General features: G+C 46.4%; 1 protein-coding gene across 1 annotated transcript; it reads right to left on the reverse strand.

Moving 5' to 3' along the window:
* Positions 1-49,912: 49,912 nt before the first annotated feature.
* Positions 49,913-209,399, reverse strand: CCDC117 (coiled-coil domain containing 117). Its single transcript, XM_086943301.1, has 6 exons — positions 209,253-209,399; positions 171,015-171,349; positions 158,132-158,191; positions 122,618-122,851; positions 95,514-95,654; positions 49,913-50,973 (listed from the first exon to the last, which is right to left on the reverse strand). The coding sequence occupies exons 2-6, from the start codon at positions 171,230-171,232 to the stop codon at positions 50,718-50,720; spliced, it is 909 nt and encodes a 302-aa protein (XP_086799427.1). The 5' UTR covers positions 171,233-171,349; positions 209,253-209,399; the 3' UTR covers positions 49,913-50,717.
* Between the last annotated feature and the right edge of the window lie 78,959 nt (positions 209,400-288,358).

The raw sequence follows: 288,358 nt of genomic DNA on the forward strand, positions 1-288,358 counted from the left end.
ACACCACAAGTAGAGCCTTGTGGTGGGGATTATTGTTTGGAAGATTGTTTGCTAACTTGCTTCCTCCTAAAGAGTATTCTGAATTGTCCCCTTGTTCCACTGGGAGGGTGTGTCCCGGGTGTACCTCGCCACGATGGGGTTGATTTACCAGGAAGTGGAACTGATGGAGTACACCGAACAGGAGGTGATAGACTTCCTCCTGGAGAGAGGGATACCCCCAGTAGGGAACATTAGGAGGAATTTGTTTCTCTATGAGGCCCTCAAGAGGGGAGAGCCTTTGGAGATTGGTGGGGACTTATCTGACTACCCTCCCGAGGTTTTGAAGGGTCAGTGGGTTAGAGACCAGAGAGAGGGCTCCCCATCTAGAACCCTAGGAGGTAATTACTCCGATGAAGAGGAGGAAGAGTTTGACAGGGCAGAGACGCCAGAAGCTGATGAGGACCCCAGAGGTAGGGAGTCTCGCACTGGGTCCAGTCCCGGGGGCACTGCCCCATCCCTTTCCCTGTCCCCAGAAGAGTGGGTAGATAGGAGGGAAGAAAGGGAGTACCAGCTGGCGCTGGCAAAGCTCAGGCATGCCGAGGGCTTAGCGCAGCTGAGGGTAGAAGAGCAGCGACTAGAGACTGAAAAAGTCCTAGCGCTGGAGAGGATGGCGGAGGCGGAGAGGGCCTTCGCCAGAGAGAGATCAGCTCAGGTGGGTAGGTTGTCCCCTGAGAGTGGTTTTAGGAGTCTGGGTTCACCGAGGAGGGTGGGATCCAGTGGTGGCAGCGAGTGTAGGTCCAGTGCAAGGTGTCCCACTCCCGAAGCCCAGGAGACTGTGCCTGATTCCCCGGAGGAGGAGGACGGGTTAGTGTTGAGGGGCAGGGGAAAGCTGTCCCATCAGTCCTGGGGAGAGTTTGAGGAGGAGGTTGGACTGTACTGGAGGATTGGGTGGTGAGGAGAGCAGTGGAGGATTGGGAAGGGCTGTGCCATGCCGTTATCCGGGAGCACATGCTGAGGAGTTGTTTCCCAAGACTGCGTCACCATCTGTTGCAGTGCGGGTTCTCAGACCCCAGGGAACTTGCACGGGAGGCAGACCTCTGGGTAAGTGCCAGAGTGTCTGGGAAGGCTGAGGGGAATGATCCCGAAGGGAGTGAGACGGGGAGGTGTCCCAAGGTACCCCAGCTGCGGCCACCAGGCCTGGAGTGTTCTTTAAGAGAACCCCAGCTTGGGAGGCTAGGCTGCCCCGATGTGTCACCCAGAGGGAGGGATCCCCTTATGTCAGGAGAACCCGGAGCATCATTAATCAGAGCTCCGGTGGTTCGGGGGACGGACCAGTCACAGGGTCTAGATCCTGGACTGGGGTTCCGGGTTCAGGAATTGCCTGGCCTGGAGGGTGGGGTTCCTGTAAAGCAGGTCCCTACCAAGTTGACTCCCAGGGGTACCACTTCCAGTGGGAGGGTGCGGAACTCTGGGAGGGGGTGCAGAGGGAGGAAGGTCTCTGCTCTGTCACCAGCTCAGCCACAGGGCGCAGATCCCGGGTTGGGTGGCCAGGGACAGGAGTTGCCTGCCCTGGTGGGAGGGACATCTGTAATCAGAGTCCCCCCGGAAGTGACTCCCAGGGGTACTTCTCCGGGTAGGAGGGTGCAGAATTCTGGGAGGGGGTGCAGGGAGAGGGAGGACTCGCCCCTGTCACCGGTTCAGCCTGTGAGTTTCGACTCCAGGTTGGGGAGAGAGTTGTGTGAGGGTGTCCCCAGGCGTAGGAGATGGAGGAACCCAAGGAGGAGAAGTAGGGGGAGGGGAGCCTCGCCCCTAAGGGCTGGTCATTCCGAGGGTATAGACCCCAGGTGGGTGGACCAGTGGAAATTTGGAGAGAAGAGAGTGGTTCCAGAGTATCACAAGCCTGAGGCTAGTGCCTCCCACTCTAGGAAAGAGAGACATCCCACTAGGGAACACCAGTGGGGTGGTTCTGTTGGTGAAGGGAGGGTTGCGAAAGAGAACCATTGGGTTCCAGAGTGGAGGAGAGACTGCAGGTGCTCCTGTAGTTGCAGGCCTGCGTCCACCTTTTTCCGCCCCAAGCAGGGAAGCCCATCAAGGCATTGATCGGTCTACCCTGGCTTTTGGCTGGGGGGGAGTCGTGTTGGACTTGGCCTTTTTCCCCCAAAAATTTTCGCTTTTGACCCCCTTATCTGGATTGTCTCCCCCATGGGATTAAACCTGTATAGGCCATGAGTGGTGTGAGACCCCTTTTGAAAAATGTAAATTACCTGACATAATGTGAGACACTTTGTGAAGATGTAAAATTACATGTTGTAAATGGTGCACTTGTAAATATCCCCCATTTTGAAAACGCACCTGACTGAAATGTATTGTTTTTAAAATGGATGCCATGGCCATGGGTTTTGCCACCTGACTGACATAGGTCAGCTGTCTAGATAACATTACCCAGCTACCCCTAGTTTTGGAGGGAAAGCCTGGCACCCAGGGTGCTCACCCCCTCCCCTAGAACCAGTTTAGGCTAGATGTGCCAACATTCTAGAAGGTCCTGGCACTGCCTGGGAGGAGGGTATAAATAGGGGAAAGTGTCACCAGAGGTTTGGTCAGCGCTGGGACAAGGAAGGGAGGGGGACCTGCTGTGAGGTGCGACCGCCACATGGGCCTGTGAGCTGGGCCCTGCACCCCTATAAACCCCCCCGCTGCTGTCCCCATGGGCCCCTGACAAAGGAGGGCCCCTACCCAGGTCACTGACGCCGTTTTGGACCAGGTACCACGTCAGCGCTGCGTGAAGAAGCGCCCAGGAGGTGAGGAATGTGCCCCTGAGGAACTGCTGTGGGACTGTCTGCCCCTTTGAAGCACCATGGGGAAGATCGTGCCCCCAAAGGAAATGCTGCTGGCTGAGGTGCTGTGAGGCCCTGTGAAAGCGCTGGGCCCTGGGACTGTTGTGGCCCCCTAGAGCTGTGAAGCCTATCTGACAAGCGCTATAACTGCGAAGCGCTGAGGAAGTGCTAGATTCCTGCCCCCCTGCGTAGTCTGAGGAAGGAGCTGAGGTGGTGGGCAGAGGGAGGAGCAGTGCGCTGTGAATAGCGCCGTTTTCGCTATTTTCTGAGGAGACTGGCAGCCTGTGAATAGCGCTGTTGTGGAGGCGCGCTTTGGCCGATATAAATAATTAATTAAAAAGGGAGCCTACCCCTTGTCCTGTCCTCGCGCTGTGTGGCAGCGCCGAAAATCACCGCCGTGGCCCGGCGCCGCCTTGAGGAGACCCCCCCTGCTGGGGTGATCGTTGCGGCGGCCCCCGGTACCAGGAGAGGGCCGCCGAGGTGAAGAGAGGGCCGCGCTAGGCCCTGAGGCCGGCAGATCCCCCATCACGTGACGGGGGCCCGGCCGCGTCATCGGCCCGCCCCCGCCGCGCACTGATTGGCCTGCGCGGCCGTGACCTTTGAAGGCCGCGCAGGGATTGGTTATCGGCCGAGAAGGCCGGGAGAAGGGAAATCGAAGCCCCGGGTCCCCGTGAGGTAGGAGGGGGACCCGGGTGAAGCTCCGTTGCGGGGTCCCCATGACGAGGAGGGAACCCCGAGTGAAGCGACCGTCGCGGGAGGCTACCCCGCTGGTCTGTGCCCCCCGCGAGGGGCCGGTGGAGAAGGCGGGGCCGGGGCACGCTGTCGGTGCCGGCCCGCCAGATCGAGGAGAGCGTCGCCAAGCCCTAGGTCCCCGTGAGGCAAGGGGACCCAGGTGAAGTGTTGGTGTGGGGCCCCCGTGCCGAGGAGGGAGCCCCGGATTGGAGCGACCGGAGCGGGAGGCCACCCCGCCGGTCTGCGGCCCTGAGTGAGGGGCTGGTGAGAAAGGCGGGGCCGGGGTACATTGTCGGTGCCAGCCCCGCCCCCTCCAACGAAGCCGGCTGAAGGGGCAGACTGCCTGTGGGGCTCCCACGCAAACGAGGGAGCCCCGATTGCGCTGCAGGAGCCGTGTGACGTGGGAGGAAAGCCAGGCAGGCTTCCCCCCACGGGTGCCCAGACACCGTGTTGAAGCCCCAGGCCCCTGTGAGAGAAGGAGGCCCGGGTGAGGCGAGTGTGGCCGTCCAGAGGCCGTCTTGGAACCCCTGGGCCCCGGGTGACGCCGCGGAAAGGGGGGCCTCGAGGCACATTGTCGGTGCCTGGTCCCCCCCCTACAGAGGAGACCCCAAAGGACGCCCCGCAGGACCTACTGAGCCCGGTGAGTGGAGCCTACGCTTAACGGTGTGGGGGACAGAGAGGGCAGCGGGGTACATTGTCGGTGCCCGCCCCGGGGACTGAGTTGCTTTATCAGGTGCCCAAATGACAGGGGGCACCTGCGACTTGGGCTCCAGATTTGCTGAACTGCCCTGACGTTCCTGAAACTAACTGCCCTTCTAGACAACTCAGGAGCAAGCTGGTTGTCCTTATAGCATATTCTGGGGTAGAGAGTTTTATTCTCCCTTAGTGCAAGTATAGGTCCCTGCTGTACGGGTTGCCCTGAGGTCCCCAGTTATTAAGGAACCCTGGGGAAGGAAATGTCTAAGGGAGTCCAGAAGTAAGGAGGGTTGACTGCTGTGTACACCCTGATGTTGATACCCCTTAGTTGATGGTAAAGGGAGCCTAGTTGAGTCCTGACAGGTGTTCCTGATCTAGGAGGAGGGCCCCTACCTGATACCTATGCTGGGCGATGTATGTTCCGCCTAGGTTGGTCAATGGGTTGGCCTGATGTTATTCCAGGCCCTTGTTATGTACCAGATTGATGGGCCAGATAGGCTGATTTATTGCAGGTGTTCCTGCCCATGTTATGCCGTGATGCCCTAATGTTTTCTTTCCCTAACAGGGTTGGGTTGGTGTTAACGTGCATGAGGTATTTCTATGCTAATGTAGAATTTTGCAATTACAGCCTTCCCTGTAGGATGAGACCCTGAGTTGGCCCCGCCAGATTGGCCCCAGGTCTAATGTTCACTTAACCAACCATTTTTATTACAGCATGGACTTTGGACTCAACCCTTTTTGTCCCATGTAAATAATTCCCCAGGATGTACTTGGCTCTGGCGCCAGTTGGCGCCTTGTTGTGATTACCAGTGTATTTTTCCTTTTTGCCTTGCAGGTTGGAGATACTAAACTGCTTAATTTTCCAACTCAAATTGGTGTCCCGCCTCTTGTGTAGTGTGCCTGGTGCGTTGACTGAGGGTACTGCGTGAGTGCTTCACATGTCCTCCAAGTTTGGCCTACCCGCTTGATGCCATGCTACCCCCTTTGAGACTTGGACAACCCCCAATTCCAACACACTACATTACAAGACCTTTATTGGTGTACTAAAGGGCGATTTACTAGCAACAGTTAGAGAGGCTCAGAAAGGCGCTGACCCCAATTCTTGGGACAAAGCGTGTATTCTCGTGTTCCATAAGAAAGATAAGCCTGCAAATCTTCCGGCCTCATATCATTATTAAACATGGATGGGAAGATCTACTTAAAGGTATTGGCCACCAGGCTAGCATCCGTTATTACCCCACTAGTATCAATTACTCAGCATGGATTCATTCCAAATCGGGGTACGACAAATCATGTAAGTCGGGTAATAACACTCCTAGATTACGCCAATGCTACTGGGGAAGCGCTCTGTTTAATTTTATTAGATGCCGAGAAGGGTTTTGACAGAGTCTCATGGTGCTTTTTATGGGAAGTAATGAGGCAACACGGCTTTGGCTCGCAATACATCACAGCCGTTCAGACATTATATCGTCAACCAGTTGCCAGGATAAGTACCATGGGACTCGAGTCGGAGGCAGTTTCCATTCAGCGGTTTTTCTCACTCTATATTGACCCTTTGTTATGTTATGTTATGTTAAAAGAATTTGTTACCGCGCACGGACACCAATTGGTTTCATGGCGCTCAGAGACAAGTAAAAATAAAGAGCAGGTGTGAATGGGGAGATTAATCATAAGCTAGCTGGAAGAGATAGGTTTTAAGAGTTTTACGAAAAATGATGTAGTCAGAAGTAAGCCGGATTGAGAGAGGGAGAGAGTTCCAGGTAGAAGGAGCAAGAAAAGAGAAACAGGTGCCACCATGTTTCTTGCGTTTATACCTGGGGGTGATTAAGAGATTGTGAGCAGAGGACCTAAGATGCCTTGAGGGAATGTGGCGGTTGAGGCTAAGAGAGATAAAGGCAGGGGCAAGTGCAGAAAGAAATTTGAAGACAGTACAACCCATTTTAAAAATACAGCGGGATGCGACCGGGAGCCAATGCAATCTTTTCAACATGGGCATGACGTGTTGGTAAACCAGTCTGGCCGCCTGGTTTTGTACCAGCTGAAGCCGATGAATGTGGTACGCAGGGATCCCCACATACAAGCAGTTCGCATAGTCAATGCGTGAAGTGACAAGGGCCATAATAACAAGTATGAGAGCCTGTGAGGATAAGAACCTTCGGATTTTACCAATTCTGCGTAGATGATAAAAGCAGGCCGAGGTAACGGAGTTGATTTGAGGCCTCATCGACAAGTCGCTTGAGATGATGACATCAAGGCTCTTCACGGACTTGACTGGACAGGGAGGAGGGCCAAGAGCTTGGGGCCAGAAACTGGGACTCCAAGGATTTAAAGGCCCTCCTATCAAGACCAACTCAGTCTTGCTGGGGTTAAGCTTCAGCTGGCTGAAGTTCATCCAATCAGAGATGGTAAGCATGATCGATTGAAAAATAAAGCAAGAGAGAGAAGAGGAATCAATAGGAAAGATTAGCTGTAGGTCGTCCGCATAATTGAAGATGGTAACAGGAGTGTGGCGGAGAGAGGCTAGGAGGGGTTGCATGTAAAGATTAAATAGAAGGGGCGATAGAGCAGAACCCTGGGGGACACCACAGGAAAGTGAAGATTGGGGAGCAGAGAAGGTAGAAAGTTGAACCGATTGAGAGCGTTGTTGGAGGAAAGACCCAATCCAGGTTAAGGCCAGGCCCTGAATATCCGCATTTCTGACACGGTCTATCAAGATAGCATGATCGACCGTGTCAAAAGCGGCCGACAGGTCTAATAGCACCAAGGCCTGGGCCAGGTTCTTGTTAGCCCCCTGTCTCAGTGCATCCATCACGGCCACAACGACCGATTCCATAGAGTGGGCCGGTCTAAAACAGGCCTGCTGGTCATCTAGGAAGTGAGATTTTTCAATGAAGGCGCTCAGACAGCGGGTGACATGGGTCTCCAACACCTTCACCAAATAGGGGAGGAAGGAGATAGGTCGATAATTGCCTAAAACAGTTGGATCAGATCCAGGTTTTTTAAGAATGGGTACTACGATGGCTTTCTTGAAAGCATCGGGGACAGAGCCTGTAGCGAGAGAATAGTTGAGAAGGTCTAGTGGGGAACCTGGACAGGCCAGGAAAGCATCTTTTAAAATTGGGGGGGGGCAGCAATCATTGGGGGAGCCAGAACTGACTACATGTAGTAGAGAGATAAATTCAGACAAAGAGATAGGAGGAAATTCATGCAGACAACAAGGATTCAAAGGGGGGAGAACACAAACATTGAGCGAGGAAGGGGGGGAATGTTATTTTTAATAGTTGTGATTTTATCAATAAAAAATAAATTGAGGGAGTCACAAAGAGCCTGTGAGGGTTGGGGCTGGGCAGTAACGCGATCTGGAAGAGAAAGTTCAGCTACGATGGAAAAGATATCCTTGGTTTTTGAGGCTGAACTGATGATTTTCTGGGAGTAGTAAGAGGATTTAGCCAGTATAATGGATTGTTTGTACAATTTTATTAGATCGGTATACGTGGTCCTTAGTGAGGGGTTATAATTTCGCCTCCACCGACGCTCAGCTTGTCTAAGGACTAGTTTGTCCAATTTTAGTTGTTCGGTGAACCAGCGCTGCGCTTCATGTGGGCATTTGGTTCTGATAATTTTCATAGGAGCAACCACATCACTAGCTTGGGTCAGCCATTGATCCAAAGTAGCAGTGTGTGTGTTGATGTCAGTAGTGTCGCTGGGGAGTGTGGTTGACAAGATGTAATGAAAATGGGAGGTATCGGCCTGTTTCCAGTTACGTGCTGTGAAATTGGACACCGGTGGAGGGCGAATAGGCAGGGAAAGTTTTAGTAAAAAAGAAATAAAGAAATGGTCAGACCAGGTACAAGGATAAACTGAGGGAGGGGAAATATCCAGGTTTGCCGTCCATACCTGGTCGAGAGTGTGGCCTTTATTTTGGGTCGCTGCGGAGATGTGCTGTTGACAATTGAGGCCACATAATAAATCTGTGAATTCAACCGACAGGCCACTTTCCTGAGAGTCTGATGGCCAGTAGTTGAAGTCGCCTATAATCAAAATTCTAGCAGAATTATTAACTAACTGAGAGACAAGATCACCAAAATGGGAAGAAAAAAGGGGCATATTAACAGGGGGGCGATACACTAAAACACAAATGAAGGAATATTTAGGGGACATAAATTTCAAGGTGAGAATGTCGGACTTTAGGATAGGAGTAGTTATCAGAGTTGTGAATTGGAATTTGGAATGAATAATAGCAGCTACTCCACCACCCGATCTACCCGTTGACCTGTTGGACTGGAGGATATAAAATCCTGTGAGGATGGCAGCAAGGATGTCGGGGGAAGAGTCCTCATGTAGCCAGGTTTCAGAGAGGAGGAAAATATCGATGTTGCCATTATCCAACAACTGAAACACTTCCAGTTGGTGTTTGGGAAGCGAGCGAGTGTTGAGGTATACAATGGAGATAGAATGGGAATCATGAGGCCTAATCGTGGTGGGTGTAGGGACTGCGTTACTATGAGGAGTAAGAGTAGGAGTCCTAACCGAGTTGTCATGAGGACAATGAGAAGTCCAAATGCCGCGAAATCGGCGCTCCCGCTGCGCTCGTCCGCTGCGCTCGTCCGCTGCGCTTCCTCCAAGTCGCCATATATACTGGGTGACGTGAACCACTAGACCGCTGACCTGCACGGTGGAGAGGCAGGGCGGAAGTGGTGGAAAGCAGGAAGTGGCGCTCGTGTAGACGATCCTCCGCTCAAACGGCACATTGCCGGAGCGGACCGGGGTCAAGAGCGGTCAAGAGCAGAACAAACAGGTGAGCGAGTGCCCGATAAATCCTAAATACAAATACTATGGCATAATATCAGAATAGCAGTTTTTAAAAAGGCCAGCTAGTAGTCAACTGGAAAGGTAATTAAAATATCGCTAGCGCTGTCACGCGCCCGCAGCCTTACTCGCCACGTTGTCCTTAAAAATGATGGAGTTGAGCACTAAGATTCAACCAATAATCGTACAGGATCATCAATATAAGGTCCTCGCTTACGCCGATGATGTTGCCGTTGTCACGCCTAGATAAGCTCTGGCGATACAAAAGATCGAGTATTTGGCAACGGAATTTGGGGAAGTATCGGGCTACAAGCTAAATACAACTAAAACCTAGATGTTATGCGCAAATTTGACCACCTACTCGGATCCAACGGTCTTACAAGAGGTCACTTATTTGGGTGTTAAGATCCGGACCTTAGCAACTGCACTAGTCAAAACGAATTGGGAAACACTATTGAAGGGGGTTAAGCGTCAGTTAGACCGGTCTGAATGCCTACATCTCTCTCTAGTAGGGAGATATAATTTGTTAAAAATGATGATACTCCCAAAAATATAGTATTTTTTTAGATGTGTACCCTTAGAAATCCCAAAGACTAGTCTGGCACTATTACAATCTATTTGTATGCGTTTTTTGTGGTCTCGGGGGAATGCTAGTTGGGCAATGCGATATATGGTCCTACCCAGAAACTCAGGGGGTTGGTCTGTACCGGACTTCACCCTGTATTATTATGCATGTATGATCCAAAATATGAATATTTTACTTACAGGGGTAGGGCCTCTAGATATTGCGGAATGCCCCTCTATATATCAGATGTTACTGGGGTGAGAGTCAAAAATTGTCGATTTCTGAATCTAGACTGGAGCTATTATAAGCGCACTAGATTTAAGGGTTTGGGGCAGCGTACAAAGTATGGAAAGCAATTAAGAAAATGTATGAGTTTGAGAAAATATCCTGGTACACGCCATTGGCGGTTACAACTTTCTTCCCAACTGTACTCTGGGACCGTGTGGTCCATAATTGGAGAGCTAAAGGAATAAGACTTGTTGGAGATTTGTATGCAGAAGCTGGCCTCAAATCTTTTAACCAACTTAGGGAGCAATATCATTTACCTAGGGAGGATTTTTTTAAGTATTTACAAATTAGGCACTTTTTGTTGAATAAGTGTGTTAATATTCAAGCTAACCCTCTGTAATGGCTGCCCTTTTCTGGCTCCTTTAAGAGGGAGAATGATGGAGAGTGACTCCAGTCTATCACCCCCATAGCATAGGGATTAGAACTATAGACAGGATCCCTGCCTCTTATATAGTAGAGTATTTTCGTGTCCCTTTTCTTAGTGTAGGGCTTGTGAATTTAAGTTAGGGGATAGATACATAAGTATTAACCATGATTTGCCCATTTGCTAAAGTGTTAGGATATTTTCCATGGAGTTGCGCATATTGCGGGCCCTGTAGGTCTTAAACGAGACAGACTCCATCTTGCTCTCTGCCTGGTAGCTTTAGAGGCCTTCTAGGTCAAGTGTAGTGTTTTAGTTTCAAGCTGTTGTTCGCTTGGAGAGAACCGGCTCAGGCTGGCCCTTATCGAAGGAATGTATTTTTCTCCACTCCGAAGACACAACTTCAGGCCGGCCGGCTGGGAACGTGTCCTTGGTACGGGGCGGTACAAGAATTTGGTGGGCGGCAGGTGGCTGACCGTAACTTTCCATGAAGGAACGGGCTTTGATATTAGCGAAGGTGTTAGTCAATCGTTAGTCAGTCCGTAGGCGGCATCTAGCCATTAGCATCTCTGCCATTAATTATTCTATGGCGGACAGTCGCCATCTTTGAAGTCTGAGAAAGATTTAAGATCGAAACTCTCTGAGAAAGACTGAAGGAGAATTAGCGCGGAGCGCACTGAAACAGAGAGAGAGAGAGAGAGACGGTAGTTAATAACCAGCAAGGTTCCGGTGGCCTGGAGGGAAGCAGACGAGGTTGAGCCTAGCGGTGCAGACGTGTACTTGTGACGGCTGGGGTGTGACTGCGAGGCGAGCCAGGACACAGAGACGAGAAGGGAACCTAGATGACTGCTGAGTCCCGACTTCACGTTAACAAGGTGACCCCCGCCCTTTCTTTAATAGGCGCGCATTCTAACCTTTACCTTTTCTTTGCAGAAATTATGTTGCATAGTATTGTGATGTATGTTCCTTGTCAATAAATATCCTAGTTCTTAGTGAACTAATGCGTGCCTGGTATTCTTGTTCAATCCTGGTAAACTGTATTCCTAGGCGGTTTCCATTTATATGAATGGACGAGTAATCCCACTCAGGTAAGAGGTGATCACATAAATAGGGAATAACGTGGACCTTTGATGCCAAGGATAGTAGGCACCTTAAACTATTCGGAAACCATACCAAATCCTATTATTATAGTGCTATCCCAAGTAGACAAAGGAGAAATTGTCCCGATAAGTGCTCATAGGAATGTGGTCGTCGTTGATATGCGGCGTTAGTGAGAACGTTGGGTAGGATACCAGCGTGGATACCCACAGGATTGTGGCTTGCATAAGTGAGAGCGTCAGGGGGGATGACTGGCGTGTAGGTTTGCCGGATTGCGAACCGTTTGGAAAGGAGAGCATTGGGTTCTGCAGGCCCATGTGTAGACGCACCGGATTGTGTGTCATATCTGCCCTGGGGTAGATCAGTCTGGGTCGGGGTGGCCGCGAGACTAACTGATGTGAATAAGATATTGTAGAAAATCCATGCATGTGTATTGCTATTTCCCCATCCTTAGGTACGACCTATATATATATATATATATATATATATATATATATATATATATATCCATATCCATTGTGAATACGTTCTAAGGAGGGAGGTGAGTACGTTTTGGCTGGGTTATCGGGGCCCCTAGGGGCTGATCCAATCTAAGCGGAAAATCCGGCCATTACATCTGGCGTCACGAACTTTACGAAGCCTGTGTGCGCTGTATTGTTTTGATCTTGTTGGTTTGCGCTCGGCTCGTACGTATAATATTTTGTGTATAATTGTATATATAATTTTTGCATGCCAATATGTTTGCGAAAAAATCGCAGTCGGTTTTCAAGTTACCGATTCAGATTCCCGGTTGGGAGTGTACGCCCTACGAGGCTTTAGCCCGTGAATGGGCTGATTCTACTGGTTTGAGTGAAAATTGGTCTTCTTGTTTAGAGCAGGCGGAGCCTGCCGATGTGGTATCGTGCTTACAGAAAGCGCCAGTAGTGAAGGGTGATGAGCTTCCTATTTTAGGACGCAGAGGTTGGATTGTTCTTAATGCATACAGGATACTTCATGAGAGATTTGTTCTGCTACAAAGACAATTAAAGGACATGGAAGGACAGTGTGTTGAGTTGCAAAATGCGCATACTCTTTTGCGTTGTCAAAATAAATTGCTTGCCGACAAACTTGAAACATATCAGACCATAGCTGAAAGAGCTGCGGTCCGCATTGCACGATATAAGTACAAACATCGTCGTGGTCGTGTATCGTCACGGAAAGTGCGTCTGGTTGTAGCAAAAGCCGGAATGGATTGGAACCCTGATGAGTGGGATGGTAATATCTGGGATTCAAATGCTTCGGACTCCTCGGCTGAGGAGGGTGATAAGCGCGAATCTTCTCACTCCGGACGTGATTGTAAATCTGCTTCTTATACTGATACGGTTCCTCGCAGCGACCGTGCACGTTCTTCCCATTTGGATGACGTATCTTGCCCCGATTGTTCTGCTAAATCTAAGATGCGGGCTTCCTCGGAAGCTCTTCCTGAGGTTTCTGCTCACCCTGTATTTCGACGCAAATTACAACAAGCCCCTGGTAATCCAGCTGGTATTGCTTTGGATTGTATTGAGGATTTTACACAACAGGAGGTTAGTGACATTTTACAACGATTTCGACAACGGCCTGGTGAGGCCTTGCTTTCCTGGATGGTGCGCCTTTATGAACTCGGCGCTGCCGGTATTATGCTTGATGCTGTTGATTGCTTACGTTTTTGTTCTTTGAGTTCTGATTCCACTATTCAAGATCATTTTCGGAACTATAATGGTGCTGGTCAAATTACTTTGCTCCAGCTTGCGTCCGAAGGCTGTAACAACAAATATCCTACTGAATCTGACTGGCCGATTAATGATAAACCATGGTACACTTTGCGCGATGCGTCGCAACGTTTGAAGGAGGAGGTCATGAAAACGGCTATCTTTCTTAGCACCTCTGACAGATTGTTGGATGGTCTTTTAACATCTTCTGTGCGCAATCGAATTATCCGTTCTTCGCCTGTTGCTTATAAGCAGGTTATGATGACTTTGTTGATTAATCAAACTGGCAATCCTTTGTCTGCTGTGCTCGAGTCTGTTCGTCAGCTTGGTGAGCTGGGTGAGTGCTTTAAACCTGAAAGACAATCTCGACCTGAGGGTCGTACTGGTGGGGACTATAAGTTCTCTAGACGTGATATGTTTCTTGCTCTTATTGCTGATGGTGTCAAAAGGGAGGACATTGACGGTGAGCCTAATAATCGCTTATGGGACATGTTTTGTAGGCGTGGTTTGGATCGGAAGGAGGGTGCCCGTCGTGTGCGAAAGAATGAGTATGACCGTGGTTCGGATGACAGTAAACTCCTCTTAAAGCATTCTGCACTGTCCTACCTCGCGCCTCGCTCGCACAAGGACTCGCAGCTCCCACGGAGCCGAGTTGGGCATTCTGTCCACGATACCCACAGGGGCCGACTCAATTCAGCGGCCATCTTGAGCGAGGACGAGGTTGCCGCGCTAGTGTTCGCGAGGCAGAGCTGGTCACGCGGCGCGGAAGCGCATATATTGAGCTGAATAGCGCGCGCGGGTAAGACCTAGGGATTTTAGCGCTCCTGAGGCGGAAGCCGGGAGATAGTTTTATGAATTTGATGTATTAGAAATATTGTTGTTGTTTTAAAATTGCGCTGGTGTGTTTAAAACTTGCACATTGATTTTACCAACTTTAATTATTTTGCACCTCACACTAAACTCCTCTTAAAGCATTCTGCACTGTCCTACCTCGCGCCTCGCTCGCACAAGGACTCGCAGCTCCCACGGAGCCGAGTTGGGCATTCTGTCCACGATACCCACAGGGGTCGACTCAATTCAGCGGCCATCTTGAGCGAGGACGAGGTTGCCGCGCTAGTGTTCGCGAGGCAGAGCTGGTCACGCGGCGCGGAAGCGCATATATTGAAACGGTCACTCTACGCGCTAGCGTACGCGTTTGCGGACGCCGCGCCCTACCGCGCCAAAGGAGCGCCTAAGGAGAGCCCGTCTGTGCCCGTCCGTGCCAGGCCGGGCTAGGACGTGGCTAGTGGGTAAGACTCATGGATCCTTCCCCTCTCTCGGGCGTCAACTACAGTGGTGATCTGCTCAGAGCTTTGAGAGGTAGGGCTAAGGATATCTGCCCTGGGGAGACACTCTCAGAGGAGGTAGCAGTCCCATGTCCCTATTGTAAGCCCACAATCCCCGCGAGCAGCAACCGAGTTAGCTTTTCTCTTGCACTGATCAATTGTCGCTCCCTTCCGAGGCATACCACTGAAATCAACTTGCTTCTAGAGGAACGAGATTTTGACATTTTATTTTTAACTGAGACATGGCTGAATGATGACTCAGACCCTCATATAGTGCAAGCTCTCCCACCCAAGTATTCCATCGCCAGACAGGACCGCATGTCCGGTCGAGGAGGAGGTGTGGCGATTATCTATAAAAACAATCTCATATGTAGAACCTCGGATAGTCCACTCTTGGAATGTGAGAGTATTGGCTTCTCTATATCCTTTTCGCCTACCTGCACCTTCTCTGGGATCCTGGTTTATAGACCCCCAGGTGATTCTCATGACTTCTGCAATAATCTGTTAGATAAGATTTCCCTTTCCATCAGCAGTTCCCCCAATTTTACCATCTTGGGTGACCTTAACATTCACCTGGATGAAGTCAATGCCGTGTCATCGCAATGTCTACTGGATACCCTGAGAGTGGTACAACTGGAACAAATTGTGACTAGTCCCACGCATACTGGCGGCCATCTATTAGACCACTTTTTTACTAATCTTGAAAACATAGAGTGTGGTCAGCCCAGTTTTGTACCATGGTCAGACCATGCACTACTATCCTTTAGGTGGTCCCCAGTAACACAGATCCACAAGGCCGCCATTCTAAAGAAGGTCAGTCGAGTATGGTCTAGATTACCCGCTAAAAACTGGGAGGCAGCCCTGAAAAGCTGCCCGCCCGCCCCCCATGAGGATCCGGTTGTTGCCAATGAAGCCTTTGAGCATTGGATCAACTCCACACTAGACCCTATTCTGCCCAAAAAAGATCTATTGCACAGAGAGGGCCCCAACAAACAACCCTGGTACACCAAGGAACTTAAGGAACACAAACAACTGTGCAAACGTGCGGAAAGGAAGTGGAGAAAGAACTACGCAGTCGCCGCGAAAAACGAATACAAGTCATCCCTGAGATCATACAAAAACCTATTAAAAACAACACAGGCCGCCTACTACCAGAGCAAAATTGCAGAAGCAGCTAACGCCCCCAGGGAAATTTTTAAAATCTTTCAATCCCTAGCCAATACATCCAGGACTATTAGCCCTGTTTTGAACCCACAGAAACACTGTGAGGAGTTAGCTATCTTCTTCGCATCCAAGGTGTCGAATATCTACTCCGGCTTTGCACCAGTAATAGATTCCCCAGATAATTGGGAGAGCGGACAAAGGGGGGACCCGGAAGTAGACCCTAATCCAGTTGCAGATCTTAAAGTCCTCCCACCTCTGGATCTGGATGGAGTAGAAAGTCTCCTTGCCAATCTTAAATCAGGCTCCCCGGTAGATGCTGCACCTCCGGCAGTTCTGAAACAGGTAGCAGGGACAGTGTGCCCTGTGATAAGGCAGGTCATCAATGCATCTTTGGCCTCCGGTGTTGTGCCCCCCAATTGGAAGAAGGCTAAGGTCAGAGCCCTGCTAAAAAAACCTAGCTTGGATCCTGAAGACCTGGCCAATTACAGGCCCATTTCTCTTCTACCTACCATCAGTAAAATAGCTGAAAAACATGTCAACCAGGTTCTCTCGTCCTTTATTGAATCCACGGATGGATTACACTCCACCCAGACAGGGTTCAGAGCAAAACAAGGTACAGAGACAGCTCTGGTGGCGGTAGTGGAGGCAGTTAGGGGCATTGTTGATGCAGGAGGATGTGCTGCGGTGGTCCTGTTGGACCTCAGCGCAGCCTTCGATACTGTAAACCACTCTCTCTTGCTGCATCGGCTGCGTCTCACAGGGGTCTCCGGAGTGGCCATCAAATGGCTCCATTCTTTTCTATCAGAAAGAAGCTTTTCCGTCTTTGAGGGAGAGGTGTCATCCAGCCAGCTGCAACTGAATCATGGCGTTCCCCAGGGATCTTCCCTCAGCCCCACTCTATTTAATATCTATATGAGACCTTTGGCTGAGGTGGTTCTTCCCTGGGGAATCCAACTTGTTACCTACGCCGATGACACGCAGCTGGTTGTATCCTTGGTGAGGAACGATGCCCTAAATCAGGGGATCAATAATCTGACCCCGTGTCTCACCAAGGTTCTGGAATGGATGACCTCCTCCTGTTTGAAGCTAAATGGGACTAAAACTGACATTATGCTTCTGGGCTACAAAGCCCCAATTAATTTGGACCCTTGGTGGCCTCACTGCCTGGGACCCCCCCCAGCACCCAAGACTCACATAAAAAGCCTGGGGATCTGGCTAGATTCCTCCCTTGGTTTTCACTATCAGGCTAAAAAGGTAGCTGCAACCTGCTACGGGCTGTTGAGAGTCTTAAAAAAAGTCCTAGACCTCCTGCCATTCGAAGCCAGACGATTGCTGGTCCAGTCGCTGATCTTGTCGCGGCTGGATTATGCAAACGCCGTCTATATGGGAGCTCCAGTCGGCACCATAAAAGTTCTGCAATCTGTGCAGAACTGTGCCGCTCGGCTGCTCATGAAAGTCCCCAAAAGATGCTCAGCGAAAGCCGCACTTCAACATCTCCACTGGCTACCCATCAAGGGAAGGATTACTTTCAAAACATTGTGCTTGGCGCATAAGTCCATCTATGGCGCTGGACCGCCGATTCTGGATCCCCTCTTCTGTCGCCATCGATCAGTGAGATCTCTGAGATCCAACCAGCGGAACTTGTTGGTAGTTCCCAGGATAAAGCTGGCGCGGATGGGTGGCCGCCGGCTCTCTGTGCATGCAGCTAAAGAATGGAACGCACTCCCAGATAACATCAGGCATGAGTCTAATCATCTCGCGTTCAGGAAGCGTTTAAAGACACACCTGTTTCAATAGTGTCTTCCTGTTCCCTTGGTCTTACAGCGCTGGGATGCTCAAGAGTAGCCATGCGCTATAGAAGAAGGTATTCATTCATTCATTCATGAGAGACGACGTGTGAATTCTGATCGCCGTGACGGTCGGCGCTGTGAACGTGATGTATCCCCTCATCGTAATGGCGAGAGGGGGAGAGAGGATGAACGTGAAAGGGGGAGAGATGATCGTGTTTCCAACCGACATAGAGAGGAGAGGAGTTATTCCCCTGAAGTGAGAAGAAGGGAGGATCGTAACAGACTTTCTGACCGTAATTCACAATTTTTTGAACATGACAATAATCCGTTTCGTACTGGAGACGGATATGAACAAGACATTTTGATACCGAAGAAAACTGAGAGCATTTATCCTGATTTGTCTTGGTTATCAGAACGCAGAAACACTGACTAGGAAATAGGTCAAGCTCCAGTACACAAGTGGGATCACAGAGACAATAGACCCTATGTAGATATTGAGATTTTTTGGAAACATCGTAATATACAAAGGGCCCGAGCATTAGTCGATACTGGGGCGGAGGCCACTTTAATTCACGGTAAATCAAAGAGATTTAAAGGACAGTTTTTCACGATTACTGGTTTGGGTGGTAAAGAAACACCCGCAGTTCAAACTGCACTTGAAATTAAAATTGGTAGGATTCCTCGTAGAGAATACTCTGTGTTAGTTGTGCCACTTTTGGAATATATAATTGGAATTGACATTTTGAAAGGAATGACTTTGTATTTGGATGATGGTTGTTATCGATTTGGAACTAGACAGTACATTTCGACCAGGCCCGTACGGGTTGGCCGTTTGCGAATGCCACCTATTAAAATTCCTTTAGCCACGAAAGTGGTTTCTCAGAAGCAATATCGTATCCCAGGTGGTCATGAAGAAATTACTGCTACAATTCAGGATTTGGTTGACGCGGGAGTTATAACTCCAGTCACGTCTGCTTGGAATAACCCTGTCTGGCCCGTGCGCAAAAGTGATAATTCTTGGCGCATGACTGTTGATTATCGAGAATTGAATAAACATACACCTAAATTGACTGTTGCAGTACCAGACATTGTCACTTTGATTCAGAGAATTCAAAAGCATCCAGGTACATGGTATGCTTCTATTGATATTGCTAATGCTTTCTTTTCAATTCCGATTGCCCCCGAGTGTCAGGAACAATTCAGTTTTACGTGGAATGGACGTCAAATGACGTTCCGGAGTCTTCCTCAAGGCTATGTGCACAGTCCTACGATCTGTCACCGGCTGGTGGCGGAGCATTTGTCTGAAGTGCCTATGAATCCACAAGTTCAGGTGTGTCATTATATTGACGACATTTTGATTCAAGGTGAAACGCAAGACCAGGTACAGTCACATTTAGATCAAATCCTTGACTGTTTGCAAGCAAAAGGTTGGGAAATGAATCCTGATAAATTACAGGGTCCATCTCAAAATGTGAAATTTTTAGGAATTAATTGGCATGAAGGTCACAGAGAAGTGATCCCACAGGTGAAGCGAAAAATCCTTGATTTTGCAGTCCCAAGGAACAGGAAAGAGGCTCAATGTTTCATTGGTTTGTTTGGCTTTTGGCGTCAGCATATTCCCCATCTAAGTCAGATTTTGGCTCCATTATATCGAGTCGCTCGTAAGAAGAATGCGTTTGAATGGGGTGAGTCTCAACAGAATGCTTTTCATTTGGCAAAAGAAGCTATTCAATATGCTTTGGATTTGTGGCCGGTGGGTGAAGGTGATGTGGACTTGAATGTGTCCGTGGAAGGTCTGTATGCCAATTGGAGCCTGTGGCAAAAGCAGGGCAGACAAAAAGTGCCATTGGGTTTTTGGACTAAAAAGTTACCTGAGGCTGGTGAGCGTTACTCACCCTTTGAGAAACAATTACTTGCTTGTTATTGGGCTCTGGTGGATACCGAGCAACTGACCCTAGGCCATGCTGTGATTTTGAGGCCTGAAATTCCCATTATGCAGTGGGTTTTGAGTTCACCGAAATCCCATCGAATTGGACATGCTCAAGAGGCGAGTGTGATTAAATGGAAATGGTACATTCAGGACAGAGCACGTGTGGGTCCGAAAGGTGTGGCGGTTTTACATGAGCGAGTGGCGCAGGCGCCCTCCAGTGAGACTGGAAGCGATTGTTCCGTACCCGTAGTGCAGGAGTCTCCTGTTAAGTGGGGTAAATCATTTGATGATCTGTCCGTGGAGGATAGAAAACATGTGTGGTTTACGGATGGTTCAGCGAAGTTCATCGGTGAGAAAAAACATTGGAAGGCTGTTTCTTATAACCCAATCACGCAGAAATTATTGAGTACAACTGGGGATGGTAAGAGTAGTCAGTATGCTGAACTCTATGCAGTTTACCAGGTTTTGAAACAGGAATTGCCTGGCACGTGTCATATTTTCACTGATTCCTGGTCCACTGCGAATGGACTGGCGGTATGGTTACCAACATGGCATTCTCATAATTGGAAATTGCATTCAAAAGAATTGTGGGGAAAAGAATTATGGCAAGAAATTTGGGAGTTGCTCCCGCAGAGTACTGTAACAATCTTTCACGTGCATGCTCACACTCCAATTGATTTCCTTGATAAATTCTTTCATAACATTGCAGATGAGAAATCTAAAATTGCTGAGGCAGTGGTGGACATGCAAGATTCTGATTTGGCGGGATTGGCGAAGTAGGCCCACCAGAAAGCAGGACATTTTGGAGAAAAGGCCACTAGCAGGTGGGCTGCCGATAGGGGTATTCATATTCCTTTTTCTTTAATTAAAGATGTCATTCTACATTGTCCCATTTGTCAGCATTCTAGAAAAAAGGAGGTGCCTCAAATTGTTCGAGGCCACTTACATCGATGAAAATTACCCGCTCAAATTTGGCAGATTGACTACATTGGTCCGCTCCCTATGAGCAGGAATTGTCAGTATATTTGTACAGTTGTTGACACTTATAGTGGCCTTCTGGTCGCTTTCCCTTGCAAGAATGCTACCCAAGTGAATACCATTAAAACCCTGGAGCTGCTTATTTTGTACTATGGTGTCCCATTCCAAATTCAATCGGATAATGCATCACACTTTCGTGGAAGATTGGTACAGGAATTTTGTGTGAGTAATAACATTGATTGGGTGTTTCACATTCCATATTATCCACAAGCTTCGGGTTTGATTGAGAGAATGAATGGTTTGCTAAAAGAACAATTACGTAAATTGACTGATGACCGATACAAGAATTGGAAGGATGTTTTGTTTCAAGCTCTATTGATTTTAAATAATCGCCCTTTGTTACATGCTGAATCCCCGTTGATGCGTTTGTTTCCTCCAAATGTTGATGTAAAGCCTAATTCTCTATCCAAAACTGTCATGTATTGGGAAATTACCCCCGGAGCTTTGGCTCCATGTAGAGCGACCCCAGGTTCCGCAGGCCTAGACCTGCATGCTTTAAAGGATGCAAACTTACCAGGAAAAGACCGAATCATTGTTGAAACTGGCATTGGTGACTGTATACCTGCCGGTAGTTTTGGATTAATTGCCCCCAGATCAGGCTTTGCCCTGAAAGGTATCCAAGTGCTCGGAGGAGTAATTGACAGTGACTATCAGGGAGAGATCAAGGTTCTCCTGCTTAATAGCAGTGAGACTGAGTTATTGATTAAAAAGTCTGACCGTGTTGCTCAGTTATTGATTATGCCTATCTTCTGTGGTGAGATCAAGAAAGGCTCTGCCCCAACGTTGCTAACTGTGCGAGGACAAAAAGGCTTCGGATCATCTGATCTTCCTGGAGCTAAAATATGGGTGCAATCGCCTAAAAATCCCCCTGAACAGGCTGATATTATTGCGACCGGTCATGACAACACCGTTTTGGTGATGAAGCCAGGGAAAGATGGCTGGGAAGCTGTCCCAGCTGATAAATGTTACTTACGAGAATGATTAAGGCCTGTATTTGTATTTTTTCAGATCATTCTCTGGACTGCTGCTGCAGGATGTGTCGGCGTTGGACTCCTTTTGGCCTGCTACGCCGGGAGAAGAGAGGATCCACCGACGTCGGTTGATGGAAGAATCCGAGTTCCGCGCTCTGCGTGGACGACGTCCTCTAATTTTTGGATAACACTCGCAAAGAGAGCGACGAACTCTCCACATTTCTGTCTTACACCAATGAGGTCTGTGACTGACATTCTAGCGACATGTCTAGTCGCTGTCCCAGCATCTACCGAGACTTTGCGACATATTTTTAATATCTCGAATGCCCGACCAAATGTTATCCTGGGTGATTTTGCGGCTCACGAATTTTGTCCCTTATGTACTGCTCTTCCGGACCTCGATATCCCTATTCATTCCCGGATTACTACTTTTAACATTACCCCTAGAGACCTATGTTTTATAATGACATGTGATCCTAAAGCTATCACCGAATGTATTAGGTTAAAGATACAAGCTGCAACTTCTTTGTCAGCTCATCAACGATTGCTGTGTTTGAAGAGACTTCCGAATTATTGTCTCTCTGTTAAGAATAATATTACTTGTAAACGTTTATTAGTTGCCCCTAGTTATTATCGTTCCATGTTATTGCCATCTGGATGGCTCTTTTCCTGGCCCTATATTCCTGCAAATATTTCTAGTGGCCCATGTGCCATCACTAGATTGAGTTTATTAATGTTTTCCTCACATCCTAATTCACATTCCCGTATGATACGTGATTCAATGTCATTGCATGAGGACTGTGATTCCTCTGTCCATCTTTACTCTAAATCGGAATATCTTGGTTTAGCTTTTTCTATTATTGGAGTCCCTGCGTTGGCCGTTTACAATGCCAAAACAATCGGCAAGATGGCCTGCTGGATGGTTAAATCCATCAACCAAACCTCTACTGTTTTATCTGATCTGTTATTAGATGCCCAGGGCGAACGTAGAGCTATTTTACAGAATCGCGCTGCTATTGATTATCTTTTGCTAAAACATGGACATGAATGTTCTGATTTTGAAGGTTTATGCTGTTTTAATTTGTCTGACCATTCTAAATCAATCCAAGCCCATATTGACAAACTACACGACTTGACTGCAGAAATTAGACAACACATAGATCAGGGTTTCTTTGACTGGCTCTTTAATTGGTTACCTGACCTACATTCTTTACGACAGATTTTAGGGGGAGTTATCGTTGCCATTTGTGTTTTAATAGCTATTTGTTGCTTTATTCAGTGCATTCCTTCCCTGCTTCTAATTTGTAGACTTAGCAAGAGACATAGATCAGTTAATTTTGTTTCCTATTATTCTTCTACTGATGTGAGTTCTATTTAGTTTGTGGTTTATAGACTGGAGTCAAGGGGTGTAATGTAATGGCTGCCCTTTTCTGGCTCCTTTAAGAGGGAGAATGATGGAGAGTGACTCCAGTCTATCACCCCCATAGCATAGGGATTAGGACTATAGACAGGATCCCTGCCTCTTATATAGTAGAGTATTTTCGTGTCCCTTTTCTTAGTGTAGGGCTTGTGAATTTAAGTTAGGGGATAGATACATAAGTATTAACCATGATTTGCCCATTTGCTAAAGTGTTAGGATATTTTCCATGGAGTTGCGCATATTGCGGGCCCTGTAGGCCTTAAACGAGACAGACTCCATCTTGCTCTCTGCCTGGTAGCTTGAGAGGCCTTCTAGGTCAAGTGTAGTGTTTTAGTTTCAAGCTGTTGTTCGCTTGGAGAGAACCGGCTCAGGCTGGCCCTTATCGAAGGAATTTATTTTTCTCCACTCCGAAGACACAACTTCAGGCCGGCCGGCTGGGAACGTGTCCTTGGTACGGGGAGGTACAAGAATTTGGTGGGCGGCAGGTGGCTGACCGTAACTTTCCATGAAGGAACAGGCTTTGATATTAGCGACGGTGTTAGTCAATCGTTAGTCAGTCCGTAGGCGGCATCTAGCCGTTAGCATCTCTGCCATTAATTATTCTATGGCGGACAGTCGCCATCTTTGAAGTCCGAGAAAGATTTAAGATCGAAACTCTCTGAGAAAGACTGAAGGAGAATTAGCGCGGAGCGCACTGAAACAGAGAGAGAGAGAGAGAGACGGTAGTTAATAACCAGCAAGGTTCCGGTGGCCTGGAGGGAAGCAGACGAGGTTGAGCCTAGCGGTACAGACGTGTACTTGTGACGGCTGGGGTGTGACTGCGAGGCGAGCCAGGACACAGAGACGAGAAGGGAACATAGATGACTGCTGAGTCCCGACTTCACGTTAACAAGGTGACCCCCGCCCTTTCTTTAATAAGCGCGCATTCTAACCTTTACCTTTTCTTTGCAGAAATTATGTTGCATAGTATTGTGATGTATGTTCCTTGTCAATAAATATCCTAGTTCGTAGTGAACTAATGCGTGCCTGGTATTCTTGTTCAATCCTGGTAAACTGTATTCCTAGGCGGTTTCCATTTATATGAATGGACGAGTAATCCCACTCAGGTAAGAGGTGATCACATAAATAGGGAATAACGTGGACCTTTGATGCCAAGGATAGTAGGCACCTTAAACTATTCGGAAACCATACCAAATCCTATTATTATAGTTTTATCCCAAGTAGACAAAAGAGAAATTGTCCCGATAAGTGCTCATAGGAATGTGGTCGTCGTTGATATGCGGCGTTAGTGAGAACGTTGGGTAGGATACCAGCGTGGATACCCACAGGATTGTGGCTTGCATAAGTGAGAGCGTCAGGGGGGATGACTGGCGAGTAGGTTTGCCGGATTGCGAACCGTTTGGAAAGGAGAGCATTGGGTTCTGCAGGCCCATGTGTAGACGCACCGGATTGTGTGTCATATCTGCCCTGGGGTAGATCAGTCTGGGTCGGGGTGGCCGCGAGACTAACTGATGTGAATAAGATATTGTAGAAAATCCATCCATGTGTATTGCTATTTCCCCATCCTTAGGTACGACCTATATATATATATATATATATATATATATCTCCATATCCATTGTGAATACGTTCTAAGGAGGGAGGTGAGTACGTTTTGGCTGGGTTATCGGGGCCCCTAGGGGCTGATCCAATCTAAGCGGAAAATCCGGCCATTACACCCTCTAATAGAAGCAAATAGTAAATCGGAAAGAATTGGCACTTTATATGGGCTTATGCTTAGTACAAAGCCTAATGACTTGGAGGAGCAAAGCCGTAAATGGGGGATTAGACTGGGACGACAAGATATATGTCTAGAGACGTCCTTTGAATTGACTACCCAAGTATTTCTGTCTGCTAAACTATCCGCCCAACATTTCAAATCGGTCTTCAATCTATACTATACCCCAGATAAGATCTCGAAATGGAGCAGAGACCAAACAGGGCAATGTTTTCGCTGTGGGAATCCCGCCGCGGATGACGTGCATATTTTGTTTGCATGTCCATCATTAGCTGGATTGTTGGTGCAGTTGGAGAATTTCCTAACAGAAATTTCTGGTGTTCCTACGCAGTTATCAGCGGTTCAGATTTTGTTAAGAGTAGAGATGGGACCTGCGGCTGTTGTATTGACAAATCAGTATATATACCTAATTCTTTTAGCCACAGCGGTATTACGATTGTGTATAGCTTCCGACTGGCTCCAAAAAGAACCGCCTACATTTGAGGGTTGGAGGGCCAGGTTTTTTTTATATATTTAATATGAAGTATAGCTTGTATGCCCTTAAAGGACATCGCAAAAAGATAATGGGGAGACAAATTTGGGGCGCAGTTTTGCCTTATTTGGATTTAGAAATTTAAATTTTGGTTAATTGGTTCCCCAACTTCTGTTTATGTTTTAGTGTCATGTTACTTTTATTCTCTCTCCTTGACTAAATTTAAAATAATAGGTCAAGTGAATGAAGAAACACCTTAAGTATATGAATGAAAAAACAAATGGCATGTTTACCAAGAAACCACCTTCGCTGGGTGGCAGCCTCTCCGGCTAGTGGTTGGGCCAACAGGCTCCTGATATGTAGAGAGTGTCTTGAATCTAAGAAATAGGTCAATATAGAAGCAGGTGAATTATTGTAATGCCTACCAACAAAAGACTGCTCAATTATTACAAGCAAGTATGTTCACATAGTTATCAAAAACCCAGCCGGGTTAAAAACAAGATATGGAGGATTAAATAATTGTCCGAGAAGCTGTGTCTCCTTTCGTATTGTCAAGATTAGAGAGCACTAAGCAATTGCAGTAAATACAAAAACCGGCCCATCCGGGTTCCATAATCTAAACAGTGTTTATACAATTGAAGTTGAGCGCGAGTTCTTTTTCATGGCAATGGTCAAGAGTTCGATGATGAATTCTGTGGGTACATTCATAGGTGCAGGACGGTTGTCTAATACCTTGCGCATAACGTTTAGGGCCTCCGTTTGCGGGATGCTGGTGTACAGCGAGACTACGTTGCATGTAACTAGTAGCTGTTCTTCGGGGTCAAACTGCAAGCCATCCACCAGTGTAATTGTCTGAGTGGTGTCTCGTAAGTAAGTCTCTGTTCCTTCAGCGATTGGTTTAAGAAAAACGTCAATGTACCTGCAGAGTGGTTCCAAAATTGACCCACATCCTGGGGGTTCCTGAATACTCTTATGGATCTTAGGCAGCGTATATATTGTTAGCAAACAAGGATTCTTGTGGTTGAGGTATTTGAATTCATGTTCGCTGACATAGCCCTGGTCATGGCCTCTCTTGGTTAGGTTGTAGATCTCGACTGTCAAATCTTTTATGGGGTCACTGCGTAGTTTTCGATAGCTAACACCATCATTAAGTTGTTTCAAGATCTCATGTTTGGATTGGCCAATGTCCTGTATCCCTATCGCACCCCCCTTGTCGGCCGGTTTAATAACAATGTCTTTGTTACTTTTAAGGGTGGTCAGTGCCTTCCTCTCATCACTCGTCACATTAGTCCTTGTGTGTTTGTGTACTCCTAGAGTATCAACTACATTCTTGAGTACTGTGTGTTCGTAGGCCAAAATGTGATTGCTCATTGTATCAGCTGGTGGTACGAATATAGAGGGTATTCGAATTCCAGTATTGGATGTGTTGATGCTCGGTGGGCTATTCCTGAAGAAGTAGCGCGGTCTAATTTTGCGAAAGAACTTCATCAGGTCAGTTCTAATCATGAACTGATTGGGGTACGCAGTGGGGACAAACGATAATCCTTTATTCAGAATCTTCATCTCGTTGTCTTTCAGGGTATATGACGATATGCTGAACAGTGGGTTGTAAGGTCTCATCACCATCTGTAGACCTTCCTGCGCATCTCTCCATGGCTCTCCTGTGGGAAATGGACTTGTTTCTGGGTTTTCCCTCGTCCTCTCTCCCAATTGGGGTTGGGGGGTTGCTGTCCTCGCATTCCTCTTTTGCCCTTCCTCTGTCCCTCGGCGGGCGCCATTGGCCTTCCCCTAAAAAAGGGGGGAAAAGTCCTTGTGGTTGATTCCAGTCTCCTTGGTAGTGATAGCCTGTGCTATAGCCTTGTTCAGTGTCGCTATCTGTACTGTTAGACGAGTCTGAGAAAGTCGTATAGTTCCTACGACTGCGGTACCCTCCTCTTCCTATGAATCGTCCTTGGTTGTCCTGCTTATAATAATCCTCGTTGAGGTATGGATAGGTATTTTTCTTTTCATAATACCTTATATTTTTCGATAATTTTTCACGTTATTTCTGTTGAGTGTTCGTCTCGAAATCCTTCAGGGTTTTGGCAAGGTGGTCCAGAGCTTCCTTAGCATTGGTTAGAGCAGTATCCAGGGCAATCTCAGACCTTAAGGATGCAATCTCGAGTTGGAGTGTTTGGACTTGCTCAGCAGCTGTATCCACTCCCAGCACCATCCAGTACCGAGAGAAGTTATTGGCCACGAAGCTGAAGCTAAAGCCTTCCTTGAACTTGGGTACATCTATGAAGATGGCCGGCTGATGGACAGAATGCAGAACAATGTCATACATTCACTCTAGTACCGAGATCTGGGCCTAAATCCATCGTTTTTTTGCTCACCATGCCATTCCAGTTTGAACCCAGCCATATGCAAATCAGTCTTGACCCTGTGCCCCATGGGAACAGTCTAGCCCGAACTGCCAAGCCAGGTCCTCCCTGTACTGGAAACAAGCATCCAAGGACTGGTTTCGGGCTTTCAGCCCTCATCAGCCTGGATAGCTTGATTCCAGTGGCATGGAGGGCCCGGGACCCACGTCTGAGCATACCCGTCCCACTCGGGGTGACAAATGCAAAAACAACAGTTGATGGACCGAATGCAGAACAATGTCATACATTCACCCCAGTACAGAGATCTGGACCTAAATCCATTGTTTTTTTGCTCAGCATGCCATTCCAGTTTTAACCCAGCCATATGCAAATCAGTCTAGATATTGTTCCCCATGGGAACAGTCCAGCCCCAACTGCCAAGCCAGGTCCTCCCTGGACAGGAAACAAGCATCCAAGGACCGGTTTCGAGCTTTCAGCCGTCATCAGCTTGGATAGCTTGATTCCATTGGCATGGAGAGCCCGGGAATCACGTCTGAGCATTCCCATCCCACTCGGGGTGACAAATGCAAAAACAGTTGATGGACAGAATGCAGAACAATGTCATACATTCACCCCATTACACAGATCTGAGCCTAAATCCATAGTTTTTTTGCTCACCATGCCATTCCAGTTTGAACCCAGCCATATCCAAATCAGTCTTGACCCTGTGCCCCATGGGAACATCCAGCCCGAACTGCCAAGCCAGGTCCTTCCTGGACTGAAAACAAGCATCCAATGACCGGTTTCCGGCTTTCAGCCCTCATCAGCCTGGATAGCTTGATTCCAGTGGCATGGAGAGCACGGGACTCACGTCTCAGCATACCCGTCCCACTCGGGTGACAAATGCAAAAACAACAGTTGATGGACAGAATCCCAAACAATGTCATACATTCACCCCAGTACAGAGATCTGAGCCTAAATCCATCGTTTTTTTGCTCACCGTGCCATTTCAGTTTGAACCCAGCCATATGCAAATCAGTCTGGACCCTGTGCCCCATGGGAACACTCCAGCCCGAACTGCCAAGCCAGGTCCTCTATGGACTGGAAACAAGCATCCAAGAACCGGTTTCGGGCTTTCAGCCCTCATCAGCCTGGATAGCTTGATTCCAGTGTCATGGAGAGCCCAGGACTCGTGTCTGAGCATACCCGTCACAATCGGGATGACAAATGCAAAAACAGTTGATGGACAGAATCCCAAACGATGTCATACATTCACCCCAATACAGAGATCCGGGCCTAAATCCATCGTTTTTTGCTCACCGTGCCATTCCAGTTTTAACCCAGCCATATGCAAATCAGTCTTGACCCTGTGCCCCATGGGAACAGTCCAGCCCGAACTGCCAAGCCAGGTCCTCTATGGACTGGAAACAAGCATCCAAGAACCGGTTTCGGGCTTTCAGCTCTCATCGGCCTGGATAGCTTGATTCCAGTGGCATGGAGAGCCCGGGACTCACATCTGAGCATACCCGTCCCACTCGGGTGACAAATGCAAAAACAACAGTTGATGGACAGAATGCAGAACAATGTCATACATTCACCCCCAGTACATAGATCAGGGCCTAAATCCATCGTTTCTTTGCTTACCATGCCATTCCAGATTGAACCAAGCCATATGCAAATCAGTCTTGACCCTGTGCCCCATGAGAACAGTCCAGCCCGAACTGCCAATCCAGGTCTTAACCAGACTGGAAACAAGCATCTAAGGACCGGTTTCGGGCTTTCAGCCCTCATCAGTCTGGATAGCTTGATTCAAGTGGCATGGAGAGCCCGGGAATCACGTTATGAATTCGAAACCGGTCCCAGGATGCTTGTTTCCGGTCCAGGGAAGACATTGCTTGGCAGCTTGGGCTGGACTGTTTCCATGAGGCACAGGGTCAGACTGATTTGCATATGGCCATGTCTGAACTGGGTTGGCTGAGTGAGCTAAAGAATGGTGATGAATTAAACCCAGATTAGTTGACTGGGGTGAGTGTTTGATTTGCTCAAACGCTCCGTCCATCATCCCCTTTTGTATCGCTTTGTTCGCCCTAAGTTGGCAGGGTATGCTCAGATGTGAGTCCCTTGCTCATTTGGCCACTGGATTCAAGATAGCCTGGCTGATGAGGATTATGAATCCGAAACTGGTCCCAGGATGCTTGTTTCGAGTCCAGGGAAGACCTTGCTTGGCAGTTCGGGCAGGACTGTTCCCATGAGGCACAGGGTCAGACTGATTTGTATATGGCCATGTCTGAACTGGGTTGGCTGAGTGAGCTAAAGAATGGTGATGAATTAAACCCAGATCAGTTGACTGGGGCGAGTGTTTGATTTGCTCAAACGCTCAGTCCATCATCCCCTTTTGTATCGCTTTGTTCGCCCTAAGTTTGCAGGGTATGCTCAGATGTGAGTCCGTTGCTCACTTGGCAACTGGATTCAAGATAGCCTGGCTGATGAGGAGTATGAATCCGAAACCGGTCCCAGGATGCTTGTTTCTGGTGCAGGGAAGACCTGGTTTGGCAGTTCGGGCTGGACTGTTCCCATGAGGCACAGGGTCAGACTGATTTGCATATGGCCATGTCAGAGCTGAGGTGGCTGAGTGAGCTAAAGAATGGTGATGGATTAAACCCAGATCAGTTGACTGGGGGCGAGTGTTTGATCTGCTGAAACTCTCAGTCCATCATACCCTTTTGTATCGCTTTGTTCGCCCTAAGTTGCAGGGTATGCTCAGACGTGAGTCCCTTGCTCACTTGGCCACTGCATTCAAGATAGCCTGGCTGATGAGGATTATGAATCCGAAACCGGTCCCAGGATGCTTGTTTCCGGTCCAGGGAAGACCTGGCTTGGCAGTTCGGGCAGGATTGTTCCCATGAGGCACAGGGTCAGACTGATTTGCATATGGCCATGTCTGAACTGGGTTGGCTGAGTGAGCTAAAGAATGGTGATGAATTAAACCCAGATCAGTTGACTGGGGGTGAGTGTTTGATTTACTCAAACGCTCCGTCCATCATCCCCTTTTGTATCGCTTTGTTCGCCCTAAGTTTGCAGGGTATGCTCAGATGTGAGTCCCTTGCTTACTTTGCCACTGGATTGAAGATAGCCTGGCTGATGAGGATTATGAAACCAAAACCGGTCCCAGGATGCTTGTTTCCGGTGCAGGGAAGACCTGGTTTGGCAGTTCGGGCTGGACTGTTCCCATGAGGCACAGGGTCAGACTGATTTGCATATGGCCATGTCTGAACTGGGTTGGCTGAGTGAGCTAAAGAATGGTGATGAATTAAACCCAGATCAGTTGACTGGGTTGAGTGTTTGATTTGCTCAAACGCTCTGTCCATCATCCCGTTTTGTATCGCTTTTTTCGCCTTAAGTTGGCAGGGTATGCTCAGACGTGAGTCCCTTGCTCACTTGGCCACTGGATTCAAGATAGCCTGGCTGATGAGGATTATGAATCGTGTGGTCCATAATTGGAGAGCTAAAGGAATAAGACTTGTTGGAGATTTGTATGCAGAAGCTGGCCTCAAATCTTTTAACCAACTTAGGGAGCAATATCATTTACCTAGGGAGGATTTTTTTAAGTATTTACAAATTAGGCACTTTTTGTTGAATAAGTGTGTTAATATTCAAGCTAACCCTCTAATAGAAGCAAATAGTAAATCGGAAAGAATTGGCACTTTATATGGGCTTATGCTTAGTACAAAGCCTAATGACTTGGAGGAGCAAAGCCGTAAATGGGGGATTAGACTGGGACGACAAGATATATGTCTAGAGACGTCCTTTGAATTGACTACCCAAGTATTTCTCTCTGCTAAACTATCCGCCCAACATTTCAAATCGGTCTTCAATCTATACTATACCCCAGATAAGATCTCGAAATGGAGCAGAGACCAAACAGGGCAATGTTTTCGCTGTGGGAATCCCGCCGCGGATGACATGCATATTTTGTTTGCATGTCCATCTTTAGCTGTATTGTTGGTGCAGTTGGAGAATTTCCTAACAGAAATTTCTGGTGTTCCTACGCAGTTATCAGCGGTTCAGATTTTGTTAAGAGTAGAAATGGGACCTGCGGCTGTTGTATTGACAAATCAGTATATATACCTAATTCTTTTAGCCACAGCGGTATTACGATTGTGTATAGCTTCCGACTAGCTCCAAAAAGAACCGCCTACATTTGAGGGTTGGAGGGCCAGGTTTTTTTTATATATTTAATATGAAGTATAGCTTGTATGCCCTTAAAGGACATCGCAAAAAGATAATGGGGAGACAAATTTGGGGCGCAGTTTTGCCTTATTTGGATTTAGAAATTTAAATTTTGGTTAATTGGTTCCCCAACTTCTGTTTATGTTTTAGTGTCATGTTACTTTTATTCTCTCTCCTTGACTAAATTTAAAATAATAGGTCAAGTGAATGAAGAAACACCTTAAGTATATGAATGAAAAAACAAATGGCATGTTTACCAAGAAACCACCTTCGCTGGGTGGCAGCCTCTCCGGCTAGTGGTTGGGCCAACAGGCTCCTGATATGTAGAGAGTGTCTTGAATCTAAGAAATAGGTCAATATAGAAGCAGGTGAATTATTGTAATGCCTACCAACAAAAGACTGCTCAATTATTACAAGCAAGTATGTTCACATAGTTATCAAAAACCCAGCCGGGTTAAAAACAAGATATGGAGGATTAAATAATTGTCCTAGAAGCTGTGTCTCCTTTCGTATTGTCAAGATTAGAGAGCACTAAGCAATTGCAGTAAATACAAAAACCGGCCCATCCGGGTTCCATAATCTAAACAGTGTTTATACAATTGAAGTCGAGCGCGAGTTCTTTTTCATGGCAATGGTCAAGAGTTTGATGATGAATTCTGTGGGTACATTCATAGGTGCAGGACGGTTGTCTAATACCTTGCGCATAACGCTTAGGTCCTCCGTTTGCGGGATGCTGGTGTACAGCGAGACTACGTTGCATGTAACTAGTAGCTGTTCTTCGGGGTCAAACTGCAAGCCATCCACCAGTGTAATTGTCTGAGTGGTGTCTCGTAAGTAAGTCTCTGTTCCTTCAGTGATTGGTTTAAGAAAAACGTCAATGTACCTGCAGAGTGGTTCCAAAATTGACCCACATCCTGGGGGTTCCTGCATACTCTTATGGATCTTAGGCAGCGTATATATTGTTAGCAAACAAGGATTCTTGTGGTTGAGGTATTTGAATTCATGTTCGCTGACATAGCCCTGGTCATGGCCTCTCTTGGTTAGGTTGTAGATCTCGACTGTCAAATCTTTTATGGGGTCACTGCGTAGTTTTCGATAGCTAACACCATCATTAAGTTGTTTCAAGATCTCATGTTTGGATTGGCCAATGTCCTGTATCCCTATCGCACCCCCCTTGTCGGCCGGTTTAATAACAATGTCTTTGTTACTTTTAAGGGTGGTCAGTGCCTTCCTCTCATCACTCGTCACATTAGTCCTTGTGTGTTTGTGTACTCCTAGAGTATCAACTACATTCTTGAGTACTGTGTGTTCGTAGGCCAAAATGTGATTGTATCAGCTGGTGGTACGAATATAGAGGGTATTCGAATTCCAGTATTGGATGTGTTGATGCTCGGTGGGCTATTCCTGAAGAAGTAGCACGGTCTAATTTTGCGAAAGAACTTCATCAGCTCAGTTCTAATCATGAACTGATTGGGGTACCCAGTGGGGACAAACGATAATCCTTTATTCAGAATCTTCATCTCGTTGTCTTTCAGGGTATATGACGATATGCTGAACAGTGGGTTGTAAGGTCTCATCACCATCTGTAGACCTTCCTGCGCATCTCTCCATGGCTCTCCTGTGGGAAATGGACTTGTTTCTGGGTTTTCCCTCGTCCTCTCTCCCAATTGGGGTTGGGGGGTGGCTGTCCTCGCATTCCTCTTTCGCCCTTCCTATGTCCCTCGGCGGGCGCCATTGGCCTTCCCCTAAAAAAGGGGGGAAAAGTCCTTGTGGTTGATTCCAGTCTCCTTGGTAGTGATAGCCTGTGCTATAGCCTTGTTCAGTGTCGCTATCTGTACTGTTAGACGAGTCTGAGAAAGTCGTATAGTTCCTACGACTGCGGTACCCTCCTCTTCCTATGAATCGTCCTTGGTTGTCCTGCTTATAATAATCCTCGTTGAGGTATGGATAGGTATTTTTCTTTTCATAATACCTTATATCTTTCGATAATTTTTCACGTTTTTTCTGTTGAGTGTTCGTCTCGAAATCCTTCAGGGTTTTGGCAAGGTGGTCCAGAGCTTCCTTAGCATTGGTTAGAGCAGTATCCAGGGCAATCTCAGACCTTAAGGATGCAATCTCGAGTTGGAGTGTTTGGACTTGCTCAGCAGCTGTATCCACTCCCAGCACCATCCAGTACCGAGAGAAGTTATTGGCCACGAAGCTGAAGCTAAAGCCTTCCTTGAACTTGGGTACATCTATGAAGATGGCCGGCTGATGGACAGAATGCAGGACAATGTCATACATTCACTCTAGTACAGAGATCTGGGCCTAAATCCATCGTTTTTTTGCTCACCATGCCATTCCAGTTTGAACCCAGCCATATGCAAATCAGTCTTGACCCTGTGCCCCATGGGAACAGTCTAGCCCGAACTGCCAAGCCAGGTCCTCCCTGTACTGGAAGCAAGCATCCAAGGACTGGTTTCGGGCTTTCAGCCCTCATCAGCCTGGATAGCTTGATTCCAGTGGCATGGAGGGCCCGGGACCCACGTCTGAGCATACCCGTCCCACTCGGGGTGACAAATGCAAAAACAACAGTTGATGGACCGAATGCAGGACAATGTCATACATTCACCCCAGTACAGAGATCTGGGCCTAAATCCATCGTTTTTTTGCTCACCATGCCATTCCAGTTTGAACCCAGCCATATGCAAATCAGTCTTGACCCTGTGCCCCATGGGAACAGTCTAGCCCGAACTGCCAAGCCAGGTCCTCCCTGTACTGGAAACAAGCATCCAAGGACTGGTTTCGGGCTTTCAGCCCTCATCAGCCTGGATAGCTTGATTCCAGTGGCATGGAGGGCCCGGGACCCACGTCTGAGCATACCCGTCCCACTCGGGGTGACAAATGCAAAAACAACAGTTGATGGACCGAATGCAGGGCAATGTCATACATTCACCCCAGTACAGAGATCTGGACCTAAATCCATTGTTTTTTTGCTCACCATGCCATTCCAGTTTTAACCCAGCCATATGCAAATCAGTCTAGATATTGTTCCCCATGGGAACAGTCCAGCCCCAACTGCCAAGCCAGGTCCTCCCTGGACAGGAAACAAGCATCCAAGGACCGGTTTCGAGCTTTCAGCCGTCATCAGCCTGGATAGCTTGATTCCATTGGCATGGAGAGCCCGGGAATCACGTCTGAGCATTCCCATCCCACTCGGGGTGACAAATGCAAAAACAGTTGATGGACAGAATGCAGAACAATGTCATACATTCACCCCATTACACAGATATGAGCCTTAATCCATAGTTTTTTGCTCACCATGCCATTCCAGTTTGAACCCAGCCATATCCAAATCAGTCTTGACCCTGTGCCCCATGGGAACATCCAGCCCGAACTGCCAAGCCAGGTCCTTCCTGGACTGAAAACAAGCATCCAATGACCGGTTTCCGGCTTTCAGCCCTCATCAGCCTGGATAGCTTGATTCCAGTGGCATGGAGAGCACGGGACTCACGTCTGAGCATACCCGTCCCACTCGGGTGACAAATGCAAAAACAACAGTTGATGGACAGAATCCCAAACAATGTCATACATTCACCCCAGTACAGAGATCTGAGCCTAAATCCATCGTTTTTTTGCTCACCGTGCCATTCCAGTTTGAACCCAGCCATATGCAAATCAGTCTGGACCCTGTGCCCCATGGGAACAGTCCAGCCCGAACTGCCAAGCCAGGTCCTCTATGGACTGGAAACAAGCATCCAAGAACCGGTTTCGGGCTTTCAGCCCTCATCAGCCTGGATAGCTTGATTCCAGTGTCATGGAGAGCCCAGGACTCGTGTCTGAGCATACCCGTCACAATCGGGATGACAAATGCAAAAACAGTTGATGGACAGAATCCCGAACGATGTCATACATTCACCCCAATACAGAGATCCGGGCCTAATTCCATCGTTTTTTGCTCACCGTGCCATTCCAGTTTTAACCCAGCCATATGCAAATCAGTCTAAATATTGTGCCCCGTGGGAACAGTCCAGCCCCAACTGCCAAGCCAGGTCCTCCCTGGACAGGAAACAAGCATCCAAGGACCGGTTTCGAGCTAACAGCTGTCATCAGCCTGCATAGCTTGATTCCATTGGCATGGAGAGCCCGGGACTCACGTCTGAGCATACCGATTCCACTCGGGGTAGCAAATGCAAAAACAACAGTTGATGGACAGAATCCCAAACAATGTCATACATACACCCCAGTACAGAGATCTGGGCCTAAATCCATCGTTTTTTTGCTCACCGTGCCATTCCAGTTTGAACCCAGCCATATGCAAATCAGTCTTGACCCTGTGCCCCATGGGAACAGTCCAGCCCGAACTGCCAAGCCAGGTCCTCTATGGACTGGAAACAAGCATCCAAGAACCGGTTTCGGGCTTTCAGCCCTCATCGGCCTGGATAGCTTGATTCCAGTGGCATGGAGAGCCCGGGACTCACGTCTGAGCATAATCGTCCCACTCGGGGTGACAAATGCAAAAACAACAGTTGATGGACAGAATGCAGAACAATGTCATACATTCACCCCCAGTACATAGATCAGGGCCTAAATCCATTGTTTCTTTGCTTACCATGCCATTCCAGTTTGAACCAAGCCATATGCAAATCAGTCTTGACCCTGTGCCCCATGAGAACAGTCCAGCCCGAACTGCCAATCCAGGTCTTAACCAGACTGGAAACAAGCATCTAAGGACCGGTTTCGGGCTTTCAGCCCTCATCAGTCTAGATAGCTTGATTCAAGTGGCATGGAGAGCCCGGGACTCACGTTATGAATCCGAAACCGGTCCCAGGATGCTTGTTTCCGGTCCAGGGAAGACATTGCTTGGCAGTTTGGGCTGGACTGTTTCCATGAGGCACAGGGTCAGACTGATTTGCATATAGCCATGTCTGAACTGGGTTGGCTGAGTGAGCTAAAGAATGGTGATGAATTAAACCCAGATTAGTTGACTGGGGGTGAGTGTTTGATTTGCTCAAACGCTCCGTCCATCATCCCCTTTTGTATCGCTTTGTTCGCCGTAAGTTGGCAGGGTATGCTCAGATGTGAGTCCCTTGCTCATTTGGCCACTGGATTCAAGATAGCCTGGCTGATGAGGATTATGAATCCGAAACTGGTCCCAGGATGCTTGTTTCGAGTCCAGGGAAGACCTTGCTTGGCAGTTTGGGCAGGACTGTTCCCATGAGGCACAGGGTCAGACTGATTTGTATATGGCCATGTCTGAACTGGGTTGGCTGAGTGAGCTAAAGAATGGTGATGAATTAAACCCAGATCAGTTGACTGGGGTGAGTGTTTGATTTGCTCAAACGCTCAGTCCATCATCCCCTTTTGTATCGCTTTGTTCGCCCTAAGTTTGCAGGGTATGCTCAGATGTGAGTCCCTTGCTCACTTGGCAACTGGATTCAAGATAGCCTGGCTGATGAGGAGTATGAATCCGAAACCGGTCCCAGGATGCTTGTTTCTGGTGCAGGGAAGACCTGGTTTGGCAGTTCGGGCTGGACTGTTCCCATGAGGCACAGGGTCAGACTGATTTGCATATGGCCATGTCTGAACTGGGTTGGCTGAGTGAGCTAAAGAATGGTGATGAATTAAACCCAGATCAGTTGACTGGGTTGAGTGTTTGATTTGCTCAAACGCTCTGTCCATCATCCCGTTTTGTATCGCTTTGTTCGCCTTAAGTTGGCAGGGTATGCTCAGACGTGAGTCCCTTGCTCACTTGGCCACTGGATTCAAGATAGCCTGCCTGATGAGGATTATGAATCGGAAACCGGTCCCAGGATGCTCATTTCCGGTCCAGGGAAGACATGGCTTGGCAGTTCGGGCTGAAATGTTCCCATGAGGCACAGGGTCAGACTGATTTGCATATGGCCATGTCAGAGCTGAGGTGGCTGAGTGAGCTAAAGAATGGTGATGGATTAAACCCAGATCAGTTGACTGGGGGGTGGGGGGGGTCTTTGATTTGTTCAAACGCTCCGCCCATCATCCCCTTTTGTATCGCTTTGCTCGCCCTAAGTTGGCAGGGTATGCTCAGACGTGAGTCCCTTACTCAATTGGCCACTGGATTCAAGATAACCTGGATGATAAGAATTATGAATCCGAAACCGGTTCCAGGATGCTTATTTCCGATCCAGGGAAGACATGGCTTGGCAGTTCGGGCTGGACTGTTCCCATGAGGCACAGGGTCAGACTGATATGCATATGGCCATGTCTGAACTGGGGTGGCTGAGTGAGCTAAAGAATGGTGATGGATTAAACCCAGATCAGTTGATGGGGGTGAGTGTTTGATTTGCTCAAACGCTCCGTCCATCTTCCCCTTTTATATACCTTTACATTATTTAAGACAGCCACAGAAGCCCCTTTATTATGAGTAGGTTAAAGTCTGAGTGGGACGGGCAGGGGTCTTTTAGCTTAGGTATAACATGTCTGCATGCATTTGACCAACCATCGTGCAACACCTGCCTTGGAAACGGAACGTCCCTTGTTTGGTTTGGAGGAGGACACAAAAAGCTTTTGTCCCTTACAGAAAGATGTTGTTCTGTCAATGTAGTACATTAGCGCTCTCTTGGCGTCTAGAGTATGTAGAGCACGTTCTGCTACACTCTCTGGTTGCAGAAAAAAGACTGGGAGCTCAACTATCTGATGTGAAAATTTGAGACTACCTTAGTAAGGAATCTTAGATTGGTCCTACGGACCACCCTCTTGTGATGAACCTGGAAGAAAGGCTCTTCAAAGATAAGATGATGTATTTTGCTGACCCACCTGAGGGAAGTGATGGCTACAAGGAAAGCCACCTTCCATGAGGGAAATTGCAGAGGGCAAGAGAGAAGGGGTTCAAAAGGAGGGTCCATGAGTCCCGTAAGGACTATATAAGTTTTCACACAAGAGCAGGAGGCTTACAGGGTGGGAAACCTCTTTTGAGGCCTTCAATAAAAGTTTGAATGATGGGGGGCGTGGCCAAGATGGCGACGGAGTAAGACCTGCTGTTTAATCCCTCTGGCGCCACCGCCAGCTTAGCCTTGTTATAGCCTTGCTAGAGCTCCCGGAGCTGCATAAATTCCCTGCCGCTGTGAGTCCAGAACCGGAGGGGAACGATCCGGGGCCGGAACCTGCCTCCTGGGAGGAACGGAGCCCCCGTGATCAACCACGTGCGCCGAGGCGGGGGAAGGCCTATGATCCCCGGCCTAGAGTTGGAAGAGCGCCGGAGTCGGCGGATAGCCGTGCCTAGCTCGAGCACTTCGCTCCCCCGGCGGATGCTACGGGGGCCAGTGGACAGCAGAGGCGCTAAGGGAAAACCACCGATCGAGGGGGTCTAGGAGCAGCACCCTGCTAGGGTGGGGTGCTTCGACACGGCGTTGCCCCTCCCCCATTGTCATCCAGAACACCGCCGCGGGAGGCCCGGCCGGTGGAAGAAGAGCTAGACAGCACTACTACGTTCCCGAAGTCCAGCTAGGGCCCCCAGGTGGTAGCAGAGGTGAGCGGCCTCCATAGCATAGTCGGAGACCACCAGGGACCTACGCCTAGTGGCCACGCGGACGCTGGCCTCCTGGTGCAGTGAGGCCCCGAGGGCCGTTAGACGGAGAACCCCTGCTGAGCGGACGGGTGAGCGAGGCCAAACTGCGGGGAGCTCACGGCAGACACTGCCCCCGGGCCCCTGAGTGACTGGAACCGAAGGGTGAGCCCCGCTTGCCCATCGTGCCCCGTGCACGGAGATCCTGGTCTCCCCGGGCCTCCTGGACCTAGCCCGGCTCCGGGCCGGCGGCCTGCCTCAATCCGGAGGGTAGTGGGGTAGCTGAAGAAACGCACCGTGGCGAGCTTGCAACCTTGGCGGAGGTCTGGCTGTGCTCGTTGGCCCAGCGCAGCAACCGGGGGGGGGGGGTGGGAGCCAGACGGAGCGACGCCATGTCTAACAAGACGCGCAAAGAGAAGCCGGAGAAGACGGGTAAGGATGTGCCCCTAAGGGGTTCCCAGCACACGGAGTCTCCCGGCCCCAGCGTATCCCCGAAACCGAACAACGAGGAGGCCCCCGCCACTAAGGCTTTCATGATGGAACTTTTTGCCTCCATTAAGGAAGACATCACAGAGCTGCGTTCTCAACTGGTCTCGGACTTGAGGGAAATACGGAGGGATGTGGATGGAATCGGCGAAAGGGTGGCTACACTGGAAGATCATGACTTGAGTGTGGCCAACGATGTGAATCAACTACAGCAAGATGTGATCCGGCTCACAGAGCAGAATTTAGACCTCCAGACCCACGCAGAAGACCTAGAGAACAGGTCACGTCGGAACAACATCCGTATTCGAGCAGTGCCCTGGGACGGGGAAGCAGGTGAGCTGAAGGGTTATGTTGAGGCACTCTTTTTGCAGGTCCTGGGCGAAGACGACGTTACCGAGATCAGGATGGACAGGTACCACAGAGTCGGCCTGCCTAAGCGCGGGGGGTCCCCCCCCCCGATATCCTGGTCTGTGTTCATGATTTCCAGCTTAAGGAACGTATCCTTCGGAAAGCCCGGGATATCTCATCCCTACAGTTCCGGGGCCACCACCCCCAGCTCTTCCAGGATTTGGCAGCGTCGACACTTCAGAAAAGACGCGAGTTCCGTTCTGTGACCACTAACCTGCGAGAACGGAGTGTGTCCTACTCCTGGGGGCATCCCTTCCGCCTTATCTTTAGGTGGCAAAACAGGCTGGTTCAGGTTCGCTCTCTGCAGGCCGCCAAGGACCTTCTGGGCCTGGATGACACTGTCCCATCTCCCGAGGGCGGAAGCTCCCCGTCTCGGCAACGACGGCGCTCCCCTTCTTGGCACAGAGTGGGCCGGGACACAGAAACGAGACGGCCTGATCGTACCACTAGCTTGCAGGAGAGGGGCGCGGCAGTCGCCACTGTTGCCTTTGCAACGGTGCCATCATCACAAGAGAGCTCTGGAGCGGCCTGAACTTTGCAGCGGAGCATGGATGGCGCCGGAGGGGCGCTTCCCTATCGGGTACCGTGGGTAATTTTGTACTTTTGAGAAGACACCCCGGTCCGGCCCATGGAGGGCACACCACAAGGTGCCCCCTCCCCCACCCCAATGGGGCGGAAACTGACGAACTATGGTGCCTGTTGTTCTTCCTTTTTTTGGGGGGGTGGAGGGAACCGGGGGATTTTGTTACGGGAGTGGGGAGGGGGTTAGTTGGGGACAGGGCTGGGACTGAACTCGGGGGTGGGGGCGACCGATGTGTGCTGTCTGTGAGAACCGTTGTTTTTGAAGTATGATGCATGTGCTCCTTGATAACCAGGACCTGGGCTATGGTGCTCACTGGGTCTTTGATGCTGATAGAGATGTCCTAGTGCTGCTGTTGAGATGGCTTTCGATGGGGCCTGAGGATTGGTTCTGGTGGGGGATTGGGTGGAAGGCGAGACTTGCTGGCAGGATGAGGAGTGGGGATGAGGGGCGGAGAGGAGTCTGGCTGCCTGGGGTGGGGAGGGGGCCCAGCATTGGGGGGGGGGGGGGCGGTTGGAACTAATGTTTTGTTATGCCACTTAGTATTGGCACGTGGAATGTGAAGGGCCTGAACTCCCCACAAAAGCGCCAGAAAATTTGGAAATACCTGAATGACCATCAATTAGATGTGGTAGGCCTCCAGGAGACCCACTTAGCGCGGAAAGACGAGCTCCGGCTCGGGCACAAACACTTCCCCCTCATTTACAGGTCATCAGCCTCCACAAAACACAGGGGGGTGGCCCTTCTGTTTCGGGCGTCCCTTCACTTTCAGCCTATGGGAGTATGTTGTGATAAAGAGGGCCGTTGGTTGATGGTCATAGGATTGCTGTATGGCAGGTTATGCACTTTTGTGGTGGTGTACGTCCCCAATGCCGGGCAGAATAGCTTTCTCCAGGGGCTACTGGATAAGGTTGGGAACTTTGTGGAAGGACACCCGTTTCTAATGGGGGATTTCAATTTGGTTTGGGACAAGGATCTGGATAGCTCCCGTACTCAGAGAGCAGATGTAGGCGTTTTTTCCAATGAAACGCAGCGCCTTGTGGGTGACTTGGGTTTGATTGATGGCTGGCGTTCCTTGCACCCCCAATCCCGAGACTACACCTTCTTCTCCCATGTCCACCATTCCTATTCCCGCCTAGACCACATCTTTTTGAGCCAAGCCCTCAGGGGAGATGTCCGCGACTCCAGCATTTTTCCACTCTCCGTGTCTGATCACAGCCTGTTGGTCCTTGGGTTGCATTGGACAGTGAGAGGGGACGGTCTGCAGAAATGGTACTTCCCGGCTGCGCTTGTCCGGGACGACACGTCCTGTAAGGAGCTGCGGAAAGCCATCAGGGACTTTTTGGCCCTCAACCCGGTCTCGGACACGTCCGTGTTCAATACCTGGGACGCGTGCAAAGCTTCGCTGCAGGGCACCTGCCTAGCCCTCAACGCGAACCTTAACAAATTAAGGAGGCAGGAACAGGAAGATCTAGAGGCGGAACTTGTTATTCTGGAACAGGCACACAAATCGAACCCGTCCAGGCTGATCCTCCGACCGTTGATGGCTGTGAGGGGGAAACTAAATGCCCACTACAATAATCGAGCTGAATTCACTCTTCTGAGGCTACGGCGCCTCTCATATTCGCAGGGGAACAAGGTGGGAAGGCACTTGGCCCGCCAACTTCGGGACAAGAGGGAGAGGGAATACATTGGGGGGATCCAAGACTCGACGGGGACCCTGCAACACCGAGATGAGGACAAGGCAGACCTTTTTGGCCGCTTTTATGCAGCACTTTACACAGGAGACTCTCTTGACCAGGAGGCCCAGATGAGATACCTGGCTGATCTCCCCATACCGCAGGTTTCTAAGGAATGGAATGACCTCCTGGCTGCTCCCATCTCCAGAAGAGAAGTGTTGGATGTTATTAGGGCCCTGAAACTCCATAAAGCGCCGGGACCAGACGGCTACACCGCTCTTTTCTACCAGTCGTTTGCAACAGAGTTGTGCGACTATCTGGTCTCCCTCTTTAATGAAATGGCTGTCACCGGAAAAACCTCGGAGTCTATGGCCGAAGCTGTGATCTTCGTTATCCCCAAACCAGAGAAAGACCTGTCCAAATGCTCGTCATATCGCCCGATAGCCCTCCTTAATATTGATGCTAAATTATACTCCTATCATTGCACGCAGGCTCCAAAACTTAATGCCGGCTCTCATTCACCCAGACCAGTCCGGGTTCATTAAGGGCCGGCAGACCCACGACAATATGAGGCGGGAGATTCACCGGATAGAAAAGGCCACTCGGTTTCGCATCCCGGCGGTGCTGGTGGGCCTTGACACGGAAAAAGCTTTCGACCGCGTAGACTGGGGATTCACGTTCGACACACTGGTCGCCTTTGGCTTCTCGGCTCAGTTCATATCAATGATACGTGCAAACTACAGCAACCCCCGCTCTAGGGTGATGATTAATGGACATCACTCCACCTATTTCACACACTCCAGGGGTACCAGACAGGGCTGTCCCCTCTCCCCCCTCCTCTTCGCCCTGAGCCACTAGCACCAGCGGTGTGGGAGCATGAGCAGATCAAGGGTCTCCCCTTTACTGGTGAGCAGCATAAAATCTCCCTATTTGCGGATGATGTATTATTATCGGTGGGGGAACTGGCTCACTCACTACCGCATATCCAAGCAGTGCTATCTGACTTTGAAGGGGTGGCCGGTTTCAAGGTTAACTTTGATAAATCGTATGTCCTCAATCTCACTCTTCCTCCAGCGGAAATGGAGCGGGTGCGGTTGCTCACGCCTCTGTCGTGGGCGTCCGCCTCTCTCTTATACCTAGGGGTTCGACTGACACCCTCCATAGGGTCGCTATTCTCCGCGAACTTCCCCCCATTGCTGGCAGCGGTGCGAGCAGGCCTGGACCGGTGGAAGCCAAAGTGTATCTCGTGGCTGGGCAGGATCCATGCTCTTAAGATGGTCCTCCTCAAGTTTTTATATCTCTTCCAGGCCCTTCCCATTCCGATAGACGTGAAGTTGGTTAAGTTACTTGTTGCGACGCCCTCAGGGCATATGGAGGCTGCCAGAATTTTCCTTTCTCTTTGCTGCATTGCATCCCTCACCTTGGCTCCGCCACCCTTCTTCGCAGGGCTGCTACCTTTCTGAGATTCTGGAGGGGGATTGTTTCGATTTCCTATGTAATTGCCATCGGACACTGATTCCTCGATCTGCACTATGATAGCTTTCCATATTGCCTCCCTTTTGCCTTTTATTTTGCCTCTTCAACTGCCCCCCTGCGTGGGGAACATTGCGGGACTGTGGCTTGTCTCCCTTTTTTTCTGTTCTTTTCTGCACAATAAAATAAAAATTTTACAAAAAAAAAGTTTGAATGACTGGTATTCTGAAGAATTCTGAAGAATGAAGCAGGTTGCCTATTCTGCAAGTTGGGAACTACAAAAGCCAGATATAACCTAATGGAATTAAATGGCGAGGCCTGACTTCTGCAGGTGGAGTAGGTATCAGAGAATGTCTTGTATCGATGCTGTGAGAGGACTCATACGTGTGGGAAGACAGCAGCGCACAAGACGTTTCCGTTTAGCTGTGCAGCAGGCCCTGGTAGTGTGTCTGTGTGCCTCTTTTGAGGCTAGACATACTCACTTCTAGAATGTTGGGGTAACAAAACTAAGACCCAAGGAGCCAGATCACAAGGTTGAACTGCTGAGGGCTGGGATATCAGAGAGTGCTGTAGTTCTGTGGACAAATGTCCAGCCTGTTGGGGAGCTTTCTGTGCGGAACTAGAGAGACTTCTAGCAGTGTGATGTACCATGGCTGGCTTGCATGGTTGGTGCCACTAGGATGAGAGCGAGGGATGTCTGCCTCAGCCTTCGGATTGCAAACAGTAGGAGTTGGAGAGGCGGAAAAGTGTAAAGAAATATACCATATCAGTTCATCCAGTTCATTAGCCTTCTGGCGATGAAAGGTCATGGGGTAGTCTTGCACTGTCCCCACTCCCAGAGTGTGAGGAACCCAGTGGTAAGTGTTGTGGAGAATTCACATGCAGTGAAGGAGGAGAAGGTGGAGGAGAGAGTAGAGATGTACCCCTGATGTGTTTTTTAGGTTTTTGGGGAGTGGGAGGCACAGGAGGGGTGAGGGCCTCCTCAAAAGTCGACTTCCTCTTGTGAGGAACTGAGGATCGGTTGGTCGAAGTTCTCAGAGGCAGCAGAAAGCGCAGCAGTAGAAGGAGGTCTTGGAGGGAGCCGAATAGAGTCTATGCCTGAATGCTTCAAGGTGATCTCCTTCGGCTTTAAATGATTCAGGGCGGCTATCTCTGCTCCCAATGCTTCAGGTCAACCTGTTTTGAGTCAGAGTGGTCGAGGCTGCGTCTTTGAGTCAGGGGCCGAAGCGGCGTTTGATGACAGCACTCGAGGCTTGGAGGAGGTCTTCGGCGCAGAGTGCGTAAAGGGCATCTGATCTGGCTCTGAACTATGGTGTTGACTGTGGGCTGAAGGCAGTGGTGCACTGGAGGCCTCAGAGGCGACACGGGAGCTTGAGGCTGGAGCCCCCATTTGGTGAGTATAAGAAGTGCCAGTACCCAATGAGATCTTTGGTGGATGCTGGGCTGGGGGAGGTTCTTCTGATTCCGTGTCCTCCTCGGAGGCAACACTTTCCAACAAAAAGGTTGCTTCAACTTTGGCACCTGGAGCATCCAGTTGCTCGCCGTCCGATTCCTCTCACGCAACGAAGAGATCAAGGATATCTTTCTTCTCCCATCTGTGCGCCATGGAGTGTGAGGCCATTCGATGAGCATGTCTGTTCCGCAGGTTCTTTGTGTTTACAAAGAGAGGCGTTGGACAGGAGTCTTCACAATGATCAGGAGGCAAGCAAAGGTTGCAAACCTCGTGGGGGTCAGTTGTCGGGTACTTGACGTGGCAAGTAGGGCAGAACCTGAATGGAGTCCTTTCCACAAAGAGGACCTTCTGAACTCAAGCGATGGGAGTTGAGAGGTTGTGACAGAGTGGCAAGTATGTGGCAGTGGAGACCAATGAAAGAGCGTGATTGCTTAAAAGAACTAACAAAGAATGGATCAAAAGGAACAGCGAGAACACCACGTGGCGTCAGTTTACTTGGACACGACTGAACCAGATGGTGGAGGAAAAAAACAATCTAATAATGAAGCCAATACCCATGCGCAATACCTCTGATAAGTAGAGTCACTAGGTCCTGTGACTCGAAAAGACTTACTCCGAAGAAAAACAAGTTGTAAACGTCCAAGCCCAACACTAGATGGCGGAAGTATGCACAACATGTGTATGTACAGTCACACGAGCATTACATTCTGCTGATTCTGATGTAATTCCTATTTTTCACTGGAGGACACAATAACAAGACCATAAAGCCATGTTGAACATTTAAGATGCCTTGTGAAACAAATCAGTCAAATGCATAACTCTAATTTGTATTTTACAGGCCACAAAAAATGATCCCACAGTAATGACAGAGATGGAGCTCATTAAATCAGGGCAGCGGAGATACTGAATTGTGCAAAAAGCACGCCCAAGAAGAGAGACCAATGGACTGAAAGTTTTCCTCAACTAATTAAATGCCATGACATTGGAAAAGGCTGCTTTTGGGGGGCATTTTTATTTTAATCACACTCACCCTCCCCTCTGGAACAATAGGTTGTGGAGCTGGCTCATGAATGGTACCGAGGTGTAGAATCTACCAAAAGAATGTTGTAAAAAAAAACCTATGGTTTGATTTCCCATAGCAACTAGTAGAGAGAATGCTGCAAGACTGCCTGGAAAGCCAAAGCTTAGATTCCTATGTTGCAAAATGTCATCAGTTTGTGTTGTTCTTAATGTTTGACATGAATTGAATGTTGTTGCATTTACGGAAACATTGTGGAATAAATCACAAGAGCCTATGCATTTATTCCATTGGCTCTTTTCTTGATTGAACTTTAAATAGTAGCTACTGGATACTTTCAAGTATATAAAGCCTAGATAAAGGCAGACCCCAGATTCCCTTTCAGAAACAAGGTGTATGGCAAGAGGCAGCAAATGAGCTCTACAATCCCACTGCAACAAGTCAGTACTACCTAGTAGTGACAGATGAATATACCACAATTCCTGAAATGGTATCGTTCCAGTGATCATTTCCGCTTTTAACCAAAAAAGTTTAACATAAGGAATACGTTTTGTTGTCACACTGGTCTTAGGCAAGGCATGATCTACCCCTGGGGCCCCTGTGGTGGGAAAATGATCGTTCTGGGTTGCAACATCTAGTCTATGGAATACGTGGGACAGAGGTTAAGCCATTTCAGGTAACACTCATAATTTAGGACATCCTGTGTCATACTCCTAGTGGCGGTTCAGAAGGTTTTGTGAAGCCTATTCTTTTGACTATATTCTTCACGGCGTTCAGACAAACTTGCTACAGCATTAAATTCTATAATATAAATTGAAGGAGCCAGGTTGGTTAGTTAGTTTAAAGGGAAATGTTCTCACCATTTAATAATGATTTCATCCTTCTCTTGAGTGGCTAATTTTCACCATCATTACTTATGTTCCCTCAGACTGCTTCACGGCTGTGGCAGCAGCCTCAGCTTTACTTGGTGGTGGTAATTTTCACCTGCTAGTGGCAATTCAACATTCCAGTTTACTTTGTTTTTTAAAAAGACTTCCTCACAAGGTGAATCAGTTGAGCCTGTGTGATCTGTCCTCCAGGTGTTTCCGTTAATAATAACTTTGCCTTAATCCTTCGCCTGCTGTCTTAGGGCCCAAGTATAGATATTGGGCAAGATACATCAAGCATTTTTCACCTCATACACAGGCCGAATCGCAGGATCAGCCCGTTTGCGATTGCAAAAAATGCTTTACTGATGCAGCAAACCCCAATTTGCAATTCCATAACCTGTTACCGAATCGCAAAATGGGTTTTGATTCGCTATTTGGAAGGAACGTGTTTAGGGCATCCCTTCCAAATGGCAAATCCTAACGGTATGCGTAAATGTTTTGTGACCGTGAAAGCAGTCGCAAAACATTTGCATTTTACCACCTACTTTAGGTAGTGGTAACCCATTTGTAAATGGAAAGGGATCCCCAAGGGACCACTTCCCCTTTGTGAATGTTTACAACATTATTTTTTAAGGCCTGTAGTGGACCCACGGACCACTGCCTGCTCTTATAAAATGAAATGAAAACTTTTCATTGTTTTGAAACACATCCCGTTTTCCTTTAAGGAAAACGGGCTGCATTAAAAAAAAAAAAATGCTTTATTTGAAGTCAATCGCAGGCATGGTTGTCTGCTGAGCCCAGCAGGCCACCATCTCTGTGATTTTTGCGATTCCTCAGGGGTCGCAAATTGCAACCTACCTCATTAATATGCATGAGGTAGGTCATTTGCGATTCACTAGGAATTGCTAAGTGTTCCACACACTTTAATGCATTACGTTTTGCGATTTCCTAATTGCAAATTGCACAGATTCGCAATTAGGAAATTGCTAAATAGTTTCTTTATGCATCTGTCCCAATGTTTTTAAATTCAGGCTGGGGTGGGTAAGTCAAGAAAATCATCCAGCAACACCTGCTGTAGTTACAAGACATCAACTGTACACATTCTTCTATTGTTGAAGATCTTCTTTTGAGATCTCGCCTCCCAGCTCCTGCGCTGCAAGACATATTGTATCAAATTCAATGGGTTTACAACCCGCCCACAACATACCATTGTTTATGTTTGTCGGTCTCATTTGCAATCTTCTAATTGCTTCCCTACCATCGGCTTCCCTTCCTTTCTCGTATCAGCTCCTCCCTGGAGCACAGACCAAGTACGTGTGCTCTTTTTTAATCTTTGTTCTTGTGTTTTTACACACTATTTCATTTGGAAGGATAATACGGCTTAAGGCAGATTCATACTGCTTACTGTAAAAAGCATATGCATTCCTTTTTTTCACACAGGCATACAAAACACGCTTTTAGTTTACATTTTGCTTGATTTTATAAGGATGGAATATGTACGGCTTCTGGCATTACATTCATGCTGCTTACCGTAAAACACATCCGGTTTTCTTCTTTTTACACAGATCTATAAGACACACTTTATGTTTACATTTTTCTCAATTGTATATGTTTAAAGACACTTTAAGTGATTTACCCAGAATCCCAGGATGTTGATTCTAATCTGGTTCCCCAGGTCCAAAGTTGGCAGCTCTAGTACAACGTTCTACCTCTTGTGATCCTCCTCCCTGCGCTCCACGTTGCAGTCTCTCTCAGGTGCTGCAAGTTGCTTTCACCCTCTTGTGTTTCTACCCCCACTCCTTAGTTGTCTTTCCTTTGTGAACTACTCCCCCTAAATTCCCACCCCTGCGCTCTGAGTTGCTGTGTCTCTTATGATGCCAGCACTCTCATGCGATTCCCCCATACATTCTGAACCCCAAAGCTTTTTTTCCTCATGCGTGATTCTTCCTTTCCCACCCCGTGTTGCTTTCTCTTGTGCGTTGCTTTAATAGATGACAATAAATAGTAAACTGACACTTAACATAACACAAAAAGGAAAAACACATTAGAGTGTTGGATGCGTAGTGTTAAAAAAAAATTTGATTCTGACAAGGTCTAGTTGAAACCAAACACCCTCTTCAGGCACACATATTGACTTTGGCAACAGTGGGAACTGAAGTAAAGGAAAAATGTAGGGTTTTGCCCAGGATAATTTCCTCTTGTACTCTACACCCAGTGCTTAATTTGGGCCCATGGTTACAGGCGGGGCCTACCGGCACCTCGTTTTCCCCATCAAACTTTGATCCAGAATAAGAGAGAAAAACAAAAGTGGAAAAGAGGAAGAAAGAGCCGAAAAAAAAGCGACAAAGGGAAAGTGCAGGGAAAACAAAGAATGTGCATTAGGGAGTTTGAGGGTAAGGGCGTGTCTGGTTAACTATTAAAGATGCATGAGGGGAAATCAAGACTACACAGCATTGGTATTAGGCACCACAACATTCTTCAGCGCTGCCAGCAACTTATGAGCAAATATTTTGGAGCCGGCACTTGCGTTTATAAATTAAGCACAGTCTACACCTCTCTACACTATGCACCAGCAAACTTTCAGCCATGCTCAACAGCAGCCTTGCTGGCTAAAAGACACTGGCAAAGCCAACAGCTCTCACATAGGTGAGACCTATTGGCTTTGCCAAAGCTTGTTTATAGCTTTTGGTAATCACAGTTTTTAAGTGCCCTTCGTTTTGTACCTGCCCTGTGTTGGCAGTGCCATTCCCTAAACAGGGAACATTTTAAATATGTGAATCTATGAACGATAACTAAAACTGCCTGGCGTCTTTTTCCACAGGAAGTATATATATATATATATATTCAGTTAACCACATCACCTTACATCAATGAAAAATTTCATTTTGATTTTATTTACAACATCACATTTTGAAAGGAAGCAGAACATGGAGATAAAAACTCTTTTAGGAACACAGCAACGAGAGGGGGAAAGGAATGTTACATTTAAGGTCATTAAGAAAACAACAAATACTTTTAACAATATTAGACTAAAACGGTCTTTGTTCCTCAAAATACAAATGGCAAGAGAGGTTTACTTTTTGGAGGCCGTTGTTTAAGTACTCAAAATGAACTGTGTATAACACAGATATAAACGCATTGTTTTGCCTTTATCCGTCCCCTTGCCCCCCCCCCCCCCCTCCCCCAAAGTAAAAAAAACAAGGTAAACATCTTTCTATCTTTCATCCTTCTTGCATATATTATTTCACCTTCTTTGGGCAAAAATGAAAGAAAATATAAAAAAAGCAGCATAGCAATGTGCTTTAAAGGGCTGTCCTAGAAATATACTCGGGTGGCATTCATATGCGCATTTATTGAAAATGTTGTATGCAATTACCCTTTAGCTCTTTCGTCTCGCATGCGGGTAGTGAAAAGTGTAGTAAAAGTAACCTTGCTTTCAGTGACCAAGAAACCTGTAGTACTAACCCAATGAACTAAGTGTTACAACTCACATTTCTCCAATTCATACATTCAAAAAACAAATTCAACTGCTTCTCTCTCCACCTTGACACAAGATGTATTACCCTTAAACTGTATATTTTGTCCTAAAAGTAAAGAAAGGAAAGATTGCATTTGGAGACTCCAATATTTGACCTTGGTTGCTCTGAAACATCTCACATGGTGCTTTACAAGTGGTAACTAGAGCTCCATCAGTTCCATCTCCTCTTCAGCATCACAGGAAGATGCTAAGTTGTTACACATCAAGGTTGGGGATGTCGTTATACATTCACCTTTGGACAAAGTTTCATTTAGCTGCAGGAAAGTCGAAGTCATAGCAGCAGTGTTTGGGTCCTCTTCACCTTCACCTCTTTTAACCTCTTTTGAAAACTTATGGCAGTGTGCATCAAGCATTGGCGGTGGCTTCCACAGCACCAACTCCATGGAAGGCGAGCTACTGTTTGAGATACCAAGCATGAGATTAGTTAAAGCAACAAACAGAACATCAAGGCTTGTGTCACAGGTTAAACATTAAAACTATACAATAGCAGGAATGCCCAGCTGGGCCATTCCCAATCCCCATTTTCTACAAGTTAAAACCCCAACTCCATGTCAGGACCGGAGGCAAGGATTATACTTTAGCTTCCTTTGCTTTACTTTTTACAGCTGTCACTTAGAATCACGATACAAAAACTGCCCTTCCCAGAAACACTTGGGAATGGGACAACAATAGTCAATCAGCTGCCATCAGTCCCAATCAAATCCATTGTTTATGTTGTCATTGCCTCTTTCTTTGCTGCTCCCAGCCAGAGTTAAGTCACGTTTCCTCCTCTCTGTGTTGTAGGCGCTTACTGAGCAATTAGGGCCCGATGTAGGTAATCCTCATTTACCGACTCTAAAATACCGAATTTTACTGATTCGGTATTCTAGATTCGGTAAATGATATGTAGCTAAAAGTTCGGTAATTACCGAATCGGTATTTACCGATTCGGTAATTGCCATTGATTCCTATGGGCCTTGAGGCCCACAGGAATCAATGTCAATTACCGAATCGGTAAATTGGATTGGATGACCAGAAACTTCTTGATGATGAATGCAGGAAAGACGGAGGTTCTGCTGTTTGGAAAGGCAGATAAATTCTGGTCCGATGATTGGTGACCAACTTCCCTTGGCACATGCCCCACGCCCAAATCCTCAGTAAGAAATCTAGGGGTAACAATAGACAATAAACTATCAATGTCTGAGCATATTAACAAAGTCGTAGGCACCAGCTACGGCCTCATGCGTAGCCTGAGAAAAATCTTTAAATGGCTTCCCCTCTCAGCTCGCCTGCCTCTAGTTCAGGGACTCAATGTGAGTAGAATTGACTACGGGAATGCACTCCTGGCCTCAACAAATACCACCTTGCTGGCCCGCTTACAGGTCATACAAAACACCGCTGCCAGATTGGTGCTTGACCTTCCTTCCCGCACCCCCTCAGTACCCTGCCTAAAAACCTTGCACTGGCTCCCAATACAAAAACGTATTAAATTCAAACTATGCTGCCTGGTCCACAAATCCATCAATGGGCATGGCCCAGCTTACCTAGAACAAAAACTTAAGGTCTACCACCCGGTGAGAACACTTAGATCATCCACCAAGTACCTCCTAAGTGTCCCCAGAGTGCGTACCGCCAGAAATGGTGATAGAGCCTTCAGTAAAACAGCTCCTGAAGCATGGAACTCCCTGCCTCTCCAGATTAGGATGGAACCTGACTATCTGAGATTCAGATTCAGACAGTTAAAAACATGGCTCTTTTAGATCTTGCCTATGGCCTGTTCTGGTTTTCTATAGGACTTCCTCTGCAAGCGCTCTGAGACCTTCGGGTAATTTATGCGCTATACAAATGAAATAAAAGTAAAAGTAAATACCGATTCAGTAAAAATACAGAATTGTCAAGGGGAACAGGGTGTCACTTTGACACCCTGTTGCACCCCTGATTTTGGCATGTGTGCCATGTGGCACACATACATGCCCTAAGGGCATGTATGTGTGTCACATGGCACACATGCCAAAATCAGGGGTGCAACAGGGTGTCAAAGTGACTAAGGGCATGTATGTGTGTCACATGGCATAGGTGTACATGCACAGATGTGCATGTACACAGGTACCAGTTATTTACCGCCAAATAGTATTTGGTGGTAAATAACGAATCGGTAATGGCCTGTGGCACTGTTTAAAGTGCTACCTACATCTGGATTTACTGATTCGGTAAATTTAGCGATTCAGTATTTTACCGAAATCGGTAAATTTACAGAATCGGTAAAATTAAGGCCACCTACATGTCAAAACCCAAATACCGATCAGTAACGGTCGTAATCGGACGTTACCGACCAGCATTTGGTGACATACATCTGGCCCTAAGTATTTTATGGTTGTTTGCACTATGTTTATTATTGGAGTGCTAAAGTGTATTTGATTTTTGTTGTTGTGGGCCTCGGTTTACATTCTTCATTTAGCGTGGTACGGTTCTCCGCCCGCCAGGCGGCACCGTGATCAGCGTGGCTCCCGTTTTGTTTTATCTGGTCAGATTTGGAGTCTCTCTCTGCGGTAACCACAGGAGCCTTACACGGCCTGGAGAGTGACGTCCCACATGCCAAGGTCTGTATGTGCTGCACATAATATTTGGATTCCCTCCTATCGATGGTTATTGCGCTCATTTCATTACTCACCACGGGGTCTGTATTTTTATTGGAGGCCGCTCAGGTCCCAGCTGGGAACACAATCTCAGGTCATTCCCCAGAGATGGTACAGCTTGGCCCACACAAATACCTTTACTGGACCACCAGTACCAAAACCTGCAGAGCTGTGCCTGCTAGCATTCCCTCATGTCCCTTGTGATGAAGTCATGGAGATGTCTGAAAGCAGGCCTATGGAGTGGGACCCTGTCTTGCTTACCTTGGGGTGATTTGAGTTCTATGAGGCGGTAGATGCCGCTATCAACTGGGCAGTCTCAGAGGCTTTGGCCTTTTAAAGCAATGCCTCGTGAGGCAGCTAGTGCACGACTGCGCCAGGGTTCCCAGGTTAGACCACAAGCTGCAGGGGTCCCCGGGCCTTCTAGTCCCCCTCAACTCCCACAGCAGCAGAATGTACAACCCTCAAATGGCAGTGTGAGGCCGGCGTCAATCATGATGCATTTGTCAGTCTTCATGGCCGACGAACCCACCTCTCCCTATCACGCCCCTGGTACCCTCTGAGCATGTCACAGAGCATCTGCAGCAGAGTTCGCCATACACCCCTCCCCCCGATAATGATTATTCCCATGGAGACTCTGACGAGCAGGGGGGCCACACATGGCTCTGGCACCCTTCTCCAGTCACTTTCTCCATTGAGCCCTTCCCCCTGGACGGGATGGTCTGTCTGGATCTATAAGACGCTTACCAAACAGTTTCCAGTTTTTCAACTCCATCGGCAGTCCCTCCAATTCGTGTGGCATCAGCAAGCGTTCAAGTTTTCCACTTTGCCCTTCGGACTCTCCTCTGCCCCTTGGTGCTTCATGAAGGTCCGTAAACCAGTAGTGAAACACCTTTGGGCACAGAAGATGAGTCTTATTGTCTATCTGGACAACTTGCTAGTACTGGCCCAGTGCCCTCAGAAGTAGCCGCTCCAATTGCAGACAGCAGTTAACCTTCTGGAAGGGCTGGTCTTTGCAATCAACGAGATGGTGATGCTCCTGGTGCCCTCTCAGAGAGCTACTTTCCTGAACTTTGTGACAGACTCCACCATAGCCTCCTTGAGCCTTCTGTCCCGGAAGGTGACAAAGATCCGGTACATGTTGTAGAAAACGCTGGCCAGGCAACGCACCTCGCTGTGTCACATCGCCCACCTGGAAGACCTGCTCTAGTCATCCTTTCAGGACATCTTCCCAGGTCCCCTCCACGATTGGGCTCTACAACACCTCAAAGCCTGTTAAAAAGGGGTTCCAAAGACAACCGGTAACCAAAAACCCTTTTTATGTTGCCCGGCGGTATCGCCTCTATGACCCACCAATATTAATCAATGAAGAAGCAGGCGCTGGAGACTGGAAGGCAGGAAACGAGGATTTTATTCTCTCCGGAGGAGAACACATCAATTCAGACAGCAAGTATCGTCACGAGGTGCTCTAACCACATCTCTGAGGCCTGGCCTCTTATACTAGGGTTTATGACCTTTATTGCACATAACACATTCTCGCAACACTTTAGTATTAGAAAGAACATCCTCGGAATCTCCCCTTCAGGCCCGTTCCCACATACATTTACAGTTGGATTCCCCACCCCGGTCACAACAGGTGATGATTGTCGCACAGCAGGGCATTCCGCCGATTCACGGAATGCATGGGGTTGATCGGATCTCATAGAGTGGGGGCTTTGATCGGCTCGAGGGTCTTTTGATGGGGAGGGGAAGCTTCCTACTGTACGGGGTAATAAACAGTATCCGCAGGGCCAGGTGGCGGCCTGGGAACAAGGAAGACAAACGGGGACACAGGAAAAGGGGGTTTGCATCAGAAGGATCTGAGGCCATGAAAGGAATGAGGGGAGGTGTCGCGCTGGGAACAGGATGGGATTCAGTGGTGAAGCTGCGCTGAAGAGGGGTTTATGACCCAAGGCATGAGAGAGCGGGGGTTGTCAGTGTGCGGGGGGATGCTTGCGAGGTTAAGGGAGAGAGAGAGACGCGCTGGCTATCAGCGAGGGGCAGGGAGGCCATGGTGCTCAAAATGGCTGCCGCTTACGCGCACGAATGGGCTTGGAAAGGGGCAAGATGGCGCCGATAATGTTGACGTTTTGCAGTCTAATCTTTAACAGTCCTCCCTTTTCAACATATCTTAGCCAACTTGCTTACTCAATGTCAATCTTCATCAAATTCCTAACCTCGGCATCATATATTGCTCTCATACGTTCGTTTTCAAAGTCCACAGTCTTAGGGCAAATACAATTTGCACATAATGAACACAGAGGTGGCAGACATTGAATTCCTAAGCATAGACCGCATATTACAACTACAGGAATCAGGATAATGGTGAACAGTCTCCAACCCCAGTTCTTAACGGTGTTCTAGAACCAACCACCAAGCGACCATTCTTCTTGTTCCTGGTGGACTTCTGAAGAGAGTCTGTGAAGATGTTCGATGGCTTTGTACACTGAGGGTGAGTTGTCCGGTATGTATGTACAGCAGCTGGACCCAATGATGCGGCATGCTCCACCACGGTCCGCAAGAACCACATCCAGGACAAGGCGGTTCTGGAGGGCTACCAAGCGGACCGCTTGAAGTTCAGCGGTGTTGTTAGCAAGGATACCAGCCGTGATGTTCATTGTTGTCTCAACTGCTTGAGTCAGATGTCGGATGGCACGGCTGTTTGCCATCGGGCCCCAGAGGGGGACTAGTCCTTTCATAGCATCGAAGAATTGCGCTCCTGTTGAATCGGCTTGTTCGATGTCCTTGGCTCGTTTTTGTCTGTGATGATTTGCTGGTGCCACATAAGTCGGAGGAAGGATGAAAGAAATGAAACAAGTGCCCCCCCAGCCTTTGGGGAGCCAGGTGTAAGCCTTCGTGCCGCAGACGAAATACATGTTTGGAGATGCCACAAAGGAAGGTGGGTCGGCGGAGTCCAGAGTTCTGGAAAACCGGCAGGCACTGTGGCCTACCAGCTGAGTCCCAAGCCCTTCCATGCACATGTGGCCGGTGACGTTGATGACTGACAGGGCCACAGTCAGAGTGGCAGCCGTTCGTTTTCGCAGGTAGGAGAAGGTGGTTCTGGTTGGATTATTGAACACTTGTATTTCAACTTGTTCTTTAGCAGGGATATCCAAGTGGATTGTGTTGTTGTTGGTCTGCGGGCAGAAGTGTGTCTTTGTTCTGTTCCGCCAGACCCCGTGGTAGAAATGCGTTACGGTTTTGCTGGAGGTGGCATTGTCCTTAAAGCTTTCTTGCAGAAGCATCAGCCAGGCAAGACAGGAGCCGTGAACTGAGAAAGGCGAAGGGATGAATGGTATCGAGTGTCCAGTGGCGTGGGGTAGCAACCCACAGATCCAACAGTTGGTGGCATTGGTGGCAAGGTTGTGCTGGTGAAGTAGTTGTACGAAGGAGTTATTCCAAAATTCCTTTCGCCTCTCTCTGAGTTGGGGAGAGAGCGAAATCAGATAATGTTCCTTCATGGTGGTAGGCTGGACAGTGGTCAAGAAGGTTTCGTGAGCAGGTGCATTTTCTTCCACAATCCAGAGTGTGGTCATGAGGAGAAAGCAGAAGAGGATTGTGATGAAGAGCGCAATAGTCTTGGGGCTATGGAGTTTGTCTGCTTTTGGGTTTCTGCGGTGGGTATTTCCTGTTGCCTTCATCATCTTCTTATTTGGCGCTTCCATCATCTTCTTAGCTGGCGCTTCCATCATCTTCAAGGGGCTCGGTAGCGGACAGAACCACAGACTTTGTTTTGCTTCTCTCCGGGTAACCCTTGGTAGTGTTTAGGTCACCGTTCTGAGATTTAACTCAGTCCGTGGTCTACTTAGCCGAGACTCCCTCCTTTCGACGCAGGAAATACCCTTCTTTTGATGGCACTGTGGGATCAGAGAATTTTGAAAGTTCAAGTGTGTCGGTATCAGGATAGCAGGTTAGTGACGGTCGATCCTTGTTCAGGAGCTCTTCTTGGTTGTCGATGTTCTCAGTCGAGGTCAGGGTCGAAGAGATCTTCTTACAGTGGTGTGCATGCAGCCAGTTGCGTTTTCCCTCCACCCGTAGGGCTGTTCGGGTGGTGATGAGGACTTGCCAGGGGCCCGTCCACCGGGGTTCCAAACTCTTGGCACGCTGGAAATTCCGGATCAGGACAAAATCCCCAGGCTGAATGGTGTGTCCGGGACCCCTGGAAGTGTCAGGGATGGCATGCAGCACCTGTTGATGGATAACAGACAGCGTTTTAGTCAACTGACATAAGTAATCAGACATTAGGACGTCCGGGACGTCATGAATGGAAGTTGGTTTCGGTGCAGACCAGACATTCATAGGCCGGCCGAATACAACTTCGTATGGCGTCAAGTGGTGTTTGGTGGGGGTGGAACGCATTGAAAGTAATGCCAGGGGGAGTGCGTCTGGCCATTTCAGTCCTGTGGTAGCTACTATTTTGGCCAATTTTAGTTTCAGTGTAGCGTTATGTCGTTCAACTAGTCCAGCAGATTGGGGGTGGAAGACTGCGTGGAACTTTTGTTTTACACCCAACCCCTTCAAAATGAGTTGGATAACTTCGGCTACGAAGTGGGGGCCATTGTCGCTCCACAAAATTCGACAAAGGCCGTAACGGGGGAAAAACTCCTTTAACAGTACTTTTGCTGTGGCCACTGCAGTGTTGTCACGGGTTGGATATGCTTCCACCCATTTGCTAAATGCACATACCACCACAAGTACATATTTCAGGCCTTGACATCTGTCTAGTTGGATGTAGTCCATCTGCAGGACTTCAAATGGGTGATTCGGGACCCCAAACCCTCCCCGGGGTACTACAGTTCCTTTCCCGGGATTGTGTTGCAGGCATATCAAACATTATTGGACCAGGCGTTTGGCGGACTCTGTGATCTTATCATTGTGCCAAACTCTGGAGACAAGTTCAATCATGGGGGCTGATCCTATGTGGGCAGGGGAATGCGCCATAGTCAGTATGGGGATCAGATACGAGTCAGGTAACAACCATTTGTTTGTGTCTTTTGTCCGCCAGCAGCCTTCGTCATCCTTCAATCCCACCCGTGTCCATTCGGTCAGTTCGTGTTGTGTGCTAGCCATTTGAATGTCTCTAATAGTGTCCCTAGCGTCAGACCATTTTTCGGCTTGTGACCTGGTCGCGTACATGTGTGTTGTCGTCCTATTTTCAGCTGTCGTTCGGGCAGTGATGTCGGCTAGTGCATTCCCCTGTCCAATAATGTCTGTCACCCTTTTGTGTGCCTGACACTTGATGACTGCAAGCTTTTTGGGGAGAAGGACGGCTTCGATCAAGGCGGAGACTAGATCCCCGTGCAAAATGGGGGTGCCGTGTGAGGTCAAGAATCCCCTCTCCCTCCAAAGGAGCCCAAAATGGTGAACCACCCCAAAGGCATACTGGCTGTCGGTGTAAATGTTTGCTGTGGTTCCTGCTGCTAGAATACAGGCTCGTGTCAGGGCAATCAGTTCCGCTGCCTGGGCAGATCGTTGCGTTATGCGGGCTGTCTCGACTACAGTTCGAGCCGTGGTGACTGCATAGGCAGCGGAAGTGGTGCCATCGGGGAGTTTGATGCAAGAACCGTCCACCCACAGCTCTCCGTCGGGGTCGGGGAAAGCCGTGTCTCTGAGGTCAACCCTACTTCTGGTCTGTTCGTCGGTGAGGGTCACACAGTCGTGTACAGGGTGCGCATTGGGATCGTTTTCTGGTAAGGGCAGCAGGGTTGCTGGGTTCAGTGTGGTGCATCTCTTCAGAGTGATGTGGGGTGCGAGCAGAGTCAGTTCGTATCCTGTCAGTCGTGCACTCGTCAGGTGTTGCGTTTTGGTTTGGTTTAGGAGGGTGTCAACTGCATGGGGTACCAGTACTGTGAGGGAATTCGAGAGCACGATCCCCTCACTCTGTCGGATAGAGATCGCAGCAGCAGCTACGGCTCGTAGGCAAGCAGGCAGGGCTCTGGCTACAGGGTCAAGAGTGGCTGAGAAATAAGCGCATGGTCGTTGCTTTGAGCCGATGGACTGGGTCAGGACAGATAAAGCACACCCCTCCCTTTGCATCTTTGTTGTTTGCGTCATCATGAGTCCCTTCACCTCTTGGAGGAACCCAGTAAGGGGCAGCCTCTCGTATCGGCATCATAGTGTTAGGTCGTTCAGTTTGTGGGTCGGTTGCTACAGATGTAGTGGATTCGATTTTTGGTTTTTGTTCAGTGAGGTGGCGGAAAACCTCAAGCGTACGCGTAAGGAGGTCCGTCACATCACTCTCACTCTCATCCCCGATATCAACCTTCCGGTACAGAGTCGTTAGGCTCTGTGGACCTTTTTCTTGATATCGGTCCTCGTATGCGTTTAAGACGTGGTAACACAGTTGTACAGTAAAGTGTCGTCTGTGACTCCCAGTATAAGAATTAAACACATCCGTGATGGACTCTTCATCTTCCCTCTTCTCTACCAGTATTTTTGCTATCTTGTCGACCCCTGCTCGTTCGTGTTTGCTTAGTCTATATGCTCTAGCAGGACCAACCCTTCGGGCTTCTGGGTCGCCCGGCGTTGTCGTTTGCGTAACATTTAATACAAGGAGTTCAGCCGGCACGGAGGCCATGGGGGCTGAAGCCGTGGGGCTACTCTCGCTGGTACCTGGGGATAGTGGGTGTTGGGCTAAGGGTTGGGAAGGGGCATATGGAGGGGGCATGTGGATGATCGGAGGACCTAGCAGCAGATCATCGTTGGTTCGTTGTTTTGAGTGTAATTCAGGGTAGAGCGCGGAGGGAGTTCTAACCAGACACTGGCTTGATGTTTCTATTTCTAGCTTCTGTTTGGTATCCTCTCTTTCTTTTATCTCTTTCTCTAGTTTCTGGGCCGCTAGGTGGGCTGCTTTCCGCAGCTCTTTTCCCAACCTACTCTCAGTTCTCTTTTTGCGTTGTTCGGCTTCTTTTCGCCACATGCCGAAGCTGTCAAGCATAGTGGACGTCGTCTTGTTTTTACCAAGGGCTGTTTCTAGTGCGATTATTCTATCGTTTTCGAAGGATCCTATCAGTGGCCACTTACTTTCTCGATCCTTTTTCGTATATTTATGCCACAGCTGGCTATAGGCTATAGCGACTAATCCATGCTTCGTGAACATGTCCTTATTAGGGGTGCCTTCCAGCGGAGCCGGATGGTTCATCTCTAATAAGCGGTCCGGGCTAAACAGGCTACTAACCAGTGGGGAGAAGACAGGCATGACGGATCGCAATGGGATAATAGTCAGCACTACCTATCTTATCGCTGCGTGCAAAGACTAGATAGAATATTTCTATTCTACGTTGTTTGCACGTAGTGAATACCTCATGAACCAATTCTGAGCAATCAATGTTAGGTCAAAAATAAAAAATCAATATGGTCAATGGGAAGAATAAGTAGGCTCGCAAAGGTTCGCGTCACCTACCCTTTCACTATCTGCAAAGAGGGGACCTATTCTTCCCTGTTTGCAGACAGAGAATCTCCAGAAAACAATCTATAACAGTTAATCAATGGGGGGAAGGGGCAATTGTTCAGTGGGGGAGAAAGATAGGTCCGACGGGTGCGTACCTATCCTTCGCTGTTTATAAAGGGAGAGCCTGCTGTTTCTCCGTTTGTAGACAGTGAATCTCCAATAAATTAACAAAAAGTAATACTAGTATTTTCTCAACAATTATCAATCACTTTCAATTATCTATCACTTTCGCAATTCGTCGTGTTTACACGACCTTACCCGGACCGCATGGACAGTTTCTTGTCTTCCGAATCCAGCGCCCGATCGTCCTCTTCTCTTCGTACTTCTCGTGGCACTCCTGATGGTTCCCAGTCAGGACCGCAGATCACTCGAGAGAGGTCTGTTCGGAACCAGTGAAGTTCGGATGATCGGCTGTCAGACGAGGGTCTATCGGACAGGGTACCTTCCGATCGTTGCAGTCGTTCACTCTGTCGTCAGGACCTCTCCCACTGGATCCACGAGTCGCTGATGGGCCCCACGTTTGGGACGCCAATTGTTAAAAAGGGGTTCCAAAGACAACCGGTAACCAAAAACCCTTTTTATGTTGCCCGGCGGTATCGCCTCTATGACCCACCAATATTAATCAATGAAGAAGCAGGCGCTGGAGACTGGAAGGCAGGAAACGAGGATTTTATTCTCTCCGGAGGAGAACACATCAATTCAGACAGCAAGTATCGTCACGAGGTGCTCTAACCACATCTCTGAGGCCTGGCCTCTTATACTAGGGTTTATGACCTTTATTGCACATAACACATTCTCGCAACACTTTAGTATTAGAAAGAACATCCTCGGAATCTCCCCTTCAGGCCCGTTCCCACATACATTTACAGTTGGATTCCCCACCCCGGTCACAACAGGTGATGATTGTCGCACAGCAGGGCATTCCGCCGATTCACGGAATGCATGGGGTTGATCGGATCTCATAGAGTGGGGGCTTTGATCGGCTCGAGGGTCTTTTGATGGGGAGGGGAAGCTTCCTACTGTACGGGGTAATAAACAGTATCCGCAGGGCCAGGTGGCGGCCTGGGAACAAGGAAGACAAACGGGGACACAGGAAAAGGGGGTTTGCATCAGAAGGATCTGAGGCCATGAAAGGAATGAGGGGAGGTGTCGCGCTGGGAACAGGATGGGATTCAGTGGTGAAGCTGCGCTGAAGAGGGGTTTATGACCCAAGGCATGAGAGAGCGGGGGTTGTCAGTGTGCGGGGGGATGCTTGCGAGGTTAAGGGAGAGAGAGAGACGCGCTGGCTATCAGCGAGGGGCAGGGAGGCCATGGTGCTCAAAATGGCTGCCGCTTACGCGCACGAATGGGCTTGGAAAGGGGCAAGATGGCGCCGATAATGTTGACGTTTTGCAGTCTAATCTTTAACAAGCCTATCTCTTGAAGAAGGGGCTCACCTGCTCTCAGCTTGTACCCCTAACGGATGAAGCGTAGGATTAAATCAGCTGGTGGCTTTCCCGCATGGAATGGGAGCGCAATTTTCAGGTCAACTCCAAATCTCGTTATACAGTCTGACGCCAGAAGACCAGGCTGGGGCGCGAGGTGTGGGGAATTTTCCATCGGGGGCTCATGGACACCACTAGAGCATGGATTGCATTTCAACAGCTTGGAGCTCCTGGCAAGCTCCTTTGCAGCCAGTTGTTGGACCAAGGACAGGATTCAATCCTACGTCCTCCTCAAGATGGACAAAGTATTGGTGATCCGATGCATCAATCAAGTAGGGGAAACTCGATCCAAAGTGTTAATTTTGGCAATACTGCCGGGAGCACCGGATATCATTCACAGCGAAGTACCTTCCCGGCCAGGAGAATCAAGTGGCCAAGTGGCATTCTCGCCACTTACGGGATTGCAGCCTTTGGAAACTCAATCCGGAAGTTTTTTCCATGATCAAAGACTGTTGGATCCCAGTTTCTGTAGACCTGTTTGCATCCTGGTTGGATCATCAACTGCCTAAGTACTTCAGCTAGATGCTGGATCCACAAGCGGTGGTGACCAATGCATTCCTTTAGTATTGGAGTCAGGAACAAGACTACTTTTTTCCCCCGTTCGCAATGATCACCCAGGCCTCGGTCCAGATCAGGCGACAGAGTGCAGAAGTAGTACTAAACACTCCCATTTGGAGATCTCAAGTCTGGTTTCCAGTTCTGATGGAACTTTTTGGGGGATTTACCAAACCATCTCCCCCTCTTCCAAACTGTTCTTCTGAATCCAGACCAGATTCTACACCGGTTGGTGCTGGAGGGCTCCTTGTGCTTGAAGGTGTGGTGGATTACAGGGGAGGATGGATGGTCATGGGCCTCTCGAGACAGGCTGAAGATCTCCTATCCAAGTCTGTGCCAACAGCACGGTCAATTAGTAAAGGTCAGCATGGACAAGATGGACAAAGTGTCTGCAAAGGGGTGCTGATCCTGTGGTCGCCGATGTAGAACAGGCACTTAATTTTCTAGCCAGTCTGGTGACAGAGGGTTAGGCTAATCGCTTAATTAATTCTTCCTGTTTCGTCATTTAGCGGGGCGCACACGTGTTGAGGGCTCCCCAGTGTGGGGGTGTGGGAAACCCTTGTGTGCAGACTCCTGAGGGGGATCCGCCTGTCTCTCCCACCAGAACTGCGATACTCGGCGCTCTGGGATGAGAATTGGATACCTAACTTATTTTTGTCTTGGCAGCCTAACAGGTTTTTGTCTCGAAAGGAGCTTTCAGCAAAGTTGGCCATGCTTCTATGCCTTGTGGATGGGTCTTGGATGTAAGGTCCCTTGATAATAAAGGCATTCAGCTTAGTTGTCCATTTGGAAAACATCATGAATGTGGCAGACTGGTACTTACACTCCACCTTTAAAAGATTCTATTTTAAGCCGGTGCTGGATATGGCTCATTTGGGGGTGAGCAAGCTTTGACCAGCATAATCCTCGCCTCCGGTCCTCACATGGAATGAAACATTCCATAGTTGTCAAATTATAGGAATCAGAGGCAAAGATTATGCCACCTGCCTGGAATCTTGCCCGCATTACCCTCCCAATGGCTATTAAGTATTGCATTTTCAGATCATATGCATTTGTATCGCATTTATATGCGTCTGTGAAGCTGTAGTGGAACTGTAAGCCATTGCTAAATTGAAAATTATGGTTATGAAATTAGCCGCTTACGCGGATGATATCCTAATAGTAACAGAAGACCCGGTCCCTCAATTAATGCTCTGATGCCAACGATAAGGAAATACTCTACTCATTTGGGGTACAAACTAAATAGAGACAAATCTGAGGTAAAACCCTTAAACGTTCACTGCACCAGAGAGATTGTAGGCAACTCTGGTCTTGCCTGGCAACAGGGGTATATAAAATACTTAGGCACAGAATTTGGAGGCAATATCATAGACACACAACATCATAATGAAAATACCGCACTAGAGAATATTAAGAAACTTCTAGACACTTGGTCTCCAAAATGTATCACTTGGTGGGGCAGAATTGAAACAATAAAGATAATGATTACACCCTTAATCAACTATCTAAATCAACATGCTCCCTCTCACCTTAACAGAAGTTTTCCACAATAAACTGGATATCCTCTAATCAGAATTGATATGGCATGGCAAGAAAGCTAGAATAGTACTTAAAAAACTAGGGTTGGTCCAATCTCTAGGAGGGGTTAATATAGCCGATTTTAAAACATTCTAAACAGCCTTCCTAGCAAAACAGGGTTCCTACTGGCTCTCGCCTACCATCAATTATACCCCTGTCTGGCTAGAAGTTGAAAAATCTATTCTTGATAATCTTAAAACTCTGGCTCTGCTCACCTCTAGCCACACAAATCTAATTAGATCAGTCTATTTTTAAAAATACAAAAACAGCCTTACTAAAATTAGATAAGAAACTCGACTCAAGCATTAAGCACTCCAAGATGGATCCATATGGAACAACCGTAACATTCTTTACATAGGCAAACCTTTACACTATGATGCTTGGATTCACGAAGGGATTTTGTTTCCCCAACAGCTAAAAAGCTCTTCATACCCAATATCCTTTAAGGATCTCCAATCTAATTATAATTTAGAGGATATGGAATTTTACAATTTTTTAATGGTCAGAGTAGCATTATCAAAGGCAAACTACATAACTCCCCTCCATCCCTACCAAACTTCGTAACGAAGATCAACAAATTAGGCCACCAAATATCACTTATATACAAACTACTCCGCCCTAAAAGCTTGACTCTTATTACTATCTGGGAGCTTCATTCCTCTAATCCTCTACCAGAGTCTAAATGGGCTCTAATATGGAGCTTGACTACCCGTAAATAAATAGCTCCAGTCCAATCTCAAACAAAATTATGGCTCCTTCATGAAGCCTTCTAGACACCGGCACACCTACAGTCACAACATCTTCGTGATGACCCTATCTGCTGGAACTGTTGAAAAGAAAAATGCGATTTAGCTCACCTTATCTTACACTGCAAAGCTGTATCAGCATTTTTGGACAACCTAGTTGATTTTCTATCAAAACTATTTAATTGCCAACTAAAAAGAGGACTTTCCACTTTAACAACCGGTTTTCTTGATATGGATACATCTAACAATACAGACAAGGCCCTCTTGTACCTTCTATTTACTTCTGCAATAGAAATTGTCCTGAATAATTGGAAGAACAAGGACAAGGCATCATTCAAATGCTGGATGAACTGGATCACACACCTCAGGGGCGCAGACAATATCGTCCTTCAAAACTCAGTATACAGACACCAGTCATAGGTTACTCCCCTTTTACATATCCCCCCCTAGGGACAAACAATAGCTAAGGAGGGGTAAATACATTACGGAACCTCAGGTGCACTGAACCTAAGGAAATTCTACCTCCACAGGACTCTTATGTCAAGACACGAACTTTGACACAATACCCAACAAAGCATGGTTAGACCCTTTTATTGTTATTTTTTTCTCTTATCGCTTATTTCCTTCTTTTTTTTATTATTTGAAGATTATTCTGCAGTGTACAGCATCTTGTATCATCAAGTACAATGTATTCCATGCTTCTCGAACACCGCTTGTGAGAATAATTCATACTGCGGAAGCAGTTATGGCTCTAACTAGCTGATGTATCTTGTTAATTTGAACCCTTTGCACAAGGTTTGCCATTTATTTGTGTTTTTCTATTGAAAATATCTAATAAAATTATTTGAAATAGAAGATTATGGTTATGTTCATGCCTGTGGTCATATTTGGAACCATGGACAGATGAATCTTTCCTAGGGTCTGAAACTGGTAAACCGGATCAATGAAGACAGTGCAGAGGCATAACTTGCACAACGAATGGGGCAGTGACAACACAAATGATGGACTGTTGGCAGCAGATTGGCTATTGTTGATGTCCCATTCCTAATTGTTACTGGGAATGGTAGTTTTTGTTATGCGTTTCTAAATGGCTACTGTGAAAAATAAAGCGATGGAAGCTATAGCATAATCTTTGCCTCAGTCATTAAAAGAACTGAAACTTACCCTCATGACAGCTAGGACATTTTTCATTATATTCAATGGCTTTTAAAAAGCAGCACTAGATGATCGATGGGACTGAAAACTTAGCCAGCCACCCTTCCTTTTAGATTCATCAGCTGCTTCTGCACCGATACACTTACAGCAAAGGTTCTCTTGGGTTAATGTTGTTCAAAAGTGTACATGCTTTAAAGATATTACCTGTTTGTAGAACACCAATTCAGTTTAGTGTCAGGAGGTACATGATTTTATTAAAGGCAAAAAGGCTAGCATTATGCACAGCTATTTATTGCGGATCCTTGACAGCACTTTAGAGAACACACAATCTTTTAACCTATTAACCTTAGAAGTGGAATACTGCTCCTCCTGAACCCTCTCCACTCCATCCGCCTTTTTCTTTGACTGGTCTGATAGAACACTGATCGTCTCATGTTCCATCCTCCTACATCCAGAAAACATCTTATATGATCTGGCACTTACCTAGGTCCCCTCCTCCAACTGCTGGACACTACAGATTCTGGGGTATGGATGGCACCTCCCTACCCAGGCAACAGCATTTTTGAAACCACAACGAAATATTATATTTTTAGAATTGGGGGGGGGGGTTGTAACCCCGCGGCCGTATTTATTAAAAATAAAAAACATTTTAAAAACATTATATACAAAATGTACGCAGAAAGTAAAGAAAGATTGATAGACAAATGTTGTTACAGGGCTAACCTTAACATAGTCTAATACACAAGACACTCCTGCCGTAAATCTAACAATGCATATATTTACTTTCTGCGTGTCCCATCTAGAGCCTACGGCAAGGTCAATGACTGGCAGCACCCCTGATCCCAGTGTACTACCAATACTACTCCCAGAGTAAGGTTGCGCAGGGGGTACAGCTTATCGAATGGATACTTTCCCCCGGGCCTCCCTACGTCCTGTGCCTTAAACTCCATTACGGAGGCTGCAGACTTCTGCATACTGGCGCCTTGATGCGCATGCGTGTGCGGGGGTGGCCCAATGCCCACTGGGAAGGATGACTCCCCCGCAACCCCGACAGCCTACGTACCAGCTGTCACTACCCCTGGAGTTACATGGTGCTGACCGCTAAGAAAACGATTACAGGCCCTTAACCGGCCCGGTGAAGGAGCAAGAACAAGAGACTGTTCTGCTCCCAACTTCTCCCTTATAAAGAGGGCGCCCAGGCTGACCGGTCCAGACCGGTCTACCTAGGCGCAGGCCGGACATTTGGACCAGAAGCTCAGAAGTGCTTCCGGTTCAAAAGTGGCGCCTCTTGCCAACAAATGTGGGAGGGAGTGCAGCGTCATTGCTGATGCGGCCTCCCCCCGTCCCTCTTTTAAAGCCGGGGACTAGTGCGACCGCCACAATGGCGTCGCGGGCTATGCTAGCCCTCGCCTTCTCCACACTCCTATCATTGTGCATCAGCAACGTAACCAAAGGACATTTTTAAATTCCAAAGTTGTGTGGTATCAGAGTCACACTTTTCCTCAAGGATACCAATGTCCAACTAAAGAGACAAACTCAAATTAGAATTACATGTCCATGAGACAAATAAGCTAATAACTTTACTTATATCTCATTATAAACTATATCATGCCCCTGGAGGCCTCTAATCTCATGCCTGTTAGAACTCTGCATACCAAGCTCATCCTACAAAAGGAACCACAATTTACCAACAAATGCCCTGCCATCACAGCTGGCCTAAAACAGCCCTATAGCTTAACTCCTTACTAAGCAAATCTGCCAAAAAAAAAACAACTCCACCTCAAAAGCTTCCAGAGGATCCTTACACATTTCCTTGCAAAAGCATACCCACATATCCAGGGTCCCTTATGTTTTTTTCTCAGAACGGAGATCCAAGTACTTCTGTAAGAGAGCTGAAGCCTCCCCTGAAGGACCTCTGAAACGAGTAGGTCACCGGACATCCTAGATACAAGATGGTTCAGGACCATGTCTTTAAAGTGTGCTCTTCGCCATCCACTCCGAATAAAAACCCTTTCACAGCTTTTATAAAGATCTCTCCACCCTCCTCCAAGCCTAATGAAAAGCTTTTATCCCCTAATGCTTCTGGAGCTGGGTGCAACTGTAATACTTCAGTCAGCCTGGATGCAAAAAGATCTCCAACTGGCCCCAAATTGTTGGAATCCTAAACACCAGTGCATTCAGCACCCCATCCACAAATGGGGCTCCTACTTTTCTTTGTGCTAAAACTCCACCTGGAGTACCAAAATGTTGCCACAAACGAAATTGCAATGCTCCTCTGAAATGCCAGGTAATAGAGGAAACCGGGAAAAATTGCTTGAACTTGCCATCAACTGACAAACATTTCTCTTTAACAAATTCACCATTTTGTTGGGAAAATTAAACATTTTATTGACTATGTTTATTTTGACGTCTAGAACTCTAAACATGAACTTGGGACCTATCACTGACCTCTCAGAAAAAATCCAAATGAATGAATGAATGAATGAATGAAAGTTAATTTGTATGGCGCTACTTAACCCGGGGGCATCAAGGCGCAGATGGTGGAAGCAAGCTGAATGGTCAGGAGCACCCAAGAGAGAACAGCTTACAGGTAAGACTCTGAGAAAAGCCAGGTCTTAAGATTTTTTCGAAAAAGAGCAAGAGACGGCTGGGCCTTAAGGTGGGCAGGAAGCGTGTTCCAAAGTTTGGGGGCCAGGGAGAAAAAGGCTCTCCCTCCCCACCTTGGCAATTCGAGGTGTAGTCAAAAGATTTTTATGAGCTGACCACAGGTCCCTGCCAGGAGTGTAGAAGGATACAAGAGATCCAATGTCCTCAGCACCCAAACCGTGAAGGGAACGGAAGGAGAGGACAAGAACCTTAAAATTGATCCTTGCCTGCACTGGCAGCCAGTGTAGATCTTTTCTAATCCCCGAGACGGAAACAAGTCTGGGGGCATCCACAACAAACCTGGCCGCAGCATTTTAGACAATTTGGAGGTGATGAATCAATTTTTTGCTTATGCCAAGATAGAGGGCATTACAGTAGTCCAGGCGAGGGGAAATGAGGGCCACTGAGATCTGTTTCCGAGCATCTGGGGAGAGGTAATGAGCGAGTTTCCAGAGGATCCTTAATACCCCACAGCATGTGGAAACGGTCCTGCCAACTTGCTTGTCAAAAGCAAGAGTGTTGTCAATGGTAACCCCCAAATTTCGAGCAAAAAGAGAAGGCTTGGGGCAGGTACCAAGAGCGGGAGGCCACCACTGCTCCGACCAGAGATCCAGTTTTCCCCCAAAGACAAGGACCTCAGTTTTTTCCCCGTTGAGTTTGAGGAAATTCGAGGTCATCCAGCCTGCCACGGCTTCCATACAGTTCTTAAAATTTAAGGCCGTGGACTCCACAGAATGGGATAAGGATACCATTATCTGAGTGACGTCGGCGTACGACAGGACTTCCAAACCATAAGATCTAACCAGTCTCGCAAGTGGGGCCACATATATGTTGAAAAGTTTGGGGCTCAAAGAAGAGCTCTGCGGGACCCCACAATGCAAAAACTTGGCCGGAGAAAGGAAGTCACCCAGTTTGACCTTTTGGGCACGCTGGTTAAGGAAAGATGTCAGTAGACACAAAGCTGATCCTCCACTTCCATCTCACCAAGTCGCATGGCCAAGATGGAGGGGGACAGGGTGTCAAGCGCGGCTGTAAGGTCGAGCAGGATCAGAATAGTAGACTGACCTCTGTCGACCTTAGCACGGATGTTGTTGACTACCACTGTCAGGGCCGACTCGGTGCTGTGAGCCTTCCTGAAGCCATGCTGAGAGGGATCTAGCAGGCTAGCTGTATCCAGGAAGGCATTGAGGTGGTGATTCAGGTGGGCTTCAAGCATCTTTGCAGGGGCTGGGAGGAGGGATATGGGACGGAAATTTTTTAGAATCCCAGGATCCAAGGTGGGTTTCTTTAGTAAAGGTTTAACAATGGCCAACGTCCAGGCTGCGGGGAAGATGCCATTCGTGATTGCCAAGTTCATCACATGAAGATAAGGGGAGAGTAAGACCTCTCTACAATTTTTCAAAACTTTGAGAGGACAGGGGTCTAAGGGAGGTCCGGATTTAAGGTTGTCAAGCAGGCCATTTAGAACTTCATGGGACAGTAGGGGGAAATCGGATAAATGTCCTCTCGGGGTCAAGGACAGGCTGGGTCCTGAAGAAAGATCGGATGACGAAGGGGAGTCCTGAGTGGAATTAAGGACTTCTAAGTCGGAATAAAAGTCTCCGATTTTGGTGTGAAAAAACAAGGAGATCTCGTCACAAAGTTTTTGTGATGCAACGACGGGGTCAGGAGATGGAATAACAGACAAGGAATCCACAATATTAAAAAGATCTCTAGGAGAGAGGAGAGCGGAGAGTGGTAGTCAGATTGGTAAAATATGACTGTTTGGCAGCTAGAATTGCGGCCTTATATCCTATAATAAGGTTCTGGTGTTTGTTCCTTTCATCAGGGTCAAGATGGGCTCTCCAGAGTCTTTCCTGCCTCCTGCACTCCTGCCTGCGTAGTCTTAGAGCGTCAGAGAACCATGGGGCTGACGGACGTTTCCTGGCACAGTAAAGGGGTTTAGCGGGGGCAAGAGTATCAACTGCCTCCGAGATGATATTAACAAGCTCCTGAGCGGCAGTATCCGTATCAGATTTAGAAGAGGACATACAGTTTACAAGAAAGGGGCTAAAGGCCTCATTGTTAAGTCCTTTATAATTCCTTTTCACAGTCCAGATGTTATTATCCTTTAAGGATATATCCAAAGACCCAAATGTAAACTCCAAGGGGACTGCCTTATGGTCGGACCATGAAAGGGGAATAGGAAGGCCTACTAGCAGCCTAGGGTCATTAGTAAAAACGCCATCTAGAGTATGACCCACAGAATGAGTTGAGCATCCCACTATTTGTGAGAGACCACAGGAAGCCATGGACTCCACAAGGGATAATGTGTCAGGTGAATTAGAATTTTCAAGATGAAAATTAAAATCGCTAAGGATGGTGAAATTAGGTTTGTCGATAAAAGGTTCAAGAATTTCTAAGAGACTGGCGGGGAAGGCTGGTCTGGGACCCAGGGGTCTGTAGATTAAAATACCCCTGAAGGATATTGTGGGTGAGGGACTAAGGAAGAAATGAACGGCCTGGAAGGAGTTCTGAGGGGAGGGGAGGGATTCGATACGGCAAGTTGAAGTTTTATGTAAAACGCCAATTCCCCCACCTTTCCGACCTGTTCTGTCGAGTCTTGCAAAGGCATATCCTTCAGGGATGGCGTTAACCAAGTCAGGACCAGCTGATTCAGAACCCCATGTTTCCGTAACAAAGGCCCATGAAGGCTTGTTTTCTGAGATGAAGTCTCTAAATGCAATATTATTTTTCACTAGTGAGCGAGCGTTTATAAGGAAACCTGATTCTCCAGAATGAGGGGAAAGGGATTGAGTCTCCCTAACTAATGGAATAACTAGAGGCGCGGGGGAGGAGGTGTTGCAAGTAGTATTAGAACACAGACAGTCCAGGCCATATAGCAGTTCCTCTGGTACGTACTTATAATGACAGCAGCGCCAAGGGGGTCTAAGAGCTATCATGGTGCTGTAGGAGTAAGCAGCGCTTGAGAGATAAGAGGGTTCCGACACATCAGACGGCCTGGCCCCTGGCACCTCCTTGGCGCGGACGGGCCCAGACGGGCAGGACTCTGGCCCGACTCCGCGCAGCGGACGTGATCAGCGGACGCACCAGATCTGCGCCGGAGGCATGCCCGTCCCCTTTTAAGCGCGATTAGAGCGCATCAGAGCACCAGAAGCCACCCAATATGTCTGCCGTGGAATTAGAACCTGGGACCAACTCGTCAGCGTCTATGCTCGGCTGCGAGTGGCCCAGGCAGCAGGGAGGGGAGTGAAAGACTAAAAAGCTTATTAAATCAATCCAGCAATTGTACAACAGTATTTTTAAAATAACAAGTTTCACGAAAATGTCAGGAACAGAACCTCCCGGCTTCCGCCTCAAGAGGGATGCAAAACAAACAGCTAACCAGGCGCAGGGCTCTGAGAAACCCCTTTTAAGCATGACTAGAGCGCGTCAGAGCACCAGAAGCCACCCAATATGTCTGCCGTGGAATTAGAACCCGGGACCAACTCGTCAGTGTCTATGCTCGGCTGCAAGTGGCCCAGGCAGCAGGGAGGGGAGGGAAAGACTAAAAAGCGTATTAAATCAAGCCAGCAATTGCACAATAGTATTTTTAAAATAAGTTTCACGAAAATGTCAGGAACAGAACCTCCCGGCTTCCGCCTCAAGAGGGATGCAAAACAAACAGCTAATCAGGCGCAGGGCTCTAAGAAACCCCTTTTAAGCGCGACTAGAGCGCGTCAGAGCACCGGGAAGCCACCCAATATGTCTGCCGTGGAATTAGAACCCAGGACCAACTCGTAGGCATCTATGCTCGGCTGCGAGTGGCCCAGGCAGCAGGGAGGGGAGGGAAAGACTAAAAAGCTTATTAAATCAAGCCGGCAATTGTACAATAGTATTTTTAAAATAACAAGTTTCACGAAAATGTCAGGAACAGAACCTCCCGGCTTCCGCCTCAAGAGGGATGCAAAACAAACAGCTAATCAAACAATATCGCTCTTATTAACAGCAACTGTTCTTTCATCTCATTCACACACTATTATGTTTATTTTGATGACCTAATGATAATGTCTCAATCATCCCAACTCCCCCTACTCTGAAGTAAGTCAGTTTTTAAGTTTTTAATCAGGTGTTGAGGTATGTGATAAAAGGCAAACTGATAAGGCGACCCCTTCCATCTGAACTGCAGATAAGCCCGATTTTCCTCAGTTATTGGCATCATGAATTAAGCATTCTTCTAGTCCAACTTTGCTAGTCAATCCTCTTTCTGTAAAATGTCTCCTAAAGATAAATAGTGTTCTTCTTAAAGTCTGTACACTGTGGGGTCAATTCACAAAGGTAACTTTACATGTGAGTAAATCTCATGTGCAACATCATTACTTTTATCAAATCAACATTTGAGTGTAAAATTACTATAAAAGTGTAGACTTACATGGCTCCACTTATAAATTCCAGAGTTTGAGCCTTGTTTAGAAGTGCAATGTTATTACTAGTAATTAGACGGTTTAAAAGGGGAATATATAGAGAAAAATCAAGAATTGCTGTTAGAGTAAGACTTGAAGAAAACCGAGAAAAATGCTATGGCTCAGGAAGCGATAGAAGCAAAGGTTTTGTGAATACTACGTTTTTTTGGTACAAAAGAGGAACAGTGGAGACTTGTGCTAAAATGAGATTTGAACATACCCAGGGAGGAAAGGAGGTGGATCCCCTCCATTCTGAAATGGCGATTGACTAGTCACTCGTTGAATTGTGTAAGTTGATAACCGGTCTTTGCCCCTCATCTAACTTGTCGACCAGAAGAAGGTTGCTTATCAAGCCCTGTGGGTAAAGTGTAGGTGGGCAGATAGACCTTTTTTTGAGCAGTGAGGAAATCTCTGCATCCACCAACTCTGCCTCGTGGCATGGAAACTTCAGAGCCCTGGGTCGTGTGCCCTGATGGGGAGAACAGCAAAACTCTATGTGCAACCCCTGAATTGTTCGCAAGACCCATGCATAACTTGTAATGGATTGCCAATTGATTAAATAGGACGCCAGGTGACCCCTCCTCCTACTCACACAAGGGAATAAGGTTGGACACTCACCAGCATTGGAGGCAGCGTTGAAGCCTTTGTACCCTTGGCCCCTGAAACACCGTCTGCTGGTCTAGTAAAAGTTGCCAAATTGGTCTTGGTCTTGATACTGCACACGTCAGGAGAGTGTCCTCTAGGAGCATTTTGGGAGTAGGAGCAGCCAGCCAAGCAGCCCCCATCTCGGCCGGCCCCACAGAAAACCTGTGAGGGGAAGAACCTCTTGATGGAGGATTGGGCCTTATCAAGGGACGTAAAGGTACTGACAGTTCCTTGATAAATGGCTCACCAAAAAAGACCTCCCTGAGCCACTACCCAGCCTCTGAATCTGCCAGGGCTCCTAACTTTAGATCCACTTTAATAAGAAATGAGCTCCTTGGCTCTATGGATAGCGCACTATTGGCATTGCCAATGAAGGCCAACGTCTGCTGCGCTCACCCAGAGAGGGCCGGATGGGATATAAGATCCCCCGAAACCTAGGAATCTTTTGCCATATCAAGGATTCTGGTGAGCGGACCTAGGGTGCCCAGGAGTTTATTCTGGCACGCCTGCCAGGACCCGTCCATACCCTTCTTGGGGTCTTTAATACATTTTGACAAAAAAGTGCCCATTTCCGGGTCTAGCTCAGGGGTTAGGGCTGCCTTGCCCTCTAAGGATGGCTAATGGCATTCCGCTTTAAGGCAATTGCAGACGTCCTTTCCCAGCAGGGTTCTGATCTGCTCTGCCACATAAGTTGCCACATTAGAGGGTGTCCATTCGGCAGAACGGGGGTAGATGAGCTCCTTGAGATCCAACATGTCAGACCCTTCATCCTTATGGGGGTAAATTAGAGGTGGCGGGTAGGGGGTGTCCGTGGCTGGGGGTGTAGGGGAGGGACAGGCATGAAGGCACGGATTCCTCGTCCCTGTAGGAATCATCTGAGAAAAACACACAGAAGGGGGCCCCTAAACAGATACCTAGGCAGGGGAATAGGGGGAAAAGTCACTATCAATCAAACACAGCCTGCAAGTAATTTTATAAGATACTTAACGTCAGTGCCAATCAGCTGGAGACATGCGCCGGCGCGCGTTTCGGTGGAAGACCCAGGGTGAGGGTCACACCTTCTTCAGGGCGCTTAAACGTTAGAAAGCGGAAGCTGCAGATGCCTGGGGGACCTGGGCAGGCAGCAGTTCAATGCTGGAAAAGAATGCTGGCTTTCCACCTGGAGCCCCTGACTATCCAGGGATCTGGTCTCATCATTACGATTGTGGCATCCTCCTTATCAGAGGGCTTTGGACATTTAAGACCTGTTACCATCCATTGCAGGTCTCTGTCACAGCCGGAGTTATATCGGTCTCCCCCCAACCCATGGCCGGATTATATCTTGGACTTCATTCCTCTTCCCTATCATTTATCCGGGCCCTCGCATCTGTCCTTTGAGGTTAGCCCCACTCTCAGCAGCATTCTCAGTCAGACGAAGCCTCTCTGGTTGAGCATCGAGCTGGTGCCTGCCCAGGTCCCCCAGGCGTCTGCAGCTTCCACTTCCTAACATTTCAGTGCCCTGAAGGTGTGACCCGCACCCTGGGTCGTCGAATGCCCCCAGCTGATTGCCACTATTTTCCGACAACAGTTATTATTTAATGTTTTAGTTTTGTCTGGTTCAAATATATAAAATATGCATGAACTATTGATTGGACAAAAATTGTTAAACTGTTGAAATGTCAATAACAAAGCAACAGGAATAGTTCCTGTATGAACTTATTTGCATTATATGTTGGACCATTTTTAGGTAAGGTCATTGTGTTGGATGGGTTGTAGTCTTTTCTTTTAGTGTGATGAGCGAGTGAACGAGTGCGGCTTTGAATGGAGTGCATGGTTTAGTTGGATTGTATGGTGTATCTTATCTGGTTCTGCCTATGCCTGGGCATCTAGAGCTTGTGTGATTTTTCACCTACAATTTATCTCTGTATCTATTTTAATATGCATTTATGTCATTTTGATATTTCTGTATATTAAGGATCGGTATAATAAACTCAGGACATCCAACTCCAAAAATAAGTCGCTACACGGTTAACTGATGAATGTTTACCTTGTTGTGCACACTGTATTATGCCCACAGGTGATGAGGTAACTTATTTTCCCTTTCCTTGATCTTTGACGTTAAACATCTTATAAAATTACTTTCAATCAATAGGGCTGTGTTTGATTGATAGTGACTGTGGGCATCATCATCTGGGGCGGGGAAGATGTTGGGTCTAATAATCTATGTGGGGACTCTCCAGGTGTGGAGGTCAGTGGGGTCGGATTCAGGATTGCCTTCCTGAGGCCAACCCTTCCTCCTAGGGGGCGGTTGGCCGGTATGGAATCCCCATCAGTAGGCTCGGCCAGAGGAGCGGGCGAGGGGCTACAGTGCGTTAACTCTTGTCCAACTTTGCGCAACCCCGAGCAATCTGCTGGGACAAGCGCTTCTCCATATGAGCCATGGCTTCTTCTACAGCGCAGTAAATGGATGCGTCTACAGCATCGTAAAATTCATCAACCCATGGAAGGGCAGTTAAAGGATCCTGTTCATAAAGAGCGTCATCCTCTTGGTCCATGGCCAGTGATTAGTGGAGCACAACACAGAGGGACAGTGAAAGTAGAGTTACAGCTTGGCTTTCAGATGTACAATGCTACCTGGCGCCCTGAGGACCTGGGCACAGCGCAGCTAGTAATGGGATCACAGTGTGAACCCAAGCACAGGGCTATATAAGCGCCTTTCCAATATGGGTTAAGCTTTAGCAATTTGGGTGCTGGAGATCAGCAAGTCAATAGGGAGCACAGGTGCTCATTCAGGGGTCCACGCCCCGGGACAACATTCCCCTTGCTCTTAATTCAACGCTGGGGTGCTGAAGTCACCTAGGAACGTGTCCCCTACTTCTCAGCCTCTAAATCATACAAACCCCAATAGGGCGTCAATAAGGCACTTCCAACCAACCCTTCAGGGCGCCAGGTAAATAACCATTTCAGGCAAGCCATCCTGTACAGATGCCAGATAGAGGCGTCACTCTACAGGGGCAAATAGAGGCTGAGGCAGACGGTGTGATTCTGGATCCCAGGCGACAGGAATCACACCATGGGCCACATCAGGGGGAGGACCCCCACGCACTCTACCAACGGCAGAAGTATATGGTATGGTCGCGTAGGAGAGCAAAACATTTCTGGGATGCTAAGAAAACATGCACAGTTGTACAAGCAATAAGAAAACAGCACATGTAATGCAGAAAGAAGATCAGAAAACAGTTATCTGGGCTGCGAGAAACAAAGAAAGAGGAGTTGGTGACAGAGGCAAAGGACTATGTTGGGGATACAGGCCTCTGATAGGACACCTACTGCAGTGTGGGACTGTTGTACATCATTCTTTACTATTCCCAGTGTTCCATGGAAACGTTAGTTTGTTTAATGAATAAAGACGGCTGCTATTCAATCAATTGGAGAAAGAAAGCATAATCCTCGCTTTCAGTCCTGATGTAGAATTGTGCTGCTATTAATCCAGACCTCTGTTGGATCAACCTCTTCTGCTTTTACTCTTTTTGGGACAGCAATCTGTTGCAGATTGAAACCCCTGAAATGCGCTCCTCTTATGAAAAAGGGACTTTGTTGGATACAGCTGAAAGACTGTCGTCTTCTTGTCCTGCTGAGAAAGCTAGCACCAAAAACCTTACACACTGAATTATGGGCCTTGTCAATTTCCCAGAAGCTTAACCAGGCCGCTGGCCAACTGGAGGCCATTTGTATCCAAGCTGGTCTCATTCCCTGCCAAATCTCCTAATCTTTATTAAGACCACTTTATTTCTCTCAACAACCATGGTCAGATATATGTTGCACGCAAAATCGAACGCACTAAAGGCTTCACCCCAGCAAGAGGTCCATAAATGTGTACCTGAAAAACATGCTCTATCTCTGCTATATCTAAAATGGGGACCAAAGAGCCAACTACATTCAACAATCCAACTTGGCACTGTTTAAATGCACTCTCCTGCCCTTTTATGGAACCTCTTCCAATTCAATAGAAAACATTAGTACGGACTCCAAATTGAGAATTGAGCATACTTTCTTTTCAATGAGGATTAGACGGTGTCTTCTAATTCTGTATAAAGGAGGAATGTGTTCTAAAATGCTAAGTTATTAAAAGTATTACTATTTATGCTTTCGCTTTCTCCCCTTCCTGCTCCCTTTCCTTGGGCTTGGAACGTTGAGAAATAAACATTTGGTGTTTGGCAGTTGGGGCACTTCTCAGTCATCAGACCATTTCTCTCCACCGTTCAATGCAGGTCTCATTTCTCAGGCCCCACACACTATCACTCTGAGGTTTATGTAAAGATCTACAGTGAAGATCCCAGAGTAAGATTTTATCAGGTCCAGCTATATGTAGGAGCTACTCACCCCTTCTGGCGAGTTGATACAGAACAGGTGTTCTCTTCAGTCAGAAAGTGAAGAAGCAATACAGATGCTTTTAAATCTTGTTTTTATCTTGTAACATTTGCTCTGTGTTCAAAGACTGAGGTCAGAAGTCAGCTTACAATTACTTTTCCTTCTCTGACTGCAAAGTTCCAAGATTTTGTAAAGAGAACTGTCTGACCTGCTGTCTAAAGTGTGAAATGAAAGGATGTAGGGTATCCGGTTTTTCCTAACACTGAACAAACATTTCAAAATATATTTCAGTAGTTGCGAAAGCCCACTTTTTGTACTAATGTGCAATGAAAAAAATATTTTAATAGTATGAAAAACAAATTAGAACACTTTACTTGGTGATGGGCACATGATAAATATGTTTTCTGAAACCCAATTTTCACAGATTATTGTTAATACACTATATAGTGTTATTAGTAAAGCTGCAGAGTAGTGGGAACGTTTTAGGCCATTTCTTGGAAATTTACTGCCTGGAAATGACAGTGCACGACCACATCACATTTTAGTAATATATTTATTAAAAGTGAGTGTTTAAACATGAATAGAGAGACACTCCTTTCCCTGATGGCATTTTTAGTAGGGATGATACCTTTACCTCGTTAAACATCTTTTTTTTAATGAATGTTGCTGTTGTCAAATAAGTGTGCTGTTCTAATCCATGCCGTGCTACACAAGCGGTAGTTAATTTTTCATTTTGGCTGTTTTCACATTGTCCATGTAAGTATAGGGTATGTCAATGGTACAATTGAGTGGAACCAGGAATATAACTGGGCGAACAACTGGAACAAGTGGCGATGGCCTCCAAAGAAAATGTTTGGGCTCCAGCCCTTACTTTTTTGCAAATTAAGCACAGACGGTAACCATATCTTCACGTATAATATACGAAGTGTGCTTCGTACCTCTATATACAGTCATAAAATACAAAGTAACTTTTTACCTCCCCACTCCCTCGCTCGGACTCTAAATAGAGCCTCTCTTTGAAACAAATGCAAAAACAACAGTTGATGGACAGAATGCAGAACAATGTCATACATTCACCCCAGTGCAGAGATCTGGGCCTAAATCCATCGTTTTTTGCACTCCACACCACCCCAGTTCAGACATGGCCAGATACAAATAAGCCTTGACCCTGTGCCTCATGGGAACAGTCCAGCCCGAACTGCCAAGCCAGGTCTTCCCTGGACTGGAATCAAGCATCCTAGGACTGGTTTCTGGCCATCAGCCGTCATCAGCCAGGATAGCTTGACTCCAGTGGTGTGGAGAGCACGGGACTCAAGTCTGAGCACACCCTTCCCACTCGGGGTGACAAATGCAAAAACAACAGTTGATGGACAGACAGAATGCAGATCAATCTCATACATTCACCCCAGTACAGAGATCTGGGAATAAATCCATCTTTTTTTGCACTCCACACCACCCCAGTTCAGACATGGCCATATTCAAATCAGCTTCGACCCTGTGCCTCATGGGATAGTCCAGCCCAAACTGCCAAGCCATGTCTTCCTTGGACCGGAAGCACAAGTTACTTACCTTCGGTAATGATATATCTGCAAAAAACAGTAGTTAGTGTTAGATTCCTTACCTTAGAATATCCCTAGGCGTCAGACTGGATCCGTAAAGTTTTGCGTAGCAGTACCCCTGCGCGTCAATAGGCGTCGTCTGAGGCTGCGGCTCCGTGTCCGCCGTCGGCGTCGTGGCGCCGGGATGATGTCGTGGCGCCGGGATGACGTCATTAGAGTACTTGGACGCCGCACTCGCCCGCTGACGTCAGTTCTTATACACAGCTTTTCTGCGCCAGAAACGCAGAGCCATGATAAAAACAGACACTGGTGCCATGAAACTAGGGCCCTCGGTTCGCAGAACAGGGAGGATGGGTGGGGCGGTAAGGAATCTAACACTAACTACTGTTTCTTACAGATATATCATTACCGAAGGTAAGTAACTTGTGCATCTGAAAGAAACAGGTTAGTGTTAGATTCCTTACCTTAGAATAGATACCCCAGCAATACCAACCCCGGTGGTGGGTCTGCGAACCAACGATCACACCAGAAAGTCCTGGAGAACAGAACGGCCGTAAAAGCCATCTCTCCGGACTTGGCTGTCCAAGCAAAAGTGCCTAGCGAACGTGTGCTGCGAGGCCCACGTAGCTGCCTGACAGATGTCCTGCATGGGGACTCCCCGACCCAGGGCAGTAGTAACCGCCGTGGCCAGAGTAGAATGGGCACGCAGCCCCACAGGCGGCTCCTTTTCAGCCAGTGAATAACAAGCCTTTATGCACAAAACGACCCATCGAGAAATGGTTTGTTTGTGCACCGCCCGTCCCTTCTTAGCAGCCACGTAACCAACAAAGAGCTGGTCGTCCACCCGGAACTGCGTGTGCGGTCCAGATAGAATGAGAGCGCACGTTTTAGGTTCAGACGGTGGAGCCTCTCCTCATCTTTCGAAGGATGCGGAGGCGAAAAGAAGGTGGGTAAGGTGATGGACTGCCCGATGTGGAAGGCTGTGACTACTTTGGGCAGGAAGGAGGGACGCGTTCTCAAGACAACTTTCACCGGATGGACAGAGAGGAAAGGAGGTTGAGAAGATAGAGCCTGGAGCTCACTCACTCTCCTGGCAGAGGTGATGGCAACCAGGAATGCAGTCTTAAGAGTAAGAAGACGAAGAGGGCAATTGTGAAGTGGCTCGAAGGGAGCACACATCAAATAAGTCAGAACAAAGTTCAAGTCCCACTGAGACATCACGAAAGGAACAGGAGGAAACATGTGAGTGATGCCCTTCAAGAACCTATTTACAACAGGGGACTTGAAAAGAGAAGGCGGATCAGGAAGCCTTAAGAAGGATGAAATGGCAGAGAGGTAGCCTTTGATAGTTCCCAGAGCAGAGCCCTGCTGGGCAAGAGAAAGAAGAAAGAGGAGAACCTCTGAAAGGGGGGCAGAAAGTGGATCCACAGCCTTTGCTGTGCACCATGCCAAAAATGTGTTCCACCTGCAGGCTTATACCACTTTTGTGGAGGGACGCCTGGCTGCCAGAATGACATCACAGACTTCAGGAGGCAAGTCAAATGGCCTCAACTGCCGCCGCTGAATCTCCACGCGTGGAGGTGGAGACTGGACAGGTTCGGGTGGAGGACCGGCCCCTGCTGCTGCGACAGAAGGTCTTCCTGAAGAGGTAGACGAATCGGGGGATCGACTGACATACTGAGTAGCTCGGGAAACCATATCTTCGTGCCCAGTCCAGAGCCACAAGGATGACTTGGGCCCGGCCGCGCCTGATCTTCAGCACTCTGGGCAGAAGTGGTATAGGCGGAAAGGCGTACAACAGACCGCAGCTCTACTCGCGACGAAAAGCAACTACGAGCAAGTGCCGCCTTGGAAATTCTAACACGCAGAACTGATGACATTGCGTGTTCTCTTCTGTGGCGAATAGATCTAACCAAGGCTCTCCTCACTGTTATGTTATGTTATGTTATGTTATGTTATGTTATGTTATTTACATTTTTAATGCGCACAGCTGCTCCAGCGAAGGAGCGTCCTGGCGCAGGGAAAGGTAGACACAACATAACACTAAATCCAGCAGCAAAAAAAGCAGAACACTTAAAACAGGGAACATTTAAAACAAGAAGGTTTTCAGGGCCCTACGAAAGGATATTAAATCATCCAAGAGGCGGATTTCCAAGGGGAGCGCATTCCAGAGGGTTGCAGCTTTCACTCGAAAGGAGCGACCCCCCATCCGACTAAGTCTGAAACGGGGGACAACCACCAAGGATTGTCCAAGGGATCGGAGTGAGCGAGTAGGAACATAGGGAGAGAGCAGTTTGTTAAGTATCACAGGTGCCGACTCTCGAAGAATTTTGAAAACCAGGCAGAGAGCCTTGAATTGAATTCGCTTGTTTATCGGGAGCCAGTGCAGGGACCGCAGAGTATTAGAGGTGGGGCAGGTCCGGGGCAAACCGACCACCGCCCTAGCCGCAGCGTTGTGGACTCGCTGTAAACGAAGGATCTCCGCTTGGTTCGCTCCTAAAAGGAGTGAACTAGCGTAGTCCAGCCGAGAGATAATCATTGCTTGAATGACCAGCTGTCTTGTAGGAGCATCAAAAAATCTAAAAGCTAAAAATCTACTGCTAAAAGAGACCTTGCACCACTGTTGAGTTCAGACGCCATTCGTGATCCATCATGCACCAATGGCTGAGTTCATCCGCCCTGGCGTTCAGGGAACCTGCCAGGTGTTGAACCACCAGGGGCAGGCCCTGGTGTTCCAGCCATTGCCAGAGGCGCAGAGCCTCCTGACCACGCCCCGCCCTGTCCATGACCCCAACCCGTCCTGTTTGTTGCAGTACCACATGGCGGTGGTGTTGACCGTGAACTCCTGCACTACACATCCCCGGACAGAGGGAAGGAAGGCTTTCACTGCAAGCCGGATCGCCTGCAGCTCCAGAGGGTTGATTCGGAGTCGGGACTCCGCCGGAGACCAGAGGCCTCTGATCTCCCTCTCTCCCATGTGGGCCCCCCATCCGAGGAGGGACACATCCGTTACCACTACGTGCTCCGTTTGGGGTAGGGAGAGAGATCTGCCGCTGACCCAATCGCGGTCCTTGAGCCACCACTGCAAGCATCTCACAGTGCCCTCCGAGATCATGACGTGGTTGGACAGGTTGCCCTGATGCTGGGCCCACTGAAACTTCAGGTCCCACTGCAGAGGCCGCATCCGCCACCTGGCGTGATGCACCAGAAGAATGCAGGACGCCATCAGCTCCAGAAGCCGCAGCGTCAACCTGACTCAGGATAAAGGCTGAAAGATCGGAATCAGAGCCTGAATATCCCGAACCCGCTGTTCGGGACGATAAGCCCGAAACTGCGCCGAATCCAGAACCGCTCCGATGAAGAAGAGCTTCTGAAAGGGACACAGGTGTGAGTTCGGCACATTGATGGAGAATCCCAGCAGGTGCAGGAGGTCGGCCGTAGTCTGGAGGTGGCTGACTGTCTGGGGCGAGCCCGCCTTCAACAACTAGTCGTCGAGATAGGGGAAGACTGACACCCCTAATCTGCGCAGATGAGCTGCGACCACCGCCATCACTTTCGTGAACACCCGAGGGGCGCTGGTAAGGCCGAAGGGGAGCACGGTAAACTGAAAGAGGTCGTGGCCTACCGTGAACCGCAGGTAACGCCGGTGGGCCGGCAGGACGGGGATGTGAAAATATGCACCCTGCAAGTCCAATGCTACCATCCAGTCTCCGGGGTCTAGGGCAGCTAAGACCTGAGCCAAAGTCAGCATCTTGAACTTCTCCTTCCGGAGGAAGCCGTTGACGTTCCGCAGGTCTAAGATAGGGCGTAGGCCCCCTTTGCTTTTCTTGGGAACCAGAAAGTAGTGGGAGTAACAACCACACCCTACTTCTGGCCCAGGAACGCGCTCGATGGCCCCCTTGGCCAAGAGGGTCATAACTTCCTCTGTCCCCCACTAGCGTCAAATGGGCCTGAAAGCTCAGACTAGGAAGGGATGTCGGTCAGCGGCCTGCGGCAGCAGGACGTGAAGGGGCTCCCCTTTCTTGGCCACAAAAGGAGCGAAAGGCAGAAGTCTGCTGGCGCTGGCCCGACAGGCCCAAGAACTTGGCCGTAGCCCTGGAGTTCTTGAAACGCACAAGCGCACTGTCTGCCTTGTCGCCAAAGATGCGACGGCCATCAAACGGCATGTCCATGAGTGAGTTCTGGACATCAGCCGAAAAGTTGGCGGACCACAGCCAGGCGTGGCGGCACGAGTCTGTGGTATCTAGCCCACATCGAATAGAGTACCGTGCTGCATTTCACCCTTGCGCAAGGGCTTGAGCGAGTTTTCCCGGGCCTCCTCCGGGCAATTTGCCAGCACGTCCGTGATCGTGTCCCACAGAGAGTGGGTATAACGACCCAAAAGGCAAGCGGTGTTGACCGACCACAACCCCAAACTTAGTGAGGAGAACAGCTTCTAAAACGAACTGCTCATACCTTTTGGATTCCCGATCAGGTGGAGCAGTCAGGAATGCGGTCTGGGAGTTAGAGGCCAAGATAACCAGGCTCTCGGGGTGGGGTGGGTGGACAGGAAGCTAGGGTCGCCCGGGCGGCGTCGTCGTCTGGCCACGTTTCGATCTACAGGGGGGCCTGTAGCGGGCCTGGACCAAGTGCCCAACAGACCATCAGTAAGGGCCTCATTAAATGGCAGTAGAGGCTCTGAAGATTTTGCCTGCCATTTAAGGACCTCGGTGAGGAGGTTAGTCCTCATGGCCGCGACGGGTAGCTCAAGAGCCAAGGCCTTGGCCGCCCTCGTCAACACCACGCTGTAAGCAGCCTCCTCCTCCGTAACCATGGTAGGAGGGGAGACAAATCCAGTGTCGGGCGAAGTGTCCAGACCACTGGCTTCCCCTAGCTCAACTGCCCAGTCTTAATACGACTGGCACTCCCGTGCCAGAGGGTCCTCAAACCCCTTCCAATCCTCCTCGCCTACCATCTCCTGATAGTCAGGTGCAAAGGATGGGAACGGATCATCGAAGAATTGCTCTTCTCTCTACGTCGAATGCGGCGTCGAGCGATGCCGGTCCGACGCCGGATCTGGACCGAGGGAGGGACTGGGGACAACGTCGTCCGGGGACGGAGTCGAGGGAGACACCCTAGGGGGTCGGCGCCGTAATGTCTACCAGTGGCGACCCGGATCCGGACGCGGATTCAGCAGGGCCCTGCGGCGTTGGGACAGAAGTCGTCGCCGGGGCCGAAGCACCCGACAGCACCGGGGCGAAGCCCGACGGAGAAGGGAGCGACCTCATGGCCATGACGAAGGCATCGATCTCCTCCGGCGTCGCGTTCAGCCTAGGAACTGTTGGGTATGGAGCTGGCTGCGCCTCCGGCGCAGCCACGTGGGTGGTGTCGCCCGAACCCCCGCCCGCATTGCGCAAGCGTCGGGAGGGGGGGAGGGGGGACAGCCGGAAGAGCGATGTAAACTCTTAGACTTCTTGTGCGTCTTACCTGAGGACTTGGAGCCTGACAAATGTTGCCGACTCGCCGAGCTGCGATGACTGTGGCCCCGCGACCGGTCCTTCGACCTCCTCCTCGACCAGGATCAGCGCGGGGCGGACTGCTGGAGCTCGAGGCGCTTACGTTACCGCTCCCGCCTAGCCTTCGACGTCAAGGCCCGGCAGTCGGGGCACGACTTGTCGCCGTGGTTGGCCCCAAGGCAATACAGGCAGCGACGGTGGGGGTCGGTAACCGACATCATGCGGTAACAATCGGCACAGGGTTTGAACCCGGGCATCCCTATAGGCACCGAGAGTCTACCGACTCGAAAAAGAATCCAAAAAGGATCGAAAAAGTTAGTCAAAAAGTGGCTAAGAAGTACTGCTTTTTCCGGATCTGCGCTTGCTGGCACGGAAAAAAAAAAACTGACGTCAGCACGCGAGGGCGGCGTCTAAGTACTACGACGACGACATCCCGGCGCCACAGGAACAGTCCAGCCCGAACTGCCAAGCCATGTCTTCCCTGGACCGGCATCCACATCACTGGGGTCAAGCTATCCTGGCTGATGATGGCTAATAGCCTGAAACCGGTCCTAGGATGCTTGATTATGGTCCAGGGAAGACATGCTTGGCAGTTCGGGCTGAACTGTTCCCATGAGGCACAGGTTCGAAGCTGATTTGCATATAGCCATGTCTGAACTGGGGTGGTGTGGAGTGCAAAAAAATAATGGATTTAGGCCCAGATCTCTGTACTGGGGTGAATGTATGACATTGTTCTGCATTCTGTCCATCAACTGTTTTTGCATTCATCACCCCGAGTGGGACAGGTATGCTCAGACGTGAGTCCCATGCTCTCCACACCACTGGAGTCGAGCTATCCTGGCTGATGACGGCTGATAGCCAGAAACCGGTCCTAGGTTCCTTGATTCCGGTCCAGAGAAGACATGGCTTGGCAGTTCGGGCTGGACTGTTCCAATGAGGCACAGGGTCGAGGCTGATTTGCATTTAGCCATGTCTGAACTAGGGTGGTGTGGAGTGCAAAAAAACGATAGATTTAGGCCCAGATCTCTGTACTTGGGTGAATGTATGACAGTTTTTTTGCATTCTGTCCATCAACTGTTGTTTTTGCATTCTTCTTTGAAACAAAGCAATGCAAAAGCGGAACAGCACAGTCCATATATACCCACAGCAATGTTGGAGCTAAAAAGCAGAAACATACGCTGTAAAAACATTTTCACATTCTCTCCAGGTGCACTCCCCCCCCCTCCCAACACCAATGAACATGTCCTATTAAGTAAAATCAACTAATAACTACAGAAAAAGGTACCACAGCTCAATACCGACCAAGCACGACGAAACCACACCGGTCCGTCTAGAATAGCAGAGACAAAGGCACTGCACCTCAGCAGCCATTGTGCCATCAGAAGAAGCCCTGATCCATCTCCTTCAGAATGTATATCAGGAATCAAAACTCTAAAAGTACTTTGCTCCATACTAATTGCCAATCGATTGTAACAGCGATAAAAAAAAGACTCAATTCAAGGTGCCTTTTCATTTGGGGAAATCTGCATGCCATTTACGTCGATCTCAATACCATTATGAGAATGCTCCGGTGTGTCAGAGGTGCGTCCGCCTGTTTACTGTGTCCAGTGCAGGTTGAGGACTGCGCCTTGGTTCTTTGCAGCCACCCCAGATCTAAGCAGATTCCGGAGGGGAAAATATGTCTAATACCCTTAACTTTAGCTGGTTAGAGGAGCATGTATTTCAGCACAAGATCTCAGAGCCTTATCTGCACTAGAGGGGTTCAAGAGATTAGGAGATCATTTGAGGCAGTGAAATCAGAGTAAATCTGAATAGGTAAACATCCGTAGTGTTATATCACTACGATGAGCCCAGTGCACGACGGCATCCTTGTTGTTGAAGGTAAGAAAGTCATTCCTCAACGTACGGCTGCAAAGGCTAGGACTCAGCAGGTCACCATGTTACTGTCTCAGTGACCACCCAGTTTGCTGCGCCATGCGATCGTGAAAGTTCAGAAAGCTGGCTATAATCGTTTGGGTGGAGAAGGTCAAGCCGCAATGGCGATGCCAACGCCCTTTGGGCACGTTCCATAGAGAAATCATTCGACATGCCTTTGGCTTTAGTACATTCGGTTTTCAATTCTCCAGAAAAAGCTCTGCAGAAAGGCCCATCTGACCTCTCCAGAAATCCCCAAAAATGTAGGTTATTCCGTTGAGATTTACGTCCTACGTTCTCAGCCCTGTTCTGTAGTATTCTCACGGACTACTGCAGTTTAAGGACTGTCATGCACATCTCCTACATAGACGTCTGGAGCATGAACACAGTACCCTCTAAGGCCTTATTTCTCTCCAAAATGCTGCAGACTTCTGTTCATATGAAGTCCATCTCGACTGCCTTTTCTGTGTTCCAGGATTTGGTGGTAATCAGTGATGGCTTTTAGTAGCTCAGCTGACGACTGCTCTGAATTCCCAGTTTGACCAGCCATCGTCTTATTGGTCTCTACATTTTTGGTAGCTTTGTCTTTCACCATATTGAACAGTAAGGGAAGCAAGAAGAGACATCACCACCCCTGCCACAATTTAGCGCCCTCAGCAGTGTTAATTCACCTCTCACAGTATGAACTCCCCAGGCTCACTTGGCCAATGATGGGACAATTTACTATTACTCTCTGCTATCAATGTGCCGCAGGACGTCTCTGTCACCCTTCAGTGCTCTCAGTAATGTTGATTTAGAGCCGACAGTCACCAATCTTTACACTTTATCAGCAGTCTCGTCTGCTTCTGCATAGGCCCACCACCCTTGTAGTCGAGGTCCCCAGAGTGCCCTATCCGGATTCCCAGACAGACAGTCTCCAAGCGTGTCAACAAACAGGTGACTCGATGTTCAAGTTGACGGCGTCCCCACCGATCTCGACCAGAGCGTCCACCTTTTGCATACATCCCCTCCATATCTGGACTCTGTATGTCCTCTGTCTTCAGTCCTTGAGTCGTTCTGCAGGGTCTCAGGCACTCCGAACAGCAATTTTTCAGGAGCATCGCAGGGAGCCTAATAGTGATGCTGGCCCATGCACCACCGTGTAGGTTGCTCTGCGTCCCAGCCATTGCAAGGGCTCAGGGCCGATACCTTCAAAATTCTGCCGCCTCGTTGAACTCCCCCGCCTCCCAGGGCACTTTGCACAGTCACCGGTCAAGGTCATCAAGGGATGCTGTTCGGTCCCGACGTAAAAATGGGAAGGTAGCTGATACACCGCACTGTAACCTGCTCCGCGTCCCAACCGGCCCACAGATATAGGGCGCAGCACCAGGGTTCGATTTCAGGTATCTCTACAGCCCTACCGAAACACCCAGGAGCAGTGTCAAGTGGGGCTTCTCCTCCAGAACTCTGTGCACTTCAAACACGTGGTTGTTGGACTTTGTCCCTCTGCCCAACACAGCTTGGACAGATGCACATTTGACCTGACTCTGCAAATTTGACTCTGACCCTAACGTAGGTCAGCTAATAATTATCCTACAACGCAAGCAAATCTACTTCATGTAAGTGCACTCCAGATGCTTGGTTGTCCTGACACTCTTGCCTAAATTGGTTCCAGAACTTTTCTCTATTTTATTCTGCCCTGAAGAAGCCTGCGATAAACTAAAGGCATTAGCTGTACTTGTTTGTATATACAGATGAAGAACACAATTAAAAGAAACACAAAGCACCTACTGGTCTTGTTTTTTGTTTTCCGAACAGCTTTCTCTTTGCGTACTCTGTTTTTGTTGCCTCTCTACTATGTTTAAATGTCTCTAATGTTTGACCATTTGATAGACAGTGTTTAGGAGGTGGGCGACATTTGCTTGGAACCCAGTGATGACTTCAGGTGGTGCAGCAACAAGTCCCCTAGCTGCCAGAATTTGTTCAAGAGGGCAGCTTCACATAAGAACTACCCCAACTTCATCATTCTCACCACATCCTTCTGTTTATGCTCTTCTTTCACAGCAACAGACAATTGTAGGTGTTGTCCTCACATGATTGGAGGTTTGTTTTTCATGCAGACCAATAGGCCTCATGACTTCACACAAAGCATGGGTCTGCGACAAACTGCATTAGGCACTGTAGTTCAAAGTCGGTCTAAGTGTAAAGAAGACCAACACTATAGAGTTGTTTCCTAATAATGTGTAAGCCAGAAGAACTTGTGTTGGAGATAGGTTGTGTTTGCTTCTTCTGAAAAAAGGCTGAAACTGCAAGAGGGCTGGTTGTTGGTGCTTATTTTTGAGCAGATGGATGCAGGTGGTGATGCTACAGCAGCAGGATGAACAGAAGTCCCCTGCATTTCCTCTGTGCCACTTTCACATGAACAACCACTCATTCCTCTTCCTCCATGTGAACTAGTCTTTCCATAACCTTCAGTTACCTTGTTCTTAAGCGGTGGGATCAGGGGTCACACCATGTAACTGTCACCTGAAAGGGTTGGCTTGGAGAAGATGGGGGTGGAGCGTGTGGTGGAAGGGGGAGGGCTGGGAAGGCAATGGGGAGTTCTTTATTTTCCTAGGAGGAGATGGTGAAGACAATGTTTCCAATGCAAGAGCATTTACGACATCATGCTGGGCAGCAAGCTCATATTCTTCCTCTGTTCTCACCTCAGGAAGATCAGATGTAGCAGACTCTTATTTCGGTAAAGTTTTCTGGGACAATTTAGTTTGTTGAAACAATTCTAAATTGGACTCAGTGGTTAAACAAAGTGACTGCAGAAACTGCACCAATGAAGGACATCTGCCTTGGGTTTGCTGTTATATTTGTTGAGTCACCCTGGGTGGTCCCACTTCCAACGTCTTCCTGCCCACAAGTGGGTGCAGAAGGGACTGCACATTTTTCACCTTTGCAAACAAGGGCAAGGAGTTGATGCCAGTGGTGGCAAGAGACTTCCGACTAGCTGCTTTCTTGGTGTTGGCAGCAGCGAAAACAACAGCACTTAGAGAAGTCTCTGAATTTCCTGTGCCAGGTAATTCAAAGACGTCTGTCTCAGCCTCTTCCAACTATAGGCAAAAAAATAAATAAAAGAGAACGGCGACAGCATTCTAGTCAATGTAATACGTCATCATAACAATAATATACCAACATTTAAACTGTTTTGCGAGTCAGTGCATTGCTTAGACCATAGTTGGTGAAAGACTGCAAAATACCTAGCAACGTACAGGGTCTGCCCCTATGGTAGCAAAGAAGACTGGCAACACTCTATTAAACTGATTAGGAGTAATGACCAAGGCCCAGAATGCCCAATCTATGTGGAAGAACATATAAAACAAAATTGAAATAGATATCATGTGTCCCATCAAGGCACATGGGACTCATATGGGAGTCAGAAGGAGGCTAGCAAAACCCAATTAAGTTAAAAATAGTAACAATCATGCACTGAAGACCACAAGCAGCCCACAATCACAATATATAGTAATAAGTATATAAGAACAAAAGGAAAATGTGCAAAAATATCTGTGGGCTCCTAAAGGGCCATAACACACAAAGCTCCCAGCAAAAGGAGTTTTAAAGTGCAAAACGGAGATTAGTAATAAATGATCACACACACTAACTGATTTTACAAACTGTTGAACAAGCAAAAGGTCTGGAAAGGCAAAGGCATGGAGAACAAAGATAAAAAGCAACCTATGAGGTACACAATGGTTTAAAAAAATGCAGGACAATCATATGGTCTGAAAAGGCAGAAGACATGGGAAACAATGGCAAAGTGGTCAATGAAGACACACAAACTGATTTCATAAAATGGCGGACAAGGCGAAAGACATGGAGGACATTACTTTACATTACAGCTGGTTCCCCCACCATCAACAAACACAGCATTAAAGAGAAAGAACTGCACACATATATAAGACAATATATACCCATAACTGGCCTGTACAATATAGGGAAGTAAAAGAGAAACGAGAAAGCAAAAAATCAACCAAGACAAAAATACAAAAGCAACACAAAAAAAGTTTAAAATAAACCATACAACATCCTAAACAAAAAAAGCCCTACAAAACAACTGCCCCCGTAAAAAATGTTTTAAAGTGGCAGAAAATGCACATTTTGGTTCCCCTCTTCCTACCAGGAGAATTCAGGAAGCCTCCTAAGCCCACCACGTATACCCGGGATAGGGCATGGTCCAGACTCTCTATCAAGGACTGGGCCAATGCTCTAGAATCAACGACCCCCGAACCTACCGGGAACCCAGTTATAGCTGACAGTAACTTCAGGAAGTGGATTTCCGACTCACTCGACTCTATCATTCCTATAAAAACTCGCGAAGATAAGAGCGGAAAGTTAGGCTCAGCCCCCTGGTTCAACTCAGAACTTAGAGCTCTCCGCAAGGAATGTAAAAAAGCTGAGCGATTGTGGAGAAAGGACTGGCTTCACTCCAATAAAGACGCATACCGGAGGACTGTGAGAGCATGTAAAGCTGCTCTGAAAACCTCTAAAGCCTCCTATTATGACGACAGGATAAAAAATGCCACTAATTCCGCGAGAGAATCGTATCTCATCGTCAAAGAACTCCTAAAGATTCCTGATCCCCCATCATTGTCCAGGGCCACTCCAGACAGGAGTAAAGAACTAGCTAAATTCTTTGACTCTAAAATCGCACACATCCTGGACTCACTCCCACAGCCTAGTCAGCCAACGTGCGGGGACACGGTAGCACCTGACACCGGTTCTGTAAGCACCCCTGGCCCGCTGCTTAACGCCTTTAGAGCGGTTACATCGGATGAAGTCGAAAAGACCCTGGCCAAAATGAAAAGTGGCTCCCTCCTAGATCCCGCTCCCATGAGGTTTCTCAAAGCAGCCGCTCCGGTGATTGTTCCCCCAGTTATGGAGCTGATCAATGCCTCTCTGTCTCAAGGCATCGTCCCTCCTAGCTGGAAGGGAGCGGTAGTCAAAGCCCTGCTAAAAAAAAACAACTGGACCCTTCCGACCTAGCCAATTATAGACCTATTTCGCTCCTTCCGGGCATCAGCAAAATTGCCGAAAAACTGGTCAACGCTCAGTTGTCCCAGTTTTTGGAATCAAATAATCTGCTGCGTCGGTCCCAAACGGGGTTTTGCCCTGGCCAGGGCACGGACACCACCCTCCTCGCCGTCATCGAGGAGGCAAGGTGCATTTTGGATTTAGGGGGATCAGTGGCAGTGATCCTCCTGGACCTTAGTGCAGCCTTTGACACGGTGAACCACCGTGTCCTGCTCCATCGACTGGCTAGGGCGGGACTCGGGGGCACAGCGCTGGCCTGGTTAGAGTCTTTCCTCTCGGGCCGCTCATTTCAGGTCTGGGATGGCTGCTCCCGTTCTGACTCCCTTCCTCTGATAAATGGGGTTCCCCAGGGCTCTTCACTGAGCCCCACCCTTTTTAATGCCTACATGGCCCCTTTGGAAGATGTAGTTGCCCCCTTTGACATTAAGATTGTGAGTTACGCGGACGACACGCAACTGGTCGTCTCGCTCTCACATCTAGACCAGCACCCAGATAGTCTGCTGCACTGCCTCCAGAAGATCCACCACTGGATGTGCGAATCTTCGCTCAAGCTTAATGGGTCCAAAACAGAGGTTATGCTGATGGGCAAGAAATGGACTACAATTCCACCATCTGTTTGGCCCGACTCGATGGGTGAGGTGCCCTCCCCCGGAGAAGAAATTAAGAGTCTGGGGGTCTGGTTTGAACCTGACCTATCCATGAAAACCCAGGCTACCAAAACAGCCGGTACCTGCTTTGGTCTCATGCAGTCAGTCCGCAAGATCCTTCCCCTACTCCCCTCTCTTTCCAGGAAACTACTGATTCAAGGACTGGTTCTTGCACGACTGGATTACCGCAATGCTGTCTATTTAGGAGCCCCCGAGTCCACCTTGGGTAAGCTGCAACGAACATAAAATGCAGCTTCTCAGATGCTGTTTGGCCTCCCCTCCAGATCTTCCGCAAGACCTGCCCTCAAAGCACTCCACTGGTTGCCAGTACGAGAGAGGATCGAGTTCAAGGCTATGTGCATCGCCCACAAGCTCCTAAATGGACAAGGCCCCTCTATCCTAGGAGAAATGGTTACACCGTACAAAGCCTCGAGATCCCTGAGATCGGACAGTGAGCGACTGGCGAATGTCCCCAAGTTTAGGAGAGCACGCACCGGAGGTCGTCGCTTCTCAGTAAAGGCAGCCTCCCGCTGGAACCTGCTCCCCTGCAGTTTGCAATTGGAACCCTGCTACCTTCGCTTTCGCAAGCAACTCAAAACGCTGCTCTTCCCTAAATAAATAGTTTCGCTCCCCTCTCTCCCCTCTTAGACAACCTTACTGGTTTGCGGGGATGCCTTCGGGTCACCAGGCGCTCTACAAATCCTTAAATAAAACAATAAAATAAATAATCAATCATCTCAAACACATACAAAGTGGTGGACAAGCACATGTGGTAGGAGTTTGCTGATTAAGGGAAATGTCTGGCTACATGGGTGTGGAATCCTGGAGCCACCACACCCTATCCACCAACAGGCACATGCAGCAGACAAAAATAGCCTAAATTTGGCATTAATTTAAGGCTATCCACTAGCCCCTAAAATAACAAAAAGTTATTTCTAGCACAACAGTATTGAGAAAAATACATTCAAAAAACAAAATCAATGGCCTACAGCAGACTCTGTCCCATAGAGTAAAACACAGTGAAATCACTAATCTGGGAAAAAAAATACAACAGGGAAAATGAGGTAATACACCATCTAGGCGACCACCACCCCAAAATGTCCACTGCTCTTCCATTCTTATCCGTTAACTCCCACAAGCCCATCCTTTCACCGCTGGGCCACTAACACGAAACCATTCATCAACAAAAAAAATTAAAACACTGGTGCCTGTTCACAAAAATGCAAAACTTCCAGGGGGGCATGATATTGCAGAAGAGATTTCAAACAAAAGGATAAGTAATGGATTGCATGGGTAAAAATGTACCTCTGAATAAACTTCAAGTTAATTACCAGTTAAACTCGTTAGAAAATGGCTGCTTGAATTTAGTAAAGCCTTCGAGTGTTGGGCTTTGTTCCCACGAAAGGATTTTTACTCAAACAAAATCTCGTGTACACAACATAGCATAATGTGTATTATCATTAGTTGCACATCACATCCATAGTGCAAAATGCTGGAAATGATAATTTACTGCACCCGGGTAAAGTATATATTACCAGGCTTCGTAACAACCTATAGGCCTCTTGTCTAAAAAATGAACGCTAACACAACAAAGGATGTATTCCCTCCCCCCACCCCCCTCCCAGCTCCCCTAACAATCAGTAAGTGACAAACAGAACTTTGACACATGGGGCAGGGGAGGGTTTATAGTCCGCTTTAAGTCAAACACTGATGCACTGCAGGCAGCCTACCTGTTTCCATTTTAACAGATTGAATATTGTCTCCAATTGTGATAGCATCTGGCAGTAGTCCTCAACATTACAGACCAGTGGCACCTACATGCAATTTATTTTCTTCTTAGTTTGTGTGGTGCTCATACAGACTTTTCGCTACTTCACAGTGCTGGCATTTGAGGGACATTACGAAGGTAGGCAACAAATGTGAATGAGGTGAATACAAGTGAAATTATAGAGTTATTCTATAGAACTGGGCCCAGATGCCTGACCAGCAATACTGCATTTTAGTCTAATCGAGTACTTTGAAAAGCCTTCCTGAAATCTATGTTAAACGAAAGGAATCCTATTGGGTTAAGTATTAAGACTGAAATAAACTCCAACTAGAGGGCTTGCGTCACAAGATGTTGGATGCGAATCTGTTCAGGGCAGTTAACTCTAGGTGTAATGAAATATGAACAGTGAGGGAATACTTCAAAATGGTTCAGATCGAGAGTCGCCTTAGGTCTACACCTGACGAGTTGTAGGGGACCACCAGTTGGGAAACTTCTTTAGTTCAGAATTCCACAGGTTACCTTTAACAGAAGTGATGCATTCAAGACCTGAGCATTTGTATGTAGATGCGCAGAAGGCGTGCACTTCAAAGAAGACGTATGGCATTTCCACATTTAAAAAATTGGGAATTCTAGTCTAATTCTTTTCCCTCCGTACATTTCATGTGCATAATAACATCTCAAAGTTTCATGAGCAATAATGGTATAGTTTCAAGAACAAACAAACTCTTCCAAACATTTTAATAATACAAGATTGGTACCAGACACACCATGTCAAGTCTCTCATACTTACAATGATCCCACAATTTTATTGGTTAGTCCCCCAGTGAAGTCCCTCTTAAGTTCTTCTTTAAGAGCATCAGACAATACAAGTCTTGGGAGTCTGCCATCACTGTTTTCGATTTCCGTTTCCACTTCTTCCTCACAAGTTAGGCTGTAAACACAAAATTAATAGAATCAATTTCCCACATCTATATTAATAAAGCATATATTACTGAAAAGCAAAAAAAACTATTCAAGTCTAAGTGAGACCAAAAGTGATTTTGTATTTGTGGGTGAAAAGCAAAGACTTAATATTGCCAGTAACATTTTATTTTTCCATTCAAGTATCAGGAGATTTTGAGATTAGAAGACTTAGCAAATGCCCTAAACGATCTGCCTTATTTGCCATCAACATGAATTCTCCTTATTGAACAGTCTCTAGCACAGTGTCAACAGGGCATCCGGCTGGTTTGCAGGGAAAATATTGGCTATGTAAATTACTTACCTCAAATATGTGAATTAAGCTTATGTGGAAATCCATAAACGCCAGCAGGTATCAGCCCTCCTCAACATACGATGCACAATTGTGATCTAGACCAAGATTCCTATGTATAAAAAAGGGGCAAACCAGTAACCCTGGGACCAAGGTAATCTAGTAATAAGGGAAACAGTGGTCCCTAAAGGTAGAAGTGTGAACCTTGGAGAGAGGAAATTAGACCATCAAAAGATTAATTCCATTTCTCAATTTGGATAGTTTTATTTCAGTTCTTAAACAAAATAGAAAAAATCATTACAGTCTTATAATCCAATCAATTTATAAGTAAAAAGGTGATAAAATGATGCAACGAACCAGTGCAAGCGAGAATAAGTGAATGTAAAGTGTGCTGGTGCTATACAATCTATGTACATGAACGGATTAGCAAAGAAGCATAGATTTGGCTGCCCAGCGGGGGGAAAAATGAATCTGGTGTTAGCTAAAATAATGAGGAAGGTGATTGAAATAACTGTAAACTGTAAATGGCTGCTCGCTTGTAGGATAATGCCATCTGATTTTGAAAAAATGAATATGCTAATGCTTATAAATGTATGTATGCAATGGGGTACCACAGAGGAATATGTAGCAGAAATGGGGTATTTTAAAGAAGATATGGATAAAATTTGTGAAATGTATGGCATGGATTTGATTATGTTAATGGGCTATTTTAATCATAAATTATACCCCAAGAAAGTAGACTGCTGGTTTCAAGAAGTATTAGAGGTCTACGATATAACACAAGCAACTTTCCCAGAATGTATAACAACTGTTAAGGACATCCAGTTGGGAAACCTTTTGGGGTCTAAAAACGTATTTTGCCTAAATGGAAGCTCCTCCTTAGATTGCCCAGCAAAGAAAACGTTTAAGTTAGGCTCCCAAAACTGCCCAATCGATTATGTTTTCACGACCCCCTGGAGCTTCCAACTAATTAAAGGGTTTAGGATTTCAAATAGAGAAGGGAGTGACCATAACATTCTAGTTCTGGAGCTCCCTGATGCACATTTGAATCCCCGTACCCAAGTTATTGAACAACAGGTGGAATACCCCAGACGGTGCACAACTAGGTTAGCAGAAGAATATGTGGCTAGGCTAGTAAAGTTACAACAGAACTTAGAACTGGGCACAGTAAGCGACCAGGGTTTAGATTGGTACGTGGGTAAAATTGAGGAAGTGGTCCAAACCCTTAGTGATGGATTGAGAAAAGGTAAAATAAATGACAAATTGAACCATTCAAAACCGGAGGTACAAGGACGGTGGTTCACAAAGAAGAGAGAAGTGAGGTGAATGGCAAGTCGCCAACTCATAAAGGGTGCGCAGGGTAGTGGAAATGCCCTCGTGATTCTAAAAAGAGAATATAATATGTTAATTAGGAGGGCAAAAAAGAATATAAAGAAGGCTGTTGGTTAAAATTACTTGAGGCAATTGAGTCAAGGAACCAAAGCCAGTTCTGGAAACTAGTTCATTCGGCAGCGGATCTCCAGATGGCCGCAATGAACTGTGTAGTGGAAGATGAAGCCTGGGAGGAATATTTGCAGGACTTGTATAGTCCCGGGAGAAACCGAGAAGAGAATCAGCATCCAGATTGGAGCGGTCTGGTAGCAGATATAAAACACGACTTCTCGGTCTCTGAAGTGAAAAGCACGATAAAGAGCATGAATTTAACAAGAGCAGCCGGCCCAGATAACCTACGTTCCCTGATAATTGAAACCCAGACGAACTGGTGGGCTGAATTTTTTGCTAAAATGTTCCAATTTATTTTAGATACTGGGAGGTTCCTTAACAACTGGAAAGGGGCAATAATAAGGCCCATACATAAGAAAGGTGATATGCATACCCCAAAAAACTATAGATTGATCAATTTGTTAGACATTGAGGAGAAGATATTTGCAAAAATAGTGTTAGGCAAACTAAAAAATTGGGGAGAACAGAATTCAATTGTCCCAGTAGAACAGGGGGGATTTAAAGAAGGGCACTCCACTGTAGACCACTGCTATGCCCTCTGGGCACTTGCCCGGAAGTCGATAGAACAAAAGGGGAAAATGTACTGTTGCTTTGTCGACTTCCGGGCGGCCTTTGATTTGGTGGACTGCAGGAGCTTATGGGAGTGCTTGATTAGACATGATATCCCAGTAGGCCTACTGGCCATTCTAAAAGAATTACACAGAGGAAACTGGGCTCAAGTAATTAAGGACACTCAAGAAGCACTGACAAGGAAAATAGCCATAGGAAATGGGCTAAGACAGGGCTGCATCCTGGGCCCCCTCCTCTTTTCAATTTTGTTAGCAGACCTATCAGCAGCACTGGAAGTAGAAAGAAGTGCAAGCCCCAGAATGAGCGGTAGGAAAGTAGCAAGCCTGCTATATGTGGACGACCTAGTGATAATTGATCAGACGGAACTAGGGCTACAGAGAAAATTAAATGCTTTTAGAGACTACTGTGAGGCCAAACTTTTAGTGGTAAATATGGACAAAACGAAGATTCTATGTTTTGGTAAAAGGTCCAAAAGTTTTAGCTAGTATCTAGGTCAAAAAAAAAATTGGAAATGGTAAAGGAATATAAATACCTAGGCCTATGGTTTGAAAGCTCCTTAAAATGTCACATAAACCAATGTTAAAAGCTTATGAAGCTATGATCCCGCCCCAAGTATTGTATGGGGTAGAAGTTCTCCATTTAAGTGGCAAAGGAGGGTGGGATCGGGAGGAAGGTAAGGCCGTAAAAATGCTATTGTCCCTACCTAATTCAGCCATGATACAGGCAATTAGATTAGAGACAGGAACAATAGCATGGAATAGTCAGGCCCAAATGGCCCTGGCAAGATTTTGGATACGTCAAACCCAAGGGGGTGCGCAGAAGGTTTCACATTGGTACAGTGAGGAAGTCCGGCATAGCAGCCTAATTGTGCAAAGGAAGCGAGAAGGAAAATAAAGGCGATAACTGGGAGTCTAAAGGTGAGAGCAAACCAGAATCCCTTAGATGTAGCTTTTACCAAGAGTTTACTTAGGGCCCAAGGTATGGAGCAATCAAGGAATCAGGACCTAGAATACTTGAGAACGAAAAAAAAATAAAAAATAAAAAATCGGTCCAATGCATTATAAAAGCGTAGGAAAATAATGCTTGGTATCCGTATCTAGCAACTCTGCAAAACCACGGATTTGGATGCGAAATCTTGAAGATACGAATTGGCGCTAACCCATGGCTAATTGAGGGGAAACTAAAGGCAGAAATGCTATATCCCGACGGATTATGCAAATGCGGGCTGGGGACAAAGTCTGAAATATTGCACATATTGTTAGATTGCCTTATGGTTCTATAAGTGAGAAAACTATTTTTACGGCCACTATTTGCAAAATACGAAATAAGGTCACAAGCTCAAGCCATTGCGCTACTGATAGAAATGAAAAATCTGGATATCGCAATTGCACTAGGAAATTATATGAGAGGTGTAAACTGTTTTGCTAGGAAAAAACTTAAGCAAGGACAGTGATTCATTTATCTTCAAACCCACCCATTCAGTAGATAAAGGCTTAAGACCAAAGAGAACTATAGACCAAATGGTTTTAATTTATTGCTGCTAAGGAGAAATGATGTGCGTAAAGTATCTTTTAATCCTAGGATCTATGTTATCATTTTTTTATTATGTTTTTATGAGGTTTTAAACTTTTTAACTGAGTCTATAAAATTGGAAATATAGAGGCTGCTAGGGGCGATGGTAGATACGGTTTAATTACAGATGTATTAAGCAAAGCTGTCCGCTAAGTAACTGTGATTTTAAATGTTAATGTGTTTCTTCTTCCTGTTGTCTGGTATTGTATAGTTTTATGTATTTATAAGATCTTTGGAATTTAAAGACTATGGTCTAAATAAACAGAGTTCTCTCTCTCTCTATGTACATAAAATAGCGACTGATCCAGGATGCATAAATAGTTGTTACTCAACAGGGCATTCGTCAGGACATAGGATTCCCACAAAGTGTCATACAGGCTTTTACGGATTACCCCATGCCACAGATTGGGCATCAATTTCAGCCACTCAAGAGTTCCCCTATGTGTCAGTTTCACTCTGAAGCATCTCGTCATTAGCCCTCAGAAAAAAACTCAGCAATCATCTTATACCTTGGGAAGGTGCTTTCCAAACCTGCGTCCTGATGATGACCCTGTCTAAAATGTATGTTTACGATCAAAATGTTGACTTGACACACTTATAGTGTACTGTTTTTATTTGGATTCTGGAGCATTTCACTCTGTCAGAGTGTGTAACAATTATTTATACATCCTGGATCAGTCACTATTTTATGCATATAGATTGTACATTTACCACATTTACCAAAGCATCCACAGAAGCGTATCGCAAAGACATAAACTGAATGCAGCTGGCTCCTACAGAGTCAACCACAACCAATTTGAGTTCACCCAGTTACTCAGAACAGACCCAAGGAAGCACTAGATACACAATATACTGGGAGACACACATGAAGCATCAAAGGAAAAAAACAACAATTGTTGTACAGAATGCAGAACAAAGTCATACATTCACCCCAGTACAGAGATCTGGGCCTAAATCCATCGTTTTTTTGCTCACCATGCCATTCCAGTTTGAACCCAGCCATATGCAAATCAGTCTTAACCCTGTGCCCAATGGGAGCAGTCCAGCCCGAACTGCCAGGCCTGAACTGAGGTGACGAATTGAGCTAAAGAATGATGATGGATTCAACCCAGATCTGTGACTGGGGTGAATGTCTGAAAAGTTTCAGCGCTCCGTCCATCATCTCCTTGTGTTTGCTTTGTTCGCCCTAAGTTGGCAGGGTATGCCCAGACGTGGTTCCCTTGCTCACTTTGCCACTGGATTCAAGCTAGGCTGGCTGATGAAGGGTGTTACCCAGAAAGTCCCAGGATGCTTGTTTAAGGTTCAGGGAAGTGACTGGGGTGAGTATCTGAAACGTTTCAGCGCTCTGTCCATCCTCTCCCTGTGTTTGATTTGAAGCAACAAAAGAAGCTAAAGGTTTGTTGATTATACTGGGAAGAAATTTTAATCTGGCAACACCAGCTGTTTCCTCTTCCCGCGTGAGCCGCGCCCCCTCCCAGTGCCCCGCCCCCTACAAGGCGTACTTAACCTCTCGCGGCCCCCGCTTCGCGGGAGCCGCTCGCCTTAGAGGTTGTTGTTTCCAGCGTTTCCAGCGTTTGTAAAGCCCTACCTGACATCGCTACAGGACTAGCTGCCATTTGCCAAGAACACTGTGTCCCTGAGGGAGGAGACGTGAGGGCGCAGAGGAGGTGAGAGGCGCGGCCCCGGGACTGCGAGGCACAGCGTTAGCAACACCAGCTGTTTCCTCTTCCCGCGTGAGCCGCGCCCCCTCCCAGTGCCCCGCCCCTTCCTTACATCTCACCACAGTTACTTAAACAGAGATAACTACGCGCATCGCGGGACGCGCGCGGGTCGACGCCCGGGCTAAGCCCGGGCCAAGGGCGGGCCCGTTTAAGCCCGTTCAAGCCTGGGCAAGTCTGGTCTGGGCCATCTCTCTTCAATTCTCATCTCTGCCCTGTTGATTACTACTTACATTGGGAGCGTTTCACCACTATTACTGTGTTAGCTTATCAACCCAAGGGTGCTACTCTGCTAACATGACTACCAGGGCTATGAGGAACAAGACGGCTCATGGAGTGGGTGAAGTAATTGGCCCAATTGATCAGTTCATTACCAAAGCTAATGATGCTATCAATCAGGGGATTGTGCTGCTTGAAAGACGTGTTTCCCAGGACCTTGCTGCAGCACGAAGGTCCTCTATGGGCCTTCTGGCTTTAGCCAAAACACCTATCCACCAGGAAACCAACGTCCCTTTACTACAAGAAATTCGAGCAGAACTTCATACCATCCCAATGAGCGTCGACTTATCAGTCACTCATCTCTCACTAGGGGAAGCCTCTATGGATGACCTGGAGAAAACACCTACCCTGGTGATCAGCCCCACTCAAACTGTGCCGCCAACTTTGATAGAGTCACAACCTTTGCCATCACCCCTAGTCGTAGTTTCACCCCCAAAACCCGAGACGGTGTCTAAGGAGGGTGCCATTCCCAAACAAGCTAGTGTAAGGTCAATACCCAAGACTAAGTCGCACTGTCCTCCGAAGCGTACTAGGTCTAAAAAACCCTCACGTATCAACCTTCCAAAGAACACAAGACAGTTATTGCCTGACAACGTGGATGACTCCTCTCTTCTGGCCGCATCGGTGGAGGAGACTCATAGGGGTCATGACACTGTTAATACTAACCACCCAGAACTCAATGCACAAGTGTTCGACTCAATTAAGGATTTCATAAAATCGCAACTTCTCCCAATAGAGCGAACGCTAAATAATATCGAGAAGCAGCTTGCTAGACTAACAAATCACGTCAGTCATCCCAAACCTTCCGCCACCACTCTAGAGGCACCAGTCCCTACGACCATCAAACATGTTAAGGCTGTTACTGTACAGAAACCTGTGCCCCAACCTACAACGCATAAAGCTCCCCTAGCCACAGAAAAAAACCCTAAAACCCCAACCATTAACCAAGCAACTGCTACAGACACTAAGGGCTCCACCAAACAAGTACATGGAAAACCAGTAACAAGTGCTGACCCCACTAGAATGAACTCTAAGCCCCCATCACCCAAACCCTTGGTTACCCAACAGGCTGCTGATGCACCCAGCAAATCAGTTGGCCCAAAGAGACCAGTCCATCTTCCCCCAGAAGCAAGCCCCTACACCGTGATACTCACAGGGGTACCAGAACTGGAAGAACATATGAGTGAATCCACCTGGTCATTGAAAAACAAAGTTATGCAGTGGCTTCAGATCAATAGACCCCTTCCTTCACCCTGTAAAAGTAGACTCTCCATGGTACGAAGAGTCCCTTGGATAGGGGACACAAGGAAAAGAATAAAAGGGGATTGTATTATTATAAACTTTGATAACCCAGAGACAGTGAGTTATATATGTTCCTGGTCAACCTTGGAGAGAAAGGGAAGTATAGACACTAACCGTCTGTCCTTCTTTTATCCACCGAGGTTCCCACGTGAACAAGATTTACCTCAAAATTGGGACCAATCCCCAGGCTGGAGTTGGTCTCAAGTCGAAACACGTAACAGGAGGAGGGACTGGGATTATCAGCCTTGGAACCCAAGAAGAGATCAACCATACGCAGAGGGATGGAGAGGGGCTCCAACTAGCAACTATTATTCAACCTTAGAAATGGTTGACTGACCATTAAATAACCACTTACTATCTAATAACAAGCCCATGACCTCCCGGTCTCCTGCTAGCCCAGGGATGTCTCCAAGTAAACACGGGAACCTTGCCCCACCTCAACCCACTGTGGACTCCCTCAATCTGGTTCTGTCACACGGCCCCTCTGGGTCGGAAAGTTCACAAACTGATGACTCCCAGATTTCCCTTTTACCCTCAACTTCTGATTTGAATCCCCCACACTGCTCCTCAAAGCACTCTATTGATGATAAATATTTCTCTATCTTATCTTGGAACATAGCCGGGCTTTCAAATAAAATAAATGACCCAACCTTCTTGAACTATAAACACACTTTTGACATCTTAGCGTTCCAGGAATGTTGGGATCTGACACCCGTAAATCTGGATGGTTATAGTACTCATTTCACCCCTTCCACTCAGTCCCATAGAGGTAGGCCCTCGGGAGGTCTTTGCTTGTACGTTTCAAATAGATTAAACGTATCATTAGAACGCGTTGACCTCCCGCAAACTGATCACAGCTCAAATTCCTTTGGCCGCTTACTCCAGGCCTTTAAAATGTCTGGGAAAGATGTTGTCAACTCTCTCATTATTAATTTATATAATAGTGTACAGAGAGATGATCAAATAAAATTTATGGAGTTTCTCTCTAAATTAATAAAGAAGGGCATGGGAGGGTCCTCCTTAGACAGGCGCTTGATCATACTAGGTGATTTCAATTGTCATTTATGCCCATATAGTGGAACCAGGGTTTGTGATCAAAGAGCCCCAAATGGAGAACATACTACCCATTTTGAACATTCAACTACGGGAACCCAACTGAACAACTTACTACATGAGTGGGACCTGGGTTTTTTCAACGATCTAACTGTGCCCCGACTGACTTTTTACCCACATTCCATGGAAGGGGATTGCTCACGACAATAGATTTTTTCCTCTTGTCTCACAGTCATCATGGAGACGCCCTAGAATTCAACAGAGAGGAGTTGGTTCTGAGCGATCACTACCCCATCAGTATCAAAATATATTCCCCCTCCAGTGGTATCAAGTCCAGGAGCAACTTGGAAAATCTTTTTTCACATACCATCTCACTTTCGTCAAGAAACGGATACACCATAAAATGGGCCAAAATTGACACCTCGAAATTTCTTGAAAACTTGATCAAAACGGTTCCTGATCTTTTCTGTACCTGCTTAGAACTCCCACCTAATCCACTAGAAATCATCTCTGCCTTCGACCAAATCGCCTCGCAAATCAGAAAAAACTTGAGCAGAAATAACAACAAAAGCAATGCTCCCAAGAGCCAAGGTTGGTTTGATCACGAGTGTTCAAACACTCGTGACATCCTGAAGGCCAGCCTTAACAAAACTCCAAAAAACCAGATGGAAATCAGATCCGCCCGCGCCGCTTACAAACAGGCAATCAAGAATAGAAAAAAGGACCTGAAAAACGCGGCCTGGGAAGCTCTGTTGAACGCCAGTACTCTAAGAGACAACACGGCCTTCTGGAGGGAGGTGAACGCCCCCTTTTTTAGTGATAGGACAACTGACTGTATAGAAATTGCCATCACCGAAGATGTCTGGATAAACCACTTCACCGAACTGTACAAACTAGACGACCGAATTGAACCAATGGAGAGTAATGAATCGCTAATCAATAATTCAGAGCCGTTTCCACTTTCCATTTACTTTGATAACTCGGAAGTGGAACTGGCCATTCTTGAAAGCTCAAATGCCAAAGCGCCCGGCCCAGATGGAATCCCCATAGACTTATTCAAAGACAACATTCAATTATGGGCACCTATTCTTACTAACGTCCTTAATTCTTATGCCCGTAAAGGATTCCCTACAACATGGCAAGAAGCGATCATAATACCCATTTTTAAAAATAGAGAAAGAACGGACCCAAAATGTTATAGACCAATTTATTTATTGGACTCCATGATGAAGGTGGCCGGGAGAGTCCTTTTGAATCAACCACAAACATGGGCACAGGAAAATAACATTTTGTCTAAATTTCAATATGGGTTCGTTTCTGGTCTCGGGACAGTGGAACAATGCTTAAATCTAGCTCTGATCATTGACAAACATGTCCTGGCAAAAAGAGGCAATATATATATGACTTTCGTGGACCTAAGCTCTGCTTTTGATTGCCTCAACCATAGCCTACTCTGGTCTACCCTCATCAACATGGGCATTGACCCCAACATCTTATCTTTCATAAAAGAACTATATCGAGGAGCTGGGGCCAAGGTCCGATACGGGAAGGATGGAGCCTGCACGAATAAGTTCCCAATTAGAAAGGGGGTCAGGCAGGGCTGCATCCTTGCCCCCTTTCTTTTTAATCTGTACATCAACAGCGTCGCCGACTGCCTGGCCAAATTAGATGTGGATTACCCAAAAATAAATGGCCAAGCGGTTCCAATCCTTTTATACGCGGACGACGCTGTGATCATGTCTAGGACCCAACTAGGGCTTCAAAAAGCGCTGACCGCCTTTTCTACCTTTATGGACATGAGAGGTCTTAAGATCAATGTAAGCAAAACTTTTACAATGTGTTGCAGTAACAAAAAGAACATCTCTTGCAACACGTACATTGATGCAAATAAGATCAGTCTCACAAAAACCTTCACCTACTTAGGTATACTTTTTAGCAGTACTGGCACCTGGAAGAATGCCGTTCACACCCGAAACCTGGCTTTTATAAGACAAATTGGAGCCTTAAAGAAATTTGCGACTAAACTAGGTGGGAAACCAGTAAGAATCTTGCTGGATATATTTGTTGCCAAATGCGTCTCTACCGCTACATACGGCGCAGGTATTTGGGGCCTGGCGGAATGTGGAGAGATCCAAATCAGTGAGAACGCGTTTTTAAGATTTCTGCTGGCTGCCCCTCGATCCATTTCAACCACAGTCTGCCACAATGAGCTAGCACGAGTACACATCTCGGACATAATTAAAACCGCACCAATCCTGCTATGGCACAAAGTTTGGTCCTCGGAAAAAATGGTGTTAAACCAGGATATAATTAAGGACTGTATGGCCTTAACCAATTCAAGAAAAATACCCTGGCTCGCCTATGTTCAGAAATTTTTAACCTCACTGGATCTAACTGATATGTACATTAACCCCACAACGTGTCAAACGATTACTAAAAAGGACCTCAAGGCTCGTTGTTTAGGCCTACTTTCAGACAGACGTTCATATCTTGAAGGTAACAAACTATCGATTGTCAACCACAACCTTTTACTTTATGATGACGGCATCCCATCCTACCTTTCCCTGTTCACCACACCCTACACGAGAATGTTGCTGACAAGGATGAGGACGGATTGTTTTTTCCGTCTACTAACATTTCCCACTGTAAACGATTGGTCGGTTACTCTGTTGGCCTGTCCTTGTGACAATGTTTCCAAGCAATCCAACATTCACGTTATTTTATTCTGCAAATTTTATGACTGGGGTAGAAGGAAACATCTTCTCCCGCTCCTCAAATTCTGGGGCTTAAGACAGTGCAGGCCAGCCTTACTTAAGCTATACATGCTTGAAGATGAACTTACAATCAATGCAGCTAGTAGCGTTTTGAAATTCGCAGTAAGGTGTAGAGCATCTATGAATTAACTGTCTTCTGCTCCCCACTAGCCAAAAAATGTTTGCACAATTCTGCACAAATTCAATTTTTTAACTTGTTCTTAATACGTAGTATGTTTCTTTGATTGAAATTCATACTCATTTTATGCTGTATTATATGTGCTTTTATGATTTTCTTTGTAAAAATCGAATAAAGCTTTATTTGAATTTGAATTTGAAAAAAATCTGGCTGAATAACTCTGCATAGTGAAAACCCTACAGCACACGAACGCTCACCGAATACAGACTGAGTATTCAGAAACTCGAAATAGAGGTTGGTTGACACAGACCAAATCCCAGCGAGGACAGAGATTGCCAACATAGCGATTTGTTAGATGTGGAGATAGAGAGAAACTTGCACCTATATTCAAAGAAGAAAAAACATGCCCACCCTAGGAGACCTATAGGAAACAATAACTAGAGATGCAAATTAGGTCTATGCCTGACCACAAAAAAATATTCTGTGCATAAAACAGAAAATAAAAATCATGAATATTGAAAAGATTAATTGGCTATTGGACAGACTAATATTCAATACATTTTATGTTTGCTTTATTTATACTAGGCTCACTTGACCATCTAAATACCAGGGACACACGACACTTAAACTCCGGGATTGGGAAGCAGATGTGGATTGGTGTATGCAGACAGAGAGGGTGATCTATGAAGGGAGGGGTTGCCCCCAAAAATGGTCCAAGATCTGGGGAGAATGGAACAAAGTGATGGAAATGTTGTATGTACCGTTTCCTGATCTCTCTACACAGGAATGTGTAACTCCATGATATTGTTGGTCGTAAGGAAAATTGATGTCATGTACTGTAATGGTGATGTTGTAATAAACTAAGGAATAGATAGTGGCTAAGATATTGATGCACAATGTCACTTTATCATACGCTGTCATAAGTTTGCTTTTCCTTATTCACTAAAAAGAATAAAAAACATCTAAATGCCAAGGATGAGCCATTATTGCTGCAGAAGGATTTTACTTTCAAAATTAACATCTTAACACACGGGAACAGCTTCCTCGCATCCTGAACTGTTTTCACGCTGATGATCAGCACACATGCACAACGCTGACGTCACCATGTTAAAGTAGTCGAATTGGTTCTTGTAGGCATAACTCAGCCCCCCTTCCCCCTCCCACCCAAGACCCAATCCAATCTGCGCAGGGGAGATACCAAAGGACAATGTTCACTTTCCAGTTCACCCCTGGGCATGGCCAAGAGTTTTTCCCTCAAAGTGTGGGAAAATAAATATTTCGGCCTCTATGGGGTTTGTCCACTGGACATCTGAGAAAATGAATTAAAGTGGGAAGAAAAAGGGGACCGGATGGGTAGTGCCCCCATTCCATAATGGTCTAAACAGTTGTTCTGCCCAACAGTATGAGGGGTATTTAAGGAATTTTTTTGACTCCCTCCAGAGGAATCCACAAACCCTGATAACGATCAGAACCCCTAACAAGAGAAAGCAAAAAAAAGCATGCATGTGGCCTGGATGCTTTTTGTGAACAAACAAGGCTTAACCCCTTCACTGCGGCGGCTATTCCACGCCGTGCTAAGGGGGCGGGGCGGCCGCATGCTGGTGACAGAACCGCTCCGTCACCAGCGTCGATTGCGCTCTGCTTATGACGGAGCGGTTCCGTCATGGCCCGCCCCGCTCAATGGAACGCTCAGCGCAGGCGCGGAATTCGCGCCGCGTAGGCGCGCCGAGCGGGCCATGACGGAACCGCTCCGTCATCAGCACAGCGCACACGCAGCTGATGACGGAGCGGTTCCGTCATCAGCGTCCAAAGGGTTAAGCACGAAATGCCCCAAACATCTAATAACAAGCATTTGCAATGCAATAGGTCTCGCATTAGCTAGAGTTTAACCTATTGGCATTGTAAATGACAATGCCCTTTACTTATGTTTTTAAAACCAAAACCTAAATAAAAGGCGTTGTCATTTAGAATGCCAATAGCTCACTCAAATTCGCATCAATTCATTGCAGGGAACAGCTCCCTTCTAAAAAGGGTCTACTTTTCTCTTAAGAGAGAGCAGCCTGCGAGGGGGCTCTTAACTAAGTCAAGGTTTGCCTCAAGTTGTGGTCGACACTACATTGATTACATTGATTCATACGCTCGTAAAGGGGGGGGGTGTGAATGCAGCATTTCAACGATAGCCCTGAAAAATCAGCAATTTCCTCATATTTTTCAAAGCCCTATCACAGTGACTGTTTGCAGGGTAGGAGGAGTTCAAGCAATGGGTGTGAGATGCCCTAAGAGCTGGGTGTGAGATGCCCCAAGAGCTGGCTGCTTGAAGCCCCGAGAGTGGACTTGGGATACTTGTACAGAGGGTGGAGAGGGTTGGTAGGTGCCCTGAAAAAAGGATGCGGGAGGAGTAGCTCAGACGTAGCAGTGCGTTACGCCTCGAGGGCACACCACACAGCGCTCAGACACACGATGCCTGCGATGGTCTGAAGGATGGCTGCTCTCAGGGAGATGGCAGAGAGGCCATGGTTTTGTTATGTTTAGAGCTGATGGCAAGCTGCTGTGAGCCAAGAGAGTGGGCTTGTGATACTGTGGGCAAAAAGCTCAGACATTGAGCGTGCGGTGCTGTGGGGCAGACGTAAAGTAGGGGAGTGACGAGGTGAAAGCAATAGGTTCATATCTCAGATAGTGAGTGAACTGTGTCATTCTCTAAGAGAGCCTGCATGTTGATCAGGCACTGGCCATCAGTGATGCTTCGAGGAACGGCTGCAGGGGAAGTTTAGCCTGTGGGCTTGTGGTGCTGGGGAGGAAGGCTGCAGGGTGCTCCCAATGCAGGCTGTGCGATACTCTGATGAAAGATTGGACGAAGGTCACACATTAGGCGGTTGATGCTATGGCAGCAGGCTGGTAGGAGCTCAGAGAGCATAGATGTGTAGCGTGCCTGCATGCTGGGCATAGCTCGGCACCTTCCTCGTCCCAGTCCGCACAGATCTCGCAACTGGTCCGAGTACACAGATCTCGCCCATAAATAAAATCTATATCCATGTTCACAAGATCCACAAAGGAGGGGTTGTACCAAAGTACTTCCGGGGAAAGGGAGGGGGGGGGGGGCGAGAGGCCGCGGTTACTGGGTCAAGTCCAAAGGTGTTTGTTTTATAAATGAAATATTTACGTGTTTTTTGGTTTAGGCCTTTATTTATAAACAGCACAAGTGCTTTAACTGTTGAACTCTGCTAAGCATTCGGTTTCTCTCCCCTGTAGAGCGACTAGGAACGGGATGGAAATATTTCTCTTTGCCTATCCCCCGTTTGGCAATTGGGAACGGCTATTTCAGTCACTCCGCTGCCTTTAATTCTGGGCCGGGTGTTACGTTTGTGCCCAGGGACTTTGGAGTTAATTTTTTAGCTACCTGTACCGGTTGGTAAGCAACAGGGCAGAACCGCGCCTTTTCTGACCTGACGGGACATTGCTTCCGCTCTTCACCCGCCCTTCAGTTGCTAGGAAATAAAGTCACAGAACATATTCAACACCACAACATTTGTTTCTCGCTTGCCGTTTACGACTGTGGAGGAAGGCTTGATGCTGGTGTTGCATTTTTCCACGATGACGGTGGGAGCGTGAGGCAGAGAGGAGATGCCATGCGCGTGCATATCGTCTGTCCGTGCACGCACATGGTTTGCCTCCCTTCGCGCATCAAACCAAACCAACAACAATCGCCTAAAATGTGTCAGAAAACCAACCAGGAGGGCATGAAAGACAGCTAATTCTCTTAGGACCAACTGGTTGTATATGAAATGAACTCTGAGGGACAGTTGGGGTAGACTCTATAGGTCAGCAGCCAGGGCTTAGTTGACTAATGTGTCCACTGTGGGGGCCTGTGTTTGAGCTAACGGTCCTAGATTCAAATCCCGGCAGGTCCACTCAGCCTTTCAACCTTCTGAGATTAATAAAATGAGGACCGTTGAGTTGTGGAACAAAAAACATCTGTTATTTAGGGCCAAGGTTCCTCTTTAGGGTGAAAGTGTGTAGAGTGCTGCTCAGCCTGTGCGCATGTGTATGAATGTTGATTGCATGAATGTTCGAATGGTGTGTTGAGTGTCAGTTGAAGTTCGGGCTGAGCAGATGTCATACCGCTCCTGGTGGGGTTCTCCAATTTATATCCTAAACCAAAATAAAGATCAACTTACAACTAATGACCTCGGCTTCCTGGATTATCTCTTCTTTACATTTGGCGACGCTTCAGAAACGGACCTCCGTGCAAATTTAAAAGACATTTAAAAAAAAAAACGAAACAGAACGAAAAGTGAAACTTTAAGAAAAGGATCCAAACTGAAAAGGAAACCTTCAACAAAGCATTTCATGCGTACTGGCACCGAGAACCCCACTAGTGACCTCACCGGTGGCCCAGAAGTAAGTGCCAGTTATTTATTTAAATTTAACATTATACAACTTTTAAAAAGGGACATAATTTAAGCAGCGCTCCCTTTGTCAACAAAAGAATTTATCAAGTGAGGAAGATTTTCAAAATCGGCAAATTCAAACCTTAAGGGGCGCACAAGTGGTTTCCCTTCATGCAAATTCCTACGAGTCCGATCACCCGCAAGTTTAAAGCGCCTTTCTCGTAATGCTCATCTTCCTGCCTCATATTCAGTCGCTGCTTAGTTTTACTATCTGTTTGTTTTTGACTGCTGACTGTGATTACTGTCCTGCCACCTTGTGACTGCTCTGGTGCAACAAGCCTTTCACTACCTGACCGGCATGATGACGAATTCCGGTTAAAAAGCAGATTATACTTAACCAGTTCGGGGAAAGAAAGGTGAACCTGTTACCCTCAACCGGAGTACAAGTGTTTCTTTTCTGATTTCTTCTGAACTGCTCCTCTTCGTGAAGAAAAGAGTGTTAAGTTTATTTCAGCGGCAGGCGGAAGGGAGTTTTACATTTTCCTTCAACAGCAGTGTGTCAAGTGTTTAACGTGAGAATTTTCTTAATTATACTTTACTAAAATGTTAAAAGTTAAGAGCATATGACCTTGCTCGCGCTCTTACCGTTATAGCTTTGAAGCTTCAAATCCAGCGCGAGGCACCTTCATGCATCTACATTTCTTTACTTGGCTTCCCACTGTGACGTTTTACAGCGTCACTACAACTATTCAGCGATTTGAGGAGCATCGTTCAGCCATGAGCCACCCGGTTCAACGTAAAAGACGTACCGCCATTTTTAATGTGTGTTTTCCAATGGTAATTCCCTGTGAACTATGTGTCGTGCCAATCGCTTTATTTTTGGTTTTTGGAAAGATTAGTGAAGTCGGCTTTCAATCACTCATATTTGTGGCTTCTTCCGGTTCATCGACTCCTTTCTGGGACCTTGGAACGTTTTATTTTTACTATCTGCAGGTACTGTTTCTCTGGCTGACATCATATACGGACTTCCCTTATGCCGTTTTCTGTGGGAACTTACATCATTGCTACCTTACAGTGCCACCTACTGGTTATTTTCCTTCATTTCACTCAAATAATTATTTCATATGCTCATTCAAGTTAGAGACTGATAATGCAGATTTTCAACAATTGAATTTTGCAGATGATATCACCTTTCTCTTCAATATTTCTACAGTTACTTTATCGTTATAGTTACATTAATCTTAAGTATTTAATTATTTGAATTTATTTTTGCATTGATTTCAGAATGAGTATTTTAGTATAAGCGTTACATGATTTGTATACGGGCATGTCTAAAAAATGAAATGATTTTACAGTCATACTTAGTTTCATGCTTCATCAAATATTTTTAATGTTTTAAAGTAGGCTAATACACTCTACTGTTTTAAAAAAAGAGAGCTATGGTGCAAATGCAGTCTCTTTTGAGGAAGAATATATATATTTAAAAAAAAATTCTAATGTTTTGAAAGGAAGAATGCTAATGCATTCCACCACACCAACTTTTTAAGTTATTTATATGGGTCTTATTTTAAAGACGTGTGGTTCCTTCTTCTGTACACTGTAAACCACACTAAGCTTTTAAGCTATATGTATATGGGTCTTACTTTAAGACGTGTGGTCTCTTTAAAAATGCTAATGCATTCTTCAGTACTATTGTCCACACTAAGCTTTTTAGCTATATATTTATTTGGGTCTTATTATAAGACGTGTGGGTCTCTCTTTTTTAAACAAGCATTGGAAATGCAATAGGTCTCGCAGCATTAGAGTTAGTGCTTTTAGAATTGTTTATGGGTTTTTTTGTAAATCTTTAGCATTATTGTTTCCTGTAGCCAATGCTAAAGAATTAAAAAAAAAAAAGCCATAAACATTTCTAAAAGCTCTAACTCAAATGCTCCGAGACCTATTGCACTGTGTGAGGGTGAGGGGTTGAGGGTGAGTGAGGGTGAGGGTGAGTGAGGGTGAGTGAGGGTGAGTGAGGGTGAGTGAGGGTGAGTGAGGGTGAGTGTGAGTGAGGGTGAGAGTGGGTGAGGGTGAGAGTGGGTGAGGGTGAGTGAGGGTGAGTGAGGGTGAGTGAGGGTGAGTGAGGGTGAGTGAGGGTGAGTGAGGGTGAGGGTGAGTGAGGGTGAGTGAGGGTGAGGGTGAGTGAGGGTGAGTGAGGGTGAGTGAGGGTGAGTGAGGGTGAGTGAGGGTGAGTGAGGGTGAGTGAGGGTGGGTGAGGGTGAGTGAGGGTGAGGGTGAGGGGTTGATGTTGAGGGGTTGAGGGTGAGTGAGAGTGAGTGAGGGGTTGAGGGTGAGTGAGAGTGAGGGTGAGTGAGGGTGAGTGAGAGTGAGGGTGAGAGTGGGTGAGGGTGGGTGAGGGTGAGTGAGGGTGAGGGTGAGTGAGGGTGAGGGTGAGTGAGGGTGAGTGAGGGTGAGGGTGAGTGAGGGTGAGTGAGGGTGAGTGAGGGTGAGGGAGGGTGAGGGTGAGTGAGGGTGAGTGAGGGTGAGGGGTTGATGTTGAGGGGTTGAGGGTGAGTGAGGGTGAGTGAGGGGTTGAGGGTGAGTGAGGGGTTGAGGGTGAGTGAGGGTGAGGGTGAGTTAGGGTGAGGGGTTGAGGGTGAGTGAGGGTGAGGGTGGGGGGTTGAGGGTGAGTGAGGGTGAGTGAGGGGTTGAGGGTGAGGGGGTGAGTGAGGGTGAGTGAGGGTGAGTGAGGGTGAGTGAGTGAGGGTGAGTGAGGGTGAGTGAGTGAGGGTGAGTGAGAGTGAGGGTGAGGGGTTGAGGGTGAGTGAGGGTGGGTGAGGGTGAGTGAGGGTGAGTGAGGGTGAGTGAGGATGAGTGAGTGAGGGTGAGTGAGGGTGAGTGAGTGAGGGTGAGTGAGAGTGAGGGTGAGGGGTTGAGGGTGAGGGGTTGAGGGTGAGGGGTTGAGGGTGGGTGAGGGTGAGTGAGGGTGAGTGAGGGTGAGGGGTTGAGGGTGAGTGAGGTTTTTTTTTTTTTTAAAAAGGCACAAGCAGGCTCTTTGGAGCAAGTATACTGCATTCCTCTTTCCTATAAACGCTCACACTTTGAAGTTAGCCTAGAGCTAAATAAAAAGGTTCCCATGTAAACACAGCTTGACATTTTACCTCGGTCTTTGAAAACCTAAAAAAACGAAAGTAAAAAACTTAAAAGCGGACTGTTATTCACTGCAAATCGGAATGCCTTTTCTTCCTCAAGTCTAAATCCTTTCAGTCACCAACAATAAATACAACTTTAAAGCTCAAAAGTAACTGTTACACAAGGTCAGGGGAGGGGCGAAGGAAGGCGCCATCGAGGGTAAAAACATAGCCTGCACGAAACATTCGCCTCTTCCTGCATGGGAGTTTTTTTTTTTTTGCTCCAACGCGCAATCCTTTCCCAGCATTTATGTGGAGTTACAAAGGCACATCTGTGTACGTTGGAGGGCCAGCCTGACGTGTTTTCTGCTCTAGCAGCAGCTGCGGTTTCTGAGGAAACGAGGCTGATTTTCGAGTCAGGCTGGGAGCTTTTTTTCCCCTCCTTTCTCCAAGAGCCTACGTGCGGGGGAGGGGAGCGGAGGGAAGGGAGCGAGCGAGCGAGCAAGCTGCATTAAAAAAACTCCACGGCTTCTCAGAAAGGGGAGGGCGGAGAGAGAGAACAGGAGCAGCCTGCTGGGAATTTGCCTCGCGCTTTTCTTTCTCAACGGTTCTTGCGCTGTGTTGCAATCTTTGCTTTCAAAAAACATCCATTGTGGAACCGGTTTATTTATACATGTTCGGCTCGTCTTAGGTTCGCAGATAATGAGAGAAACGACCATTCAAATCAGAAAGAAAAGAGACCCCGCTGGCTCAGATGTATCTAACTACCACCAATGTTCTTTTACCTTTTTTTTTTTTAAATAACATGCTTTTCCAAAAACAAGACGCAAAAACATCCTTCCCATAAAAGGAGCACCGATTTCTATTGGAAGATATCTGGATTATATGCACACTTGGGTTAAACAACAAGCCTTTCACCGTAACACGGCGGGCAGGGGAGGGGCGGAGAGGGGAGAGGTGCGACACGGCAGGCAGGCAGGGGAGGAGAGTAGGAGGAGGAGGGGGGAGGAGAGTAGGGGAGGCACGGCCTAGCGGCAGGCAGGCAGGGGAGGAGAGGAGGAGGGGGGAGGAGAGTAGGGGAGGCACGGCCTAGCGGCCGTGCAATCAAGTAGTGAGGGGGCGGAGCTGGGGGAGGCTGTGAGAGAGAGTAGGCAAGGCTAGCGGCAGGCAGGCAGGGGAGGAGAGGAGGAGGGGGGAGGAGAGTAGGGGAGGCACGACCTAGCGGCCGTGCAATCAAGTAGTGAGGGGGCGGAGCTGGGGGAGGCTGTGAGAGAGAGTAGGCAAGGCAGGCGGCTGGGGGCATGTGCACGCGCATTTAAGCTCAATGCGCATGCGCATTGAGCTTAAATTTCTCGTGCACTGCAAGGAATCGCCACGATTCCTTGCAGTGTGGATAAAGAGCGGATAAGTGCCAATACTCTTGCCTTGCTCGATGCGCATGCGCATCGACAGGCGAGACCTAAAAAGGGAAAATAGTTCCCGGAAGTCAAAAGTGGAAGACTACAATCAAAAGAGTACATTACTAATATATTCTTTTGATGATAGTCTTCTTAGTGGCGGCTCGCAGCGGTAACGGTGTGGGGCGGTGAGGTGGTTTAGGGGTAGTGGAGCTCGACATACGACTGCATATATTTATTTATGTTCAACTTTGCCCTCGTATGTCCGACCACTACAATAACATAATTGTGAAATATTTTGAGGGGGGCCCGGCGAATTGTTTTTCTACAGGGGGGGGTAAGGGGGGGGGGGGGGGTTCTGCAGGATTGATCCTTTCTCAAGGTAACAATCACAATAGAAAGTAAATACCCAGCAAGGTATAGACATAGAAAACATCGTTCTTCTCGTGTCCATCCGTTTTAAGTATAAATCCGAAAATAAAACAAACAAACACTCGAAACAAAAATGTTCATCATTCCATATATAAAACATGTAAGAAAAATGAAGACATTATACATAAGAATCAATTGCCGCCATGAGGCTCACTGAATCAGAGGGCATAGAGAAAATCCTCCCGTTCACGGCTCGCGCAAACTCGTGTCAATATCCAAGCATTGCATTACATGTTGCCGGGCTACATTAAAGCAGCCAAATGCAATTCCTATCACGTGCATCGTGCGCAGCATTCAGGGAAGTTTCCCACGTGACGTACAGCTCGATAGCCTCGTCACATTAAAAAAAATACAGGCAGCCCCAGTGGGCAAGTACCGCAACATGGAATGCGATGCTTGGATACTGACGTGAGTCCACAGGGCCATGTGAGCCAACAACAAAGTGTATTCGAACAAACCGCTGGTGCAGAGTGACATGTCAAAGGCTACGTGAATCAGGAATACAACACCCAGAATGCAACAGAATGTGGTAGGTAACTCCAGGGCCGGAGTTCAACAAGAGATAGAAGATGATCCCAGGTTCAAAAGTCAAAGGAATGAAGTGATTGGCCTTAATGACTCAAAACAATGCCTACCGCCCACACACAAACGAAAACACCAAATTAACAAGGCCCACACTCAATCCAAAGACAGGTGGCATACATTACATGTAATCAAAGATAACGCATAAGAAAAATATACCTCTGACACCCACGGACAAACCGCTACTTTGAACGCTCAGGAAGAAGCTTCTTGCTGCAAACACAACAAGACGGAGGGAAGAGAGGGGAGGGGGGAGGAGAAATGCGACACGGCGGGAAGGGGAGGGGGCGGAGCGGGTACAATAAACAAGACGGAGGGAAGAGAGGGGAGGGGGGAGGAGAAATGCGACAGGGGAAATGCGAGACGGCGGGAAGGGGAGGGGGCGGAGCGGGTAAACAAAGACGGACGTGCACGCGCTTTTAAGCTCAATGCGCATTGAGCTTAAAAGTCACGGGCACTGCAAGGAATCGCCACGATTCCTTGCAGTGCGGATAAAGAGTGGATAAGTGCCAATACTCTTGCTTGCTCGATGCGCATGCGCATCGACAGGCGAGACCTAAAAAAAGGGTCAAGTTCCTTTTTAAGTGCGTCATTTTCCACACTAAGCTTTCTCTAGCTATATATATATGGGTCTTATTTAAAGACGTGTGGAGATTTGATGCCTTTCTCTTCATGTTTTACTTTTGCTTGCGTTTCTTCCACATTTTTTGTGTATGTTTCACTTTACATTTTAACCACTCTACTAAGTCTTGTTTCCTCTTTCTGCACTTGTTTTTCTTTTTCAACATTCAAGCTTCCTTCGCTCTGGTCTGGCCAATCGGTGTGTCTTGGTGGTTCTTGCTGTGTTATCTTTTTCTCTGCTGTGTCTTTGCGCCTTCTTTGCTGCGTAATTTTTTCACTCTTGTTCTCTTTTATTTCTCTTCAAGTGATCTTTGCACCGCTTGCTTTCATTTTTCTTCTTTTCTTTGTATCTCTTCCTTCTGCGTACTTCCATTTTGCTCTCCCATTTTCTACATAAAAGGGGGAAGAGGGGTTGTGTTGTTTCAACTTCCTTTTGCGTGTTCTGAAAATGGTTTTACTGTATTTTACTGTTTATGGTTTTCACTCCACCTCTTCACTTGATTTTAAATCTATTGAATATATAAATGTTCTTAATTATATTTTTATATTTGCTTAATACTTTGTATAGTAACATCTTCTAATTATATTGTGAAGAGTCATCTTTTCTTTGTTAACAATACACCGCATTGCGCGGTAAGCTCTGAAGGTGGTGGCAGCGCCCGGGGCTTGCTGGGGAGATCTGCGTGGTGCGCATAGAAAACTGCTTGTATAGCCGCATTCTGCCTGCTGTGGTAGCGAAGCTCTAAACCATTTTTAAAATACTATTGCTTTTAGTCTGTTCACAAAAATTACGTTGTGTGCATTTGAACCTACTTCAAAGTTAACAGGTTGCTGCATCCGCTCTCTCGCTCCTCCTACACCCTCCCTCGATTCCTCCCAGCCGGCTGATCGCCGTGAGGGGAGGGGGAGGCGCCATCTTGGGGTGGGTGGATACCGAGCCTGGCCGGAGTTAGCGGTCCAGCGCTCTGGGGAGACAGGCTACAAGAGGCAATGTGTGTCAGGGAGCGCAGCGGACGGGCGCAGCGGGCGCGACGATGGCGCGCCGAAGGTGCGCCTAAGGTAAGCCCGTCTGCGCCCGTCCGCGACCGGCCGGGACTAGGGGCTATAGGCCCTGCCCCGCTATACACCTATTCCTCCCAAGAAATACTGGATCTAAAACCTACTAACTCCGCCGGCCCTTTACTGCCTCGACATATACTCAAAAAGACCAGCGATCTGGGCATATCTAAATCTATACTTACTGGACCCAGACACAAACGTAGCACTTTTCAAACTAGCTCCTCCCCCAGGATTAACCAACCACTCCTAAACCTAAAATGCATGTATCTAAATACTAGATCACTGGTTAAACACCAGGTTGACATCTTCTTACTATTGTCCACTCAGAGACCGGACTTACTGCTACTCACAGAAACTTGGCTGACGGAAGAGTCCCTACCAGATATACTAGCGACACTCCCTTCCGACTACTATATTTTAGCAGCCAACCGCACCCCTGGTAAACCTGGTGGTGGTGTGGCCGCTATCATACATAAATCACATAATTTCATATCTCTCCCCCCTTTGTCACTGACTGGTACGGAGAACATTGTCTTGAAAACTGATACCGACAGCGGTGCTTTAGCCATAGTCCTACTTTACCGCCCCCCTCACTCCATGCCCACATTTACTACATGTCTCACAGAACAAATGGCCTCAATGGTAACCAACTATTCTAAAACTGTTCTAGTGGGGGATTTAAACCTCTGGTTCGACAAACCTAATGTCGATCTGCAGGCAAGAGAACTCCTAGAATCTCTTAATGACATCAACATTATCCAGCATGTACTATCCCCAACGCACGAAAAAGGCCACAACTTGGATCAAATCTGGTCACAGAATATTACTATCCCCCCCATCACGATTCTGCCCTGTATCTGGTCTGACCACCATCTTATTCACTTCACCCTTATGGTTAAGGGGTACCAGAAAGTGTCAACAGCAGTGGCCGGGACAACCCGTAAATGGAGGAATATAAATCTACCAGCTTTCTTAGATACCCTGTCCACCACCCTGCCACATCATGATAATGACGGAGATGTAGATTGCATGAACTCCACTCTCACTGCAGCCATTCTCAAAGCTGCTGGCATGCATGCACCCGCTGTGACCTTTTCCCGCTCCCGGCACAGTGAGGCTCACAAATGGTTCACCCCCGAACTAAAACAACTTAAACTAGAAGTCCGCCAGAGTGAAAGGAAATGGCGATCTCATTATTATACATCAGATAAGGAGACTTATCTACAAACCAGGAAAAAATATAAGAAAATCTTACTTGAGAAGAAAACATCTTATTTCTCGGAGAAAGTTCTGAAATCCCAAAATCAAACTAAAGAAATTTTTCAAATTGTCCACGATTTGTGCAATGATGAACGCTCAGTCCTCCCGACAGTCCCCTCACGCAATCTCTGTGACGCCTTAAATGACTACTTCCTAAATAAAATACTCTCCATAAAACAAAGCATTGTACCCTCTTGTAACTTAGTTTACAATGGCGAAGACAATCCGAACCTAAATACTCTCGAAATGTTACCCAAGATTGACCATAAATCTTTCCTTGAACTGCTTACTCGGGATAAATCGGGTTTACCCAATGACATATGTCCACCACACATTATCAAGGAAATTGGCATCGCATTTCCACAAGCTATTCTCCCGATTCTTAATGAATCCCTTTCACAGGGCAAGGTTCCTACAGATTTTAAAAATGCCCTCCTTATTCCATTGACAAAGAAACCTGGAAAAGATCCTGCCGACATGTCTAACTATAGACCCATTTCCCTCCTGCCTTTCCTCTCCAAGATCCTGGAGGCTCATGTTTCCAGCTGTATCTCTAATTTTATGGAGACATCGAACTATCTGGAACCTAATCAAGCAGGTTTCCGCCCGGGCCACTCAACTGAGGCGGTGATTTTGGCGGTGCAGGACACACTCAGGGCCAATGCAGATGCAGACGTACAGCAGGCTCTGATACTGCTCGACTTGTCGGCCGCGTTCGACACGGTTGACTATAACATCTTACTCAACAGTGTCGAACAGGCCGGCCTTAGGGGTTCTGCTCTGAGGTGGATCACATCCTTTATTGATGGCCGAACCCAAGCAGTACAACTGGGAACATTCACGGCTACCAGACATCACTCCATTTGTGGGGTCCCGCAGGGCTCGTCACTTTCCCCCCTGCTATTTAATTTGTATCTCCGTCCCCTTTTATTTTCTCTCAAAAAATTCAAAGTCACAGCTGATGACTTACAATTGGTATTCACTCTCAATACACCTGATGCAGTGATTGAATTTCAGAAGACCATGAGGCATATCCAAGGTTGGATGAATGACAACCACCTTAAGCTGAACCCTGGCAAGACGGAACTACTCTTGCCCGGGAAAAGCGAACCCAGCTGGGGCCCCCATTTTTGGCCCACCGATATGGGAACTCCTCCTGTTAGCTCCGCCTCAGTAAAAAGCTTGGGGGTCACTTTAAGATCAGATCTATCGCTGCACTCTCAAGTAGGTGCAGTGGTGTCAGCAAGTTTTTTTCAGCTCCGCAAAATAAAAAAAATTGCTCAGTTCCTTACACACTCTGCCCTCATTGAAGTCACTATAGCCCTGGTGCTGTCCCGTCTAGACTTTTCAAACAGCATTTATTTAGGCTTACCATTGGGACTCTTGAAAAGACTCCAATTGGTCCAGAACCAAGCAGCCAGACTCATAACCAAAACACCCAAGAGGCACTCAATCAAATTAGGCATGAAGGAGCTACACTGGTTACCTGTGGCCCAGAGAATAGCTTTTAAAACCTGCTGTATAACCTTCAGAGCCTTAAATAATTGTGGACCAATTTTTATTAAAAACCTAGTGACAAAATATGTCCCCACACGACATCTCCGATCTGCCCAGAAAACACTAGTGGTGGTGTCTCGATTCAAAAGGAAACGACAAGGGGGCAGCTGCTTTCACCACCTCGCTGCCACCCTTTGGAATTCGTTACCTCTGCCACTCAGACATAGTAAAGATCTGCTCACGTTTAGACATGCCTTGAAGACCTGGCTGTTTGAGCAAGCCTATTTATAGTAGTCTTCACAGCAACATGTATTATTTTCTCCTTCCGACAGCGCCATGAAGCCCACTGGCGTACGAGCGCTTTAAAAATGGCATATAACATAACATATAACATAACATAACAAGGGAGAAGATGTAGAGTGCTGCTCAGCCTGTGCGCGTGTGTATGAATGTTGATTGCATGAATGTTCGAATGGTGTGTTGAATGTCAGTTGAAGTTTGGGCTGAGCAGATGTCATACCGCTCCTGGTGGGGTTCTCCAATTTATATCCTAAACCAAAATAAAGGTCAACTTACAACTAATGACCTCGGCTTCCTGGATTATCTCTTCTTTACAAAGTGTGTTTTATAAATACACGTTATATGTGCTATGTACTGCTGGCCTGCTGGGGATATCTCCAAGGACCAGCCAAGGTTGTCAGAGTGGGCTAGGGTTATCTTGAAGAATGATTACTTCCAGGGCCGGCTATTTGGGAGCATGCAGAGGAGTCTGAACACAGGCTTGTTGCCTGTGAGGGACATCTGTCGGTCTCTAAAGAACAGCGGGGTGGGGGTTTGGAGGATCTGAAGTTGGACCGAAGGGCTGGTCCAGGTACCTGATAACTAAATGTGGTGTCTCTGAAGGTGGGATGGACCTAAAGATCTCACAGGGCATGTTCAAGATCTGAGGAAGTAGTCCATGGTTTCCTAACCCGAGAGGTCCAACCAGTCGGTTTAAGGAACAGGTGAGAGTGACTAAAGGTTGAATTAGATCTAATTGTTTATGTGTAAGGGAGGCACACACTCAGTGAATTGGTCTAGTATTTGGAGGTGTGGGGTTGGGGGAGAAGTTCATTGTGATTTTAATATTAATTATGCCATGATAGATAACTGAAGAAAACAGCTAATGGGTATATTGAGACACTCTGAACATGAAAATAAGGCAGACCACGATTCTGAAGTTCTATATTCAACTGAGTTCCTAGACCTGTCAGGGGAGAAAGATAGTGAGACACCATATCAACAACAGGATTTATATAAAGCGCCATACTGACCAATCATGCCACTTCTGTGATACTTCAATACAAAATTAAATCTTTATCGAATGCCCTTTTAACCAGAATCCAGGTCTAGGCAACTGGTGCTCACCTATCCTCGATTTCTTGGAGTGTTCGTCGAGCACTTTCAGGCTGCTGTTCCCACACAGTTTGCTCCATTTCTTCACACGGAACTTCAAACATGGTGACTGACGTAAGATTACCACCAGCACAGTGGCTCGAAGGGTTTACCACTCGTCCGCCTACACCTTGGCCCCAATCATCATCTCTGGTAGTCATAGTAACAGTTGGGTCGTTGGTAAGTTTTTTTTTCCTAGGTGGACAACTATAAAGAATAGAACTAAGTCAATTTTAGGGTTGAAAAAAAAGGTTATGTAAATTAAACCTTTCGCACAGACCGGGACAACAACAAATAATAACACTCTTAAGCAGCCTCCTTTTGATAAAATCCAAAATTGCAGGTTATCTTGAATGGGTCTATCAGATTATCTGTCACTTAGCCAGAGGAGGCGTGAGAATTTCTGGCATATGCCTCCCTAGGAGAGGGCTGTACACTAGACATGAAGTAAAAATATGAGTTATGGTGGATTAAGGGGAGTTGAGCAGTCAGCACATTGACCGCATTTGCTGAAGTTTTGAAAGTTTCAAATGAGGTGAATGTACTACAAAACAAACACTACTGTTTTGAATATAGGCATATTAATACAGCTGATTAAAGCTATATCGGTTATTCCCAGCCTGGTGGCTGAGAGTGTTTCCAGTATGCTAATAGATGAAAAGCCCAGTGCTGTAGAATACTGTAAATAATGTAATACCAAGTTCCAATCCGAACTACTCGAGGTGCAGAATGAGAAACCAGGTCTGTAAACCATACATCATAATCAGTTCCAACTGTTTATGTTTTTAGGCACCAATAGTAGCCCCTGAGTAAACTAAAGGGATTACTGTAGCTTGAAAAGCTTTTATTATGTCAATACTGTAGGCCTCCATATAGAAAACGATAGGAACGCAACTCAAGCTGCTTTAGGCATGGACTTCACATAAAGGGATTACTGTAGCTTGAAAAGCTTGTATTATGTCAATACTGTAGGCCTCCATATAGAAAACGATAGGAACGCAACTCAAGCTGCTTTAGGCATGGACTTCACATTTCTGATTGGGGTAAAGCATGTTCCTATATATAACTATAATGGGGTAAATCATGTTCCTATATATAACTATAATGGGGTAAAGCATGTTCCTATATATAACTACAATGGGGTAAACGCATGTTCCTATATATAACTATCTGGTTAGTTCTGAGAATGATCAACACCCAAGAGTGAATTCACGTTGCTGTCAGTACGAATAAGCAGCACTATTCTCAGTATATCAAAAGTAGCGACTGGGCACACCAATGTGGCTTTTGCATTGTGAATGAGGCAATAACATCATTAAGCAACTGACCGTGATCCAACTTTTTAAGCTTGTTTGGAGTAATGGTAACACATTTTCTCTATCAGGTGACTTTAATTCATTTTTGTTAGCTTTATGGAATCCACACATATAAACAAAACAGCATGACTAAGGAACATCGAGAAAAAAGCGCCTCCAGTGTACACAGCGAATACAGTCAAGATTCAATAAAACACAATCACTCATAGCCAGACCTGAACAGTGCACACTCCTGCCCCAAATTAACATAGGAGCTGAGCTCTTCGAGGATGAGGGAAGACCCCTGAAGACCTTAAAGTATTTTGGACCAGTCACTGAGGACGAAGCCCTTAAAGTCTTAGTGTCCGTTAAGAGTGGCTCTCCCCGGGACGTAGTCCCTATGAGGATTCTCAAACTGGTTGCCCCTTCCATTGTGGAACCTATCACTGAGGTAATCAATGCCTCGTTAGGTGCCGGTGTGGTCCCACCCAATTGGAAGGGTGCAATAGTAAAAGCCCTCCTAAAAAAACCTAGCCTAGACCCCCCTTGACATGGCGAACTACAGGCCCATCTCGCTACTTCCGGGACTCAGTAAAATCACGGAAAAATTGGTTAACTTTCAGCTATCCAACTTCCTTGAGTCCAACGGTGTGCTGAGAAGTTCCCAAACAGGCTTCCGCCCGGGTCAAGGCACTGACACCGCCTTGCTGGCAGTCGCGGAAGAGGCACGCTGCATTTTGTATGTATGTATAAATGATTTTGTAACGCGCACTGTTACTGGGGAGTATCCTGGCGCGGTGGGAAAAGCAAAGAAGGGTGAACAGGGATCAGCTTATGAACTGCTACTGAATAGGTAGGTTTTAAATTTTTTTTTAAATTGGGCTACGGATTGACTGGAGCGTAGATGAAAGGGGAGAGCATTCCAGGCACGGGCCGTGACCACAGCAATGGACTGTCCCCCTAGTCTGGTTCGCTTGAATCGGGGAAGGGTCATTTTAAATAGCGAAGATGATCGAAGTACTCTTGTAGGGGCATAGAGTGTAAATCATTTCTTTAAATAGGCTGGACCTTGGTCATGAGTCGCTCTGAATGCAAGTACCAAGGTTTTAAAGCGGATACGTTGAGGTACTGGGAGCCAGTGGAGGCTGGACATATGAGACCGAACACTCTTCCATCTAGGAACGTTACAAAGGAGGCGAACAGCGGCATTCTGAATGACCAACAGACGTTTGGTCAGATAAGCTGGAATGCCGCTGAACAGGGAGTTCGCATAGTCCAGCCTTGCTAGAATGAGTGCTCGGGCGACAGTCTCCCTCGCCTCTCTAGGGAGTAGTGGAAAACATTTCCTGAGCATTCTCAAGGTAGCAAAACACGTTCCAGTCAATTTTTTTTATATGGTCCTCGAATTTTAGATCCTCCCCGAACCAAATCCCAAGATTTTTCGCAGGGCCATCCATCTCCTTAGGACATGGAACATTCATGGGCCACAGTGAATTTTTGAAACTGGGAGGGAAAGACCCATAAAAGAGGACCTCCGATTTGTCCTCATTACATTTTAGTTGGGCCAGAGTTAACCAACGGAAAACTGAGGATAGGCAGAGATGGACCTTTGCTGTGTCCAGATGATCGTCAGGCCAGGTGAAAAGAAGCTGCGTATCATCCGCATATCCTATAATCTTAGCCCCGTACTGTTCCGCAAGATACACCAAGGGGGTAATATAAATGTTGAACAGTAGGGGGCTAAGAGTGGAACCCTGTGGGACCCCCGTAAGGAGTAGTTTTGGTTCAGAGGCATGTGGTGGCATCCAGACCTGTTGAGTCCTACCCGAAAGAAATGAGGACACCCAGGCCAGGACATTGCTGCCAATGCCGATAGTCGATAACCTGGCGGTGAGGAGCGCATGGGGGACGGTATCGAAGGCGGCAGAGAGATCCAATAAGATCAGGACTGCTCTGCCGCCCCCGTCCAGGCACTCCCGAATTGACTCCATCATCTCTACCAGTACTGTTTCAGTGCTATATGCAGCCCTGAAGCCTGATTGGGCTGGGTGCAGGGCATTGGAGGACTCTACAAAATGTTCTAATTGTCGGAAGACTATTTTCTCACAGATTTTAGTTAAGGCAGGGAGAAGAGAAATAGGCCGGTAGTTACCGGGAACCCTGGCATCAAGGCCTGGTTTCTTCAGAAGCGGCAAAAGCTTAGCCTGTTTCAATTCAGCAGGGACAAATGCCGAAGAAAGGGAGAGGTTCACGATCTGAGTAACATCCCCACAGACAGTGCAGGCCACTTCTGACAGAACCCGAGCCGGACACGGATCGGCGGGAGAGCCTGATTTAAGGCATTCAAGAAGAGGCAAAACATCACACTCTGCCACCATCGCAAAGTTAGTGAGCTGTTGGGTATCAGAGGGATGAGACCTAATAGAGAAGTTCATCCCTGGGTTCCCAGTCGGTGACGCAGAGGTAAGGTCCTGCTGAATCTTAGCTATCTTGTCTATAAAGAAATGAGACAGAACTTCACACCATTCCCTAGAGGATGGAAGAGTGGTGGTTTCTGCAACAGGGGACACAAAACTTTTAACAATAGAGAAGATTTCTCTACTGTTATTTTCCGCTTTGGCTATTTTCCCTGCATTATAGAGTCCTTTGGCAATTTTAATAGCGGCATAATATTTCTTTTGGGCAGTGCGCAGGGCGGCCTTTGCGTCAGAGCTATACTCGCGCCTCCAGACTCGCTCCAATTTTTTACAACCCAGTTTTTGCTCCTTCAGCTCAGGGGAGAACCAGGGTTGAGAGGGGCTGTGTCGAAATCTGGGTGCGGTAGCATGTTTGGTGGACGCATTCGCCGCCTGTCGCACCCACCCATCGAAATCATCAACCGCCTTGTCCAACTCGGGTGTGAGTGGCAGGTGAGTTTTTAACAGTTCCTGGCCGAACACAGCCAGGTTAATTTTCCGAGGGTAACTGATGGGGAGTGACAAAGCTGATCTACCCACGTTATCCACATCCCATGATAACCTGACAAGGTCGTGGTCTGACCAGGTGACCTTTTCCGGGCCTGACATTTTAATGGGGAAGTTAGAGCACACCAGGTCTAGAAGATGACCACCGGCATGAGTTGGAGACGACACCCATTGCTTGAGCTGTGACAGATCTAAAACCTCTTCCAGTCTGCGCGATTCCAGAGCGCCAATGTTGTCAACGTGAATGTTGAAATCGCCGACCAGAAGAAATCTGGGATAGTTCAGGGCCCGGGGCACTATACAATCCTCCAACGTCTCAATAAAATGAATGGCAGGGCCTGTAAACCAGGGACCCCCCCAGCGTGAAGTGGGGACAAATAATAAGGGAAAAATGAAGAACTTCACCCTCCACCCCCACCGCTAATTGCTCGGAGGTAAAGTGCCACTCTTCTTTAAATATTACTGCCAAACCCCCTCCCCTACCCAGAGGTCTATCCACTCTGGCAATCTTAAAGCCTCTAGGGACTGCCAGTTCAATGGTCGGAGCACAAGAATCATTAAGCCATGTCTCTGTGATGAATAATAGATCGAGCTGACCCTCCGTCAATACCTCGAAGATGTCAGCTGCGTGTTTCACCACAGATCTAGCGTTAATTAGGCCAGCTCTGACAGTTGTAGTGTGATCCGCACTGGCGCCTGAGCGCGAGGGTAGTGCGAGCTGGGAAGAGAAGCCACAGCTCGGACAAGCCGTCCCAACGTGCTCTGGTCCTCTCCGCTGACAGCAGCTTTGCTCTGCGGGAGGAGCCAGTTTCAGAAGATCGGTGCGGGAATAAGTAAGCCTATGTAGCCCAGCTCGGTCATATGGAGAAGAGGCAGTATGGCTAGCCCTGGGCCCGTCCGAGGCACGGACGGGCACAGACGGGCCCTCCTTTGGCGCTCCTTCGGCGCGCAGACGGCGCGCCCGCTGCGCGAGACCGATGCGCGCTCTGGGGCACATCGCTATTTGAAGCCCAGGCCCCTCCCCGAGCTGGACCGCTAACTCGAGTCCAGCCGGGGTCCGGGACTGCCCAAGATGGCGCCCGACCTAGCCCTCCACGTCAATCGGCACAGGCAAGCCGCGGTGGAACGGGGCCCAGGGGGACCGGTAAGCAGCGCACACAGCGGTACACAAAGGTGGATTTTAAAAATACATACTACACAATTATTAAATCAATTGGAAGTTAAAAGTAAGATTTTTAAAAATGGGTCGACTAAATGTTGCAGCGTGAGGCGAGTAGCAGAAGAGATCACTCGCAGTCTGCTTCTCCAATCCCAAGCGCAATCACAAGGTGCTGCCACCACCCTGGTCAAACGCCCAGACTCAGGAGGATCAGTGGCAGTGATCCTCCTGGACCTTAGTGCAGCGTTCGACACTGTCAACCATCGAGTGTTACTTCAACGATTGTCAGATGCCGGAGTGAGGGGGGGAGAGCGCTGAAATGGCTCAGTTCATTCCTCAGCGAACTGACCTTTCAGGTCTGGGAAGGGGGCGCACGATCAGCATCCACCCACCTCCATTGTGGAGTGCCCCAGGGTTCCTCCCTGAGCCCCACATTATTCAATGTGTACATGGCCCCCTTGGAGGATGTGGTGGCTCCATTTAACATCAAAATCGTGAGCTATGCCGATGACACCCAGCTGGTGTTTGCCCTCTCCCAGGCCACGGAAAATCCCCAGGTGCTACACTCCTGCCTATCCAAAGTCCACACCTGGATGGAGGAATCAGCACTTAAGCTGAACGGTTCAAAGACCGAGATAATGCTGATGGGGATGAAAAGCCCCTCACTCCCCCAGTCTGCCTGGCCTAGCTGCCTGGGATCCCCCTCCAAACCCAAGGCTGAGATCAAGAGCCTTGGTATTTGGTTGGAGCAAGATCTTTCCTTCAGGACCCAGGCTACCAAACTGGCTGGTGTCTGTTTCGGCCTTCTCCGATCGGTGCGCAAAGTGCTGCCTCTGCTTCCATTTCTATCTCGGAAGCTTTTGATCCAGGGCCTGATTATATCTAGATTAGATTTCAGTAATGCAATCTATCTGGGTGCCCCTGAGATCACTCTGAACAAACTACAGCAAGTTCAGAATGCGGCTGCACGAATGCCAAACCCGCATTGAGGGCGCTGCATTGGCTGCCAGTGCGAGAAAGGGTGAAATTTAAATCTCTCTGCCTTGCACATAAAATCTTGCAAGGCAAAGGCCCTCCTGCCCTTCAAAAGCTGGTGACCCCATATAAGGCAAGTAGAACACTACGCTCAGACCAACAACACTTACTCATGATCCCCAGGGTCAAAAAGGCCCGCTCAGGAGGGAGAAGATTCTCCGTAAAGGTTGCAACCCTCTGGAACTCACTCCCCCTAGTCTTGCGCTCGGAGCCATGCCTTTTGCGTTTTCGTAAACAACTGAAATCTTTTCTCTTTTGTTAAACCGCTGTGCCTTTCCCTCTCTTAATCTGTTACTCTGTTTGTTGAAGCGCTGGGATGCTCTAGGGTAGCCACGCGCTATACAAAACTGTTTTAATAATAATAATAATAACTCCATCTGATGTGCAGTGTACCGCTATGCAGCCAAGTAAGCACTGGGTACAATACTTGTCTATGTCGGAGTCATTAACACTCCTGTCCCCCCTCCCATGCTGGACCCTTTCAGAAAAGTCAAACTGAAACGAAGCATAGTGTAACACATACAATTATGTTAATCGAGTTTCTAAAACATCCAACACACTTTACAGCTCAATCGAAAACCTTTCGCTTTCTGAGAATTAATGTCAAATTACTTTAGCGTACACTTATATTCTTGCTATTTACATATACATGTTGAAAAGATTGTCAGTGTTTGGGAGGATGGGTGGTAACTAGTGTCGTACTTGTATAACCATAATTCAAACTAAAACTGCACCTTTCCAGCAAATCACATTTTTCTGACAATATACAGGTAGCTTGATGGGTGGCTTATAGCGTGGGTCAAAGCCTGCCTGAATTCAAGATGACCGAAACCACAGAGGTCAGGGGTGCTTCCTCCCAGAATTGAGCCATTGATTAAAACATTATTTATATCACAACTCCGTGTCATGCGAGAGAAGGAAAAAAAAATCCACATCCATGGGACCCAACCTGGGGCATCTCATTTGCATCACCTTTGGCTGCTGATTTATTGTCTTAGGTGACAGATTTGTGGTTATGTAGGTAATGATGTATTTCAATATAGCACTTCTTGATACCTTCTGTGGGTATTCCAGAACCCGCTGCTATGCCTTTTTGATAAAATACATTCTGACCACTTCTCATTTAACTTTAATCTTCCGTAGGTTCTGCTTGGCATATGCAATAACGTTTTCTATAGCTTGGTTACTAATTTGTAGCCATTCCTATTGGGAATAATATTTGTAATACTTTGTGGGTTTGCAGTTCAGTGTCGCTGTTTACCCCTACGGAAGTTTCATATTTTATAAAATAGCTCTATGTATAAGAAACTGCAAGGCCTGAAGTGCGCGTTCTTCAACCAGTGTTATAAAAGGCATTTTTTCCAGCTAGAAAACTCTCCTGTTGAGACTATGCATACTAATGTCCACACAGTCAAATCACGATCTCTAAAGAATTCCAAAGTTCTTCGGAATCTAAGAGTGATAAAGTGAACTGAGCGAAGTCTTTACAAATTTCCAACATCTTAGGGCTATCTACGGTAAACAGTCAAAATAGAGTTTTTAATTTCGACCTACACTAATATCTAGTTGCTAATATCGATGGGACAGAATATCGATGTCCAGAATATCGATGGCCAGAATATCGACCCTAAGGTAAGTAATATCGAAATTACTAATATCGATAGCATATATATCGAAATTACTAATATCGATAGCATATATATCGATGTAAGTAATTTCGATTTACTAATATGTGTTAGAAATATAAGTTAAGTATTTAAATTAATTGTTATAATATGTGTTTAATATGTTTTTATAATTTAAAAATATATAAAAGAGTAAATAATTTGTTTTACTACCACAGCGGGTTGTGGGTTTATAGGGGAATAGGGTGGGAAGTAATTTATTTGTAATTAAATAATTATTTTTCAATGATTAATTTATTTTGCAATTAAATATTAATTGGCAATTATTTATTTTAATTGATTAATTGATTAATTAATTGATAATTTATGTATATTTTTAACTAAATTATGTTTTACTACCACAGCGGGTTGTGGGTTTATAGGGGAATAGGGTGGGAAGTAATTTATTTGTAATTAAATAATTATTTTTCAATGATTAATTTATTTTGCAATTAAATATTAATTGGCAATGATTTATTTTAATTGATTAATTGATTAATTAATTGATAATTTATGTGTATTTTTAACTAAATTATATGTTTTACTACTGGAGCGGGTTGTGGGTTTATAGGGGAATAGGGTGGGAAGTAATTTATTTGTAATATTAATTAATTTTGGGTAAAGGGGTATTTTTAGGGTTCAGGGTCAGTTTTCAGTTTTTGGGTAAAGGGGTATTTTTAGGGTTCAGGGTCAGTTTTCAGTTTTTGGGTAAAGGGGTATTTTTTGGGTTCAGGGTCAGTTTTCAGTTCTTTGGTAAAGGGGTATTTTTAGGGTTCAGGGTCAGTTTTCAGTTCTTTGGTAAAGGGGTATTTTTAGGGTTCAGGGTCAGTTTTCAGTTTATGGGTAAAGGGGTATTTTAAGGGTTCAGGGTCAGTTTTCAGTTTTTGGGTAAAGGGGTATTTTTTGAGTTCAGGGCCAGTTTTCAGTTCTTTGGTAAAGGGGTATTTTTAGGGTTCAGGGTCAGTTTTCAGTTTTTGGGTAAAGGGGTATTTTTAGGGTTCAGGGTCAGTTTTCAGTTTTTGGGTAAATGGGTATTTTTTGGGTTCAGGGTCAGTTTTCAGTTCTTTGGTAAAGGGGTATTTTTAGGGTTCAGGGTCAGTTTTCAGTTTATGGGTAAAGGGGTATTTTTAGGGTTCAGGGTCAGTTTTCAGTTTTTGGGTAAAGGGGTATTTTTTGAGTTCAGGGTCAGTTTTCAGTTCTTTGGTAAAGGGGTATTTTTAGGGTTCAGGGTCAGTTTTCAGTTTTTGGGTAAAGGGGTATTTTTAGGGTTCAGGGTCAGTTTTCAGTTTTTGGGTAAATGGGTATATTTTGGGTTCAGGGTCAGTTTTCAGTTCTTTGGTAAAGGGGTATTTTTAGGGTTCAGGGTCAGTTTTCAGTTTATGGGTAAAGGGGTATTTTTAGGGTTCAGGGTCAGTTTTAGGTTTTTGGGTAAAGGGGTATTTTTAGTGTTCAGGGTCAGTTTTCCCTACTGTTGCACCCACTGGAGTGGGAATAGTAATTATTGTTAAGTAATTATATATTATTTTTTTTTTTTTTTTATTAAATATGTATTATTATTTTTAACAATTATTACATATATTTAAATATGTTTAAGTAATTATTATGTATTATTTACAGTTTTTTTTATGTTATTTTAAATTAAAAAAAAATCGATATATTTAACAACGATATTTTTTACATCGATATAAATTTTTCGATATTTTGGTACTTACCATGTTGTACATAGGGCGTCGATATTTTTGCTATCGATATAATTACGCCGATATTTGTGTAGGTCGAAATTCTGTCTGTCGAAATTCTGTCATAGATCCTTATCTACAATAGCCTACGTAATTTCCTCGTCTCTGTGGTACACTCAAGTCACCTACATGTATGAATGCATGCTGCTCCCAAGTGTCTCTACATTTTTCCAACTGGTGAAGTTTGAAAGTTGTTTCGGAGTCTATGACATATGCACAGGTCTTAGGCCAGTAAACTCAATGTTCTCCCAAACCCCTAAGGTACTTTACCACTAGAGCTAATCTAGTGTATTCATCATAAAACAATATTATCATAGAGCAAGATGGCATGCACTCCATCCACCAGTGGGATTCCTCTACCTTGTTCTCCATCCTTATCTTCTCAGCACAAGAGTCTTTTGTGCAACATGAAGAGTATTGGTGATATACCAGTGTAGTTCTTCGTAAAATCTGATTATGGTCCCGAAATTATTCTCTCCCGGCAGATCAAGCAAATGGTGTGAAATACACTGTGCGGATAATACATTCCCACCCATGTGCCCCAAATCCGCAATAAAAAATCTCCAACTTATCCTATCAAACACTATCTCAAGTTCAACAGCCATCATTATTGCCTTTCTTCGCAGGGTATCTAGAGTCTCTTCCAGAATCAGACATCATTTTCTAATGTTTCCAGAAGCTTTTCTAGTTGGAGTACAAACACTCTGGTACTGATGAATTAAAGCAGTCCGTTAAGGGAACAGTCTTGTCGCTAGTATTTTAGCTAAGACCTTTTAAGATAGGTTCAATTAGAATAGAAGCCTGCAAGGGGTCCCATCCATATGATCCCTATGGGGTTTGAGAAAGGAGGTTTTACATGCCTCAGATAATGTACCAGGGCGATTACTCTTCTTTCAACCGGTCGCTTACATCTTACTTAGAAGTGGCGCTGATATACTAGCATCTTTTAGTGGACAAAGGAATCATTTGTCACCACCTTTTTCAGGACCAAAATGTTTTCATATATTCATTCTAAAAGACAGAGAAATACATATAATTTACTATACAGCTTAAATTCTAAAAGGACTCAAAAAGAACGCAACATAAGATTGATTCCTAACGTTCATTTGTGTTTAAACAATTGTCCATGAAATATTCATGATATCATTATTTTTTGTTATATTTAAATGCCCCCTCTTAATGAATGAGGTGTACTTATTACTTCATAACGACATCATAATTACATTAGGGAGAAGGAATTTCATAAACCATGTGAGAAGTTAGCCTGGCATATGATGTCCACTAGTTCTAGTGGGCACCTTGCACCAGTCTAATCGATCCTTATTGATGGTGGTTGTAAAGTCAACCTTATAGAAAGCTATCCTAGGGGTAGCAATGGCGAGCAGTCTTCAGGCTAAGACTTCAGAGAGCGAATTAAGCTAGTTGTTTTACCAATCATAATCTCTTGAGTACCAAATGAAAGTACACCACACAAGGTTTATATCAAATATATATGTATTTATTCTAAACACAACCCCTCTGCACTCTTTATGAGGTCAAAGGTAAAAGTACAATACAAGGAACTTAATTAGCTTACGAAAAGTTGCACAGTATACGTTTTGCCCTAGGGGCCTCACAAACCATATACTAAAATAGTGGTATAAGAACCACGTCTGAGATAGAAAGCAGGCCTAGGGCTTTGGGGAATCTCGCTAGGGATTCTAGGAACAACCAAGGGTTAGGAAGTAGGAGGCCCACGGAAGACGCGCGCAGTGTCTAAACACAGCTGCGGGTTACCATTGACTTTCTATGGGAAATGAACAAGTTACAATTTTACAATTTAAGGACACTTCCGGATGGACTACAATGGAACCCTTTTAACCCTTTCGATGCTGATGACGAGCTCAGCTCGTCATCACCCACGGGTGTCGTGTGCTGATGACGAGCTGAGCTCGTCATGGTGCCACTAAAATGGCAATTTCTAGCACAGGACGGGAAAACTGCCAGCAGCCATGTGGTTAAACTAGGGCACTTTGAGAGTAAAGACCCACGGGAGCACCGGAGTACTTGTGTTACCTCACCCAGGCAACCAGGGTGCATAGGTGCTTTTTCGTGTCAGGTTTTGCTGTCGTTTTCAAAGGAGATCTGCAAAGAAGTGCTGCAGTTTACCAGAGGAAAAGTGTCCGGGTGGATCGAAGATCGGAAGAACCTGAAAGCAGAGGAGACAGAGTCTGGGCCACTAGCCAGTGACCAGGGCGGCAATAGAAAGATACCAGATGTAGGGTGATTTCGATTGAAAAGGTGAAACTTGTCTCTTCAGCCACGAGGATCAGGAGGTGTCGACGACGACCAGGAGCTGGATTCGAGCTGTCCCACGAAGGATCTAGTTGACTGCGGTGTCGGTATCCGGATTGGACCCAACAAGCCTTGGTAAACGCAACGCACGCAGGATGTAGAGATTGGCTTCGGTGCAGACCAGCAAGGTCTGTGGAACTTCTCCTTTGCAGGGAAGTTGGAGCAAGCCTAGGAGCAACCAGGAAAGCAAGTAGAAATAAAGGATTGTCTTCTTGGGGGCTCACTAGCCAACGGACTAGGAACCGCGAAGATGCTTTGAATGGAAATGCACAAAGCGAGCCCATGGACCACTCGTGGAGTGTGGAGCATCGATGCAAAAGGTGCTCGGGTCAGGGGCTTCAAGCACCCCAATGCACAACTTCGGGATACCTTGGGAAGTCGATGCAGGTAGCAAAATGCAGGATGTCTAGGAGTTCCGGTCCCACGTCTCTCGTGTCCACCACGGGTCTCAGCTTTGCTGTGAGCGAAGGTCGGGGTCAGAGATGTCTGGAAGTCCGTGTCCTAGATTCTTCGAGATCCGGTGGGAGCCTCGAAAATGCAGACCAGCAAAGATGTTGTTGGTGCTTGTTTGAACAGGGTGGTCACTCCTTGACCACAAGGGAGATGTCTTCAGTCTTCCAGTCGAAATGGAATGTCCAAGGTCCAGGATATAGGTTTCAGAGTTTCGTCCAGGGTAATCTAAAGTCCTAGAGACTGGGATCCTCTACTTGTACTAAGTTTAGGGGTTGGACTAACTTTAAGGTCCCTCCTATGAGTGGACCTGGGGTGGGGTTGGTTACACCCCTTCCCCTTTGTCCAGTTTCGCGCCAGAGCTGGGGCTTAGTGCCCCAGCAAACGGTTTCAAATGTATGGAGCACCTACTGTGCCCAGGCAGGGTCTGAAAAGCATTCACTGAATGCAACCCTCCCTGTCCCAATACACTAAAGCCTGTCTGGGGAGGTGCCAGCACCTCCCTGGACAGGAAACCTATTGTCCAAGCCTCCCCTGCCGGAGTTTCGTCCAGTAGCAGTTGGGCAGACTCGTGTCTGTGGCAGCAATATCCATTTTGTGATGCTGGGGCCTTGTTTAACTTTAACCGGGTAAACTAGTAACTACAGGTCTTCTCCCTCTAGAAGGGTGGAATGCTACCCCCGCCGCCAGGACTGGCGGGGGTAGTATTCCAAAGTGTTTGACACCTTACAAGACATGTTTTGATAAAGCCAAACCAAAGTTAGCATTAACCACGAGGATTATAATGCACTTAAGAGTATATGGTATGGCTATATCGTAGAACAGCTATAAGGAGATGGTTCCGAAAGCTGCAGAGGGGCATCGCTCATGCTAGGGCATCCTCTCACATGAAACCAAGCACTCTGCCTCCAGGATTGTCCAGGCCTGCCATAGGAGTGACTTATAGGTGTATATGTGTCTATATGTATATATAGGTATACTATATCTAAGTAAGGGGTGATTACACCACCTAACCCAGGCTGTGTGAACAGACCTGTTGTGTCAGTTTGGAAGGCAAACCAGGGGTGGCACAATACATGCTGCAGCCCCTGGTAGGCCTAGGGTGCACCTATGCCCTGGGTACCTTTGGTACATGTAAGAAATGGGGTTACCAAATCTCCAGGGGGGTCGCACGGAACCAAGTGGGCAGGCCAAACCTCAGAGGACATGTGAAGCATTCACGCAGTACCCACAGACGACACACCAGACACACCACAAAAGAGGCACGACACCAGCTTGAGTTGGTAAAATAAGTAGTTTAGTATCTCCAACCTGCAAGGCAAACAATGCAAAACAGTGGTAGTCACAACAGGACGCCAATTGGCGCCAGAGCCAAGTATATCAGGGGGGATTATTTACAAGGGGACAATGGGGGAAATGGTTGAGTCCATATTGTCCAGCTGAAATATAAAAATGTGATTATCTTGACATTAAACCTGGGGTCAATACGGCGGGGCCAACTCAGGCTCTAATCCTTAGTAGTATGCGGTACTTGCAAAATACAACATTAGCATAAGTACATACCATGCACTATACCTCCAACACGACCCCTGTAAAGGAAGAACTTTGTGGCATCACAGCACATGATAACAGACAGGAGCACCTGTAATAAATCAGCAAGGCTGGCTCATTCACATGGGGCATAACAATGGGCCAGGAATACACGTCCGGCCAGCATAGGGGCACTCCGGGCGCCAACCTGTAGGAAGAGTCACATTCACCTGCCCTGTGGGCACAAAAGCCTTATCTACAAAATCACCCTCACAGTGGACATCTGACCCATTGAGCACCTCACCACTGCATACATTAGGCTCACCAAGGCAGGTAAATAACATCCGCAGAAGCCCCACATCCTTATTGGTAGAACGGCCTGGAATCAAAATTTGCCTAGCTTACGTAACGGTAAGTTTCAATTCTATTGAGAACACGGAGGCGAGGATTATGCTTTTCTTCCTTCGCTTTATTACATATATAAAAAACACAGCAGCCTTAGAAAAGCTCCAATCCATGTTTAAACTGCGGAAAAAACTAAGAAACAAACGACTTTTTCAAAGTTTATAAGTCCAGGACGAACTACAGCTCCCATGAGCCTTCCAACATTAGTCCTTCTATTGTGTCCACTCCAGGTATGATAGCCAGTCCTTCCTCAACCTTCCTCCTCTTTCTTCGTGCTGGTTACACACATTCCTCATTGGTCTTGTTTGGAACCGTCATTTCCTAGCGGAAAAAACGACAGTGTAAGAGAAGCACCAGAATTCTGCTGATAGCATCCAAACTGAGGACATCATCAAGACTGGCATCAGAACATGTACAATGCAGAGATGGAAAACAGCTTACTTACTGGCATACGGGCGGGTTCGCAACATGGAACTCCAGGGTGGGATAATCCTCGCCTCCGTGTCCTTAATAGAATTGAAACTTACCGTTACGTAAGCTAGGCAAATTTCGATTCTATGTCAGGACCGGAGGCTTCGGATTATGCTAGTTCAAAGCTTACTCACCACCAATTGAGCTAGATCCACCACCGGTTTAAAATAAAACCTCTTAAACGTGGAATCCGAGGACCAATCTGCTGCTCGCATTAAATCCTCCAAACGAGCTCCCACCGAAAACGCCTTAGAAGCCATGGCTCCCCAGGCAGAGTGAGCTTCAAAACGTTTAGTATCAATGCCCGCCTCCTGCATGACCCAACGCACCCACCTTGCAATGGTGGGGGAAGAGACTGCTCTGTGTGGTTTTCGCAGGGCAATTAGCAATTGTTTTTCGCCCAGAGGGCGGATATCCAACGTCATGTCCTCATAAGCCTTCAAATATTGCACGACGCACAACTTGGGAGTGTTCACAAAGGCTGGGTACGAGATAATGCGTGACGCAGACTTTGTGCGACGCCCCACTGTAAAAGTAACCCCGTCCGGGGAAAAAGCTCGTGCCGACACATCCAAGGCGCGCACATCCGACACACGCCGGCAAGAAACTAAACACAGAAGCATAGCCAATTTAGCTGAAAGCTCCTTTAAGGACAGATATGTGTTAGATTGCCAGAACGGAAACAGGGTCCCAAAGAACCGAATACCGAGGCTCCGGAGGTAAAGAGAGACGAACACCTCCCAAGAGCCTGCAAACAAAGGGATGTTCTCCCACTGGGGAACCCTCCACCGGCTAGTGACCCGCTGAGATTGCGGAACGCATAGCGTTAATTGTCCTATAAGCCAGGCCCTTAGTTGCCAACTCGGCTAAAAAATTTAAGATCGGAACAAGTCCTGCGACCACGGGATCAAGGTCCCTTCGAAGACACCAACGCATCCATTTAAGCCATGCGGATTTGTAGCGATTCGCCGTGCTATCAGCCCAGGCTTTGGAGAGCAGGCCCTCAGCAGATCCCGAAAGACCCGGGAGCGACCAACGTCTCTGAAAAGCCTCCATGCCATGAGGCGGAGAGAGCCCTGCATGATGAGGGGATGTTGTTCCCGATCCGGATTGAGCAAGAGGTGAGGAAACTGGGGGAGTAGGATTGGAAAATCCCAAGAAAGTTCCAGAAGAACCGGAAACCAGACTTGAGACCTCAAAAGCGGCGTAACCAACACCATCTCCACCTCCTAACGGCGAACCTGGGTCCCCGTCCGTACCACTATCGAGAACGGAGGGAATGCATAGGGCTTCTCCTGGCTCCAATCCTGGAGGAAAGCGTCCATGGCCTCCGCGAGCGGGTCCGGCCTCCAACTGAAAAATCTTGGAAGTTGGTGGTCCAGCCGGGACGCAAACAGATCCACCGAAAACGGGCCCCAGCGGGCGTTCAGCCATCGGAAGACCGGGGTGCCTAGCATCCATTGACTGGCATCCCTCAGGTGCCTGGAGTGCCAGTCCGCCAACTGATTGGCCTGACCCGGTAAGTATTCCGCCGTCACCGATATGTGATGCGAAAGGCAATAGTCCCAGAACTCCTTCGCCAAATCTGCCAGAGCTCGGGTGCGAGGGCCTCCCAGGTGGTTGACGTATCGAACCGCCGAGACATTGCCCATCTTTAAGAGAACGCAGGACTTCACGGAATCCTTGGTCCAACAGCGGACCGCGAAAGACCCTGCTAGAAGCTCTAAACAGGTTATATGCAACTGTTGTTCGTCAGATGACCAAGCGCCGCCGGTGGAGAACTCCCCGCAACAGGCACCCCAACCCGACCTGCTGGCATCGGACTCTATCACAAGATCCGGAACCGACCCGAAGATCGCCCGACCATTCCAGGCCTCCATGTGTGAGAGCCACCAGGACATCTCCTCCTTCATGTCCTCCGAGAGGGATACCATCTGGTCGTAGGACAAGCCCCTTCGGAGGTGTTGGGCCTTGAGGCGCTGGAGCGCTCTGTAGTGCAGCGGCTCTGGGAAAATTGCCTGAATGGAGGATGACAGAAGTCCTACCACTCTGGCCACCTGTCGCAGAGAGGTCCGGTCTTTTGAAATCGTCTGTCGTAACGTATGCCTGATCTTGGCTATCTTCCTCGAGGGAAGAGGGAGAGAGGCTCCGACGGAGTCTATGACAAAACCTAGGAACGTAATTTTCTGACACGGAACCAGAATCGACTTGGATTCGTTGATGATGAAACCCAGCCTCTGGAGAAGCAGAACTGCCTGCTGAAGTTGACCATTCAAGATCACCGGGCCATCAAAAGAATATCGTCCAGGTAGACGATCATCCGAATACCCTGTCCCCGCAGGAACTCCACCACCGGGTGCAGCACTTTCGTGAAGCACCAAGGGGCCGAGGAAAGACCGAAGGGAAGGGCGGTGAATTCAAACACTCTGTCCTTCCAGCAAAACTGAAGGAAACGCCGATGTGGAGGAATGATGGGTACTACCAAATAAGCGTCTTTTAGATCCAGCCTCACCATCCAATCTCGTGGGAGAAGCACATCCCGAAGGAGGTGAATCCCCTCCATTTTGAAATGACGGTAGACCAACCAACCGTTGAACTCCTTGAGGTTGATCACCGGACGCTTGCCCCCATCCGTCTTGTCTACTAGGAAGACATTGCTGAGGAAACCAGCGGAATGCCGCATTGATAGGCGGATGGCTCCTTTTTGGAGTAACTCCGAGACCTCTCCGTCTATCAAGCGTGCGTCGGACTCGGAAAAAATTATCGGCCGTGGAGGGCACACCTGAAAGGGCCGGTCGTAGAACTCTATATGGAACCCCCGCACGGTTTGCAAAACCCAAGTGTCTGCAGTGAGCGACACCCACTCCTCGTAAAAGGCCGCTAACCTGCCCCCCATGAGAACCTGGTCCGAAGACCGTACACTTACCGTTGGAAGTATTGGGGCAGTGTTCTTGCGGTAGCCTCGACCGCCGAAGCGTTGCCCTCTCGTGGGGTAAAGGTTATTGAAGTTCGCGGAGGTCTGGTATTGGCCTCTGCTGGAACCTTGCCCTCTACCGTTGGCATGCTGCCCTGCTCGGCCGGTCGGGCGGCCCCTGCCCCGACCGGCCCCTTGGGAAAAACGCTGCTGGAACACCCGCTTAATGCTGGACTGTGCCTTATCCAGCGAAGTGAATGTGGACACAAATTTGCCGAGCTCTTTAATGAAAGGCTCCCCAAAGAGGCCGCCCTGGGCGACCGCCCATGCTTCAGAAGAAGCCAAAATCACCTAACTTCGGGTCTAGCTTAATAAGCAGAGATCTCCGTCGTTCGGTGGACAGGGCGCAGTTGGCGTTTCCCAAAAAGATGATTACTCGCTGAGCCCAATTGGACAAAACCTCAGGGGAAATAACTGTGCCATTGGCTTTCGCCTCCTCCGCCATGTCGAGGATCTTCGTGGCAGGCCCCACCGCATCCAACAATTTATCCTGGCACGACCGCCAGGAACGGTCGATGCCCTTACGCAGATCCTTCATAAATTTTGCGAGGAAGGTAGCCATTTTTGCGTGTAACTCGGGCGTTATGGCCACCTTACCCTCGAATGTGGGCCTCGAACACTCCCCTCGCAGGCAACCCCCTGGCTTCCTTTTCTAAAGGCTTACGCAGGCGACCTGCCACGAACTTTGCCACCGTGTCTCCCGGCGTCCAGGCAGCGGATGCATAATCTCATCAGGGTCCAACATGCCAGAACTGTCCCGGGGTGACTCAGCGGCCGAGCTCGAGGGGCTCCAAGAGCGCACCGACTCCCCATCGTCATCCGTGTCAGGGGAATCCAGCCCCGGAGACGGAGGTGCGGTCTCCGAAACCACTGAAGGCTCAGGGCCCGAAAGTGGCGCAGGGGGGACAGCAGTCATCTTGGCTAAAAAAGCGTCTCTGAGACGCTCAAAGGCGCCTCTGTCCACCCCTTGCCCCCCTTCCGGAGCCCCCTCCCTGCAGGGTTTCTTTGGGGCAGGAGGGCCCTCACCTGAGGGGCCCGGGAGACCAGTAGGAGCTCCCAAATGGGCCAGCGCCAGTTTGGCGCATTCCTCGACAATGCGCGCAGACAAGCGGTCCTCCATGGGACCCACCACCTCAGTCACACAGCGATAGATAGAGCTGTTGACTGCCTGATAAAACTCCTCATCTTGTAAGTAGGAGTGGGGCTCCTCCTCAAAATAATCTCCCTGCTCCATGGCTGTCAAGCTAATAAATGAGCAACTGTCGCAAAACTGCGTTGTGAGCCTTACACCCCCTGCAATCACTTTTTGGGCCAGCTGAAACTGGCGAGGTATGGCTGCACGAAAAAAAAAACAACGCGCTGACCCTCCACACAGGGATCGGGACTGACCACCCCCAATGCGCGTTCAACCACACAATTCACCAGAAGCGTGCACTCGCCTTTCGGCGTTCACCGCGGTCTCTGCCGCCAAGTACAGACCCCGCAGGGCGTCAGCAGTGTAAAATTAGGGCCAAATACAGACCCGGAGCGCCGGGCGTAGAAGGGATGGAGTGGGCAAAGCTCCGTTGCAGACCGACTCCTCAGCGAGGCTCCCCAGAGTTAAGGGAAGCGCGCCGAGGAGCAGGCGAGACGTACGAGCGCCCTCTGGCGGGCGCTTCGATCACCGCACCGCCGCCGGGATAAACGCCGCAAAAGGAGCGAGAACGCTCCCGCGGCTGGGGCTCTGTAGGAGAAATGCTTCACATAAACACTGTCAGAGCCCAAAACACCACCGTCAAACCTCAGACAGGAAATACATCGTCACAGCCCATAAAACAAGTAATAGAAAAATTCACTTAACTGACTGCTGCGTGAGCAGCGAAGAAAGAGGAGGAAGGTTGAGGAAGGACTGGCTATCATACCTGGAGTGGACACAATAGAAGGACTAATGATGGAAGGCTCATGGGAGCTGTAGTTCGTCCTGGACTTATAAACTTTAAAAAAGTCGTTTGTTTCTAAGTTTTTTCCGCAGTTTAAACATGGATTGGAGCTTTTCTAAGGCTGCTGTGTTTTTTGTATATGTAATAAAGCGAAGGAAGAAAAGCACAATCCGAAGCCTCCGATCCTGACATAGAATCAGCGTAAGATCAACCAACAGGCGTGAAACCTCAATATACATTGGCATCTGTCATTAGCCACCAGACATCCCCAATCCTGGGCAGGGGACGCAGTACGCTAGGCACCCTGCTTTAGCATAAGGCTTGGCCCTAACTCCTGGGGCATCAATAGCTCTTTAGAGGACCCTGGGGCAGGTGGGTGCACTACCCAGCGAAACTATGGGGGCAAACCCTTGGCATCAAGCCTACAACAGTTCGCGCTTCAGGCTGTCGGCATTGCCCTCAGAGGTCCACTTCACTGTAGGCAGAACATTTCCTAATAAACCTTGGCGTTTAATTCACTGGGGGCATCCCACAGTGGAGACATCAGTACCCTCAACCCCTTAGGACACAGGCGACATTTCCCTATAAAACTGTAGGCAGGTAACCAGCGTTTCCTTAACCAGGGAATAATCCTGCCAACGGTCCGAAACTAGGGGCTTAACTACTGTCCAGGCCCATTTCGGAGGATGATCCCAGCACACTGGGCCAACGGGGCCACAGCAACAGTCTCCAGGGGGCGGGCATCGACCACATGCCCAGACACGCCCCTATCTCCCACACAGACGAGCCCCCACTCACCGGGCTCCTGATGTCCTGGCGGGGTCCTCCTTTGCGGTAGGGGCAGGCACCGACAATGTGCCTCGAGGCCCCTGCCGAACAGCACTTGAGTCGCGGGGCTCTCCTCAACACCTGAGAGCCCTGGGGCACCTCTTTGGATCTGCGCGGGCCACACGGGGCCCACAAGGCCTTAATCAGGCCCCGGCAGCACAATCGGGGGTCCCTCTCCACCACAGGAGCCCCGCAACAACGCAACACCTCCTGCCGGCTTCCTGCTCCACCCGGGCCCATTCTCTCTCACGGGGACCCGGGGCTTGGGGTCGGCTTCTCTCCCACTCCGGATTCAGGAATGGGGCTCCCTCTTCACCATGGGAGCCCTGCAGCGCCGTCGGCTGGCTTCTCCTGGCTGCCCGGCCGAGCAACCAATCACCTCGCAGCTTCTAGAGGCGCGGCCGCTGGACCAATCCGTGCACGGCATTGGCGGGGGGGCGATGACGCGGCCGGCGGCCCGTCACGTGGTGGTGGTGGCGATGGCTTCAGGCCTAGTGCGGCCTGCTTGGAAAGCGCGGCGGTCTCCTCAAGGCTCCGGGGGCTGCCGCGGGAGACTCCACGCAATCGGGCCGGGCGCGGCCCTCGGCAACACGGCGGCGGCGGCCCTCTCCTGGCACCGAGGGCCGCCAGGGGCAGACAACAGCGCTTCGGTCCCAGCGCTTCATGGGGCTGCGGCGGTGAGTGGGGAACAACAGCGCTTCAAAGGGGCAGCGCTTTCCGGACACACACAGCTCTTGATGGTCCAGCGGCGCTCCGATGGGCGGGGGAGAGCTTGGCCAGAATAGCACTCAGGGACACCCAGCGCTTGGAGGCACAACAATGGTCTCTGGAGCCAAAGCAGGTTTGCACAGTACAGCGCTTCTCAGGGGGCACGGCCGGAGAGCGCTTGAAGGGCAATTTAGGCAGTTCAGGACCACAGCATCTAGGGCCCTAGGGCCTCAAAGGGCACAGCTCTTTCCCTCCTGGGGGAGGGGGGTGGGGGGCAGTCCACAGCCCTCCTCCCCTTCTGAACGCTTCTCTCGCGCAGCGCTGGCGTGGTTCAAGGTCCCAATAGTGACAGGGACCTAGGTGGGCCCTCCTTCAGGGGCCATGGGGACAGTCGAGGGGAGGGGGCTTTTGAGGGGTGCAGGGCCCAGCTCACAGGCCCATGTGGCGGTAATACCTCGCAGCAGGTCCCCTCACATTCCTGTCCCAGCTCTGTGTGTCTGCATGGTGGCACACTCCCCTTACTTATACCCTCCTCCCAGGCAGTGCCAGACCTTCTAGAATGTTGGCAAAGCTGGCCTAAACTGGCTCAAGGGGAGGGGGTGAGCACCCTGGGTGCCAGGCTTTCCCTCCAAAAGCTAGGGGTGACTGGGTACCCAACGACTAGACTGCTAACCTCCTGCAGTCAGGTGGCACACACATAGCCTGGGCATCCATTTTAAAAACACAGCATTTCACCAGGGTACATTTTACACAATGGGGGAAATTTACAAGTGCTCACACCATTACATGACATTACATATTAACAAGGTGTCTCACACCACACATGGCCTATACAGGTTTATTCCCATGGGGGGGAGACATCCCAAATTTGGGGGGCAAAAAGTGAAAAATTTTGGGGGAAAGGGCCAAGTCCAACAGTACACTATACAGGGGCTCACGAGGGTGACCCAGTAACCAATCTGGTATGTACCTAAAGTACATGGTATCAATTTACAGAGATAACAGCTGAGCTGTGGGCCTGATTGTCAGGTCCACAGCCACACTAAAGTCGAAAAACCAGAGAATCACAGCAAAAAGTGGGGGTAACCATAAGAAGCAGACCCTACTCTCCTACACACCCTTATTTGCTCTAGCTGTTATAAATATTTTAGTTGAAAATACCTCAACACTATAATAATACTGTGTATGTTTTATTTCCACAGGATGTCTGTGATACACTTAGCGGATAAGATAAAACAGCCTTGCAGATTCTGTCAAATGGCATTTCCTTTCTAGGTAATCATTTACCCTATAAATCACATTAAAAGGAAAACTAGTATGACATTATCTTGAGTGAAAAAAACCTTTCCTTGTGTTCTTCTCTAAATGTCTATAACTAAAGTTATGCAAATAATGTAATACCTCCAGTTACGATAAACCCCTCAGGAGCGTAGTATACTATAGCACTGAAAATAGTATATATATATATTTAGAATTATTTACAAGTGAGAGCATTTTATTTTAGCAATGAAGCTGTCCGCTGAGAACAGTAACGGCTTACCAATTTTTCTGTTTAGTTTTTGGAATTATAATACATGTCCTTTCTTAACGGTGATTTTAAATATATGATGATTATTTTATTATTTTTGAAAGTTTTTAAGAAAATACAAGAGACTATACATATTTTTTCTGCATCATATTGTGTATTCAAGGACTCAAAATATATAATATTAATAAGTTTGTGATATTTAGATTTTTTTGTACTAGTATATGTCCATTTGGTTTTCAAACAGAGTGGCAATTAGTTTATTGATTTAAGATACACAAAAGGAAAATTAACCTCAACTCTGTTAAAGGCCCCCATGAACACAATTGCAATGGTGTAGTACAAGACACACTGTATTCAGACTGGGCCCGGGAGCTGGTTTTCTTTGGGACAGTTGTCAAGTCACTACTGAACATCATATATTATGTTTGTTAAAAAGGATACATTTATCATTTGTAAGGAACTACTGTTCTGGATAAGTAATCTTGCAATTCTTATGTACTGACGCTAGCCATATCCTACAAAATGTGTGCATCACAAAGCTTAAAACTTACACCACCAATTCCATTCCTGCTGATTAGAGGTGAACGAGCAATGAAATGGCATAAATGGAAAGAGTACTTGTGAATTACATAAAGCTATTCAAAAGGATTCCTCGACTCCAGGAAAAAAAAGATAGATCTTGTTACATTCTCTTGGTCTGGAATGTATAAGGCAATACAACCAAATGGGAAAGAAAGTAAGAGCTGCTGGTGAAGATGACATTTTTTCCAGTTTCAAAATGCTTTATTGAAATGGGTTGCAATATAAATAACACATTGTAACAAACAAATAAGAACTTTTGAATGATTACAAAAGAACATATGCATGTTATAAAAATCTGTACATAACAGAATACATTGTAATTTACATATTGTAATGTAGGTAGAAGAAGTAATGAAAGAAATAGCATTTTTGCAAAAGTTTTTGAAAAGAAGTTAGGGGTAAAAGAGAAAGGCGATCGAAAAACCCTTAAAACAAATGAAATACAAAATTTGACTAATTGAAGCCTATCAAGAACATCCTGCTAAAATGTATAATACATTCAATGTGGTTTGAACAAAGTGTGTCGATTTGAAGGAGAACTTAAACTCTTGGAATTAAATTATGAAAAAGACAACCATAACAAATCTCTCTTGATAAGAAGCTGCGTGGAACATAATGAAACAAAGTCTAATCTAGGAGTATGCCATAATAAATCCCACCATCTAAAAAAAAAAGTGACGTTTTTGGCATCTTTCCAGCTAAGTAATTATTGTAAAGTGATGGCAAGGCACAAGTCAAACAACTTTCCGACCACAATATTATTATGCTAAACAGGAGATGAATCACCTATAAAAAGAAGGTACTGTAGTCAAACAAATATCATTAACCTTGTCCTAAACATGTAACCAAAATTTGGACATTCAAAAACATGTGCAACACATTACTGTTTTCATTATTACAAGACGAATATGCTACTTACCAGTGTGCATCTGTTCTTGGCATGTAGGGATGCTGACATTCATATCTGTGCATAGATCGCCGCCTAGTGTTGGGTCCGAATGATTGCACATTGTTGTCCTGGAAGAGTCTTCAAAGTATCACGAGATAGATGGATCCACCCCTGGACTACAGTGCGCATGGGCATCAACTCCATCCTTAGATTGTTTTTAGCCATTGTGGCAGAGATGGAGTGTAATGCAGTAAGTGATGACCATGCTAAGAGTAATTCTGAGTGCTGCAACCGCTACGGGCGCCGGGGAGGAGGGCGGGCGATGTGAATGCCAGCAGCCCTACATGCCAAGAACAGATGCATACTGGGAAGTAGCATATTCGGTTCGAGGCATGTGGGCTGCTGAATTCATATCTGTGCATAGAATATATAGCAGTCCCTCTATTAGCGGCGGCCACCCGTGCCAGCTGCAGCAGTCTGAAAGAGTGTTTTTAGAACAGCCTGCCCTACAGCTGCCTGCTGTTTGGAGTGCACATCTGCTCAGTAGTGTTTTGTAAATGTGTGTATGGTAGACCATGTGGCCGCTCTACAGATTTCCTTTAAAGGAATGTTTCCAAGGAAAGCCATGGAGGCCCCCAACTTTCGTGTGGAGTGGGCTCTTGGGGGAACTGTTAATGTGCGCTTAGCCTTTTGATAGCAAATCTGTATGCACTTAACGATCCACTTGGCTATACCTGCTTTGGAAATGGGGTTGCCTTTGTGTTGTGGGGAAAAGGCAACAAACAGTTGTTTTGTCTTCCTAAAATCTTTTGTCCTATCTATGTAGTACATTAGAGCTCTTTTGACATCTAGTGTGTGGAGCATTCTTTCTGCCACTGAATCATGATTTTGGAAGAACACTGGCAGTTCTATACTTTGATTGATATGGAACTGTGAAACTACCTTAGGCAGAAACTTAGGGTTAGTGCATAGTACCACCCTGTTGGAGTGAATCTGTATGAATGGCTCCTAGATAGTAAGTGCCTGAAGTTCACTAACTCGTCGTAGCGATGTGATTGCTATTAGGAAAGCCACTTTCCATGTCAAGAATTGTATCTCGCATGAGTGTAGAGGCTCAAAAGGTGGACCCATTAGTCTGGTGAGGACCACATTTAGGTTCCATACAGGTTCTGGTGGGTGTCGGGGAGGAATAACTCGTTTGAGTTCCTCCAGAAAGGCTTTGATTGCAGGCACTCTGAAAAGTGAGAGATGCTGCTTGTTTTGGAGATAAGCTGCTATCGCGGATAAATGTATACGAATGGAAGCATAGGCCAGATTGCATTTGTATAGATGTAACAAATAACAGATGATGTTTTGAGTAGCTGCATCTAGCGGATTAATGTTGTTGCTGGTACAATAAATGACAAATCACTTCCATTTTGCCGCATAACATGCTCTAGTGGTGGGCTTCCTTGCCTCCTTTATGATATCCATACAGTCAGGAGGCAGGTTGAGGTAGCCAAATTCTAAGACCTCAGGAGCCAGATCGCCAGGTTGAGCTGTTGCGGATCTGGATGCTGAATGTCGCCATGGCTCTGCGTCAAAAGCCTGGGCGTGAGGTGCAACCTTTGATGCGGTACCACGGAGAGTTCTAGAAACGTGGTGTACCATGTTTGGCGTGCCCACGTTGGAGCAACCAGGATGAGAGTCATTGAGTGTTGCTTCAGCTTGCGTGCCACTAGCGGTATTAGTGGTGCTGGGGGAAAGCGTACGCAAATATGCCTGACCAGTTCATCCATATCGCATTTCCCTGCGACTGTGGGTGTGGAAACCTGGCGGCAAAGCATTGGCATTTTGCGTTTTCCCTTGTGGCGAAGAGGTCTATCTGTGGATGACCCCACTGCTGGAAGTACGGGTGGAGTACTGATGGATGTATCTCCCACTCGTGCTTCTGATGGCTGTGCCTGCTGAGTAGGTCCGCCATCTGATTGTCCTTGCCTGGGAGGTGTTCTGCCATGAGGAAGATGTTCCTCTGAATGGCCCACTTCCACATGCTCTGAGCCAGGTGAGACAACTGTGGAGAGTGTGTACATCCCTGTTTCTGTATGTAGTACATGGCCGTCATGTTGTCCGTCCGGATCAACACAACCTTGTTGCACAAATGTACCTTGAATGCTTTCATTGCCATAAGGATAGCCATCAGTTCCAGAAGGTTGATGTGCATCTTCTTTTACTGTGCCGTCCATAGTCCCTGCACTGTGTAGTGGAGTACATGAGCTCCCCATCCCTGGAGAGATGCGCCCGTCGTCAGTATAATCTGTGGCACAGGCTCCTGGAACGGTCGGCCCCTGCAGAGGTTTTGTGGATTCCACCAATGCAGAGAGTTGTATGCGCGACGGGTCACCAACACTAGGTCTTTTACTTGTCCGTGAGCCTGATTCCACTGACGTGCTAAGCACTCCTGAAGCGGACGCATATGTAGTCTCGCGTGCCGCACTATGAAGATGCAGGAGGCCATCATGCCTATCAACTGCATGAACACTCGTGCTGGAAGTGAGTGTTGTGGTTTGAATTTCTGTATCAGCAGTTGCATGCTGTTGATCCTCACTGAATTTGGCTGTGCTTTGGCTTCCAGAGAGTCTATTGTTGCGCCCAAGTACTGCCGTACGTGGGCGGGCTGGAGGTGGGACTTTGGATAATTCAGTGAGAACCCCAGATTGTGAAGAAGGTGAATGGTGTGGGACATGTGAGCAGCACATTGCTGGGCTGACTTCGCCTGAATAAGCCAGTCGTCCAGATAAGGGTAGAAGTGAACGTTCTGCCTCCGTAGGTGTGCAGCCACTGTCGCCAAGCACTTGGTAAACACCCTGGGTGCTGTTATTACTCCGAAAGGGAGGACCTTGAACTGATAATGCTGATTCTGAATGGTAAACCTGAGATATTTCCTGTGTGACGGGTGTAGCGGTATATGGAAATATGCATCTTTGAGATCTAGTGTTGCAAGGAAATTACCCTGACTAAGTACCGGTGGAACCTGCTGTAATGTGATCATGTGAAAGTGTTCTGATAGAATGTACTGATTAGGGGCCTGAGGTCCAGTATGGGTCTGAGGGACCCGTCCTTTTTTGGGATCAAGAAGTACAGCGAGTACACCCCTGTACCTCTTTCTTCCACAGGCACGAGCTCTATGGCTCCCTTTTGCAGCATACTGACTACCTCCTGCTGCAATAATTGTATATGCTCTGCGGACAAAGGACGGTGCCTTGGGGGTACGTTGGGTGGAGTGGATGTTAACTCCAGACAATAACCGTTCTGGATAAGCTGCCTCACCCACCTGTCTGTAGTGATGGATTTCCAGACCGGCAAGAACTGTTGTAGTCTCCCCCCGACCAGTGTGGTATGGGCGGGGAGCAGTGACAAGACGTCACTGTTTGTTAGTGGCGGAGGATCGGGAGCTGTTGTTTCCACGACCTCTGTCCTTGGTGCGGTTTCCACGGTAGCCACCTCTATTGTTCTTGTGGTAGGTGGTCTGCGTGCCACCTTTATTGTATTGTGTCTGCTGGGAAAGCTGGCCTCTGGAAGCTCCTCTATTTTAGGAGCGACGAAAAGAACCACCCTTGAACTGCTGCGACTGTAGGGCCTCCATAGACTTTGCAGTCTCTGTGTCTTTCTTTATTTTTTTTAGAGTGGTGTCAACCACTGGGCCAAATAAGTAATCAGGGTTAACCGGCTGATTAAGTATGGTGGTTTGTATCTCTGGCTTGAAGCCGGAGATTCTGAGCCAGGCATGTCTTCGTAACATCACACTTGTATTGATTGCCATGGCTGCAGTGTCAGCTGCGTCCAGAGCACACTTAATGGACGCGTTTGATATAAGCTTCCCTTCTTGTATGAGCATCTCTGCTGCCTCCTTATATTCATCTGGCAAGTGTTGCAACAGGGTCTCGAGTGTATCATAATGAGCCCTGTCGTATCTGGCTAGGAGCGCCTGTGTGTTGGAGATTCGCCAGATATTGGCCGCTTGAGCTGCCACCCTTTTCCCTGATGCTTCTAGCACTTTAGATTCTTTGTCAGGGGGAGGAGCATCACCCATTGTTTGCGAGTTCGCTCTCTTGCGGGCATTGGAAACAACCAGAGAGTCCAACGGCAACTGTCCCTTGATATACGTAGGGTCCACAGGTGCTGGCTTGTATTTCTTTTCAATTCTGGGATTTATTACTCTTGCCCTTGTGGTCTCCTTAAAGATGTCTTCAGCGTGTTTCAGGACACCTTTAAGAATGGGTATAGTTTTGACAGTTCTCTCAGAGGTTGAGAAGGTGTCAAACAAAAAGTCTTCTTCAATAGGGTCAGCATGAAGCTGGACATCATGATTTTTTGCTGCCCTCTCAATAAGTGCATTGAACGCAGCCGTGTCTACCGTAGGTGATGTTTTAACAGCATAGACATGACTGTCCGGGGCAGTTTGTGAATCCCCTGGGTCAACAGCGTCTGTCCAGGGTTCAGTGTGATCTTCTGGATCAGTGTCTATAGGGTAGCTGTATTCTTCATTGTCACCCTCTCTTAAATCCACATTTGAGTATGTGGGTGAAATAGGAGCAGTGTCTTGTACATGTGGTTGTATAGGTTCAAAAAGAAGAGGTGACGTAGCAGAATACCTCTTTTTCTTCAATGGAATTTAACATGACTCCATAGGCTGTTCTGGGGCGATCTTTCGCTTGAAAATGGAAAGTCTACCCGTCTCAGCGTCAATAAATTGCCTCGACTGGTCTTCTTGCGGAGGTTGTCGATGCTTGGTGGCCCCATCCGTAGTTGTAGGCTTTGGCCCCATGGACACCTTTTTGGCTGCCTCGACGCCCGTCTTAGGTGCGAACGCTTTAGGTACCACTTTCGGTGGCAGTGTGAACTGAATCGGTGCCGACGATTTCGGGGGTTTACTGACTGGCTTCCGTGGTGGAGCGGCCTTCGGCCCGACAGCAGCAGCCTTTCCTTTAATACGTTGTAGCGAGTCCGACACCTGCTTTGAAAAGGAGGTGGATGGCTGTGTTGACTCGACGGGGTCTTTAGAGCCACTGCTACTCTTGGACTCGAGGTCTTTACTGCTCTTCGCCTTGTCGAGTCGACGTTTAGGATCGATAAAGTTCTGTGTTTCGAGTCCCTTGTCAGTGTCTACGGCTTTCGGTGCCGACTTCTTCGGCTTGACGTCCTTGGCCACTTTTTTCGGCGCCCCGGCCTTCGGGTCGACACCCTGTAGCGACCTCCCTGGGTCGATAACAGTCTTATGTTTCGTCGGTGCCGATGGTTCAGAAGCCTTCGATTCGACGAACGTAATACGCACTTTCGGTTTAGATTTCGTTTCCGGTGCTTTCGGTTTTGTAGACACCGAGACTTTCGGTTTCGATTTCGATCGGTCAACCGATGGCTCTTTGGAAATGTCCATAGCCGGGCCTTGAGGCGAGGCTGTAGAACTATGCGTTCGATCTTGGGTAAGGCCATGTGGCGATCCCTCGACCTGAGCCTTATCTTGTGCTTTGGTCTCGGCCCCCGTAACAACGGTTGGGCCTAGCTCCTCGCTCGAGCTATCTTACATGGCCCCGAAGGCCCAATCGTCGTCTCCTACCTCGTCGACGACGTCTTCATTATCGACCATTTCTACATCTGCGTCATAGCTGGAGTCGATCTCCGATGCAGGATCAGACAGGTTCTCTTGAACTTCCTGCTCGACTCCCTCCTCTTCCTCGGCATCGAAGATGTTCACCGGGTCAGGTGCCGTCTGCTGGGCCTCCTTCCGCGCCGCGCGTCGAAGGCGAATCGTCTTCTTGGAGCGGAACCGAGAACAGTCCATACAGCTGGCTTCATCGTGATCCGGAGACAGGCACTTGTTGCACACCGGGTGGACATCGATGTGGGGATACTTAGAGTTGCAAACGGGACATCTCTTGAACGGGCTCCGTTCCATGATGGATCGTCGATAAGGCCTCTGCCGTCGACCGGGCCTTGATGCTGGAAAGCTACGCGGCTCTTCAGAAGTCCAGCTCGAGGATAGAGCTGGAACGAGTACTGGGCACCGATCGCAAAGACAATACCGACGATAACTAAAGGCCTTTTGGCCAAATGTAGCGGTTTTTATCAATTCCGAACTTGAGTTAACAAATATGCATCCAAACCGAATGGCGGAAAAAAACAATCTAAGGATGGAGTCGATGCCCATGCGCACTGTAGTCCAGGGGAGGAGCCACCTATCTCGTGATACTTCGAAGAATCTTCCAGGACAACAATGTGCAATCATCCAGACCCAACACTAGGCGGCGATCTATGCACAGATATGAATTCAGCAGCCCACATGCCTCGAACCCCACAGTTACTGTCTGATGACAACTTAAATGTGAACTGATGTGGGGATAGAAATAGTCTGTTGATCCTGAATACATATATTAGTGCCACCTGACCGACAATTGGAGTGCATCTTAGACAAGATTTTATTCCAGGTTTTATTTAGGAAAGACTGTTGAAGGTAATTTTCCCATTGTAATTCCGTTGCGTTGAGTCAATCTTTAGAAACCATATATAGTCAAGACCTTTATAGATGTAGGAAGCACTCACTTTAAGAGAAAAGGTCAAAGTAGGAGATATATCCAGTGAAAATTGCAGTCAGCGGTATGTGGAAAAAAAAGGAGTAAGATTAAACAATGTAATTGAACATATTGAAAACATGGAATGAGGCCAAACTACATTTGTTTGCAATGCTTGAAAGGTAAGAATATGATCATTTGAAAAAAGGTGGTCCATGTTTATAAAGATGACGTATTTGAATGCATTATATGATTTAAATTGTTATTCTCCTAAGGTATGTGTTTTTTGTGACAAATATACAATGTTCAAAAGAAAGCAGGAACGGTGGGAGATTACCTAAATCAGCATTAGAAACAATCAATTTGATGCCAATTCAGGAGCCTGCATTATGAGCCAATCCGGAATCAGATTACTATGCACTCTAAGAATAAATCCATTCAAGAAAGATTATGGAGTGGAAAGAGAAGCAGCTGTCAAAAATATAAGAACGATAATTAGAAAGGCTGCAATTTCAGGAACGTGCGTCAAATGATAGAATCTGAAATGAACAAAGAAGTCAGCAAAGCGAATGCTAAAGGCAAGAACAAAGTGATGGAGTGCAGCAATCAAAGTACCAGAAAGACGTTTAGTAAACTCCAAGCTCAACCAGCTACCAATAATTGTTACAAACTGGGTATTTCTGAATATTTAGCAAATATCAGAAATTGCCAGGCTGGTAAATCAGAAATGTTCAGGCTCTGGATTGATTGAGCATTTTGTAAGAGTTTACCATGTTAAAGAAAAGCAAGAGGCAAGCACATAAGAAAGTGCAAAGTCTGGCAATGGCAGAGAATGAGGGAGTGTTGTGATGGAGTATCAAGTCTTGCAACAAACCCCTATATGAGGGGCATATTGTAAGGGTGGAGATAAGTATTGTAGCTGATTCAAGATCAACCTATACTATAGTGAAAAAAGAGGTATGAAGGAACATTTTGTTGAGTCTATAGGCAAAGCATTGGAAACTAGAGACATTCATCCCAACAGGATTACAGGGAAACCATTCCCATGATGCGTTTTAGATGTCACATTTGAGTTTAATGACAGACAAGCTGAGGGATAGCTGTATGTAGCAGAAAAAGGCAATTCAGTTTTAGGATGAGTGAATGATAGAGATATTATTCTTGATCCTAATAGGCAGGAGAAATTGTTGGTAGTAGGCTGGTGTCTTAAATCAAGGGACACTTGGATAAAGCATTCCCTGGTGCATCTTCTAGATGGATAGGAACCTTGGAGATAATGCAATTTATGTTAGGAACATTCCTTTAGTGATAAGAAAAGAAGTAGAACAATAGTCAGAAACCAAATGCTTGAGTTCGGAATTGTTTAACCGATTAAGCCCAATGACTGGATTTCTCCACTGGTGGTGGAACAGCACCGCAATGGAAAAATTAGACTGTGCCTTGCATTAATTGAATGAAAACATTTTGGTGGACAGATTTCCTCTGCCAACGATTGTGAAGTTACTGGCTCGAATGAAAGGAAGCCATCAGTTTCCATTGACTGACTTGTCTGCAGCATAGCACAAAGTGCCACTTCAAAAGAAGTAGAAGACTTATTACCTTCATATCTCATATAGGATGTTTCAAAATTGTGAGAATTACTTTTGGCATAGTGTGGGCTGCAGGCATATTCTAAAGATGGATGCATCCAATTTTAAAGTGTGTGGTCTTTCAAGATGGGTTTTATGATTTTGGTAATTGTGAAGAATAGGGTAGAGCACTATTTTAAAAGTAAGGTGTTAACCATTTCAGAAGGAAAGGGCCAAACAAGAGGATTTCATGAATACAAATTTGCTTCTCATTCGGTCACATATATGACATGAAATTTGTAATGTATGTAATTAGTATTAAACCTAAAAAGGAATTGTTTGAATCAATAAAGAATGCACCCAGTCTGGTAAAGAAGGAACAGTTACAATCCTTATTAGGTTTAACTAAGTATTATTCAAAATTTCTAGAAGATTCTGCTGAGAAGACACACGTACTGAGACAACTGCTACAAAATAATTAAGAATCGGTCTTGAATGTAAGCATATTGGGAAAATGCTCATGAGAACAACAACAAAAAGATATCAGTAGAGTGCCTTTCTTAAAGGAATATGATCCAAGTATCCAAAGTTTGATAACAACTGATTTGCGTTGTAAAAGTCCTGGCACTGTATTGACATAGCTGGTATAGAATGGTAAAAAGCTGGCAATAGCTTTTATTTATTATTTATTTAATTTATAAAGCGCACTATCACCTAACAGGCATCCTGGCGCTAAGCAACTCAAAGTACAGAATAAGAATGACGCCAACAGCCAACTATGTCTTGGGGAACAGCCAGGTTTTCAAACTCCTTCTAAACGGAAGGAGGTCCCTGATTTCTCTAAGCTCCAACGGGAGTTCGTTCCAAAGTTTGGCAGCTGCCACACCAAAGGGTCTACCACCTGGCCTGACTTTCCTAAACCTTGGTACCTTAACCAATCTCGCAGAGGAGGAGCGGAGACTTCTCGCAGGAACATACCACTCAAACTTTCTCCGCATGAGCGCGGGTCCCAGCCCATGAAGGGCTTTAAAGACAAGACAGAGAGACTTAAACTGAACTCTCTGTCTCAACGGGAGCCAGAGCAACTCTGCCAAGGCCGCGAAGGAAGAAGACCTTCTGGGCCACGCCAGGGCTAACTTGGCCGGCGCTGACTGAATCCTCTGCAGTCTGTCCAAAAGAAACTTCGGAGAGTCAAGCAGCAGGGCATTACAATAATCTAGTCTGCTAAGAATCGTACTGCGCGCCACTAACGGCACGCGCCTGTGGGGGTAGCAGAGCAAAGATTTTCCGCAATGATCTAATAATGGCAAAATAGCAGGCCACCGTTTTTGTAACCTGGGCTTCCATAGTAAGTTTATTATCAAACATAATGCCCAGGTTACGGGCCGTTTTAACTTTGCCTCACACTGCTGATCACCTACTGAAGAACAATATTCGGTGACTATGCAAAACTTTGGCATGTGTGTGGGGTATAGAGCATTTCATAACCATTGCTATGGAACTGCTTTTATTTGCAATTTACTGGCAGTTGGGGCAGACCTGGAAAGAAAGTAGACTTCATCACAAGGTTGCTAAGAAATCAGTTACGTACTGAATAAGCGTGGTGAATGTCTTCGTTTGGAGTTCACACCACATTATCACCTGTTAGAATCAGTTTTCTGTATTAGAGAAAGTGAACAAAAGGTTTGGCCTACAGAAGCTACTCTGTGGGATTGCCTCTAGTTCGGAAAAGGTTTTCTGAGGATGAACAGTTCTGCGTAGAAACTCTTAAATACATTCTGGGTTTTCTTTGCCTGGCGGCACTTATCTTGTACGGAATCTAACTAGTGCAGCAGGAGTCAGAAGGAACCTGACTACATCAATCCTGGTTATCCTGCCCCTCAACACTCTTTCATTGTCACTCAGTTGATTTGATAACATTGTAATGGTTTCTGAAACCATTATGACATCCCCAATGAGGGTGCTTTGACTTAGACAACCCACTCAGGGATTATTTTTTCCTCAGCATTCATGGCATGCACAGTTGAGAAGGTCAGAGTAAAATACCAGTTACTTCGATGTCCCGGCAGTGAAGGTTTCACTGCTTAAGTAAGTCTGTAGGTTTAGCTTTGCTGAAGGGGCAAGGGGTGCTTTTCTCCTGCCATCCGTGACAGAGGCTGCACAACACTGGTTCGAGGAGAATGCAAGTTTGGCATGCCACCAGAAATGAATCTGACCCAATTAAAATATGTGCAAGAAGCAAGGCAGCCAATGCCAACTTGCTCAGTAATGAATGCTAATGCTCTACCCAGTTTTAAAATGTCAATTCTATGTGTCCATTCTACAAATGAAATTGTAGTAATAGCAGTACCAAATATAACAATAACTTACGAGAAACAGCCAGTTTTCTTAAAATTATTAGTACAGTGTAAAGGTCAAATTGAATTTTATTCAAAATGAATATTAACAAGACCGTCACGGACGCGTGCCCCTTCAAGCAAAGATTAAAAACTACAAAGTTCATGCAGAAAATATAAGTGCCTGGTTCAGCCCTTCAACACAGATGCAACTACAGGGTTATGGTAGGACTTAGGCTTGTGGGATGCTACATGTTTGTAAGAACTTCATTTTTCTTAAAGAAACAATCTTATGTAGGACAAAGGGATCGTGCCCACCATCCCGCAATTCAGAAGATAAAAGGGATATCTGACATAACTACTAGTACAACAATTCCTTTTAGGGGAAGAGGAAAAAACAAGTGTCTCCTTTTGATTACTTTACAGCGGTGAAGGTGTTTTGCGAAAAATCTACTTTGAACCATTGTGTGGGCACTAGAGTCTGATTGGTGAGGTGGAACCTTGTCAGACGTTCAGTTCTGACACTTTTCTGCATACATTTCAAACCCATCACAGAACTTACTCGTCCCCCTCATGATTTTCGTCTTCTAGCTTGTGTTTCTTGCCACAGCGAAGGAAGTTCCTGTACAGAGAATAACAAACTAGTAAGTATGTTGGAATTCAACATAAATTAGGCAAAAATATTCTAAGACGATTAACCATTATGTGGCAAAAATGTCAAATGATACTAACACTATTTTAATTTGCAACACCATTAAATTCAATATCATTGGTTAATTGAAACTAAAATTGGAAGTAAAATACAAGTATTTGCATCATACACTCACCTGCACTTTGGCTTACAACTCCTAGGCTTCCCATTCCACGCCTTGAAAGTCATTACCAGAGCAAAAAGGAATGAATATGAACAATTTACAGGGTGGCAGGGTGTCAATGTGACACCTCGCCACCCTGGAATATACTCCCGCTAATACCGATTCGGTAAATACCGAATCGGTAATAGTGAATGGCTTCCCATTCATTCCAGGCCCATAGGAATGAATGGGAAGGTATTTCTTATTACTGAGTCGTATTACCGAATCGGTAAATGTTACCGTTTTATTACCTACATCATATTTACCGATTCCCAAATACCGAATCGGTAAAATTAGGTATTTAGGAATCGGTAAAATGAGATTACATAAATCTAGCCTCTATCTCCCCGTGCCTACCAAAAAAAAAAATAATAATGTGGTTTTGTGTAACGTAACTGGTGCTCATGTAAAGCGCTGCAATACCTTTGGGTCGGGTTTGCACTATAGAAATCTTCAAAAAAATAAAAATATCTGTGCATAATTGTTATTCCAAGAACACAGACGCCATTCATCTTTTGTTTACTCCTGGATGCATTCCGCAGCCCTATGCAGGCTCCCCATTACAACGCTATATATTGTTTCACTTAACATACCATTCCCAAAACACACCCCTCAAGCGCAGGGCACTGACAAATTTGCTGCTTTGCAAGGAGGTGGATGTAGCACTATTAAAGGAGATGCACCTCCTCTGTACTGATACTAAGCGCCTACATTCGAACTGGTATTCCACTCAATTCCACTCCTGTCATACAAGCAAGGACCGGGGAATCGCTATTTTACTTCGTCGGGATCTCCCATTTACAATGAGAGCACCGATAGAGACCATGAGGGGCGTCAAATAGACATACGGGGCATGTTCGGTGCTACACAACTATGCACAGTTTCAATTTATGGTTCCCCAATCATGACAGATGTCTTTTTTTCACAGACCTTTTCCCACAGCTTTCTAATTTCCACAGGAGTGCCATAGTGCTAGGAGGTGACTTTAATGTCCCCGTACACCCTGCCTGTGATCAATCCCATCCCCGGCACGGTGTACCTCGACCGCCAACAGCTTTGACCCAAGGCATTCTAGATTTAGCATTCATGGATGCTTGGTGTTCTCACCATGTTCAAGACAAGGACTTACTCTAGTGTACATAAAACGTACTTCCGAATAGACTATTTTTTGACCTCACAGTCTCTAATGACTAGTCTTGTTGAAGCTAAGATGGACCTGCGTGTGATCTCCGACCATGCACCCATATGATTGAGTTAGTCGGACGACTCTGCAACGCCCATTTTCCTCGCCCATAGATTTTAAACAAAGTTGCCTTTAGAGACCCAGCTCTCCACAACTATATCAAGGACACTACTGAACACTAATTTACTGAAAACAATACGGGGAATGTCTCCCCTGCGACTATGGAAGGCCGCAATGGCGGTTTTCCACTGGGAGCTTATTTTCCATACAGCAGCCTTTGAATGGGCAAATAAGCTTCGTCAACAGGAGTTAGAGGCTCAGATACGTCAGGATGAAGTGCTTCACGGGGAGTGGGGCTCCTAAAGGACTCTGCTGGACTTACAACAGCTTAAGAATGGAAAGAGCTGCTGTATTTCAAACACACGTACTATGAAAAAAGGGTGTTAAAGCCGTCAGACTCATCAACCATAAATGACGCATCCATTCCACCGGGAACCACATTTGAAGTTGATGGATGACAAGGATCTTCTCCTACGAGAGACGGAGCATATTTTAGCGATTTTCACCGATTACTATTGCACTTTTACCGGGATGAACAGCTGGATGCTCAACATCAAGATGATAATTTGGCTTAAGTCCCCCGCCCCTACCCAGTCCCGAATACGTCAGAGGAGCTGCATCTCCACTAACACATTACAGCTGAGGAGCGACGGATAGCTATATGCAGCCATAGGTAGCATTCCGGTGCGAAAGGCGCCTGGCCTTGATGGTTATACTGCCCCTTTCTATAAAGCTTACACCCCTCTTTGAACTGAACCTTTGGCAGCGCTTTTTTGCAAACTGGAATTGTCACAGATACCATGTTAAGAGTCACATATCATTCTCCTCCTCAAACCAGGGAGGCTTATCTAACTCTGCCCTTCTTACCGGCCTATAGCCCGTCTCAACTGCGATGTGAAGCTGCCTGCTTCCATTCTGGTTGCCCACCTTCAGCACATATGGCCTACCCTCATCGCACCAACAGAGTCTGGCTTTATTCGGAATAGACAGGCTAACAACAACACCTGGTTAGCGGTCGCCCTTATGGAGGTTGCAGAACGACATCGTCAACCGATGGCCCTTCACTCTCTCGGCCCTAAGAAGGCATTCAACAGGGTGGACTGGGGTTATCTTACTAAAGGGCTTGACGAGATCCATTTAGGGCCCAGGATGAAAGCCTTAATTTTAACTATTTTTCAGACCCTCAGCCAAACTCAAAGTTAATGGCTCTTTCTCCCAATCCATCCAGCTAGCGAGAGACACACGTCAGGGATGCCCTTTATTCCCCTACTGTTTCTGCTCTCATGCTGGAACCATTCTCGTGGCTAGAGTCCAGGCCAACCCCCACAATTCTGCCATGGTCGTCGATGGTGTAGAACATAAACTGGCCTTATTATTATAAATGTAATTCCCAAATTGGAAGAGATGAATCCTTGAAGTCTGGTGTCTCTGGAATGACAATTTAAAATACATACTTATGTCATATTTTAAATTGTAATTCTAAAAAAGCCAATTTTAGAAAGTTGGCATTTTCTTACTTTAGCCATTTGATGCCTGTAGCCGGTCTCTGCTCACATCTGGGTGTAGTTGACAGTTGAGCGTTCTGTATTCCTCTGAGACAGCAACACACACAAAATGGGAGCTTAGGTGTATCTCAAAGGGCCAACTCTGGCTGGATGGGAGGGATGAGCTGGCACAGCTTCACACATGAATAGGCTGTTTCCTGTCCCCACACAAAGGGCTCAATTCCTCCTGTATGGAGTCAGGGTAGGAAGAGAGGACCTCTTTGCACTTCAAATGCATGTCTGACGCCTTACCCACTTCAAAGACACCACTGAATATGAGTACTGGACCTCTGACACCACCACTTTAGTACACTTCTGGACCTGTGGATACCCTGCTAGGAAGAAGGACCTGTGCTGCTGATGTTGGACTGTACTCTGCTGGACTAATGCTTTACTGTGGTGAACTACTTCCCTCTTGCCTGGGTGAGACGGACTGGTCCTGCATCACTTGAACACAGAACCCAGAGTGACTCCAAGGGCTAATAGCCCAGCCTTACAATCTGAAGCCTCAGGGACATAATAGGCTTCCAACTGCACCTGGACTCTGCCATCTGTAAGACTATCCTGCAAAGTGGTGCCAACCTAGACCTAGAAGTGAACCTAAGGTGCTAGCCAGCAGAACCAACGCATCTTCTTTGTCGAATGATGCATCCCCAAGCATAACTCACACATCTCCTCGGCTGAGTGGCGCATGCCCAAGCAGAAACGATGCATTGTCGCTGCTGCTTGTATTGGACCCATTGCAAAAGACTTGTATCACTTCTGCCTTTTGCATCTTGGGACTGACACATCTTGGGATCCGCCGCTATGCAAATCTATTCCCAGTGCAAGCTCTCCGCATCTCTCAAAGACAAAACTTTGCGTAGCAGCTTCACTGCTCATCGGGACCAACACATTGTTCCTTCTGCGCATCGCATTCTCAACACCGGACTTCATATCACAAGCCCCGTCGATAGGATCCATGACGTCAACGCATCACCACCTCGCAGCGCAGCCTCACAGCATCTCGAAACAGACACAATGCCTCTCCTAAACGAAGTATCTTCAAAGCAGATCCATGCAACACTCAGCAACCTCAGATGGAATACTGATCAATGACTACTACCTCAGGTGGGATATTGATCAATGCAAAAGGCAACGTTCAGTGCCAAAAGCTGCAATCCAGCCTTGTGTGTTGGTTCAAAGGAAGGACGCATTAATCTGGAAAAGACCAGATTGGTTCCCTTATAGGAGGGAACACTTTAATGTGACATTCCAAAGCATTTTTGACCGCAAGTATCTTGAAAAAAGAAGTCTGCTATGGAGTGTTCATATAATCTGATTATAGCAAGATACAATTTTCTGGAGAGAAAATGTAATTTTGGTAGGCTAGATGTAGGATAAGGGATGATGACATTATACTGACAAGATCAGATCATGCAATCAATGCTGCACCATACAACCAATCTTCCACTTCATTGCACAACAAGACCTTGAAGGTCATTTTTCGCCTTCAGAACCTACATGCAAGCATGTGGAAGATTTAGTTGTGCGTAACAACTTGACTGCAAGAGACATGCTGTCAAATTCAAAGATGTTATACTGGGATGTTGAATTTGCCCTTTAAGTCTAGTGAGTAGACTCTGTGTATGTGGCAGTCTTTTGTGAGGCCTGATCAATACCTGGAGGAGATCTGGCCGCCACTTCTGCCTCAGCCAGTCTGATGCAACTAGTCATTTTTGATCGAGTTTTGTGCAAATTTGGGATGAGTGGAATCAGTGGTAAAAGCATAGAGAAATCGTTTCAACCACTCCAGTAAAGCTCCTCAGATTTATGCTGTAAATTCGTCCAACCCATTATCCCCTAGATTCATCAAAGTCCCGTTTTGCGAGTCCTTAATAGCGATTATTAAGGAATCGCTATTAAGGACTTGCAAAAGGGAATTCATGTAGGAATCGCTAAATAAATTGCAATTCCTACACATTCCTTATTTGCGATTAGCAAATTGCTAATCGCAAATAAGGATGCGATTTCAAGGGTGCTAGGGGTGTCCAAAGGACACCCTGTAGCACCCCTGAAATGTAATCTACATTGGTGTTGCGCACACACATGTCCAAAGGACATGTTTGTGTGCAACATGCAACTTAGAAAAATGCATTTAAAAGCATTTTTCTAAGTTTTCACTATTTACCACAAGGTTTGACCTCGCGGTAATTAGCGGCCCGAAATTGCTATTTCGCAATTTAAAAATGGTTAATGAATTGTATTTGAGGAATCTCAAATAGAGATTCCTTAAATGTACTTCCTCGCAATTTAGCGAATTCGCAATTACCGATTTTTGCATTTGGGATGATGAATCCCAAATGCAAAAATTGCGCTTGCAAAGGCCAAGATTCTCAGAATCTGGCCCTTTGCGAGACGATTTTTCAATGATGAATCTACCTGTATGAGATGAACAAGGCCTTGAGGACGCAAAGATGGTATTACCATCTAGTGGTCTAATGGTGTTTCCTCAGTAGGTTCCAGTTCAGGGCTGTGGCTGAAAATATATCATATAATAGATATATGTATATATATATATATATATATATATATCTAAAGTACTGCTTCCAAGCCGCGGATATCCAAAGCAAAGCAGACACGAACCCAAGATTCGGTGAAGAAAATTTCAGCTGTTTATTAGTCGGCCATAACGCGTTTCGCCACCCATAGTGGCTGGATCAAATGACAACGCTAAACTGGTAGAAGACCAGTTAAAAAGGCTGCAAAGTTACACGTGATTAAGTGATTAAAGTAAAAATAGAAGAAACACTTTTTCCATCGGTTCAAAGTATCCGCATTCGTATTACAGACTTGTTGTTTGAGCAGAATGACATCTGTACATTTAAAGTTTATATAATGCTAAAACTATAATTTACAAACTACAAAAATATACATTTAAAATTTTTAAAATGCAATCATTGTCAAAAAATATATATATTTTACCTTCAAGTTAAAACACATAAAAAATAATTCATGTATTTACAAGAAGACAAGTATAATAAATGTAAGACTGTACAGATGTTTTTACAGTGTCAATACTAAAAACAATTATACAGGGTTAAATGCCTTGCCGTTAAGATCCGTAAATGAAGTTAAATACCTAGCGGTCTTTCTGGAAAGTAACTAAAGTGCAAGTGTTGATTACCACCATTCTTTGTTTGATTTTCTGTTTAAAAAACCTGTGTGTGATAAGTGCAAATTTAGCCTAAAAGTGAATCAGGTGCTATTTTAAAAACCAGAAATTATGACCGGATTAGAGAGTGGTGGCAGCGATTTGGATATAGGATGTTACAACGCGGACTTTTACTCCGCATACTGTTACAACGCGGTTTTTACAACGCGGGTCATGTAACAACGCATGTATTTACAACGCATTTTTTTACAACGCAGGTACCTTTACAACGCAGACCATTACAACGTAAGTATTGGTAAGTATATATAAATAAGAATAATATAATAGTAACTTAATTTTAAAAGTATAATTTAATGTAATTTTAAATAATTTAATTTCCGTAAATTAATTTAAAGTTAAATTAATGTTACTTTATTTTTACCCTGTACCCCTGTACCCCAAAAACTCAAAACTGACCCTAAACCCCAAAAATAATGCAAATTAATTTAATTTAATTTATTTGCTATTAAATAATTTAAATTAAAATTAAATATAATTTATTTTTACCCTGTACCCCAAAAACTAAAAACTGACCCTGAACCATAAAAATACCCCTTTACCCTAAAACCCAAAACTGACCCTGAACCCTAAAAATACCCCTTTACCCTAAAACCCAAAACTGACCCTGAACCCTAAAAATACCCCTTTACCCTAAAACCCAAAACTGACCCTGAACCCTAAAAATACCCCTTTACCCTAAAACCCAAAACTGACCCTGAACCCTAAAAATACCCCTTTACCCTAAAACCCAAAACTGACCCTGAACCCTAAAAATACCCCTTTACCCTAAAACCCAAAACTGACCCTGAACCCTAAAAATACCCCTTTACCCTAAAACCCAAAACTGACCCTGAACCCTAAAAATACCCCTTTACCCTAAAACCCAAAACTGACCCTGAACCCTAAAAATACCCCTTTACCCTAAAACCCAAAACTGACCCTGAACCCTAAAAATACCCCTTTACCCAAAAACCCAAAACTGACCCTGAACCCTAAAAATACCCCTTTACCCAAAAACCCAAAACTGACCCTGAACCCTAAAAATACCCCTTTACCCAAAAACCCAAAACTGACCCTGAACCCTAAAAATACCCCTTTACCCTAAAACCCAAAACTGACCCTGAACCCTAAAAATACCCATTTACCCTAAAACCCAAAACTGACCCTGAACCCTAAAAATACCCCTTTACCCTAAAACCCAAAACTGACCCTGAACCCTAAAAATACCCCTTTACCCTAAAACCCAAAACTGACCCTGAACCCTAAAAATACCCCTTTACCCTAAAACCCAAAACTGACCCTGAACCCTAAAAATACCCCTTTACCCTAAAACCCAAAACTGACCCTAACCCCTAAAAATACCCCTTTACCCTAAAACACAAAACTGACCCTAACCCCTAAAAATACCCCTTTACCCTAAAACCCAAAACTGACCCTAACCCCTAAAAATACCCCTTAACCCCAAACATATAACATTTAAAATATAACTATATACTTACCAATACTTACGTTGTAATGGTATGCGTTGTAAAGGTACCTGCGTTGTAAAAAAATGCGTTGTAAAAACATGAGTTGTAACAGTATCCGCGTTGTAATGGATGCGTTGTAACAGTAGTGCGTTGTAAAAAATGCGTTGTAACAAGTAAACACCCAGCGATTTGAAAAGTTGGCTTGAGTCTATATATCACATGATGACAGGGACGCATCTAGATAACTTAAAAAGGTAAGCCTACTGCCCATTAGTAATCATGCACTTCTTAATTATGATACATAAATGAGGGGCAGAAAAATATGTGAAACTTAACAGGAAAAGGACATGCGGAAAGGACTAGTGGGGGACAGAACAGAGAGGAGCAGAATGATTCCATTAACATGTGTGTAAGTCCTCCGTAGTATTCAAACCTCCCGGAAATTTACTGTTAAGATTCAAAATGTAACGACAAACTAACAAGACGTTTTGAAAACCAACAACAGAGGGTACTGTTATATTTTACCACTAGGGGGTTACTTGTTAAACTTTGAACATTGGAGAGTACTCACCTCTGCTGTATCGCTGAAAGTAGCGCGATGAAAAGTCATTAAAAAACTGGGCCTTTAACTGGATGAAATGGACTGCAGTCCCTTTTCACTGTCCTTACAAGTTACGTTATTTAAAACCCTAACGAACCCACGGAGATGGCAGCTAATGGCATATGAGGAAGAGTTGTCCTAACTCGAAACGCGTCATGCCTGTAATTTTTCTGAATTAAAAGAACATTTTTCAAGCACTGCCGGTGTGGCCTGTACAGCGTGATGAAGATGCACGTTTCTTTTGTTGGATTAAAAGAGATGTCTGACACATCTCAAAACGGACCCCGACCCGCGAGGAGGAGGCACTTTAACTTGTCAGAGCTATGGAACCTGAAGCGGGACGCTTCTTTGAAAAGGTGCCCTCCAGGGTAAAATATAACAGTTCCCTCTGTTGTTGGTTTTCAAAACGTCCTGTTAGTTTGTTGAGGACTGCATTAGCCATAATGCTCCATAACTGCCCTTCAATTCTACGCTGGTTTCCACTGCCGATTTTGGTAAAATCCAGATAAGTACGATGTGCCTCGAGTGCAAAACATGCATTTGAATGTAAAGAGTTCCGTACCTCAGTCACATTGCACCAATTCAATTTTACTACCACAAGAGTTTCATGCAGCTTTTCTTCTTTCCCCAAATTGTAGCCTCAAGTCTGTTGTGCTGAGGGGGAATCCTCGGCAAACCCTAGCTGCACCAAATGTCCATTCACCAAGTTCGGGCGGGCCCCTCCTGGAGGCCCTTCCAATGCAAACTCCGTTCGTGTCTTTTTTAGCAGCTGGAGGGCACCTTTTCAAAGAAGCGTCCCGCTTCTTTGTGTGACCTCCTCATTTTGGGCAACTCGTGTTTTGTGTATAGCGGCAGCCTAGCCGCGAGGAGGTCCCACCGCTAAAATTGGCGGATCTGCGGCGCTTCACATGCCGAGCACTGGTGGAATCGAAGGGAGCCTGGCTGCTGGAGTATCATTGGCAGGCTCAGAAGCGGCACTCTCATCCCATGTGCCCACTTGGGTATATATTTTGTGAACTCTCCTTGTGGCAAAATAGTACCCAATCGGGTTTTGGAAGGAACTGTGAGTCAGCAGCGATGGGCAAAACTACATAGACCAGCATGCCCTCCTTTGCGACGCCCACAAGGGCGGGACTGTATAGTTGAATAAAATGATGTTCTTCTGAAAACTGCTTTTCCAGCATATCTGTGGGGGAGAGCCAGTGAACAAGAGCATTACATGCTCGAAACGCGTTTGGCAATCATACAGCATTGAGATGGATGGCTGGCTAAAGGGTCTGCTGCCAGCGGTTGTGTGCGTGACCCCTTCTTTGTGTGACCTCCTCATTTTGGACAACTCGTGTTTTATATATTATATATATATATATATATATATATATATATATACACACACACACACACACACACACACACTCACCTTGTTCTTCTCGTAATAATAACGAGTTGGCCGAATTCACAGCATAAATCTTTCAGTGAATTCAATAAGATAGCCGGGGCCCACCCCATGTGAGAGTTACATGACTCTACTTTTGGTCCTGATGAAGGTGGCACAGAAGATGGTCCACTGAAACGTGCTTAGACCAGCAATATACAAATGGGGATCCCTCACAGAGCCATTCATAAAGAAATACATTGACTGGATATGAATGTACCATTAAAAATAACCTGATTAGTCTTGGACAACAGGTTCTTTAGAAAAGCTTTTGAGGATCTCCTACAGGACGGTTCGGTCTTGAGTATGAATGATAGTATGAGTGCGATGGTAAGATAGGAGAGAATGCAGGTGTGTAGTTTTAGTGTGGGGTTACCTTTGTATTTTTTTTTTTGTTCAAAAACCTTTATTGCACCTTCAAATTTACACAGCTGAAGGCCCACAACCCAATGGGCTGGCCGCTATAGCGATCTTGTAATCATCATGCAGTAGCATTGAGTTATTGTCAGAATGCCAGTCATTTTAAACATCATTGTAACTGCATCGATGAAGAGGTACTCTGTAGGTTACCTTTGTATTTGATGTTTATTATCTAAACTTATAAATTGAAACTTATTAGATTGTGGACATGGTTATCTACAAATCTTCAATCATTCTTGTACTTGTGCATTAATGTTATGCAATTGTAAATAGTGTGTTTTATCAATAAGTACTGCAGTGAATTTTGATATATACATTTTTTATATTGAAAAGATTTCTTAGAAAAGAAGTATGCAGATATAAAAAAAGAAAAATAATAAAATGTACATTTCTGAAATGATTTTTTGTGTGTCACATTGCAGGTGGGGACCGGTTTAGGCAACGAGTCATAGGAGGCCACAGCTAAAGTAATATAGGTCGGATAAGAGGTTTTGTTTCAAAATTTTGTTCTCTCTTCAGACAGTCTCTAAGGGTATGCCTGAATGTAGACAATAAAAATCTGGATGTCATGGAATGCGTCCAGGCGTGGTGAATTCAAGGACTGAATTGAATTAATGGACATTGTAGGAGAGGCAATAAAAAAAATAATGTAGTGCCTGAAAGCCGATGGAAATGGCCTAGATGTCAACTGCTGCTTTTTCGGGGTATATGAAGGCGCTGGTGGCGATTTGTGCCTTTTACGTTGATCTCAACGGTGATGAATTGGTTGTCAAACCCCTGTCAGTCTTGAGAGCCTCTAGGTGAACAGTGTTAAAGATCTGTGAACCTCGTCACAATGAACCTTTCCTTGGTCTCAAACATGTTGCATAGAGGTTTTTGACATCAACAACTTTGACGTCAAAGAGGCGCGTCATCTGGAATGGTGACAAAGACTGTTTCCTGTCCTCTCTTCTCCTTTCGTAAGATATTCCTCTTAGAAAGTCTGTTTGAGGTGTAGGCACCTGGCGAGGCAGTACTCTGCTTCCCCAGCCATCATATCTCTAACTTCCCCCTGAGCCCGATGCCTTGTCCATCTTGTAATGTCCTTATGGACATTTTTAGGGAGAACACATTTTCCTTGGTTAAATGGGAGGATGGTAAACCCACCACCCAGACTTTTTGTTTTTCTTAAGCTTGTTTTGCTCGGAAATCAGTGTTAAAACCTCCAGATGTTCAGCGGGAAAAGAAACTGAGGGAAGCAACTGCCTGTAAGGTGCATCATGGACAGCAAAGGTTCCTGGACTCTGAAACGCACATCAGCTTTTTTGACCTCTTTATAATATAAGCCATCAGGCTGCACTGTCCCCCCTGAAACACAGGCAGTCTTTGTACGTTTTTATATTTCAAATGCTGCAACAAAAAATGCAAAAAGACTCAAGAATTTTACAGCTTACGCTTCATAAAAAGCTTTGCCTTGGTTAGGCTGCTGAAGGAGCATGTGGAAGTTGGCACGCTGTACATACTATTACATGTACAAATAGGACTTTAAAGTGTTCAGGGTTCATGGTGCAGAGGAGAATTCTTCTAACATTTATGACCATCAATGAAGATCCAACGATGTAGAATGGATGATACGGATATCTATGAGAAGGAGTGTTGGGCTAATCAGAGAGGCTACTGGTTTCAGGTAAAGAATGTAATGTGATACATCTTTGCACCATTTGTCTTGGTTCTGTGCATGCTCCACACCCTTCCAATGAAGCCTCAGTTTTGACTGTTTGGATCGAAAGAGTTTTCTGGAAGAGAACTCCATGGACCATGTTCAAATCAATGGCATAGTACACCAGCACAGGGATTGGATGGCACTTCTGGACACTGAATAATATTGGCCCTAGCATCTGCCTTATAGTAGCAGAAATGGTGCATACCAACGTATGAATTAGGCAATTGTAAGTATTTCTGATCCTATCAAGTGTTTTGTGGCTGTTTTGAGAGGTGATACTTTCAGTAGATTATTTTGTACTCTTTCAGATGTTAACTTACTTTGATTCAAGTCTACTGTCTCACCATATATGTGGGAATGCTGCAAATGTAAAGTCTTATGCTAAAATTTCTTGTAGTATTTCGAATTGGGTTCTCTCTGTAAATGAGGATTTTCATGTTTATTTCTTTAACGTAGAGAAGATGCAGGAATCCCAATCACTCCATACTTCTTTCTAATGCCCATATATTCAATATAATTGGAAGTCATCAAAAATATAAAACAAACAAAGTTGACAAATGGAGCCTATGACTAGACATTCTGGTGGAAAAAAGACAAAACAACCTCTTTAAATGTCGGTTATCAGGGGAAAGTGTTTAACAGCTAACACTGGCCACTTCTCTTTCACAGGGATCCTTTTTCGGCGGCCTGAAAAACAACGCAACACAGTTCTAGAGAAGAGGTTGTATACCCTCTCCAGCTTCAATTACAAGTTTCTTAAATCCTAAATGAAACTAGAAAAGGAGAATCACAGCACGTGAATACACAAAATGTAGAATGCTTAGGACATTTTTGGCCGCAGAACTTTTAACATCAATACATTTGAGTATAGTTAATAATGTTGTACCAAATATACTTAGGACTGTAGAGACGTAAGCCCACATTACCCTTGTAATAAGTCAACATGATATCTGTCAAACTATTAAACTGCCAATCACTTCTACTTACCTTTTAATATGTTGTGGGGAAAACATTAAGATTTCTTCAGAATTAGTAAATCCACCCAACGTTGCAAGAGGAACCAATGGGTTTGCGATTTCAGCAATAGAGGCAAGATTCTGATTGCTCTGCACATCGATGTAACCATGCAGAATATTTTTGTGCCCCAACTTGGCTGTTCCATTTAATCCAGCACCAGCAGCACCAAACTGGGATTGGTGCTCCATGATTTCAGCGGGACAGGACCTTTAGTCAAAAATGGCAGCAGAGTAAAGCAAATCCAGTGGGCATATTTCAGACAGTCCACATACGCTTCTCTTCATAGTCACAGTTCCAGATTTCACCTGTAACAAAAACATAACTGAAATTAGCAATAGGACAAGCCTGTGGAAGAGAAGGTTGCTTTCAGGTGACCAAAGGACGCCTAGTCATTTGAGTATCCTAATATTTTTTCTGGGGACCAGACACATATTTGCAGAGCTAAAAACAGGTTCCTGAAGTGCTATTTAGCCCAAATCCATATACATCTTGTGGAAGTCAATGTACTCCTTTAAAAAACAATATCTCCCAGTGCGCCTGAGAAGAACCAGTTACCATTCACCTGTCAAGAGGAAATAAGGGTAGCCAATAGCAATAGGAAATAATCTTAAGAAGGAAAGAGAACCATAAGCATGAATATAAGTCAAGCTTCATTTTACTCGCTATGCCTGGTCTTACTCTGGTGTCCAACTTGGGAGCAATTCCCATAAAAACAGAAGGGAGGTGATGACATAGCATCTTCAAGGCAGGTTTTAAGGAAAGAGGACTGAACACTTTCTGTTTTTGGAATTTCAACCTAGGAAGAGACCTACATTGAATAATTCCTTCAGATAACTAGTAACGTATGTAGCTGCCCTTCAAACACCACCAATGGGAATAAATCTCACAAAATGCTTCAAATGTCACTATTGTCCTTGTCAAACCAAGAACATGGTATTAGGCCTAATGTACACATGTGTTTTGCAGTTGCAAAGCTTGAAATTCAAGAAAATAAAGGGTTGAAGTGAGAATATATATCTTTTTTAATGTTCCCATCGTCCATTAAGAGGCCGAAAATTATTTTAGACTTCTAAAAGGGCTTTTGCAATCTAATATGAACTACAAATAAAGGGGGTGTAGGAAAGATGGCTTGGGTCCTACTTGGAATACACAGTTGGAGGTATCAGTAGTTCGTGACCACAACTGTGCTCGCAAACCATTCATCGGTTACCGACCTTCAAGCTGAGATGGTAAAGGATGTGCAACGGAATATTGTACCGGTGGAGTTGATTCCCCTTTAGGCCTTGTGAAGGCTCTTCTTGAAGCATTTCCATGCAGAAACAAGCATTTGCAATGCAATAGGTCTTGCATTTGCGAGAGTTTGAGCTATTTGCGTTGTAAACGCTAGTGCCTTTTCTTTATGTGTTTTATAAACCTGCTAGCGGTGCGCAAAAAAAGCACTTTCCACTTATAGTCTTTGCTTACGAGAAGCAAGGCTGGCAGTAAAAGAGACAACTATAAGTACAAAGTGTGTGTTTAAACACCGCTTGCTGGGTTTTAACCCCTTGTGTGCGCGTGATGGCCAAGAGGCGTCACGCGTCACGGTGGGCGTGTGTGGAGGACAGCCCCCGGCCGTCCGAACCCCGCCCACTCATTAATTCCCCAGCACCACTGCGGAATTGCACCGCGGTCAATGGGTTAAAACAACATAAATAAATGGCATTGTTATTTAAAATGCCAATAGCTGAAACTCATACAAGCACCAGACCTATCGCATTGTGATTTAATGTGTTCAATAGGGTGCAATATGTAAACAATTCATGTCCTCCTTGTCGTTAAATAAAAAATGTCCAGGTACATGTCCATATGTATTGATTAATTGTAACATTACATTTCTGTAACAAATAAGCAGACATTAGCCATGGTCAATACGTCACGTAAATTTGAGGCTGAACATGCAGTGCCATCATGGTGCTGATATAATGTGTTTATATGCTTTTATCTATGGCATTTTTGTGTTTTTGAACAATGACTGTATGCACAAACAAAATGACCAAGACGGCTGGTTGTAATATTTATTCCCAAAATAGTTTTATAATTTGTGTATCATTTTGATCAACAGCACTGAAATAGTTCCAATAGAAATAACACAAAGGGTTGGCTGTTGCTAGCTGTCTTTTTATACACAAAAATATTTGGAAAAATGGAATATAGAGTTTGTTTGAAGGAAAACAACATATCCTTGAGGAAACCAATTAAAGAAATCTAAAGAAATTTACCAAAGTTATGTTAAATATTTTTTTCAAGAAACTAAAATGAATGTTGAGAATAAACAAATAATTCCACATAAGGTAGGCACCGGAGATTAAGTGATTTGCCAAGAATCACCGGAGGGTGAGCTGACACCAAGGCTCAAACCTGGTACCCCAGCTCCAAAGTTAGCAGCTCTAGCCGTGAGGCCACATCCTTTTGAGAGACAGCAAAAGGAGGTGTAGCAGTGGTAACATTTTGAGCTCCTGGGAACTAGCGATCGTAATGGAAACCCATGTGTATGGGTCCTCCAGATGAACAAGTTTTCCTGCTAAACACAAATATCTTGCTAATAAACGTAGACACTTTTAAAGAAAATAGAGCCTAAAAACACATTAGGGTGTCACTTGAATGTGATAAAAATTGTTTTATACAAGCCTGGATGTGCATGGATCTCTGTACTCCCACCCACGGCCATCTCCAACAGTACACAAATGCACCAATCCAACGTGGTGGCAGATGGGTTTAACGAATGAACACATCCATTTTAATTAGCCCGTCTGAAGATATTTATTCACAATGGTGAGCTTTCCCAATAAAATTTCATTGACCAGAATCAGTGGTTCTGGCTTCCAGCAGTGGCTCTAGAAACTGGCTAGCAGATCTCGGCTTGTATTTCCCACTTCACTGAGCCAAGAACAGGTTAAAGTGACTCAGAATATCCCTTCCTCTACCTGCAGCAGTTTGAAAGCTGCAGTATAGATGCTTCCAGAGCGAGGATTACAAGAGCTTGTCCTGCCACCTCTGACAGAAAACAGATCCAGAAAGAGCCTTTGGAGACTGCGCTTATTTTCAAAGGCAACTCATTGCTCATATTGGAGGAGTCAGTTTGTTTGTAGGCATTTTTGTCAGGGACAGGAAATCCTGTGCCACGATCAGCTGTCAGCAATACACGCACTAGAAATAAAAATGTTAGTGCGTTTATCGTTGTCCGCTGTCACTAATGCTGCTTATTTAAAATGGTGATGGTGACCGGCAGCGCTTTCCACGATCACCAGTTACATTACACAATGACAGTTTAATATTATTTGTAGACACTGGTAGATTAATCGGCTGGTCAATTAAAGAAATGTAAGTAATGTCCTGAGCTGCCGATTAATCTCCCCGTGTCTACAAAAAATATGAAACAGTCATTGTGTACTGTAACTGGTGCTCGTAGAATCGCTAAAACAATGAAACAAAAATCCTAAGAGAAGAGGAGAGACCAGGGAAGAAAGAAAGGTTACTGGGAGGAAGGAAGAGAACCAGAGAAGGGAACAGGAGAAATAAACCGCGAAAGTGAAAAAAATGCAAGGCCGCGAAGGTGAAAGTGATCGCGTTCAAGCTTGCAGTGCATGTGGCGAGTGATGCGCGCGCAGCAGTAATCACTGGTGTGTGTGATCATTTTTGCGGCCGCTTTGATGTTCTCAGTGGCTTCGCGGCTCACTGAGAACATCAAAGCTGCCGCGAAAGTGATCAGCAGGCTGACAAATGGTACGCGCGCCCGGCGCACATGCACTGTACCCGATCCGCCTGCAGCCTTTGGGAGCACTTTCACAAGGCCCACTAAATATCTCGCAAAGCATCGCTTACGCGATAGCTAGGCGAGACCTAAAAAACCCGTAAAAAGAACAGCAACTGTACTATCAATGGTTACATACATATAGTAAATTATTTCCATTTCCCGTTTGGGAATGTACATGCATGGTTGGAGGTCCACCCCAAGCTCCATCCCTGCATTCGCAGCCAATCACAGGGGTAACACATTGCGACCTGCCTAATTATTGGAAAGGTCTCTGTGCGACACCTTGCAAATAGATAATTTGATGCAACATATTTGAAGACAGGCTGCATCACAAAATGATTTCCAATCTGTAAACAGACTATTGAAGACTGCATATCTCTGCTTTACTAATGGAAATAGTACCTCAGGGCCATGATTCTATCAGGAAGCAAAGAATCGTGCAGTTCATAACAGCGTTTAATTCAAAAGACCATCATCTCAAATGATGACCTTACAGGCTGAATAGACCAGGTGTACCAAATCCATGAGAAAAGTTCTCACTGCGAAGAATTTAAATCCCCACTGAACATTCAGGACAGAGTAAATTATCACCTGAGAAAGCATGATGTGGGGCAAACATGTGGCAAGGAAGAGCAGCCCTTAGACATGAAAGAGGAAAGTGCATAGGGATGAAATTAATATTCTGTGCACTACAAACTGACAGGGTTATTCCCTTGCCTGGCAGAGCTGACAAAATTCTTCAAGAAACCAACTCTAGGCCTATGGACGGTTTCGGTTCCAAGAACTGTATGACCCTTGAAAGCAGAAGATTCAAATAAACTACCAATGGGTTTCTTCTGGGGTATTACGAAAAACAGATGAATGAAATGGTCCTGAATGTAAAGGATTTAAAATAAAGTGTGAATCCAATCTACTTCTGCAGGCACTATTGGTTTCCCAAGCCTTAAAGGGGTCCACCTTATCACATGGCACTATTAAATGTTTACTGAACATGCTTTTATAAAGAGTCTACCTGAATATGAAGATTCTCTGACCGCTGTAATGATTTGCAGATTGTAATTTGGGAAGGGTGCATGCGTTATGCAACACAATTGTACTCATCTATTCATACATTTCAGTTTAATCTGCAGATCTCATGCTCTAAAAGTAATTCCTTAAACCGGATCATGTTGCACAACTTAATATCATGCAACTGATCCCTTTTCTAATCTGCTGGCCCAACCACCCCCACATCAACTTTCAAACTTGCAAAGCTACATTAGTAAAAGGGAAAAAAACGTACCTCGCCACAAAAGATGGCACCTCTTTATCAGGCTTTGGGTTAAAGTGACCACAACTGCCCCTTCAAGATGTCTTCATCTCTCTTGAAAACATTTACCCACTACAGGATTACTAAAAATCCAGAGCTTTGAATTAGAAAAAAAGATTTGAAAAATATTAATAGGGAACAAAAAGATGTTTTTTTAGTGTTTTAGGACAAAAATCAACAAGAAAAATTAAAGAACCAATCAGAACTCATTGTTAGCGGTTCACTGGGACCTAAGCATGATTCAAGGCTCATGGAGCGAAGGTCAGAGACATGAAGTGGTCGTCCCGGTTAACAGTTTTACCTTTTAATTTAGCCTTTCTATGGAAGTCTAAATCCTCCAGTGGGGAAAAGTTGAGGGTAGCATAGGGCAAGGCCCTCGCAAAGTCAGATAGCCGTTGGATAACATGTCGCTGAGCCGAGTTCATTGTATGGCTCAAAGAAAGAGGGAGTGCTTTTTTTTCCTTGATGTTGGATATACAGGATCTCAATGGTTGTCATGTTGAGTTGTTACAAAGATTCATGTGATTTTTAGTCTTTGAATAAAAGGTTTTGTTTAGACTGCGGAGTGAATAAATTGAAAACATTAAACATAATACTCACCTCCGTGTCCCTAATTGAATTGAAACTTTCCTTCACAATAGCTAGGATATTTTATATTCACGATACGTTATAGCCATTTGAATCAAGCCCCTCTCGTAGCTGCCCTAACTTCAACGGTTACGCTGGTAGGAGGACAACTGACTAGGGCCCCTAGTGTTACAGTTTGAAACCCAGAGTTGTTGAGAACTCTAGAACAAATGAGAAGTCCTGATGATGTAGTGTACCTAAAACATGCATAGTTGAATTGTCCATAAAGTAGCAGACTGACTTTGGGTTATTCAAAAAACCAGATATAAGAAAACTGGGAGAACATGCATTAGTTTAACTAGGTTTATAGTGTTCAGCAGCTTATACCAATAAACAAAAAGTATTTTGTAGCAACACATACAAAAACATCGGAGACTAGTTTTATTTACGCAATAAGGAACCCATAATAACAAACTAAAAAAAAGAGGAAATCATTGACATGTGCCCTATTTTATTACTAAGAGAGGTTCCAATGAAGTGCAACTGACACTAACTGCTGCTACATAATTATTGTATTAAATCAGGATCGCAGAGATGAACACAAGGAATCTAAACTAGGATATCACAGCCTATAGAAAAAGCTAATCAAAGTTTGTTTCTGCATTTCTGAAAACCCTAGGCAATGTCATGCCTCAGCAAGAGCGATATTTAAAGGAATGAACATTAGTTTGCTATAATATTTTATATTGTAACCAGTACTAAAACATTCTCCAATTGCAGTTCTAGAAGAGGAGTTTTTCGGCCCCTATACAGGGCCTTATGAAACATGATATCACCCTCCTCTGATGGAACACACTAGTCCCTTCGCCTACTCTAGCTTCAGGGTCAGCTGCATCATCTAAAAGGCCACCACAACCTGTTGGCAACATTTCCAGTGGTTCTCGGCACATGCATAAACAGAACACCATCACCCTGGAGAGGGAGTGCAAGAAAAATAAAATTAGGCAACACACCGCTTCAGGGTCAGCTGCATCATCTAAAAGGCCACCACAACCTGTTGGCAACATTTCCAGTGGTTCTCGGCACATGCATAAACAGAACACCATCACCCTGGAGAGGGAGTGCATGAAAAATAAAATTAGGCAACACACCGTCCTCAAATATACATTGCAGATCTGGAATGAGCCACGTATTCACCAGGACCATGTTTACTATTTAATTTAGGAAAGAGCTGCAGATACCCATCTTTAAAGGGCACTATAACGCGATACAGTACAAATTCCACCTCTGCTCTTAAACCCAGTACCACACAGTCGGGTTCACTTTCTGATTGTATATCTATCTTTTAACATGTACAATTTTCTGTTGTCTTTCATTTATGTTTATGGTATACGAATACCACATCCATCAAAACAAAAGTTTGAAGAAGACTTAAATCTGCCTTAACCTGTGAGGAAGACTTAGAGAAAGAACAAAATAGAGAATGTTTACTCTTTCAAAGAAATTTCGGGCATTAGCTCTGGAGCCTTGTCCTGCTACAAACAATACAACATAACTGCTTGTGGATGCTTGTTCGGTTCAAAGAAAATGTTTCAGTGACATACTGCAAGTCCTCGTTCCCACAGGCAATGTATAGGACTACATGACAAGGACTGGGACAATTTTTAGAGCGAACTGCCAAGTATCTTGGAATGCCCGGTTTATCCTGATCAGTTTCTATACACTCCATCAAGCATATTTAACCCCAGAAAACATCAACCGCTATTTTGACGGCGCGGACGCTAGATGCCCGAGGTGTCAGGCACAGGCGACTTTTATACATATGATGTGGAGCTGTGCCTCCTTAACCCACTATTGGCAGGAAGGGACACAAGTGACAGCAAGGGTGACGGAAAGGGTGGTCCCCTGCACACCTGCCCGCGTACTGCTCCACTTATTTCCACACTCTGCTAAAACCAAAACCACAGCCAGGTTCCAGGACATGGCATTTATTCTGGCGAAGCGAGAAATAACCAGTAGCTGGAAGAAACCGGGGGGCCCCAATGTCCTCAGATGGAAACAAGAGATGGTGAAGTGGGCGGGTTGCGAAGGCAGGGTCCTACTTCGGAATGCACAGGGGGGAATGGGCAAGCCGGAGAGAGCCCAGGAATGGGAAGGGCTGATGGCAGACCTAACAAGAATTGGCAGGGACTCGGAGGCTTCCACCCCAGACAGACCTCAACATGTAGAGCACCCCCAGGGACCAGACTAAGGCGGGACACCCCAGTAGAGACATGAGAATGGGAGCGATTCATGGCATAGATACACATGGGTGAGGAAGGGGCCACAACGGAAGATCCCGGTACAGCACCACTATCCAAGCCTAGCGTGCCAGAGAGCCTACTAACCGAATTTAACAATAATCAAGGGGAGACAGCAGTGCCGGGGGAGGGGGGGCGAGGGCTGTTGTGGTTTGTTGCCTTATTGTTGGGGCGGGGGAGGGGGTATATCTTGCATACATGGTACATAGCTAAGGGAAGCAATGTGATCTTCCAAGTTGCCATGTATAATTGGGGCCGGGCGAGGGTAATGACGGAATTAGTGTGTCAAATAGGTCGTATTGCTTGCCTACTGTACATTGAAACCAAAAGGAGTATGATGCATGCTATATAAAAGGCAATAAAAGTTTGTTTAAAAAAAAAAATCACTGCTTATAGTGGCTAAAAAAAATAAAAGCCTTCAATAACTTGGATTTCTGACCTTCTGTAATACACCCCAATTTAAATTGATCAATAAACGCCTTAATTCAGTTACTAGAACAGTTTAACTCCTTCCTAAAGACTGAAGAGATACATTTTCTTTACTTATAACTCCTCCTCATTTCACCTACATAAATAGCACTATCAACTTTAAGTCACATTTCTTAGTCTGAAGAGTATGTATTCTACTAAAGACATGATAAAACATCTTGTCTAGAATGGACACAAAAGGTTCTTTTGGCAACTGGTTTCTTTGTAATTAAGCGATTTGAGTGATTACATGTATTATCTGAAACACCCCCTGTTGATCTAGAGGTATTTTGTACTCTCTCTCTACATGCTTTATTTAGGCTACTTAGATAGGTCAGCTATGTGGCCTCAACGAAGGCGTGCCTAAAGGCAAACCCATCTGCGCCTGTCAATTATTAAGTGGTATACCTCTTCGAAGTTAATGCAACTGGCCCATGCTACTCTGAAAGACGATTGTCATGCACTGGATTTAGCCCAAGCAAATCCGACTTGTGATAAGTACGGGTTTGCATTTACAGCCTCATTGATAGTTACATCTAAAGGGAGTGAGAGTCGGCAATATCCATTTGTGACACGTTGTTACTCTCTCAACGCTCATTAGCCAAACATAAATTAGAAATCTTTGTCTTTCAGCCAGATGCGATTCCCCTAACCATCACATGGCTGCCTGAAAGCTTAGCTTTGGATGTACTTACCGCTATCCCTAAAGGCTATGCAATAGTTAGGCTAGATAGACACTAAGGGGTGACGGGATCAACAGTATTTTTAAATAGTCCATTCTTTACATATTTACAGAGATTAAAATTGAAGTAGTGAGGCGATCGTTTTCACTCTTGACTTATCAAGTAATTTTACATAGCTGGATTCCTGCAATATTGTCCTCCGGGAGCAGCTACGGATTTTAGTTTCTTTACCAGACATATTGCCCTCCTTTCTCTGCACTATGCTAACTTTATATTTATGGAGACCTCAATTTGCATCAAGAGAATTAAATGTAATTGTTGGCTACTGTGCAGGCTGCAGACTTAGAAGCTCTTCAGATTATTCAGCTGGCGTGTGATCCTATACATAGGTTGGGACACACGTTGTAACCCATTTTTTCTAATTAATCTTGTGTAGTGGTGGTCCACCCTATCCCTCCTTTATGGTCTGATCACTGCGCTGTACTTTTTTAGGGCGAGCATTCAAGACCTCTTGTATATACTTTAGTATATACTTATACATTAGTATATACTTATATGTGTATGTACTTTGTGGGCTCTGGAGATCAGCCCTAGGACTTGTCTGCTTCCTCTTAGGGACTTTTATCTGTTCAACTGCCTCTATTTAACTGTCTTAATAAAAAAGGGCCAGTAGAGGTTAGTAAAATACCAGAATTGATTTCTGCTGAGAGTCTCTTTTTTTTACACTTTTCTGGCAACTGCCTCTATTTAACTTTATTGATAGAAAACGACCAGCAGGGATCAGTAAAATACCAGAATCAGTTTGTATGTTCTAGATTCCAGACCATAGAAATTGTCTTCCACGAACACCAGTAGACAATATTTTTTTCAAATCTTGTATTTTCAGTGATATGACCACCGAAGGCCCTGATTTTATATTAAAAACAGCTTTGGACTATACCATTTCCCGCTGAAAGGCAATATTTCTCTCCATGTGTTCCCATACCTGGCGTGTCACGCAGTTTGGTGCTTACTTTCCACAATGTTAAAGAACAGTAAATGTTTCAGCACCCAGGTTAATGTGCTGGATAGATAAATATATATAAGGTCCCAAAGGCGAGAGAGAGATTGCATTGCAAATGCTTGTTAGATCTCCCTGACATCATCAGTGCAAGTATCTAACTCAAGCGAGCAGGTCAGTATACGAAAAGGGGCAAAGGTAACTCCTGCTGTTTTCACTGAGGTCCTGGAAGTTAACCGTCCTATCTTGAATGACTGTGCGGACACAACTTTCACAAATTGAGGGGTGGATAACAGATGCACTCAATCAAATTGCACCTCTGATAGATCACACTGTCCGAAGAACCAAACCATCTACAGATTACTTCAATGAAGATGTCCTTGGGCTGAAAAAGACCTGTAAACGTTTAGAATGTTTATGGCGTAGAAATTTCAATTCCATCGATAGAGATACCAAAGGACCTTGAATAAATATCAAATGGATCAAGACGACGCACTGCGACTTCTATGCTAGAAAAATCGAGTAGGCTCAAAACTCCACTAGGGAACTTTTCTCGATTGTGAAGTCGTTATCTTCTCTAGACAGTCTCTGTGTCCGCTAGACCCTCAGAAAAACAATGCAATACCATTGCACAGTTCTTCTTTGATAAAGTTTCTTCCATCTTCTTTACCTTTCCTGAGACAGTTAGAGATATCCTGTGATGGAGGTTTGGTTTGAACCGTTAACCAATAGGATAGGACTATCTACCTTTAATCCTCCAACTACAGTGGAATTGCTTCCACTGCTGACAGGTGTTAGATCAGGTGCCCCATCTGATCCTGTTTCGCCTGCTGTCTTGGAACCAGGGATGAAGTCTAAACTGCCCATGTGTTCCAATTACAGCTCTTTTGAGAGGGTCGGGTTCTCCAGAGCTGGAAAAAAGCCACCATAGTTCCTCTTTTAAAAAAGCCCATTACTAGATCCTACCAAACGGGAAAACTATAGGTCAATCTCTCCGTTCCCTTTCTTTTCTAAAGTGGCAGAGAAACATATAGATCAACAGCTCTCAAGATTTATTGAAGTAGAGGTATTTCTCCATGGCACCCAATCGGGTTTTCACCCTCAATTTAGAAGAGGGTCTGTGCTATTTATAGCCTCTGAATACATCTGTCAAATTGTTGACTAGAGCAATACAGGAGCATTGTTAACGCTGAACCTTAGTACGGCCTTTAATACCATTGTCCCAAGACCTTCTGCTTGAACGTTTGTGGAATCAGAGGGAAGGCCTTGCGGTGGCTTGCTTCCTTTTTATAGAACAGCACCTTCCAGGTGGCACAAACACCATTCTCATACAAGGTTTTCCCAATGTAGCAGGTGGGTGCCCAAGGGCTCAGCACTGAGCCCTACTATATTCTATCTTTATACGTGCTGCCTAGCTGATGTCATTGAGCGTTATGGCCTTAATATCATATCATACATCAACGATACACAACTCATTACTTTGTCCCAGGATAAAGCCAATACAGAGCCTTTGTTAAGATCTTACCTGTCAGAACTGGCTGAGTAGATGGACCTCAGTTGCCTCAAGCTGAATGCAGTGAAAATGGAGGCCCTTATCCTGGGAAAGCAAGCATCAATCAAACAGCATTTGTAAATAACAACACTGTCACCCCTAGGTGTATCTGGGCTCTGTGTCTGTTGAAGAGCCAGGTCCTGAGAAACTTTCTGAAGTCTGCCAGCGAGGGGGCTGTACGGAGCTGGAGGGAAAGGTATTTCCAGGTCTTGGCATCAATGTATGAGAAGGAGCAGCAGCAGTGGATGCAGGAGTTATGTGTGAGTGGGAGTTAAAAGGAGCGCAGGTGTCTAGAGAGAATGGTTGATGTAGGTAGGTCCTAGGTTGAGGAGGACTTTGTAGGTGTGTGAGGATCTTGAACTGGCATCTCTTCTGGATGGGGAGCCAGTGGAACTTTCTCCACTTGAGAATTTGTGGGTTAGTTTGGGGAGGTCCAGGAGGACTCTGGCTACTGTATTCTGTATGGTTTGGAATATTCTGAGGAGCTGGGTGCCAATGCCAGCGTAGGGGGCGTTGCTGTAGTCAAGGCAGCTGGTGACAAGGGCCTGAATGATGATCTATCTGGTGTTGGATGGGATCCATCTGAAGATTCTGCAGAGCATGCGAAGTGTGTGGAAGGAGGCGGAGGGGACTGCATTTACTTGTCGTTTCATGGTCAGCTGGCTGTCGAGAATAATGCAGTGGTTGAGTGCATGGTCGGTCAATGTGGGTGTAGGTCAGAGTTCTGTAGTCCACCAGCTGTTGTCCCATGCGTAGGTGTCCTTACCGAAGATCAATTCTTCAGTTTTGTCAGAGTTGAGATGGAGGCAGTGGTCTCTCATCCATTTGACTATGTTGGTCATGGCGTTGTAGAAGTTTGTTTTTGCGTTGATGAAGTCCTCAGTGAGCAAGAGGATCAGTTGAGTGTCCTCTGCGTAGGAGATTATGTCGAGTCTGTACGACCTGACGACGCCTGAGAGGAGGGTCATGCAGATGTTGCACAGGGTGGGGCAAAGGGATGATCCTCGTGGTACACCGCAAATTAGGTCTTTGGGTGTGGACATGAAGGGAGGCAGCTGGATGCTCTGTGTGCGTCCTGTAAGAAAGGAGGCCATCCACTTGAGGGTGTCTCGCTGTATGGCTATGTTGTAGAGTATGCTGATTAGGGTGTTGTGGGAGATGGTGTCGAACACAGCAGAGAGGTCGAGGAGGATCAGGGCCAGTTTCTACATGGTCAAGGAGTGTTTTGATGGTGTCTGTGGCGACAATCAGTGCTGTGGTTGGAACTGAATCCTGATTGTGAGGCGTCCAGTAGGTGGCTTTGTTCTAGGAATTCGCTGAGCTGCTGGTGGATGGCTTTCTCGAGTACTTTGGCAGGGTAGGGGAGCAGGGAGATCGGATGCTAGATTTTTAGATCGCTGGGGTCAGCGGAGGCTTTCTCAAGGAGGGGCCTGATGTCTGCATGTTTCTATCTGTCCCGGAAGGTTGCTGTGGAGATGGAGGTGTTGAGGATGCTTGCAAGTTGCGTGCTGATTGGGTTTGTTACAAGGTTGTAGAGGTGGGCGAGATGGTAGGTGCCCCAGAGTTGATGGAAGACATGATGGCTTAGGTGGTCATGGCAGCGTGCGGAGACCAGGTGGTAATGGTTTGGCTGATGTTCGCTGGTTGAGGTTGCTGGGGTTGAGGGGGGCAGGCTGGGGGTTGAAATTGTTGTAGATGTTTGTGATCTTTCTGTGGAAGTAGTCTGAGAGGGTATCACAGAGTTCTTGGTAGGGGTGGATGATGTTTTATGGCTGTTGGGTTGGAGAATTCATTCACTATTTTGAAGAGTTCGTTCTGCGGTTGGCCGCAGAGTTGATGCGGGTAGTAATGGCTGCTTTCTTGGCTTCCTTGATGTGTCGGTGATATTTGCTGAGGGCTGTTTTGTGTGCTGCTCTGTCGGCAGGGTTAATAATGGCATGCCATGGTTTCTCCAGTTGGAGGCAGTTGCTCGTGGTTGCACGGAGTTCTGGGGTGCACTAGCTGGCATGTTCAGAGGTCTTATTGGATTTTGTAGGTTTCTGTGGGGTGACTGTCGGTGATCCAGGTGGCAAAGCTCTGGATGGCCTGGCCGGGGTCTGTTGAGGCCTTGAGTTGGGACGTGGTGAGGGCCTGTGAACACCAAGTTTCGGTGAACTTGCTCCAGCTGCATGGGGTGAGGATTTGACGTCCAGTGATGATGTGCTGGGAGTTGGTGATAGTGAAGTGCACAATGCTGTGGTCAGTCCAGGTGAGTTCGGTGATGTGGCTGAATTTGATTCTGTGCTGGAGGTGAATCTGGGGTAGAGTTTGGTTAATTTGGTGTAAAAAGGAGACCAATTTGTTCCCATAGTGCCCTTCAAAAAAGCTTCCCAACATGGAGTGCATGAAAGATGGTATAACTCAGAAAACCTTCTGCAAATCAGTTATATTTTCAAGCCTTGAATTTGCCCATCTATGGTGCTAAACTAACTAAGCTAACGTTGAAGTCTAGCTAGCTAGTTCAGTAGCAATCTTGGTCCAGAGTTTGACTTGGTACCTTCAATAGGCAATAATAAGCGCCATCCACTCTTTTTTTTGCTTCAAATTTCTTTATTGGCATTCATTTTGAGTCACCACAAAATCTATAGGATACAAAAATCAACATGTTCATGAAGTGGATTGAAAGACACCTCCCATCATTTCAACATTAACGGATGACAATGAGAGATAAAGAAAATAGGATGTCAGCCCAAAGTGACATAATGCGCCATGTCATGCAGAGAATTAGTCAACCAGCGTCAGGTAGTGTTTAGTACGCTTAGTTTCTTTCTTGATCCCCAAAAGACAGAAGAGCGGGTCTGGAATCAGCTCAAATACCGTTGACACATCTTCTATCACCTGGGTCCATGTGCGCAGTAACAGTGGACATTCTTAAATCAAATCAATAAATGTAGCCTCTATATGACCAGAAACATTTTGTGCTGGCAGTGCGGTGTAAGATAGGTTTGCTGCAAGTAATTGAATTGAGTGAATTTTCAATGGGCACTGCACAAGACTCGTTTCACCCATTTAAAGGCCATGGCCCACTGCCTGGCGGTCAATACCGTGCCTAAGCAGTAATCCCATTTTAGCTTGCCTGGGTCAGAAATTCACTGCATCCCCACTGTCATGTTGCATTCAATACCGAAACAGCCGACAGCCTAGCCCGTATGTTAAGAAGCACTGCAAACCCAAGTGCATTGGTGGCTCGGCTGGTACTGGGGCCCATACAACAACAACTGCTGCCCTACTTGCAGTTTGTGCAGGAAAAATACATGCCCCAAGCTTGTATAGATCCTGCATTTCCTGAAAGGAGAGCAAAGCACTGTCCCTGTATAGATCACCCATTTGGGGGAGCCCGGCGTCTCACCATGGACAAGAATTATGAACCCTCATCATATTTTTCATGGCCTGCGTGCTCCAAAGGGGCCGTTGCGGTGCACGCCTGGGTTGAATATTTCGAGTCCAGGTTAGCTTGCCCACCCACGTGAGCCTGCCCAGTCCCCTGACTGGTCTACCCCGTGAGTGCAGCCACTCCAGTAGGTTCATGCCCGCCCACGTCCGCCTGAATATCCAGCCAGCGCATAGGCCATTGCAATCGTGCCACTGCAAAACACGGCTCTAGTTCCAGGATCCCAAGTCCCCCCTTCAGCATGGGGTGCAGAATTATGCGGATCAAAACACCATTCCAAACAAGTCCCTAAATGAGCTCAGACTCCTCAGAGTCCTGAAAAAGGATCTAGCTGGTATCACTGGCAAAGCCACAAAGAAATATAGGAGCCTCGGAAGAACCAGCATCTTTGCCACCGAGCCTCTGCCCATAGGCGAGAGGGGTAGTCAGGTTCAGAAGTGCATGGATATGAGAATCGAGGTCAAGGCCTTACCATGATTACCATCAAGCAAGTCCCTGTCTGTGTGGTAAACATTTACGCTGAGGCAGCAAAAGGACTCAAATTTCCACTTCCGAAGCTCCGGTTTAATCTAGCGTGAAGAGAACATACAGGATTTACGCCCAGTTCACCTTGAGACCAGCCATCTACCCGAAGTGGTCGAGCAGGTAATAAAGGACCGGTAGCGTGCATGCATGGTCCTGTAGATATACTAATATATTGTCCACGTATAAGGACACAATGTGACAATCTAGTCCTACCCTAGGGTGACCAGGCGTCCCGGATTTGCCAGGACGGTCCCCGTTTTTCACCAGCTGTCCCGGCAGATTTCGAGAAATTTTGCTCATGGCCCGGTTTTTGAAGAGGGTCGACTAAAAACGGGGGGGAGGGGGGGGGGAGGTGTTTTTAATGTATTAGAAAGCGGGGATAGTTAGCAGTTGTTCCAAGAAAGCAATTTAATTCACAGGCAAGCTACTGGGTTTTAAACTTGCATCTTTTGTATGTTCTTACTGCCTGTTTTGTAAATCTCTGCTGAGGAGCGCTGTCATTCTGTGCACTCGCTTGACGTAAAACTATAGGCCTTCTTCTATTTTTGTGAAATGTCCCGTTTTTTTGCTTTAAATTTCTGGTCACCCTTTCCTACCCTAATGCCCAAGACAGGGTCCTTGGCATGCAGCATGGCCCCAAGTGGCGCCATGGCTAATGTGAAAATTAATGGAGATAAAGAGCACCCTTTGTGCGTCCCTCTACTTATGCAAAAAGAGTGCAAGTTCGGATGGTTGGTACAGTCCTGCGCCTGTGGGGTGGTTTATAAAAGCTTTACCGAACCTAGAAAATTATAACTCATCCCAAACTCCACCAGCACTGGTTGTAAGAAGGACCAACTATCAGATTCTTTTTCGAAATCCAGGGAAAATGACACCAGGAGGTCGGCCTCCCTGAACATCGCATCCATAATATGGCAAAAGCACAGAATGATAGAGTGTGTCACCCTTTGAGGCACAAACCCACTTTGTTCCAAATGAACAAGAGCGCTAAGCGTCGGCAGCAACCTATTTGCAAGGACCTTACTTAAGATTTTGTAGTCAATGTTCAATACTGACAACGGGTGATAAGTGCTCACCTCCAGGGATGGAGGGGGGTCTCTACTAGGCCTGGGCGGTAAATTCCGTTCCGCTTGCGGAATTTGGGTATTTTAACATTCCGCGGAGAACGTGGAATTGCCAAAAATTCCACACTTCGTGGAATTTTCCACTTGTTTGTGCTTTCAAAATGGGTATTCACAAGATATTTCTCCCCGAGCATGCAAACAGCGTTCGCGAACAGGAAAAAAGCATCGCAAATGGGCGGACCAAGCAATTCCACGTGTTCGCGGAGCTTTTGCGTGCTCGCAGAGATTTTTTACCGTTTTCATGGAGCTTTGCGTAGCGCGACTACACACATTCCGCCCGCCCTTAGTCTCTACCCAGTTTTGGGAGCACCACTATGAGGGCTTCGCGTAGAGAAATCTGTAAAATGCCCCGGTGGTGGAAGTGCCACCCCTCCCAGATAATCCCGCACCTGCACCGAGGAGGGTTCCTGGGAGAGGAAGAGTGTACAGCTGCTCATAATACTGAGCGAATACTTCATTGGTGTCTGCTTGAGCATTTCTCATGCAACCTATGTGGTTTCGGCTGTACCCCTTCACTCCCACTCCCTTTGTTCCATCAGAATATATCTAGCACCCTTTTTAGCTGTTCAGTAGCAAGGAACAAGATGTTTACACCTCATGCAGTTCTTGGCGTCACAAGTCTTTTGCTGGTTTTGTTTAGTGAATGAGCCTTTTTTTGGACTCCTCAGATGGACTTCTCTGGTACAGTCGTAATTAGTTTTTTTGATTTTTTTCTTTTTCTTTGCGCTTGAGGTTGGAGCTATGTGAGGATTGGTTCAGCCACTTGGCTGTCATATGTAAATGTAAATGTAAATGTATTTGAGCTTATATAGCGCACAGCTACCCGCAGTGGGTTTCCCGGCGCTTGCTTAGGGAACCCGTCCTGGTATTCCCCTGTGAGATAACCCCGGCAGGGTATCCACAAGGTGAAAGCCAGGCATCCCGCCGCGAGGGGCCGTTGTGGAGATTAAGCAAGCTATTGCCCAGAGTCGCAGAGTGTGAACCCGTGAGTCGAGAAGGCACCGGAGCGAGAATTATCGAGTCCGTGGAATATAGATCATATAGATCAATAGCCCCAAAAATTAAAAAAAACTCCCCCCATTTTGCGAATACATCATTCCCCCCTTTTTTGAAGGACACTGCTTGATTTTATGGGATAAGAAGCTTTCCCGAATACTGGAGTTGACTTTCCTGCTCGATCATGTTTCTTGATATGATTTTAACATATGATGGTCACTTCACAATGGCACATGAAAAGTTTTTTCTGACACTTAATTGATCGCAGCACGTGTTGGGCCATATCGCCAGGTGCTGGGCAATTTATATATCATTATGGGGTGACATTGTATTTATGAGTCCTCACTTGTTTTCCCTCAATCATAATCTTTGCATTACATGTGAATGTTTTTATTTATGAATATGAGCTAATATATGAACTACGGCACTCTGCGCCATTGGGTGCCGGGTGCAAAAGAGACTTTTGTATATTGAGGGTATGCCCCAATTTGTGCAGCAGGTTGATAACTTGCTGAGTGTGTTGAAGACACGGTTGGTAACTTGAGCTTTTGATAAGCCAATCATCTAGAGAGGGGAAAATATGTACTCCTTCCCTTCTGAGATGAGCTGCCACTACTGCAAGGCACCTGGTGAAAAACCTTGGAGCTGTATTATCACCAAAGGGTGGCACTTTGAACTGATAGTATTGCCAGTGGAGTTGAAAACGGAGATAAAGACAGAGTGCTGGATGAATAGGAATATGGAATTATGCATCCTTGAGGTCTAATGTGGTCATGAAGTCTTTTTGTTGTAGCGGGGTATAACCACTTGCAGTGTGACCATGGGAAAATATTCTGATGAGATATACCTGTTGAGTGGCCTGAGATCTAGGATAGGCCTGAGGTTTTGTCCTTTTTAGGAATGAGAAAATACAGGGAGTGTACTCCAGGTCCCTGATGTTGTAAGGGTACAATTTCTATTGCCCCGTTTTGAAGAATAGTTAGAACTTCTTCTTGTTAAAGGGTAAGATGCTCCTGTGGTCAGTTTTGTGTTCTTTGTGGAAACATAGGTCGTGTTTGGGTTCTAAACAATACATGTCTTTGATTATGGATGGTACCCGTTGGTCCGTGGAGATGCCCTGCCAATGTGGATAGAATTGTTTTAGCCTCCCCCTACTGGTGTTATATGTTGTTGCGGGAGGCGCAGGTGGTCACTGTTTTTGGGGGGGGCGTGTTTTGGTAGTGGGTGCATGGTCTCTACCTCTATCATTTGTTTTATAGAAAGATCCTCTGATCCTTTATGACCAGGGCTAGAGTCGGTGGTGGAGAAACCCCATCTGGCTGCACCCCTGTTTGGACCCCTATGAAATGAACCACTGAGTTGGAATGTTTGTAGGGCCTTCATTGCTATAGCAGTTTGTGTCTTTTTTTTTTTTAGCTTTTCTAGCATTTCATCAACCTGTGGCCCAAATAGATTTTGCCCGTTAAGCCGTGTTGCTGTACATCAGGTTTAAAACCGGATACTCTAAGCCAATGTTTCCCAAACTGTGGTCCCCGGACCCCCAGGGGTCCCTGACACATTCCCATGGGGTCCGCAGGCTGCAGTCTTAAAGGCACTGCAAAGTATCTTTTATAATGTATAATTAGCAGTTTGTTTTCAAAGAACAATTAAAGTGTTGAGATAACGCCAGTGATTAATGTATCTGCTGGAGAGAGTTGAGAGATTTGTCCAGTGGCAGCTTTGACTTATCTAATGTAGCACAGAGGGTTGATATGCCTACTGCAAAGAAAGTGTACCATGCATTTAAAAAAAAGTATTTTATATGCATAGGTCAGTGGGTTACTGCTTTTGTCACAGAGATTCTTTTGTTACTGTGCAGTTCATAAGTGACAATAGTAATCTAGCACAGTGACATATAGACTGTCATCAAACAGCTGCAGCAGAAGTGGCGAAGAGTGTTGTTATCCTCCTTGGCTTAACAACACACTCGGCCACTTCAGAAACGCAGGGCTGCACCATATTTACAAGAATATGGTGCAGCCCTGCGTTTCCTCTGCGCTGGCGCTACACTTAACAGCGAAAGATTGTTTATGTACAGGAAGGTCCCCCTTCCTGCACATCAACGATCTTGAAATGTTGTTTTGTCACTTCTATGAATGCTGCTTAATGCAGCACACATGGAAGTTACAAAAAGTCTTTTTTTTTAAAGATTGTTGATGTGCAGGAAGGGTCACCTTCCTGAACATAAACAATCCAAGGTGTTTTACAAAAACGAGGAGAAATAAAGTATTTCTCCTTGTTTCGCCAAGTTAAGGCCAGATTTTCCCTGGTCCTAATTTTGGCGCTGCCTCCTATTTACGCTGCTCTTGTAAATAGGGGGCAGCGTCAAAATCAATGGGTGTTGCAGGGGAAACGCCCACCGCAACACCCACTGCCCACCCCTTTCACGCTAAGCATTGTGTGATAGGGGATCTTATTTACAAGACACTGTTAAGCCACTCACTTTAAGTGGCTTAACACTGCCTTGTAAATAAGGTGAAGCCCCTATCGCCACAGTAACGTCGCAAAAAGTGATGTTCCCATAGTGATAGGGGCTTGTAAATATGACCCTTACATCCTTAGTAATTTGAGTATTTGTTTTGTGTGAACACTTGTGTTCCATTTTTTCGAATTACTGTTTTAACGTTTGAAATTTAAATCCTACAAATTGCTTGGGGGTCCCCGGCTTCCAGTGGTGACTCAATGAGGGTCCTCAGGAGTCAAGAGTTTGGGAACCACTGCTCTAAGCCATGCGTGGCGTCAATGAAGGATACTGGTGTTTACTTCGCAGGCGCTTGTATCCGCAGAGTCTAATGCACATTGTATAGTAACATTAGATATGGCCCTGCCTTCTTCTACCAATTGTGAGCACATTGTTGGTATTGATCGGTGAGTTGCAGCAGTAATTCTTGCATTCCATACCATGTGGAACGATTATATCTGGGGATTAGCCCCAAAAATTTGCAATAAGGATGTGGTTGGCTGCAACGCGCTGAGCTTACCAGCAGCATAATTCTTACTTTCTTTATCTGTAGGAGGCATACCCCTGTGCCTTGCAAATTTGCTCTTTACCTGGCTGTGTGTACCACTAATGAATCTGGTGTGATTTGGCCCTTAATATAGTCAGGGCCCATGGGCACGCTTTATATTTGTTTTCCTCCCAATTCTAGGGGTGATTACCCTGGATGTAACTGGCTGCTTAAATAGGGCATGTGTGGAAGACAGAATCCCTTAAAGCATAGTAAGCAATTGTACTGTTTTTTTTTAGAACTATTAAGCGTCACCATTAGAAAATCATCTTCTTGTGGGATAGTGTGTAGGGTTATTTTGTGATATGCAGCAGCCCTACTGACAAGATCATGGTATAATGTTGTATCATCTGGTGGAGAGGTTATGGATGGGTAGATGCTAGGATCTGTATCATCCAGTGGATAGGTATCATAGATATCCCATGGGTCAGGCACAATATTGAGATCTCCTTGTGGATCTGTGAAATTGGGGATATTGAATTAGTGAGGTTGATCATCACCAGTAGGTGACTTATCTGGTGAAATATGTGGATGCTCAGAAGGCAAGTGTTCCGTTGAGGGTGTATGTACTGGCATTGCTGGTGATGAAGGCATAATAGGTGAAGATGGAATAGGAGGAGGAGGAGGAGAAAGAGGGAAGCAAATAGGGCTTGTGCCTTGGTCCTTCTTTTTTTGTTGATGGGCAGGTTCAGACCCAGCCATGTCCTCCAGAAATGTGTTCTTCCATTTGAGAAGCGTTTGGGAAACTGGTGGTGGTGGTTTAGTGCCTAGTTTCCCAGTGTCTGGATATACAAAAAGAGCCTTTTGTCCCTTGTCTAGTTTCTCTTACAAGTGCTCAAGAATTGGCTGCAATTGTTCTTGCCATTGCTGTGGGTCACCTAGTTTTTTGGTGTGTAGGACGTTGAAGAGCTTTTTTTTGCTTGTTGCAGTCTTGTGGGTATGTGCTTTTTATGTAGACAACTTAGGTGCCAGTTTCGATGAGGAGGATTTTGAGAATGACCCATTTTTTGGTTCCAATGCTTTTTTCAGATCCGAGGCTTGCCTCACAATTGTGCCTCTACCCATGGGGAGACAAGGCGAGCAAATTACTCCAGCGCCTGTGCTTCAACATACAAAAAACCCACCCTTATGTATCACCTAGGTTCTAATGGGTCGAAGATCATTGGTGACTTAATCATCGCCCACCATTTAATACGATACTACGTTGAGCTATATGCTCGAAAGGACACACTACCCAAAGAAGAGGTTGAGAAGTTTGTGCCTGACCTACCTCTTTGGACACAATCGAAACCAGAAAGACAGTCTCTAGAAGAAGAGCTCTAGCAATGGAACTCTCATCAGGTCTGAGTCAGCTCAATTTAGGGAAGACACATGGCCCCAATTAGTTTCCAGAGGAATTCTTCAAGATGCTAACTTGTAAATTCAATGACCCCCTGGCAGCAGTAGCAACGGAGCTACGGTTGCCTCCCGACTTCTGCAGGACGGTGATAGTGGTGATTCCAAAAACAAAACACCCTCCGGATGTCTGTTCCTCATGTTGCCTGGCCACCCTCTTAAATATTGAGGTCAAAATCACTGCTAGGGCAGTAGCAGACTGGCTGCTCACAGCAATTCCCTCACTGATCCACCCAGAGCAGATGGGCTTTATGACCTGGAGAACCACCAGACATAGCATTAGGCAGCTATATAATGCGCTGGCTATTGCTGACAGATCTGGGAGGCTGGCGGCTGCGCTACTAGCAGACATTGGAAAGGTTTTTGAGTCTGTGTTCTGGGCTTATCTATTCGCTCTCCGTCATTGCCTCAACTTCGGGCCCCCATTCCTTCCTTTATACACAACTTTTATATATAGACTTGACTGCCCAGGTCTATAAATACTGCAACATCCAAATGTTTTGCCATCCAAAGAGGAATGGCTGCCCACTGTCACCACTCTTCTTTGCCATTGCCATAGAAACACTGGCAGAACGGCTCTGCATAGATGTACAAATGCGGTTACTATTCCGTGACTCGAACGTTTCGCTTCGTAAAGGCCTCACATCATGAACCATTTATTATAAACCGCTTTGAAAAAGGAGCCACCCATGGACTTGTGTGCCTTTATATATACTTGAAACTATGAACCTTGTGCTTTCTTGATTTGAGATCTTACAATATATGCCACTTCTGATTTGATGTTTATCGCATTTTGGAACTGAATATCTTCCCATAACATACTTTATACAGATTCCTAAGCTGGATATTTCTTAGCCCTGACAAAGTTCCCTCTGGCAACTGGGAACGAAATGCGTTGGCTGTGTGCCAGTTTTTATGATTAACTTAATAAAATAAGTAATTTTGGACAAATTTGACATTATTGATTGACTCTGCATAGAGTGCACCTTCCTTATTCTTGAATATTGTACAAATAAAGGTGTATAAATGTGGTCCTGGTGTCTCAAGCAGAGTGGCTCTATACATGGATAGATGCTTTGATTTTCCTGACAGACCTAAGGGCTTCAGTTCCAAGGACGTTACAGATCCTCAAACTCTTTGTTGAGAAATCAGGCCTCTTCATCAATCCAGCTAAGTCCCTTGTGTTTCCGATACCCTTCCTCCCTCAAAACCTAGGGTGGGCAGCTGAGCGACAAGTTGTCCCACAGTGCTTCAAATAAATAGGAGAATAGGTCACCCAGAATGTCACAGATGTGTGGGCAAACATCCAACCACTATTAAGTGCACTATCAGTGAACATTAGAATAAGATCTGCGCTCTCTCTTTCCCTAATGGGCAGGTCTCGCCTATCTTTAAAACGGTGTTGCTTCCTTTATCAATAGCAGAATCACCCACATGACCTGTCGCAAACCTTGTTCCGTAAAATACACTCAATGCTTAGCAGTTTTCTGAGGAGCCAGGGTTTCCCCAGCATAGCCCTGAATATAAGCTTTCAATCAATCTACAATGGTGATATCGCAGCAGCCAACATTGAATCTCACAAGGATTCCCATCTACTTATTAATGAATGGTAGTACGGCACCCAAGGAGACCCAGCATATGCATTTGAGAAATAGGCGCTACATGGGTCTTCTATACAACACCTACTCTATGGAGGACAGGCACAACTGCCGGTTCCTCTGACGGCAAAAACAGTGAACCAGGCATGGAAAACCACTCTGAAAAACATGGGGCTGAGGGCCTAAGGAGCAGACACCGCTGTGGGAAGGGTCCGCACTGCCACAGGTGGTGGTGCAGAAAGGATTCCAAATATGGGACACAATAGGTATCACCACCCTAGTGGACTTACTGATGGGCATGATACTCAAGTCATACCAGACCTCACAGACGGAATACTACCTACACCAGATTCCGTTTTTTTTTTGCTATTTACAATTACAACAAACTATCAGATATTATACATCGGGATTAGAGGATATCCCACAGCACAGCCCCCATGAGGAAAGGCTGCTTCGGGGAGAGCTGGGCAACCACAAAGTGATACAAATATATTGTTCACTAGTGTACCAGTCACCTGAGACTTTTCCTGCACTTCGAACCACTTGGGAGAGCGACTTAGGAACCCCCACTGATAATGAAAAGGATGAAGCCAAAGCTGCCCCAAGACCCTTGACAATTGTGACACACTTTGGCCTCATCCACCTAAACTAATTTCACCATACCTCATGTGACACAAACTGTAGAATATGGGGATAGTCGTCTCCCCCAGCTACCTCTGATGTTCATTGCAAGAAGGGCACCTATTTCCCAATGCCTGGAAGTGTGATAAGCTAGTGCTGTACTGGATGCCTACACTCTCCTGCTTTGGACATATACTGCGGAAACCCATACCAAGAGAACCAAAGAGTGTCCTTTTGCATGTCACCAGACTTTGACGTAGATTGGTGCAGCCTGTTCATTGCTGTGGATGGGCCTGACTGTGGCTGAAAGAGATATAGCCTGCTGATGAAAAGACAGTAACCCTCCCTCCATGGAGGACGGCACTTGACTGGTGCAAGAGCAGGGAAAAGTTTGTATATTAGGCCAGAGGCCGCCCGCATGAGGACATGAAAGTTTGGAAGAGATGGACAGACCATCAGGAAATTACCATTGCTCCTCAGAAACCTCAACAGGCAACATTAGAAATGGAAATTGTTAGAAGATAGATTATTAGTAGTGGCAGATATGCATTTACCACTGGCAATAACACCATTAACACAATATAGGACTCAGAATAGATCTAAGAAAACTATTCCCATGCTCAACCCTTGGTAGCCTGGCTGTGAGCAGGCAGACTTAACTTCAAAGAAAGATCTGTAAAGCATTTAACAACACCACTACAGTAAATAATTATACAACACACGCAATACTAATCCAACACCAATGTATAAAAATAGGAAATAGTTGTATCTGTAAAATTACACCTAAATGAACATAATCCACTGTAGGGAACCAGAGATATGAATTTTTAAAGATTAAACACTTTCTAGTGCTTAGAAACTAATAGTGCCACTTTTGGACATTTGGTTACCAATGACCGGAACAAAGTCAAAGTGTGAGGAGGACCACAATGTAGCCCTGGTCGGATACACTAAGCGGGAGGCCCTGGTCAAGATTTTACCTTCACACTTAGAAATTAATCTGGACGATTTCTCATCAGACGTCGTGCAGCCTCCTCCAGCAGGCCGGATTCAGTGAGGAACTCCTTCCAAAAGTTCTTCTCGCGGGTCCAAAGTGTCCAAAACACAATCCAGGGGTCTGGAATCTCCAAGATGGTTCTTGAAAGTTTGGGACTTCAGTTCCAACAATCCACTTGGACAAAATACTTACAAATCCACTGGTAGTACCCCAGGCTGATGATTCTTTGTGGTGATCGTACTGGTGAGCTCCGTTAGCTTTCAGGGAGTCCGATCTTTCGTCCTTTTGAAGCAGGTTTGATCCACAGGGCTGTCGTTTCAGATTGTAAAGCAGGTGCAGTCAGTCAAAGTGCAGGGCATGGTTGGTGCAAAATCAAACTTCCTGCAATGGACTCTTTTTTCTTATAGTTCAAGCAGCAGATCAGAGAGGCACTGCCCCTCTCGGATACTTATTCAGTGTTCTCTGGGGTCAAGCAGGAGGGCACTCCTGTCCAATGAGGTGCAGAGTAACATCTCAGAGCATGACCATTTCCTCCAAAGTGTGGCACAATGATCTCCCAGAAAGCACTATTTCGCCAAAATTCAATGTCAGAATTTTCAGCAGGGAGAGAAGAGCTGGCTAAATACACCTCCAGGGTGGCTGATCTCCATAGTCTCTCCCCATTACATCTGCTCATTCCTTCCTGAAGCCTAGCAGCTGGCTGGGTTCAAAGAGGAGAGTTGTAAACGAAACTGGTGTTGCCTATTGCCTCCTTCCATTGAAGGATATTGTTTACAACGCCTCCCCCCTCTCTGGCCTTCATGTGTAGTAGTACCATGCCCTCCCAGAAGAGCTGGCTAGCCCCAGGGGCCTGGCTAATCCACTTAACTCTGACCAATCAGGAAAGACCACTGGGAGGCTGAATTTCGGCTTACAGACAAGGAAGTTTTATAAATTCTTGTCTGTACATTTTAGGAGAAATTCGACAATACCATATTGTTGGATTTATCAATGCCATTTTAAGAAGTACTTAAATGCCATTTTTATGATTCTCCTTGAGGGATTTATTAATTCAATCAAACAGGGATTTGTAAAGCGCAGCTACTCACCCTTGAGTGTCTCAAGGCGCTGTTAGTTTTATAGTAGTAGTAGTATAGTAGCATTAGTTAATAACTTCTTGCCATGTTAACCTATGTGGCAAGGGATTTGCAATGGGAAAAATTACTTGGGCCATTTTCCAACACCAGGGCTTATAAAAACAGATTATATAAGAACCTTGCCTAGATCTACAGGACCCCCAACTCCTGGAATACCTAGGGGAGACTTTAGGGGTTCTGAGTATGTTAAAATATTGCATGTCCTTCCTCCACATGTGTTCCTAGCACTAAAGTCGATTTTGTGAAGCACTTTATCACAATGTGATTAGTGAAATGTGCAATTTCACTTAACACAGGGCATATAAAACACATTTTATAAGGGTCCTCTCTTTAAATACCTGACCCCACCCCTGGGACATCTAGGGGAGACCCTGGGGATACCTAATATGCCTAAACATTGTAGTTTATTTATTTAATGTTTAAGTGCCCTTAACACCAAAGTCGAGTCAGGGCACAATTGGCATTTTAAAAGCAGTCTTGCAACAAAGGGCTGCTTTTAAATAGACCTCAGGCTCCACCAATGCACACATGCAAGTTCAGAAAAGGTTGCTGGCCTCTAAACTGCCCCGCCCTTTATATACTAGGGACTTATAGGGGAGGTCATGCCAATCCTAGGGGTACCCTAACCCATAGTGTACCCTAGTGTATGTAGGTGTTTCTATTGAATTCTAATTATGTCTTCAGCATAACCCTGGGCCTGATTAGACAGAGTCCAGGGTCAGTCAGAATCAGTTACCACTAGTACTGGACAGCAAAAGTTGTGGGGGTGCCCAGGGCACAGGATAACCTTGCAACAGAAATCTACAAGTATGTGTGGGGGGCGGGGTAACTATTAGGGGCCTAATTCAGAGAGACTGCTGCAAAATACACAGCCACAAGGAGGATTTAGGGATGGGACTTGGGGAAAATGCCCTATGGTTGCATCCTAGGGGTAAACTTACCCATAATGTACCCTAGTGTATGTAGGGGTTTCTATTGAATTCTCATTATGTCTTCAGCATAACCCTGGGCCTGATTAGGCAGAGTCCAGGGTCAGTCAGAATTTAGGGATGGGACTTGGGGGAAATGCCCCATGGTTGCTCTGTATCTTTTCCCCAAAGCTAAATTAAATTAATAAAATGCTTTAAAAAGCCAACCATTTGCATAAGTTCATATGCCCTATCCCACTAAGGCCCTAATTACGAGTCCGGCTGTCCGAGGAACGACAGACTCGCAGGAGTGCAGCGATACCGGTCCAGCCACCGCTGCGCTGGCCATCTGACCGCCCCATTATGAGGTGGGCGGTCGGACCGCCGACAGGGAACCTCCGCTACCAGGAAGTGGCGTGATGGTCAGGAGGCCGCAATGTGCTTGGCGGGACTGCCGCGGTCCCGCCAAGCTTCTTACAATTTTCCTCTCCACCGGCGGTCATGTTCCACCTCCATGTACACCGTGGAGGAAAAGAAACAAAGGAGGCCCTGCCTCCTATGCTTGTGGATGCACACAGTGGGGGCATAACATGTGCCCCGCCCCCGGTGTGCATGCACAACAGTTGCTGCACGGCATGGACTCGAAAGTCCATGCTGTGCAGGAACTTTGTGAGGCAATCCCACTGCCCCTCGAATGAGGCACCGCCACGCTGCCTGCCAGACCACTTTAAAGTCATAATCTGGCAGGCTGTTGGTGGCGAGTCTCGGGTGTGCGGCTGAGGGGTGAAACTCGTAATCGGGCCCTAAATGTTCCGCAACTCCTATTAATTCAAACACCACACAGAAAATGGAGTAAAAGCATGTAAAAATTTTCTTAGGAGCACAAGACTAATCCAAAACACTGACAACAACCACTGAAGGGAAAAATATGTATTTAAATAAAAAACATAGCTTGGGTTCCAGAGCAGCATGCTGCTCTCCATAAAGTGCTTCAATGTCTCATCATGGGTATTAAGTACTATGCACATGCAGTTACAATACAAAATAATCCTCCTGGTTTATACTAATTGTAATATCAACACTCACAGGTCAGACATTCAATTGTAGCTCACACAGGTTGCATAATAATACACTTATACTGCTTGACACTCACATTAGACAGAAACTGTTATGGGTCATGTCTATCACCCAGCACTGGCACCAGTTCAAACCAATTTAGCTAGCCATCACCAACGAAATAGGCACAGAATCATTGAAGAGATCAGCCGCCACATGCCGTTGGCCAATCAATCAGTCAAGGAATTTGTAGAGCCCACTCCTCACCCGTGAGGGTCTCAAGGCGCGGGGGGCAGGAGGTGCTGCTATTGCTTGAACAGCCAGGTCTTGAGAAGCCTCCTGAAGGTTAGTAGGTCTTGGGTCTGCCATAGGAGGATGGGGAGGGTGTTCCAGGTCTTGGCGGCGAGGTAGGAGAATGATCTGCCGCCGGATGTTCCTCTTCGGATGCGGGGGACGGTGGCAAGGGCGTGGCCGGCAGAGCGGAGCTGGCGGTTCGGGGTGTAGAGGTGAGTCGTCTGTTGAGGTATACTGGTCCGGTGTCGTGGAGTGTCTTGTGCGTGTGGGTGAGGAGCTTGAAGGTGATCCTCTTGTTGTCGGGCAGCCAGTGCAGGTCTCTCAGGTGGGGTGTGATGTGGTTGTGTCGCAGGATGTCGAGGATCAGGCGGGCCGAGACATTCTGTATGCATTGCAGTCATTTCAGTAGTTTGGCCAGGGCTCCAGCGTAGAGGGCGTTTCTAAAGTCCAGCCTGCTGCTGACGAGGGCCTGGGTAACCGTTTTTCTTGTGTCGGTGGGGATCCACCTGTAGATCTTGCAGAGCATGCGGAGGGTGTTGAAGCAGGCGTATGAGACGGCGTTGACTTGCTTGGTCGTGGAGAGTGTTGAGACGAGGCCGAACCCCAGGTAGCGTGAGTGGTCGGTGGGCCTTGATGCTGTTCCCAGGGCGGTCGGCCACCAGGAGTCGTCCCAGGCTGAGAGGGTGGAGCCGAGGATGAAGACCTCTGTCTTGTCCGAGTTCAGCTTCAAACGGCTATTCTTCATCCATTCGGCGACGGCTTTCATTCCTTCGTGGAGGTTGGTCTGGTGGTGAGGGGGCCCATGTGAGGAAGAGAATCAGCTAGGTGTCGTCGGCGTAGGAGATGATGTTGAGGTTGTGCAGTCTGGCGACGTGGGCAAGCAGGCCATGTAGATGTTAAACAATGTCGGGCTGAGGGATGATCCCAAGAATATCTTGGAGGTTTCGGAGCGGAAAGGGAGGAGGCGGACGCTCTGGGTTCTGGCGGCGAGGAAGGAGGTGGTCAATTCCAGGGCCTTGTCACGGATTCCTGCGTTGTGGAGGTATGTGCGTAGGGTGCGATGGCAGACCGTGTCCAAGTCGCCTGAAAGGTCCATGAGGACGGGGGCCACGGTTTCGCTGTTGTCTAGCAGGGCCCTGATGTCATCGGTGGCAGCGATGAGGGCAGTTTTGGTGCTGTGGTTGCTGCGGAATCCGCACTGGGACGCGTCCAGGATGTTGTTTTCCTCGAGGTAGCGGGTCAGCTGTTTGTTGGCGGTTTTCTTGATGACCTTTGCTGGGAACAGGAGCAGGGAGATGGGCCGGAAGTTCTTGAGGTCTCTCGGATCCGCCTTGGGTTTCTTCAGTAAGGGGTTGATCTTGGCGTGCTTCCAGCTCTCTGGGAAGGTCGCGGTCTGGAAGGAGATGGTGATGTCCTTGCGGAGATGGGGTGTGATGGTGGCGCTGGCTTTGTTGAAGATGTGGTTTGGGCATGGGTCTGACGGGGAGCCGGAGTGGATGGTGTTCATGGTTTTGATGGTGTCGTAGTCGTTAAAGTTCGTCCAGGTGAGTAGGTGGTCTGTGTGGGTGGTGGTCGTGGGATCTGAGGTGTCGTTGGCTGTCGTGGTGGTCTGGTCATCAAAGCTGTCGTGGATGTTTGCGATGGAAGAAGGTGGCCAGGGAGTTGCACAGGTCTTGCAAAGGTGGTATGTCATTGGTGTTGGAGCTGGGTTTGTAGAGTTCCTTCACGATGTTGAAGAGCTCTTTGCTGTTGTGTGCGTTGTTGTCGAGGCGGTTCTTGAAAGAGGTCCTTTTGGCGGATCTGATGAGGTGGTGGTGTTGGCACATGGCGTTCTTGAGGGCTGCGTGGTTCTCAGGTGTCTGTTCGTGGTGTCGTTTCTTCTCTAGTCTTCGGCCGGTTTGTTTGGATGTCTGGAGGTCCACGGAGAACCAGCTGCCGTTCTTGTTGGTGGGTTTCTTGATTGGGCGAGGGTGTTGGCGCAGTCGATGATCCAGCGCTTGAGGTTGCTGGCAGCGGCGTCTGGGTCGGTGGGGTCGGAGGGTGGGCTTCGGGCGAGGGTGGTGTTTAGCTGGTCTTCGGTGACTTTGCTCCAGCAGCGGAGGGGGATCTGTTGGGTGCGGTGGTGCGTTTCTGGAAGGTAAAGTGGATGCAGTAATGGTCCAGTGGAGTTCGGTGCTGTAGCTGAAGGAGACGTGGGAGCTTGCGGAGAAGATGGGGTCAAGCGTGTGGCCGGCGGAGTGGGTGGGCGTTAAGACGAGCCGTCGTAGTCCGAGGTTGGCGAGGGTGTTAATCAGGGTGGTGGAGTTGGTGTTGTTGTTGTTCTCGAGGTGGAAGTTCAGGTCCCCCGAGGAGGATGTAGTCCTATTTGTGAAAGACCTGGTACTTAAACATCTCCAACCAAAACATCTATCTAACTATTTCTCCATTGAGCGGGCACATAGGGTCCCGGGGGGGTAGGCCGAAGCCGGTGCTCCCCCCCACCCCATCATTGCTCCTGTCTTTAATTTTTGTGACCGTGATGTCATCCTTCAGACAGCTCGAACGGGACCGCCCCTGCGCATGGACAATGCCCAGATCATGATCTTTCCTGACTTTACAGTGAAGGGTCAAACTCGTCGGCGCAGTTTTTTGGAAGTCAAAAAGGCACTCCGGGCTCAGACCATAAAATACGCTATGTTATTTCCCGCCAAGCTACGTGTTGAATCGGAGGGCAAAACTTGGTTCTTTGAATCTCCTGCTGAGGTTTGGGACTGGCTTGAGGGATGGCGTCAGCCAGCTGCCACTCAGAATCACTGCCGATCGGCGGACCACTCCAGCCCAAACATGCGACCGGAGAGCCAGGATTTGTTCACGGATGATGCTCAAAGATAACACTGAAGACTATAGACAAGACTTTTGCAGCTGCCCGTTCCCCCTTTTTTCCGCTGTTAATCCAAGACGCTGTCCCGGGCCAGGCCTGGTGATGAAGAGACCTCTTAGTCCTGACCAGCCCGAAATTCGCTGGTGGTTGCCCACCCCTGGGCTCCACGTATCCTTTTTCTGATCCAGAAGCTATGCTTCATCCAGTTGGTTTCTTTCTTTCTTGTACCATATGAAAGTTATTGCTGATGTAATATGTTTCTAGATGCACTAGGCTATACACTCCTATTAATCTTAAGCGAGGGCACCTATGGCTCTCCACACACCCCATCGATGTTTGGGAGGGCGACAGGCACTTTGCCTAGTTGGGGAGTGGATAGTTTCAAGTCCGCGGGAAGGGGGGCAGGGAGGGGGGTTGGTTTGGGAGGGAGGGGGTTCTGGGGTGTTCTGGTTTGGTTCCTTTCCATCTCCGATGGCCTTTTTTGCTTTCTTTTGTTGTCTATAGAGTTAGCAGAGTCATTCTTGAATATGGGCTTAACCAACACTGCCGTCCGGCCTTGAGTGCCACCTTATCCTTTAAGGATACTTTTTCTTGTTCCCGGCTGGCTCAGCTTCTGGCTACAATCCTGCCCCCACACCCTTTACAATACGACCCACCATGACGCAATCCCATACTAGGGCGCTTACCCTCATGACGTGGAATGTCAATGGCCTTGGTAGCAAGATAAAGAGGTGGGTGGCGCTGCAATACCACAAACGTCATGCTCCTGATCTGGTGCTCCTCCAAGAGACACACCTGATGAGCAACACGTGTCGAGCACTACATTGAGGGGGGTACAAAATGTTAGTGCATGCCGGTTTCACCTCTGGCTCCCGAGGCACCGGTATCCTTGTCAAAAAAAACCTTCCACTTACATGTACTAAGACGTGGACTGACCCTCAGGGCGCTTCGCGGTGGCCGAGACCACATGGGAGGGGCGACACCTGAACATCATTTCGGCCTACATCCCTCCAGCACTAAGTAAAAAAGCCCTAATGACTTTACAGCGACTGTTGTTAGACATTCCTCAGGGTATGCTGGTTCTTGGTGGAGACTTCAACATGACTATGGACGACACTGTAGATAGACACCCCTAACGTGGCTCCCATAAACAGAGCTCTGTCCTCCCAGACTTTGCACAGGCGATGGGTTTGGAGGACCTCTGGCGGACATCACACCCCGACACTCCATATTTTACGCACTATTCCAACGCCCACAACAGTATGTCCCGTATTGACTATATTTCTTGCCACACGGCGGACGTTGGCCTCTTTCGTAATCCAAAGGGGCTTCCCCGCGGTATCTCGGACCACTCTCCTCTCACTGCCGAACTCACCTACCATCGCCAGGTGACCAGGGGGCCCATAGTTATCAGCCCATGGCTCCTGAAAATTCCTGACATTAGAGACAGCCTGCTCGAACACACTGAATATTATTATTTTGCTGAGAACCTTGGTTCGGTCCAGTCGGCCGTTACGATCTGGGAAGCGTACAAAGCCGTCATTAAAGGGAAGGCGCTGGCTCTTAAATCTGGCTATCAACTCAAACAGGCCGAGCTGCTGCTTCAGACTGAGTCGGAGTTGCTCCGCCTAGAATCTGACCTTAACTCCTCCCCATCCGATGAGACGGCTACCCGTCTTCAGCTAAAGCAAATGGAGTATAGAATGTTGGCCCTTGAAAAGGCTCAAGCGAAATTGTTGCAAACCCGCCACCGGGTCTATGAGCTGGGGGACAGGGCTGGTAGAATGCTGGCCTGGTTAGAACGCAGCGAACAGGGCTCAAGATGGGTTCCGCTGCTGATTGGTCCTGATGCCTCGCGCATCACGGACCCTCTGGACATAAGGGAGGCATTTGCTGACTACCTAGAAGAAGTCTACTCCTCTAGAGAATACTATTCAGCAGACGAATCCCGCCTCCTTCTGGAGGAAATGCGGTTACCCACTATCTCCGAATCGGACAGGGAAGAATTGGATGCTGCCCTCACAACTGAGGAGCTTACGAGCGCTCTCTTTGCTATTAAATCCGGCAAGGCAATGGGGCCTATTGGTGTCCCCATTGAGTTCCTCAAGGGGATGGCCCAAGAGGTGGTTCCTCACCTAAAGGCTATGTTCAGGGCTCGAAAATTCCACTCGACAGCTCACATAGTCGAGCTAAATTTAACAAGGTCGAGCTGTTTTTAGGTCCTACTCGCCCTTTCTGGCGAGTAGGAAAACAAACCAACTTTTGTCCTCTGTCTGTGAAAACGGAGCAAATGTGACAAGATAACAAGATTTAAAGGCATTTTTATTGCTCACAAAGTTAGTGAGCAATAAAGATGCCTTTAAATCTTGTTATCTTGTCACATTTGCTCCGCTTTCAAAGACAGAAGTCAAGTAGGTTGCAGTTAGGTCGAGGACATTTTTTAAGGTACTAGTCCTGCAGGACTAGTACCATTTTCTGGATTTTTCGAGCCCTGCCTATGTTTGAAGAAAGTCTTGAACGTGGCAGTCTCCCACTGGACCAGCGCCTGGCCTCCATAGCAGTCATCCATAAGCCAAACAAGCCATCCACTGATTGTGGCTCTTATAGGCCGATTTCTCTCATCAATGCTGAGGTCAAGATCCTGGCCAAACTCCTGGCCACCAGACTCCTTACAGTCCTCCCCTCCCTAGTACATGAAGATCAATCGGGATTCCTTCCAGGCCGGAAAACAGCTTTGAACCTCCGCAGACTCCATAACGTACTGGACAGGCAACCCTACATACAGGAGGATGCCGCAAATCTGTCCCTCGATGCTACCCTAGCATTTGACTCCATAGAATGGTCCTACCTCTTTGAGGTCTTGAAACGTTTAGGGTTCGGCCCGGTTTTCATCCGATTACTTTACACTGACTTGTTAGGCCAAGTACGAGTCAACACCCATACTTCCAGACAATTCTGATTGCATAGAGGAACCAGGCAGGGATGCCCCCTCTCCCCCCTCTTATTTGCTCTCACGTTGGAGCCCCTAGCCCACTGGATCCGTACGGATGCCTCCATTAAGGGGTTGCGGTGGAATGACGACACGATTGATAAAATATCCCTATACGCAGATGACATTCTTGTGTATGTCTCCTCTCCCAGATCGTCCATTAACAGTCTCTTTCATGTCATTCGAAATTTCGGGAAATATTCTGGTTTTTCAATTAACTGGTCCAAATCCGCCCTGTTCTGTCTCCATGGCCCTCCACCTGTCCTTCCAAGAGGGTTTTCCATTACGGTCGCCAAAGACGGTTTCAAGTATCTGGGCATTTTTGCTACTCCGGATCCCAAACTCTTCTATGAACACAATCTAAAGGGCCCACTTCAGAGGCTCCACAGTGACATTTCCCACTGGCGCACCCTGCCCCTCTCCCTCCCTGGCAGAGCAGCTCTATTCAAAATGTTAGCACTCCCGCGCTTTTTGTATGTCCTTCAAAACTGTCCATACCCAATTGCTGACTCCTTTTGTACATTGGACGGGGATTTGCAGCTCCTCCTTTGGGACGGTAAAGCGCCTCGAATTGCTCTGACTAAACTGACTCAAGGGTGGTATGATGGAGGTATCGCCTTGCCAAACATGCACCTCAACTACTGGGCTTCCCAATTGGTGGCCACTAACTCCTGGATCCACGGGTCACCTACTAACCCGGCCTTTCATTTAGAACGCTATCAGACAGGACGGGAAGGTTACCTGGGCGCCCTATATGGCAACTTCCCCCGGAATCGTTATGTAGGACCCATGACACAAACTATTGCCATTTGGCACAGAGCTACCAGGAGCCTGGGTTGGGCTGGGGTATTTACTCAAGCTACCCCACTCTGGGCGTCGCAAAAGTTAGGCTCCCTTTGTCACCTTAAGGGATTTGATAGATGGGACACGATCGGCATTTCCACTATGGGTGACCTGCTCCACAAGGGGAAACTATTGACCATTGCTGAACTTCAACAGAAGCCCGATCTGGCCCAATCCGAAGCATTCAGATACCTTCAAATTATACATGCTATCACTACCAATGTGCCGGACCTCTCCCCTAGAAGATAGGCTCCTCTCAGAACCACTCCAGACAAAGGCGATATCGTGCACCTATCGTAAATTATGCAACAATATACCCGCCTCCTTCCGTGCCCTGCGAGATAAGTGGCAAGGGGATGTGGGAGACATAGACGATGAGGACTGGAGAGCGGCGCTTATGTCCCCCAGGGAAACGGCAATGAATCATCTCTTCAGACTGATTCAATTAAAAATTTGACACAGAACATACATGTCTGCCCCCCTCCTGGCCAATCTGGGGAGACGCCCCGATGGGATGTGTCTCTGCGGCTGTGGCCTCCCTAGCACTTTTTACCATGTCCTGTGGGACTGTCCAGTTATCCAACAGTTCTGGGCCAGGGCGGTTCGTAAAATGACGGACGCGGTGGGAAAGCCATCCCTCTTTCCCCTAAAGAAGGAATTCTCCACATATAGGGTGCTACAGACCTTACAGAGCTAGAGCTTCAGTAGGTGGCCATGGGTTTCCTGTTAGTGAAGCGCGCAGTGGCAATGCGATGGGGTGCCCCCCTCTCCTGGTGGGTTGGGTGACCGAAATGGACAAATGCATGCTGGCTGAAAAATCTGTATTCAAGGTCAGGGGATGTCTCAAGAAGTGGGGTCACGGGAATGTTTATAGAGGCGAGATCTGTACCTCCCCCTCTGTGGAAATGGCATTAGATAAGGCTAGACCGAGACGATATAATGATCCTTAACTGATTTATTTCTGTGTATGCCCATTCTATTTGATTCTATATTGCATTGCTTGCTTACTGAATGATGACTCTGCTGTTCTCTGTTTTTTTCTTTTCAATAAAATATTAAAACAAAAAAAACTGTAAACAAAATATCTCAGGATAGAGGTCCCCCCACTACAGATATGAGGACTGTGATCATAAGAAATACCATATAGGCACCTTGAGACCTGCTCAAAGTGCCAGTTTACTGAACCCATAAACTGCTCACCCGTCTCTCAAACTTCTCCCATCACACTCCTAAGAGCTGCCTCCCAAAACACGATAACCACACCTCTGTGGAGATCACACACGACATGGAAACACTTCCCACATAGGATCAAAACAAAGATAAAATACCTTCAACCATTCATACTCCATGGTGAAGCGTAGACAAGCACCGCACAAAGGGGCTGTTAGCGCTATAAAAGGTTACGATACAACGACGTGTGTAACCAGGTAAAATAGTATTTGTTTGTTTTTTTACAGTTGCTTGTGGGCCTTAATTCTTAAGTCTATAATAAATATTACAAGCGAACCTACAAGTCTCAGAATACAACATACCCCTGCCAAAAAGCCCAAACGTGCAGACAATATCACACATGATTTACGATCGCTTAACAATTATGCGTCGTGAATGTTTTTTAACTGTGAAATGCCAGTAATAACAACCACTTCCTCGCTGCATGATTATATGGGAAATTAATATCAATCAGAAAATGCATGTCCTGGTTTATGGACTAGGTGTGCACATGAAAAATGTAGTGATCGCCCTACTTCTTCAACATAATCTGGACACAAGTATATTTTATCTTTCATCCGACACCCAACATATGCTCTATAAAATAAATGAATCCGCTTTGTTTTATGACCAGGTTTTCAGGAATTGCAACAGGTTTGTCCTGTGTCCGAACATTTTATGCGCACTGTGGAAGAAATTGCATTGAGATGTGTAGGAGTGCTTTGCGGCAACTAAGAGGGCGTTTTGTGTGTTGGCGTTAAATATTCGCTTCAGTGTAGTTTATCTAGAACGCAGCGGAAAAACACGTTCTGTAAACAGTAAGTTAGGATTGCTCTTTGACCCTCTGTCGTGCTTTTCCGGAGTTTCCATCTATTGTAGATCAAAACACGCGCATATGTTTTAGTGAGGGTTTTGAAGTTTTTAATAATTTCACATTTGTTTTGAGAGGCCACTTCTCGAGATGCATATGGTCAAAGGTTATGTAACAAAAAGTTGCCTCCGCTGGACAGTAAAATGTCTTGAGCCAACTTTACTTGCAACCGGTTCAAGGTGTCACACATGAGGCGTCACGACTGGCAAGAGTCAGAGGGAAGGAGCAACTTTTCACATGTATGTTTCATTCAAGAAGGGACGGCGCACTAGCTTATACCAGGTAACTTTCTTCACACGTATATTCTGCGCATCCCACAGCATGCGACGTCTGCCAAGAACTTGCCCGTACGTTCGTGAACCAGTCCCACCAATGACATGTCAGTTTATGTCAGCGAACACCTCAACACCAAAACCCATCACAGTGGACGTCCCTGTACGCCACGGTCATTGTGTTTGTAGTTTGAGTCGGCTGCCAATACACGTCTGTAAAACAGCGGTGGCAGAGTGTGGTAGCAGCAAGCGTCTATTTAATATGCCAGTGTAAGGCTTTAAAACGCACTCCGTAGGAACACTCCAGTCGTACACTATGGGTTCGAGCCTGAGGTGCATATCCAACGCCAGCGCGCGCCTCTCACCTCGACTGCTGCTGCACGTGGAAGGGCTCGAGCCCCCAGTACCCGCCAACCAACCGTTGAGGAAGGCTCGAGCCAGCCTACCTTCCCAGCTGCCAAGCGTCCACCACAGTGAATCTCTACAACATAAACAAAGCTGGAGGCTGGACTGTTTACTTCATTCAAAGGGGGCGGGGTTATTCCAAGCACAACCTCCCTCCCACCATTCTCGAAAGTTCACCGTAGCAAAGCCACTGTAATACCACTAGAGCGCTAACTTTCTACTATAAAGAAAACAAGGAGGCTGCAAATCGAGCCATACTACGTGAGTAAAGATGATGCATTATAGCGGATTCCCCATATAGCGAAATGAATAAAAATGTGTGAGGGAGAGCTAGAGATTGGTTCTATATTTTTAAGCATCTTTAAATTAGAACGATATTGTATATTAAAATCAATTCTTTTCTGCATATAGCCAAAACTTCATTTCCACAATTTTAACCTATAGAGTTCCTCTTTGCTTCAGAGCTATAACGTTTTAGAAATTTCAGAGGTATCTAGTTTCCCAGGTTCATACACGAGTAGCTCACCCAGTCCAGTTTCTTTTCTGTTTTGTATTCTGGTACCTGCAGGCATGCTTAGCATTTTAAAATCAGGATTATAAGGCACAGTATACAAAGCAAAAAAAGTAGCCAGGATCAGCAGCTCACCCACTCAGCTGATCAACTTGAGAACTGAAAAATTCTTATGGATATTAATAATCAAAATGGATGGCATCACAGGAAGTGACTTCAAATGAACTGTGAACCAATGACATCACAAAAAGTGATATCACAGGAGTTAATGTTGCAAACTGTCCATTCAACATAGGCCTGGAGTAGCTACACACTTCAAAATTTGCTAACATTCGTGCCAAGAATTTTCAATTCTATTAAGGACAAGGAGGCGAGGATTATGCTTAGTCTCATTTCTTTACTGACACATAGCAGCCAATCACATTACAGTAAAGAAAAAACAAAACAATACGTCACGTATGAACTCAGGGCAACCATAGAGTACACCCATAGTATATAAACAGTCTCAGAGGTAACCACTTCCTCTTTCTTTGTCCAAATCCAGTAGGAAGAACCAATTGAACATCAGAAAATCCACGGAGAACATCATCCGAAAGGGCCAAAATCCGAACGAGGAGGAGGAGGAACTTCCAAAAGCCACAGGAATAGAAGAAGTCCCACGAGGAGTAGAAACTCGCAGCAGAACTTCCACAATGGCGGGTCCGGAGGAACCTCACTTGGGATCAGAGCCTGAAAAGAGACACAAAGCCGTAATACACATCCTGTGTAATCATGAGCAAATAAAGGGTGGGTAGAGCAAAAAAATTAAAGCATTCAGTACATTTCATCAGAAAAGAACTATGAAGCATTGCAGAGTAACAATATAATAGATATATGCATATACAAAGGGTGGGATAATCCTCGCCTCCTTGTCCTTAATAGAATTGAAAATTCTTGGCACGAATGTTAGCAAATTTTGAATTCTATTTCAGGACAGGAGGCTCCGATTATGCTTGTTCAAAGCTCATCCACCACAACAGAAGCAACAGTAGGAACAGGCTTGAAATAGAATGTCTTAAACACGGAATCTGATGACCAATCAGCCGCTTTCATAATGTCACATAAAGAGACCCCCAATGAAAAAGCCTTAGAGGCCATGGCTCCCCGAGCCGAGTGAGCCCCGAAAACAGAAACATCAATGCCCGCTTCCTCCATAAGCCATCTTACCCAACGGGCCAAAGTGGCTGGAGCAACGGGACGAAAGGGTTTTTGCAAAGCAATCAACAATTGACCCTGCATATCAGATCGATAAAGAGAAGTACTCACCTCATACTCCTTAAGGCACTGAACCACACAAAGGTTGGGTCGAGCCGGAAAAGAAGGATACGAAATGACCTCCGTGTTAGTTTTTGTGCGCCGGGAAAGGCGAAAGGAAACACCCTCAGGCGTGAAACTACGACCCGCTAGATCTATAGCGCGGACGTCAGAAATGCGTTTGCAGGAAAGCAAACACAGTAACATAGTAAGCTTGGCCGAAAGTTGCTTACGAGATAATAAGGAATTAATCGGCCAAGCTTCTAGAAAACGTAGTACCACAGAAACATCCCAGAGGGAAACATATTTAGGTTTAGGAGGAGTAGCCATACGAATACCTTTCAAAAGTTGGGCTACGAGAGGATGTTCCCCAACTGGCTTGCCATCGACAGGAATATGACCCGCCGAGATGGCGGAACGGAAATTGTTGACTGTGTAATAAGCCAAACCCGAAGAGGAGGACAGAGAGGACAAAAAATTGCATATCAAAGAGATATCAGCCGATGTGGGATCAACTTGCCGTTGAGCACACCAATCACTCCAACGCTTCCAGGAACTTCTGTAGCGCTTGTGAGTGTTAGGGGCCCAGGCATTGCTGAGGAATCTGGCAGCGTCCTCAGAAAGGCCTGGCACCGTCCAACGTTCCCCGAAATTCGCCACGCCAGGAGAAGGAGGGAGCCTGACTGAACCAGGGGATGCGGATTCTGCAATGGATCTAGAAGGAGATTCGCTCTCTGAGGAAGAAGAAAGGGCAGGTCGCATGCCATCTCTAGAAGAACAGGGAACCACGGTTGAGCCCGCCAGAGAGGGGCAATCAGAATCAATTCCGCCTGAAAGCGCGTCACGTAGGCCAGAACCCTCGGGAGCATCATGAATGGGGGAAACGCATAACAGAGGGATGTCGGCCACGTCTGAAGGAAAGCATCGGTGGCAAGAGCCTCCGGATCCGGTCGCCAGCTGAAGAACTGGGGAAGTTGGGCGTTGAGCCGGGACGCAAAGAGGTCGATCAGACACGGACCCCAGTTGCGAAGTAGTTGGCGAAACACCCTGGGGTGGAGTCTCCAGTCGCTGAAGTCCCTCAGATGTCTGGAGTTCCAGTCCGCCACTATATTGCGAGACCCGGGAAGGTACTCTGCAATAACAGTGATCTTGTGTTGGAGGCAATAGTGCCAGAACTCCTTGGCAATCTCCGCCAACAATCGCGACCGAGTACCCCCCAGCTTGTTGATGTAACGCACTGCGGATACATTGTCCATCCGGAGAAGGATGCAACAGTGGGATTGAAGAGGCGACAGGCATTTGATCGCAAAAGACCCCGCCAGCAACTCCAAACAGTTGATGTGGAGCGAAAGTTCCCGCTGAGACCACCGTCCCCCCGTCGAGACCGGACCGCAGCGGGCTCCCCAACCCCAACGACTGGCATCCGACTCGATCACAATCTCCGGGGAGGAGCCGAAGAGGGCTTTGCCGTTCCAGGCCTCCATGTGATCCAACCACCATTGCATCTCCAGCTTGGCCTCCTCCGAGAGAGGTATCAAATCGGAATACCGGAGGCCCCGCTGCAGATGCTGGATCTTCAGGCGTTGAAGGGCTCGATAATGTAGCGGCGCTGGAAATATTGCTTGCAGAGAAGACGCCAGAAGCCCGACTACTCGTGCTAACAACCTCAATGACACAGTCGGACTCGAGATAATGGAATTCAATTCTTTCTTGATATAGCGAATCTTCTGCTGGGGCAGCAGCAGCTGACAAGTGATGGAGTTGACTCTGAACCCCAAGAAATCGATGACCTGAGAAGGATGAAGCACAGATTTGGGAACATTCACCAGAAACCCGAGGGACTGGAGAAGGTCTATGGTCCAGTCCAGATGGGTCATTAGTCGGACCGGACAATCCGCCAGAAGGAGGATGTCGTCCAAATAAATGATCAAACGGACCCCACGACTGCGGAGCGATTCCACTACAGGACGTAACAGCTTCGTGAAACACCACGGTGCCGACGAAAGGCCGAAGGGAAGGACTTGGTATTGATACCAAGTCCCCTGCCACTGAAACTGCAGAAAACGGCGATGTGGATGGAAGATCGGGACCGAAAGATAAGCATCCTTGAGGTCCAAACGAACCATCCAATCCCGTTCCCTCAAGAGGTCTCTCAACAGATGGATACCCTCCATCTTGAAGTGTCTGTAAACTACCCCCGCATTGAAATCCTTCAGATTGAGGACCAACCGAGCACCTCCTCCCTTCTTGTCCACCAGAAAGATCGAGCTGGCAAAGCCCTGCGGATGACGGACTGTCGGCACAATGGCCCCCTTCAACACCAGAGACTTGAGTTCCTCTGTGATGAACTCCTGACTTTCCTTTGAGAAGTGAAGAGGGAAGGGAGGACGAGATTGGTGAATGGGATGATAAAATTCGATTTTGAATCCCTGAACCGTTTCCAGCACCCAAGCATCGCCTGAGATTGCGCGCCAATTGGCTAGAAAATGGCGGATCCTGCCCCCCAGAACAACACTGCATGCAGGAAGAAGCCTCACCTGAAGCGGCGGAATCTTGACGTCCGCCGGAGTAGCCACCTGAACCTCCTTTCTTGAACTGTCCACGTCCTTTTTTGGAAGGGTAGAAGTGAGACCGCTGGGCATAACCGGAATCCTGATGGCCTCCCTTTTGGGACTGGTTCCCACGTTGAGTGGATTGGTATTGACCACGGCCGGACGAACGTCCCCAGCTTCGTCCGGCCTTGTTAAAAACCGGACGCATGGCCCGTTTCAAAGTGGCCTGTGCCTTGTCAATACTACTAAAAGTGCTGACAAAATGGGTGAGTTCCTTCAAAAAGGATTGACCAAAAAGAAGCCCCTGAGCAGCAGCACCTGCCTCCGAGGAAGAAAGTTCAGATAACTTCGGGTCCAGTTTTAGAAGAATAGAACGCCGGCGTTCACTCGAGAGGGCACAGTTGGCGTTCCCTAAAAAACAGACGGCTCGCTGTGCCCACTGAATGAGCTCGTCAGGATCGACAGTGGAGGATGTCTCCTTGGCCCGGAAGCCCAGGTCCAACATTTTAGTGATAGGACCTAAAAGGTCCAAAACCTTATCCTGACAAGCCCGCCAGGAACGATCTAGACCCTTTTTGGGGTCCTTGGAAAATTTGGTCATGTATGTAAGGATAGTAGGGTCGACCTCCGGCGTGTCCGCCAGGTTGTCCGCCAAATCTGGTCGCGGACACTCTGAGCGAAGACGCGCTCGTACATCTTTGTCAAAAGGGTGCCTGATATATTGCTGAACATAGTCAGCCACAGCCGGGGAAGGAAGCCAGGCGGAAGAATTCGGGTGCACAATATCCTCGGGTTCAAAAGTTAAAACAGGAGGCCGCGAGGAGGCATCCACAAAATGTTCCTTGCATTTACGTTTTTTGGGAGGAGGAGGCAAAACCTCCGACGAAGAGGAGGAAGCATCATGGTCGTCGCTCTCTACCAATACAGGGACAGCCTTGGATTTAGAGGACAAGGAGCGAGCCAACTTCCTAAAGTCCGAAGAATGGGGATTACCAGGAGATGAGGACTTCTTTGAGGGAAGCCAACCTTGCTGTTGCGCATATTGCGTCAAATGGCGCTTCAAGGGGGTAATGGCGCGAGCCATTGCCCTATTCATAGAGAGCTGCACCCCTTTGTCGAGTGCCTCCACCAGGTCCTGCTCAAAAAAGTCAGACCCCTCCTCCTCAAAGTCACCTTCCTCCTCAAAATGATAGGAGCCACTCATGGTACACTGGGAGTGTAGTAATTCAGCCCACTAGGTGACAAGGAATCCGGTATGTCAGTGACACAGTCCGAGGGAGTGAAAAACCTCACAGTCAGCAAGAAAAACAGTAAAAACTGCTTAGAACACCAGAGTTAGAGCGTGGAGGGAGGCTTGCCGACCAAAAAATCACCACTCTAGGCAAAGCCTATGCAAATTCACAACCGGGACCTTTTCCAAGCTCCGGCGTCGAAAGGGACAAGCTGACAGGCAGTGGGCGCAAACGTCAACAGACGCGTTCAGGAGCCGGCGCTGTGTTGACAGAAACACAGCTGCGCGAGGAAAAGCCCTTAGGGACAAAGGTCGCGCATGCGCAGACACACGGCTCGCCCGACAGCTCAGAAGCCGACTCGCGCTGAACGCGCGCGAGGCAGGACAGTCCCCAACTCCCTCCACCAAAATACGGGACAAACGGCAGCAAGTGCCCGACCCCGGGAGGTGACACACGCTCCCACCGACGCGCCGGCCGAGTGTAAGGAACGACGACCAAGACGGCAGTAAGAGCGCGAAAATAAGCGCCAAAGCAATATTAAACAGCGCGCACAAAGCGGTATTTAATGAAACCTTCAATACAAGTTAAACATTCAGAGAATAAGAAATATGCACTTAACTGGCTGCGGAGCAGCAAAGAAAGAGGAAGTGGTTACCTCTGAGACTGTTTATATACTATGGGTGTACTCTATGGTTGCCCTGAGTTCATACGTGACGTATTGTTTTGTTTTTTCTTTACTGTAATGTGATTGGCTGCTATGTGTCAGTAAAGAAATGAGACTAAGCATAATCGGAGCCTCCTGTCCTGAAATAGAATTTTAGCAGGCCATGCACTACATGCAGGCAAGTTTACAACAAGCATTGGCAAAGCCAATAGGTCTGACCTATGCAAGACTTATTGGCTTTTCTAATATCTTTTAGCCATGTTGTACACAGCATGGCTGCTGTTCAGCATGGATAAAAGTTAGTGGGGTAAAGGAGAGTGGTGTGGAGTCTCGTAAAGTGAAGTAGAGTAGAGTGTTATGGAGTTGTGGAAGAGGTGTGGCGCAGCAGCAAGGGTGCCTGACTCCGGACCACAGGGTTCACTGTTTGATCCCTGGCACCGGCGGCAGGTTAGCCCAGCACCATGTGACTCTGGGTCTGGGAAATAGTTTGCTTAATCTTAACCCCCAGCGCCGGGACACCTCTTCAGAGGTAGCTGTGCGCTTTACAAATGCTGCAATTTGTGTGGAGTGGAGGGAGAATTGTGTTGTAGATTGGAAAGGCATGGAGTGGAGTAGAGTAGAGTAGAGTAGAGTAGAGTAGAGTAGAGTAGAGTAGAGTAGAGTAGAGTGGAGTGGAGTGGAGTGGAGTGGAGTGGAGTGGAGTGGAGTGGAGTGGAGTGGAGTGGAGTGGAGTGGAGTGGAGTGGAGTGGAGTGGAGTGGAGTGGAGTGGAGTGGAGTGGAGTGGAGTGGAGTGGAGTGGAGTGGAGTGGAGTGGAGTGGAGTGGAGTGGAGTGGAGTGGAGTGGAGTGGAGTGGAGTGGAGTGGAGTGGAGTGGAGTGGAGTGGAGTGGAGTGGAGTGGAGTGGAATGACTTAGAGTGGAGTAGAGTGTTGTAGATGCAAGTGGCGTATATTGGAGTGGCATAGAGCGTCATAAAGTGGAGCGGCATACATTGAAGTGGCATAGAATAGTGGAGTGGTGTGTCATAGAACAGAGTGAAGCAAAGTGGCATAGAGGGAGTTACGTAGAGTTTCATTGAGTGCTGTAGTGTTGTAGAGTGGCATAGGTTGGGTAGCCTCCTTCCCAGCCAGATAGCATGTAAATTAATTACGGTACACACGGAGCTCGGAATTACTCGTCTATTTCTCAGAGTTTAACCAGTAACTGATACGTACTGCATCATGATTTTATTAACTATACCCATTCACTTCCGTCACTAGACTACGAAGTCTGTTATGGGCCATAGGGGTCACGCACTCTACACAAGACACTACATCTCCACCTGTGTAAATTAATTTTTGTTTTAAACATCATAGTTCCTCAATGAGTCATCAAGGTGCTCGAACCACTCTTCCAGATCTCATGGTGTGAGGCTGAGGAGAAACAACAGCAGAAGACAGGGGTATACTTGCCAGTGAGGTAGTACTGGGGCTCTCCTGGCCTTCTGATGACAGAGTCTCACTCCGGGTGTCTAGAACCAACAGACTCTGAGGCAGGTGCTTGAAATATAAGGAATCCCTGGTAATGGGCTTTCAAGGCCAGTGAGCTGTCACCATGTGTCCCTTAATAGTCACAATTTGCAATGGTACAGCATTTAATGGAGCATCAGATTTGTAATCACCTCTGATTGACAAGGCCACAATCCTCTTTCTAAAATTAATGTCCTGAGCACATCGACACTTGTCTGCATAAGTCTTCATTCGGGACTTGTGAGATGAATCTGAGTCAAACTTTCTTGTCATCAATTGTTTTTTCAGTGGTCCACTGGGGCAACTTGGTACACAGGGCTCTCCTGAACATCAGGGTGGCTGGGCTTTTGCCTGTTGTAGAATGGGGGGTAGATCTGTAGGCACAAAGAGTAGAATGAAGAACTGACTTGAGCTCAAGTCCCTCTATTGCAGTGCACTGAAAAGCCCTCTTAAGAGTGCTCATAAAACGTTCATCAACGCCACTGGCCTGTGGCCATAGAGGTGTGCTTTTCTAATGCTTGATATATTAGATGAGTAAGAAAGTCTTTGAATTCCCGACCATTTAATTTGGGGCCATTGTCAGATTTTAGACTGGAAGGGACACTCCAGGTTGCAAATATGCTTTCTAGTCTTTCAATCACACAATCAAGAGTGTTTGATGAAAGGTCTTCCACCATAGGAAACTGGGAGTACTCATCCATGATTACCATGCGCTAATGTCCATTTTCAAGGTGTCCAAAGAAGTCAACTGCAATTTTCTCCCAGATGTGTTTTGGAAAATCCAACATGTTCAAAGGATACTGTTTTTTTTTGGGAGATAAACAGTTACATAAATGACAAGCCTGGAGCTCTCTCTCAACTCGCTCATCAAGAAGAGGCAATCAAACATGGTCCCGGAGGGCTCGCTTGGTTGTGTTAATTCCATGATGTCCCTGATGTGCAGCTTCAATGACGTGCTGCCGTAGACTTTCAGGAATGACAATTCTCAACCCTCTGAAAAGAATCCCTTCTTGTGTGACTGTTAGAAATGGGATTTGTGGCTAGCTGAGACTTGCGCCAAAGCAAGGCAGAAACCACCATGCTAGTCAGGATAAGGGAGTTACACATCTAAAATAACCCCTGCTCACCCCCTTGATACCTTGGCACAAGCAGCCAGGCTTATCCTAGAGGCAGTGTGTAAAGCATTTGCACATACCCAACAGTAATACAGCGTATGCACTACAAAAGGACACCAAACCAGTTTAGAAAAATGTCCAATATTTTTATATAATTAAAATAAGACCAAAAACGATAAAAACTCCACAATACTATATTTAAAAGTTCACTGTTCAAAAACTACATTTATTTATTTATAAAGTTTTATTGATTAAAAAGAGTTCCTTGGGTGGATAGCTCCGTCCGGGCTTCCACTGCGTAGTGAATATTTAAAGAACAGTGGTTCAAGTGTGGCCAAAAAAGGTCCAAAAGCAAGAGGGGTGACCCATAGAAGGGCACTCATTTTTTAAAAAGGGGAGAAATCAATTCAGTAGGGAGCAAAGGACAGAGTCTGAGGAGGGTCTGGTAGGTCAAATAGATATTTATTTACAAAAAATAAATTGTAGAGTGCTCACATAATAAACAAGCATTTGCGATGCAATAGGTCTCGCATTTGCAATAGTTGGAGCTATTGGCATTGTAAATGACAATGCCTTTTATTCTTTTGTTTTGAAAACCTACAAGCCATGCATAAACATGCACTTTGTACGTATAGTCCTTGCTTACGAGAAGCAAGGCTGTCAGTAAAAGAGACTGCCAGCTTTGCTTCTCATAAGCAAGGACTACAATTACAAAGTGCTTGTTTACGCACAGCTTGCAGTTTTTCAAACGCTTTTAATAAAAGGCATTGCCATTTGCAATGCCGATAGCTCAAACTCTCGCAAATGCAAGACCTATTGCATTGCAAATGCTTTTTTTAATGAACTGTGAAACTACAGATTTGACTCTAGTGAGTCCCCGCCTGTGGCGGTGCAGAGTACTGTGAGCCACAGCATCCCAATGCTAGCCGTGCCAGGGGAAGGCCAGATTCCGACAGAGACGGGTATCCCTGAGACAACATAGAAGGAACAGTTCCACAGTGTCAGGAAGCCACCCGAGCCCTGTGAGCCACGGATTTCTCAAGTCACCAGAGCCTGTGGCCGGGCAGAGAAAAGCAGTGAGCCATGGTGGCACAGAGCTACCTTAGACCGTGGCAGGGCATCCTTTTAAGATGGAGTTTCGTGCAGCTCTGTCTTAAATGCACCAAAATGATTACAAACACAAAATTGTTTTTTTCCCCAAGGACTTGCAAGTCTAATAGGCACCAGAGAGGCACCAGTGCCACCGCATTCACACTTATAAACATTTGCATAGCTCCCACACGGTTGTCTCTTGAGAGGCGCTATATCAGCTGTGCATTTTCCTGCAGACCCCGGCCAGTATGCACTAGCTGTAGTGCAGTGTGAGGGCAGCAGCAGCCCAGACCCCACTGCGGAGGACGCCCCCTGACCAGCTGTGTGGGGCTAACAAAATGCTGGTGGGATATTAAGCCGGCCTTTGATTATTAATTACAGTTATATGGGAATCCCAGCATATGACATGTTAATCCACATTTGTAAAACGGCACAATCACCCGTAAGGGTCTCTAGGCGCTGGGGGCCATCGGGAAGATTAAGCAAGCTATTGCCCAGAGTCATGATGGTAATTTGGAAACGTTACTATTGATGCCAAGCCCCTCCAGAGATCAGCCCCAGCCCGCTTTGAGAAGGTTGCAAAAGTCCCTCTGAAGCCCCCTCGAAGGGATTCCTCAGATCTTGCAGTTGTCGAAGCTGCTTCTGAGCAATCCATAAAATCATAGCTCCCCGCCCCTTCTTCCGGGAGAGCCCCCTCTCCTGACCATTCACCCACTCCCCGCCTCGTGTTCATTTCTAAGCAGATGCATTCAGGGGCCGGCGGCGCTCAATGGGGCTGTGTGGCGTAGCCCCACCAGCCACATGGATCCGCATCGCGGCCGCCGGCCGCAATCCTATGTAAATAAAAAGTACATGATAAACAGCAAGTTGCAACATTCAATAATCAGCCGCCGGGAATTGCGCAGGGGCCAGGGGGGTTGGCCTGCTGCAGCTTGAGTGACAGACAGTCCACCAAACACTCAGGCTGCAGCAGACCGTACTGCGCAAGTGCAAATTGGTTTGCAACTTGCCCAAGCATGCGCACTCACTGCACTGTAAGGTCCCCAGCGGGACCTTGTTCGCCTGCCACTCGCCTGCCACAGCCCGGGTTTTTTCAAAGGCGACAGGGCGAGCAGCAAATGTGCCCCCCAGCCAATCCTGGTGCTGCATGCAGCGCCAGGATTGGCTGGTCCACCGCGCAGCATCCATCATTGGATGCCGCGCGTGGTGGGGGTGGGACATCCTGTCAAGGGAGAGCTCTGTCGCGACGGCCCGGGGTCGGCGTCTCAGATTTAGCCAGTTCACGGACAACATATCAGACATTTCTTTTCTTTTAAATGCACAAATTTCAGATTCTTTTTTGGTGCATTCAGCGCCGAGTGGAGACGTCACGTCGTTCGGCCTTAAGATGCTGAGGAAGGCTAGTCTGAGGGGCCGCGGCACCAAGTGTCGGCTGGCGAGGGGCACAGCGTGAGTAGTGAGGCACGCCGGGATTGAGAGGTACAGAAAGACGCGTGGTTTAAAGTAAGAATTTATGGGCACTGTGACTGTGTTAGTACAATGGATGCGGTCGGGGGTCATTAAAGCATGGGGGAGACGGGCACACTGGCTTCCTATACATGTTATATAGCAACATGCTGTCCGGCTTTATAGGTGGGGGGGAGGGAGTGTTATCTGTGCTGCCACGGTCGGTGACTACACCTCTGAATTTAATCAACTGAGTTTGAACACAGTAGTGCAGCAGGACAAATATTGTCTCAGTGAAAGTCATTAAGCAATTTCTCTACCTATGTATAAAATACCGACATTTACATCAACCAGCATACACATTTCTTTTTTAAATGATTTAATAAACACCGCGCAGCACTTAAATATCACCCTATATATGTTATCGCGTGCTTTCATTTTGAAATTCAAATAGAAGCTCTCACCCAACGGCTGAGGAGCAGGACGGCTTCAAACATGGCAGTTATTACATTCGAGCACTGTTCTCCCCCTTGCACCTACCTCTCTGCCTTAGTTTACTCCTTCTTTCTTCACTACTCGTTCTCTCCCCGTTTTGACCTCCCTCTATTCCCACCACTTCTCTCTATTCTTCTTTCTCCATGTTCTGCTATAACCAGTTTATTCTTTAGATCTAACCCACAGTGTTCACTTTATTTCCTACCTTTTCTGATTTCGGGTTATCATTCTAGGGACTATTAGTGTGGTCTTACCTTCTAATTACTTCCTCATTCGTTAGACGATTGTACTCATACTTCACTGTTAACTTATATGTAGTTAAGTTATCGCTCATGTCTATTTGTCTCTGCTGTCCCGGGTAACTTAGCCTTTATCCTTCCTTTATCTCGTATAGTCTTTCTTTTGTATTGTCAACATTTTAGTTTTTGCTGTTCATTTGTAAGTATGATGTTTTTTTTATATTTGTATCCCTCCCCCTTGTATGTATTTGTACCTTAACGCTGGACATTTGTAACTTTGGGCCAGATGTGCTAAGAGGCAAATAGTGGGTGCCAAGTGCACACTAACATTTTTGCGACCTGCCTGATATTTTGCGATGCAACATGAATCATTCCTTCCTAATAAAATCATTGCTTGAATAGAGCTGTTGAGCAGTTTCAAACCTGAAATATTTAGAAATGTCTCTAGTTACCATTAGAGCACGACCTTCCCTATTTTAATAATTATCATGTCCTGAAAAAACAACAGACTTCAGCCTTCGAGGTGTAAGGACGGGAGATGGGGTGCATAAAAACTGCAGAGCTTCCATAGTCAGGAGCAACAGGATTTTGCAGGTAGTAATGTGTGACGGGATCGTTTAAGAAAATTTGCTTTGTGGCATTTACTTGTGCTAATGGTGTGTTCTGTTGTTTTTTTTCGTCCTTATTTTTTGTGCTGCATTACTGCAATGCAGTTTCGTTTTTGTTTTATTGTAGTTTTATGTCGCATTCTGTTTTGACTGTGCTATTGTGGTGAGCCAGTTTATGCTTTAATTGTGGGGCTGAATTGTGTGTGTGTGTTATTGTGTTATGTTTAGGTGCTTACAGTAGGTACGTCAACAAACCCTGCCATAGTTCAGCCAAATGCAACCCAGCATTCCTTGGAAGTTCCTGAGAAAAAGCATATATTTACGACTTTCCAAGGTGGTAAAATAGCACTGCTTCAACTAAGACACCAGGAAGTCCAAAACTGTGGCTGTTGACAGTGTTCACTTAATGTGACATGGCCTCGGGGGTGGTACTTCAAAAACCGTTGTGTAAAAGCGTTACTTAATTTTGACAGAGGTCATGGCAGTGCCACGTAAAAGAAATTGATGTCCGCGATATCTAAATTGTAGGTTAATATACTCATTTATCATTAGTTAAAGATGCAGAGTTTGATGATAGCATTACACTACACCTAATAACACATTTTCATTGCTGCTAGGGTTATTTAAAAAATATAGCACAAAAAATGAGAATACTATGTACGGCTAACTAATTAAAATGCCACTAATTGTAATAACTAACACACATCCGATCATGTGTTATGCCCAATACTGCAAGCTAATTAAAATACTGCTGGCATAACACTGTATGTGTGTGTAAAGACCAATGACAATTCGCCTTATACCATACTACATACAACTTCGTTCCCATGCTTCAGAAGGACACACAGCGCTATTAGGGTATCCTGCAGTGGTGCAAGACTCCCTCACTTAAAAAGCAGGTATAGCATAGGCAGCAGATATGCAAGCTCCTTCTTATGACGCAGCTTGTGCTGTCATGTGACTGATTCTGCCCCACCCCACCAGCCTTTCAGATGTGCTGGTGGTTTATTGGGAAATCTTAAGCCAGCCTGCAGTGATTCACTCTTAAGGAGGCCTACTGGTTTTTCATAAGTGATAGATGCAAGTCAGCCTGTTGGGACATCTAATCGCTGACTCCACCCACGATGACACATATCGAGAGGGTTCGACATTTCAAAGTCGCAGACCTATCTGGAAATCTTCTGATGTCACCAGCAACTATCACTGACTGAGATCCAATCATATTGAACTTCCTAGGTCACAGATCTGCTAACAAATCTAGCATTGGTGGGGGCAGACAAGGTGCTGGGACAGAAGGGGTTAACTTAAGGTCATAGATTGTGTGATATTGCACCTGGAGGATATAGAATGAGCGAGGGCACAGAAGGAGTGACGGGACAGGATGTCCTACCGACCTTGGAGCTGGGGAATCAGGTTTGGGTCTCAGCTTCGGCTCAACAACCTGTGATTCTGGGCAAATTACTTAATCTCCCCGTGTTTATCGAAAATGATGTGTATTGTGATTGGTATTCATGTAAAGCGCTGCAATACCTTCTGGTCGAGTTCGCGCTATATACAAACTGCATCAACAAAAAAAGCGGATGAAGGCTCGAACATGGGGTTACGTGTACAAACCGAGTGTTATGCGCACGGGGGAGTGTGACGCAGTGGTAGACAGGGCATGGGTGCCATAGAGTGCAGGAGGGCAGAGAGTCCATCATAGCTCAGTGAAAGTGGGAAACTTCGCAGAGTGGGCGAGGGGGCGCAGGCCGTGTGAGGGGCAGACTGCCACAGACAGAATGGGAGAAAGGCGTAGGTTACTGCACGCAGGGCAGCAGGTCTGCCCATATGAGCCTAGGAACCATCATGATCAGACAATATTTAGGTGCCAGACTGCTTCCATTGACGTTCTTCAGTACATTTTCCTTTTGGTTCTGTTTTACCCTGTTTTACCCTGTCTCAAGGTGCTACAAATCAAATATAATTGCTTGCTGTGTATAAAGGCAACTGTGTGTTTCTGTGTGTGTGAGCGGAGGGCAGACATAAATCGCCTTGGCTAATCAAAGCACCATTGACCGCTCCACTTAGTACATGATTTTGAAATTAGGAGCCTATTGAAACAGTTGTTTAGTTATTTTTCACAGCATTAAGCTGTTGCTGGTTGTAAGTGCATGGCACTTTTCCACTGAAGGGTTTTTCAAGCAGCCCTTTACCTCTGTCTGAATTGTTGTATTGCATAGTGATTTGTTGGTGGCCTAAATGTTGACTTGGTAGTCGTGCCTACTGTCTTAGTTTGCCTCTTGAGTATTGAACGACCACTGATCTCTCACTGGCTGAAAGAACTTGTGTGACAAGCATCAGTTCCCAAAGTGGATGTGGTTTTTAATGGGATGGATGGATGTACGCTTTTAATGGGATACGCTAAAGTATTACCAAAGTATTCCTAAGTGCCTCCGGCTCCTGGTTGTGCAAGCACACCCGCACACAGCAACCTCGAAATGGCAACAAAACCAAAAAAAAACACTCGGAGATAGTGCAGGAGGCATTGAAAGGTTTGAACAAAATGGACGAGGAGTGTTGGGGAAGGGTTAGAAGGCATGGGAAGGTGTGCCAGGCAACAAATGGCTAGGGGCTAATGGGGAAAGGGTGAAGTATTTTATAATAAGTTGAGCGGGATGGGGACGAGCGGAGGAAGCTATGGACGAGTAGAGGGAAGCAACAATGAAAGTGACGAGGTGGGGGAAACTAAAGGGGAAGCAGCACACAGAGGAGAGAGCAAGAGAACACACACATTCCTGTGGTGTGTTGAAACTAAAAGAAGTATTTTCCTGAATTCAAGCAAATTCAGCAGTGGAGGGATAGAACACAACCAGTGTGAGTATTGTTTCTGAGCAGGACAAATGCATGAATAACGAGGAAAGCCATTAAATCAGGCAGAGACAACTGAAATAGTCAACAAAGCCATACAATCACAAGCAAAGCGCAAACTCTTTTATGTATTGAAAATAATAGGTCTGCCTTCAGCCAGCTAAAAGCCAAAACTTAAAAAGAAACTCCACAAAAATAGAGTTGGCAGCAAAACCAACATGAAACATTAAGTCTTGCTGGAACCATTTTCAATGTAACTAAGAAAATGCAAAATGTAAACCAGTATCACGCTGTAAATTTTGCTCTGTCATTTCGCTTTTTTGCCCATGTATGTTTCCTATTCCTCCCCTGTTTTTTGTTATTTGACTAGTTCATTCATCCTCTTTTGTATGGTTTAAGGGAGGGGTAGTTCCACTTGTTTTGTTCTGCTTTAGAATGTGCTGTAGAACCTTGCATGGTCATTCTGCGGTTATACTGAATAAGCAGCTACCTATGTTATGCCATCTATTAATGTAATAACTGCACTTTCACAATTGCTTTATTAACCTTCCTGCTTTCTCAAATTTGCTTGAAAATGCACGATTTTCCTTCTTTTATTTCAAAATTTTCTCGGGGGGGGGGGGGCGTGGGGTTATCCCCCCAAACCCCTGTTTTGGGGTTCGGGCTCGCTCATGGTGCTGTATGCAAATCACTTTGCGCCCCACCACTTTGAAATGTCACCCCCCCCCCCTGCCGAGGGACATTACCTCTTGCATTCCACAGGTGTGGGAGCAGGAAGGGGGCTAATGGAGACCTGCCTTCTACAGGCAGAGAAATCTCGCTATAAGCCCCACAGGCCAGGCCACGAGGAAGGGCCAGTTGTTCTGCACTCTGGCTCTGCAGTACAAATGGGAAAGGGTTGGGGGGATGCGCACCCCATGGGGGTATCGATGGAATGACATTACCCCTGCATTCCACAGACGGGGCCCAGTGAGGGGGGTTCATGCACAGGTGCCCTCTACAGGCAGAGACATCGCGCTATAAGCCCCACAGGCCAGGCCAAGAGGAAGGGGCAGTGGCTCTGCACTCTGCAGAACAAATAGGAATGGGTGGATTGGCACCCCATGGGGGTCCTCGATGGAGGGACAGTGGTTTGGCTCCCCTCAGGCAAAGAGCCCGGAGGGGATCTTGGCGAGCTACACTGTACAGGCAGGGCCTAGAAGGAGGGCTGCGGGCATCAGACTGAGCGCCACACAGGCAAAGCCCCAGAGAGGGTGCTTCAAGGCTTTGCGCCCGCATGCAGGGGCCCAATGGGGTGTGAGGGGGCTCAATACCTCAGAGAAGAGGTCTGCTTGAATCTCACAGGAAGGGCCATGAGAGGCTGGGAGAGAGTCCCAGAGGATAAAGGCGGTGGTCTCACCCGGCATAAAGAGGCCACTAAACAGGGTGCATTCAGCTCAGAGAGCCTGCAGTGAAGTCTGCCCAACAGGTGGATCCAAGGAAGACAGGATCTCGCACAGCTGAGGCAATATTTTTTCCTCCTAAAACAGTCTATAAATGGTAACGTTTGTCTAAGGCTATAAGAGTAAATACATTTTCCATTCAGGTAAGAGTGAGCGTTGGAACTTCAGACTGAGGTGAGCTGGGGCAGAGCAGAAAGTGTGTCTGTCTCTCTCGAAGAAACCTAGGTTGGGATCCCGGCTCCCCACTTCATCAGCTTGTGTGATTCTTGGCCTATCGCGCCTCCTTGTATACAGCAACATTCGCAGCTCTTTAAAATGTAAATATTCTTATCTAGCTAATTGAAAGCTTAGAGCGAATCAAACAAAGTTGGTAGACACTACTGAGAAACGCTGCAAGCAAATGCCGACCACAACAAGCAACGTACCTTTCTTAGATTGAGTGTTTCCGGTCCCTCTGCACGGGCGAGACACAGGAAGCCAGGCTGGACTGCCCGGGACTGCCTGCTTGAGGGCGGGGCCACCAGCACAGACAGGAAGCAGACGGGAGCCTACCCCGCGCTCCTGTGAAGGGAAGGGAGCTAGCCGCCTACGAATCCCGTGCAGCGCCACTACCGCGGGACAGGACGAGAGGAGTATGAGAGACCCGGTGAGTGGGGGCGTCGGGCCACATTGACGGCTAGACTGATAGACGGAAGTCATTAGGCGTGGTCATTAGGCACGTTCGGCACGTTCACAACACCAGAGCTGCAGCGCCCAGGAGAGTCTGAACACATGATGCGAGCCCGCCAGCTGAAGCGCGTCTTCGAGGTGAAATCGCCGAGGTTATGCGCGTAAGCACCCCCTCTCAGCCATTCCCAGGAAACCCACAACAATAGGTCTTTCGCTGGAGCAGCGCTATGTGCTGCTAACACCAGCAAGACCTAAAGAGCACCAATCACATTAGTTCACAACAGCTGAATGGAAGCGCACAGGAGAGTATGCACAGGGCCAGCAGAAGAGGCAGTGAGGCGGCTTTTTACATAACTTGTTGATTTTAAATAATTCCATAACATGAGAGCCCACCGTGGTTAAATAAAAATCACCAATCACATTAGTTCACAACAGCTGAACAGAAGCACACAGGAGAGTGTGCACAGGGCCAGCAGAAGCGGCAGTGAGGCGGCTTTTTACATAACTTGTTGATTTTAATTAATTCCATAACATGAGAGCTATCGTAGAAATGATATATTGTAAGGCTTTCTTTTAACCGTACTGGTGTCAGCGACAAGAAGGGTTACGAAGTTTGAGACGTGGTAATGCTTTGGAATTTAAAAGCAACCATAGTCCCCGTGAGGCGGCTTTTAACGTACCTTTGCAACTTTTAACACCGTGGTTAAATAAAAATCACCAAGCACATTAGTTAACAACATCTGAACTGAAGCGCACAGTAGAGTCTGCACACGGCCAGCAGAAGCACGTGCCACTTGCCTAAAATAATTAGAGACACAGAAGTCATTAGGCGCGATCACAACAACAGATCTGCAGCGCCCTGGAGAGTCAAGCGCGTGCAACTTGCCTAAAAAAAATGCGAGGCACGGAAGTCATTAGGCGCGATCACAACAACAGATCTGCAGCGCAGATCTGCAGCGCCCTGGAGAGTCAAGCGCGTGCCACTTGCCTGCAAAAAAAAAAAGTGCATGCAACTTGCCTGAAAAAAAAATGAGACACGGAAGAGATTAGGCGCAATCGCAAAAACAGATCTGCAGCGCCCTGGAGAGTCTGCACATGTGATGCAAGCCCGACTGCAGAAGCGCGTCCTCAAAATCGCCAAGGTGAAGTGGGTAACCACCCCCTGTGCCCCATTCCCGGGAAACCCACAACAATATGTCTTTCGCTGGAGCAGTGCTTCGCGCTGCTAACACCAGCGAGACCTAAAAAGCGTGATGTGAAATAGTGAGAGTGGATTTTAAATAGGCATCACATTGACAACAATACAATGGAATTATGTTAATGATTTTTACAAAATATGAGGAATTCATATTGTGGTGTGGTCGACGGCGTTTCAAACCCAATTTTTGGGGTTCCTCTTCAGGACAATAGTGAGCAAGTTGGGTTGTGAGGGCGCTGGCAGTGATGAAAGGACAGTAATTATTTCAAAATGAGCTGCCGGTCAGGGAAAATTAATTTCCAAGTGATTTGTATATGCAGAAACCAGTCCAAAACAATTGGGTAGTTTCTAGGGGCAGAGATCCCAAGCAGGAGTCAGGGGCTTCACAAAGGCTGTTTTAATTAGGAGCCAGGTGAGTCAGTTTAAAGAATTCAGTCATGCGTTTAGTAAGAACAGCTGGGCAGTACATAGATCCGCCTGGGCAACATCAATTTCTTTTGAAAGGCGACAGGACACAATGGGTGCCTGAAGCCGAGCAGCCTGGGACGTCTGTTGCTGCTGGGGCTGGCCGTTGAATGCGGGGATCACATATTGGGGTACCCTTGTCTCCCAAATCCTCCAAGGCGTAGTGAGCACACAAATCCGAAAAAAGTTCTGCTGACCGCGGGGTCGCAGCTAACTACAAACAGAACCTTTCAGAGATGAAGAGCGGTGGGGCCCTTGAAGTCACTCGCGTTGCAGGTCGAGCTCCTCTGTGATGGGATCAGGAGCACTGGCACAAATAGGCATCAGGTGCTGGGGTGCAAAGTACAGCGGTGCGGCTTGCGGTGCTCCCAGGTCGCGGTGCGAGCAGCGGCTTCGAGGCGGCATCAGATGGCAACGTTGTGAGACCAGGGTCGCGGTGCGAGATGGAGGTGGTCCTCGTCACGGTGCTAGCAGGTCACGGTGCAAGCAGCCGCGTTGTCGTTGCTAGAGCGCTTTCAACGGCTAACAAACTGGAGTTGATGACACTGGGGTTAGTGGGTCAAGGCTGCGGTGTGGAATGAGGGCGGTATGTCGTGTAATTTACGAGCGGTGCTCCCGGACCACAGTGCAAGAAGCAGTGCTGATTTCGGCTGGAGGTGGTGGAGTCAGGAAGGCCACGGCGTCGTCATGTAGTGAGGCAGTGCAGAGAGCAGGCCCACAGGTAGCTGTGCGAGCAGCGGCTCGGTGAAGGCTTCATCAGGCGTCTTCGGTGATACCAGGGTCACAGTGCAGCGTGGCAGTGGTGCCCCCTGCAGTGCCAAAGCTTTGGCGTGAAGCAAGGCGGGGGTGCGATGCCCATAGGTCGCGATGCGAGCAGCAGCTCAGTGATGGCTTCAGCAGGCGTCCTTGGTGAGACCAGGTTCACATTGCAGCGTTGCAGTGGTGCCCTTTGTGGTGCCTTCCGGACACGGGTTCAGCAGGGTCGTCGTAACATCGCCGAGTGGCGTTCTTCGGGTTGCAGCACAAAAAACACAGTCCCCTGTGCTGCGGGTCAAAAAACCTGAAGTCTTTGCTGTTACTAAGACTTCCTGAACAGTGCGCAAGCTCTACCTCAAGCCCTTGGAGAATCTCTCCAATTCGGTTGCAGAAAGTCCAGTCCAGGCCTTTCACTGCTCGCAACAGAAGCAGCCACTGCAGGTCAGCCCACCAAAGCACGCAGCAAAGCAGTCATTCCTCTTAGCAGTTTCTCTGGCACTTCTCCTGTGGAGTGTTCTTAATCCAGTTTAGTTCTAAAATTCAGGGGTCTAGGACCCAGCATTTGTTCACAAAAATCCTTTGATCTGCCAGGCAGAGGGTGTTGGGGTCCGGCCAGAACCAGTTGGGCCTTCTCTGACGTGAATTCCTGGCAGGATGTGGAGACGGCTTTGTCAGAGGTAGACCAGGCCCTTTAAGGTGTAAGGAAATTCCTCCCCCTTCCCCCATCGCATCCCAGGTCTAATCAACCCTTTTCTGACCTATCCAGACCATCTGGAGCCCCTCCGGCCCCCCAGCATTTCTGTCCTCCAAAACCCAGACAGGCAATCCACATTCCAGCAGAGGCATACAGGCTGGCCGAGCAAAATGATACAGACTTTCTAAAAGTGGCCTCTATGAACTCAGAATAAAAAGGGCACCCTCGCTAAAGGCTGCGTATTTAGACGCTGAGTTCAGGCATACCAAACTTCATTCACTTGTACTTTTTACGGGCAACGTATGTATGTATGTATGTATGTATGTATAGGCATTTATATAGCGCAGTACTTACCCGGAGGGTCCCAAGGCGCTTCGACCGCTGCGAAACCCTTCCTGGCTTCCCTGAGAGATGGTCCCTTAATGGGTATCTCCAGGGTGAGACCAGGCATCCCCGGCGGTCTGGTGGGGCCGTTAGTGAAGATGAGGCAAGCTAATGCCCAGAGTTGCAGAGTGTGATCTCTGATCAGAGTGGGCACCGAGGCGAGAGAATTATCGAGTCCACTGACCCTGGTCCAGAAACCTGCCGCGCCGGGAATCGAACCCTGGTCTCGGGCCATCCTTTACTGGGAACTGACAAGTAAGACACACATCCAATCAGAACACAATTTACCACAGGAGCACCAGTGCTTTACCACCAATCAGCAGTGCGAAAAGCACGAAGAAACAATAGACCAGCAAAAACAAGTCAAAACCGGGAGGGCAGAAAGCAAAAACTCAGGGGAAACATGCCAAAAGATGCCAAGTCTAACAGTGACTAATGGTTTATCACACACATTATTGTATTTCTGATATTCACTGTTGTTATCAAGAGGTCGAAAGAACAGATGATGGATGGAATGCTGTATGAATCAAACATTCATCCCCAGTCACAGATCTTGGTTATATCCATAGTATTTTTGCACGCCACACCATTTCAGTGTAGACTCAGCCATATGCAAATCAGTCTTGACCCAGTTCCCCATTGCTTTTAACAAAGGTCTGTACCTCATTTCCCTTGACATCACTAAGGGGTCCCTCTCATATTTTTTGATTTGACCCCATGGGAACAGTACAGCCTGAACTGCCCGGCCAGTTTGTCCCTGGATCAGAAACAAGCATTGTGGGACAGGTTTCGAGGTAACACCCCATATCACCCCTCATCAGCCAGGCTAGCTTGAATCAGCTGGCGTAGCGTGCACAGGAACCATGTCTGTGCATACCCTTCCCACTTAGGGCTACAAAGGCAAAAATAACAGATGATGATCAAGAGGCCAATCATGTATTTTCCAGGAATGATGCATGATAATTTCTTTGAGGATGAGCATATTGCTTTCTGCATTGGTTGCAGTACTTATTTGCTCCACTGACACAGCTGCAGGAGTACTGGATCTCACAGTGAAGGTAACATAGGTCTTGGCCGCTTTATAAGGGGGACCCTGACACTGTATGGACGGGAAACATCATTTACAACAAAATGTTTCCATGCAGTACCTTTACAACGCAGGATTTACAACGTAAGTCGTTTCAACGACTTGCGCTGGAGGGCGCTGTAGGATAGGGAATAGTTTAATTTACTATCCAAAACCTTCCCTACTATCCACGGGGACTGGAGTTGGAATAGTAAATTAAACTATTCACTATCCAGCGCCCCCAACGCAAGTCGTTGTAACAACTTGCGCTGTAAAACCTGAGTTGTAAAGGCATGCGTGGAAAAAGCATGCATTGTAACGACATACATCCGTATGGACACTCGTTAAAAGTAATTGCAGAGTAATTATCTTTTCCTGGCCGGTACACAATGGTGTAGTCATACTCTTGCAGTTGCAGCCCTCACCTCTCAATGCGAGGGGTCATTTTGGCTTTTGGATTGCCAAAAATAGTGAGAAGTGCTCAGTGATCAGTAACAAGCATAAAATGTTTGCCATATAGAAACAAATGAAAGTGTTTGCAAGCCCATGCAACAGGTAGGCTTTCTTTCTTAGGTTGCCAGTAGACTCATTCAGTCTGTAATAAACTTTAGCTTGGCATTAGCAGTCACCGTGGAAAGAGAGAACGCCGGATTCGCGGCAAGAAGACAGAGCAGGTTTCCACAAAGTGTTGTCACACTTTAGATAAACGGATATGGATGGTGAAGTATGACACAAATCAAAGAGTTCTGCGAAGGACAGTTATACATTATTATCTAGACAACAGAACATCGATGTATACGCTAGTGAAAATAATTTAACCATATTTATTTGTCAGGGACTGGGATCCCTGCTCTGTTCTACAACTATAGTACGGCCAAACTCTGGCGATTTAGTGTTCAGGAATTAATGTAACCGAGCCCCGTTCAAACTGGAACTTATACAGACACCCTTAACGGGTTGGAATTATCACTGGTTAAGCGGAAAGACAACACTAGCCTTGATTAGAAGGCAGCCCTGAAGAGTCAAAGCAACATTTGTTTTGATGAAACACGTGTCGGCTGGCGCAGTGTAACTCGAATATTAAAAAAGAAAAAAACTTCATAAACAAGAAGATTTGGGACCGAGTTTTTTTGAACATTGTTGCATGATTTAACCATTTATGTATCTGTATATGTAACTTTATTGTGTGCATAGGATTGTGTCTCATGTTCAAGGTGTTGTGCAAACAACATCCCTAAAGGGGTGAAGGGTCCCCCTTTTTCCTGTAGCACCACCACCACAATTGACCGAGCCTTACAGGCATTTTCAGAAAATATTGCAGAGCGCAATTAATCCCTATAATAAGAACGCTGTCCGTTGCATAAACAAAAATAGTTTAATTTACTATCCAAAACCTTCCCTACTATCCACGGGGACTGGAGTTGGAATAGTAAATTAAACTATTCACTATCCAGCGGCCCCAACGCAAGTCGTTGTAATGACTTGCGTTGTAAAACCTGAGTTGTAAAGGCATGCGTGGAAAAAGCATGCGTTGTAACGACATACATCCGTATGGACACTCGTGAAAAGTAATTGCAGAGTAATTATCTTTTCCTGGCCGGTACAAAATGGTGTAGTCATACTCTTGCAGTTGCAGCCCTCACCTCTCAATGCGAGGGGGCATTTTGGCTTTTGGATTGCCAAAAATAGTGAGCAGTGCTCAGTGATCAGTAACAAGCATAAAATGTTTGCCATATAGAAACAAATGAAAGTGTTTGCAAGCCCATGCAACAGGTAGGCTTTCTTTCTTAGGTTGCCAGTAGACTCATTCAGTCTGTAATAAACGTTAGCTAGCATTAACTACAATACACCTTCATGCATTTACATGTCCACTATGTTGGGCAATATCAACCCCCACGCCCCAACCCACAGGGCTGGCATCCACAACTATCTCAACATGCAACTGCGGATCAAAGTAAGCTATTTCAGTAGCATTTTCAATTGCATGCTCAATCATCTTGAAAGTTTCATCACACTCATGGGACAACTGAAATGAACATTCTGTTTTCATTAAATCTCTCAAAAGGGCACTCACAGTGGCAAATTCACGGATGTACATGGAACAGTAGCTGGCCATACCAAGAAAATAATGCAGACTGGTTACATCTTGTGGAGGGAAGGCAGATAACAAAACATTGGCTACATCTGGAGTCATTCCTCCGTCTGAAAAAGTTTGCCCAAATAATTTTAGTCTTGTTTTGTGAAACTCACACTTTTTAGCATTCAACATAAGACCTTCACGAGCAAGTAGATGGCACACTTGTGTAAGGGATCTATCATGTTCCTTTTGTGTGGCCCCGAACACCAGTATAGCATCACTGTAATTGAAAGCTTGTGTGACAGGCTGTATAATGCAAAAATGACATCTTCGAACAGTTCGGCAGCTGTGGACACTCTGAACCTCAATCTTTTGTATCCGAACCAACCTGCAATTTTATTACAATTCAAGCTGATGATATCCTTTGTTCAGATCAAGGTTCAAAATGACTTCTGTACCATTCAACTGGGTAATCATACCAGCAATGTGTGGACCTGGGTGTCATTCTCTTTTGATTGCCTTGTTTGCTTGACGCATGTAGGCACAAATTTGCACAGACCCTCCACTGTCATTTTTAGGTACCACCACTATCGGCGATACCCATGGATTTGGACCAGTAGAGTGCTCAATGATATCATATTTTAGAAAAGTCTCCATTTATTTTACGAAGGCAAAGTAGGAGTCTAGAGGGAAAGACAAAACTAGGACGCCCGCCACTCAGTAAGTCATCAAACAACAAATGTCCTAGTTTTCAAGGCAGTTCTCATTTATTGATCTGCAGACATCATTAGTTATAAATCAATTATTCCAAAAAATCTCTTGTCGTAGCGATAAAGGATGCCTCAGTCTATTGCCTTTATAAAAACAGCCCAGCTCTGATCAACACACTTAGACAACACAAAACCCACAATCACCTTAAATGACAACAGAAAAAGGTGAGGAAAGCAAGATGGCACCTCACGGGCGGACCACCAATGGGACCCCTGGCTGGTACTCACCAGTATGGCCCTGTTCTCATCATTGGTGCCATCAAGCCTTAACAGAAAACGTGTCTTAAACCCAAAGCAAAAAGACAGTGAGTGGTGCAGTGGACACAACTTATATGTGACAAAACTTACAACATTGAACATTTAACATCTGAATCTACTGTGCAACCAGGACAAAAACTTTACTCATGTTCCTTTTCCTGTTGCAAACAGTACACATATAAACATAAAAAAGAAGGATGTGAATACTACCAATCGATTCACACCCTACTTACAGCCGACATGTTTCATTGCCTTGGTTTTTATCAGGCAATTTCCTCAGGGCAAATCAATTTAAATGCCACTGCAAAGGACACTGGGCTTTACGTGCCTTGAGTTAGCCTTGCCTCTCATACCAGCCGAGAGGAATCGAAAACAGGATAGTAGCCCCCATAGGTGAGCTTGATCCACTCTCCCTTCGCATCTGTTACGGTGGAGAATAGTCGTCCGGCGTCTTCTCAGCACTCGAATGTTGATTTGCCCTGAGGAAATTGCCTGATAAAAACCAAGGCAATGAAACATGTCGGCTGTAAGTAGGTTTAGCCCAATCAACAGATCCGCATTTTATCCATCACCGTTCTTTAGCTCACTCCACCACCCCAGTTCAGACATGGCCATATGCAAATCAGTCTGACCCTGTGCCTCATGGGAACAGTCCAGCCCAAACTGCCAAGCCATGTCTTTCCTGGACCGGAAACAAGCATCCTGGGACCGGTTTCTGACTAATCAGCCGTCATCAGCCAGGCTAGCTTGAATCCAGGCAAAGTGAGCAAGGGACCCACGTCTGGGCATACCCTGCCAACTTAGGGCGAACAAAGCAAATGCATATGGCCATGTCTAAACTGAGGTGGTGGAGTGAGCTAAAGAATGATAATGGATTAAACCCAGATCAGTTGACTGGGGGTGAGTGTTTGATTTGGTCCAAAGCTCCGGCCATCATCCCCTTTGGTATTGCATTATATGAAGAGGCACAAACTCTTGGTATATTGCCCCCAACTATGCATGAGACAATAATCATTACTGTTAAAACCCGGGAAACCTGAGGCTCAACTAGATTCATATCGGCCATTGTCATTAATAAATGTGGATGTAAAGGTTCTGGCCAAGATGATAGCCAATAGGCTGCAGCCCCTACTTCCCCTTTTTGCTTGCCCTTACCAGTTCGGATTCATCCCTGGGCGGTCTACTTCCCATAACCTTCGGACTGTCTTTTCGGTGCTACATTACCCCCACCTGGACGTGCAGACCACAGCAGTTTTTGTCGACACTACTAAAGAGTTCAACATGCTCAAAAGGCCATATTTATTCGCTATCCTGGGTTGCATGGGGTTTAGCCCACTCTTCATTAATTTTATCTGATTGTTGTATACTAAGCCCACCGCTCGGATCAGGGTAAATGGCCTCCTATCGGAACCGTTCCATCTCTCCTGAGGTGCTTTGCAGGGGTGTCCCCTTTCCCCCCTGCTTTTTGCAATTGCGATTGAACCCCTTTCTTCGCGCATCAGGCAACATCACACGGCCAGGGGATCGGGTTCAGCATCAGGAGCCTGTTTATCTCGCTCTATCCTAGGCTGCATGGGATTTAGCCTGCTCTTCAATAATTTGATCCGATTGTTGTATACTAAACCCACTGCTCGTGTCAGGGTAAATGGCCTCCTATCAGAACCCTTCCCTATCTACCGGGGTACTCGGCAGGGGTGTCCCCTTTTCCCCTTGCTTTTTGCAATTGCGATTGAACCCCTTGATGCGTGCATCAGGCAACATCACACGGCTAGGGCGATCGGGTTCAGCATCAGTAGCCTGTTTATCTTGCTCTATGCAGATGATGTCACTTTATACATCACTGTGCCCGCAACAAATCTAGACCCCATTTTGAGAGAATTCATTAGATTCGGAGGACTGACTGGTGTCTCCATCAACTGGGGTAAGTCCGTTGTGTTTCCCTTGACGGATAACACAACCCCAGTGGTCTCATTTGGGCGTTTGGATTAGCTGCGACATACAGGAGGTGTGAAATTTAAATTATGGCTGTGTCATCACTTGGTTAGGAGAGATGATTAAACTATGGTCTAAGCTCCTGTTATCCCTGGCAGGGAAAATCGCCCTAGCGAAAATGGTCCTACTACTGAAATTTCTTTATTTATTTGTCAACATTCCGATCCCCCCACACACAATTTTTTCAAGTCCTTACGATCACTGTTAGTTTCTCTGTTGTGGGCAAGTAGGCAAGATAAAGTATCATGAGATTTGCTGATGCTCCCGTTGAAACAGGGTGGGATGGGTGCTCCAGATATGCAATTATATGCCCTGTGCGCTCAAGCCAAGTTCCTGCTACTGGGTTCACCCGACACCCTTCCAGCCTGTAGTGGAGACTGACGCAGTGGCACCTGTTCCTATTCGGGTGACGCTGTACCAGCCATACCGCCGCCCCCGAGATGGCATAGACACCTCAGAGACCTTACGTTGGGCATGGGACAAGCTGCGGAAGCGGGTGCGCGCCCCAGTACTATATGCCCCTTCTATACCATTAGCACACAACCCCATGTAGCCAAACATTCAGGACGGACTTAGTAAAACAATGGCACAAAAATTGAGCCTTCATACCTTTTCAGACCTTTACCCAGAGAACACGTTCAGGTCCCCTCCAGTTGCAGCTGAGGGTCAGAGGGTGCCATTTGCCGAACATTTCCTATACCATAAGATATGTGCTGCCTGTTGCACTCTGCATGATAGTTTTCTGTTGCTCCCACCACCCTTGTCAGCCTTAGAGAACCTGTTACGTTCACCATCGCCCCATAAACTTGTCACACGCCTTTACACGCACATGCAAAACACTGCCCCATTGGTGAAGCCCAGAGCATTACAGGGGTGGAACGACGAGCTCCCTGTCCTGCTAAATGAGGATCAGTGGGTATATTGCTGCTGCCAACTCACTGAGCTCCCCCTCAATTATAGGCTTCGCCTGATTCATTTCAAGTTCCTTCACAGGTTCTACAGGACACCTATAGGCTTGCACCACATGGGGTTAAGGGACGATCAGAGCTGCTGGCACGGTGGGATCACTCATGCATCTTTCTTACACATGGCATGGCATTGTCCAAAGCTCACAACATTTTGGTCCACCATTTTTATGTCGATTAGCCTGATCATTGGTACGTCTCTACCCCCATCCCCTCTGTTGGGCTTTCTGAGCTACGTCAAAGACATGCCAGTTAAGATACGCAAAAAACACGCATTACTTCTCTTATTCGCCAGATTGCTGTGCACTGGGGGAGGAGGAGGGTGCCTTCTGTTAAGGAGTAGATCAGGGACGTCACCTACGGTCACTCCCAATTAAACACTTTCTGGGAACTAATGCCCCCTACTTCGAGACCTTGTGATATCTGGGAACCATTTAGTGCTTGGGTCCGGGAGAAGCAGGGGACAGACGGAGACACCCCGACATGCACAGGGTCAGCCGAGGGGTTGTTGTGAAATGTTAAAGCTATCTATCTTTCACTGTTAACCTGCCTGCAGTACATGCAATATTAGACGAGTTTCTGAATTTTTGAACACTTCCCTCAAATAATTATCTCTTGATTGACATCGCAATGTGGTAGTTATTTGCATTTTTCTATCTAGCACCAGTAGGAAGGGCGCATATTGTACAACAGTTGCAACAAACTAACTGTGCTGATTTTATTCCTGGGCATGCATCGCTAGTATACTGGCTTGTTGTTTTGTATGTGTTCTTGTATTTCTTTTAAAAATACCAATACATTTTTTTAAACCATCACTCTCATCACTCTCACTTGCTCTGCTGCCCTCACCACCCCAAGTTCCACATATGGGAAGTTAGTACACCTCTCTTAGTACGAAAATATCCCTGAGCTCCTCCCTCTTAGTGTGGGGGTTGTAACCAGTATCGTGACTAGGCATCACTATACGAGGAGTTTCCCAATGATGAAGCATGCCACCCTTGGTTGGTGAGGGAAACTGTCCTATAAAAGGGACATTCCATGATGGTTATGTTCCCAGCTCTCTTCGGCAGCCATGGAAGAGCTGGAAAACTGCACTATTCCGACCACTTTTCACGGCCTCTGTTGTCGATTTGGCAGGATTCAACAGCCTCACAAGCACAGCCACTGTGCTTGTGCCTGGTTCGGTGCATCTGGCGCTGAGGTCGGATGACTCTCTGTACTCTAGATGTTTGGTAAGTAGATGATCATTTCTGGTTACTGCGGCACGTCTTCCTGCTTTCTTACACCTGGTTGTCCTCTGCCTCCTAGTACTTCTTTGTGCTGATCTACTTCTTCCCGCAGCATTCTCTAATATCTGGCTGTCGCCGTTTGTTGCACTTTCTGTACCTGGTTGATACTACCTTTGACGTTTTTGTACTGCATGAATGACAGCTCTCTTTTAGGTTGCGTCAGGAAAACATCAATTACTACACAGGCAATACAATCCATAACGTTAACCACTTTACACTTATCACGTAAACATCTGTGCAAAGCGAGTTAAAACTACGGATGCCTTTACAACGCTAGCGAAATCCCCAATGCCAGTACCACGGACGTACTTATTCATGGCAACCAAGCCTCGCAGTCCTTCTTCTCTTTCTACGATCTTCCTAGTCGCGTTTTCACATTTGTTTCAGTGGTTGGTGGAAGTCAAGGGTGCTGGTAGAAGGCGAGGTGCTGACAGGTAGTAAACATTTATTTCCTTTTTGCTAATAATAATTTGATCACTGAAACAATACTGTTATGTTTTTATTGAAGAGCACAGGCAAACGTATATGTTATATATATTACATATGATGATTTTAACCACAATGAGGGCATGTATGGTGAGTTTGGAGTGGAAAGTGAGGTGCTGACAGGTAAGAAACTTTTATTTCCTTTTTGCTAATAATATGCTGATCATTGAAAAGCACAGACACACTTATATCTAATACTTTTAATATGTAATGGATTTAACAACAATGATGGCATGTATGGTGTGTGGGGGATTTGGATGAAGTACATGAGTATTCTTAATGAGTGGTTGTTGGACTTGTCCTTTTCCCCCCCAAATTTTTCGCTTTTGACCCCCTTACCTAGGATGTCTCCCCCATGGGATTAAACCTGTATAGGCCATGAGTGGTGTGAGACACCTTGTTGAAAATGTAAAATTACATGTTGTTAAATGGTGTACAGAAAATATCCCCCATTTTGAAAATGTACCTGACTAAAATGTACTGTGATTTTAAAATGGATGCCATGGCCCTAGGTAGTGCCACCTGACTGCGTTAGGTTGGCGGTCTAGTTAATATTACCCAGCTACCCCTAGCTTTTGGAGGGAAAGCCTGGCACCCAGGGTGCTCACCCCCTCCCCTTGAGCCAGTTTAGGCCAGATTTGCCAACATTCTAGAAGGTCCTGGCACTGCCTGGGAGGAGGGTATAAATAGGGGGAAGTGTCACCAGAGAGTCAGTCAGCGCTGAGACAAAGAAGGGAGGGAACCTGCTGTGAGGTGCTACCGCCACATGGGCCTGTGAGCTGGGCCCTGCACCCCTATAAACCCCCCCGCTGCTGTCCCCATGGGCCCCTGACAAGGGAGGGCCCCTACCCAGGTCACTGACGTTGTTTGGACCGGGTACCACGCCAGTGCTGTGTGAAGAAGCGCCCAGGAGGTGAGGAGTGTGCCCCTGAGGAACTTCTGTACTGGGACTGTCCGCTCCCCTTGGGAAGTTGTGGCCCCTGTGGAAGCGCTGGACTGGGAGGAGCTGCCCGGGGAGGATTGTGCCCCGGAGGAACTGTGTCTTGCTGACCTGCCTCAGTCGCCCGGCCCCTGGACTGCCTTACAAGCAGTGCGCTGTGAATAGCGCCATAGTGCTGAGGAGACTGTGAGGGGAAATAGCGCTGGAGGAGCCTACCCTCGTTGTGGCGCGCTTGCTATCTGTTTAATAAATAGTAAAATGGAGCCTACCCCTTATCCCAGCCGGAGATCACCGTCGCAGCCCGGGCGCTGAGGAGACTGTGAGGGGACTTTATAACAAGAAAGGGAGCCTACCCCTTGTCCTGGCCTCGCGCTGTGTGGCAGCGCCGAAAATCACCGCCGCGGCCCGGCGGTGTCATGGGGAATCCCCCCACTGCTGTGGGGATCGTTGCGGTGGCCCCCGGTACCAGGAGGGGGCCGCCGAAGTGAAGGAAGGGCCGCCGACTCCCGCATCACGTGACGGGGGGCTAGGCCGCGTCATCGGCCTGCCCCCGCCGCACACGGATTGGCCTGCGCGCCGTTACCTCTGAAGGCCACGCAGGGATTGGCTGTCGGCCGGGAAGGCCCGGAGAAGCTGAATCCAAGCCCCGGGTCCCCGTGAGGTAGGAGGGGGACCCGGGTGAAGCTCCGTTGCGGGGCCCCCGTGCCAAGGAGGGAGCCCCGAGAGAAGCGACCGGAGCGGGAGGCCACCCCGCCGGTCTGAGCCCCACGCGAGGGGCCGGTGAAGAAGGCGGGGCCGGGGCACACTGTCGGTGCCAGCCCCGCCTCCCGACTAGAGGCGACCGGAGAAGGGAGCCAGAGAGTACTGCGGGAGCCGTGCGAGGTGGGAGGAAAGCCAGGCAGGCTTCCCCCACGTGTGCCGAGACACTGCGTGTGTCCCCTGAGGCCTCTCTGAGATTGTATTGTAACCCCGGGCTCCTGTGAGGAAAGGAGGCCCGGGTGAGGCGAGTGTGGCTACCCAGAAGTATAGTGGCCCCCCCAGGCTCCCAAGAGGAGGAGGGGCCCGAGTGTTGCTGCAGAGTGGAGGGGCCTCGAGGCACATTGCCGGTGCCTGCCCCCTCCTCTGGAAAGGAGTCCTGCGACTCGAGGCACATTGTCGGTGCCTGGTGACCCCCCCCCCCCCCCCCTGCAGAGGAGACCCCAAAGGACGCCCCGCAGGAGCCATCGAGGAGAGCCCGGTGAGTGGGGACTTGGTTAACCTGTGTGGAAGTCGGGGCACAGGGTCGGTGCTCACCCCTGGACTAGTGCTCGCCCCTGGGAACTGTTTCTGAGCCTCGCTGGCCCTATGGGTCCCCTTTTAAGCCTCTAAACCAGACCGGGACATTACTAAAACCCCCTCCCCCCCCCCCCCCCCCCCCCCTCCTTTGGACTGGTACAGGGACAAGTTAACCCCTGGCTAGGTGTTAGACACTGTGGAGTGAAGGGTTGGGGTAATTTAGCCTGGTTGTTAGTGGCTTGTTTAACCCTGGGCCCTGCAATGGTTAATTGCCATGTTTATTCCTAATTAGGATGCTGGTTGCCCTATGGTAACGCAGCCTTTCCATGTTACCTGTCAAGGTGTGGTGCGCTTCCGTGCCTAGTTTGAATTGTAGGCTGATTACCCTGCTGATGAGAATATGCTAAGGTTATGCCTACACTAAGGTTATTGAGGTCCAGGTATACTGTTGTGTTACACATGATGGGTGATGGTATGCTTTCGTGCCCTTCTATTGCAGGTGTGCCTCTATGCTGGCCTGATGAGTTATTCCAGGCCCCTGTTTATGCCCCGTGTTAATGAGCCTGCCGTACTGATTTCTTACAGGTGCTCCTGTCTAGTATGTGCTGTGATGCTCTGTTGTTCTTCGCTTACAGGGGTGGGGATTGGCGTTATTATGCATGAGGTGTATTTATGCATAATGATGGATTTTGCAATTACAACCTCCTAAGGATGAGAGCCTGAGTTGGCCCCGCCAGATTGGCCCCAGGTCTAGTGTTTAATTAACCATCCTTTTTCCTTTCAGCATGGACTTTGAACTCAACCCTTTTTGTCCCATGTAAATAATCCCCCACTGAAGTACTTGGCTCGGGTGCCAGTTGGCGCCTTGTTGTGATTACCAGTGTATTCTTCCTTTTTTACCTTACAGGTTGGAGATATTACTCAACTTCTTCTTTTCCAACCAAAGGTGGCGTTGCGTCTCTTTTGTGGTGTGCCTGGTGTGTCGTCTGTGGGTACAGCGTGAATGCTTCACATGTCCTCGAAGTTTGGCCTGCCCGCTTGATGCCATGCTACCTCGTTGGAGATTTGGGTAACCCCTATTTCTTACAGTGGTAATAATTCAATGAATGTTAATAATTGAGCACTGGTCTAGTTTATTAAAATATTGAGTACATAATATGGTTAGGGCTCCGTTTTTTGGGATGAAGGACATGAATATTTTTAATTGGTATTTAAATACTGAATACTAAATTTGGTGGGGTATAGCATTAATACTCTGGCTTTACTTAAAAAAAACCCTCTTGATTTATTATTTTTTTAACGTTATTGTTTTTAGGAAACTTGTATATATTATGTTTCCAAATGCGATACTAACCTTTAGGAGCCTGTTGTGTGGGATATAGCGGTCCTGGGTGGGGGTAGTGTATTAATGCTAAGGTTTTTTATAATAAAAAAGTGAGTATAAATAACTAAGTGTTGTTAAATTGTTTTAGAAAACATTGATAAAGCTCATCAAGAAAATACTATGTTAATCCTTAGGAATGGGATGTTTGTGGTATAGGGTATTGCATGGGGAAGTGTTTTAATACCCAATTTTTTTCGGGGAAAAATCCCCAAGTATTCAATTTTAAATGTTGTTGCATTATTTTTGCAAACATTAACAGTATTGTACAAGAAAATACTACACTAACCTTTAATAGCGAGGTGTTTGGGATGTAAGGGTATTGGATGGGGTAGTGGTTTAATACCTAGACATTTTTCCTTGGAAAAAATCTGAGTATTACATTTTAAGTGTCATTGCTTTATTTTTGCAAACAATAAGAATACCCAACAACATATTACTACGCTAACCTTTAATAGCGGGATGCTTGAGATATAGGGGTATTAGGTGGGGTAGTGCTTTAAAACCCAGGTATTTGTTTTGGGAAATAATCACTGAGTATTACATTTTAAGTGTGATTCCATTATTTTTACAAACATTAACAATACTCTTCAAGAAAATACTATGTTAACCTCTAGGAGCGAGATGCATGGGATATGGGGTGATTGGGTTATTTGATGGGGTCGTGTTTTAATACCCAGGTATTTTTTCTGGGGGAAAATCCCTGAGTATTACATTGTAATGTAATGTAATGTAATGTATCCAATATTTATAAAGTGCTCTATCACCCCACGGGTATCCTGGCACTGAAAGGTAGAAGTTCCAATACACACGCAGATTTAGCCCACTTCAGGTGATGTAACACTAAACCCTGGGAAAAAGATGGATTTTAAGTTTTTTTCTAAACTGTACGAACTCCTCTGATTCTCTGATGTTGAGTGGGAGGTTATTCCACAACTGTGCCGCTGTCCAGCTGAATGCCTTGCCACCAAATCTAGAAGTTTGTGCTCTGGTGGTACAGGCCAGGTAAGCAGTAGAGGAGCGAAGAGTTCGTGAAGGAGAGTACCAGACACATTTTTTCTGCAGAGCCTGGGGTCAGAGTCCATGTAGGGCCTTGAGCACAATGCATGGAGCTTTAAACTGGATTATCTGGGCCTGAGGAAGCCAGTGGAGATCGATAAGAGCCACAGATGCAGAGTCATCCCATCTCCTCTTTAAAGCTAACTTGGCAGCTATTGTTTGAATTCTTTGTAATCTCTTAATGAGAAAATTAGGTGCACTAAGAAGCAGGGTGTTACAGTAGTGTAGCTGACTCAAGATGATGCTTCTGACTACTAGAGCCCTGGCTGACAGAGGCAGCATGGGAAGGATCTTCCGCAAGGCCTTGATAAGGGAGAAACAAGTACCAACTGTTTTATTTACGTGTTTCTCCATACTCAGTTTGTTGTCGAAGACTACCCCCAGAGTAAGTGTCATTGCATTATTTTTGCAAACATAAACAATACACTTCAAGAAAATACTATGTTAGTCTTTAGCAGCGGGATGCTAGGTATATAGGGGTATTTAGTGGGGTAGTGCTTTAATACCCAGGTATTTTTCCTGGGGGAAAATATCACTGGAAATTTAATTTTAAGTGTCATTCCATTATTTTTGCAGAGAATAACAATACTCCTCAAGAATATACTACACTAACCTTCAGGAACGGCTTGCTTGGGATATAGGAGTAGTGGGTAGGGTAGGGTTTTAATACCAAGGTTTTTTTGTCGTGGAAAAAAACCCTGAATATTAAATTTTAAGTGTCAATCCATTATTTTTGCAAACAATAACAATAGTCAACAACAAATTACTATGCTAACCTTTAGGAGCAGGATGCTTGGGATATAGGTGTATTGGGTGGGGTCGTGTTTTAATACCCAGGTATTTTTCCAGGAAATCTGAGTATTACATTTAAAATTATTGAAATGTGCACTGAGGCTGCAGCTTCGGAGGCAAGATGGGGACTGCACCGGTTGCGTGAGCAAGCTGCTCCTGCCGGACCTCGCGGAATTCGGGCGCCTAACCGCTGATATTGGGGCGGACACACGTTAGAAGCTGCCGGACTGTATATACCAGGAGAGAATTCAGTATTTCTGTAAAAAGGGGAAAAAAACTGCTTTGGAAAACGCTAATGTGCTCACCTTTAGTCGTGGTGCTGGTCGGAGCTAGACCGCGGAGTCTGCAGTATCAGCAGTGGAGGCTGTGGGCGGTTCTCGTAAGGCGGCACACCTGGTGCAACCGCGCCGCGGCTACTGGCGTTTTTGCTTCTTCACCGCTCGGAAAGTCGGTGTGCTGTTTGGGAATGCCTCCCAAAGGTCGGAGAGGACGCGGTCAAGGGGCCAATGGACCAGAGACACAGGGGGAACCGGAATTGGCGCAAAACTCGGTCGTGGCTGTGATTTCCACGGACAGTGCGGCAACCCCAACGCGGGCTCCTGCGTTGGCATTAAGTCTAACGAAGAACACCACTCGTGGGGAGATATGCGCCAAAGAGCCGGACAGAACCGGGAAAGCCACTTCTCGATTGAAGGAGAACGCGGCGCTGGAGGCAACCAAGACTACTAAAGGTATTCCTGAGTTATTTTTCTCAATGAAAAATAAGGAAGCTTCTAAATCTGTTAAGCCCACCTTGACTATAGACCATGCTAAAGATTCCGTGCCTATTGAGTCTGTAGAGGCATTGATTGAGCGAGTCGAGAATGGGTTGGGGTTGGAGGCACCCTCAGATGGTTCGGAAGGAAGGAGACAAGAGGTTGAAATCAAGAGTCGAGATACCACTAACGGTCCTGATGTAGAGATACCTAAAGGCGCTCACCCGAGTGAACTAGATGAAGAGGAAGAGACTGAGGGGAATGGGATAGAAGCGCAGGAAAAAGAACCAGAAGCAGGGGCGATTCTAAACGAAAATTCAACTTCAACCTCTACCCAGGCCAAGAACATAGAGAGCACAGATTCAGTTGATTTTTATTCTTTGTCGGAACATTCTGTGTCATCCACTAAAGATCTTGCGCTGCAATACGCTACGCACACGAGTATGGCTAAAGGAAGCCTACATAGTAGTTTTGAAGCTGAAGATCAAGGGGCTGACTTTTTGGACGGCCGCACAGTTCGTAGACTGCGGTTAATGCAGGAGGGAGAATTCATAGAAGGAAATAAAGGCCGTACTATAGGAGCGTCTTTTTCAGGAGAGGAGCAAACTGAAGAAATCTCACTTGGCCTCATATATAAGACTATGATGTTGCACAGAGATGAACATAGGCAGGACAGTTTGAGAGTCCAGAACTTGTGTAAAAAACTTCAAAATTCTGTTAGACGTTTAACCAAGTCACACTCTGAATTTTTGGAGAGAGCAACCAAAGCTGAAGTGCGCATTTCTATGCTGGAAGATGAGTTAACGCAACAGAAGAAAGCATTGGCAACACAGCTTGCTAATAAGGCTGACATTAATTGGAAACTTATTGAGTTAGAGAACCGCTCTCGAAGAAATAACCTGAGGTTTTTACAAATTCCAGAGGGAAAGGAGGGCTCAGATTCTCGAGGGTTCATTATAGAGCTTTTGAAAAAGTCATTTCCGGAGTCTACAAGATGGGATTGGGAGCGGGAAGTGGAAAGAGCACATCGGTTCTCTTTCAACACTAGAGCAAATCATCAGGATCATCGCGATCGAAATCCGAGAGCTATATTAGTGGCATTCAATAGTTTTTTGGCGCGAGAGGAAATATTTACTAAAGCACGTCCAGATAAGAAGATTAAAGCTTGTGACTGCAAGTTTTTTGTGCGTCCTGATCCTTGTAAACAAACTGTGGATTTGAGATGGCAGCTTCGACAACTGATATCAGACTTTCAATCCAAGGGGGCCCAAGCCTATTTGATGTTCCCTGCTAAAATGAAAGTCGTGTATAGAGAGTGCACTCATTATTTCATGACGGCATAGGCAGCTAAGCCTATGCCGGATACAATGGATACAATGTAATCACTTAACTGAATGAGCATATACTGGGCTTTATTCTTTATATGTCTATGACTCATGGTATTTTTGCTAGTCTTATATTAGTTTTGAACTGCTCCTTTTCAGTTGGTAGGCGCATAAGTATTGATCTTTAGTATAAATTAATGTGAATAACATGCTCGCGGGCGAAGGCAGGTAGATGGGGGCAAGCTCGCATCAACAGGACCATAAGTCCTAAAGCCTCAGTAAAGGGTCGGGGGGTGGAGGAGGGGGACACTTTGGTGGGGGGAGAGGGGTGCAGGGGAGGTACACTTGGGGGTTGTGGGGGAAAAAGGGGAAAAAATGTTCTTGAATACAGTAAACTGCGTATAGAGAATGACATTCAAGATTTTGCTGTTGTTTTAAGTAGCCTCAGTACTTCAATATACTTGATTTGTATGATTCATTATGTTTATTTTTCTGTATGGACCTCTATGGCTGGGGAGGAAAAAATATGTCTTTGTTGGTTCTGGATGAACTTGAATTATATGATAAATGGCTTCTAAACGATTAAAAATGTGCTCTTTAAATGTTTCAGGGCTAAATAATGTTATAAAAAGACATAAGGTCGCAGCCGAATTAAGATATATTGCACCCCATTTACTATGTTTGCAGGAAACCCATATACCATGGTCAAACAGAGGTGCTCTAAAAGAACTTGGATTTTCACTAGTGATTACCACAGGACAATCCAGTTTGATACGGGGTGTGACCATTATGTGTAAGGGTAATAATGTAGCATCAGGTAGATCACTAGCTGATAAAAAAGGAAGATGGGTAATTGCTGAAGTTAGTGTGGATGGTAAATAAATGAAGCTATGTAATATTTATGGTGCTAACCTAGATGATCCGGAAGCTCTAGTTGAGGCAAACCTGGAATTAGCTACCTGGCCTCAGCCTGTATTGATCTGTGGGGCCAAAAGTATATAAAGCATTAACAAACCTAGTGCAGGACCATGGGTTGGTGGATGTCTGGGGGTATATAAGACCACAGGATAGAGGATATACTTTTTATTCTTATCCCCACAAAAAACTGGTTAGACTTGATTTTTTTTTGCCCCAGTTTCTGTAATACAAGGAGTGATAATTACTGTGTATCCCAGGATTTCATCAGATCACTCTCCGATAGTATAGGAGATAGGTACGGCGCTAATTAAATCTAGACAATTTATTTTTACATTTGATCGGAAGCTGATAGTAAATAGTGATTTCAGGGTTCATATAAGGAAGTGGATCAAATTATTTTTTGAAGAAAACAAGGGATCTACCACGCAGGCCATAATTTGGGATACTTTTAAAGCAGGATTTCGGGGAGAATGTATCAGTTTTTCCTGTAAGAATCAAAGGAAGGTGAGACAGGAGTTAGATGGACTATATTTGCAATTACGTCAATCTGAAACATTGTTGATGCAGGGGATAGTTAGTGGGGGGAGCGATTTAACTACATTGGAGGACACAGTGGCAAAGGATAGAGCAAAAGTGCTAGGACTTTGGTCTGTAGAAAACGCAAGGAGATTTCTTACATCCAAGATGGAAAAATATGAGTATGGTGAGGCAATTGGGAAAAAATTGGTGGCCCCATTATGAATAAAGGAATCAACCAGAAACATTGTACAAATGATGGATTCTGCTGGGGGTGGCTCACTCAGACCCACAAGAAATATTTAAGATTTTTCAACAGTTTTATTCAGAGTTATATGACCAACAGAAAGGAGCTGATGGTGATGGATCAGATTGGGCAGTAATGTTTGAAGAAGGTTTAAAAAGGATAGACTTAATAGAGGCACAATGGCTAGAAGACACGATTACAGAGGAAGAGTTGGAAAAAGCAGTGAAAAGCCTCGCAAATGGAAAAGCAGCAGGCCCTGATAGGATACCTAGTGAGGTCTATACACAATTTTATCAAGATATTAAAGAGGAGTTATTAAAAGTTATGCGAGATGCTCAGCTTGGATATCCACCAATATCGTGGGCTGAAGCCACCATAGCAGTTTTTTGCAAGAAGGGCAAGCCACCAGGGTTAGTAGGTTCCTATCGACCGATATCATTGTTAAATGTAGATAATAAAATATATTCCAAAATATTAGCAAATAGGTTGACACAATGCATGACCTCCTTAGTTTCATATCATCAACATGGTTTTATTCCTAGAAGGGGGACGGTAGAGCATGTTAATAAAGTTATCTCTTTATTTGATATAGCTGCGGTGAAAAGGAACAATCTAGCGCTGATTCTGCTTGACGCGGAAAAAGCGTTTGATCGTGTGCAGTTGGGAAATCTGTAGAAATTAATGAGAGAAATGGGGTTTGGTCAAAAATCTATCCACGCAATTCAATCTTTATATCTACACCCTATGGCAAAGATATCTGCTATGGGTTTACTCTCGGATACTGTTAAAATTACACGCGGTACTCGACAAGGATGCCCTTGCTCCCCTCTTTTGTTTACCCTTTATATTAATCCTTTTATAGAGTTATTAAGTCAGAACATTTTGGTCCCACCTTATAAAGTCCAAGTCCAAGAATTTCATTTTTCGGTCTTTGCCTACACCGACGATATTGCAGTGGCAACCATTAACCCTGAAACTGCAATAAAAGAAATCGAGCGGCTTTGTTCTGAGACTGTAACATGGCAGGATCGTAGGGTGGTAAAAGAAGTAACATACCTAGGTATTTTTATAAGGGCAAACATGACGGAATTAGTTGAAGCAAACTGAAATACGCTGATTGCTAAAATTAAGTTATCTTTGGATAGGTGGAAGCGGCTATATTTAACCATTATCGGTCGATCAAATGTCTTAAAAATGAATATACTGCCAAAAGTTTTATATTTATTCAGTTCCATACCTTTAGAAATCTCTAAAGATAAAATACAGGCATTACAGGCAAGGTGTGGGAAATTTATATGGAGTCCAGGAAGACCCAGAAGGGCAATGAATTATATGACTTTACCACACTTAAGGGGAGGAATGGGGGTCCCAGATTTCTTTTTATATTATATAATTTGTTTTTTGTTAAAGATGAGGGTTTTGATCACTGGTGAGCAAGGAACTGAGGTGGCTAATGCCCTGAACATTTTTGATATTCAGTTAGGTGCATGCGCAAAGCACTCTTTAGTTAAAGAGATTGATGGGAGTTACTATAAACGAACCAGGTTTAAGGTAGTCCTAGGTGCGTTTAAGGCTTGGAAATGGTTTATAAAAACAATGGGGGATAGGAAGAGTATCGTATTACACGCCTCTCAGCGCTCATAGGATTTTACCTGGAATATTCTCCGATGTAATGACTTCAATATGGCAACAGAAAGGAATTAGGATTTTAGGAGATATGATAAACGAGGATGGGATTTGTAAATCTTTTGATGGGATAAAGGATAAACATTTGCTGCCTAGAAGTTACTTCTTTAAATATCTACAAATTCGTGATTATCTAAATCGACGAGGAGGGAACTTAAATCAAAATAAAGTTATTGAAGGATTTCGGAGATCTGGTAAAATCGGAGTGATATATCAAATATTGCTATTAGTCAAGAACGATGATATGGAAAAAATGAAGTTAAAATGGAGAGATTCTTTAGGAGATTCAGAGATAGAAGTGGAAGACCTTTTAATACTATCGAAGGAGGCCTTAATGTCTGCAAATTTGAAAGCTCAGTTCTTTAAAACTGTATATGATTTATACTACACTCCTAAAAGAATGGCAAAATGGGGAGGAGGAAATGAAGGCAAGTGCTTCCGATGTGGGGAAAATGATGCTGGGGCGATACATATCTTTTATAGCTGTGTTAAGCTCCAGGGTTATATCGGAGACCTTGAACAGTTTTTATCTTTGGTGATTAAAATATCGGTTGTTATCACTCCAGCAATGCTGCTATTAGGTAAAATTCCAAAGGACAACACATCGGAACCACTTTTTCAATACCGTCATTTCATTTTTTTTGCAATGACGGTTGCACGCCTGTGCATAGCTACGGAGTGGCTACAGGAAAAACAACCGGACTTTCATCAGTGGCGTGCTAAAATCCTGAGTCTATATAATCTTGAGTGGAGTTTATTTTCAATTAAATGACTAAGGAAAAAAAGACTAGGTACAAAAATCTGGAGTGCATTTAGGGATTATTATGAATATTGAATTTTATTCAGATGTAATTATACTTGTATTACTTTTTTTTGTGAGAGATGATGGAAATGTGAACTGATTATTGTGTGTTTTCTCGCAGTTGTGCTGTATAAGAACAATAAAAAATAATTTAAAAAAAATTATTGAAATGTAAACCAAGTTATTGGAAAAAATATTAAACAATATATTGTAAAATGTAAAACAAACAGGCTACAAAATAGAAGAGAATAATACATTTGTTAAAACATTTCTGGACATTTTAAAACAATTTATAGCATATGTTGCAATGAACTAACAATTTAAAATGAAAATGCAAATAAATACACCCAGTTTTCAGTAAAAAGATTTATTCATTGAGTAAATATAATTAATTGTAATCTTTCCAAAAAAAGGTTTCTGTTATGTTTTTATTTAAGAAACACAACAAATAATGTATTGCAAACCCCAATACATTTGTCAAACATTTTTAAATAAGTTTGGCAATAAGTTTAATGGATAAAATAGTCAATTTTCAATTTATACAAACCACCTAGATGCATGCTGTTTCACGTTTGTTCCTGTAGTTGGTGTTGCGTCACAGACTGCAATGGGTGGAAGACGAGGTGCGGTTAGGAACTTTATTTTCTTTAAATTACAACGTTTGGTAGGTACATTTGCTATAAGGAAAGATGTGGGAGATATGTTTAAATACTTTGGGGAGTATGTTTTTTTATTTCAAATAACAATACTTTGATCCCCATTTGGTTTATGGCCAAGGTACTGTTTATTAAAGCTATCTTTGAAAAACAAGGACACCTTCATTAAACTAAATTTTGCCTAAAATGGTAAACTTTTAAAATTCTAAATTTGGAAATTTGCAAATAGTGTATCAAGTTAAAAGCACTGAACCACAATAGATGCGCTGGATGTTCTGATAAAATGAACAAATTGGCAAGACAGCAAACGTTTAATTTATTTGGAATAAAAAAAAAACAATTGAATGTTTTGGAAGTGGTCTAAAACAGGCGATTAATCCACCCGTGACAGTGTTAGCTAGAAATGAAGAATATAAGCAATACTTTCAAGGTAGTCAGACATAATGTAAATGTAAATGTGTAAATGTGGGATACTTGTATAGCGCACAGTTACTCTACCCGAGTGTCCCGACGCTGTAGACCGCTGGGGAACCCGTCCTGGTTTTCCCTGTGAGATGGTCCCTTTTCTGGGTATCTCCAGGGTGAAACCAGGCATCCCTGGCGTCTGTGGGGGGCCGTTGTAGAGATGAGGCAAGCTAATGCCCAGAGTTGCCGAGTGTGCTCCCCGGTCGGAGTAGGCACCGATGCGAGAATTATCAGTCCGCTGACCCTGGTCCCAGACCCTGCCGCGTCGGGAATCGAACCCTGGTCCCGGGCCGTTCTCTGCACTCGGGTCTGCCGCCTCTAACCAGTGAGCCAAACCTCTCCACTCTCCATGCCCATTAAATGAAATTGTTGAGTTTTAGAAAGAAGCCTTTTACAAATCTCTTTTCTACGTCGTAACACTCGAGGATTCAGACTACCTGAAAGTGATTGAGCCATCCTCATTTCTTTGAAAGGTTGCTCTTTTTTCAAAATTTACAAGAAATTATAAAAGTTTGGATGACTCTTCCCAATTGATGCATTAAAAGAGTTATGCCATCCTTTGATGGGATTGTTTGTCTTTGCTCCTCCTTCTAAGCAAGTTAAGTAGCAGTTCCACCAGTCAGTGGGAAAACTTGGCTTCCTCCTGCGACCTGACCCGCTCAGATGACCAATGCACGTGTCCTCGGAGTAATTTAAAAGAGGTCCAATTTCTCTTCATTTGCTGTAAAATAATCTGATTGAACAATTGCAGTGTAGAAGTCATCTACACATTCAGGAGGAGCAAAACACAAAGCTATGGATGTTTTCTGAATTTTTTCCAATACGCCTGAGAAAAGAGAAAAAAAACATCTTTGGATTTGGGTTTCTGGATAGAGCTTAGTAATAGTATTTATCATTTGCAACTCAAAAACAATTATTACTTTCCTAGGACTTTGGTTCAGAGTTTTGGATTTTATCTATACTACTATTATAAAGAGAGAATTTGCACCTTTTGGCCAGGTAAACTCGGGAACCACAGCCCCAATCTACACACCCGATACATCTATGAAAATGTCAGGGTGTGTAGATGGACATAGGCTATATAAATAAAATAAAAAAGTACATTAAAAAAATTAAGTTTGTAAACAAAGTGATGACGAAGGAGGAGGGCGGTGCAGTGATGAACGGCTGTGCAGTGAGAAGCGGCAGCACAGGTAAGGAAAGGGAAAGTGAGACTGTGTGATGCAGGGGGAGGCAAGAAGGAGGCAGCAGTAAATGAAAATGTCGGAGCGCGGGGTGGGAGGGGGGCGCGAGTGAGTCGGGCGGGAGGGGGGCGCGAGTGAGTCGGGCGGGAGGGGGGGAGAGTGAGTCAGGGTGGGAGGGGGGCGCGAGTGAGTCGGGGCGGGAGGGGGGCGCGAGTGATTCAGGGCGGGAGGGGGCGCGAGTGAGCCGGGCAAGAGGGAGTCGGTGCGGGAGGAGGTCAGGGCGGGAGCGGGTGTACTGCCCCAGCCCCTTTCTGCCCCAGGCAACGCTGGGGCAGGCTGCTAGTAACTGATAAAGACACTGTGGAAGTGGAAGATTGTCTGTCAGGCAGCAAACTAAATACTAAGGGGACACTTGTGTTGTTAATATTGCTATGAAAAGTGTAAATTTAGGTAAACGGATTGGGTGTCGACTTAAAAGTGCCATCCTCCAACCAAATTTTAGTATTCTAGTGACCAAATTATGTGCTGTAGAGAAGGTAAGAAGACATTTTAGAGGATTTTGATCATCATGCATAGGAAAAGTCTCGTTGGTAGAAGTGACAATCAGTTCTCGGGAGATGTTAATATCGGAGAATGTTTGTGGTCTTATTGCGTGTGAATTGATGGCCTATTTTGTTCTCCGGATCATGAACCTTAAATTAGTGATTGTGGGCATATTAATAGCAACGTGCATGGGGATGTTTTGTGCAACTTTCCGTAAAACTGAGCCACAGGGTTCATTGGAGGTGGCTGGTATAGATTTTTCCTAACTTCTATCTCCATTTCAGAGGCAGAGTGGTTATGCTGTGCGGACCTCTCCACTATGTCACCCACAGTAACCGCTCTGCCTTTGCAAAGCAATGCGAAATAATCTACACACCTCCAATGACTCCTGGGCTCAGTTAATCTTTCCCTACAGTAAATGTTACCACCAAATTTTACTAATCTGTTACCCCACCTTGTTTGTAAGTAATTTGCTCTGCGACTGAAATCTACTGTTGATGATTCTGTAAATAAAGGATGAGGATAAAGGAGTGTGAATTTTTTGAAGCTACGGTTATAGTTTTACAGAAGATTCATGGTTCCTAAATAGAACTGGGGAAAAAATCAATGTCATTATTAACACAGAAAGGAGGCAAGATAAAGTTTAAACAACAAGAAAAGTTAATGATAGTACTTTTTAGAAGTAAAGAGAAATGTTTGCCCTTGTACCCGAAGTTTGCATTTCTTAGTTGTTTGGAGGTGAGGATTTGTTAGCAAAAGTACTATTGGAAGTGTTGCTTTAGCGGGCACGCTCTTTTCAACTCTGATAGGTATTCCAGTTGTACTTTATAGAGGTAGCTGGAAAGAAAAGTATCAAGAAAAGTATTATTAAAGTTTATTTTAAAATGTTGTTTAACATGCAAAATAAAACAACATTTTTTAAAGTTAGTTTACCACTCAGAGAATTCTCAATATTACTTTAGATACCCTTAAACAGAGTAAGATGGGTGCTCCTGAAGATGAAAAAATAAATAGCTAAGGCAAAATATAAGGTTGTTTCATTTGTACCTGAAGATTCACTGTTTTTTATTTTTTTTCTGCAAGTGATGTTTCACGCTGTACTTCCCTTTTCCCCTCTTAAAGATTGGTGGAAATGGCTTTCTGTGAATATCTGATTAGAAAAACAAAGATAAGGATCAAACACGTTTCAATCATACTTAGGACCTATTCCATTTCTTAGTACTATCTTACTGAGTAAAGATGATTAATTTTGCCGTTAGATTCAGGGTCCAACACTTTCCCTGAGGTTAGTATCTGGCAGAGTGAGAATAGAAAATCTGACCCAGACACTGACCAACACCTTCCCTGTGATTATTACCTGGTGCAGTAAGATTAGAAAATCTGACCACAGGAGACTGACCAACACCTTCCCTAAGCTAAGTACCTGGTGGAGTAAGAATAGAAAATCTGACCCCCAGACACTGGCCAACACTTTCCCTGTGGTTAGTACCCGGCGGAGTACGAATAGAAAATCTGACCCCAGAAACTGACCAACACCTTCCCTAAGGTAAGTACCCGGCATAGCAAAAACAGAACATTTGGCCCTAAGACACTGACCAACACCTTCCCTGAGGTAAGTACCAAGCTGAGTAAGAATAGAAAATCTGACCCCCGAGAATGGGCAACATCTTCCCTGAGGTAAGCACCTGGCGGAGTAAGAATATAAAAATCTGGCCCTAGAGACTGGCCAACACCTTCCCTGAGGTAATTACCATGCAGAGTAAGACTAGAAAATGTGGCCCCCCAGACACTGGCCAGCACCTTTCCTGAGGTAGGTACGCGGCGGAGTAAGAATAGAAAATTTGACCCCCAGAGACTGGCCTACACCTTCCTTGAGGGAAGTACCCGGTAGAGTAAGAATAGAAAATTTGGCCCCAGAGACTGGCCAACACCTTTCCTGAGGTAAGTACGTGGCGCAGTAAGAATAAAACATTTGTCCCCCAGAGACTGGCCAACACCTTCCCTGAGGTAAGTACCCAGAGGAGTATAAATAGAATGAAAAGAAAAAAAAATTGCTAAGGCAAAATAAAACATTGTTTCATTTGTACCAGAAACTGGCCAACCCCATCCCTGAGGTAAGTACTTGGCGGAGTAGGAATAGAAAATCTGGCCCCAGACACTGGCCAACACCTTCTCTGAGGTAAGTACCCGGCGGAGTAAGAATAGAAAATCTGGCCTCCAGAGACAGACCAACACCTTCCCTAAACTAAGTACCTGGCGGATTAAGAATAGAAAATCTGACCCCCATACACTGGCCAACACCTTCTCTGTAGCTAGTACCCGGCGGAGTAAGAATAGAAAATCTGACCCCTAGAGACTGACCAACACCTTCCCTGAGGTAAGTACCCAGCAGAGTGTGAATAGAATGAAAAGAAAAAATAAATAGCTAATGCAAAATAAAATGTTGTTTCATTTGTACCAGACACTGGCCAACACCTTCTCTAAACTAAGTACCCCCGGATTAAGAATAGAAAATCTGACCCCATGCACTGGCCAACACCTTCCCTGTGGTTAGTACCCGGCGGAGTAAGAATAGAAAATCTGACCCCTAGAGATTGACCAACACCTTCCCTAAGGTAAGTACCCAGTGAAGCAATAATAGAAAATTTGGCCGCAAGACACTGGCCAACACCTTCCCTGAGGCAAGTACCCGGTTGAGTAAGAATAGAAAATCTGACCCCCAGAGACTGGCCAGCATCTTCCCTGAGGTAAGCACCTGGCGGAGTAAGAATAGAAAATGTTGCCTCCAGACACTGGCCAACACCTTTCCTGAGGTAAGTACGCGGCGCAGTTAGAATACAAAATTTGGCCCCCAAAGACTGCCCAACACCTTCCCTGAGGTAAGTACCCAGAGGAGTGTGAATAGAATGAAAAGAAAAAATAAATAGCTAAGGCAAAATAAAACGTTGTTTAATTTGTACCAGAAACTGGCCAACACCATCCCTGCGGTAAGTACTTGGCGGAGTAGGAATAGAAAATCTGGCCCCAGACACTGGCCAACACCTTCTCTAAACTAAGTACCCCCGGATTAAGAATAGAAAATCTGACCCCATGCACTGGCCAACACCTTCCCTGAGGTAAGTACCCGGCGGAGTAAGAATATAAAAATCTGGCCCTAAAGACTGGCCAACACCTTTCCTGAGGTAATTACCATGTAGAGTAAGACTAGAAAATGTGGCCCCCAGACACTGGCCAGCACCTTTCCTGAGGTAAGTACCCGGCGGAGTAAGAATAGAAAATTTGACCCCCAGAGACTGGCCAACACCTTCCTTGAGGTAAGTACCCGGCAGAGTAAGAATAGAAAATTTGGCCCTCAGAGACTGGCCAACACCTTTCCTGAGGTAAGTACACGGCGCAGTTAGAATACAAAATTTGGCCCCCAAAGACTGCCCAACACCTTCCCTGAGGTAAGTACCCAGAGGAGTGTGAATAGAATGAAAAGAAAAAATAAATAGCTACGGCAAAATAAAACGTTGTTTAATTTGTACCAGAAACTGGCCAACACCATCCCTGCGGTAAGTACTTGGCGGAGTAGGAATAGAAAATCTGGCCCCAGACACTGGCCAACACCTTCTCTAAACTAAGTACCCCCGGATTAAGAATAGAAAATCTGACCCCATGCACTGGCCAACACCTTCCCTGAGGTAAGTACCCGGCGGAGTAAGAATATAAAAATCTGGCCCTAAAGACTGGCCAACACCTTTCCTGAGGTAATTACCATGTAGAGTAAGACTAGAAAATGTGGCCCCCAGACACTGGCCAGCACCTTTCCTGAGGTAAGTACCCGGCGGAGTAAGAATAGAAAATTTGACCCCCAGAGACTGGCCAACACCTTCCTTGAGGTAAGTACCCGGCAGAGTAAGAATAGAAAATTTGGCCCTCAGAGACTGGCCAACACCTTTCCTGAGGTAAGTACACGGCGCAGTTAGAATACAAAATTTGGCCCCCAAAGACTGCCCAACACCTTCCCTGAGGTAAGTACCCAGAGGAGTGTGAATAGAATGAAAAGAAAAAATAAATAGCTAAGGCAAAATAAAACGTTGTTTAATTTGTACCAGAAACTGGCCAACACCATCCCTGCGGTAAGTACTTGGCGGAGTAGGAATAGAAAATCTGGCCCCAGACACTGGCCAACACCTTCTCTAAACTAAGTACCCCCGGATTAAGAATAGAAAATCTGACCCCATGCACTGGCCAACACCTTCCCTGAGGTAAGTACCCGGCGGAGTAAGAATATAAAAATCTGGCCCTAAAGACTGGCCAACACCTTTCCTGAGGTAATTACCATGTAGAGTAAGACTAGAAAATGTGGCCCCCAGACACTGGCCAGCACCTTTCCTGAGGTAAGTACCCGGCGGAGTAAGAATAGAAAATTTGACCCCCAGAGACTGGCCAACACCTTCCTTGAGGTAAGTACCCGGCAGAGTAAGAATAGAAAATTTGGCCCTCAGAGACTGGCCAACACCTTTCCTGAGGTAAGTACACGGCGCAGTTAGAATACAAAATTTGGCCCCCAAAGACTGCCCAACACCTTCCCTGAGGTAAGTACCCAGAGGAGTGTGAATAGAATGAAAAGAAAAAATAAATAGCTAAGGCAAAATAAAACGTTGTTTAATTTGTACCAGAAACTGGCCAACACCATCCCTGCGGTAAGTACTTGGCGGAGTAGGAATAGAAAATCTGGCCCCAGACACTGGCCAACACCTTCTCTGAGGTAAGTACCCGGCAGAGTAAGAATAGAAAATCTGGCCCCCAGAGACATACCAACACCTTCCCTAAACTAAGTACCTGGCGGATTAAGAATAGAAAATCTGACCCCCATACACTGGCCAACACCTTCCCTGAGGTAAGTACCCAGCTGAGTGTGAAGAGAATGAAAAGAAAAAATGAATAGCTAAGGCAAAATAAAATGTTGTTTCATTTGTACCAGACACTGGCCAACACCTTCCCTAAACTAAGTACCCGGCGGATTAAGAATAGAAAACCTGACCCCCATACACTGGCCAACACCTTCCCTGAGGCAAGTACACGGTTGAGTAAGAATAGAAAATCTGACTTCCAGAGACTGGCCAACATCTTCCCTGAGGTAAGCACCTGGCGGAGTAAGACTAGAAAATGTGGCCACCAGACACTGGTCAACACCTTCCCTGAGGTAAGTACCCGGCGGAGTAAGAATAGAAAATTTGGCCCCCAGTGACTGGCCAACACCTTCCCTGAGGTAAGTACGCGGCAGAGTAAGAATAGAAAATTTGCCCGCCAAGGGCTAGCCTCCACCTTCTCTGAGGTAAGTACCCAGCGGAGTGTGAATAAAATGAAAAGAAAAAATAAATAGTTAAGGCAAAATAAAAGGTTGTTTCATTTGTACCAGACACTGGCCAACACCTTCCCTGAGGTAAGTACTTGGTGGAGTAAGAATAGAAAATCTGGCCCACAGATACGGGCTAACACCTTCTCTGAGGTAAGTACCCGGTGGAGTAGGAATAGAAAATCTGGCCTCCAGAGACTGGCCAACACCTTGCCTGAGGTAAGTACCCGGCAGAGTAGGAATTGAAAATCTGGCACCCAGAGACTGGCCAACACCTTTCCTGAGGTAATTACTTGGCGGGTATGAATAGAAAATCTGGCCCTCACACACTGGCCAACACCTTCCCTGAGGTAAGTACCTGATGAAGTAAGAATTGAAAATCTGGCCCCAAGAGACTGGCCAACACCTTCCCTGAGGTAAGAACCCGGCGGAGTAAGCATAGAAAATCTGGCCCACAGACACTGGCCAACGCCTTCCTTGAGGTAAGTACCCGGCGGAGTAAGAACAGAAAATCTGGCCCACAGACACTGGTCAACACCTTCCCTGAGGTAAGAACAGGGCGGAGTAAGAATAGAAAATCTGGCCCCCAGACACTGACCAACACCTTCCCTGAGGTACGTACCTGGCAGAATATGAATAGAAAATCTACCCCCCAGAGACTGGCTAACACCTTCCCTGAGGTAAGTACCCGGCAGAGTAAGAATAAAAAATCTAGCCCCCAGACACTGGCCAACACCTTCCCTGTGTTAAGTACCCACCTTAGTTAAAACATTTTAAAGTGCCTCTCAGATACTGTACAGCATAAATGAAATGAATGATCCAAAAAAAGGTACTATCACTAACGACCTGATCTTCTACACTAAAAGAAGAGCTTAGTGGAGATCGATGTTCCACTCCTCACTCAGAATCTCCTTGATTAAAAAGTTACCTCATGGTCTTCGACTCTTCGCTACAACTTCTCCCACATGTAGAGCAAATGCTAGTATATACATTTACAACAATGGGATGATACTAATTCAGGCCACCGATCACAACCTAAACATCTTTCATGACAGATTTGCCCTTCTTAAAAGATCGTTGGTCACTAATGTCTCCCCTATTCAACCTAGAAGCGAGCTTCCCCTTCCCCTTCCCCTTCCCCCTTCTCAAGACGATCCTGATCCCTCTCCAACAGGTCTCAACCAGAGGATTGCCCATCTTACCTCTCCCAACACACACAGGACCTTAGCTCCCCCTATCCTAGGCGCCCCAAACCCTCCCACCTTGCACCAACCTAACCAGACACCGGCCACTAACACTGTAGCACTGCTTATTCCATGCTCCAACCGCCTCTCCGACACCTCCCCCTCTCCCACCAGCTCCCTCCTACTTAACCCACTCAATTGACAGCCAGCTCGCCCACTCTCTAACAGAAACTCATCTAACCTCCCTTCCCCTAATCCCCCTTTCCCTAACCTCCCCTAACCCCCTTCCCTTAACCCCTCCTCCCCTAATCTCCCTCCCATTGCCCACTCTCCTGGCACTCCTTCACAGCACAGAGGAAAATCCCCTAATCCCCCTTCCCCCTACCTCGCTCCCACTGGCCACTCTCCTTGCACTACTGCTTACCACACAGGGAACTCCCCTCTTGCTGCTTTTACCCCACCCCCCCTCCCCATGCCCGGGTCTCCCCAAGCCCTTCCCAGTCTCCAACCCTCCTTCTGCCCCCCAAGTGATACATAATCCTCTTTCAGAGCATGCTGCCAAACCTAAGGGTATAAACCAGGAACTTCTATCTCTCAATATTGTCATTCAAAAACTCATTAAGTCAAACAAAGAGCTGGCCTTTGATCTCTCCTCCAACAAGACCTCACAGGAGATCTTGCATATGATCCATCTCAAACCCCCAGTCCAGAACTGGAATACCACTCCCTACCCTAACGCCCCACCTAGACCATCCAGGACCAAGCATCAATTTTCAGAACCAGACATTCTATCCCTCCTCCGATCGTACACCTCTCCGCATTCATCCATCTCAGTCCCTTCTAGATCAGCGCAGACAGTCCCACTAACTGCCCCTATCTCGACCTGTTCTAAGCAAGGCTACACGGAAGCCATCCAAGTATCACACCCAACCTTCACGGAGCACCCAGACTCAGCATCAATGCCCTAAACATTAATAATCTTATGCAGATCCCCTCCACATAGCCACCACTCACTGATAGCTCACATAAATCACACCTGAACTGCATGTTACTTTTCTGCATATCAGCGGTGAAACATGCCACAGACCTTGCAGATCGTATCCTTGCCCAAGAACTGGACCTCCTTTTCCTCACAGAAATTTGGCTCAACGACTCCACTGATCCTATCCTGGACATACAAGTCCCTCTCACACACAATATTATCAGACTAGACTGCGTTAAGAAAACGGGGGTGGCATAGCCTGCCTCTTCCGCAACTCTCTCTCATTAAAACAGTCCTCCTCAGCTAATCTCTCTTCCTGTGAATACTTAGGCATAGACATCACTAGCACAAACAGACCCTTCTGCAGCCTTCACATCTTCTACCCCTCCCCAACCCCAGGTGATAACCTCCCTCTAATTGAACAAACTAAGGAAACCATCTCCTCCAACCTGGGCTGACATTCCCCACAGATCTTCCTTGGTGACTTCAATCTCCACTGTAATGACCCGCATGATCAGGTGGTTAACACTCTCAAGGACTTCCTAACAGACTTCTCTCTGTCTCAACTCTGCGACAGCCCGGAACACATCTTAGGCTCAACACTAGATCTAATCATTTCCAACCCCAACACCATTCAGCATGAATCTATTCATCCCTGTGACAGGTCGAACCATCACTATATCAACTTCCTTATCCTCGAAAGCTGGATCCCCAATAGATCACAACCACTTAAACTAAAACAATAGAATTGATCACTTCAAAACACAAGTGCTATTGAGCTCATAGAGCGTTGCAATGACTCCCTTCCCCGGCCTGCAAACATAAACGACTTTCACAACCTCACTGAGCACTACAACAACGTACATGGAGATCCACTACCTCCTTGGATCTTCTAAAACCTCTAAGACTTAAAAGAAGTAGATATAATAAACTCATTAGAACCACAAAACCTTCCTTCTTCAAAGCCCAACTCGACAAAGCAAGAATTGACTGAAACGACTATTTGAGCTGATAAAAACACAATCCAACAACGCACCCATCCAATCTCAGCACATCACACGTCTGCAGCCTAAGTGCGAAACGGTTACTGACTTGTTCCGTGAAAAGTCGAACAAGATTGAATCAGATCTAAGGTCTCCTGCACTCTTACTCTCACCCCCTCCTACCTCCTCCTTCTCCTTGCCCCCTCCCAGCCCGCTTGGTTTCTTTCCCAAAAACAATGCCTCTTGGAGTCAATTTACCATGCTTATTAAATAGTTTTTATGCATTTTGATACTACTATTGGCTTGTGTACTGCATTATAGAGCACGTTAGTTAAAATAAACATAAACTATAACGTGTCTCTGTTTACTCACGTTGTGGACAAGTATGAGTGTTTGGACGAAAGAGTGTCCGTCTTAGGGCGATTCCTGAAAGGGACGAAGTGACATGTTCAAGGATGTCTAATCATTGGTAGCTTCACTGTAGTACGGAGAACGAATGAGACACTAGAGCTAGTCAAATTGGGGTCTGGGCACTGAGTTGGGTTTTCTGGTACTCCACTACACACAGAAGTCCTGATTTTCTGCGCATAGTTCTGTGTATGTGCACAATCCCTGCAACACTAGAATCTGGAACTCCCTTCCAGTGGAAATAAGACTGATTCCATCCACATTTGCCTTCAAAAGGGAGGTGAAAGCTCTACTAATGAACAATGCGCTGATCTAGAAGCTTTGCTCATTTTTACCTCGAGACTGTTTAGCTATCTTAACTGTTACATGTCATTTGTTGCAACCCACTGTCGCCTGCCTTAATGTCATTTTATTCTAGATGTATATTGCCTCAATTTTCTTTCTACCCTAGCCTTCTACCATTGTCCACCATTATTTCATTTTGCTCTTGTTGCACATTGTTCTACTTTTATCTTAATTTGTCTCCTTTGAGCTGTGCTCCTATGTCTTTGTCAACCATATGTAAAGCGCTCTGATACCCTTTTGGGTCATGTTCGGGCTATATAAAACTTATGAATAAATAAATACATGAAAAGGCAACCAACCATTCACTGATATACTCTTAGGGCCCCATTCCAATCTCGCTAGGAAAGCCCTCCGTACGAATTGGATCCGGAGGTCTTTCCCAGCAAAACGCTTGTGTGAGTCCGACCGAGTGAGTACGATGCAGCCGCATGGTTACGGACTTGGTTCGCTCGTACTCCCATAGCACTCTATGGGAGCTTGTGTATGGATACATACACAGGTTCCCATAGGAAAAAAGGTGTGGGTGGGGAAAATCGTACACACCGTGGCGGGTACCCTATGTTGCCCGCTGCACTGTGCAGTCCCCTGTGACCGATTCGGAGGGCTTCAAGAGGAGGGGGGCCTGCTCTGGCCTCCGAAGTCCGATTCAGACAGTTGCTTCGTCTCGCTGGGACCGAGTCGATACAGCTGTCCGAATCGTGCATCGTACTTTCATTCGGAATCTGGCTCCATTGCACGGTACAATTCGGCTGCGGACGAGCTGGACGGACAGATTCGGAGTAGGAGACGATTCGCTCGGCTCGTACAGGATACTCACATCGTACTTGATTGTCCGGAACGGGGGACGATTTGGTCGGAAACATGGACTCCGAATCGGACTTGGACGCTACGGATCCCATTGAGAGCCCTTCCCAGCAAGATCGTAATCGGACTCTAAGTCTGAGAAAATTTTGCAAGGAGACTGAAAGTGAAAAATATACTCTCCTTTCCCACAAGACATCGTCCAGTACTTTTTTGTGTTACAAGTAATGCTCTGCACCCTACACACTGATCAAAATTATTCATCCGGTAACATTTCCACCTCTGGTAAATGTACATATATATTTAATGTCACACACTTAAGTTGTGTAAATGTATTCTTCACAACAGTTTCTATGTATACTAAACATGTTTGACATTTTACTATTACATGTAATGTAAAAAAATGCAAAAAAGTCTTTACCTTGCTTCTGTGAACTGTTATAAACAGTTTTTTGTTTGCACTAGCCACTTTTTAGAAATAACTTCTGTCAAGCATAATAAACAATTTTTTTAATAAACGTTACATGGAATTTACTAAGGTCAGTTCATAATGCTTGAATCTGTTAAATGTATCTACTTACTTCTATCGCTAGATGGCAGTGTTGGCATAAACTAGAATTTGTTTTCTCCGGTCACAGACAATAGTGTGAACACTTTAGATGGTGGCGAACCACTGATGTCAAAATGTTGGACGGCGCTTTATATATGTTTAAGGAGAGTGAACGACAATTTTAAATAAAATATGTTTTAGAATCTGCATTTTTAAATAAGTTAAATCCTGACTTAATGTTTATTTTATATTACAGTAAAAACAATGACAAATAGTATTCTTCAAAAGGTATTTCAGCCATCTTGCTTGGTAAATGTTTGAAGGGGTCACTGAAAGTGAAGAGAGGCAAACGTTTACATAACTTACATGATATTTATCAGGAAACCAATAGCAACATGCTCATAACAATGGAATGCATTGTAAAGGGCCGTTTTATATTTCCAGACGAATCTGTGGTACTAAAGCGAGCTTGGAAAAGAGCTGCACTGTAATGGCTCATGTGTAATAAATCTTGCGTTGTAATGCCATTCTTGGTAGTTATATGTGTGATTATATCATACAACCGTTGATCATCACTCTTCTTATCTCTGTTGTATTAGCAACCTTCTGACAAATGATAACTGAAACTTTCCTCTCTTCGAAGGTCTTGTACTGGCTGGATGTGAGAACTGGGGTTTCTGGTTGTCAGAGTATGCACCCTGTACAAGCAGGAACCACCATTCTAGTCAGGGTAAGCTAGATACACACTAAAAGATAACCTGTCTAAACAGGCAATCTGTAAAGAAAATTCCATAAACAAACTCCACACAGAGCTAGAAAATAGATTATATTTTTATGAATAAAACAATAAAGTAATGGCAAAAATCCAATAAGTAGAACCAATGTTATGAATTTATAAAGAATAAGTCAAAAAGTAATGCTTAGAAGCAGATAGCGCTTAGGGGTTATGTGAGGTCATGCTGGACTGGGGTAAATCCAAAGTTCAGGCCGACCACGATGGAGGGTAGGCCGGCCACAGAACTCTTGCAGGTCTTGCATAAAAAGCATCTTGGATGGAGCAAGCGTCAATGTCATATACTTGATGCGTCATTCCAATCTGCGCAGGGGATGACGGCATCATCGACAAACCCCTTTACTATATAGGTGATGCGTGGTTGTCGAGCGGCACTGTCGGTCGTCATCAAGGCACGCAGTCCGTTGAAGGGTAATAAGGGAAATGCGTCGTTCTGATCAGCGCAAAGTCGGCACTGCATCAATTTTGATGGTTCTGTACAGCAGAAGCTCACCTTCAAAGGCCCAAGACTGGATAGGCACCACTTGACAGGGCAGGACTCACATGGTACCAGGTGATGTTGCCGGGTTTAAGGAAGTCTTTGATGGCCCTCAGACTTCAGAACAGGTGAGAACCCAGCAAGCCCTTAAAGTCACTCTGGGTTCACGTGAGATGGGTCCAGTCCCTCTCCTCCGAAGGGCAGAGATCAGCAAGCAGTAGGGCAGCACAGCAAAGCAGAAGAGCAGATCTTCTAGAGTAGCAGTCAAGCATAGTAGCAATCCTTTTAGTGCAGCATCCTTTTTTCCTGGCAGAGTTCTTCATCCGTCTAGTAGTGTACTGTCTTGGTAGGGTGAGTGCCCCAGTACATATACTTAGTTGTGTCTTTGAAGTGGAGGTGCCTTCAAAGGAGGCCCTTGAAGGTCCCCTTCCTTCTCAGCCCTAGCTCAGTAGGGGGGGACAGGACACTGCCTATTAAGATGTAAGTGTCAGCCCCCTCCCTTTCTTACTGCCCAGGAAGAGCTATCGGAATGAAGAAACACGCAGATGAGTTCTCTGTTACGCCTACTTTTCCTGTGTTTGTGGCTGTACAGAGGGAATGGACAAAGTATAGCTGTCACACACCCCAGACATGATTTGGAGACAGGCTCTAAGGTACACAGAGCAGTAAGAGCAGAGAAAGGTAAATTTTCTAAAAGTGGCATTTCTAAAATAGTTATGTTAAATCCAACTTTACTATTAGAGAGAATTTATCATTACCATTCCAAAGATATAAAACATGATGCAGCTAGTCCTTTCTGATCAGGAAGTACAATTTAAATGTGTTTTAAGGAATTCCCAATGCTAGCCTATGAGAGAAGTAGGCCTCACAGCAGTGAAAAATTAATTTAGCTGTTTAGCTTCTTGGAAACAATAAGGACCTTTGGAGTGATCCCCATTGGCCGACAGCATTAGGCAAGCTACCGCCTCCAGCCACCCAGGTCAGAAATCTTGGGGTCATCATCGATGACAACCTCTCAATGTCACAGCAAGCTAATAAAGTAGCGGGCATATCTTTTACGATTCTTAGATGGCTCCGTAAAATTGTTTGGATGTTGCCACTCCCCACCCAGAAGACCGTAGTCAATGCCTTAGTAACTTCTCGGCTTGACTACGGTAACATCTTGTACCTGGGTGCAAACAAAGCAGTAGTAAGACGCTTACAACTGGTGCAAAATGCCGCAGCCAGAATGCTTTGCAGAATACCCAGACATGCCAGGATCACAAAACATCTTAGGGATCTACACTGGCTCAGAGTCGAAAACAGGATTCGTTTTAAAACGCTGAGCTACTTGTTCAAAATTAAAGCCGGGACCGCCCCCAAGTATCTCCTAGATCTTGCCAAACTTCACGTTCCCAATCGCAATCTTCGCTCAGCTACATCAGCAAAGTTTGCGGTTCCCAGGTATAAACGGGCCAAAATGGGTGGGAGATCATTCTCACATTTGGGTCCTACCCTGTGGAACACTCTGCCCATTCAAATACGCAAAGAGGAAAACTACAGGATCTTTAGGAAAAATGTAAAGACCTGGTTGTTTGACCTATAAGTACCCTGGATTCTCTCTCTGGTTAGCTGGTCTCGTGACCCTTCTTTTCGGCGCCGGGAAACCCTTTGTGGGCAGCTGTGCGCCTTATAAATACTATAAAATAAAAAAAATAAAAAAATAAATATTGTCACTACCAGGACATGTGCCTACCTTTTAGTTACACAGCACCTGCCATGAGGGCTACCTTGGGGGTGGCTTATGTGTAACAAAAGGGGAGTTTCAGTCTTGGCAAGTGGTTTTAAATGCCAAGTCAAAGTGGAAGTAAACACCATACACAGCACTTGCAATGGCAGGCCAGAGACTGGTTTAAAAGGCAACTTCTTTGGGTGGAACAAGCAGTGCCCCAGGCCCACCAGTAGCATTTAGATAACAAGCCCTGGGTGTATGGTGTACCACTTTACAAGGGACTTCTGAGAGAGCACTCTCAACTCTTCATGTTCAGGGTTTAAGTGTCACCCATCATCGTTGCCAGTTGTAGGTAGCCTGTAAATGAATTACGCCACACACGGAGCTTGGTATTCCACAGGTTTATTTCTCAGAGTATAACCAGTAGCTGAAACGTACTGTGTCATGAATTTATTACCCACCCCCAATCACTTAGGTGACTGGAATACGGACTACTGAGTCCATCATGGACCATATGGTTCCCACACTATAATACACAAGACACTACAGGGTGGAGAAGAGTGTTGTAGAGTAGAGTGGAACACAATGTCATAAAGGGGAGCAGAGGTTAATGGGAATAGAGTGTCATAGAGTAGATTGGCATACATCAGATGACAATGAGGGGCATCAATAGGCTAAACTGGATTGGTTCATAGTGCTCCCCTGGAATGCATGATGAATTAATACTTATGATACCACACTGGACCTGATATTAAAGCTGTACCATTCACCACCTTGACTGGTTCTGGAGTGGGTTTCCTGGCACACTGGAAACCCAGTTCCTGAGCAAACGTTAGATCAATGAAGTTGCCAGCTCTCCCTCCGTCCAGCAAGGCAGAGACTCTCTGTTGGCGCTCATTTGTCAACCACGAGATCACACACATGTTGAGAAGGGCCATTATTTTTTGTGCAATGTTAGCAATGAAAGGTGAGATCACAATTTTTGCTGCTCCCGAACAAGTGATCTCCTTCTTTGGGAACTTCAGTTTTCCGCTTCCTCTCCTTTATCACTTCCCCTATGAGGCACTGGTTGGTATTTTACAAGTGCCTGCTTATACAAGGGGCTTACTCTAGCCTGGCAATACTTAATGAAATTATCACTCTTGCCACAATACAAATATAGTCTTTGTTTATGTCTTTTGCCTCTTTCTTCAGAAGTCAAGGGAACCCAAATACCATTGGCTTGCATTGGCTCAACTCCGTTAGCGTTAAGAATCCCTTCTTCAGCACCCCCTGTGGGACAAGGGGTTAGGAATAAAATGTTTACCCAATGCTTGTCAGCCCTTCTCAGATTGATTGAACAGTCAGTTCAATCCAGTCCTCCTAGGTATGATGTATGTGCCCAACCTGAGTAAACACGTCCTTCAATTTGCTGCAAAAACCTTAATAAAATAAGGAAATTCATTTTTCTGCTGGCCAATCCATTTTTACCAGAAATCGGTTAAATGTAGTAACATAAATGAGAATACCTGTTTGAGGGTGATTAACTCACGATCCAGAATAAGGATATGTGTCTTGCGATCAAACAACTTCCACATTTCTCTGAAAAAGGAATCCAATTCATACAATAAGGGGTCCTCTCTTTCAATCATGGAAATAGACCAGTTGGTTGCATTTCCTCCTAGGTAGGAGAATACAAAGGTGGTTTTTGTTTGCTCACCTGTAAAAATAGGCGGTCTGCACAAGAAATTGAGCCGGCGTTGATTTATAAAGATGCTGTATTTCTTTGGGTCGCCAAAAAGTGTTCTAGAGGGGCCAATGGTATTTGCAGGGCATGTACCAGCTGAACAGGTGTAGGACCTGCAGACATAGTTGTGGGAACTTCTGGAGTGGAGTAAAAGACTGAGACCTGTGCTCTCCCCCTGTAGGTGAGCATAGAGTTGTATGGTCTGATGAGGTCCCTGAGGAAGTAAGGGGGAGGGGGTGGTAGGGCCCAATGATTTACAGGAGCTCCTCCTCCCCCTTTACTACTAGCAGTCTTACCCTTGTGAGTCAGACCTACCACCTTTCTCCAAATCATTTCTATCTCTCTTCTCAAGTCCTGATTATCCACACAAGATGTGTATACTTCTACCTGTAAATTTCGGATGGTCTCCGCTAAGGTAGTGTAAGTAAAATTCTTTATTGTGTAGTTAATAAAAACCATTACAATATGAGATGCAACATTGATTTAAGATAGATCTGAGAAAGCACTTTCTTATAGAACAATAAAACGATTTTTTTTAAAAGATAAACATGATATTGGTACTGGTATAAAAAAAATTGTAAGTGCTAATTCAGATTTCTATATAGTACAGGTTAAAAAGTTTAGAAAGATCAAATTTGTAGTAGGTCTTGACACAATTTCAGTTTTTTTTCAAAATTGATAACATATTTAATTGTTCGACAGATAAATTGAGGGTCCGCTGAGTCCAACACTTGGACTATGGCTGAACGACATGTGCGGATTCCCAGTTTATTGAATTTTGCCTTGAGCAGGTGCCGACGTTCACTGTCTAGTTGCGGGCAAATGCAGATCAGATGAATAAGGTCTTGTACCGCAGCGCCACATAAGTTACACTCCTTTGAGCCTGGTGTCCTCCAGCCCGGTTGGTCAGCATTTGTTGGCAAATTACCCATTCGTAGGGTTAGATATTTGGATTTCAAATGTGAGGAAAAGGCTAGCCCTAGATAGGGTGCCGGGGCCAGCTTCTTGTATGATTGGATTATCATCCAGGAGTGTGAGCGTTGTCTCAGGATTGTTTTATCATCAATCAACGAGTGCCAATTAGCTGCCTTTTTTGCAGCCTGTCTAAGGTAGTGAGCAATCCCTTGGAATCCATCGCGCAGGCTGACTAACTATGTGAGCTTGCCTATCTGTCAGAACGGTAAGTACAGATAGATGGGTACTAGCTACAAGCTACAACACTAACCTTACATATCCAGTCGGCAGGAGCGATACCAAGAAGGTAGTCTGGCCAGCCCCCTTGGTGCTCTGCCATGAAAAAAAAAATACACTGCTCCCCTAAGAAGCGCACCCAAGGAAATGGGGGAGAGGGCAAAACAATAAACAGCAACCTATGACTACTTTGCGACCAGAAGGAGCATCTCTTGCTGTCTTTTCTGGATTCTGTCTTAGAAACCGCAGAAGCACGAAGGAAATTCCAAGGTTGCTACATGTAGTTAACAAACAAAATATAAGGGACAGGATTAACTAAATGTCTTACCATTGATACCATAAACACATACAGACACCTGAAGGAATCACTCACATGCACAATGTTTTCGTTTAGAAGAACTGCAGAGTCAAAAAGGAGATTGACTTGTCACTTCTTATTCCTGGAAAAAGAAAAGGATGATATTTCTCATCCATTCAAATGAAATCAAAACATGTATTTCTGGTAATCCATGAAGACTGCCGAGAGAGCCAGAATACTAAAGAGCGAACAGAGATAGTGCCTCTGGGAGCAGAAAGTCACCATCAATTTGTGGAACTGTACAGCTTTTAAGCGTGCACACACAAGCAGCCGGTACACTATTTGAAGGAAAAATGAAAAGAAGGTTTGCCTTCCTCCTCCTTCCGTGCAATAACGACCGCTATCAGCCTCACAAGTGAAACTACAGGCAGCTCCCAGGCAGTGTGGTAGACCCACTGGGCCCCTGGAATAAGTATGCTAAACCAGAGGGCTTCCAAAACTTCTGAAATTCAGTGGTGGCTTGCTGACAGACATGGAACACCCCTCGCAGCTCCAGCGAGGTGAAGGCCATACAAACAATCCGAGATTAATCAAATGCGGGAACACGCCAAGCTCCGTGATGGCTCGTATGAGACTGGTCACTGAAACCAGGATATTTGGCAAGTGAGGAAACAGTCAGGGGGCGTGGCTTATATACCCATATAATCAAGAAGGCCACAGGGGTATTTTGCCGCTTCTGGTCTCGTCTCCTCTCCTGCAGGGTTCTCTGCTTCCAGTAGTTCAGGGATAGTCGGCAACAGTTTCATTCTCTTCTGCTGCTGTTCCAATACCTGGCACAGGTGAGTTAACCTTTCACGCACAGTTTTTTGTACTCGTGTAAGAGGGTCTTAAAGTACTGCCACTGGGTTGTCTAGAGCTTCATGACACTGCTCTTTTACAGGGAGCACCGTCTTGCAAAGAATTTTCTCCAGGCATCAGGGACGAATGTAGTGTAATGTGCTTTTTTCTTATAGTGTATGTTTCAATGTAAAGTAATATTTTTCTTATCCTTTTCTCTTAGATTTGTTGGAGAAGTTTTTGTCAGTGTTGGATGTTCGGATACGTTTCTGTCGGTGTTGGAAGTTCTTTGTTAAATGCGAGCTTGAGACTGTTGTTATTGTGATCACACTGTATTACGTTCTCACAGCATCACATTATTTCACTCCATAGCACACATTTTTGCCCCCATTCCCAGCAACCATTTCTACAAGTTCCTCTGTATTTAACCTAGGACGGAAAGTTTTACTTAGATAACAGAGATGGCATCTCGTTGGATGACTTCTTCTGAGTCTCTAACTTGAAAAATGGAGGAGAGTTCTGAGGCAAGGTCTGATATTAAGACAGCATCAAAAGGAGACGGTCATGGAGCAGCAGAGATATTTGAGTCAGAGTCCCTTCAGATGATAACTCATCTTTCAGTGATTCAGACGAAGTGTGCCTGTTAGTCGTGATGTTGCTTCGCAAGCACTAACTAGCAAAGAGCTAGTGACAGTGCAGACTTCCTTTGAGGGAATTGTGCTGCAAACAAAGGTGTATGTTGAACAGTTTCTCAGGGAGCATGGAGGCACTCTGGCTCCTCACTGTAGGTCACATGTATGAACTCCCACTGCACCTGGGGAGCTGTAAAAACATTTCTGGTCCTAACTCTGAAAATGGAAAAAGTCCACAAACCAAACGTCCAGTCCTACTGGTCTATCGTGCAGTTTGGATAACACCCTGCTTCGCACAGGTCATGAGCAGAGACAGTTTTTTTTATTTTGCAACGTATGCTGCATTTCAATTACAATTCTGGTGCCCTGCCCCCGACCACTCAGACCATGACAGGTTATTCGGAATTTAACCTCTCATCGAACATTAGTCAAGTCAAGTCAAGTCAAGTCATAACATTTATATAGCGCACTACATACCCAGAGGGTTTCAAGGCGCTTAGGAAGGGGAGGTGGATTATTTGTCAAATATCCACGTTTTAAGCTGCTTTCTGAACGCTATGTGATTCTGGGTGAGGCGAAGGTAAGCGGGGAGAGAGTTCCATGTTTTGGCAGCCAGGTATGAGAAGGATCTGCCTCCCATGGTGGTCTTGTTGATGCGAGGTACAGTGGCGAAGGCTTGGCTGGAAGAGCGAAGTTGGCGGGAGGGGGTGTAGAAGGATAGTCGAGAGTTGAGGCAATCTGGTCCGATGTCGTAGAGGGATTTGTGTGCGTGGGTAAGCAGTCGGAAAGTGATCCTCTTATTGACGGGTAGCCAGTGGAGGTCTTTAAGGTGACCAGAGATGTGTTTGTTGCGTGGGATGTCTAATATGAGCCTGGCTGAGGCGTTTTGGATTCGTTGTAGTTTCTTCTGGAGTTTAGCGGTGGTACCTGCGTAGAGGGTGTTTCCGTAGTCCAGTCGGCTCGTGACTAGAGCGTGGGTGACTGTTTTCCTTGTTTCGGAAGGGATCCAGCGAAATGTTTTTCTGAGCATGCGAAGAATGTTAAAGCAGGAAGAGGATACGGCGCTGACTTGTCTGTTCATTGAGAGTGAAGAATCCAGGATGACGCCAAGGTTCCGTGCGTGGTCTGTCGGGTTGGGTGCATTTCCGAGGGCTTCCGGCCACCAGGAGTCGTCCCATGCAGAGGGGGATTTACCTAAGATGAGGACTTCTGTTTTGTCTGAGTTCAGTTTCAGACGGCTTTGTTTCATCCATCCGGCGACTTCTTTCATTCCTTCGTGTAGGTTAGTTTTAGCGGTGCTGGGGTCCTTGGTGAGAGATAGGATCAGTTGAGTGTCATCCGCGTAAGAGATGATGTTGAGGTTGTGTTGGCGGGCGATGGCCGCGAGGGGGCTCATGTATACGTTGAAGAGGGTGGGACTGAGTGAGGATCCTTGAGGTACGCCACAAATGATTTCAGAGGCCTCGGACTTGAATGGTGGGAGGCGGACTCTCTGGGTTCTTCCGGTGAGGAATGAGGTGATCCATTCCAGTGCCTTTCCTTGGATTCCGATGTTTCTGAGGCGTTGTAAAAGGGTGCTGTGGCAGACTGTGTCGAAGGCTGCAGAGAGGTCGAGGAGGATGAGGGCGACTGTGTCTCCATTGTCCAGTAGAGTTCGAATGTCGTCTGTTGCTGCGACGAGGGCGGTCTCAGTGCTGTGTTTGGCTCGGAAGCCAGATTGTGAGGGGTCGAGTGAATTGTTGGCTTCGAGGAAGGCGGCGAGCTGGTTGTTGACAGCTTTCTCGATGACTTTGGCCGGGAATGGAAGAAGCGAGATGGGGCGGTAGTTTTTGAGTTCGGTGGGGTCTGCTGTTGGTTTTTTCAGAAGGGCGGTGAGTTCAGCGTGTTTCCAATCTTCTGGGAAGGTAGCGGAGTTGAAGGAGCAGTTGATGACGTCTCGGAGGTGCGGAGCTATGACGGAGTCTGCTTTGTTGAAGATGTGGTGGGGGCATGGGTCTGTGGGGGATCCAGAGTGGATGGAATTCATCAGGCGGATGGTGTCCTCAGTGGAGATTGGGTTCCAGGCGTTAAGGGTGTTAACGGGGGGAAGGTGGTCAGCTGATGGTAGGGTGGGTTGGCTTCCGGGTTGGTTGTCAAAACTGTTGTGGATGTCAGCAATCTTGTTGTGGAAAAAAGAGGCTAGGGAATCGCAGAGGGTTTGAGAGGGGGTGATGTCGTTGGAGTTGGCCGAGGGGTTGGAAAATTCCTTGACGATGTTGAAAAGTTCCTTGCTGTTGTGGGCGTTGTTGTCAAGTCGATCTTTGAATGCTGTTTTCTTGGCTTTTCGGATCAGTTGGTGGTGAGTACGGATGGCGCTTTTGAAGGCGTCCTTGTTGCTGGTGGATGGGTCTTTTTTCCAGGTCTTTTCAAGGGAGCGGCACAGTTTCTTGGATTTCTTGAGGTCGTCGTTGAACCATGAGGCCTTCTTGATGCCAAGTTTGTGTTGACGTTTTTTCAGTGGTGCTAAGGTGTCGGCGGTGTTGGATAACCAAAGGGTGAGGTTGGAGGCGGCTTCGTTGGCGTTAGAAGAGAGGGCTGGGGAGGTTTGAAGGAGTGATGTGGAGATCTGCTCTGTGGTGATTTTGTTCCAGTTTCTTTGTAGAGTTGGTTGGAGGTGGATGATGGGTTTCGGCTTGTTGTAGGTGAAGTGAACGCAGCTGTGGTCAGTCCAGAGGAGATCCGTAGTGTGGCTGAAGGAGACATGGTTGCTGGAGGTGAAGATGGGGTCGAGAGTGTGACCTGCGATGTGGGTGGGGGAAGTGACCAGTTGTTTAAGTCCGAGGTTGTCGAGGTTGTCTAAGAGGGTGGCGGTGTTGCGGTCGCTGATCTTTTCAAGGTGAAAGTTGAGGTCTCCCAGAAGGATGTAGTCTTTGGAGGGGAGCGCGTGTGGGGTGATGAAGTCCGTGATGTCTTCACTGAATTTTGCGCGTGGTCCTGGTGGTCTGTAGAGGAGGGTGCCTCTGAGTGTGGTCTTGGGGTCGATGTGGATCTGGAAGTGAAGGTGTTCGGAGTTGGCGAGGTTGGCATCAGAGCTGGTTGAGATGCGGATTGTTTTCTTATGGACGATAGCGATTCCACCTCCTGTATGGTCGGTGCGGTCCTTGCGTGTGATCTTATAGTCATCAGGGATAGCGATGGCGATGTCAGGGGCGGAGGAAGCGTTCATCCATGTTTCCGTTAGGAAGGCGACGTCAGGAGAGATGGTGTCTAGTAGGTTCCAAAGGTCAATGGCGTGCCTGTGGACCGAGCGGGTGTTGAGAAGGATGCATTCTAGGTGGTTGGGGTCGGGAATCTGTGGTGTGGTCGTAGTGGAGATGTTGTCGGTGCCGCTAAATTTGCAGGAGAAGCAGGAGAACGGTCCATGGGTGCGTCCAGGAGCGGCTTGGACGCAGTTGGGGGCGCGACCGGGGTTAAGGGCTAGGAGGGTGGCGGCATCGTAGGTAGTGCGGGGGGGCTGGGCAGCGCGAGGGGCAGGGGGTCTGGCGCTGGGCGCGGTCCAGGCGCGGACGGGCGTAGACGGGCTTACCTTTGGCGCACCTTCGGCGCGGCCGAAGCGCGTGGACGCTGCGCGTGGGCACATCTGTCATTTAAGCACCTTGAGGGGGGAGGGGCGTGGGAGGGGCAGCAGGGAGGCGGGAGCGTTGCGAGGAGGAAGGGCTCAGGGAGACAACAACAAACAAGATGGAGGAGGTAAAAAGTCGAGTGAGGCTGGGGCACTGAGAAAGTTCACAAGCGCTTTTAAACACAGGTAGTTTCTATGTTAATAGATAGAGCGCAGCTCCGTTCCGTCGCGCTGATTATATGCCAAAAAGGATACTATGTTGCTAAATACCTGAAACGCTGTAGCGTTATCAGTGGCACAGAGTAAGCAGACTGAAGAGGAAATCACAAGCGCTATAATAAATGCACAGACACAAGCGCTAATGCAAATGCGCAATTCAATTACAAGCACACAGATGGTCAGAGGTTAATGGAGGGAGTAACGATACCACTGGAGCCAGGGAGCGTGGGAGCGACCGTGTCTGCCATGTTTCCAGAGATGTACACTCCTGGAAAGAATATAGTACCTGAGGATTCTTTGACATTGTACAAAGGCGCCTGCCGTTTCGGCAGTACATACCTAGTAAAAGAGCTCATTTTGGCATCAAGATGTACATGTTGTGCTACAGCTCAACTGGCCATGAGTAAAGCCTGACACTATATACAGTGAAGGACTCTGCACTACATTCTGTATGTGTCCTTCCACGTTAGGAGTAAGGGGGAAGATTGTATGGGAGCTTGCCCAATCTCTCCTTCATAAAGGTCATAACCTTTCTGTAGATAACTTCTATATCGGAGTCCAGTTGTTTAGTAAACTGTACAAAGCTGGCATTGTGGCTAGCGGTACTATTAGGAAGCACTGGAGCTTGTTTGCAAGAAGCTATAAAAAGGGCAGAGTAGTACAATACAATACAATGTCATATATAGAACACGGATGCTCCCAAGGGGGCATCCTGGTGCTAACAGCAGGACCACTCTAAAGAACAGATAAGCATGATGGCCAGCAAACCTAAGCATTAAACAGAGGGTGTATTCAAGCCTTTCCTAAAAATCTTTTCCACAGGAGCACAGTGAAGGAAGGATGGAAGCGAATTACAAAGTCTTCCTGTCGAAAAGGAAAAGGATATTCCACTGCTCCTCGCCCTGTAGCCCCCAGGATGCGCAGGAGCTTCAGGGAATCTGATCTGAGGGATCTACTCTGACAATAGGCCTGGAGTCTGCATCTCAGGTACCAAGTGTAGGAGAGTAGGGTCTGCAATCCTATGATCACCCCAGATTTTTGCTTTTTGCTTCACTGGTTTACGACTTCCCTGGCTGTGGGCCTGCTAATCAGACCCACAGCCTAGCTGTTCTCTCACTAAATTGACACGTGTACCTTAGGTGCATTTACCAATTGGTACTGGGCCACCTTATCAGATCCTGTAACTCAGGGCATAGGTGTACCCAGGGCCTACCAGGGGCTGCAGCATGTATTATGCCACCCCTGGCTGGCCATCTAAATCTGACACAACTGGCTGCACGACAGCTGGGGCAAGGTGGTGTAATCACCCTTTGCTGTAGATATAGTATACCTATATCTAACCCTAAAATGGACACATGTATTCCCATCAGTCACTCCTATGGCAGGCCTTAACAATCCGGAAGGCAGAGTGCTTGGAATCATGTGAGATGGTGCTCTGGCATGAGCTGAGCCCATTTGCAGCTTGCGGAACCAAGTCCTAATAGCTGTTCCATGATAACGCATACCATATACTCTTAAGTGCATTATAATCCTCGCGGTTATATGCCAACTCTGGTATCGCTTTATCAAAACATGTCGAGTAAGGTGTCATACGAATTGGAATACTAACCCCTCGCCAATTCTGGCGACGGGGTTAGCATTCCATCCTTCTAGAGGGACACGACATGTGTGTAACTGTGAACCCCGGTTAAAGTTAACTCAAGCCTCAGCATCACAAAATGGATGCTGCCACCACAGACACAAGTCTGACCTCCTGCTGCTGGGAGTCCTTCCAGCGAGGAGAGCTTGGACAAAGGGTTTCCTGTCAGGGGCGGTGCTAGCACCATCCCAGACAGGGTTTTGTGTATCCTGGGTAGGCAGGGCTGAATAGGAAGGTGACTGCAAGTGGCACCCCGGTGCTCACTATGCATAGGCCGGCTTGAACCAGTTCCAGGGGCACACCAGCCCCTGAGCTGGGGAAAGTCCGGCATGGGAGAGGGGTGTAACCACCCCCCTTCCTGGTCCCACCCATGGGCAGGACCTAGTCGCGTACCAGCCCCTTTCTTTAGTATAAAGGTGGGAGCGGGGACCCTTTCAAATTAGATCATCTTTGAATCCTGAAACTACTTTCTACGAAAGGAACTCAAGACTTCTTCCTAAGATTTCTCCCTTGTGACTAAGGAGTAGTCACCCTGCATCTCCGGGCACCACCTAAGTAACCTGCGGTTTGCTGCACGTCCTTCCTCCGGAACCAGACCAACCAGCACAACGAGACCCGGCTTCCCTGGCACCTCTGACCTCTACCTACATCGTCAGCTCAGCTGAGATCCATGGGTGTGACGAGACCTCGAGGGACCGGCCATCTTCAGAACTGCACTAAGCTTATCCAGCACGACCGCCGAGGGATCCTCGAGTGAGTGCTTTGGGGTTTGAGAAGCCCTAACCCTGAGCAGCTCCAGCACCGAAGTCCAGCCCCTCAGCATCCACGAGATCTGCGTGGGGCCCTTCTGCTCTTTGCTGCTCACCGCGTTGTCCGGCCACTTGCCTGCTGGCTTGTAGCCTCTTGACGACGAACGATGACATCTCCATCGCTGGTCTGGTTGCTCCAGACTGGCCCTTGCTCCCCTTCAACGGAGGAGCACCCCAGACCCTCCTGGTCCACTCCAGACGCCATTTTGAGTCCACCGCGTGGGTTTGCATTTGCCAAGAGTTGTTGCCCCAATCCTGGGTCCAGCGACGTCGACAGCAGATACCTTCGTGGGACAGCTCGCACCTCCATCCTGGTCGCCGACAACGCCTCCTGGTCCGAGAGACTACAGAGCCCAGCGTCGCCCACTCACCTGGTCGAGGTGACTCCATCCGGTGCCATCCTGGTGCCCATCTAATCACTGGCTAGTGATTCAGAACTTGGTCCCCTCTGCTTACAGGTATCCTCCATCATTGATCCAGGCTTGGATCACATCGAACTTCATCACTGGTCGCCTGCCAGCAACTTCTTCTTTCAGGCTCAATAGACTGCAACGAGGATTCCTGACGTTTTTTCAGCCCTATGCAGCAGCAGCCCCTGGGCTAGGTAACCTGAGCATTTCGGTGCTCCAGCATAGCTTAACTATCTAAGTGTCCAGATCCTTTTTCGTTTCAGCTCTACCTAGTCGGATTCGTCCGATAACACTAACTTTACGAAATCTAGCATCCATAGACTTTGTCCCGCATCCCGCATGAGAGTGCACACTCTGCACCCGATCCCCCTAGGCCTCCTGCTCGTAATCTGAAGGTTCAGTAGTCCAGTCCTAGCGATCCTAAAGCCTTTGAGACTAGTTACTTACCTGCTAGTATTTCGCATTCCACGTTTGTAGTATATGGTTTTCCGTGCCCCTCGGGCATTTGTGTACATTGTGCGACTTTCAGAATTTCTTTAGGAGCTTTGTATTGTGCTTAGCGCCCTGTCCTCATAAAGAGTCCAGGGCTGTTGTGTTCTAAATAAATATCCTTTTATTTTCATAACAACTTGTGTGGTGTCCTTTCACTTGGTGTTCAAGGGGTATATGTGATGGTATAACAGCTGGCTTAACACGCCCTCTAGAGTTTAGCCTAAAGACTGCTCTTGTCCATGCTACTAGGATAGCTGGTCTATCAGGTTGACTTACAACCAATCATCAATAAGGGTTGTTTGGACTGATACATAGTGATCACTAGAATAGTGAGCACTGCATATCAGGCCAACTTCTCACACCAAGGTCCTTTGTTCTCCAATGATTAGAGCCTTAATATGGCAGATAACGGGGAGTTAGTGCAACTGGCAGAGATGAGCAGACACCGATTGATGCATCGGGGCCTTAATAATGAGGCACATGGTAACATTTTAGATAATCTGCAATCATTGCAGAAGGTAAGCTGACAAACCCAGGTAGAGACTCTTGGCATAGTCCAATTTAGAGGTGACTACAGTACGAACAATGGTCTTACGAGATGCCAGAGGAACCAAATGTAGCATCCTTCTAAGGGACCTCATCATAGCAAAGCACCTAGCAGAGATCGCTTTAATCTGTGGTTCAAAAAACAGAGCTGCATCGAATTTTACACCCAAATTTCTAATGCAGTAGGAGGGGAAAGTTCCCCAACTCAGACAGTCACCAACTGAGAGAGTCAGAGATCGTACTTGTGCCAAAAGAGAGAACTTTCGTTTGATCAGAATTAAGTTTGATGCAGCTTTCATCCATTCAGTCATCTACTGCTTTGAGGCAGTCCTTCAAGGACTTGAGGGCTACTGGCGCCTCATCCTAGAAACAGAACATGTGTATTTGTAAAGTGAACATTCACCCAGAAGGGTATCTTGAGGCTGAAAAACAGATGTTTATTGTTCCCCAACTCAACGGTACTCATTTTATTGACATCATAAGGATGAAAGGCCGAGTGGACCTGTCGGGATTTGTACCTGTGATTGTGAGTTGGATCAAAGGCCCCTACAGTTGATGCAATAGTCCGCAAAGCCACCAGACTCCGCCTAAGAGAGCAGAAGCTGCATGTCATCAGCGTATGAGATTATCTTCAGACTCCATGATTCTACCAACTTAGCCAGGGGTTCCAGGTAGACATTGAAAAGCGTGGGACGCAGGGCACAGCCCTGAGGCACACCATACCTGAGAGGCTTGGGGTACGAAAAAAGGGGGGGCAAGAAACTGCCTGAGTTTTATCCTCCAAATATATGATTTGCTCCAGGCTAGTGCCTTCCCTTGAATAGCAATCTTCCCTAGTCTGTTCAGCAGAATGGGGGATGAAACTGTGCTGAATGCTGATGATATTTCAGAAATTTGCAGGTTTGCTAGGTTCCTCTAGGTACCGACTGAGCTAGGGCTCAAAATCTACAGCTGCCCACTTTGCAAAAAAAGGGCCAGTTTTCTATGGAAAAATGTGATGAGTCCATGTTGCATTTTGGTCCGTTTCCTACCACAGGCACTAGGCTTACCACACAAGTGAGGTTCCATTTTTATTGAGAGACTTGGTGGAATACTCAGTGATAGGAAGTTTGCGGCTCCCGAAAGATTTCAGAATTTTCCATCACAGAAATGTGAGGAAAATGTGTGTTTTTAGTCAAAGTTTGAGGTTTGTAAGGGATTCTGGGTAAAACAAAATCTGGTGAGAGCTACGCAAGTCACCCCAACCTGGATTCCCCTAGGTGTCTAGTTTCCAAGCATGTGTAGGTTTGCTAGGTTCCCGTAGGTGCTGCCTGAGCTAGGGCCCAAAATTCACAGCTACCCACATTGAAAAAAATGGATCCATTTTCAGTTGAAAAATGTGATGCGTCAGTGTTGCATTTTGGACCACTTCCTGTTGCAGCCACTAGGCCTGCAACCAAAGGTGGCATACCATCTTTGTCGGAAGATATGGGAATATATAATAGTAGTCAATGTGGAGTGGAGTGAGGAGGGTCACCTTCTAACAAAGATGTGCGCACACATAGAAATGAAACCCAGTGGTTTCTTAGCAGTTCAAACTCATTTGTTCACAAATTCTGATCAATTCAATTCCAGTAATTACATCCAGGTTTTATTCAAACGATGGTAGCTTTCATAATGACAATCTTATGATGCTTTCATCCTTAATTCCAGTCCTTCAGAATACCCAATGCATTTCGGGTCTATGACAAAGACCCTTCGTCAGGGGTCTGTAAAAAAGTCATACAGGACCCTCCTCAATCCACGTTGACTGTTCATAAGGCACGGCTAGACTACATACGTCAGATGTGGCGCCAACTGGATTGCGTTTAAATATTTAAGAGTACTTCACCGTAGAACCTCGAGTGCACAGGGCTAACACAGCCTTTCAATATATAATAGTAGAACATTTGCTAATATTTGATTTTGCTGCATTTGTACATTCCAAATATTAGCCAGTGTGTAATAAAGAAGACAATTTGAAAAATGAACTCTGAATCGCATGCTAGTATGGGTACCAACAAATTCAGAGATGTACAAATAACCACTGCTCCTGAACTCCACATCTTGTACCCATTTCAGAAATGCAGAGGTTTCCTTGAAACCTATTTTTCAATCTCCGTATTTCACCATATCAATTGGCCTATACTCGGTACCCAATGAAAATCATTGTACGGTGCAGCTCAGTTGTTGGCTCTGGGTACCTCAGATTCTTGGAGAACCTACAAACCCTCATAACCAGAAGGGTCTAGTAGATCTGGTGGTATAATTGCTTTTGTAAATCGGCCATCGTGACAAAAAATTACAGTTGAAAACATCATAAATGGCCGATTTTTCCTACACATTTTCAACATTTCTGTATCTATAACAGATAGGGCCATATGTAGGTAAAACATGAATACCGATTCCTTAATACCAAATTTTACCGATTCGGTATTGAGGAATCGGAAAATGCGATGTAGATAAAAAAATCGGTAAATATTACCCATTCGTTAGAAATCGGTAAAAAATACCGATTTGGAACGAATTGGTAAAAAAAAACCTGAAAAACCAATACCAAATCTGAATTACCGAATTGATTACCTAATCGGTAAATACCGAATCGGTAATTAAAAAATTCGTAATTCGATGAATCAGCCAATCCTGTGTCACCCAATCACCTCCCAAACAGGAAGTGGCCACACCCAGGCAGCTGCACAGAACCTGGAGCTTACTGTGAGGCAGGCAGGTGAGCTGAAGAGCCAGGAGCAACAGAGGCTCACAGCTACAAACCAGAAAAAAACTGCTTTGAAATGGCAAGCCAGGACAGGGAGAAGGAGGGAAGTGAGAGGAAAAGAAAGCTGAAGTTCAGCGAAAAAGAGCTGGAGGTACTGATCCAGGATGTGAGTCAGGACCATGACAGGCTTTTTGGAAAGCAGTCCCTCCATGTGCCCGAGTCTCAAAAGAGACAGATCTGGATTGGCATACAGGACAAAATAAATGCCATAGGTGTGACCAAGCGTACAATTGAGGACATCAAGAAGAGGTGGTACGACCTCAGGAAGACGGCAAAAGCAAGGATGGCAGAGAGGCAGAGGCAGGCTGGCAAAACTGGTGGAGGAAAGAACAGAGCACCAGCACCAACACCACTGGAACTGATGGTGGAGTCCACCCTCCAGCCGGAGAGTGTGAGAGGCGTGGGAGACGCAGACAGCTCTGCAAGAGCAGCAAGGAAACAAGGTAAGACGCATGTCCAGCATGCTGTGCTACCCCCTCCCCAACCCCAATCCCCATAGTGGCATAGGGGCTCCCACTCCACTCCATGTCTTACTAATTACCTTCTATGCATTGTGGGAGATGTAGTTCGAGGGAAGTGATGTATAGGACAGTCAGGCTAGCAAACACAATAGCATGTGAAAGTAATTGGCAATCTCAGGACAATCACTGTGATCTGTAGGCATGGTGTTTAATGTAATTCAAATGCAGACAGAGCAGTGAGTATAACTACATTTGTGTCATTACAGGCGAGACATCTCGCAGTGCTGCAGAGGGGAGCAGAGCAAAGACAGCCAGGCCAGAGGGGAGGCAACATGAGGAAGAAAGCATGCCAGCAGGGACCACAAGCTCCGCGCAACCACCACCACCTCCTCCATCACTGGCATCACCACAGCGCCAGGGAACGCCACCATCCCCTCATACCCAGTCCCCACTGCCACGATCACCAACACCACCACCACAGTCAGGCAGGAGGCATGCCGTGGCCACCCTCCAGCAGATGGAGGAGTTGTCGGATGAGGGCACAGGGGCCCAACAGTCTCCAGTCCATGAGGGGGGCAACAGGGAGAGTGCTAGTACTCCATCTGAGGGCGCCCACATTTCATCCAGACGCTGCAGGGCAAGGCCGGATAGTCCTGAAGCATCCGAACAGGGTGGAAGTGTGTTTGCTGGACCAGAAGGCAACATGCTGAAGGCCCAGCACCTGCAATGGAGGGAGATGAGATCACTGCACTGGAAGGTGGTACACATTAACAAACACATGCACAGGATGGAAAAGGACATCAGTCCAATGGGAGTCAACATGTGTGAGGGAATGCAGAGAATTGCAACCTCTGTGGACAACCTCTGCAGCCAGTTGGAGCAGGACCGTCTTGGCAGGCGCAGGGAGAGGCAGAGGCTCCAGGCCTATACCAAGGCAGTGAACCAGCTGGCTACTGCAACCTCACTGATGTGTCGCAGGTCCATCGCCATGCAGGAGGAGACGGCGCATTGTAGCAGGGATGTGGCCAGGGGCATGGTTTCAATGATCTCTGCATTAGAGCTCCTGCAGAATGCGAAGGCGGCCACAATGGAAGTGGGGAGGGGGACAGTGAGGAGGCTACCAGCTGTGGTAGCATTACGCCCTCTCCCACCGAGGGCAGGAGGCGCAGTGAACGTGCACGGCGCTGCGCAGGAACAGTCTGACACTACAGACAGTGTTGGCAGGGAACGTGCACATGCAGCGCGTGGACGCAAGAAGGAGGAACCACTGCCAATTGCCAAACATTAGATGGGTGATGTAACCCATGTCCAAATGGACACTGCGTACAATACTGGTGGTGTGCTTATTAAACACCATTACAAAAAACTGTTACTGGCTCTGTCTCGTTGCTCACTCAGAAATAGTTTGACGTATCTCTGCCCGTCTCTGTCTCCCATCATGTTCAACTGCAACACCAGCTGCGCAGGGCTCTGGCTGAGGGTTTTCCTCGTCCTCAGAGTCAGAGTCAGTTAGTTCCACTGCTGTTCCTTTTTTTGTGGCCAGATTGTGTAGCATTGCACATGTAGCAATAATTTTGCAACATTTGATGGGGCTGTACTGACGTGCACCTCCACTTTTGTGGAGGCAACGGAATCTGCTTTTAAACAGTCCAAAGGTGTGCTCCACCACGTTGCGTGTGCTCTTATGTGCCACATTGTATCTCCTCTCCCTTGGGGTGGTTGGGTTGAGATATGGTGTGAGTAGGTAAGGCCGGAGGGCATATGCGCTGCCACCTATATACAAAAGAAAGTGCCATTAATTTGTGTGACCAATAGCTTGAGTCAAGGTGTACATCAGGGTGTGTCACATTGATTTACCTAGTAAGTATCCTTCTCCAAATTCACCAGCAGCCAGACGTGTATGGATACCACTGTTCCGGAATATGTACGAGTCGTGGGTACACCCTGGGAATTTGGCCTCAATGTCAGTTATGATGAACTTGGCATCACATATCACCTGCACATTAATGGAGTGGGTGGATTTGCGGTTGCGGTAAATGTATTCTGTTGCTGCAGGTGGGCAGATTGGTATATGGGTCCCATCGACGCAGCCAATGACGTGTGGGAACTGCGCCGGTTGGTAGAAATCCAGCTTGGTCCTCTGCAGCTCCAGCCTGTGTACTGGGGAAGGTAATGTAATGCTCCATTCTGTCCATCATGGCATCCAGGAAGGTGTTGAAAAAACAGGATAGACAGCTCTGTGACACACCACCTACTGCGGCTATCACACCCTGGTAACTTCCTGATGCCAGGAGGTGCAGGCAACAGAGTACCTGGACATGGGTGGGTATTGCGTGCACCCTTGGTGTCTGATGCTCAAGATAGGGTTTGAGGTCCCGTATTAGGTCAAGGAAGGTGTGTGGGTGCAGCCTGTACCTTTCATGGATTTCTGGTTCAGTCAATTGAAACAATGTGATGCGCAGTCTGTACACCCGCTCTTCCCATCTCCAGATCCTCACTCCTGCTGCTCTCAAGCGTAGCCGCCTTGCTATGAGGTAGAGGCCCGCCATTGTGTTCACACTGTTGCATTTTGGGGCTGTTTTTATGCACTGCACCATATTACCACCTTTCTCAGGATAAGTGGTAAATACCGATTTGTTATTACCGATTTTGGTCAAATTTTTGTAATACCGATTTTTGCTACATCGCATTTTGGGATTTTTACCAATTCGTTATTTACCGATTCGGTATTCATTGTTTCGGTGTTCTCCAATCGGTAAGTAAGGAATCGGTAATTATTTACCGATTCGTTATTACCGATGCCATTCGGTAATACGTACATCTCACAGGGCTAAATACCGGTCATATAAAGCTGAAATTTACAGATTTTCGGCTTTACCGATCAGTATTTGGCCACCTACATATGGCCCTTAGTTTCTTGGATAAACCTTGAGGAATCTACATATATGACCCCTTGCTGAATTCAGAATGTTGTCTACTTTTCAGAAATACATAGTTTTCCTTGATCGCCCATTGGTTTCACACTGGTTACCACCACAAACTGGAAGTAGGTTGAAAGTAAACAAAATAGGGAAAATGGGCTACCTCTTTGAAAAATGCCAAAACTATGGTAAAAACAGGTGTTTTTATTCAGCTCTGCATGTTCCTGAATGCTGGGAAGATGGTGACTTTAGCATAGTAAACTATTTGTTGATGCTTTATTTGGGAAAAAAGACAGGCACTTTTATTCCAAGCACCTTTTTTCTATTTTTCCCTCAAAACACTCAAAATGTTGCCATATTTTGCATATTTTATCAGTCCTCTCCAAGGGAATACACAAAGCAAGCACACCTTAGAATCCCCAGGATGGTGGGAAAAAAGGACACAAATTTGGCGTGGATCCCTTTTTGTCAATGTTTTATAGACATGCTGTAAAGCATCCCACCCTGAACTGGCAGTGTTTATCTGCTGTCAAATACTATGATGCAATGAAAAAGAACTACTAGTAAAAATCCACTTTAACTGAAATGATCGCATGCTGGGCAAGCACTGTCAAAGTATCTGCAGTGCTTCCATGGCAGAATGCTCACCCTATAAGACCTGCATACTGAGAATTTTGCAGAAGTCTGTAAAGCAGGCTTAACATATGTTTTCTTTGCTTGGGGAATGGCTTTATGGTACGCCTGTATAACTTCTTTGCCAGTTTTAGAGGTGACACCCAGTGTAGAGAATGAAATAAAGTTCTCTTTACCCACCCTGTATCTATAACAATCTCCAACATAGTCACTCCAGAATTTTCCTTTGTTTGAGGATGTCTGCTTGCATTTTGAGTTTTATTAGGATGTCAATAATTGGATGACTACTTCAAAAACTTACCCTTGTCTGGTCTTCGGCTCTGTCTTTGTTGTTACTCAGTGATCATTTCTCAGTTTAATGTGAGACACCCACTTGGCATTATCCAACTTTCCAGGGGCCCTAATAAATAATAGGACCCGGAGGTCATGAAGCAAAGTGCTAAAGTACACAACGGTGTCAAAACACTGAAAATGATAGGAATTATTACACAACTAAATTATACTCATGTTAACGGTCTTGGGTGGATGAAAGTCTTACTCAGTCCAATTGCCATTGAATCTCGACACACCAAGCAGAACGCAGATCTCGGATCTCTGCGGCAGCAGATAACTTCAAAAGCTCCATGACTTGTGTGAGCTGCACGTCTTGTACTATTTTTTTCCCTTTGAATTGTAATATTACTGCCAAGGTCTCCTTTAATAATGGGAAAATCAAAATATATGCAATAAATACCTCAAATGAGGAAAATAGACATCAGATTTAGGGGCGAATTTAAAGTTTGATGGGAGAAAAGTGGAAGCCCACCAGGGCCCGACTGGCCGCTCAACCACTCAGGGATTTTCCTGGGTGACTGTAGCCATTGGAGGCTGGTTTACGAGACCACCGTTGGGCCTGCCAAAAGACTCTCCAGCGCCCGGTGGTTTATTACAGCAGGTTTGAAAGAGAATGAAAGAGGGAGTGAAAGAGAGAGAAAAGAGGGAGTGAAAGAGATAGATACTACGAAAAGAAGGAAGTAGGAAGAAATGGAGAAGAAGGGAAGAAAGGGGGAAGAAGGAAAGGAAGGAAGGACTGGTTTGAAAAATTTTCTTAAAGCACTATTTGGAGTTTATTAAAGTCTATTTACTATAATGGGAAAGACAGAACCTATGCCATTTTTTTGGTGGATGTGCTGCATTCATGAAACTGTAAATCAGACCTTACACACAATAAGGCACTGCCTATTATGCTTGGACAAGCAGATATAGGGAGTCATGGAGTCAGATGCAGAGATTTGTTTGAGTATGTCCAGGCTTTTTATGTTTAAGTTTTGAATTTAAATGGAAGGTGGTGAACAACCTTTACAACGCAACTTTTACAACGAAGTGCCTTTACGACGCAACTTTTGCAACGCGAACCATTACAACGCATTGCGCTGGGGGGCGCTCTAGGATAGGGAATAGGTTTAATGTACTATCCAACACCTTCCCTACTATCCACGGGGACTGGAGTTGGAATAGTAAATTAAACTATTCACTATCCAGCGTCCCAAAGCACTATGCGTTGTAAAGGCATGCGTTGTAAAAACCGCGTGGTAAAGGCATGCGTGGTAAAAGTATGCGTTGTAACGTCATACATCCAAAG

Source organism: Lissotriton vulgaris, chromosome 11, assembly GCF_964263255.1.
Source record: "Lissotriton vulgaris chromosome 11, aLisVul1.2, whole genome shotgun sequence".
Classification (NCBI taxonomy): Eukaryota; Metazoa; Chordata; class Amphibia; order Caudata; family Salamandridae; genus Lissotriton; species Lissotriton vulgaris.

Excerpts from the sequence above, each read along its gene's own strand:
- CCDC117 (XM_086943301.1), bottom strand. The coding sequence starts at position 171,232 with ATGGAGCACCAATCCCAGTTTGGTGCTGCTGGTGCTGGATTAAATGGA. Across the intron at positions 158,192-171,014 it reads TCCCCACAACATATTAAAAG|GAACTTCCTTCGCTGTGGCA; the intron begins GTAAGTAGAAGT and ends TTCTCTGTACAG. Across the intron at positions 50,974-95,513 it reads AATAAAATTGTGGGATCATT|TAGCTCGCCTTCCATGGAGT; the intron begins GTAAGTATGAGA and ends TATCTCAAACAG.